The 258,619-nt window shown below is 39.4% G+C and overlaps 3 protein-coding genes and 1 long non-coding RNA gene across 17 annotated transcripts; 2 read left to right on the top strand and 2 right to left on the bottom strand.

Moving 5' to 3' along the window:
- Positions 1-24,321: 24,321 nt before the first annotated feature.
- Positions 24,322-38,900, top strand: LOC125976206 (uncharacterized). The gene is made up of 3 exons (XR_007484195.1): positions 24,322-24,424; positions 38,045-38,143; positions 38,322-38,900. It is a non-coding gene; the product is annotated as an uncharacterized lncRNA (long non-coding RNA).
- vtg3 (vitellogenin 3, phosvitinless) lies at positions 33,202-42,547 on the bottom strand. Its single transcript, XM_049732203.1, has 28 exons — positions 42,506-42,547; positions 42,377-42,397; positions 42,120-42,271; positions 41,001-41,252; positions 40,761-40,922; positions 40,509-40,657; positions 40,270-40,426; positions 40,027-40,184; positions 39,454-39,619; positions 39,242-39,367; positions 38,357-38,575; positions 37,953-38,170; positions 37,769-37,866; positions 37,569-37,693; positions 37,379-37,474; positions 37,185-37,298; positions 36,912-37,101; positions 36,728-36,815; positions 36,469-36,654; positions 35,395-35,536; positions 35,158-35,326; positions 34,668-34,777; positions 34,526-34,588; positions 34,161-34,367; positions 33,893-34,038; positions 33,646-33,784; positions 33,457-33,555; positions 33,202-33,367 (listed from the first exon to the last, which is right to left on the bottom strand). The coding sequence occupies exons 1-27, from the start codon at positions 42,543-42,545 to the stop codon at positions 33,475-33,477; spliced, it is 3,774 nt and encodes a 1,257-aa protein (XP_049588160.1). The 5' UTR covers positions 42,546-42,547; the 3' UTR covers positions 33,202-33,367; positions 33,457-33,474.
- Positions 42,548-43,876: 1,329 nt separating this feature from the next.
- Positions 43,877-57,682, bottom strand: adgrl4 (adhesion G protein-coupled receptor L4). Its single transcript, XM_049721575.2, has 16 exons — positions 57,454-57,682; positions 57,128-57,277; positions 51,717-51,866; positions 50,840-50,989; positions 50,496-50,566; positions 49,339-49,506; positions 49,029-49,212; positions 48,854-48,967; positions 48,268-48,467; positions 47,324-47,503; positions 46,592-46,795; positions 45,806-46,026; positions 45,306-45,372; positions 45,130-45,221; positions 44,880-45,048; positions 43,877-44,461 (listed from the first exon to the last, which is right to left on the bottom strand). Exons 1-16 carry the CDS (start codon positions 57,566-57,568, stop codon positions 44,399-44,401), a joined length of 2,298 nt encoding a protein of 765 aa, XP_049577532.1. The 5' UTR covers positions 57,569-57,682; the 3' UTR covers positions 43,877-44,398.
- On the top strand, positions 49,961-234,719 carry adgrl2a (adhesion G protein-coupled receptor L2a). Of its 14 annotated transcripts, XM_049721365.1 has the most exons (32): positions 49,961-50,110; positions 110,575-110,674; positions 120,707-120,875; positions 131,866-131,944; positions 132,832-132,963; positions 142,481-142,758; positions 160,580-160,754; positions 177,728-177,941; positions 184,696-184,805; positions 186,172-186,231; positions 190,060-190,074; positions 192,196-192,996; positions 203,906-204,205; positions 204,608-204,711; positions 204,966-205,151; positions 206,127-206,165; positions 207,820-208,003; positions 208,633-208,755; positions 208,843-209,042; positions 209,698-209,871; positions 210,509-210,715; positions 211,233-211,453; positions 212,327-212,393; positions 223,184-223,275; positions 224,579-224,623; positions 224,786-224,812; positions 225,695-225,863; positions 225,948-226,076; positions 226,685-226,781; positions 229,152-229,280; positions 230,152-230,169; positions 232,609-234,719. In XM_049721365.1, the coding sequence occupies exons 7-32, from the start codon at positions 160,592-160,594 to the stop codon at positions 233,493-233,495; spliced, it is 4,761 nt and encodes a 1,586-aa protein (XP_049577322.1). In that variant the 5' UTR covers positions 49,961-50,110; positions 110,575-110,674; positions 120,707-120,875; positions 131,866-131,944; positions 132,832-132,963; positions 142,481-142,758; positions 160,580-160,591; the 3' UTR covers positions 233,496-234,719. The 14 variants fall into 14 exon arrangements, with proteins under 14 accessions (XP_049577322.1, XP_049577333.1, XP_049577345.1 ...); XM_049721376.2 differs by lacking the exons at positions 49,961-50,110; positions 131,866-131,944 and adding an exon at positions 88,754-88,809; XM_049721388.2 differs by lacking the exons at positions 49,961-50,110; positions 110,575-110,674; positions 131,866-131,944 and adding an exon at positions 115,713-115,872.
- The last annotated feature ends 23,900 nt before the right edge of the window (positions 234,720-258,619 follow it).

Genomic DNA, 258,619 nt, shown 5'->3' with positions numbered 1-258,619 from the left:
CATCAGATGATTACAAGTAAATAAACCATTCCAAAGGTCCCCATTGCCTTGAGAGAAATGCCACAATCTCAGCATTAATGTAGCTTGACTTCCTAGGAAATACAAAACAAGAAAACATAATGCCTTTGCCTTACATAGAAAATTCCATTATGTTCCAATTCGACAACCCACGCTTTGTCCGAGTTCGACTAATGTATTACATTTCTCAACCTTTACTAGCTGTCGAGGTCTAGATGCACATTTATATCACAGATGCAATGAACAAAACACAGTTTGAATGAACTTGATATACTATGTAGCCCTGCAGCAGTCAATTGAAGCCCTTTTCCTCTTTTTGTCTCAACTGCACGGCCCAATGTGGGGGGAAAAAACCCACAGCGCTCATGAGTCATTTGTGCACCTACCACATTTTATCCACTGACAAGGGTTCAAAGAGCCTTCACGACTCATTAACTATATCAAGCAAAATCTCAAGGTCCCAAGAGGAGCAGTGAGCATGAACTTTCTGTTCTGCCGGCCAAGTGAAATTAAAAAGCCAAGTGAAGGAAGTCAAAAGTTCAGGTTATCACAAATCCTAATAATAACAGAACATGCGGAGATATTGTTGAATTTCTTGTTCATTCTAATTGCGTAAATGTGGAGCAGATGTCTCAAATAGTTGAGTGGCCGGTTGGCATAAAGCTGAGTGTTCTGCTGTGGTGCAAGATTGCTTCAGGCTACATGATAATGAGGCTCCGGGAGACGACACAAGATGAAATTGTCGATGAAACCTTCATGTTAGCAAACATTTATTTTTAGAGCTGGATTTTGTGAACGTTACAAAACAGTAGAACTTCAGATCATTCATTCAGATCAGCTCGTTTGAATATAATACAATGCGGTCCAAGTTTATGAATAAAAAATTTTACACCTCGGCCAAGAAAATAAATTATTCTAGAGTTTCGTTAACCTTACAAAACCACAAGGGGTTTCAAATGACGTGTGTGCTAACAGGATGATAGTTAACATGATTCATTTAGAGCAGTTAAGTCGGTTTGCTATTACTCTGTTTATCTAAAGTTAGAAATCATTTTAAAACTGTTATTATAGTAATTTTGGGCCATTTGGCGACAGTAGATCAACCTGAAAATGCATGATAATAAATGTTAAATGATGATATGGAGAGGCATATGTGTTCACAAACTAATCCCCATCATCTGGCAGTTCTCTCGCATTTCAATGTTCTATTTTGGTCTCCGCTGCCCCATGAGAGTAACATCTGGCTGTTTAAATGCTAAAGCACAGATACTTTACACAATAATGGTCTGTCTACCTTTTTGGTCCCAACGGGCTTGAGCACTGTTTCACTGCTGTCAGCTCTGTCCGATAACCGCATAGAAGAATGTTAGGGTTGGAAATTAAAAAAGTAAAAACCCTACATAGAAATGACATAGCTAATAGCAAATGATGATAACAGGTTACTGTTTATTTAGTAGGATTTTTTTCTTTCTTTCCAGAGGCTAGGGCATTTTTCCTCTTAGAACGCAGGTGTCAAACTCAAGGCCCGGGGGCCAGATACGGGCCGCCACATCATTTCGTGCGTCATTACTAGAATTGCAAATTGTCTTCACTTTTAATATATATTTCTTTCTTTATTTGTCAGTTTGTTTTGTAGCTTTTACTGGGGGGCCCTCCGAAAGAAGCTATGACCACAATGCGGCCCGCAAAAAAAATGAGTTTGACACCTGTGTCTTAGAACATCTGAACTACATGTGACTGTGTTTATACGCTGTCAGTTTACTCACCATCTTGATAGAAGTCTGTGTTTTGTTTTTTTGCTACCAATTTCACCTGTATACTATGATATGCCATAGTTCATTCTGAGGCTTTCCCTGCTGTTTACTGTGATGAAAAACAGATCATTTTTGCATAAAATGTCAGAATCCCTTTAGTATGTAAAGTATATAGTGCTCTTTTGTGCACTTGAATTTGTTTTTTTTCTGTCTGACAATAACCCAGCCACAGGCAAAGCAACAGCGCCAGTGTGATTTCTTTGATTGCACAAGCTCACATTGCAACCCCGTGTCTGCCAAAGTCTTTTTGTTGCATCTAGTAAATGTTTCTTTGCTTTGCCAGGATTTTGAACATTCAACTGTTGTTTTTGCAAAGAAAACACTTTGCCCTGTAAAACTTACAATGAACTGAGTCAAATTGTATCTTGGGGTTAAACACTGTCAATTTGAAAGCATATCTTGAGACTGCTAGTAGGCGGTGGGGTGGAGGTGACTGGAGGTTCTTGAGGTGAGACGTCGACGTGCTGTGCTCACACCATGAGTACTGAAGCCATCTATGCAAAATCACATTAATCTTGTCCACTTTGCCCTTTTGAATTTCTCTGGAACATTTCTTCTACCATGACTTTTTGCTACAATAACAAAGTGGGGTTCTCAAACCTTGATGGGATTTGACCACTAAGAGTACGATGTATTGAGACAACAAAAATGAAACAATCTTGTTATCAAAACCAAATTATTGATCTCTCTTGAAGACAATATGAGTTTGAGTCACCAGAGGCTTATCAATGCAAACATATTTGGAAGTTGATTTCCTCACAAGGTGAACGGCAGCACAAATTTTATGAGTTTGCCTCAACGAATAGGCAGTGTCGGTTCGTTCTACCTGAACAAGAATAATAATGCAAGGAGGAAATACAAATATATTTAGCATGCGCAAGGCGATTAATGAAACCTGAGATGAATTCCAATGGTCGAGTTTAGATCTTTAAATACTTCCTCTGGAAGGTTGAGCTCCGCAACGTCAGTGTGGTTTCACACAACTATGATCCACATTGATAAGTAATCCATAAAAGCCTGACAGAATGAATCAAAAAACTTGACTAAGCACATTTGATTGATTTCTCAGGGGAAAAAAAGTGCTTTGTCAATGAATCTTTCTTGAGCAGAACAGTGTGGTTGGTAACCACAGGAGAAAAACGTTTCTTGAGCCAGCTCAAAGAAAGAATTCTACAACTAGCAATGCTTATTGATTTTCCGCTCTTAAACCAGCTTTACATTGATGTCAAACTCTGGAGTGCTTCTTCCATACAAGAGTCACCAACTGCAATATTGAATTGAAGCAATAACGTGGAGGGTTATGTTTGAGTAGTACAACACTGAAAAAAAGATTCTGCCCTCTCATGTACATTGGCTCTCTCTCAAGGAGAATCCTCCATGTTTATTCCAGAGGAAGAATTAAGATGACATAAAAATGCAATATTTATGTGTATGTGTGTGTGTTATATAATAAATGGTGACAATACATCTTTTTTAATTCGACAGTATTCTTATTTATCCCCCACAATGGCTAGTGGAATTTATGTTTTGTCATATTGACTGCGGCTCCGGAAAACAATGCTTAATCCTGAGATATCGTTCCAAAACACTATTAGGTGGAAATATAATATTGTACAATAAATTGCTGAAAATGTCAGGTGCAAATATAATTCGTCTAATTAAGCAAGTGGAACACATTGATTTGACCTTTAAATGGATTCCAAACAAAAGCAAAGGCAAATAAAGATAATGACTAAGGTTAAAGTGATATTTAGTCGACCTCAACAATCATAATTACACAGTTTTTACATGAAGAACAATACATTAAACAGCTGGGGTGTAAATTTATGTGATTACTACAGTGGGAAAAATGGGAGCCTTTGGAGAGCGCATGTGGTTTAATAGGGGCAATGGTGGGTTCTTGGCAAGCCTTAGGTAGGAGTTTTGGGTAGCAGTCTTGAAATATATGTATACAGCACATGTCCATACATTAATACCACAAGTCATTGTGTCAAAACTGTGACTATGCAAATGCAAACATCACTGGTCTGCCATGCATCATTACTTTCGCAACGCTGAATGTCGACCTTAACAAATGCAGTCGGTGAAAACTAGAATGTGTTCCCTGGTTAGCCAAGTATGACCTTCACACCAAATACATGAAGTTAATTTTACATCTGATTGAGAGTTCTGATTTGGAGCTGTGCTCCCCTGCAGCTGTCATGGAAAAGTGGAATCTGCATAGCGGCGTTTAATCCGTCTGACCTTTTGCCACGAAAAATAGATTACCTATTGCACTCCAGGAGCTCTCCCTTTCCTTACTCTATTACAGTTTGCATACCAAAAAGGAAATCACTACTCCTGTGCTCTGTGTGGGGTCAAAGTGAGAGAAAAAAAAAAGGTTTGGTCGTTGGTCCCATTTTGATGCCTGTAAAAGATTGTCAATCATTTCGTATTGAACAATGCTGACAACATTTTATCCAGTAAATGCCAGCTATATTACCGTATTGTCCGAATAATAATCTGAATATAAAACCACAAGATAAATGTGTGAAAAATCCAGGACTATAAACCGCGGGTTATTTTAAATGAAATGTGCTCATTTATATTACCTTCATATTAAACAAATCATAGAACTACGTCATAAAAATCATGAAAAATCCACTGAGAAGCCGCACTGGACTATAAAACGCAGGGTTCAAAACTTGTCTAAAAGGCAGCGGTTTATAGTCAGAAAATTACGGTAATTTAAATGCTCAGATGGAGTTTGTACCATCATTAGTATCACAAAAAAAATATAAATGCACCTCATCGGACTCCATTTCAGTTGGGATGAAAATGATTACGAAGGTATTAAATTGATTAATTGCCAATCTGTTTTAATTTATTTAAATACTTTTGAAGCCAAAATTCCAATACAAATTCCATATGAACTTGTTTTTCATAATGAATTTATCAAATTCTGTGCTCAATATGCAAGTATCTTTTAAGTTTGTGTTGATTTTATTCTATGTTAACGAATGCATCCCTCCCCAAATCCCGATCCGCCACCGACCAAGACTCTCCCTTTGCCGAAAATATTTCAATGGATCCCAGCTTGAACTGTGTGGGTGGAGCGAAAAACCTCATTTCCTGTTCCTTTTACTAATGTTTGAGCCAAATCCAGCGGCGCGGGTTGAATTCCTGATAGAGGGGACACTGCAAAAATAAAAAATACACCAGACGTGGTATAGTTTACATAGTACTTCTCATCTATCAAAACCAGTGGTTCACCCCAGGCATCCACTATGGCACCCCTTCCCCTGCAGCCCGATATGTTTGCTTTATTAGACGGCCCAACCTTGAGCTGGAAAAAAAAAGCTACAGTATATTGTCTAGCTAATCGCCTCTATCGCAGAGGTTCACGAGGTCACCCGTAATAGTTTTATTTCTCCGATATCACAAAACATTTCTTTACAGGCAATGTTTTGAGCCATTTGTGCGATATAAGTCTCCGGGCTATTTTGCTGCAAATCTGAATGGGGAGAATCACCTGGGACAGCAACAACATCACATTTTCCAACTCAAAAGATCCATATGATTTGCTCTGCTCTGTGGCCACAAACGTACTTTTCATGTTGTTTTGACTCTGGCATAGCTTGAGTTATTTTTTTTATTTTCTCTCCATTGACAGGCCCAGCAAGCCTCGGCGGGATGATGAGGATAGAGGTGAACATGTCAGTGTGAAATGAAATGCTCTCTATCTCCGGAGGGAGGTCCTTGCACTGAGGCGCACCGCTCAAGGAGAAATAACACAGCAGTGTACATGGATTTGTGAAGCAAACTGTGTGAAAACACTAATGTTTGACTGGGAGGAGAAATGGAGGCGGCATGTTGGGGAAGACTGGCAAAATGTGTTTAAGTATCGAGTAATTCTGTTAGCCTTTGTGAGTGATTGAGCGGAATGACTAAACCCCGATCACTGATTGTGGATGTGGATTAATCCATCAAGAGTGTGACTGAGGCATCCTGTGTGATCATAGTTTTGTACACTGCTTAGTAAGGTCTGAAAATGAATGTCAAGCTCCATTAGAGGATACATTGAGATCTAATGAGCTTGGTAACTGTTTGAAATCATTGCGTCTGCTGAGGGAACTATTAGGTGCTGTTTTCATCAGAGAGACTGATGTCTTCCTCTTTTTCTATTCGGAAGCAGACATTTTAAAAGTTGTAGTTGCTTCTGCTTGTCTTCTGCATTTTACGTGAAATATTATTATTACAGTGGAACCACTGACATCCAACGTCCCTGAGATTGCCGAGCTAAGAATTTCACCAGGGCTTTCTAAAGTTGAATGCCGTAATGTCAAATGTGCATTTCATGAGGCATGAGTTTAGTGAGCATCTAAAACATAGGTGTCAAATTGAAGGCTCAGGGGCCAGATACGCCCTGCCACATCATTTTATGTGGCCAGCAAAGACAAATTGTGCATCGAAGTCATGTGTCAAGACTAAAATTGCAACTTGTCTTCACTTTAAAAAAAAATAGGTGTCGCTAGCAATTTTTATTACCATTTATCATTTTAAAATATTTGAACAGCCTATACTGTATATAATATGAGGATTGACAATCATAATGACCATCCAAAGGAAACTATAAAGACAATGCGGCCCACGACAAAAAAACACGTAGCGATTATTTTGATTATTTTTTTTCTTGCGGCCCTAAAAATCGAGGATGATGTGTCCAATGTGCAGGTGGTGAAATCGTCCTAACTTTTTGTGACAGGTATCTCTGCTCAAGGAGACTCCCTGCTCTGCCTAATACAGGGCATACAACAAAAGCTGGGGCTTCATAAAAGATCCTTTAATCGCCCTCTGATTTGTTATCTCACCACCGGAAATCCGATTCTGGATTAAATCCTTTAATCTCCATTTCCTCTTGAGGCGTGCTGCTCTGGTCAATAGGGAATTATCTCAGGTCAGCCATTGCTGAATATACCTTTGTAAAATAAACGTAAAATGACCAACGTCTGAGTCATTTAATAATTTGTGATGAAATAAAGACCTCTTAAGTGTCAGCGAACATGAGACGTTTTCTTAATTGCTAATGGCTGACTCAGATTCTGTGTGCACATTTATTAAAGAATCCATTTCAAAAGGTGTGTGTGTGAATTTTAAAAGTCATTTTTGTGAAATTCACCCTTTGGGTTAATTTGAAGCATAGACATTTTCTTTGCCACAGTATTTTGTCTTAACTGAGTATTGGCTAACTGCTTCCTCTTCAACTGCTTTTAAAAGGATGATAAAATCGGATTTCACAAGTTTTTTTTTTCCACGTGTTTCATGATGTTATATTTTATAACATTACTTTATTATCAAGCGATAATTGTTCTGGAGAGATTTTGCTGTCTGAGCTCACATCTTAAAATGACAAGCCTCTTTCTTCTGAACATCAGATTGCTTCAATAAAATTTACTGTGTCAGCCTTTTCTGCCGCCTGGAGCAATTATATCTTTAATTGGACCTGCTCAGTGTTTAATTGGACACCTTTTTCCTCATCATACAAGATTGCATAGAATATAAATCTATATCTTTTGCATAGTGCCTTAAAACAACTCTTCCCACAGTTCTTTTTGGCCTCATTTGACCAATTGCCAGCTTCAGTTAGAGGTTAGATGGAAAATTGGTGGATATTCAGAATAATTGTGACAATTTGCAATAGGGCACACCCCAAGCAAAGACTGTTGCTGGAACATATTGGGTTGAAATGATTCAAATCAGTCACGACCCCATGTAGCACTTATCAAAAGCCAGGAGAAGGAATGAGACCAAGGGCTAGCATGGAAACATCACTCATGTGAAGGATTTTCCCTTAATCACACAATTCCAGCATATTGACAAATCCATTGTCTTTTTTTCTTTCATGAATTCAGTGAGGCAGCAAAAAAGCACATCTTGCACTGTCTTGAATAAAAAAGCTTATTTACTTCACCATTACACTAACAAAATGTGAGAATATAATGGGATGAAAAAGCGGCCAGTCTGACTTGCATCTCTTCACCATTTGCAAAACTCCGCATCCATGCCAGATCGTTCTTTAGGTCCTGATAATTGCCGATTCGTATGCACCTTGGATGAGCAATTTCAATGATGGATGCGTATTTCCTAACCAGACGTGCAACAAAAATGCCGTTTCAAATAAGGACAAAATATATTTGTCTTTTTAATTTAATTTGAAGGTAATTTAATTTCAGTGTCAGTCAGTAACAGGGGAAGCAAAGGTAAAAAGTATCTCTCCATTCTAAGGAATAAATTATGGAAAATAATCACTGCATGTTTGCTCAGCACAACAAAATGGCTCATCAAAAACTGTCTCAAATCAAACCAGCACTGTAACTACTGCTCCTAATTGCAGTGATGGGGATGACAAAAAAATTATATATATACGATATGAAAACCCTAAATTTAAAAGCCTTTTATTTGGCTCTCCTTAATTTTTTTCATTTCATGTCCTCAATGCTTTCATCTAAATTAATGTTGTTATATTGAATGTTTGCTGTCCTTATAATTAGACCTCCAGTGGCTTGGCTTTTTCCAATTAAACTGGGCCCAGAGATTTAACCACAAACCAAGAGACTACCCAAGCCGCAATGCACTTTTCAAACTCTCACAGTGGTGCTCTTCACTTTTATATATTTTTATTTTCTTCATTTCTTGTCACCTACCATGGGTCCAAATATGTGTTATATACTGTTTTTATATTTTCAAATGTTGTTCCAAGGATAAATCCAATGATAGAGAAGAGAAATGACTGGGGATAAGGGAGGCTGGGGGAGATCAAGAAAAAGTCAAGGCAAGATGACGGATCTCCTAAAAAGTGGAACGCTTCTCTGCTGAGTCTCCTGACTGTGAGAGAGGCTGACACGTGAAATCAAACACTCCATTTGTATCCTGTGCAAGTCGCTGAACACAAGCTTTGCTCCTTTCACCTTTTTCAAATCAGCTCATGCTTATGATTAATATCGCATGTGACGACAATTTACTTAGTTCGCCTGCAAAATGAAAAATTGCAGCTGTTACTGGTCTGCAGTCACCAAGCTTCCATCACGGGTTATGTATTTGGGCCAGCGCCGACCGACGCTGTCGTGTAAACCTGCGAGTAGGTATAATTTATCCTCGCTGTATGATCCAAAGTGCTGCTATTTTTTCCATTCTGCTGTGATTTGACAGCAGACTGGGGAGTCGAGGCACAAATGGGTACCAAAACAGACTCGTGTACAATTTGAGGTCTTTGGTTCAGTTATATTTCGGAAAAACAAAACGTCACATACTTGATAAAGTTTGAACAACGGGACTTCAAACCTTGAATGCCCCTTGAATCATTCAATTCGGAATTCACTGATATTTTCTGTCAAAATACTTCTCTAAATTTCAGCATAACTTTTATATTGCGTGACTTCAGCAAGAACACACTTGAGTCACCAGTTAAATATTCATCAATTAGCCAGAATGGGTTCACATATCCATAAAGAGCCTGAAGCTCAAGGGCCTTTTTTTTTTTTAAAATCATTTACTTATTCCCAATATTCCTTATTCACTGATAGCAATTTTTACAAAATGAACTATATATTTTACTCATCTGTCGAATGAAAAACTTTTTCACTTTACTCAGTTGCACAGTTAATTAAGTCATTGAGCGCCTTAATCTCCATTTAAAAAGTGCTTTCACCAAACTTTTAGCAAGTTGGTGCACTGTATGCAAAATGAGGAAAAATAATTTCAAAAGTAGATCCAATGCCATTTTTTTAAAAATTAGATTATTAGAATCTGATTGTTAGGGTTTTCAGGTTAGTTTGATCCTATGATTATGTTGGAATGTAGACTGTAATGATTAAATCAATCACGTCTGGCCCTCACAATGTGATAATTGAATCAACCACGTCTGGCCCTCACAATGTGATAATTAAATCAATCACGCCTGGCCCTCACAATGCAGAGTCTGTTTCCCACTATAGTGTAAAACACCCCCTGCTCTGATCTTATCAGAGGCCGGGGGTTCACCAAACCTGTCCACTCCCACCCCCACTCTGTTCTTCCTAATAAATATGCCCTTGCAGGAAGGAGAGTTCAGACTTCATTCGATAATCGCTGTTCAGACAGCGACGAATGGACTCTCCACCTGCAGGTGTCTAAAAGAACTTGCCTTGTCTCTTGTGGTTCTTGCAAAATAAGTTGGAGTGAGCAAATCTCTAACATTTTGGTGCCGAAACCCGGGACCCTCATACCCATCATCTGGCTGACGGAGGACGACGCGCTGTACACCGTCGACGGGCCAGCGTCCATTAGCCGGACCTGGTAAAGAAAGACCTGGGAAGGAAATTCTTCGCTGGGCCAGCATCTTAGGTCTGCCTTCGTCTGACAGAGGTGGATTGACGGGACCCGGCAGTGCAACGAACCAGGGGACAAGTAAGTTAAAGGCTTGAAATTAACACATAGAGGTGCACGGGAGATAGCTTGGGTTCAAGTCCCAGTGGAAGAAACAGGCTAAGAAAGGCAGAGCTTCTTTTTCGTTCATCGAAGAAGTGTGTAGACTCTTCTTTGTCTGTTTTTCCGAGCTGAGGGATCTGGCTTGGGTTAAAGTCCCAGTGGAAGGAACGTGCTAAGAAACACGGAGCTTCTTTTTTGTTAATCAAAGAAGGGCGTAGATTTTTCTTTGTATGTTTTTCCAAGCCAAAGAATAGCTTGGGTTCAAGTCCCAGTGGAAGAAACGGGCTAAGAAAAACAGAGCTTCTTTTTCTTAATTGAAGAAGGGCGTAGATTTTTTCTTTTGTCCGTTTTTCCAAAGCTGTTTGGGAGGGTTTTACGCCCATCCCTGGATAGGCCTAAAAAAGCGCTGGAGTTTGTGTGATTGAGTGTGTGACTGGTAGGATAAGTTGACTAAGAAGCAGTTCTAGCATTAATCCATGGCAATAAAACAGGCTAGTGATTTGTTGAAAGGTCAATTTAAACCTGCATTGAGGATCCTCAAAGAAAAAAAAATTGAAAAAAAAAAAATTGTAAAACCTTAAGCTACTAAAATTAAAATGGGAAATAAGAACGGTAAATCTCTTGCTCTGCTCTTCTTTAAAACGAGAAGTTCATGGCAAGTAGATTTCTTAATTGTATGCAATACATGCTGAAGTGGAAGAAAATGTATGGAGTACAAGGAAATTTGAAATGTGGAAGAAGTGGTAGAAGTGCTAGAGTGTGGTTGAAAGCTTCACAAGAAAGAAGAGAACAAATCCAAAAGACAAAAGATAGAAAGTTGAAAAGTGATGAGGCCGCCATCCAATTGAGATTTGAAAAAGAATTCAGGGTGCATAGTGGCATCCCATTCAATGATACAGCTGAGGGTGCTTATCAACAACAGCTCAAAAATGCGCTCCTCACTAATTTCCGCCCTGAAATAGGCAACTTGGTGAGGAAACATTTGGTGGAAGTGGATGTTGCAAGTGTGACAACAACTATGCAATGGGCCAGACATGCTGGAAAAGTGATCAAAAAAGGCAAAAGTTCTGATGTATTTCAACTAGATAATGATGATGATGAACTAGATGAAGATACAACAGTCTTCTTCCAAGGGTCCCAGCTAGGCAGAGGGAGAGGTAGAGGCCAACAAGGTCGCAGGCCGCCATATAATTCAAAACCCCCACAAGATTCTGACAACTGTTGGAACTGTGGGAGACGAGGACACTTCGCACGAGAGTGTCGTTTTGCAAAACAATGTCAATCAAAGGGTGGAGGAAGGAAAAGAGGAAAAGCCTCATTTTTAGCATGACAAGCTTCCTCCTCTTTGACCGCTTATGCTCATACAGAGAAAGAAAGAATAGATGCCCATATGACAGCAAAACATGTCATTGTCAGATTATTAGAATTTTTTTTAGATTATTAGAAGTCCTGTCCATCCAAGAAGTATGACAATGCTGTTTGTATGCCCAAATTACAAATGACTAGAGCTCAAATTGTGTTACACTGAAGTTAAAATATGCAAATCAAGTGGTAAAGAAATGCAACTTGCTTCTAGAAGATAAATAAATAAAATTAGAATGTGCTGTCCTCGTGTGCATGGGAGGGACCAGCTCATGATCGACCACAGGAAATGGCCAGCCTGTGACGAATCATTGTTGCTGGGAACTACCTTTTGCATGCGAGAGCTGTGCATGTGTGTGCGTATATGTTAAAATGATGAACATTGGCTAAAGTTTTAGTATAAAAAAATTTGCTAGACTGTGGTCTATCCAATTTGCACCGCAGAACAGAAATGATTTTGAAAGATAAAAATGAGAGGAAAAAGAGAGAAATCTGTTTGCAAGCAGAAACTAATCCACACTAGTGCATGTTAAGTGTCGAGCCCACATGAGAAATTCGAAAAAAAAAAAAAAAAAAAAAAAAAGACAGAACATGCTTTCAGGAATTGGAAGAAGCTAAATTGTGAATTTAAGATTTTGCAATGCTACATTTAATAGGAATAATTGATTGGTTGTGTTATAAGATTATACAGAATTCTAAATGCAAGCTAAATCTGAGAGATTGAGTTCTTCAAATTTAAAAACAAAGAAAAAAATTCTGATTAATTTGCCAGTTGTTTGTTTTAGTTAAGTTTTTTTTTTAAATTGGTGGATTGTTCTACCAGGAAACCTGAGTTGAAAATGATATATGACTGTTGTGTGGTGAGCTTGGATGAATTGGGACCGATGTGATAGGAAGACTCCTTTTTGGAGACTGTGTGAGATGCACATGATGAGCATTGATGAATGATTGCCTGAATGAAAGGTTGAATGGTTGAAGTTGTTGGCGACTACTATAGAAAATTAGTAGAGCGACTTTGATGAGTGATTTTGAGCAGGTTGAATGTTAGAAAGAAACACGTAGCTTTTGGATTGATAATTAACTAGAAAAAAAACTGGAGAACCAGTAACACATGTAGAAGATGTGTGAACTGAGAAATTGAGAAGCGTTTTGGAAAGAAAGTCAAATTAAATGATGATGGAATCGTATGTAGTAAAGAACGCATTCTCCCAAAAAGTTTGTCAAGGTGTGAGGCATGGGCGTTGCCAAGCCTCAAAAGGGGGGGAGTGAGTAGGACAGATAGTGGAAGATAGTAATAATACAACACTTTATGACAATGAATTTTCGAATACATTTGGTGTTATATTGTGGTAATTTTTTTGTTCTGGTGTAGATAGGTTAGCAACACGAGAGATTTAGAGGTTCAAAAGAAAGACAGTTAAAAGAAAACATTTTTGATTTGGACAATTGCAGGCTAACAGGAACATGAGAACGATAAGAACTACGAGGTGGGATCCAATTTCATTGGGGAGATTGAGAATTCACAGCACCATACTCTAAGTCACATTTTTGAGCAAGCATGACAATAACATGTGATAGGTCAAGACATACAGATCAGGGCTTGATGTGGAAAGCAGACCTCGATGAGTTGGTTTTCAATAATGATACTGAAGACAACATACTGTCTGATTAAATTGGAACTATAGATAAAATGTAGCTCAAAAATAGGATGAGTTGCAGGATTTACGATATAAAAACGAGACCGCTGTTATTAGAAGAATTTGAAGTTTGGTAAACAAACATAACCAGCAAATTGATGGAAGCAGCTACATTTGGAGATAGTCTTACAAGTGTTCAAACCAGCCTGTCATTCTCAGTGTCAGGGCCCCTGAAACCCAATCCGAGTCTTCGCCTGCAGCCGTGAACAACCACAAAATGGTGCCTGGCTCTGAAGCACCTTTGACCTTTGGCGAAGGACAAGAAAAGACTGCTGTTGTGCTTGGAGGAGGACAAGTACACTCCAGAGGAAATACAACATCCTCGGGGACGAGAAAAGACAGTGGAAAGCGGAGGAACTCACAATGATGAAAATTGACTCATTTGAACAATGGACTCATTCAAGAGTGATGGATGGGGTCGCTCTGAAGCAACAACAAAAGAACACCAACTTGATAGGGTGAAGTGCGGCAAAAAGATATGGACTTGGAGTGTCTGACAACCAAATCGCACTCCTTGCTACGGCGTTCCCAAATTTGGTGGAGCTTGGTTCAAAGTGGAAGGGAGGTTCATTGTGCACTGAGTTTGACAGAACTGAGGAGATTTGATAAATAAATAAATAAAAATTTGAAAAATACGTAGGGCTACAGATTATAATCAGAGATTGAACGGATTTGGATAAAACAAATAGGCTAAAACGGTAGGAAACAAGAGCAAGATCTTATATTTTGGCTCATCAAGCTTAAGACGTAGAGGTCGAGTTATATAAATTTTAGAACAGGACATTTGGCAGTCAGGAGGAAGCTAGGTTGCTCGATGTACCTACTCAATACAATAGTAAGTTTTTTTTATACCACAGTGGAGGTTGGATGGTCAGAAAGTTAGGTACGTTCAATTTTTGACATTCACACAGTCATGCATAGGAGTCACAAGGCGACAGTTAACAAGACAATGACTGCAATAGGGGCCACCTACGACTGCACCGACATGAAAAAGTAGAAGTGAGAGAGCAGAGTATGGGATTATATGCTAAAACGTCTGCTATACAGTTACCAATAGGAGATTCTATCAAGAGAAGCTACATGAGAGATGGATTAGAATCTCTTTGTCTGCGTGGGTGTGTGTGTGTGTGTGTTCACACCCTGTGTGGGTGCGAGCGTGTGAGGACAAAGAAGGCATGGATAAGACAATCTCTTTTAAACCAGGAGGCAATAAATGGGAACGCCCCTGTCATAAATAGTTTTTGGTTAAAGGGAATCATTAGGAAGTGTTCAAACTCTTCCCGCAAACATTCCTATTTGCCAGTTAAATGGGCACTACAATTGACTACGAGAGTTGCAAACAACAGATGAAGAGCAGTCCTTGGCAGATTATATGATCAGGACGCTCAAACTGTGTCAAAGACAAATTTACTGCCGCTTGATCTTTCCTCCTCACAGGTCGACAACCCCATCAATCCAGGAGACTGGGTCTACATCGAGGTCATCAAAGGAAGGAACTGGGCCAGCCACGACGGGAGGGACCATTCCAAGTCTTGCTGACTACACATGTTGCACCCAAGGTTGCAGGACCCACAAATGCATTAACGACGACTGCTCTCCAGGAGGAAACTGGATGGGAGCTTTGGACATCACCGCTGTGTGCCAGGATGAGAGAGCCGTTTTCAAGGTGTAAGGGCTCTACTACCAACATGGCTGCACCATCGGACGGGACCTACTTCATCCAGAAGTTCAGAGGCACTGCCTCACCTGCATCCTATGAGTGCACGTGCCTGTTCAGTACGGATCATGGTTTTGTGGTCACAGGAGTTGTCCGATGCTGCCTGCCAACTGGACACGAGTGTGTGCGCCAGTGTGTGTGACAGACCTCACCTACAGACTAGAACATCATCAGCTGACGAAAACACGGGCACATATACAACTTCTTAGACGTGACAGTTGTGATAATGATAATGAGACGTGGATTGCGTAGATGCTGTTCTGTTGAGCATGTATTACGGAAACTTGTTGATTTGACCATCGAAAAGCTTCACAAGTGATGGATACAATGATGTACTGTTTCTGTGTTTTTCTTTTTATTTTTTATTGATAGCATTCTGGTCGTCTTAGGCAAAGGGACCGTGTAAGAATTTTCCTGCTAGTAACATCTGGCCAGCAGGTTTTTCGCTTACACAATAAGTTTGAGGTAATGCCTCATCTTCACTGGAAGGTGTTGCTATCATTGTTTGTTGTTTTTATTTTTACCATTCTACTTTCTTCATTATACGTATATATGTTTTTTTTCTTGCTTATCGTTGCTGTTTGGGGTGGCATAATCATATGATAAATCAGGAGGGAGATGTTAGGGTTTTCAGGTTAGTTTGATCCTATGATTATGTTGGAATGTAGACTGTAATGATTAAATCAATCACGTCTGGCCCTCACAATGTGATAATTGAATCAACCACGTCTGGCCCTCACAATGTGATAATTAAATCAATCACGCCTGGCCCTCACAATGCAGAGTCTGTTTCCCACTATAGTGTAAAACACCCCCTGCTCTGATCTTATCAGAGGCCGGGGGTTCACCAAACCTGTCCACTCCCACCCCCACTCTGTTCTTCCTAATAAATATGCCCTTGCAGGAAGGAGAGTTCAGACTTCATTCGATAATCGCTGTTCAGACAGCGACGAATGGACTCTCCACCTGCAGGTGTCTAAAAGAACTTGCCTTGTCTCTTGTGGTTCTTGCAAAATAAGTTGGAGTGAGCAAATCTCTAACACTGATCATTTTAGGTAAAACCCATGAATGTAAAGTGCACGGGAAATCGAATGAGACAGAAATTCGGCATTAATCTACATTAAATAAAGGGGTGTGATAAATCACAGTTAATGAATAGATGTCGTGGGGGTATGAAATATAATAGCAGGTTTCACAAAGCCTTGGTTGCATTAGACATGGGAGACATTTGTCATGTTTAATGACAAAATACCAAAATGGTAAGTGGATTTTGCTTTATCTCCATTGTTCCTCATATCTGCTACCTTGTTGAGCTGAAACGGTGCATTCAGTGTCTCGACTGAGGATGTGCGCTCACATGGCAGCTTGACTCCCTGTCGAGCGCTATGATTTTTCACACGCGCCCAACCAGTCAACCAACAGAGGCGAGACTTCGGTCAGGGAGAAGATGAAGTATGCGACTCCTCCCTCTCTGTCTCAGGGTGACAAGGCGTCTCCTTCCAAACCTTCACATTCTCCTAATGAGGTGATAAAGTGAAGGAATGAAGCATGAAAGGAGTCATGCTGCCAAGGCCAGTGTGTTCCCCTGACACCATTCGCCACCCTGCAACCTTTTCGTTTCTCTGTATGTTTTTTTCCGGGCGAGAAAAGTAGAGAAAGAAATCTCAGGAGAATGAGGCAATTTCAGCCATGTTTCTGCAACACATTTGTCAGTCATGGGAGGCGTTCATGCCGCCCAGGTGCTTGATACGATTAGGTTGAGGAACAGGAGTGACGGGGAGATTTGTGAAATCATTACCTTCATCCTACACTTCTGTCATTGTTAACTCCGTTTAGTACTGTAATTGACGTATCTTGGAGCTTTACAACCCACACAAAAAATATATTGCTCACCCAAGCTCATGCGTTCAGACAATAAAGAAGATGAAATATGGAACAAACGTGTCCCTTTTATTTCAACTGTCCGATCAGGTAAATGTTTCAGTCTTTGTCATGCAAAGAAATGAACAGAAATCATTTCAAGCAGAAGAATCAGTAGTACAATACCAGCAGAATGGGAGAAAAGCTGATTTATGAGAAATTAAATTCAGACGGTTTAGTTAAGGAAAGGTGCTGTGTCAAAATTAGTTAGTTAATTCTGTATAACAATCCACAAGAGAGACCATTCCAACGTGCAAAAGTAATATTTAAAGTCAAGATAAAGAAAAGGACATGAGGTTTATTTAGCAAAAACTTCCAATTAACTTTTTTTTGTAGCTAAATGTAGCACCATTGGTACACTCAGGGTGACACCAGCATTTTCCTAACCACTGAGCACCTTTTCCACTGCAAGCAATTAGCAATTTCATCCATTTGGCAAAACAAACTAGCTTGCAAAGTCAGTACAATACATGGGACGGAATGGTCATGCTAATGATAAATCATTGCTGCCGTATCTCACGGCAATATTAAAATCCAAAGCTCCAAATCTCCTTGTGTGTGCACACACACAAACTGAGCATTTATTCGAAAGGTTTTCCTGTAACCAGTTTGAGTAGTTACAGCACTAACAGTGTTCTTTGAAACACAAATCATGCCGTTTGAGACATAATTTTTTGTGTAAATATTTAGACATTTATTTCAAACACATTTCTTACCAGGATATCTAAAGGTTTGAGATTTGGGTGCCTGCTGTTGATTAGATTGCCTCGAAGAAATCATATTTTCCTGCTAACATTCTAAATCTGTCTCTCCAAACACTGGCAAGTTGTCTATTTTGCATGCCAATGAACAGATTGTTGGCTTGACTCGAAGCTAAGATGGTAGATCAGACTCTTGCTTTATCACAAGGGAACAAAAAAAGGAGTACATCCTCAACTAACTTCAAATTAAATCCACCAAAAATACTGCTGATGTGAGCATCGGAAACATTCTCATCACTGGATCACTTTTTTGTATGCTTCTGTTAGGAACTTGGTATGTTTTAATGGGAATGATATTGGAAGAACAGAACACAAACCAATGAAAGGAGGATTAAAATTATTTGGTCTCATGGGTCGGCAACAAGCAAGGCTTATGGCATCTTTCTCTCGCCATTGCCATCCCACTGTACCTCCCCCCAAAAATAGGCCTGCAGGGCATCTTTGGGCTGTGTTTAAATAGAGAATAAATAAGCTTCAAATAGAAGATGACATTCAGACCGCGATGCAAGTGCTCAGGCCAAGCGGTAGGCCCTGAAGCGGGACGGCACCAGAATTCAATTGATATTCCTGCTTGAGCAGCACCTCCAATGGCCAGACCTCATAAATAATATGATAATGTCATATTTGCAGTGCTGCTGAGGTTAGCTGTATGGCAGGGGGAAACAAAGCACTGAGCTATGAGTGTGACCCAAAGAGAGCAGAGGGTCCTCCCGGCAGCCCGTTGGAATATGTGCTCGCCACTGGTCAAAAGCCCGGCGAGCTGTGGGGTGTTCACTCGGTAAATCAAACTGTGTCAAGCTTGACAAGCTCAACATCGGAATTATACGACTAGGGGGAGCTGAGCGTAGTGGAGATAGAAATAATATGTTTCACAGGCAAAACATCAGCATTGTAAAACCATTATTAACCGTTCAGGGAATAAGTATCACCGTGCCTGCCGTTATTATGGCCCTAGTGAATAAAATACTGAATTTTGACCATTAATAAAAGATCCAGGATATGGATATCTTTATTTTATGGGTGCTCGGGTGGCCTCCAAATGGATGAGACAAATTATGAACCCTTTGGTCATTCCAAAGTGCCACGTTTTCTTACTTTTTGAAATTAAAGACTTTTTGAGCGTAGTTGTGCCTCACCTCCCTGATTCCCTGCACTGGGTTCCACAAAACTTCTGAACTGTATCAGTTTGTTCTCCAATGAATGAATATACTGAAACCTCTATTCCATGACATTGGATTGCACAATTTACATATTGATGCTTCGAGAATAGTAATTCAGATGCATCCATCATCTTAAACAACAACTATGGGATGTAGTCGAGCTGAAGCAACATAATGAGAAATGTTGTGCCGCTCCTCTTATGAACAATATTTGAATGGTTAAGCTAAGGAAAAGTGTGTTGTCAAAATGGCAATAGCTGATGAAAAATGGAAGCAGAAACAAAAATATAGCAGGTATTGCTCAGAATATAATGTTGCATGAATCAAAAGAGAGTGGTGCGTGAAACACACTCGACAATGCACTCTGTTTGTACTAAAGATTATTTTAGTGTATAAAAGAAATGGAATTGCCATTCAATATAGCCTTGATGGAGCCTCTCAATTCATCAGTATAGAATAAATAATAAAGACGGTAGCCTATTTGAATAAAATCTACACTGGTTGTTTTCCTTCAATTTTTGCCAAAGTTGCACAGTATAACAGCAGAGTGAGTGTGACTTGGGCTATATTTAAGTCGATTTCGACCTGTTGTGAGGGTAACTCAAAAGTGCCCCATTGATTCATTCGGAGACTTCACCAAAAGAGAAAAACTCAGGAAGAATTTTATATTTCATCTTTAAAATATCATGTGATTCATGCCTGACTTAATTATGGTGTTCCAGAAAAAAAAATCATGAGAACCATTTTAACGTCTTCTGTTCCGATCTGTGTGGCTATTCATTAAAAATATTTCAACCATTCTCAAACATCATAATTAGAGCTTGCATATGGCTGGCATGGGTGTTGATCACAGCCAGCAAGCTTTTAAAACCACATTAGTTTACACTCTTTCATAGATTAATCAGGCACGTCCACATTAAGCAATGCAGCGCGACAAGAAAAGCACTAAGAGCACTGTTAGTGTTCAGTCTTTAATTAGGCTTGATTAACATATGCAAGCTGCCGATGTAAGTAAAGTCGGATTTAGCCATGTAGGCTGTGTAGCTTTTGATGCTGTAAAAAAATAGAGAATATATTCAAGGACATTGGTGAGGTTTGTCATTTCAGTGCTTCAGGAGGTTATTTCTAACCCTCAATAGTAAGGAAAACCAAAATCTGCTAAGGCTTTATTTATACTGGATGTGAATGTGTGATATTGGTTCAAATCCAAGGTCTGATGACCACATCTGATGAATTCCATGCATTAGCCCCGCCACCTTGTCACAATGCCATTAAAATTGGTACAAACACAGAAAAAAATAAAATACAGTCGAAAAGACAAACAGAACAAGCATCTCCCCAAATTAGCACTGAGGTTGTTAGAAAAATAAGGAAGGTCATGTTACTGTGTTTATGTATTTATCCACTGGATGGTGTGGGCTGAAGCCGTTGGCCAAACATTCGATTCTCTAGCAGAATGCACGCCAACATTTTTTTGTAGCTCAGACACTCATCCAAATCACCTCAGGACACTCACACCTAATGACTTTCCAACAATGCTGCCACACCAATTAGTATGAGTATGCAATCAATAGTTGGCAGTTTCACAAAGATTTCAGTATACCTAATTACCATTTATAGTTACATTTGTTTTTTCCCAAGAAACTTGCCCAGAGGGTAAAATTTTAATATACTGCAAACATCTCCTTTCTGCTTGAGTTTACCATTTCTCAAGTAGCAGCATTGACCTCATCGTTTCTTGGGAACTCTTAATTTGTTTACCCAACCGTCTAGTAGTGAGTCATAGCCGCAGTGTTTTGAGGTCACAAACGTGTATTTCATCCATAGCTTATTTGCAGCCACAAACTAGTATTTCCCAAAAGAACATTTTGTATGCACAGTATGGCTGCATGGCGTCCACTTTGAATTGTTTTTCTTCCTATCAAGTCAGGGGCTCCCGTACACAAATCCTCTGGCATAAGCAGCAGGGATACTGCTCTCAAAAACATAATTTAAGCTGTTTACAAAGTACTATACAATGAATTATATTGTCAGGTACACTACCGATCAAAAATCTGGGGTCACTTAGAAATCTCCTTATTTTTAAAATAAAATCGCAATTTTTTTCAATGACGTTAATATTAAACTAATCAGGAATAGACTATATTCACTATTAATGTAGCTGAAAATGTCTGGTGTTTAATACATGTTTAATGCATCAACATAAGTGTATAAAGGCCCATTTCCAGCAACCATCCCTCCGGTGTTCTAATGGTCCATTGTGTTTGCTAATTGTGTTAGAAGACTAATGGATGATCTGGAAACCGTTGAAGACCCTTGAAAACCCTTGTGCAATTAGTTAGTTTTCATGGAAAACACTAAATATTCTGTTTTGAACGGTACTGTATGTTGTATTTCTAGCTCTTCTGCCATGTGCCCCCTTTTAAATTTGTGCACCTGCCCCTCCTAAGCTTTCTGCACGCCCCAGATATGCAGCAATTACCAATCCCAATAAATCCCCTTTGGCAGAATCCTTTCAGAAGTCATACATTTAACGTATTTAATGCCACGTCTTTCTATCACTGTAGAGGAAAACCTAATGGTCGGCAAAGTAGTGATTGTGCTCCTGTGAGAATTTTGTGTGGCTATGGAGCATGACAAGGCTTTGCTGTGCTGAATTCATTCTACTTTGGTCACATTGCCGGGCGCTCTGCTCTCAATCCAGGTCAGTATGGGGTGCACTTGACTTGAACGGATGGTGACATCCTCACTGGAGAAAGACTGGAGAAAAGCCTTGTAAAACCGGAGAAAAATGGTGTAGCAGGGCACACTAAGAAAAAAAAAGATGTGTGACTGACAAGCCTCAAGAGGTAAGAGGACATTGCCCTAAAACAGGGCACCCTCTGCTTGAGAGAACCCTGTCAGACATACAGCAAGTCCTGCTATGCTTACACACATGGATGGTTTTGTTTGTATGTCTAAAACACTGACTATGAGGTCAATATTTACACTGAATATTGAAGCGAATATTGATGTACCGTATTTTCCGCACTATAAGGCGCACCTAAAAACCTCCAATTTTCTCAAAAGCCGACAGTGCGTTTTATAATCCAATGCACCTTATATATGGACCAATATGGATTCGTGGATGAGGACTAATTTATTTAAGTAAGCTTTACGTGTTTATTTTGTGTGTTGTGTGATATTAACGTTTGAGCAACGTTGAGTTATTGAAATATTGTTATTGTTTTCACTATTTCGAGTATTACTACATTGTGATTGCATTAACGTTTGAGCAACGTTGAGTTGTTTATTCTATGCGCTTTATAATCCGGTGCGCCTTATATACTTGCCATGTAGCACTTTGAGATCCCTCCAAATGTAAAGTGCGTTATAAATATAATTTATTATTATTATTATACGAACACAGTTTTAAAATGGGCCATTCATTGAAGGTACGCTTTATAATCTGGTGCGCCTTATAGTGCGGAAAATACGGTAAGCATACTACAGCAATTGCCATGCTAGTTGTCTCTGGGGCAGTTCTGATAGAACCTGATAACTGCCTACATGCCAGCCACAGTCAGCACGGTAATGAGAAAAGATTAAAAAATCTGTGCCATTTTGCGGAATGGATACTATTCCAAATTGATTTTAGGCTTCTGACTGTAACTAGGTCGTATTGTAGCTTTTCAGTATCCGACCACAGCAGATGCTTTGTCGTCATTTGCTTCATATCAAAAACCTGAACTCACACAGACACAGGTGGTCCTCAAAGCTCTTGTCAAGCCATTTTAACCTCACCATCTTTAACACCTAACCTTTGTATGTGGTGCTCTGTGCCACTCCCGGTATTTATATATTCCTCCTGTGGGTTGGTGAACAGGACCATGACACGGCAGATGGAAAGAACAGTTGGAGGCTTTGGAGGGGCTGCAGGGAACTCTTCGAGCCCTTTAGCAATTGTCACATTTAAAATGGAAGATGATTGCAATAATTGAGCAATATCCTCATAAATACCAAACACGGATGAAAGACATTGAAGGACATGACATGTACTGCACACTACATGGCATAAGCTGATTTTCTCTTCCCTTTGCGGCGAGGAGGTTGGGTAGCTGCAAATCTCTCCAGAATCAAGGTCATGCAAGTAATGACCAGCAGAGTAAACTTTTTATAGTGAGGCCTTGGGCAACAGTGTGTAATAATTTGACCTTAAAATAACAGCTCCAAAAATCGTTTTGATAGTACACTGGCTTGTAATAGGGAGAATCGAAGCACAGTACCACGGCGACCTTCGACTCTCCTACTTTTAGGATCTGCGATGAATGTGAACCAGCCGGGACACACTCGTGTTGTGCTAGCAATAATATCCATGCTAGTTCATATTTAGGTGCTGTACTTGACAATGATGAGATGACACTGATAGGTTTCATTACATTGACTTGTTTTTGTCCAGTGCTTCAAAAATAAGACGAGGACAGAAGGCCACAAAATACTCAGCAGTATTTTTCCATTCCAAATCCAGTGAAGGGCTTTCAGATAACTCTCAACACTGTACTGCTTGACACCAATGCAAGTGGACTTTAAATGGCAAAAAGAGAAAATATATTTTGTTTATGTCAGAATGGTACAAATGCACTTGTGGGCATAGTTGCACTCCAGCAACATCATGTACTATAAAGTTATATTAAAAAAAATATTCCCAAACATATATGAATTTAATTCATATGACAATATTTCATTATCAACTGTGTAATCCTTCAAATCAATATATCTTGAATTATATTATAAATCACTGCCCACTTCCCTCTCTTTTTTTTTTGCCCCTCTCATTTTCTATTTGGCCCACAAGCAGTACTCTATGCCTCAGAGTGGAACTCCAAAGTGGGCTGAAATAATCACATTTTTTCTGCCCCCGCCAAGATATTTCCTGTATAAAATCGGTTCACATTTTAAGGGTTGCGCATGTTGCATCATAGATGGGGAAAAAAAAAAAAAAAATCACATCAAAGCCAGAAGGTCCTTAAAATTAGCCTCCATGGATTGGTCGGGAATATATATTTGTAAAGAAGAAAGGGATGGTGGACACAAGAACTATAATTATGGAACATATATTTTGAAGATATGTGCATATTCTTTTGTTCAGACAATAAAAAAAAAATTGTAGTTGTTACCTGTTGCGACGTCATCTGACGTGCTGCCAACGTGTCATTTATCCATTTCTCATTTTTCCCCTAGTAGGGTTTTTGGAGTTTTTCCTTGCACTCCCGGGGGTTTAAGATCAGGGATGATTGAGAAAAAATGAGAAAAAAAAAATGTGTACATGTGCAGCCCTTTGAGACTTTCTTGTGATTTTGGGCTATCCAAAAAAAAACTTGACTTGACCGGCTCGGTGGACCTGTCAAAGCGAAATAGGCGCGGCAATCAACAGGGATGAGGGTACGGCCTGATCGCACACCTGTGATTGCTTCGCCAAATAACAGCCAATTGATAAACGACGCGTCGGCAGCACGTCCGATGACGTCTCTGAGGAAGACTGCAGCAACAGGTAACAAGTACAATTTTTTTTTTATTGTCTGAATAAAATAATCTACACATATCATTTCGAAGACATGATGAATCTAATCAAAATGAATAGATTTTGAAGAGATGAGAATTTTGCATGGTTTAAAAAGAAGCGGTCAAATTATTATTTTTTCTTCAGCTTTGCTATCCCTTGAGATAGTGCAAAGGTGAAGACAACACAAGCTGCTCCTCACTTTAAATGTGCATCTTTTCAAAGCAACCAACGAGACCTAAATAGGATTCATCTTCTGGCTTAAGCTTTTTATCTTTTTACTGCCTCATGAATTAATATTTTTCAGATATTGCGAAGTCTGACTTTATCAAACAGCCTCTACAAATAGGTCATCTCTTCAAGAAAACACTTTTTAAATTCATGTGGAAGTACTTTTACACAAAGGAGTTTAATATTTTACCATTAGAGGGAAAATTAAATTAAACAAAATATTTTCAAAGCCCCAACACATGCATGCAATCTATCTAATCTATTCATAATTCCTCCTGTCTTACTTTTACCTCAGCAGCCACAAAGACAAGCTCATTAAAGAAAAAAACCTCAATACGGCACTTATTAGACGGACTGTATGAGACATGCTGCTCATTGAGGTTCCACAGCTTGAGGGCTAGCTTTTGAACTGTTTTATGCAGTGTTACATATGTGACAGAAACATATGTTTCAATAATAATTACATGTTCTGGGCATGGACATTTTACAGGATTGCATCTAATAAGCAATGTGCGTACAGATGAACCGAGTTCATTGGATCATATCAGCCATGTTCGTAGAATGCAAGGGGGCTTGCGCCTTGTGCACATATTTTGCTTGGAAATATACTAGCTAAATTTGCTCACTTATTTTTGCATTAATTACTTTAAATTTTAGGTGGTGTCAATATGGCCACAGTTTGAGAATCTGCTAGCACAGGTTGTAACATAGTGTGCACCTTTTATGCAAAATACATATGTGAACACATTAGTTTGACTAACAGGCCTAGACAATGAGGAAAGTAGTAATTGTCAGTCCTCAGACTCACCAAAATAGTGTGTGACATTTGGAACAGGACTTGTTTTCCTTTTAGTTTTCCTTTGGAAAATAATTGCAGTTCATCATTTCCTTGCTTTCCTGTACTTCTCTCTCTCAAAGTCAGACTGACGATATGTTCTAGCTCATTCGTGACCCGAATGAGGACACAGTTTGGAAAATAGATAAATGGTTTGGATCAAAATCACACTCTTTGAAGTAAATTCCTTAATTGGGTTGTGAAATGAATAAAACTGCTGTAGCTCATTCTTTACTGGATAGGTTCAATTTCATTATCGAGGCTATCAAACTTTAACAGCAGTTTGGTATACATTTAATGTGTATTAAGGGAGTAAAGTCAAAGCTCTTCTTCCCTCTCACTATTCCCAGCAGACTGTCCATAGACTCCTTTTAAAAAACTCCATCTGTTCAGTCTTTAGGCCCATAGAGACAATATCAGTAAGTGTAAAGCCTAAGTTTATTAAATATGTGGTTTTATTCGAACATCATGTACAAAAAACTAAGTAAATACTATGTGCAATGTCTTGATTCAAAAAAAAAATTCAGGAGGCTTTTGTTCATTTTCAGCTATGTGAAGGACATGTGGTTGAGTGTTTTGCATCAGTGTCTTTTATAAAAGGAAGGTTCATACTGACCAGGATATGTTCTTCAGAAAATGGATCGATCATGTATCTGCAAATCTCTCATTGTCAGACAGCAAAAATTTGTGATTTATCATCGTTGTGTTTTTACACTAAAATGTCGGTGTATGCGTGTTAACTAATTAGTGCGGCCTGTTTTTTTAGGGGTGGGTCGTTCCAAGGCTATTCAATCTGTCTGGAAACAACGAACAACTCATTGCTGTAAAAGTGTAAAGTTTAATATGGTTGCCATGCCAAGTTATGACATGAATCAAGAATAGTGTGTTATCATTACAAATCTGTGTCACACTATGTGTGAGGCGCTGCAATAGCGTTGCTTTGCTGCGACTTTAATCATTCTGCGTCACAGGGAGACATGACGGCAGATCTGCAGAAAAACATGTCAAAACCCACCGGGCTGGTGTCTAAAAATGTTTGCTAGGTGCAAAATAGAAGTGCTCTCAATTAGAAATTTGTTGACATGCTAATTTAGGATGACGTTTCTCATTAACAGTGTATCCAATGATGCTGACGCATTGTCACAACAAATGAAAAGTGCTTTGAAGCACGGACGCTCTATTAAAACACAGGAAGCGTGCATACAAGACAATACAATTATTTAATTCCAATTCAAAAGGATGAAGCAATTTACTGATATATCATTCTTGTCACCTTTGTCAAATCAAGTCGAAGCCGACTGACTGGGAAGCTGGTGGCTTTACTATGCACTGTGGTAAAAAAAAAAAAAAATCTACTTCCTTTGCCTGAGCCTTTATATGCTGTAAGAGATACCAGTTCTTCTTCCTCGTGAGAGCAGAGTAGCACTCCACTCCTTTTGAGGTGGCAAGACTGCTGAGATAAGACACCGGCTTTCCACGAAGCTCCATCAGGAAGGCGGGGTTGGTTGCCTAGCAACGAGCAGCAGGGTAGCTCAAACTGTCACTTAAGCCAAGAGAGTTTCCCTAACTCTATGTGGCAGCAAAGTTGGTGGCAAAGAATTTGCTCGAGCCAAACTGCCCGTTAGATGTCCAGGAACGTATTGAGCAAGTCTTAATTGGATTCAATAAAAATCGTTGACACTTTGGGTAGCACTTTAAATAATGGGTGGCATGTCTGCTCTACAGTTCTGGGGTTTAGAGTTAAAATCTCACCTTAGGTCTTCCTGTTTGGATGTTGCATCTATTCCCCATGGGTTTCTTTCAGCTTCTGTATTAGGCAAACAAGACAAAACCTTCATTCCACTAAAGTGTCATTTGTCCTCTTCCCGACAGCCTTTTCTTTTCCGTCCGTCTCGTACATATATGCCAGAAAAATGATCAAACTATCACACATTGAGCCTTTATTTGGGATGGGAGCTGAAATGAGCAAAAATACACAACAAGCATTGCCCACAGTGACATTCAGAATGATTGTGTTTCTGTTGGCGTCAGCAGGCAATATGAGAGAAGTCTCGTGAATGTACTGCTTCAGCCGTGGATAAACTTAAAATGCCTGTATAGAGGAGTCAGCAAAAAGATTGAAAATACAGTGCCTGGCAAACCAAAATGCATCCCATCCAACAATTCGTAGTATTTAGTTGAACATGCATCATACAAGTTGTATGTCACAAATTTATGTCACGTCTCTCGAGAGACCTGCCATAGATTCCAATCAAGTCATGTTATTAAAATTGCTTCTGATAGGTAAAAACCCAAGAAGCGGTGGTTGTAGTACCGTATTTTCCACACTATGAGGCGCAATGAATGGCCCATTTTAAAACTTTGTCCATATATAAGGCGCACCGGATTATAAGGTGCACCTTCAATGAATGGCCCATTTTAAAACTTTGTCCATATATAAGGCGCGCCGGATTATAAGGCGCATAGAATAAATAACTTAACGTTGCTGAAACGTTGATGCAATCACAGTATAGTAACACTCAAACAGTGAAAACAATAACAATATAGCAATAATTCAACGTTGCTCAAACGTTAATATCACACAACACACAAAATAAACATGTAAAGCTTATTTTAATAAATTAGTCCTCATCCACGAATACATATTGGTCCATATATAAGTCGCAATGTCGGCTTTTGAGGAAATTGGAGGTTCTTAGGTGTGCCTTATAGTACGGAAAATACGGTACATGATTGTCGTAACATAGGCACATAATATTTGATGTCGTTTTTGCAAAATTGGTTAACTTCACAGAATTATATACCCAACAGCAAAAATGTCAGATTCAAACAGACATCTTTGGGAGGCATCTATTGCTTTTATTTCCCAATTTGCCATAAACACTGCTAGGACATGCGTACGTTAACATGTTTTTTAGGGGCAGTCCTGTATGCGGTGTGAATCTCACTGCCATGTGGTTTATTTGCCACATTACTTACAAAGTGCAAATTCTCCATCAGACCTACAAGCCACCAGTCATGCAGCTAATCTCTAATTACCTGCCACCTGCTTACCACTATTTGATATGTGTGTGTGTGTACGTGTGTGTGTGTGTGTGTGTGTGTGTGTGTATGTGTGTGTATGTGTGTGTGTGTGCGTGCGTGTGTGTGTTTTGTCAAACTGCATATTTTTTCACTGATTACTCTGATGCTCTGTTAAAGTCAAGACATAAAGCTCAGTCAGACCACACCCTACAATGTATTTAAAACAAAATAGCTTTTGTGTTGTGTTGAAGTGTCCTTGATTTTTGTTGCTGTGTGTGTGCTTGGGAGTCGTGCTAAGTTGAGTGTGTGTCCAAAACATTAGTAGCCTTTCTTTAGAGCATGCAATCTTGATAAACGATGTGGTTGCCATGGCGACTGAATTTCACAAGCTGGGAGGTTCAGATGCCCTCTTTTGAGGGTGATGCTGAGACTTTAAGACTACACTTCAAAAATTGATATATCCTTGGCCAGTAACACTTTGCTGTCTTTTCAAAAAGGTCTTTGATTTGACAAGTGAAGTTTGCTCTCTTGTTTATTTTATTCTTAATCTTTCAGTGAAAAATTATTACTAAACCAAGAAATATGGACAGTTTGCTCGTGTTTCAGCTCTGTAAAACTGAAAAGCATGTTGAATTGTTTTCAGTCCAGGCGACAGAAATATAATCATTATGAGGTGGTTATATAACATTAAAAAAAACGGTACCCTGACATATGCTGAGCACATTGTGTGGGGTTTGACATCATCATCAGTCAGCGTCATGAGACTCATTTTGTTGTGGGGTAGGTGAATTTCCGGGTCAAGTGTAACAGAAGCATTCCAATGATCCGAGCAAGACCACATCCATTTTTCACAAGCTGTATAAATAACTAAGATCCTTCACTATAAGTCTTACGTCACTGCTAGGATTAACAGTGCCCCCTCATGGACTAAAGACCACATACATCCTTTGGGTAATTCCAATTGAGCGCAAGTGATATAGATTGACTCAGTGCAGTGAGTTTATTTTGAGAAGAATGTGTGGCTAGCATGCAAACATATTTTACAGCAGAGTCTTAAAAAATAGTTTTTTCATCAATGTGTTAAATGCAGAATATATTTCAATAATAAACATAGTAATTCCTCACGGATGGATGGATGGATGGATGGATGGATGGATGGATGGATGGATGGATGGAGTTGATACAGTGATTATGGTGCAAAATGCGCGAGTTCATTTCCCACACTGTGACGATCGATGTGAATATTGAGTATAAGAGAGTGTGTGCTCCGTGTGATTGTCACCTGGGTTATGCACAAAGTAATTCCCATTGACCCCTTAAAGGGCTCACTAAACCCTTGGATGGGATGATTGGGAATTTCATCAATTTACCTTGAAAATCACCCATTAATTCATTGGTTAATTTTTAGGATGTGGATAATAAAAAAGCACACTGTTGTACTATAAACATGAAGCACAGGTGAGCGATACCAACCATATTTTACCTGCTTGTCAATGTTGAGTAAAATAAGCATATTTTCACAGGTTTCCATGGTGTGATATTGGGTCAATTTTGACAGCTGCAGGCATGATATCATATTTTAAGCTCCTCTGAGCTGTTGACAATCATCTCCACTTTTCCCTTGAAATGCAACCGATGCTTTTTCACATCAACTCACGCAATCATGTGAGCTCATGATGTTTTTCATGTCACAACACTGTATGGATCATTTACTGCTGCTCTCATCTGCCAAGTGTTGTTTTTCATTTTACATTTTGTGTCCCCTCTTTCACATGGTAGAGAGTTGCACGAGGACCAAAACATGCGTTTATTTTCCCCCACAGTGTGTCAATATATGCAGCACAGGCCTCTCTGTGAACTTCACAGTGCTTCCAGGCATATTTCCATATCTGGTAAATACTGTCCTCTAGTGCCCAACACAAACATTTTATTTTGTAGCCAATAAAATAATAGCAATAAAATGCCCTTTCAGATTTTATGATGACTATCGGCAAAAATCGGGCAGGTTTTTCATGAGTTTTTGAACAGCATCATGTAGAGGTGACAATTTTAACATGCCCCCTGCACTTGTTTATAATTATTAGAAATGACTGAATGACCTGTCCCTGCAAGTTGATTTGAGTTCCCAGTTCTGGATGCATGTCCTCCATTTTTACAAACTAAAATTAGAATGTTCACTATGTTGTCAACAACATTAATTTCAAGGCACAGTTCCACCATTTCATTTTGTAATACCATTCCCTTTCTTCACTGTTTCTAGTAAAAAAACATGTTGCGCAATTTGACATTGAGACAGGTACACTACACAATAAGAACAAAAATGTGTGGTGTCTCAGATTTTAAAAATGTCTTAACATATTAAAAATAAAACTATACCCGAACTGAACTGAACAGTGCTGACTAAAACCAAATGAACAATATTACTGTTTGCTTTAGTTATCTTGAGAAAGCAATAAAACCTGGATTCGGTCCAGCTGCTGAACGTGCTGAACGATTGAGTCATGAGGATGCCAAATAGCAAAATGCCATGCTGTTGCAACTACAGGTAATGAGTAGATGAAAACATTGATTTACTAATCATGTCTTCTGTATATGGACGTTTGCATGTCGTCTGATTCTTTTCACGTGAAGATAATTTGCTTGCCCCAAAAGCACATTCAATTTCTTTGCTAATGTATTGTAGCCGAGCATATACTGTTGCCCGTAGTAGAGTATATATGTACATATAGGGCCCAATATACATAGGCCCATATGTATATGTACCGTATTTTCCACACTATAAGGCGCACCGGATTATAAGGCGCACCTTCAATGAATGGCCCATTTGAAAACGTTGTCCATATATAAGGCGCACTGGATTATAAGGCGCACCTTCAATGCATGGCCCATTTTAAAACTTTGTCCATATATAAATCCATATATTTGGACCCGCCTGCTGTAGTGGCTCAATATTGGTCCATATATAAGGCGCTCCTGATTATAAGGCGCACTGTCGGCGTTTGAGAAAATTGGAGGTTTTTAGGTGCGCCTTATAGTGCGGAAAATACGGTACATATAGATGTACATACATATATATATATATATATGTACTGTACGTATATGGGCAGCTAATCCGATACATCACATATTACCATCCACATTAGGAAGAGTCTTGAGGGCATCCGAGTCCATGCATTTTTATCTCTTTACGCTGCCATTACATAGAATAAATTTGGTAATTTGGGAGCACAAAGAAAACCATTTGTTATTGTAACACCATGAAGTGAAAATCTAGCCTTAATGACCTCATTGCACAAACACACATCAGTACGACTACAGTATATCTGCAGCCATTGTTGTCAGCTCCCCTCTGATGGCTCTATAGGCTGCCTAATGAGGCTCATCACCATCTCTCCACAGCAAGCAAAGGAGCTAGGAAGTGTTGATCGCTCATTGTCCAAATGACCTGATCGGTCATTCATGGTCATGTATTTTTTTTTTTTTTTTACGAGTTGAGCCCACTTAACTTAATGATATTTGAGCGCAAGGTCAGTGTGGAGACAGCACGAGGACACGCGGATCGTGATTTTTGACATAATACATTTGAATTCAAACAGTCGAGTGTCTCTTGACAGCACAAGGCATATTAGAGATTTAAATGAAACGTAATGACACCATTATAATTGTACTCATCTTGCAATGTCGACTCTCTACGGTCGAACACCATCTGGCTAAATCAGTGCAGGCAAAAGATGCGGTGCCATACGTATTAAGGAAAGCCAGTCCTTGTTTAATATGAGCCACTAATTATCACCGGCAATGACATAGTATTTGTTGTCATGGCTAGTTAAATTGTAGCCCTCTTATTATTGTACAAAAAGACTGTGAATTCTGCAGAATTGTATGATACACACTTGGAACTGCAATTTCAATTATGCAAGGCGTTCAATGTATCGGTCATTTCATATGTTCTGAGGAAAGCTCTTAACGGTGCGATAAATGTTTCATTGCCATTTTTTTCTTATCTGTGCTGAATTTTAAGATACAGATGTAACTTTCACAGTAAAATAATTTTTTGTCAAATTTCCAATGACAAAACTCAAATTATAAATATAATTTGTATTTATATAAGGAATTATTAAAGTGTTAATACATAGTTAAATTCAGTCGAATAGCACAATACAGTACAATTAAATGAAAAAGAAATGGTCCTGTCATAAAATGTTACGTTAGTTTACATTCCTTCTTTCTTTTTTTCAATTTGTATATACTACCAGTGAATGTTTTTTTTTTTTGGGGGGGGGAAATGGTTATAAAATATGCAATTAGTTGTTTTCCCACAAGGCACAACGCCAAACATTATCCACAAGGACGGTGACATTGTATTGTGGTGTCTGCAAACAGTACCACTGGGTTATCAAACAGAGCAGGTCACCCAGACCTTGTGAATATCTATATCTTTCAGTAAATGGAGGTTATCATCTTATTCATCTATTTCCAATCATTTAAAGCACTAGGAGGTCAATTAACACTTCACCTCTTATATTTATGTATACTAAAAAGAAACCATGGAAATTACTGTTTTTTTTTACATCAGTACTGAGGTGGGTTTATTTTTACCATATATATTGGACAAGCAATCTGAATGAACATGATGGTTGCAGCATATTTGAATTATGTGAGGATGAGCATCAGAGACTTTGAGACACATAACAGGAACTTTACTCTAGAAATGGTTGTTCAAACATTGACATGGTCTTAAGGATTGCTGACACATCATTTATCATGCTGCCTTTTATCACTATGGTGAAAAATTTGGGAGTTGTGTCTTCCGCTTCCATTTGGAATGTTCCTTGTCTCGCTCCCTGCAGGGATATAGAAAAAGGGCACACTTTTAAAACCTCTGCTCCTCTGTTCTTGAAACAGCAAATACTTAATTGTTGTAAGTTCTCACTTGATTTCACCCATGCCTCTACATTGTTGTGTTGTATTGGAGTTCCTGAAGACTGCCACGTGGCAGAGGAACTGGGATAGACTGTCGGTAGACTGTATACTAATGAAAAAACAAAGGAAATGACAAATCTGTGTGAATATGTCAGTTTAACACGAGGTAAGAATGTTAAAGGTTTGCTGAAGTATGCACCTCTGGGAACCGAAGCCTCACGTCAATGCTGTCTGATGAGGAAGCAACAACTGAGGCAGAAAGTTCTTGCCTCGGATTATTTTCGAACTGCTGGTTGAAGCCAAGAAGGAAAGCCATGCCTGGGATATAGGTCTTAATCCTAAGAAAGGTAAAGAGCTATTTTACTAACCAGTTAGTTTGATAAATGTAATTTAAGAGAAACAACATTTAGTGAGTGAAGAGTCTTATTATTCGCTTGTCTTCTCACCCAGTGAAGAACTCTGACATGGTTGCTGGAATTCTGGTCCAGTGGACTTTGGCCCTTAGCGTTGGTTTGGAACAAGGCAGACGTGAAGTGTTGGCACTCAAAAACATTTCAAAGGACTGACATTCAGCTCCCCATCTAAGGCTTGCCTGCAACAAACACAAGTCATCAGACAAGTTTGACACATGACATTTAACTGTACCGACACAAGACACATTACACTTAAAAGGATCAGCGACATAGAAAATGGATGTGTGTGTTTGAGGTCTACCTTTGCTTTTGTACGGCCATCCAGCACAGTATCGATACACATTTTCCAGTTGGTATTGTGTCCCACCTGGGACACAATGACTTGGGTGTTCCTTAGGTTGGTCATTGATGTGTAGTACACAGCTGTTTCATAACCTTCAGGTTTTTGGTTCCCGCTCATTGCAAGAGCTTTGACATTGAAAATTGCTTCAGGTGTGGAGTTGAAGACCTGGTGAAGCAAAAACAAGAATGTTGGGATTGATCAAGTAAGGAATGATGGAGATATCATGGATAATGATCCAAGACAAACTTTATAAAATTCACGATGTCAGGCGAGATCATAATTTGGCAGCTCACAGGGGATTGTGTGCTTTCCATTTCCATTACCTTGCCAGGAGAGCTCAGATTAAGTTCTGCTTCGACTGACTCTGAGGACCCTCCTGAGGTGGTCTGTAAACAAATAGCATAATCATTTTAATGACTGAAATATAAAATGTAGCATAATAAATTTGTCAGCTTAGCTTGAGACCTTTGAGATCTTCCTTAGACTCTCAAGGAGTTCTTGGGTATTGCTAGGGTGTTGGATCGGATCAGCATTGACCTCAAATCGGATCTTCTCAACAGGTTTGTTTGTCTGGACTTGGAAAGAAAGATAATACTCTGTTAGTGACTTTGGGCGATAGCCTTTAACATACCGTATTTTCTGCACTATAAGGCGCACCTAAAAACCTCCAATTTTCTCAAAAGCCGACAGTGCGCCTTATAATCAGGTGTGCCTTTATATATGGACCAATATTGAGCCACTACATCAGGCGTGTCCAAAGTCCGGCCCATGGGCCAAATATATATATCTCATGTATGGACAAAGTTTTAAAATGGGCCATTCATTGAAGGTGCGCCTTATAGTCCGGTGCACCTTATATATGGACAAAGTTTTAAAATGGGCCATTCATTGAAGGTGCGCCTTATAGTGCGGAAAATACGGTACCTATTTCATGTTTCTGAGTCGTGGAACATACCTGGGACTGCTTTGAGTGCCACATTGGTATATCCCAACAGGTAGTACAATGGATACTCATCGTGGTAATATGCTCGTCTCAACTCAGATTCAACGCACAAAATTGATCCATAAATATTATTCTGTGTGCACCATTTGTCTCTTGGATGCCAGTTGTTGGGTTTGTGCAGCTGTTTGAGTAGAAAAACATTGAACTTTTATAGTTTGTAATTCATTCTTACTATGAAGTTGATTATACCTCTCCTTCGTTTTCAAGCTTCGCAACTGATGGATCCTTTCTGACAAGTTTGTCATTTGAGTCAATAGCTTTGGGCATCATGGGGGTTCTTTTGGGCAAAGCTGGCGTTTCGATGTTCCTGGAGACTACGTATACATCAGAGCTATTGGTCAGGAAAAGAAAAAAACAAGATCAATGTTCATTTTTGTGTATGTTGTTTTTTCCATACCCTGACACAGCAAATCACTTATTGCCCTGTTAGCTGGAAACTGCCTCGAGACTGTAAATCAAATGATGCATAAAACAGTAATGCCAAGTCAAGTCATTATGGTTGCCACACTGACCCAGGTAACATTGACGGCAGTTATAAGTCTTCGTATTCAGCAAGATTGTCAAAAAAAAAGCTCTTCATTTAATATCAATTTTGGCATATAAACACACCATACTTACATTTCTAAAAAAATATTTTAAACTGAACCACTCAAAGGTTTGAAAGAAAATAAAACAGGCTTGATTGAGCCAAATCATTTCACCAGCAGCTGTGGCACAGTGCTAGCGCCAACCCAACCCATTTACACACACCTTGGCCTGTTGAATGGCCACCAAACAAACAATTAATCAGTGAGGGACCACGAATTCCCGCATGCAGGATATTTAGCTAATTAGATTGTTGATGCCACTTTGGACCAGTTAGATGTTGTTGTGGTCATTACTCCCCATAGCCCCTGTGAAAAATAGTCTGACTGTCGACCGTTGGAGCAAAATATATTTGTGAATCTCTACGGTGTAATGAAACCTGTTCAAGGGTTTGTTTCTTTTTTTACAGAGTTGTTCCATAGGCAGGTCAGTACAAGGCTGAAGAAAGGAAGCGCCAAACATTCAAGGAAATCAAAATGCTTCACCTCTTGTGAGGATTTTTGAGGATGTAGTTGTAAACACATATGATGTACAGAGTGTATGAATAAAAGATAATGATTTCACAAAGCATCGCTTATTCAGAATAAATGATCAGTAAGTGTACAGAAATATTTTTTTTCTACTTTTACATTTTCGACGACCCCCCCCCCCCCCCCCCCCCCCCCCCCCAAATCATACCTGACTGAGATGAGTTCAACATCCTTTTTGCTCAAAGGGATGTCAAGTTCAAATTTTCTTTCTCTGATGTTAATCTTGGCAGATAACTTCCATGGAATGGAATATGGTATTTTGCTCTTAAACTCAACCCCACTGTGGAAAAGCTCTGTGTTGATACCATAGGACAGCCAAATATCCTTTGTGCAACTGTTAAAAAGAAAGTTTAATTCAAGAGATGAAATGATATAAACTTTTTTCGTACATTGTTTGACATATTTACCCAATGAAGCCATCCGTCTCCAGTGATATTTCTGAGGTCAAGAGTTGGCCGAGGTGATCAGTCAATGGTGGATTCATTGCAGCTTTTGCTAAAAACAACAAAAAGAATGTCAACAATATTTGACACTCAAAAAGTAGTTTTAAATATACGTAATCCAGAGGTTTTTATTAAATAGGGATGTTACCATTCACAGTGATGCCATTAAGAGTCTGATAATATTTGCTGATCTCCACTGGAAGGCCGAGAGTGGTAGCTTGGAAGTAGCGAGTCTCAAAGATTAAGAAGGCCTTTGTTCGATGCCATGAAATTCCTTTCTGTAAATTCTCAATGGCTGTCCACACGGCGCTGTTTTTGCCTGCAGAAGGATTCACAGCCTGCATGTGAAAGTTAAATAGTCAGTACACACTACAGTGGGATTATATTTGCTCTGTGTATATTTGGTGTTTTATGCTCTCACATTCATGATATTGTGAATATGCTCCTTGTTGATATCTGCAAAAAACCACTCTTGTCCAGAAGCACGAGAATAGAAATGAAGAAGGGGTTTGTCACTGGTTTCCAAGTTTTGAAGCTGAAACATTACACGATAACAATTTTCAGGGATACAATTTTTACTAAAACTTAAATTAAGAGTTGAAATAATGTCCCAACCTGCCGATAAATGATCTGCAAGTCACTAAGGTCTCCTTTGAGTTGAGGGATGATGGGGGCAAACATTTGCTTTATTCCATCAGAACGTACTCCCATCTTGAAAAGAGAAACACCTCCGTGTATCATTTCATTTCATTTTGGACGACATTTGCATCACATCAATATTTAAATACATTTCAATATACTGTACCTCCAAAAGCTGAATAATTCTACCAATGAAATACAATTTTCCTTTCATCATGATTTCAGTTGGGATGTTTTCTGTTGCATTTCTTAGCATGAAGAACTCCCCAGCTGTGCCGAGAAGTAAATCATCTGCATTGGGAAAGTATAGAGTCATATAGGCTCTTTAAAGAGAATGCCAAACAATATTGCTGTATGTGAATATACCATTAAACCAGTCCAAGCGAAATGCCTTGCTGAAGCGATGGGTGATGCGGCCAAATTTTGGAGCCAGGATTTTCACTGCTACATTACAGGCAGTAGACCTTATGCAGACAGCAAAAAAAAAAAAAAAAAAAGATGAGTGGTATTGCTAACTTATGCCCTTGATTATTTTGATCAGTATACACACAGGAATGGGTTGTCAGGAGTTCTGGATCTGGCCATGCTTCTCAAATAGGAGTACGTAAAACTAATAACATGAAGGTTTTTCTCCTCTTGCAGATGTGCAGTCACAGTAGACACCAGGGCCATTGATGGCTTTGTGTCAAATAAGATCATCAAGGCTAACATGCGCAACTCAGCGCAAAGGTCCTTTTGCAGGTAAAGACTCATTGTGATTTGCTGGACCTGAAAAGTAGAATATTTTCATCATAATGAGCTTTCAGAGTCAGGGTACAGCCAAAACGTACGTTTTTCACAATTCCATGCAAACCTTATTTGCCATAAATTCAACACGGTATTTATACTTGAGTAGATTAATATCCTTCTACCATTTTAGAACCTTCACACGTCATCCATGTCTTGTGTTCTTACACTGTGTGGGTCTCGTGAAGCGATGAGTCTCAAGGCCTGTACAGCAGCACTCAGCACACGAGGAGGGAGATCAACTGGGTTAGCAGAAACTCCAGGGAGGAACCGCATGATGGTTTTAGTGCTGCCTGGATGACCCGCGTTGCCCAGAGCTTTCAGAGCCAAAACCATGTCTTTCTCATTGTTATTCTTCATACTGTCCAGAGCGAAGTCCAGCAGTGGCTAGGGAAGGGAATAAAATCTTTGTCATGGTCAGTATAAGTTTTACATCTTCGGTAGAACCTTTGCAGCCACTCAGTAAAGCGTTTTCAGCTAATTGAATCTGAGCCTGCGCCACAAGTTGCAAATTGCCAAAATTTCCTTTCACCAATAAAAGCGTTTCACATGATCCGGTATGTTAGTGTTAAGATAGCTAACGTTTGTTATTATATGCTTTTGTTGAAATATTCTGGTGTTTAAATATGCAATGATTATTTCTCTTTTGTTGTATCGGTCAGTAGTACAAGAAACTTGAACTTCCTGTGACAAATAAACAGCTTGAAACAAGCATACTTGGTCCATGTGAGAGTATTAGAGTGGTACATAATTTTCTCCCATTTCTTGATAGCAAAATAATGAGAACAGGTGGAAAGCAATATTTTAAAATTGTGTTTTAATAATAAATGTGTTTGAAGTTGTAGGAGGCATAAAAATATATTAAAACTTTTTTTTAGGGCTTGTGTGTCTGAAATGTATCCCCTGTGATAAATGGAAGTTCATCATACACTTAAGATTGGAAAAACGTTTTTAAGGGGAAAAAAAAGTGAACCCAACTGATATAAACTAGATGACAATTGATATCTGAAATTCTACTGCAATGCAAAAGTGCATGTGTGATGGTTTTGTTACCTGAACAGCAGATACTGGGCAAGGTGTGTAGTAGGCGCAGTGCTTGTACACCAGGGAGCCATAAGAAAGGGCCACAGTGTGCCATACAAAGATGTTGGATTTACTGTAGGGCATGTTCAGGAAGCTCTGAGAAGAAAAGACGCCAACATTATCTTCGAAAAAAACGGTTGTCTTTGTTCAAATAGCCTTGTGCTACTTTTATCCATCCTCACTTTAGCCATCTCAACCAGTTCAGGAGTAGCGTCAAGATGATCGAAGGCCAGCAAGAGCGTTTGAACGGCCTCGGAAACGGTTATGTCTCGTTCTTGGAACCTCCTTTGTAGGAACTTAAGGATTCTGGCATCGTTGACTTCTACAATCGTGTCCAAAAACCACCGTCTAATGAGGGCAAAGCCAGAGGAAATTGATTACGTATTTCTAATCTATCACGTTTAAGATTATCCTTAAAAGTAATTAAATTAAATCATGCCGGAGAGATAAAGGTCAGGGGTTGCTTTTAATAAATTATTAAGTGTCAATGGTTTCCTTCGTTTTAACGGAGAGCTGATTTTTGCATTAACCTTTCTTTAATCAGAACTGACACGATAATGCATTTTTAATCAGATGAAGTGTCAGACTGAAGACATGAATGAGGATTAACTATTCAGTCATTACTCATTCTACTGAAGTGGATCTGATTTGGATATAATGTGCACCATGCAATCACCCCGTTCCCATTTGGATTTAGCAAAAATAACTAACAGGTTCTGTAAGTTTCTTTCTCACTTAATGACGCTCAGATTGACCTGTACTCATCATGGGCAGCAAACTGCTTCCACATAGCTTCTAATCCTTCATAAGGCACCAATCGTAGGAGTTGATACAACTTCATCACATCCTCAGTTGTTGCACTCTCGATTTGGTACTTATTGACTTCAGCTAAATGTTTGATCAACTCAACAGCCTGCAGAAAGAAGAAATGTTTGAGTCCCTCAATATCTTATGTCACATTTGATATGAATGGAAAAATACCAAGAAACAATCGTTACCTTTGACGATGCATCATCCGACTTTTGCATGAGGATAGGAAGGTGTGCACCTGCTTTGACAAACTTGTAAATAATATTGCCTCTGTTTTCCATTGGCCCATGTTTGCCGGTAACAGCAGACGGCTTATCTCTCACATCCAGCAGCACTAATTCTTTCCTGCAGGATGGACATTTTGAACTTGTTAGCATTGCATGCAAGGTTAGCTGTGAGCAGAATGTAAGATTTAGTCATGTTTTACGTTGCTTTCATCTTGAAGCTTCCGCCCTTCACATTGAAAGGACTGAAGTGTTGCTGCTCCAAACCATGAGCCCTGGAAATCAAGCCTCCTTCAGTAGTTGGTTTAATGGTGTAAACGTATCGCATGGTTGAAATAAGAGAATCTCCTCTCTGGAATGGAGGACACATTACATCATGAGGTTTTATAGGTAGGTAACAAACCTTTCTGTACAATTTACGATGAAATCTTTTCACATATGTCACCCGAACAGACCTTTTTGGAAATATCGTCAAGCACAGCGGTTGCCATTCCACTGTAGCGTTCTGCCTTCTCCCTACAGTTCGTGACATCCACAACCTGAGTGATGGTCATGTCCCTTGTTTCCTTGTTTTCTTCAACGGCATAGTTACTCTTACACATGCCATGAATGCCAGCCTTCAAATAAAATCACATTTTTAGAAACGCTAATGAGGCTAATGGACTTTGAATACAGAAGAGAACGTGTGATCTCACCTCCTCGAGTTCATAGAACGTCTGTGTGGTCTTGACAGTCACGTGGAAGAAGCTGAGTATGCCTCTAACGATGTTGACAACAGTGTCGGATACTTCAGCTGAGGCGTGGATGTTGCCCACATGCCCACTGGCAAAGTCAAACATAAAAGGTTTGACAAGCTGGGCCGCAATTCGCTGAGTGAGTTTAGCGGAAGCAATGAAGCTGTCCTTCCCTGGGAAGCCATTAAACTCCTCAAAGGCTAAATCTGCAATCTTTAAACAAAAAGTGGACATTAATCACATAAGACTAGTGACATCTAAACATACTAAAAATATTCTTAAAATATGACAGATGATAAAACAATTAAGAGCTGTGTCCTTGGTGTACGTAGAGCAGGTTATGTTTGTAATATTTAGGGTCACCTTTTATTCAGTCAGGCTAAAACGTTATTTAGATGGATGGATGTCCGTGGACTGCAGTCAATAGACAGAATTACAAAACAACCGATCCATAACAGTGGGGTACCAAACACCAAAGGCCACAAAAATATAGCAATTTGTCATTCGGGCTGATGTGCTTTTGTAGCAGCAATGCACTAAACATAACATAACCTTCTTCATGGTTCTTTATAAAGAATGAAAAGGATTCCTGTACATAGCAGACATATATTAAATCAATAATGTATAAATAGTAGGTAATAGATGGATAAAAATGGAGCGTGCAACTTGGCTCCAACCAACAGAGGTGCAGTTGGAACTTAAAGAGCCAGAGTGAAGTGGATCTCTTTCAGGCCAATCCCGATATTTGACAGAAAAAAAATCGGGTAATTAAGCGGCCAATTAATTAGAAAGAAAGAAAGTCCAAAACAGTTTCTTTCTCTTGCCCAGTAACCCTAATGAGTACAAGCACTAGAATAAATAGATGAAGTGCAACGAGTGACAATTCTGTATTAGATATGAAATTTAAGTAATCAAAAAGAGCACAGAGCAACAAAAAGTTGAACCACTTTTTCAATATAGTGGGCACATTTGAATATGTAATTGCATTGTCACTGATGCTTTCAAATGTTTTTGAAGTTATGCAACCACATAACTTCACAACTTTGTGTTATATTTCCTATATTTCACGTTTCTGCTTACCTGAAGGCTGAAGCTCTGCGCAGACGCGCCGACAATCTTAATCTTGCATGTTAGTTTGGCCCCAGACTCAGCCATGTTTGGCATGCCCAGTCCAAAATTGACCAGTCCCTCATATTTATATTCATAGGATTTCTTGGGGTTTAGGCTGAAATCTGGAAACCGTTTTTAAAAGCATTAAGTGAAAATATTTCATTTTAAACACAATACTAGAAAAAAAGGAGTTTAGTCCTGTGGAATACGTATGCTGCAATACTCACCATAGCGGACACTTTCACATGCTAAAAAATATATAATAAGACAGCATTAGGGGGACCTGATTGGGAAGCATTCTGTAAAAATATTTCTTCAAAAGTACGTAATTATTATTTTTTATTCAAATCACTTACCGGCCAGGGCCACAAGGCAGCAGAGGATGAACCCTCTCATGGTCAATGTGGGTGCAAGCAAACATTTCACATCACCCCTTTAAATAGCTGAGTGTGTTTGATTAGGCAACCTGGTTGTGTTGACCTGTGCGGGCAGGTCACATTCGGGTTTTTTAGCCAGTCAACATCAATGTAAAGTCAACACTGACTTGGCGGCAACACGTTGACATTGTCACAATGACATGACAAAGACAGGTAATCATCAACAGCTGCAGGTAGAAGATAAATAAAGGCAAAAACACAAAGTAACCATCATACATATACATCATTTAGTATGTATATTATTGTTGTAATTTACAGTAGTGTAAAACTGCACTTCACATTACTGACAGACGTTTGTTTGCACATGCCATATGTCTTATTATAGGCTGAGCAGTACCTTTTGGTGTAGAAATCAAATAATATTGCAAATTTATATTTTGGCAACCAGTCCAATCACGACCCTGGTGGAAATAAGTTATAAAGCCAACAGATAGATGGAAAAGGTGGTATAGTCATACTGGGATAGTGTTAGTCGTACACCTAGGTGAATAATTTCAAAAAGAAAAAGTGTAGAACTTTAGATGCAGTCAATAAAGGTTTGAGCTTGGTTTCCACTTTTTATTCTATACTATACTTTAAATACTATAAGTTATTCATAAGAAAAGTTGTGTATGTTAAATGGTAAGTGTATCTTATTTTAAATTTTATGACCAATACACTGATATGCAAAAACACCTTTAGAAATAATGTTGATGATGAGGACAAAGGCTTATCTGTGCAAGATAATAAATGAATCCCACATATTACATTGCTTGTAACTGAATGGTTAATGTAATTGAGTATAACTAAATGTGTAAGGCTTGGTGAGTGCTGCTATCTAGTGGCTCAATGTGGGTACGACGATTTTCATATTTAATAGGACTACTGTAAATGGTCATTTGCTATAACCATTATGGTAAGAAATTAATGACATATTTACTGTAGTGTAATTTATTGATATAGTTTAGAGCCCCACAAAGCATTTTAAAATACAAAAATACAATTTATTCATTTTAATGAAAAAGCATTTTAATAGAAAATATTTTAATGGAAAATAATTATATGACGTGGGAAATGGAACATTATTGAACACTTTGTTAATTATAATTTGACATCATTCATCAAATTATAATTAACATTTGCTGAGAAGACAGAAAACAAACAACAGAAACTCGCCAATCCAAGTGTTTTGCAGACGCTCCAAGAGTTTTTTATTTTTTACCGCTAGATAGCGCCATTGTTCATTATTTCACCAAGAAGCACATAAAGGCTGAGTTTTTCAATACTCAACTGAGAATAAGCCGAGCATGGTTTGTTTGCCAAACTCATTTTATTATTAATTTAACATATACAAGAGTAAGTGCAGTTCTGTTATGTTATAAAGACTACAACGGGCATTAAATAAAAACAATACAAAAAGGCAAATGTATGTTGATTGCAGGGTTACTCAAAGGGAGGTGTGGGCAATTCCAGTCCTGCATGTTTTATATGGCTCCCTGTTGCAACACATGGTCAAATGGTCAGATAATAAGCAAGGTATGCAGAAGCTGGATAACAATCCTGATCATTTGAATTAGGTGTGTTGCAGCCGGGAGACCTATAAAACCTGCAGGACGCCGTCCCCTAAGGACCGGATTTGCCCACCCCGTCTTTAAGGTGAAATGGATTTCATGAATGGACAACATTTATTGCATGCATTGAAACAGAAATGAATTAAATATAAACAGACAATGATGGAATAAAGGATTTTTCCACATTCACATAGCATCTGTTTTTTAGTATAGTTTCCAACATTGTTCAAGTTGATCTGGTGCTTGAATTCATTTACTGAATTCATCTTAGGCATTCAAAACAGCATGGCATGTTTTTAAAAAGCCTGTAGTACTCCTCTTGAATCTGAAACAACAACAAAAATTACACAATTGCCTATGTTAACATATTTATTTATATTTTTATACCAATTACCATATTTCACCTACATGAGAGGGGAGAAATTATAAAAAATTAAACTATGACTCTGATGATAATACAGTGAATACTAAATTTTACCATTTCCCATATTTTACATTTTATTCAAATAAAATTTGATATTCATAGCAATACACCATGGACATTTCTAGCATGCATGTACTGGTTTACCACCAACTATAATCATTAAAATCCATGAAAATTATGTAATCATGTGCAAAAATATGCAGCCATAATTTATCATAATATATCTAAATTTGGCAGTGATGGAGATGAAGTAGTTTGGGTTCAATTTCTTCTCATGTGTTTGAATAGGTTTTCATATGAATCCATGAGTCAGCATTACCTTTCTGGAGAGCACACAGAGGAAGATGAAGATGAACATGCCCTGGAAGGCGTTGGTGATGGTGAACAGATATGCGGTGAGTGTGCTCTCATAGAGGATGTGCAGCACTCCGAAGGTCCAGGTGGCACCCAGCACGAAGAGCAGCGCTATGGCTCCACGGGCACATGACCTGACAAGCCACAAACAACACAATCATGCTGACAAATTTGAGACGCCCAACCCAATTCTAACCAAGTATTAATAATCCCACCTGATGTTCTCATAGTGGCTTATTTCAGGCTTCTTCACCACCGTGTGTCGGTAGACTTTGTAGATGATCACTCCAAAGGCCAGTAGATTCACCTGAGTGGAGATCAAAAAAATCACATCACAATTTCTGTCCATTTTAAACCGTGAGCTTGCTTGCTTCTTGCTTAAATAACTTACCAGAATGATCAAACAAGCAGGTCCAATAAAGCTCCATATGAAGTGGTTCTCTGTGCTCAGCCAACACCTAAAATACAAAAGCAAGATGTCCCACTTAGTGATCTTGATTAATTGAATTTTGCCTGCCTTTTATCATTGGACCTCAGCTTCTTTTTTTTCTGATCTGAATCAATAGAACCCTGTTTGGGTCAGCAACCACTTCGGCTCCCCCCAAACACAAGCAGAGATACTCATCATGAAAATAAATTTAAAATAAAAAATGTCGGTAGGTAGAAACAGCACTCATGTATTTATTTTTAACTACAGTTTACTTATTTTAAATTAGGCCGTAAATATACAATTAATATCATGCACTTTCGTCCTAACCAGCCATGAATCCAAACGCCTTAAGAATAAATAGACCCCAGCAACCCACACACCGAACAGCGTCGTTTGAGTTTTAGTGAAGGTCTATGCGTCATCAAATAAAAATGATAAAACATACATACGTATATGCTCACATTTTATCAGTGCCATAATACTTGGAACCCAGCGTGGCTGAGATGGCCACGACCACTGCTGGGCTTCCATAACCGAAAATGTAAAAGTTACGGTGCAGGAAGCCTTTGTTGTAGATGACGCCAACCACTATTAAGTACAGATGGATGCCCTCGATGCACATCCAGGCAAAGGCCGCCAGGAAGAAATAGTGCAGCAGCCCCGCAATAATCGAGCAAAAGAGCTGCCAGGAAACAAAGAAAGAGAGACAGAGAGAGAATGTTTCATTTGAAAGGCCAATTGAATGACCTGAAAAACATATAAATGTTGATTTTCATGTTAGTCTCACACATTTACTGCACCACTGCAAGTGACCATAAAACTTAAATTATACCGAGACAATAAAAATGATAGATCCAGATTTAAAAACCAATGAAGTGACATTAACATGTGAACAAAACTTTCTTTTCCCACAGAGTTGAATATGAGACTTGATATTCAACGGCGCGTTAAATCATGACGAAAAGGAAAATAACATTGTTGTTGTTATCTCAAACACCCTACAGAGTGACATTAACATATTGACTTTTCTTCCTTCCTTTACTTCATTTCAACTTTTAAAAAGTCACTGTGTAGGTGGCGACCTTAACTCATGTGATTAAGATACAGTAAACAACAGATGTCTTAGAAACATAACTACATACAATATGTTTAAATTTATTTTGCAATGAATATTTTTAGGAGGTTTGCGATCTATATCAGAATACCAGAAAATGTTTGGGGCTGGGTTGAATGTTCTTGATCGTCACCTTGTGAGTGTACATGTTGATCCCCACAAGGAAGATGAACTCAGCCATGAATAGACTGCAGCACAGATTCTTGTGAATGGTAGTCCTGGTGCTCTGGATCTCACAGAAGAACCAGAAGGTGAAAATGCACATGGACAGACAGATGAGGGAGATAATCATCCCTAGCTGGGTGATGCGGGTCAGGACGGTTTGGTGGGCGATGAACTGACAAGAAAAGAGAAATGGATGGTGTTTCTATCTCACAATTCAATCTGTGAGCCTGCTGTATTAAAGGTAAAACATCTAAGAATCAAGTGATAATTAAAAATAATATGCCATGGTATATTAAACAACAGTGCCCACGGGGGCACAGTGCCACGGGGGCACTCTCCCACCCTGGAATATGCTTGGACCACCAGATGCCAGGCTAGATTATTCACTTTTGGGTATTTTCCGATTTGCACCTGTCCTCCATAAAGATCATGTCAAGAATCTTTATCAGCATTTTTTGAAGAATATTTGGAGTTTGTGTGTATATTTATTTATTTATTTATGTATTTATGTATTTATTTATTTATTTATTTATTTATTTATTTATTTATTTATTTATTTATTTATTCATTTCGGACTCACGGTGTTATCCTTGGCTCCCCCAAGGAAAAAATTCTACCTCTGCTACTGGTGGTGCCAAACCTCCAAAATGACATTTGGGGTAGAGTGGATATGTTTTGCAATAAACATCTAAAACCTTACATTGGCTCGTCCCGAAGACATGAGAATAGCAAAGTGTGTGAGGTGGTTGCAGGTGCACGTGGTGGCATTGCTGTTGACTTGCACGGTCTTGCAGCCATGCGTGGCCCAGTGACCCTGCAGGCTGTCAGTTGTGTACTCCCAGAAGGCGCATTTGGTCACATCGGTTTTGAGGTCGACAGGCTTTGGAGGAGAGAATGTAACAAAAGAGCCAGTGAGATGGACATCTGTACTGAATTTGGAACAGTGGAGAGAAAAAACATCTCATTAAATGTCAATGAAATTCAAATGCAATTGCATTTTGTAGGATCAGTTTGACTAAATTAAATGTAATAACTAGTTCATGAGTGTTGAAATTATTCCCCCCCCCCCCAAAAAATAATAATGCTGCATGTTTTGGGACAGAAATAAATTAACTATTATTAAGTTACATAAATGCGAACAGAACATGTCATAAATCATTTATGTTAATATCTGAGTCTTAACATATAATAAATGTATAAATTGTTACCAAATTCTACTGCTGCAATCTGGGTATTCAGAATCAATGTAACGCCATACTTTTTGATCAATTGTGCCTGTTCTTGAAAAGAACTGGATTCAGTTACTGACTTGTTAAAATTTTGCAAGTGTAATATGATGCAATTCAACTTGTTAACTCAACCTTTGTCATTTATTTTGGTTATTTTTTTTAGCCCTGGTACTTCTTCCATCTGTTAATTGCCACAACAACAAATGCAAGTCGCGTACTAGTTATGATGCTTATCAAGACTTCAAACTGAATAAAACTTTGCCGGGAAGCAAAGTTTTAGTAAGGTACAGCACAAAAATGCTTACTGCAGCAGTATGACTAGATATTAAGGGGAACTCCCTGCAAAAAGGTTCTGCACTGCAAATTTGCAGCAGCAGCAAATTGAATGAAAGACAGCGTGCCCATTCATCTTTACCTCAACGTGCCTGAGAGTGAAGATGACATGGTCAAGCTGGTAGATGTCAGCAGGTTTGACGGCCGCTGCCACCACTTGGGAATTGACAGTGATTTCCCCCGTTTCCGCATAGTGCGAGTAGTCACTGACACCCGGGTCGATGCTCGGCTTCAGGATGTCTCCCATGCTGTCATATCGCACAAACACCACTGACACGCTCTCTGATGGACGACACAAGTTGAGGAAACCATTGACGACGGTCCAACCTCATTCTTCGGCTGACTTTGCTGACCAACAAGAAGTATTGAATTTCTCAATACTGAGATTTGTAAGGTATCTGAGATTTGAATCCAAAAGTAGTGACAGTATGGAAAGCCCACAGTGCACAAAGCAAGGTCTACAAAGACATGCTTGGATGAATTTAACTTGGAAGATCAAATAGCCTTGACCTCACGTCCAACACATTCAGGATAAACTAGAGCAGAGATTGTGAGTCAGGTACCCGTGACCGCTTCGCTAACATTTCAACATCCAGTGCAGTTGCAGATTGTTCCAGCAGAATTTGCTAAAGCAGCATTTTCCATCATTAAACTGTGATTCAACTCACCTTTACTTTCCTCTTTCGCTTTCATCTTTGGACTTAGAGTCATGATGTCGCCGCCCATACTTGATGACAATGTAGGTTTTTTCTTATTGGCATCAAAAGTGAAGAGTCTCATTTCTGTGGAAAGGAATTGGCAGATAAAAACAAACACAAGTCATAGTGTAAATTTTGGTCTTACCCATTTGTGTATCTTTAATTTGAAACTCATATGGAGTTTGGAGGCTGTTAGCCAAAGTAAGAGCACTTTCTTCAACTGTGTGCAGCAGCTTGGTGACGGTTTGCTCCCGACGCTCCTCTTTAATCCTGCTCCACGCCACCAGCTCATCCTTCTCTACTAAGTTGTTGACTGCTTTAACTAATTTCTGTTGACAAGAGCATTTGTGATTCCTTCAATAAAGCGTCCGCATGCTTCTCATAAACCCCGCAAGAAAAGAAATGTCATGGTCAAAACAGTGAGTGAGAAGAATGAAACAGTGAGTGGGGATTACTATGAGAGTTGACTGCACAACAGGCTGATCTTTTTCTCCTGTGGCCAGCAACGACGTGGACCGGCTCAAGGCCTCAACGTACGCAATCACTTCCACAGAGGTCAGATCCCCGGATGACTGCTGAGCAATTTCATTCAGGAGGCTCAGGGGCTCAGTCAGGTTGCTCATCTAAAAGGGCAGCAAAAAATAGCAACTAACATTCCATTTTTTAGAGAAAATCGAAACAGCAGTACGAAGATTGAAAACAATGACGTTTGTTTTATGAAATTGGTTTCCACCTCTTCACTCTCAGACAAGCCTATTAGATCTGATGAGCTCTGGTATACATTTATAATATAAACAGGGATGATAAAATGTTGTCATTATTTGCTATTATTTCAAACTGACCTAAATAAGGACATCACAATTCAATACTGTTAACAGCGCTAAAACACAATACAGTGGTAAGTTACGTGTTTTATTGAAAAATATGCCACAAAGGTCAAACAACTAAATTTTGAGCAGCGAGATGTTATCAAATCACAAAGCTTAGGAGTAGGCAAGTCCGGTCCGATCCGCTGCCCCGCCTTTTTTAGAAGTCTCCCTCCTTCACACATCTGATTGATTGGGTCGTGATCTAGCTTGCTGATGAGGTCATTGAATCAGGTGTGCTGCAGCAGAGAGACCCGAAAAACCCAAGGACCTGTGCATCTCCTGGTCTTGGTGGCATGCAGGGTGGATTACAGCTGGATTTTTAATATATGCCATATCTTCCTGAGCAAGGTGCAATTGGGTAAGTGCTTGAACCCTTTTTGCTTTCCTCAGAAAACTCAGTCATCACATGTTGCTCTCGAGTAGATCGATTAGGCCAGGTGATTTGGCGCCATCCAAAATCAAATTGTATTGATTCATTAGGGTTATTAGATTTGCAGCAGCTCTAGCTTTAGATCTAATTTGATTGTGCAGGTGTATTTAAATATACAGTCATTTTCAACCACTGTCCAGAGACACTGTTAGATTTTGGTTGTAGGTATTGCAAATGAAGTCTCCAAACTTTTAGTCTGGAGATTTTCTGCAAATGACATGCTTGTGCTCACCATAAATATAGTGAATGAATATCTGTTCTTTCTTATGAATGTCAATCAGATCCGTTGAAAGCCAGAAGATGGGGTACTTACATACTGAAGTGTTTTATTGACAGTCTGTGTGATGCACCCAATGTTGTCATGGCAGTTTTTTTGGGGATGTTCTGAAAATTAACAATTAGAAAAATAACGCTAAATTAAAAGTAACAATAAATACATTTAAAAATAACAACAAACAAATATCAAATACATAACAATAAAAAATAACCAGTTGAAGTGACTTCCACGAAAAGCATTGTTCCTTTACCAGTCTTATTTTTATGCAACATCAACATTTGCAGTAGCGGGTTTGAATATGTGGAAAAAAGTCCGAGTATAAATCACACTATAAGCGAATGTGGTGAGTGTGCATGTGTATTCTTCCTTCTTATACTGACCTTTACATCTTCCACCTTGCTCTGGATGAAAGTGCTTGGTGCCAGAAGTTGGGATGTAATCACGCTGACAAGTGCAATAGAAAGATCCATTGATATTATGGCAATGTGAGTTGGGTCCACATCCCCCTCCTGCCTCACATTCATCAATGTCTGAATAATGCACACAAAGAGCAATTAAATTTAAGGAGATTCTGCATGTAAGAGGCAGCTAACCACATAACAAAACATAATCACATATAATAAAATCCAAGCATTGCAATTGATAACTTCATTTAATTTGATGTATCCTGCATAAAAAATGATGCATAATCATTCTCGTAAGGTGGACGACTTTTTTTCCATTATGTGTGTGGGCTGAGACACAGTTGAACATTTGTAAAGAAAGTGTTGTTGTTCATGCCGAATATTGAGCCAAAGATCCCGAGAGTGAATTCTCAGAGCAGCAGATGGAGAGGAAGCAAAAGGCCTGGGGAAGAAGCACCTCCAATGTGTTTATTCTCCATAGTTCAATGAAAGACAAAACAGTTCTCACATTCACACGCTTTTCCAGCAGCCAACACCTAACAGCTGTTCGTCTGCGTTCACACGCATTGAAAAGGTAAATCAGTAATTTACAAATACATTACCATAATGACACAAAGGAAATCACACATAACATCATCAGTTCAAGATCTTAAGGCTTTAATTAATCCATTAGATAATTTTCAGAATTACCATATTGGGTGGTAATCATCTTAATCCTCATTTTCAATGCCATTGTTGAAGTCATTAAATTATTTGAGCTACATTAATCATAACTAAAAACTACTCTGCTTTTACGACAATATAATTCTCTAACATTAACAAATATGTACGTGATGAAAAATACCATTCTTACCTACGCACTCAGTTCCATCATTCGTCTGGAACTTGGCTTGTCCAGTTGAAGTGTAACCGGGCAAACACGTACAGTAATAACTGCCTTTTGTATTGGTGCAGTTGCCTTTGTTGCCGCAAATGTTTGTCACATTCTGGCATTCATTGTCATCTGTGGCAAGAACAGAAAGAACATTATGATTACCTGGGAAATCATCTCCGCCTATTTCCACAGTCACTGTCTGATAACACATCGTAAAGAAGCACAATGTACCGAGTTGATTTTTCAAGGAAGGTCATATGATTTGTTTACTGATTTTAAATGCATTATTTAAATGAAATTAACAATATTTGTAAACAACAGACATAGGGGATACATCCTGGTAGCAGTCCACAAATGAACACCACTGACCTGAACAAATCCAGCCAGGCAGAGAGACATAGTCGAGATAGTGAAGTGTCTTAAACAATATACTATGTGCTAATATTGTGTGACTGTTGAGAGGCAAGCATTTTCCCAACTGGAAAATTGTCTGTTAAAACTGTGTGAAATCGCTGACTGAAAGGCGAAGCTGTGGAACATATGTCACGGCGTGATTCATATCATGAAGTATTCAGTCAGACTGATGACTTGACTATACCGCTCACAACCACTGGGGTTTATTCCATGGTAACTAGGGATAGCTATGATATGAGATGAGATTCTCTATTGCATTCCGAGGTGTTATATTTCCTCCTTTTGGCATTTGGCTCTGGCATGTGTGATGGATGAGTAATTTTCACTTTAGGTATTGTATTAGTGCATTGTGCGACCTTTATTGTTTTTTTGTTGTTGTTGTTGCTTGGAAGAAAGAATGCTCATGATTTTAACCAACATGTCTGCCTCACAAGCAGAAAAAAATATATGGAATGGATGGATGCTGTGTAAACATGGCTTTCTTTGTTTTGGCTTTGAGGCATGTTCATATAAATAATTACATGCAATGTCCTTGTTTTGGAAGGTTTTGAAGTTGTTTAATTCAGATTTAAATATTTAATTGATTTAATGGATGATTGACTAGAATAATAATACCCCCTCCGCGAGTCGTCACCTTATCGTGGTGGAGGGGTTTGCGTGCCCCTATGATCCTAGGAGCCATGTTGTCGGGGGCTTCATGCCCCTGGTAGGGTCACCCATGGCAAACGGGTCCTAGGTGAGGGGCCAGACAAAGCACGGCTCACAAGCCCCTTATGATGAGTAATATAAATGGACTTAGTTTTCCCTCGCCCGGACGCGGGTCACCGGGGCCTCCCTCTGGAGCCAGGCCTGGAGGCGGGGCTCGAAGGCGAGCGTCTGGTGGCCGGGCCTTCGCCCATGGGGCCCGGCCGGGCATAGCCCGAAATGGAAACGTGGGTCCCCCTTCCCATGGGCTCACCACCTGTGGGAGGGGCCGAAGGGGTCGGGTGCAATGTGAGCTGGGCGGCAGCCAAAGGCGGGGACCTTGGCGGTCTGATCCCCGGCTGCAGAAGCTGGCTCTTGGGACATGGAATGTCACCTCTCTGGCTGGAAAGGAGCCCGAGCTGGTGTGCGAGGCAGAAAGATTCCGACTAGATATAGTCGGACTAGCCTCCACACACAGTTTGGGTTCCGGTACAAGCCCTCTCGAGAGGGGCTGGACTCTCTTCCACTCTGGAGTTGCCCACGGTGAGAGGCGTCGAGCAGGTGTGGGTATACTTATTGCCCCCCGGCTGGGCGCCTGCACATTGGGGTTCACCCCGGTGAACGAGAGGGTAGCCTCCCTCCGCCTTCGGGTGGGGGGACGGGTCCTGACTGTTGTTTGTGTCTATGCACCAAACAGCAGCTCAGAGTACCCACCCTTCTTGGGGTCCCTGGAGGAAGTGCTGGAGAGCGCTCCTTCTGGGGACTCTATCGTTCTACTGGGTGACTTCAATGCTCACGTGGGCAATGACAGTGAGACCTGGAAGGGCGTGATTGGGAGGAACGGCCCCCCTGATCTGAACCCGAGCGGTGTTCTATTGTTGGACTTCTGTGCTCGACACGGATTTTCAATAATGAACACCATGTTCAAACATAAGGGTGTCCATGTGTGCACTTGGCACCAGGACACCCTAGGCCGCAGTTCGATGATCGACTTTGTAGTCGTGTCATCGGATTTGCGGCCGCATGTTTTGGACACTCGGGTGAAGAGAGGGGCGGAGCTGTCAACTGATCACCACCTGGTGGTGGGTTGGCTCCGATGGTGGGGGAAGATGCCGGTCCGACCTGGCAGACCCAAACGCTCTGTGAGGGTCTGCTGGGAACGTCTGGCAGAATCTCCTGTCAGGAAGAGCTTCAACTCCCACCTCCGGCAGAGCTTTTCCCACGTCCCGGGGGAGGCGGGGGACATTGAGTCTGAGTGGACCATGTTCCGCGCCTCCATTGTTGAGGCGGCCGACCGGAGCTGTGGCCGTAAGGTCGTTGGTGCCTGTCGTGGCGGCAACCCCCGAACCCGCTGGTGGACACCGGCGGTAAGGGATGCCGTCAAGCTGAAGAAGGAGTCCTATCGGGCCGTTTTGGCCTGCGGGACTCCGGAGGCAGCTGACAGGTACCGGATGGCCAAGCGGAACGCGGCTTCGGCGGTTGCTGAGGCAAAAACCCGGGCGTGGGAGGAGTTCGGTGAGGCCATGGAGAATGACTTTCGGACGGCTTCGAGGAAATTCTGGTCCACCATCCGGCGTCTCAGGAGGGGGAAGCAGTGCAACGTCAACACTGTTTACAGTGGGGATGGCGTGCTGCTGACCTCGACTCGGGACGTCGTGAGTCGGTGGGGAGAATACTTCGAAGACCTCCTCAATTCCACCTACACGCCTTCCATTGAGGAAGCAGGGCCTAGAGACTCTGAGGCGGATTCTCCAATCTCTGGGGTCGAAGTCACTGAGGTAGTTAAAAAACTCCTCGGTGGCAAGGCCCCGGGGGTGGATGAGATCCGCCCAGAGTTCTTAAAGGCTCTGGATGTTGTGGGGCTGTCATGGCTGACACGCCTCTACAACGTTGCGTGGACATCGGGGACAGTGCCTCTGGATTGGCAGACTGGGGTGGTGGTTCCCCTCTTTAAGAAGGGGGACCGGAGGGTGTGTTCCAATTACAGGGGAATCACACTCCTCAGCCTCCCTGGTAAGGTCTATTCAGGGGTGCTGGAGAGGAGGGTCCGTCGGGAGGTCGAACCTCGGATTCAGGAGGAGCAGTGTGGCTTTCGTCCTGGCCGTGGAACAGTGGACCAGCTCTACACCCTCGGCAGGATCCTCGAGGGTGCATGGGAGTTTGCCCAACCAGTCCACATGTGTTTTGTGGACTTGGAGAAGGCGTTCGACCGTGTCCCTCGGGAGGTTCTGTGGAGGGTGCTTCGGGAGTACGGGGTGCCGAGCCAACTGATAAGGGCGGTTCGGTCCCTGTATCACCGATGCCAGAGTCTGGTCCGCATTTCCGGCAGTAAGTCGGATTCGTTCCCAGTGAGGGTTGGACTCCGCCAAGGCTGCCCTTTGTCACCGATTCTGTTCATAATTTTTATGGACAGAATTTCTAGGCGCAGCCGAGGCGTTGAGGGGGTCCGGTTTGGGGACCTCAGCATCGCGTCTCTGCTTTTTGCAGATGACGTGGTGCTGTTGGCTTCTTCAGGCCGTGATCTCCAGCTCTCGCTGGAACGGTTCGCAGCCGAGTGCGAAGCGGTCGGGATGAGGGTCAGCACCTCCAAATCCGAGTCCATGGTCCTCGATCGGAAAAGGGTGGAATGCCCTCTCCGGATCGGGGATGAGATCCTGCCCCAAGTGGAGGAGTTCAAGTATCTTGGAGTCTTGTTCACGAGTGAGGGGAGGATGGAGCGTGAGATCGACAGGCGGATCGGTGCAGCGTCGGCAGTAATGCGGACCCTGTACCGGTCCGTTGTGGTGAAGAGAGAGCTGAGCCAAAAGGCAAAGCTCTCAATTTACCGGTCGATTTACGCTCCTACCCTCACCTATGGTCACGAGCTATGGGTCGTGACCGAAAGAACGAGATCTCGGATACAAGCGGCCGAAATGAGTTTTCTCCGCAGGATGTCCGGGCTCTCCCTTAGAGATAGGGTGAGAAGCTCGGTCATCCGGGAGAGACTCGGAGTAGAGTCGCTACTCCTCCACGTTGAGAGGAGCCAGATGAGGTGGCTCGGGCATCTTATCAGGATGCCTCCTGGACGCCTCCCTGGGGAGGTGTTCCGGGCATGTCCCACCGGTAGGAGACCCCGGGGACGACCCAGGATGCACTGGAGAGACTATGTCTCTCAGCTGGCCTGGGAACGCCTTGGGATCCCCCGGGATGAGCTGGATGAAGTGGCTGGGGAGAGGGAAGTCTGGGAGTCCCTCCTGAAGCTGTTGCCCCCGCGACCCGACCCCGGATAAGCGGAAGAAGATGGATGGATGGATGGATGACTAGAATACTGATGTCAACTCTCTTCATGTCGTTTACTGGAAGTGACTTTGAATTTCCACTGCTGTCCATAAATGACAAATGCCTGCTTTTCCTCTCATCTGTACTTTGTGCACAAAGGTTGTCTAAGAGGGGATATCCTGCCTTCTCATGAGAGGTGACTAGGATTCAGAAGGGAAATACCTCGCAGCATGCACAGGATGCTTTAGCAATTCCTCTGACACAAGCATCACGCCTGCATGCTCACTTTCATGTTTTATCTGCAGCATCCTCATGAAAAAATAGCGTTTCTCCGTTTACATAACAAAAACAGTAAGCAGGGTTAAGTTGTAAGGATAGAGATTGAACTTCAACCCTCTTCGTCTCAAAATGATCTGCCAGTGTTTATTTGGTGGGAAAACTGTGCGGCTGCCAGTATGTATTAAATTAACTACATATATTCTTACTACATTTATTATAACTGTAATGCCAGACACAATATGCCAACTATTAAGCCTCCAACGAGGCTGAATTCCATGAGTAGAAAAAAAAACATCACGCATCTTTTTATACCGCAACCGGATGAGTCCTATATTATGTAGTAGTTTACAAGGTCAAGATGACTGCTCTGAAAAGGGTTTGTGAAATAAAGCTTGTAGAGTCAACCCTGCTCCTTTCAATGGATAGGTTTCAGTCTGACGAGCAATATGCGATAATCAGTTTTATGGAACGACCATATATAAACCATTTTAAAAATGATTTCACCTCTCCCACAGTTTTAAAGACATTTAAACTTATTTAAAGAGGGTGGAAAATATATTTATAGATATAAAGATATGTGACTTTATATAGACATAAATATCATACTGCCCTGCTGTAATGTTATTGACAGAATTTTTGGAAAATATACATTTATAAATATAGATTTCCAGTGGTTGGCAGTAGACTACACACATAATCATCAATATTACAACTATTCAGTGACCATATGAATATTTTTGGTGATTGATATTTACCATTGCAATTTGCAATTCCATCTCCGGTATATCCATGGTCACAATAGCAAGCCTCGTTGGAGCCATTCGAAGCCTTGCATGTTGCAAGTTTGTGGCAAGAATCACAAATGTCAGAGAATCGGCAGGGATCCATCATACTGGAGAGCCATGCTGTCCGGACACAAAGACAAAACAGAACCTTTGAAAATATCCCACATCATTTTACGGCCTGTTTTGGTGCCACGTAGATTACATAAATAAGTTGCTTACAGCTGTCTTGTAATGATGGCATTGTATTTGTTAATGTTAGTATTTATTCTTCTTTAAAGTTTGCTTGATTCACATACCTGTCAAAAGTACAAGTTTCATTGGTGACCAGAGCGAAGACTCCATAATTGCACTGGTTGTGAATTTGGCTTTTAGTAGACTGTGTGTAGTGGGCTGGCTTCTGACGTCGTCCATTTCCTTGCATCACTTTTCCTGTTTCCCTAAACCTGGCCCTTCCTGTCTTGATCTTTAATCTGCTTCTTTCAAGAAACAAAACAAGAAAAGACGGTCCTTTGGCTACGACTTATCAAAAAGTGCTTCTTTATTTGAGCAAACTTACTATATATGTTGTATAATGCTTCGAAGCATTCGTGTTTGTCCTTCTAGTCTTCCGGTGGTTCATGTTGCCCTTTGGAAAGCCTCTGTTGCCATTGTTCCAGTTGTCCAATAAGGTTTCACTCAGGACACAACAACTCGGACTATGGCAGGAGTCAAGGATGACCTCCTCCCTTCCGTAGATAACTTTACATAACTCCGCTGTTGCCATCTTCAGCTACACAGGCCCAGTAACTTCATGTCTTGTCATCTTGCTGTGTTTTAATGATTAGACAAGATTTTAGTTGCTCCTACTAATTACTGTAATTTTCTAATAGCTGACATTTTCATACAAAGGAACAATCTGCAACAATTTCATGTAATTTCCTGACATTTTCAATAGATTAGAATTAAAAAAATCGCTTATGTTCGTAGCACACACAGAAATTAAACTTTACAAGCAATAGAGTTCTCATATGTTTATTTATGTGATATATTTAGAGACATACATATAAAAGCCTTCAGCCATTGGACAAAATCAGCACTCGGCCAGACTCTTGTTCTGTGTAATGCTAATAGAGTCCACCACCAAACCCGAACAGTCCAAACGTCTGCGGTTGAAGAAGAAAGACCACTTCTGCTCAGACGGCATCAGAAAAGTGCCGGAGCGTTGTGGTGAAAATTCCACCAACGTGATTCCACACATGTTGCTCATTTAGTGACAAAGTGTTTTGTTTTGTCTCGTGATTCATTCGGCTGAGTACCAAATAAGAGTTCAACTGTTTTGTTAAGTCTCCCAAAACGTCTGGGTCATTTAAGTTGCACTGTTTTATTACATCATTGCTGTTGGAAGATTAAAATCTGATTGTTGTTGAAGTGGTGGAAAGTTTAATGGCTTAAAATACAAACATAACAATGAACTGGTTTGTACTGTATTTTCTGTGAGAAAAGCTTTATAAAATACAGATGTTTTTTATGTTGTTTTTCCCCTCCAATTGCTGTTCATGTGAAACTAGAGCATAACTCCTGAAAGTAATTTTTGTTTTGATGGCTTAACTTCCCCAGACAGTTTTTCTTGACAGACTTATCCAGCTCAAAATGAGTGTAAATGTGATTTTCTTGACTTTTTAGATGGAAAATAGTCCTTGTGAGAAACAACTACAAAAAAAAAAACCCAAAAAAACAGGTGCGAATATACAAAACTTTCTTTAAAGTAAGAATTTTTGTTCCCTCAAAGCTACCAAGTCCCATTTATATCCATCCAACCTATGAATATTAATACTCTAAATTCTTGTGTCAAAGCATCATTTACTTGGAGGAAGTTAGGAAACAGGTGAAATGAAATGTGAACTCAATAAAGACAAGTAGCCATTCAGGTGTAACTGAGGTCTTTTTATACCCGACTTTTCGCTTACAAACACATTCATTGATGAATAGTCTCCCTTGGAGAACCTCTGTGTTGACTTTATTGCAATCTGTGGAGGCGGTTTGAATTGCTTAGGCAAGGCGTAGAGTTTGCTGAGAGAGGCAGCTGCATTGAACGACACAACATTACTGTCCTTGGAAACAACTCGGTGAAAAACATATCTGAATGTCTCGCTCAGACTTTCTCCTAAAACCATGAGGAAGGATGTTGACTCGAACAAACCTAGACTGATTGCACCCTTCCATCGTGCGTTTTTACTCTTTTCGAGCGTGCTCACATTGAGTGACAAGTTCTTAAAAGCTCCCATGGGAGCTTTATCAGCTCCATAGTTTGTATTGTAAAAATAGGACACCTGAGTAGAGTGCAAAGACTTTGCGTTTTCCTCTTATTGATATGGAAATTCTGACTCCGAAGTGGCAGAATTTTGCATAGGTTTGACACTGCTGCTGTTTAGGAGATATCGAGGGTTGAAGTGCAATGTTCGCTGGGTAATCTGTTTTGATACTTGGCACACAGGGGGGATGTACGTCAGCCGTATGGTTCGCCTGATGGGAGAACTGTTTACTGGGCCACAGATGGTCACAACTCGCTCTCATAAAATTGGGAGCAGTTTATTATTCCAACACACAGTTTGAAAGTAAGCATACGCTGTGTTTCTTACTCCTGCTAGTTCTTGCGTGAGTGGACATCCCGCCCACCGTTTCTGTTCATTTGCACTTTGACAAGCTATTTAGAAGTCTTTGGATGAACAGAAGGAGAAGAAACTTTTTGAGTGCCTAAAAGATCAAATAAAAGCGCTTTTATTTCTTCCTTCAAATGAAGCAAAGAAGCGCAGTTCTTGTTTTCAAAGGTTTATCATTAAATTCTTAATTCGTGCATTAATTTGTTGTAAAATCTCACAAAAAACATTAGCATGAAAAAAATCTGATCCTGTCAGTATATTAAAATTTTGAAAGATGTCAGTTTTTCCGAAGTTGCAACTTATTAATACATTTCCTTCACGCTTGAACGCTTCACAAAAGCCCTGGTCGTGTTGAACACAGTTGAACAATCCTATCCATATTCCTGAGTTCTTTGCCAGTCATTTTTTTGCCCCATATTCTCAGGAAAAAGCCACAAGTGTTACTGATTGGGACTTTTTCTTTTTTTTTTGTCTACTACCAGCCTCTTGTTAGTTTAACCACTGGAACAAAATGGTACCATGTATAAAGCTTATAAGGATATAGCCTATGCTATGAGCCAGTGGCGATGCTCACTCCAAAAGCGTACAACATAAGATAGTTATATTTGGTGAAGAAGGAAAAAAAAAAAAAAATATATATATATATATATATATATATATACACATATATATACACATTACTTTATTCATATTTAACCTGCAGGCTCATATGATGCAAACTTATCGTTTATTGAGAGCATCTACACAATCCATAAAACTGAATGACTGTATTAAGTCCAAAAATAAATCATGAATATTTTTTTTAGCTGCACCTTAATGGTTTAGCAATGTTGTCCTTACATATGATCCCATACCTGGTTTTGTGGTTTTGAAATAATCAGTTGTGATGATGTTAAAAACTGTATTGATGTAGGACGCATGATGTGTTCTAACCTTTGGTGAGATTGATTTATGCAAACTTAAAGGTGAAGCCACCGCCACTGTGCGCCACCTCCCTGTGAGGCCGATTCTGAATTTATAAAATTTCGAGGAGCTTGATAATGTAATTTGGAGTGGCCTTTTATAGGTTAGGTCACCTGCAGCGCTCCTTGCAAATTCAATAAAAAACTGATAGAAAAAGTATGTCAGGTGGGCTCCCTGCTTATAAAATCATTTACAGCAGTGTGTCTTATCTCATAAAGGACCTCATTTATACTGAGGAAGACTTGTTATGAAAGTGTAGGGAGCAACTCAATTACATTTTTGTTAGCAGTTACCTCAGAACCATTACTGCACAGGTTAACAGTTGTATGTGTACATCAGTAGCAGGAACTAAATGTTTAGTTGACAAATCTCTTCTGTGTTACTCAAACCCTGCTCTAACTAGCTTTTTTTAGCAAACTGGTATCACCATGTGTATTTTACATTATACCATTCAATCACCGTATTCGATATGCGTAGACCTCAAAGTCCAACACAATCTACCATACAGGCAGTGGTGGGTTGTCAGAGGCAGCTGGACCAAACACAGTCAGAAGCAGTGACCTACATTTGCAACCTAAAAGCTAATATTTGTTCCATTAAATTTGATGTATTCCCAACAGTTTATTCTTTTCATGATATCTAGGTTCTACTGCTTTCAGTACTTGTAGATAACAGAATTTATTTATTTATTTATTTATTTATTGTGGAAAATATGTTGTATCTATGTACTGTCATACCGATTTAATCTGGTCAGGGCCTTCAAAATCAGTCATTCTGTCTGATGGAAATAACTTTGCAAGCAATGGGGCTGTCTCCATAACCGAACTGATTTCAAATTTGCCTAGGAAGGTGGCGAGCCCACAATACCGTCAGAAATTTATCCTCCTCTGATTGGTATTTCAGAGCATGTTTGCCTAGCAAAACAAGTCTGGGGCTGGTGGCACACATTAAGGACCTCTGGTGAATAGGATGTATTTTATTTAAATATATGTTTTGTCATGTTGTTAGGTAAACATTGTTTCTCAATTCCTTGACGCAGATAATTTACTTTACTGGGCCACATAAAATGATACGGCTGGCTAGATTCAACCCCGGGGCCTTTAGTCGTTTTTAGATGCTCACAGCAGGACTCTGGAGAATTGCTGATATCATGCATAGTAATAGTTTGAAGTTTTGTTTTTATCTTAAAATGTTTTGGATAGAAAATGGATGAGGTCCAAATTGTTCGACATTTCGGAAATTCACCCTTCCGGGTTTCTAATCCCCTAAAATATTGTTCAATGCAAGAAGGGAGGCTTTGAGACACAGGGGGTGGTACGAGGATAAATAGCAAACCCCCTACCTCGGTCCCATGCTGATGGCTTTGTTTGGGTCATATCGTAATAATAATACCGCAGCTACGTAGGTCAAATCCTCTCACTCATTCCACAGAACTCCCGGTGTTCTCAGCAGGACTTGGGCCATGTACAGCAGGAGGTAGAAAACCCTGTCTAATCCCTTCAACGCTTTTCCAAATATCTATATATTCTCACTGATTACTGCAACTGGATTTATTATGGCAGCCGTGTGGGGTGTTTTTCATTGGCTACATAATTTATTTTTGCTGCCACTGAGATTGAGAACACAATAAAATATGACTGTCAAGTTGGGTTCTTGCACTTTTTTGTTTCTCTATTAAACTGCAATACAGCCTCTCTTTTTTTTGTAAAATAGACCAGATTTTGGATTACCAATATGACTTGTCATAGGGCAAACGGGCGTCGTGGACCAAAGCAGTTCTCGACTCCTGACATGACATTGTAGTATTGTTTTTGCTATTTATTGCATCATAGTCATCATATAACACACTGTATTGGCAATGATGGAAATTACTTGTGTGTTATTTACTGTTACAGCTATTTATTGCATACAGGCAATGAATACATTATGAATACATTATGCCAAATTTTATTTCCTCCTGTCTCTCCATTCAAAAACAAGAAAGAAATATTTTACACACAGTCATCTGACTATTATGATGTCTAGTGCAGCCGTGCCTCCAATTCCCAGTGTGTATACTGTAAGTTCCTGTTCATTAGTGCCATGCATACATGCATACAAAGGCAATGCATTAATCCTTATAGTAATCTTTTGCCTATAAAACTAGATGAAAGAACACTCCTTTCATGACATCACTTAGAAACAGTAATTTATGCCTTTGTTACATCTTGGCTAGATTACTGTCATGCACTTTATTTTGAAGCCAGCAAGTCCTTCCTCAAGCATTTTTAGTTGGTCTAAAATACTGTTGCCAGCCTACTGACTGGAGCTCATAGGAGGGAGCACACAGTAACTCTAGCCGACCTTCACTGGTTTCACCAGCCATAATATATAACAAAAAATACATATTAAATAGTTTTGCTTACATTTCTGGACCAATGCCATTTTATGCCATTAAGCCATTAAAAAATATTCTTTATAATTTGGGTACTATTTTCATTATAAAAAAAAAAAAAATGTTTACTTTTATCCAAGAAAAGACAACATTATCAAATTAGTCATGTTCATACGGGCCCACAAAAAAATAAGTCACTATCATCCCTAGGTGCATTCCGGATTCATAAATCACACAACACACAGCATGTTCATCAATTATTTGTCCTCATGGATTTTATCTTTAAGACTTGGTTCCATACAAAAAAACAGCAATGAAATATCGTTTTTATCCAATCTTAGTTAAAAACAGCAAACTGAAAAGTTTTGATTTCCCCCCTCCCCATTTCAAGAGAATTGTCTTTACTTTGACCTTTCAGAAGAAAGGTTGGTGTGCTGTTTTCGCCCCTCTTTCAGCTTTGTCAGGAACTGTTGTCGAGCGGTCATCCAATCTACCCTGCTGACATGGAAGAGAGCTTTTACTGGCCTTTTTTAGAGAGCAGAACCACAAACCACTGACAGTTGCCATTAATGTGTCTTCTTTTACACTGGGAAAGAATAAAACATAAAAAAAACGTTCCCTTTCAATGGGGTTCAAATGAACGTGTGCCATCAGAAAAAGCCATGTGAGGTCCAGAGCCATGCTGCTGCTTTTAGAGAACCTTTTTTTACTATTATTACTAAAGATGAAATTATACGTGTATATATATATATGTATATATATATAAACTTTTCCTCACCCCCCGTGGGGGGGGTGTATATATATATATATATATATATATATATATATATATATATATATATATATATACTATGTGTGTTTGTATATATAAAATTACTTCCTAAACCCAAGTTGAGCGTGACCAGCGTTTAAACGTATCCGTTGTATTGAACACTTGTTTTTGCAGATTGGTAGAAACAAATGTACAGTAAAATACATGCTCACGAAGGACTCTTTTCACTCAAAGGTCATTCAGGAAAAGAGCGGAAAAGAAGGCACACCTAGTCGCTTTTTGAAAGACTAAATGTTGTGCGGAAATAGACCACTGGGAGACTCAAATGACTCAAAGGGCTATATCGGCGTGCACTTGTGGTCGAGGTTATTTATTTATTAATTTGAGGCCTGTCTACTGACACATCTGAGTGGTCTAATTGCTGCGAATTGACACCGGTTACTCTCCATAATGGGATCTTGGGAGTCTTTCCTGACCACAGTTCATTCAGTTGCCCCTTGCTGCATCTTAACTGCCCTTAAAATGTCTGATTGCAACACAGGAACTGAGTGTGCATTGCGGGCGGAGACAGGATTATCAGTCTTTGTTGTATGACCGTGTCTATTATCCTGACCTCTACTCACATTGGGCCCTTAAGAGTGTGGCTTCCAGCCGTACGGCCAACAAGCCCTTCTCCGTCTAACAAGTGAATGAGAGCTCTCGCCATGTCCCAGCGCACTTTACGGCTCCAATACTAGGGAAAAAAAACAACTCTGGAGGTAAGGCTATTTAATACATTAGAAAATATTTTTTTCTTCCACTTTTGGTCAGTACAAGTCGCAGGATTCGATTTTCTATTAGTAATTTAGGCACTTTATACCAGACCTTGTTTTTACGGGTTCTACTGGTTAGCTTTAGTAGCCTGCACTACTACACAATTTCTCTCTCTTTGTAGCCTTGTAAACTTTCTTTCAATTTTCATTTTTAAAAGCGCTCAAACTAAAGGGAGGCTACAACCCTGGAGAATCTCTAGGAAATGCTCCTGAAAGCTATAGTACAAATGTTAATAGTTTTTGCACATTATTATAATAATTATTATTATTTATAATAGGCTACCTGCCTGAATAATCTCTGGGAAATGCTGTTGAAAAATACAAAAATGTTCATAGATTTTGCACATTATTGTTAATATCATCACGGTCATTATGAAACTAGTTTAATTGACCTCTCTTACAAAACCATTTCAATTAATGATGATCAACTAATTCAAGGACTTAGTTCTGCTTTCTACTTGGAATCCATATTTAGAAATACATCCTTGATAAAACACAATTAATTAATTTGTAATGTTTATTTTGATGATAGATTGATGTTGCCGACATGCATATGTATTTTGTTTCAAAAAACCTTTATTCAGTTGCTTTCAAAACAAAATGTACTGTATCCATAAGTCTTTTCTTTAGTCAAACTCGGTTTATGCCAAATTTCTAGCAACTGAGGGATTTCAGATGAACACTGCCTAAAATAAATAGTTAAAAATGTGTTTAATTGTATAACATGTAAAGTTAATATCAACAGTTTAAAATATCATACAAAATGTAGTGATTGTTGCTATTTTTAAGACATGTATCTATATATACAGATTTTTTTTCAAATAATAGTGATTTCTTTTAGCTTTTTTTAATTATTTTACGCAAAACAATACTTACATTTAAATATAGTAATTATAATGGAAGATAAAAAATGAAATATGTTTTTTATAAAATAGTTTCCATTTGTCCCACTCCACCAAACAGAATATTTACTTTGACTTTTTACTTTGCTGTTCACCGCTTTTCATTCATCCAAAATACTCTAGTTTCCTTGCGATTCAATTGTTCATGTCAAAGTTGTAATGCTGACAAACAGACTGCATCCTCACTTATCCTCTCTCTGCCCACTACATCAGATGGAGATGATTGCAGTCTTGAAATCAATGAAACCACTAACCTCCCTGATAATATTCCCTCAAGGTTTGCAGTTGCAAATGCAGCCCAGGCTCACTTTATCCATCAACTGTAATCCATACTGTAACTGTGAATACTTGTGGTCTCAGTCTATTGGCGATGATCCTCACATGATCATACTACATATTCCTAAAAACTGTGCTTTCAGCCAAACAGATGTGGCTTTTTTATAGTTTAATATTTCAGGTCATGTCAGCCTTATTAGATGGTTAAGTCATCGTATCATATTGTATTATAAATCCAAATATCATGCCTTTTGTGGTTAGGCTTTGTGGGTCAACCAACATTTCATTTTTAGTCACCAAGCTGGGATTTAGTTGACTGAACACCAGACCATGTCTTCACATATGAAGTTACTGGTGGATAGCCAAGTCTAAAGCCGTACTTTTTGGTGAATCCCTCCCCCCATCTGAGAGATTATTGTATCCATCTTCTATGACCTCTGGGGCTAAGGAGGTACTATGTGGCTGTCATGTGATAAATGCAAGGGGTAAAACTGTCATTTTGATGCTACGCTCAAACACTGCTTGCCTCTTTTGTTGAGGGCCTCATGGCACTATATGCACCATCACAATCACTTGTGTCTTGCCTGCATTTATTCATCTCAAATCTGCACGTGGCTTTGGTACTAAAATCATTAAGTCTTATTTGTGTTTAATGAATAACTTTTAGAATCTTTCCTTTGAAAATATTAATTCATTAGGTTATTTTGCATGTAGTTGTTCACAAGGATGAGTGTCGTGAGATTGATTCCCATTCAGAGCAACGTGCACATTCCTACTCTGTGATTGACTGGATGGCAGGTCAAGCTGTAGTCTGCAGGGAAAGACTTCAGTCCTTGCTGTGACCCTGAACAGGATAAGCGGTTCAGAAAATGGATGGATGGCTAGAACTAACAAACGAGTGCATACCTCAGTGAGAGATTAATTGACCATTCTGAATTGTCAAATAAATGAATTAATACATGAATGAGAATAGAAAATGGAATAAAGTTATCATAAATTGTTGAAAGTACACTCTCCGCAGGAGTCACAGTTTTATGTGGATCCAAACCAAAATGTGACAACACACAAACGTATTTCTAAGTACTTGGTAGAGATAAGACCTATTGAGACATTTTCCATCTTGTGTCTCTTACTTTGACAGCTCGTGATGGAGGTGGACACAATTTGACAAAGTTGGTGTCAAGATGTTGGAGAGAACACCCAGAAAATGTCTGTATAGAATATCCTCAAGGTCTCTCTATTTCCTGGCCTGAACCACAAAACTCCGTACAAGCAGCAAAAGACAAAAAAAAAATAAAACAAATCTGACAGTCCCATTTCTCAGGCTACCAAGCCTTCTGGTTTTGTTATTGTGCGAAGTACACTGTACACAAGTCCCCTAAGGAAGTGGAGATGCTACAACAGCCGATTTCATCCAGCATGTCAAAAGTGCACAAGTCAGGCGATAACAAAAACAGAACCACATGAAAAGAGCTGCTTAGAAGTATCCAGATGGTTGTCGGCATTTGGAAAACATTGCCCCCGAAAACAAACTTGCTTTTCTAGTAAAAACAATGTTGTATTCTATCAGTGTGGCTTAAAAACAACACAGACTACAGTGGCAGTACCATCATGTAGATGTTTTACAGTTTTGTATACCAACCATTTAAGTGATTATCATCATCATGCTTTTGCAAAAAAAAAAAAAAATACTCTTTACTCTAAGCCCTTACTGAAATCACAGAGCATTGTCACAAGGATATTTATCTGCTTCTTATGAACTGTTTCTCCCAACTATGTGAATCTAACAATACAATTAAGGATTTGGCTGCAGAATGTGTATGCTTGAAAAAGGAGAGAATCTCATTGCCTCAAGTCAGCTCATGCAATGTGTTGCAACTCCCTTCGGAAAGTCATTTTAGGCCATCAGCAACCACAAGCAGTATCCCCTGAAGGAAATAGTTCCTTTCTTTTATGTCATCAAGAGTTTTTTAAAGACCTGTTGGCAACTTTGACAGGTAATATCTATATGAGGTTGTCAAATGTAAAACTGTCAGAGCTAAATGGACAATAGTTGTCATTATTATTTAAGTTATAGTTTTACTTTGAGTACTTCTGGTCTTCGGTGTGCTCTTTATAAAGTAGAAGAATATGAGAATAACTAAAAACGATTTGTACATTTCACACATGGCCATTAACGAACAGGGTGGTCTTAAGTGCCCACTTCACAGCAGTAATCTATGATTGCCAGTACAATCTTGACATCATCCAAAAGTGGGAATCTTCTAGGAGTTCCTTAAAAAATGTATTTTGTGTGTGTTGATTCTCTACATCGACTCCAGCCCTGGCTGGGAAGCAAGTTGGCTATGCTCACGCCCACAACGGCGTAATTGAATTTTTCTATCTGGGCATGAAAATAGGGCCGTGTGTCTCACTCACACTGTGGTAAAGTTTTTTTTTTTTGGAATGACGGTAGAAAGCTACGCATGCGAGTACATTTTCAGAGCAGCACCGACTAGTTGAGTATTCTGCATTTTATTATTAGCCCAAACACCTGGCAAATAGACTGCCATGTGATGTGTTGTCTTTATTGTGGAGGTCTAAGCGGTTCGATAGAAGCAGAACTGGCCTGGTGTTTAGAACCATATAATTCAAGTTGTCAGCCCCTTTCCATGGTGGAGTAAAAAGCAGAAGCAGCCAGTCGCGTTCTATGCTTTACTTTTTACGAACTACCTTTTTAAGTGATAACTGCTTGACCACTTGCATTCCAGTGTCATGCTTGGTATTTTCATTTTGTGGCAATTTTGAGATTTCACTTTGAGGTATGTTTAAAAGGAGGCTATCTGCCCTGTTGTGAGCTGAGTTGAGCAGGTGGTCAGGACCTGACTTTGAATAGCAGTTTCCTCAAAAGAGAACGTAACAGAATGGCAGGCCACAAGGATGAGTGTTGGAAGTACATTATCAACTTTGCTGATCATATCCTCGAGAGCTGCCTCATAATTTGCTACTAGGGCCTCGGGCAAAATCTGTCTGTGGTTGATACAAGCCCAACTGTGTGTGCTACCAAGATAACAAACCAGAGCAGTAGCCATGACAAAAATGCTAAAAAATGAATTTAGTGATATATATAATGTGCAGTTTAATCCCCACAATCCCTCACCTCTTTGACATTCCCTCACTAATATGTTGATTCAGTTTGTGAAATTGCTTGGCTGAAAAGGGTTTAGATTTGCTCGAATTTAAACGTTCTGTCGAGTGAAAAGTAGCATTTGAGTATGGGTTGATACTGATTTTTTTCCGTCCAATATGGATTGTACAGAAGTAAACTGGACTTTCAAACCAGGCAAGGGAGAGAGAATTGCACACTTTAAATTAATACTATTTTGAATTACTTGCTTAAATACATCTTTAGAAATCTAATAGCCCACAACATATTATATCCCGAGCTGCGACGTATTATGTGAAAGAGAACCAGTTCCACACTTTTAATTAGAATGAATCATATGATGCCATATCCATTGCATTGTATAAATCCTTACATCATATGTGCATGTAATTATCTTAATGAGCTGCTGTATTTTTGCCATGGGAATTCATTAATGTTGTTCCTTTGTCAATTAAACCAGCAGTTTACCCCGGGCCACTTACTGGTACCAAGCCGTGGGCATTGCCAACCCATCTGGAAGAAACAGGAGAATTAGTACAGGATGGATATTTTTGTATTTTTTTTTCCAACTGCGGAGGTGTATAAGTATGAAATTGTATGATGCAAAGCAAAAGTACCCTTTAATGAGACAAAATGCCAAAACAACAGATTACCTATGATACTAGTGTCAATAGACTTACTTACAGAATGTACGTACATCCAAAAGCAACTATTTTAGTATACTTTACGGATGTTCTCCTCATGTCCAACAGATTTATTTGAATCATTATCAATTAATATTAGTTTATTGATTTGTTAATCATTATTATTTCACAGTAATTGAATCAATTATTTTAAATCTTTTTATTCAACATATGTCACTGAATACAAACAAAAAAAACGATGAAAATCAATATAAATTATAATATTTGTTTATTTTAATAATTCTCACTGAAAAGCTAATGAAGCAAATGTTGCAGGTAGGCAGGAAATTAATGCAACTTTTGATTCATTTAAAAACCAAGCGGAATGTGTTTTATTAGTCACAGTGAATGTTGGGTTTAGTGACGAGTCAAAAAAACCTGGGAGGTGTGAATGAGTGAATGGTTATTTGTCCATCCTGTCTTATGATTGACTGGTGATCTGTCCAAAATGTACCGCCTGCCCCTTTTGTCTTCTGGGGTCGCCTTTAGCTTTTTCAAGATGGCTTATGATAAAGTCATTACTCAATGTAAAAACAAAAAAATAAAGCATAGACCTGTGCCAAGGCCAATTCTTCTGATCAAAGTTGACAATAACAAATTAACCTAAACTTCCTTCCTGTGCCACATTCTTCCACTGCATATCATTGAAATATCTTATATTTGCAATATTCTGTATATGCACGCAAAACATTGTTTCACACCTGATTCTTTGTGTAGAGATATAGAAAAAAACATGCAGTAAATTTAAATCGGGGGAAAAACATCAATAAACATGCTATTTAAGCAAACATGGCAAGATCACTTTGCATGCAGTGTATGTAACTTTGTTAATCAATAAATATATGCCGTGAAAATAGAACAGATAGCCAGCATTGATTTTTAAAATGGATTGCATCCTCTAGCTAAGACATCTCTTTATTAACAGTAGATGGCACTAAATGATCATAGTGTTAGGTTTAACTCTAACGGGCATTGTGGTTGTGGGTTAAATAATGGGCTTTCTGGAGATTAAAAAAATATATATATATTTGTGGTTGACTAAACTATTACATTTTGAGTTCTGATAAGTTTTCTGACACTTGAATTTTTTTTTTTTTCAAGGGGAATGGTGTGTGTGTGGGGGGGGGGGGCTTTGTCCTTAGACAACTTTTTGTGTTCATGGTTGTGTGTACCCTGTCTGATTGAGGACATCTACATCTATGATAAAGGACTTTGGAATTAATCGTTTTTGAGGCCAGCACTCCAGTAAATATTTTATAAGTCTATTCCACTCTATTTATCTTGGTTTGTGACAATTGAGCCATTGGAAAACAGTTTTCAATCAATTATTCACACCTACTCAACAAGCTCATTAAAATTGATGATTCGGATGGTTGAATGACAAGACACCTAGTAATAAAGGAAAAAATGTGTTGAACATTTTGTTTTCATAATCAAGGCTGTGGAAACGACATGAACCCTAACGAATTATTGAGGACAAGATGTTTAATAATCAAATAGCTGGATTAAGGTACAATGTCAGCGACAGCAATATTATGAAGAATGGAATTTACTGATTTTTTTTTCCAGGGTTGGGCAGGTAAACACTTATTCTCTTTAACGTTGTTCAAACCAGAGATAGAACTTAGTATGTTTTTATGTTTAAATATGCAAATATATTTATAATATTTATTATTATTTTAATATCAGTGGATGATTGTTTATTGAGAAGGTAAGGCAGCTTTATTTATAAAGGAAATGTTATACACACGGCAACTTAATGTGCTTCACACAAGCAAAGACACAACACTTAAAATCATTTACAAGTAGACTACATACAAAAGTAAAGTTTCATTTCCTAAAATTAAACAGTTGATATCAAAACAAATGCTTTTAATAGGCCTTTGCATGCCACTGATGGGTTAAATACTGCACTAACTCTTCATTTTTAGAGAAACAACAGCACCTTTATCTATTTTATTTCAACAATTTATCATTAATCCATTTTACACATTGAGAATAATTCTTAATTAATGATTCGTCGTTCATTATTCCATCTCGCCAATGTTGCCGCAGCTTCTAAGCTTCAACCTCATTTTATAGCTTGACTTCATGTGAAATCATTAAATGTCATGGTTGAATTCAAACCAATTTTGTGTAATTACATTTAAATGTTCCTGTGTTTAAAGCATCTTTTGTCCTTGTTTCTTTTTCAACTTTTTCTTGTGATTGTTGTTGTTGAACTTTTGACTTTATTGCTAACTTCTAATGATCAAGAACACCGTTTTACGCTCACAGCCGTAAACATGCTCCGGCCATTTGCTCAGTCATTGTTGCAAGAGATAATGGCATGTTGAAAATAAATGAGCCCAATCATAATCATGCCTAATCTGCCATTGCAGTCCTTCTTGTGACAAGGATTAATCATTTGGTAATCCAATGGGATATTTTATTTGCAGTGCCTCAGGATTGGTTAGTAAGTTGAGTGGAGGCACTCTGAAAATCACCTGGCATGATACATTGATTGCTAATTATGAAATTCTCTGATGGGCCTAAGCTTATTGCTTTATCGTCTGATTATACAAAGTTTCCCGATAACAAGTCAATTTTATTCACAGCATATACAATATGCTTTACCTTTCAGCCATAACAATTTGGTTTTATTCATCCAATACAGTGTACCCTTTAGCCATAATCATCTCTATTGCGTATACAGCTCTAGATATAGTCACCGTACATCGAGTGCACACAAACAAAGCTTTCAAAGGACCGTTTTCAGTTGTGCCATTTTGTAGTCTTAATTGAATTTAAACGGTTGTTTCCTCAGAGGGCCATAAAGTCTCTAAAGGAAGCCATAACATCAGGAGTCTTTAAAACAGTCAAGGAAACATAACAACAAATCTCTGAACTGCTCAACTGTAAGACATAATTGTTATTGTCACTTCAAAACTCTTGCACAAAAGCAATTTGGCATTTAAAGAAGACATGGCTAAAGCAAATATGTGGATGAACGCAGCTTCTTTGTGCTCCCGCAATTAGTGAATGGTCAGCTTTTCTCTTGATTGCGCAAAGTTTCAATGATGGCCAAGCAAGAACAGCTACTAGTCGAGTTCTGACTTTGACAAGAATACAGCTCTACAACCACACCGAACATTCTTTTAGCAAACAAGCATGGCCACTTTGAACGGCCCTCCCTTTATAGATTTTTACACGAGATCCTCGTCGCATTGCTTTTCAAGAAATACGAACACAGCAGTTTTACTTTCTTCATCATCTTTGACAGACATTATCATTAATAATAACTCAAAATCTGCTATCAATTTTCATCTGCTTGCAGCCTTTTACATATTGCGCGTCCATGTAAAAGTCATTTATTTATTTTCAGTATGTCGGAGCACAAATCAATAAGAGTCGCGTGGGAAGGAGAGATACATCTTTGTTAGAAAATGTCAGTCACCAACATTAGTCAAACGTAATTTATCAGTGTATGGGGAAATTACCGTATGTATATATGACATCGTGATGCATGTGGAAAAATCTTTAGATGCCTATTATTATGTTTTCAAGAAACAAGGTAGACGCTGTAGAATCATTATAAAAGCATCATCTTAAAAGTGACATCTTTCAGGTGTTGTCACAACATTGCGGATGAGGACTTGCAATTGTGAGGTAAAATGGTGAGTAGTTTAAATAAATAAATAAATAAATAAATAAATAAATAAATAAATAAATACTACAAACTGCGGTCTGATAGGAAAAACATTTTCACCATGGGGAAAAGTATTGGGCATGATTGAAACAGTCTATTTACACAATGTAATACGTATATAATAATAATATTTAAAAAAAAGTGAAATTTAAACAGTTAACATATATGATCTCTCTTAGGCCTCTGGGTATCATCCACATCATGTCTTGTTTTTAATAGTTTGTAATGTTGAATTCTCGGTGATGTTGATTGAGTAAGCTGAACGTGACAAATCCTCTTTGCAATATATAGTGGCACGCTGTGGGTTGTAAACAAAACAGCACTACAAACTATTGCAAAGTTCAAATTCCGCATAACTCTGCTCATTCCCTGAGGCCTTCTGCTCAAGATCACCTCCACCAAGGGCCAGTGTGGTAGCTGCTTGAGCATTAGCTGAAGCAGAGGCTGATGGAGCCTGGACAGAAAGAGATGGGAGTTAAGCTTCTGGGGGAAGAATAGAAAAAGTAGCTAAGAAGATTCAACTAGAGTCAGAGGCTGTTGCCACACTGGCCAAAGCAAATGTCATGGTATCTAAGCAGAAGAGAAGATCCTTTAATCGTCCCACTAGAGTTTTTTTTCTTTGTATAATTTGTCCAAATTCCCAGTGGGTAAATGTACGTATATAATCCAATACACATACCATTGGGGAAAGTTGTGCAAATCATTTTCTACTGCATATAGTTCTTCGCCTAAACATGAATGTCAACAAAATATTTGTAGTTCCAAGCTAACAGTGTGGGTTCAATTCTTGTGTGAATGTTTGTGGAATGTTTGGTGGACTTATGACCATTCAGGGTGTAGTATTGCCTTTTGCCTGAAGCTTGAAGAGGCTCTGATGCCCTGCAACCCTGACCAGAATAAATGTGGCATTAATATGTTTGGACTTCAGTAGCTTGGAATCTCTGAGGACAGTGGTTCAAAATCGAGACGCCTTTTTCACAAGTGGGTGTATTTGCTCAAATCTTGGTCAAACTGAACTGTATGACTTTAGGCAAACTTCAACTTACTGTATTGCCTTAGGAAGAGGAATGGATCCATACAGGAGGGTATGAAACATTAAACTGGCTGACATTTTGTCACCAAGTGCTCAAACCTTGTATGAATTAGTTCATCTTTGCTTCCGTACCTGTAATTGTTAACCTAATTTGAATAGGCATAGCAATTGGGAGTGTCAAGGAGCCCCTGTGGGACCCAGCATGGGTCCTTTCAGTGCTGTATATTTCAGCTGTGCCATTTCAATAAAATGTGTCTCACTCTAATAGCCTTGCAGCACTGGTAAATGTCATGCCATTCTCTCGTGTGGGAAGAACTGCTGGTATGGTGGTTGTCATGGAACCGGCATCCCAACAGGGGATCGGGCATTTTAACAATTGCAAACAATTCCTTTTGGTATTAGATGAAACAGACGCTTTAAAATTTCCAGGCAGTGATTGAGGACACAGTGTTGTCCCCGTGTATATCCATTGAAGACAAGAAGAGAGTAGAGGCACTAAGGCGTCAAAGAATACAAATGGCAGAAGTTGTTAGTTTATATACATTCATTAAATTTGTCTCTTTTGAGTATCTGTAGCAGAAAAATGGCGACACACCACAGCAGCCTTAGTGGGGCAAATGTAGATTAATTTATGATTACGTACGTTGATATGAAAGAACCTTTATTTTTTTTTGTATATTACACTTTCCAAGTGCATAACACTTTCCAAGGTAGTCATCATTGTTGTGACTCCCACACAAGGCTAAGCATAAAGCAGGTTTTCATTGATTGTATACCTAAGCAGTGTTTGCATGACATCAGATTAACGTCATTTTAAAACTACAACAGTATCACCATTGATTGATTGAAACTGCATCACATGAGATAACAATATGGCAAAATGGATATTTTGTCCTAATCCATACAAGGCTCAACATTGCAAATCTGTGACATTATGAAGTAAAAATATTTCATTTAAATTAAAAACAAAATCATATCCTTGAATATTTCACAGACCCCAAGGCTAGTAAATAGATTATTGGAAAGATTAAAATGTGGGCTTCTGAGATTAGGTCCCTTTAAGATTTTTTTTAGTTATCACGGTACTTGCATCGAGCTGTTGCATTTAAATAATGTAAAGAGGGCCAGAAAAAGGCCAACGTGTCCTGAGTTTCAAGAACCCAATGAGTAAATATTTTTACTCTGTCGACTATTCATCATATAGCAGCGTGGTTTCCTGACCATCTTAAGATGTCCCATAGGTGATTTCTCTTTGAAGCCATCTGTCGTGAATGTTAAATACAAATGGCCTGTGCTACAAAACTTCTCCATTTATCTCGGAAAACTCCTTTTTTTGTGTGCATAAATACACAACTTTTACATTTGACCCCGGTGAACCGCAACAACCAGCACTTTCTGTCATTTATTATCAATGCCAATGGGCCATATTAACTCAATAAATTCACATGAGAATTTAGAAGGGAGTCCCATATGGCGTGTTAAACAATATATAGTGCTTGCGTTACATCCTCAACAGTTTCAACAAACTTGAGTGATATGCTGCAGTTAAAATTTTATGTTTGAGGTGTGAGCTATGAGCATAATTTGGACTTTGCAAAAACAACACTTTAAAGCCATAATTGTAATATATGGAACTATTTAATTATTTTTAAATAGCCCAGAAAATATGTGACTATTAGTTCTAATGTGTTTGTCATGTAAAAATAATAATTAAAAAAAAAAGATTCCAGCGAATTCTGAGAACAGGCTTCATGTAAGCACCTCTTCCGGTCATATGGCCAAATAATAAGCAAAAATTTTCGGCAATTACAAAACGTACTTTAATTGAAATACTCTTGTCCTTTTGCCCTTAACTGTAGTTTAATTATCATAAATGACCAGAATTTAGCCCAAACACATTTGAAAAGTGTGCTCATTTTTCAGCCCGTCAGCTATGTTTGTTTGCACCTCAGAGACCCGAGGACACCGTGCTTCTATGCAAAGACTCAGCAGCGTGCATGCAGGCAGGGTGAAATAAAGGTTATGGAAGCTCTTCAATATTTTACAGACGTACCCCTCCCTTGCCACAATTAGATAGATTACCTGTTAGCCGTGTGTATGTGTGCAGAAATGTTTTTAAACGGCTGTATCCTCCAGGCAATGGAAAAGCAAGTCACAATGAATTTCATGCTGTCCAAGCATCATTGAACATGCTAAAGGAAAAAAAAAAAAAAAAAGCTTCCTCATGTTGGATTGTGATAAATTTTTTACAGGTTCAGAGTGAAAAGGGTTGGTTAAAAATTTAGAGGCCTTGTGGCTGACAGTGGCTATTGGATGTTTAGACTTTAGTCACTTGTGAGCAGCTTAGGTTCTGTTGCTCAACACTAGCCTCAGAAGGAATGTTTGTACACTTTGTACAGCTACAAGGGATTCGACAGCAACTCGTGATTTGGCAAAAGCACAAACACAACTTGAAAGGTAGCCATTAAAATGGCAGTCAGTGATAGCTATTGCAGATTACAATTCAGTTGGGAAAATATGATTGAAGAATTAAGAAAAATGCTCTTTGTGATTAATATTAGTTTTGTTTTGAGACATCTAATTGACTCACAAGCTTCCTCACGCTTGCATTGCTGTTAAATGATAGGGCTAAAAGTGATAGATAAATTATAAAATATTTACAAAAGAAATAATTTATTGTGTCAACATAAAATGTTGATATGCTGTTTTTATTTTTTTTCTACAATCTTTTGATTTCTTTTTGTGTTTTTGCCCTAGTTTTTGTTTTGTTAGTTTAGTGCTTTTCTACTTCTGTGTTTTATACCACCATTTATACTTCGGGAACAGAATGACCCGAATGCTACAGAAAAATTTCAATTTCGATTCTGTGAGTAGTTCTGGTATTAATCTACTTATTCACTTGCAAGTGATACCATCAGCAATCTGCTTGCATTGCTTAATTTGCAAACATGAATTAAGCATATTTTTCTCATATAGTGCTGGGGTAATTAATCGCTTTCCCTCTTAATATAATCATTGTAGTGTTAGCTTATATTTGTGCCAAGTACAGTAGGGACGGCGTTTTCCCTGTGGGCTGTTGGACCATCTGTGTTGTGTTTTTTTATACAGATGACAAGTGCTTCAGTTACACATTGTTTCTAAACTTAACCAAGTTTTTTTTTTTTTTTTTTCCCATAGGTTTCTTTTTAAGCCAAGGTAAGCTTCCAACTTTTAGAACCTAGCGTCCAATTAAATGTTTTTTCTCCTATGGTCCGGATTTAGGCCAAACGGCCAGATTAATTTCCACTGGTTTTGTTTAAATTTGTATCTACAAGGCACAAATCTGTGAGTAGTAGGCTACTGAAAGCCCCCATACTGTGAAAGATGCAAGAACACCTCAAAAGATGTGGTGGGGAAAATGATATATTGTTTGACAAAACTCTATAGGCACTCAAATTAAGGTCAATTTAATGTGTGTTATACTTCACACTCGGGTGTGATCAGATGTGCAAAAATTTAGCTCCCCCTAAAAAAAAGAAAACAGATGAATCCTACAAGGTGCGAGATGAGCTGGGACTCATTAGCTAATTGGTTGAATTCAGTCATGGTTCATTTCTAAATAATTTAGTGCCTAAAATGGCTCTCGATTTGATCATTTCCAATTCATATCAAAATTCTAAATTGTTAAGTATCACAAGATAAAATTTTTACTGCTGTTAAAAGTTGTATGCGGGCATGTTTTCATATGTCACAGTGCAAGTTAGGTTTTGGCAGTTAGACTTTTGGGACCTCATTTTTGAATGCATGTCTAATTTTATTTTAGAAAATATTCCATTTCTTGGTATGGAACTAAAAAACTTAAATAGAACAGCATAGGTTTATTATGCATAGCAATAGCAAGCCCCTCACCCCCCAAACAAATTGCCTTGTAAAAAAACATGATTGCATAAAGGCATGATATGTTGATCGTTAGTGTTTGTATTATTATTTCTAATTTGCCTTATGAAGCCACTTTCCGTAGGAGTATGAGGAGAATCATGGTGTTGCTCAACGAGAATATGTTGACGCCAAACCATAAATGAATCATTACATTAAATCATTATAGTATTCAGATTCTACAGCAATGAGCAAATACAGTAAAATAAATGTCAGTCGTTCCCAACACAAGGTGAAAACAACAAGCTTGTATGTTCATTTTGATGTTACACTGCTTCAAATGTGAAAACACATTTCATCCTTCTGATTAATTTCCTCTCCAGAACATTGTTGTTGTGGTTTGTTCATCTTATGTAAGTGTAACCACAAATAGAAATAATAATACAAAAACCAGTGTAGTCACTGATCTGACAGGCATTGCCCTGCTGCCTGAGCTACATCATTTCAAATACACAAAGGCCAATTGTAAATTCCACGAGCAGTATTAAAATGCGATAAGGCTGATTGAATTCCCTATGTAACATTACGCCTAAAGGAAAATGGATTGGCCACTGTATACTGTGCTGCACCAAATATATACTGTGCAGGAAGTGCACACCCCCATTTTATCAGTATGCAAAGCGTTGGACAAGAGGATCTGGAATTTCAAGTCTGATGGGAATCCAGTGCAGAGGCATTGAGGACATGGAGTTGTACCTTTCTCACATTTTAGCTCAATCATTCCTTTTGGTCCAAGTAAGCAGGGACTGCATAAAGAGAGTCAGATTGAAAGAAAGGCAACATGATATGCAATGTCACCGCCAAGCTATCAGGAGACGATATGTCTTTTTAATCAAAGGCTCCCATCATAATGTCCGCAGGCCTTTAGCTGTTCATTTGCAGTCACCATAGTAAAAAGCTGCAGAAGTGCTGGCACACTGAAAGTGCACACTCTTTCTCTCCCAGCTAAGATTTTATGTGGATCATCTTTGATTGACCCAATTAGGCTGGTCCGCCGGGTGGTGCTTGCTGCTTATTAGTGCTTCACATCGGCTTAATCATTGGATATAGTTGGTGAGTGATGTGTGGAGCAACCTGGAGGAAGGCTGACACAAGCCTCCTTTCAAGTGCAAATGAAAGCAAAGGATTCAAACAGTTGGTCTCTCCAGCTGCTCTCTGATCTCTAAACCTTACCATTTTAACTCTTTTAGTAACTGAAGCCCAGTGCATGGATATTTTAGACACTTTTTGAAATACTGGAGGATCATTTGGATATTTGAACACAATATTCATCCATGAGGTTTTTCAGCTGCCTATCTAATATGGTTTGGAAGGATAGTGTGAATGGGGATTGCTGTTTCAGCTAGTCTACATAAAAATAATCCATCTGTGAGTTTTTGTCATTATTTCAGGTGATGAAACAGTGTGAAAAATATTAAATTGACTAAATTATATCATTTTGGTAGCTTTCTCAAATATAGATAACGTGATATAAAAGCTGTTGTGACTTCATCAACATTTTTAAAAATGACGTGGCAGCTATGCCCTCAAACGTGCAATTTATTTTTCTGTTTATATCCACCTGCTACACTTGGTTCAATATATAAAGAAATTTACATTTTTGCCCATCAATTTTCAACTGTGATATTTTTTTCCATATTTTTGCATATATTTATGATGTTCTTTATAGCATCATAACCCAAAGTTTATGAGATTAGTTACAGTATGGGGGGATGAGAATGAATTGAGTGGCAGCGCAATCTGCAGCAGATGCAGGTGAAGTCCCCTGTGTGAAGGATCGAGGGGAAAAGGTAATTTGTGAAGAGACTCACCTGCCAAAATGATGAAGAGTCCTCCTTTGTTGATTTTCCCCGCAAGTGTCTCCCAGTCAGGAGTCATAAGAGAGCAGAGTTTACAGTTTACAGAGAGGTCCAGAAGATCTGCTAGTCCATTCTCAATAGTATGTGAGCATGTGTGTGTTTGTGTGTGCATGTGTGTGTGTTTGCATGAATGTCAGAAAAAGAGAGTGCAACAACTGCGTGACATTTGCAGAAGTAGTTTTTCATCTTTTTGACACGGTTGCCTTTGGGCTCAGTTTATGACAAGACATGTAAATAGATTAAACTCTCATTGGGGAATATGCTTAGCATTGTGTAACCCCAAAAAGTACATATCGTAATCTGGAGACACTGGGATACAAGCTGCTACTACATTTTTTTTTAAGTTTGTAAATATACTGTATTCTAAATTAATGCAAATCGTTGGATATGTGCCAAAGCAACATTTCCTCCTAAAATTTCAAACACATATTGCTTGGTTGAAAATTCTAAATTTGACATAAGTGTGAAGGTGAGTGTGCATGGTTCTTTGTTTATCATGTGACCTGTGATTTGACCAGTTCAAGGTCTACCATGCCTTTCACCCAAAGTTAGCTGATATAAGCTCCAGCACACCCATGACCCAAGTGAGGAAAAACAGTACAGAAAATGGATGGATAAACATAGAGCTTATGCGTGTACCCAAAAAGCTCCAGTTTTGTCTCCAAAGCTTCTCCCAAAAGCTCCTTAGCTTGTCAGTTTCAAGATTCAAGTCATCATTATTTTTTGTACTTATTTGTAGCAGAACAATTTTCTACACATGCAGTATCTGTCTTACATACCCGGATAATTCTTTTTGTGGGACCTGGAATAGAGTCTTGTTTGTTTTGTTTCCCTCCCTCTTAAAATGTTTCCTTATGTAATAAATTAACGTGCGGGCGTAATGACCATCGGGAATTTTGGGCAATTCCAAAACGGCCTGCCAAACTGCAAATATGCTCATTAAATATTTTAGGCAATCAATTAAAATTGAGTTAGATGCTTTGCCAGTATTTGGGGGACATAAATAACAGTCCCCATATTTTTTTCCTGTATGCACAGTCAAAGCCACTTTTTGACCCCTAAGATAGTGTTTCTGGGGTCTGTTTGCTGTGTTACTTGATATAAGAAAGACAACAAAAGTGTTTCATATGATGATGAGCATTGCAGAGAAGGACCTAAATATTTCACACCTGGAGAGTTGTCGGCAGGTGTTGCTTTAACAAACGTGTGCCTAAGCACATCCCTTAAGTGAGATGCAGTCAGGAACACATCAGGATCCCCATCTGTCGAAAAGAGATGGAGGTTGCCCCTGAGGAAGTCTTACAGGTAGACACGGTAAAACCAATACAAGCGTTCCCCTGCGCATGTATAATGTGCTGTCAAACTTCATGATGGTGCAACAGCCTGATGGCTTCCCAGTCAAATGTGTTAAGTTGTAAACATATCCTGACTTGATGAGCAAATGGCTCAAAGTTGCATTTTATTTGAGTGCACAAATTTCTTATATGATTTATATTTTATTATCACCTGAAATTGATTTACAATGTTTAAATCTTTAAAAGCAAGGGCAGTGAGCTTAATTTATGTATAGTAGTGCATTTCAACCACGATTTGTTTCACATATGTATTAAAAAGTACAATGTTAAAAAGCATTTACAAGTTAGACATTTAAAAGCACAGTAAAGAATTAATATGATATTACTAAAATTCCAAATATACCATAAAATGCAAGAACATAAGAAAAAAAAGAAAAAGTTTTGACCTGGATGTAAAATCACTCGGCTTATTTAAAATTTCCATGCGTGATAAGTTGACCTTGAAAAACGTAAACATATTCACATAAAAAGACATATTATTGTCAAATTTAATATTTTAAATAGTTTCAAGACCAACTGTCAACCATTTGAGCCATCTGCAGTAACAACTGGTACATTTAAATGTTCGTACCCAAACTCAATAATCAATATTCTGCTTCATCATTTATATTATTACAAACAATTAAAAAAACATGACAATAAGAAAGTCGTTGCATGTTACATCTTGAGGACTTTAAAGTAATTTACATTGAAACAAAAATCTCTTTAAACACAATTTTGGCCACTGGAGCTGTAAATAATGATTTTTTTTTTTTAAATCTTTAAGATGATTAATACTTTTATGCAGTGTTATAGTAGTGTAAATGAATTTTCCAATGTACAAAAAAAAATAGGTTAACCCGTAAATAACTTCTATTTTAAAAATATGCAAGTTGAAAGAGTCAACTGTTTTGTTATTGACTTTCTTTCCCTTTACTCTTTATTTTCGGGGTTCATTCATTCGAACCAGAAATATCTGCAGTGTTTAAAAAAAAAAGACAGTATTTTGCTCTATTTGTTACCCATAATGGTGTCTGTCAGCAGTGTGACGGCCTCGCACAGTTGTCACAAGCGCTCTGTCTCGTGTCTCCCCTCGGACTGCATTAGTGTCAGCGTGCACTCTGCTCTCCTCATTGTGTGTAATCGTTGCTTTGTCTCTCGTGCCCTGACACACACCTCACTGCATGCAACTTCCGCACTCTCACCGTTCCTCCACCGCCAAATCTCTCGCCGTCCCCTGCACCGCTGAACCTTCATCGTCTCGCACCTAAAGGGATTGCTGTCAAGTTGAAAAGGCTGAGCTTGCTATGCCTGACAACTTGCGTATTTGTACGGATGCTGCCATGCAAATGTTGTGATATTGTTTTGTCACTTGGTGGTTGACCCCCACTAGTGGGCCATTAAAAGCGAGGCATTCCAGTCAAACCGAAACACGGCATTTCTCCGAAACCGCCTCTGCAGGGCATTTTCAATACGTGTCCGTCTTCTTATCTATGCGCCATTGTGGGCTGCACAAACCCATTTTCTGCTTAATTCAACCCCGGCTACAAGATCCTACAGAGAACCCATGGGGGGGATGACTAGAGAGACCCCTCACCACTCTCACTCTGGAAACCTTCTACTCTTGTCCTCTTATTTCTGTCCTAAGACGACACTTGGGAAGACTCCTGGTGTTTCTGACAATAATTGAATTCAAATTAAAAGGATTAGCTGGGAGACTCCCAGTCACTTTTTCCATTGTTTAAATGCTCCAAATCCGCCAACATACATTTGAAGAAAACGTACAAGCTTATGTTCACCAACATGAATTGTAGGAGAGGATATGTTCTGGTTTGTGTGCTACAAACAAGCCATTGGGCATCATACATCCTCATTGCTGCCACATCAGGGATTGGCCCGTCTCTGCAACACGTATAGTTTACCCTGTTACCTGTCACCACTTCAGCTGTGAGAGACTCCGTGTCAGCAATCACTGTCTCCATTCACATGCCTATGAATAAATATTCTACTGGTAACTCTTTGAGGCACTTTTTTTTATTTTTTTTATACCTATGTGCAGGCAGAGCTGTCAAGAAACCCTTTCGAGATGCTTTTTTGGAAATAATCATTTGCCAGGATTTTTTAAGCTTTTTTTTACCATTTGGAATTCTGTATTTATTTCACATTGGTGACTGTTGCCAACGACAGCAGAGTATTAATTAACGGAGTTGAAATTCCCATAAAATTAAATTCAATACCATTTCTGTAATGGAGAACGGTGTAACTTCAGCAGTGTGATAATGAAAGAAAGATAGCTGGATTTTTTCAAGGACATCATGCCACATTAAATAAAAATACCTCAGGAATTTCTATTCCATCTTAATTGTATGGCTTTCATAGTATACGTAAAGAAGTTCATCCAGTTTCCGCCATCCTTTTTAATTAATTGTAAAGACTATGAATCTTGTGTGGATGCAGCCTCTAAACAGGCACAAAGAGCAGAGAAGCCATATGGTGTTGTCTGACATGAAGAAATTAGGCCAACAATGCTGTCTGTTGGTTGTCATCAACCTGGCCACCTGCTTTGCTTCTGCAACAATACAGTCAACGCAGATTAGTACTACCTGCGAGTCGAGCTTTCTCTATCTCTTTATAGGACAGGTTTCAACGGGAAATTAAACTATTCAGGTGTCAGGCTCTCAGGTTTAAACATTTGTTACCTGTGGTAATCAATGATTGAATGAGTTTGACTGTGGTACTGACTGGATCAAGAAGGGATTTTCTAGCTGGGTTTCTCCTTTCAGCTTTTAAGAGCCTACATAAGCACATAACCTCATTGGATTATTTCAATGGAAATGGAAATGTTGCTAACATGTGTATTGCGTATTACTCAAGCCGAGTAAGGTTATCTGGCATTATTTCAGCAAGCTCAGAAGTTTCAAGTCAATTCATGTGGTTCGATCGGTCCTTGCTATATCCTCTTACACTGCATCCTTGAAGTTGCTGTTGTGACAGTCGTGCCTAACCTGGCGTTCTATATGGGGTGCTTTTTTCACAGAGGACAGTGTCGCACCTTCCTCATAGGAAGACTCTCACGCCACATTTCGTTTGCATTCTAAACATTTACTTGAATCCACTGCGTTGTGACGTGTCAGTGGGAAAACATATGGCGGGGCGAAGGCTTACACTATCAGTCGGCAGGCAGTTACTTAGGTCACATTACAAGCTGCCGGCTTCCACTCAGAATAGACACATTTAAAGCGGACCTCAATGGCGAGAGAGCAACCTCGAGGGACAGACAACACACGCTTTCAGAAGCACTTAATTTTTTTCTGTGTCTGAATTAATTTTTCATTGCTGCTCTACAGACTCAGTGAGGCTCTATTGGTTCACTCATCTATGTTGGGGAGAACCGTCACATCCATTTGGCAATGAATCACAAGCTGAACCCGGCTGTTTTGTTTGTGGCTTTGTCGCGATGATACACGTCGTTCGTCAGACTGGTCTCTGTCCTGTCATCTTAGATCGCGCCCTTGATTTTCATATGCCTTGGGAAGAAAACACTTAAACCCACATAACCAGAAAGGATTCACACATTCTTAAGTCTTTGCTGCCAGAACAGGTTTACACTTGCTTTCAACATTGACTTTTTGTCTAAATGTGTGCAATGAAAATGTGTTGTTCCCATTGTGTTTACATAATCTCAAAACTATGTAAAGCTTTTTAAAAGCATAACCAAAACCTACAGTTGAGACTGGATGGATGTTACCACTGGCCCCAACCACCTGTCAATAAGTCCTCCAGTCCTTTGCTTGAACTTAAAACACACTACAATCTGGCCTGATTCGAGATTTGGTGAGGAGGTTTTTTTACTCTTTGTGGCCCCAGAGAGCCCGAGGACAAATTAATGTTTGATGAGTGCTCTCAGAGCCAGTTTATTGCTCTAGAGATTTTCACATGTGGTATTAATGGGAATATGATGCTGTTTTGCCTCTCAGAATAAGAGAAGTAACGTTGAAATAGCACCAAAGTGTTTGACAATCAGGGCTGTGTGCAACTTTTTTACACGGCAGAGATTTTTCTTGGGGATTGTAACAGAGCTGATGAATATACAGGAAAAATTCTGAGGGGGGAACACCTTGAAAATGTTCACAGTTGTATGTATATATATATATATATATATATATATATATATATATATATATATATATATATATATATATATATATATATATATATATATAATTAATAATATATATAATTTTTTTTTTCCTCTTTTTACGTTGCCATTTTACTTCCTTACCTTCTAGCATTACTGAGGAATCATCCTGGGTTACTGGGGAAAACTGGAGCTCAGTGAAGTTGTTTGGGAACCCGTTACTGGTGCAAGCCTGGTTTCCATGGAATGGATGAGCTTCTTCATCACTGATTGGCTGACATAGCTTTGGGAAAAACCAATAGAAATGTGTTGCCTACACAGATACACGCTCACACCAATCGGGTGATGAAGCACCCCCTGTTGCACAGTAGTAGAATTTTCTCCTTCTGTTTATTCTGCAGCTGCTGCTGGTTTGCAATTTTTAGCGATTACGACCTCAAGTAATAGGCAACAATGGCACGAGGCCTCTGCGGCATTCTCCTTTAACTGCAGATTAAGCCAGTAACCCAGGAGACCCTATGTCGGGATTTGACCGTACAGTAAATGTGCAGTGCTCATGATCTGCTCTGTGAAGTAGACAGCAGCGGTCTCTGTATTGGGAGCGAGGCCTACTTGATGAAAATCAGGCATTCTTACCAAGGCTTGATGAAAGCTTTGGCCTCACATAGTGAAATTTGATAGGGTTAGGATTACATCTAGAGAATGAAGAGCCATCCCAAAGTGTGTCCAAGCTGTCAAGGAACACATTTTGCATTTGCACAAATAATGTTGTCTATTTAGACTCAAACTATGATACTTTGTATGAGCTTTGCATGCGAACAACAAAAAATAGTTAGCCCAATATACATAATTTGATAATTGCTTTCGGAATCTCTGTAATACTTTGAATTGATAGTGTGCCTTTTTTTTTTTTTTTTTTTTTAGACGATCACTTACCGTCATCTTAGCTGCTCGTCATTCCTTCCAAACATTGTGCGCATTTTCCAGTGACATCATATTGACTTTACTATATACACATCTTTGGAATCCATCCACCCTAAAACCTCTGTTTCCTCTTAATTGAGCTGTGAACTCCTTCTAGCCTCACACACTGTACGCATCCCTTCAGCCGACACGGTGCAGGACCGGGTGGTTCCTCCTATGGAATGGCCTGACCTTTCTTTTGTGCAATCAAATGGGGTTGCCTTGGTCCTTGGCTCTGAATAATTAATTCCTCCCCTCAGTCAGAGTGTTTGCTAAACAGTGGGGTCCTCGGCAGTTCACTTTTTTCTGCACGACTGCCACCGTACCCTAGGGGAGAGACGGATGTACACTTTAGTCAGTCCTGAGATATGCCTTTCAGAGAAAAGAGAAACAGTCAGGAGATATCGAAAGGTTCCTCTTTGCAGTGAGCGAACTTTGTAATTCTTTGCTGCTTTTAATGTCGCTTATGACAGCGCGACTGATCTGTTGTAGTTCAGATCGGGCCTCATTTGCACACTAAGCTTGTTATTATGTACGGGTAGGTGTATATACTGTACATTGAAATTCAGTGTGAGGTAGGGCTACTTAACACCCCACTGATGACGGTTAATTTAACAATACGTTCCCGGTGTATACGGAACGTTCAATTGTCCAACACAAACCATTTGTTACTCTTAGCACCAATCCCCATTGAGGGGGTCCTCTTGTACCGCCCTTGTATCACATTTGCCCCGTAACCGTGCCATCGCCACTTCCAGCTTCATTGTGTATACTATTTTACTAGTCGCGGAAGAATTGGTGGTAAGGTGATGCTTCCGACCCGTTCTTGGCAAGCAGTGTGGAAAAAAAAAACACTTTAGTCTCAATGTGAGAGGTGGAAGATGACAGAGAAATTCATATGAAGGAAGAGGGAACAGTCATTTGAATGTGATTGTGTGTGTTGAGTGTGAATATTAAAAACAAATTATCTTATATTTTTTTAGCATTGTTTGTATGATAACTATTATGTAGAGTTTATGACTGATATGTGGGGACAACACAAAATGACTCGCAGTTATGAATTATACATTTTTGCTATCTTTTCAGTGGCTATGTTTTGAATAAAAATGGTGTTTCACCACTTAAGTTATCGTGATGTAGACAAATTGGAAAGGTTTATCAAAAGAAAAATTAGTAATTATGCAATTTACAAAACTTTTATTAGATTTTTTATTTTTATTTTATTCCAGCTTGGCCATCACTGTGGAAATTATGACGGTAAACCAATTTAAAACTGTATGACTTCACTCCAAAATATGTTAATATTCAACATGTTCATGTAATCCAATCATAAATCAAGTTTAAGCAATTTGTCTTAAATTTAATGGTACTCTTAAAATGATGCAAAATAACTTTATAACTGTGTGTGTTTATGAATAAATAAATAGACTATAAAAATATGCTTCAGGTGCTCCCAATGGAAAAAATATATTCAACCGATAAAAGCTGATACAAAAGTGTAAAATCTAAAGTAACATACTGTCCGTAATAAACAGGCTGAGAAAACTAACAGCTGGGCAGACACACAGTTTAATGAAGACACATTAGCCCATAGAAATGTTATTACTGGTGTTAGGAGGGGATTGTATTTTTTTTTCTGCCCCCTCCCTTTTTTTTTTTTTTTTTTTTTCAAGTGAGGAAAATGAGAGATTGTGCTGTCCTCAAAAGTCGGTTTGGGTCCTGATCTCATCTGTTTGGCATGAAGGGGGAGCTGTGGCTCCTCTGCTCTGGCCAAGGTTACAGCTCCACCGTGTACCTCCCACATTTTCTCACACTTTTCTGGCTGCGCTGTGCCACATTGATTAAATGTATCTGTTGAGGGCTACAATAATCAATGCAAATTCCCCAACAGTGCAGCCAACAAATAAGACATGTCTGATTCATCAAGCGGACATTGCTAGAAAGACCACTTTCTCTCTCTCTCTCCCTCTCTTTTCCTCAATCCTTTGTTCTATTATTCTTTATTTTGGTTAGCCATTGGCCACTTAAACTTTTTTTTTTTTTTTTTAACACTGTCTACCTTTTTCCATCCACAAACTCACTTTAGTCTGATTTGGAGGAAGGAGCTTATGCCAATACTTATAGTTGTGGAACTAATGCTTAGCCCTAAATTGAAGGTAGGTGGCAATATAATTATTTAACATTTTAGCACTATCTTTTAAATTATATTTGATTATAGCACTGATTTTTATGAGTACAAAATTCATATAATCATTACTTGGGTTTTGGACCCTCAACAATCATACTTTATTTTCCCTATGCCAGTGTTCATTTAACATTAACCCTGAAAAGTGTTCCTGGTTCTTAAACAAATTAAAAGGAAAAGTAAGTCAGCATGTTGAGCAGGACGGAAGTCTCACCTGACACCTAACCTAACATTTTGTTTTGCTCCGCCTTGAACCCGGTCAAATGCTCCGGTCGCTAACAAGGGCAGAGTGGAGGCTGTGTATGTAAATTCACTACATGTGTGAGAGAAATAAAGAAGGGAGGGGGGCCATTTGGAAATTCCTGTGTGATGAAAGGGAAAGAATATCCCCCCAAAAATGATTAATGTGGTGTTCAGGTACACAGAAGATTGAGTGATCCTGTCATCACACCATATGGTACCAATTTATTCCGGCAAGCATAAGGCAAACTCTGTGGAGGAGCTCTCACAAGCCTCCACGACTCTCCCCAAAAAAAAACACAAACCAAAATGCACAAAAGACCTAATTGTTATTGGTGCATTTGAAAAAATAAAAAGTAATTTATTGGGAAGGTGCGTTCATAATTGCTATGAATGTAATCATCTAAAATATATTCTACTCGTTCCCGTTATTATCATTATTATTATTACTTGCTTCTACATTCCATTCTTTTACTTCATGTATGGAAAATTATTTTGGCCACTAGGTTGCAGGGCAGGTTCTCGATGGCTGAGAACCGTGGCACTCAAATGCTTCTTCAAATGTCAGCTGAATTCAAATGTACCTAAACAAAAGGTCTCTGTTTCTATAATTTAAAAAAAAAAAAAAAATAGGGGGGTGACCAGTAAATGGTGCATGCAGAATAGTAAGGAATATTTTTTTCTAACAGCTCCCCCAGTGTTTCAAAAGAAAATTAGATGTTTTTTTTATTACAGTACTTTCGTTATTGTAGGCCTTCAACAGCAAAATAAATCCAATAATGAATCAAATCAAATAATTTTGAGTTCAACTTTGAGGTAAGCATTTCTAATTAGGTTATTTTTAGCCAAAAACAAAACATGAAAATGTAACGTTACAATGTAAGATGTGTTGAAGTGATTAATTTTAAAAACAATGTAATTTTGATCCTAAATAAATATCCACAATTACACTCCAAATTTCTGATTTTACAAATGTGCAGGTGATTAGAATTCTGTCGAGGTTATGTTAGAATTTACCGGAATCATTTTCAAATTAAAAAAGATGGACTTCGTCAAAATTGTTTGGATATCAGGGATAGGAATTAGAAATACAAAAAATACATGTCAAATATAGGCTATTTTATTCAATTTTAATATTTGCATTCACAGGATATACAGGCCTGGATATTAATGTGTAAATGCAATAAACTATATTTTTATTTTTTTAGCAGAAGTGATTGATGGTGAAGAGTGGGATTTAGTTTTTCTTCATACAGCACATTGCAAAGCTACACTACACCCAGCAGCGTGTGACGCACTCTATCACCAGGCAGCATACGCTTGACAATTTAGCAATTTTTACCGAGATGTGCATCATGTCACATGACTTCGATATCTCGCTCTAATACTGCTCCAACTTGACTTTCAACTGTTTCTAATCTCCTACCTGGAGTCACAAGCAGAAATGAGAGTTTTTGAAAAATGCAGATGGCCATTGGCTGAGGGGAAGCAGGTTAGGGAACTGGATTCCTACCACTTTTCTTTTTCTCTACCTTGTTATTTGGCGCCTCACCCCTGCAGGCCACGCTGACAGCAACTGATAAACCTCTTTATGGGCTGAACCGAATTGGCTCCTATTATCCAAGGTTTGGAGCTGCTCATAGATGGAAATAAAAGACTTTATCCACTGCCCATCTGCCCACCTGTCACATACTGCCCGGTCTTTGAGATTCCATGAAGCTAGACTCCTATTTGTGCTTGTAATAGCTGCATAATGTTGCTCATGGGCTTTTGGCTTTGGGGAGGAATATATTTTTGCCCAGTTCTCCATTTTCCTAATAGCTGCATCTTTGCATGATAAATGCAATGCAGCCGTCAAAGTACTGTAATAAATGGGGTTAACTGCTTAACTGCTAGTGTATCATGTGAGTGTATATTTGGGTGAGACCAACGCTGAACGGTGGATTTGTTTAAAGAGGAATGGCTCCAGATTTGCTGTTTGACTTGTAATCAAGGATGTTAAACCTCGTAAATCTTTCTTAAAGCCACTTGTGTGGCTTTTGGCTCTGTAAAAGGTCTGTCTGTGATTTCACTGACAACATATTGTAACAGTTTGCTTCAGGAATTCATGTACTCCGTTGCAGCTCAAAGTATTGTTTTTAAAAACAACTGGATGGAGACTTAATTACACACCATACAACTCGTATTGCAATAATACAGGTCAGAATATTGTGGGAATAGCGGGACATATCGTATCTACTTATAGCATCTACATCTACATTTCACAATCAAAACTACCCCCTCCATACACACACAGAAATGTTTAGTTGTCTTTATGGGAAAAATTTAGGCACCACATATTGCAGTACATTTTTGTTGTGTATATTCCCCTACTTACATCATCCTAGAGAAGTCGTGATGTGTCGCAGAAAATTGGATTTGCCGTTCCAAATATCATCATATACACATTGACAGTGTGCCAGTTGGAATATATATATGGAATATTTTTATACTATAAAACATATACATATGGAATATTTTTGTTGTTGTGGATGACTAAAAATACATCCACCAAATGAAATTATTTTTTTATTTTTAATATTTGTTAATTCTTATTGAAGCCTTATATCACAAATAAATTCAATGTACTTTGTAATGTTTAAGAAATTCCTTCTCTGTGATGTGTGCTAGTTTCATATTCTACAGCTTTAATTTGTTTCACACCGCAACATATTTAGCACACCATTGCTGTGAGAACTTCTGCCCTCAAACACTCAATGAAATAAGTAATGTTATTTCATTTTGGTATCTTCTACTTATAAATATTCTATATATGTTTTCAGTGTACAAAGTATTCAATTAATTAAAAAACTAATTTGTGTTCAAGACAGCCATGCTAACTTGATAGTGTTAAAAATATATATTTATATCATCAAACATCTGAGTGAAAAAAATACACACAATCACAATTCTAATTCTTTGACAAATAACCTTACCACCCAGCCAAGTTTCTAATGATTCCGTTTGCATGCAAGTAAGAAACAAATAAAGTGAAAGATGGATTTCTCATTCTAGACCATGTTAGGCAAGATAGCCAAGCCATCTGTTTTGGGCCTGTGGGCGAAAAGCTGATCAGTCTCTCCACAGAACAAGTGTCACAAGATTACATGTATGCCAAGTGAATTCGAGCCCCTCTTTAATTGTTCTGTCCTTCCATCATCAGAGTGGAATTAAAAAAAGAAGTAAAAGTAAATTAATACTGTGATATTGTCTTGAGGTCATATTATATAGATGCCAAGCCTCATTGTAAAATAAACTAAGTGCTAAAACGTGAAATGGTCAATCTCAGGAAATTTGCCCATTCAAAATTACAAAACTATTTTTGTATTGAAGGCCACACACACAACTAATAAAATCACAAATGCAAGAAAAAAATGTTTAGATTAACTCAATTTGTCACACTTTTACAATGCACCCCGTGAAGTAACATTGTACTGTAGGTAAATTTAAAATGTATTCCTTTTCTTATTAGCATTTATATTGCCATGTTAAATGAGATATTGCACACAGACCACACTGTAAAAGCGACAGCCGACCCATTGACTTAATGCTTACCGCTCAAAACACATCAATAAAAACAGTCCCAAGAAGTTCGACGCTGCTCATCCTTGCCGTTTGAATAATTTCAATTCAATTTAACTACAGTGTCCCTCCCGCTCAAGCACCACTGTAACATTCAGAGTGCTTGGTGACTTTCTATTTTGGACTAATAATCCAGAAAACAGATTTCCCTTTCAGACCAGTAAGTTAAGCATCAATTGATAGTTAAAGGAAGACATTAGCATGAGTCGGTGCTTAATGACATTGTTTAATGGTGTGTTCACTTTGTTAATATGGCTGACAACACAGACACATTACGCTCGGAACTTTGGAGAATGCTGCTGTGAGTTCAGTACAAAAAGTGACTTTCAGGGCTAAGTTTAAACATGATCAAACATTTTTTTTTTTCCGGCAGGGTATTTGTTTCTAAATGGCTTCTTGCCTGGAGGCATGTTTGCAAGTGGTGAGGAAGAAGTGATGACTGGATCTAAAATGTGAAACATAATTACCTAAATGTGAGATCTTGCACGACAAGATTTGAAACCATTCAATAAAAACCTAGTTTAATGTGAACCTTGATACTTTGATGTTGTTAGTCAAACTTTTTTAAATAATAACCATTAATTAATTCCTCGGTTTACAAGGTTCTACATATATAGTATCACTATCTATACATTGTATAAGTAAAATGTTTAATGCTCATGTAATGTTCAACCATCATTCATTTGAAATGAAATCAAACATTCTGAATGAGACCAAATAAATGCATCCCGTATTTTAATACGTTTTTTAAGAGCATGTTTTTTCCTTGAATGTTTTCCTTTTCTTAGACACTCTTTACATTGCATTCAGAGCAACATAAAAAGCCTGGTGCACTCAGCCTTGAAAACGTATCAATAATTCAAACACATCATCCTCTCATGATTGGGCGGGGGACTGGGGTATAACACTGTACGTTGTCACATCTGACGATAGCTGTCACCTGCTGGAGCATGCATGGCAACACCAGGATAATAAATGCACAGTCCAAGCAAGCATGTCACCCTTTTCAGTGCTGGAATGGCTGACCTTACTGGGAAAGGTGACTTTGAAACCCCAGACATATCGTTGGACTACTTTTTCATTATTATTTAATGAAATAAATACATTGGTCAATTAATTTGATTATTACAGCAATTAGAAATTTTGAATGTTCCGTACCAAACCAGCAGTTGTTGTTTTTTTAACTCAACATGCACTGTTTGAATCAAATCTGTTTTGACTGTCATTCCTAATATTGCATTACCTGAAAAACAATATAAATACAGTTTCTTAATTGTATCATTCTGGACATACACATTTAAGATATCTTGAGTACGGCAATTGCTTTTTTTCCCGGTGTTCTTCAAGGCTTTATACTTGGACCCCTCAAGTTTATCATCTGCCCTCTGCCTCTCTTGGACATATAGTATATTCTGTAGCAAATATCCATTTCCACTAAGGCGTGGATGACACCCAGCTATACCTGAGAACCAAGTCTTTTTAATCCCAAAACATGGCCACTGCTTGACCACCACACAGTTGTATGCTTTCAGTCACTCCTCCTTTACATTGCCTGACCGAAACACTTTTTGTTTTTACTGACAGACATTTTCATTTTAGACTTAGAAATGATATGGGGTTTCCATTCAAAAATGTCTTTAGAATATTAGTGGAGCATAAAGTCCACATGTGACGACAGACAGTCCTCTGAAGTCAATCTGGTTATCCCATCCTTACCCTAAACTCGGATGGTGGACAGTTTAAACAATCAACTCATAATAAACAGATGTAGAAGCTCTGAATTTCATACACAAAAACTCTTTTTTTTCTTCTCTGTGATTTATATTTCCCGGATGTGATGCACAAACAATTTGCATTCTGAGCCAAAGAAGGTCATTTGTTTGAGAGTATAACTCTGTTGACACTGATTGTTGTGTTGAGTGATTGTTGCGTGGGCTCGCTGTAATTTATTCTGTTTAGTGAGGAGGAGTCAGGTGTAAGGACTGCCCTTAAGTGTGTTTCTAGTGTCTGAAAAGCAGAGGGGGAAAATGTGTTTCTTTTTAGTTTGAGCATGGTAATGTCAGTCAACTGTGCAAAACGTTGTACTGCCAGTTCAAGGGGTATTCCTGGAGAAAATACTTCACTATAAATGAGGGGTGAATTATGTATGATAAAGACACAGCTCATTAAAATCACCGTGTGATTCCAATGTTGTGTGAGATCATTGATGAAGATGGAATATGAGTAATTATCAAGTATTTTTTGCAAGTCCACAGACATTGTGATTGTAATGCAAGAGCTCCAACTCGTACAAACTCAAATAGGTGAACGTGAGATGTTTAACAAAACAAGACTGTAAGGGAAATTGACCTTGAATACATTGAAAGGCACTTTTGAAACAAATATGATAATTTTAGATATTATGTGCTGGTCACCATAGTGACCAATTATTATTGTTTTAAGGTTTGGACTTCAGTCCTGAGTGGATTGTGCATGTTCGCATTGCGTGTTGTACATTTTCTAGCTTCATGTATGTTCGTAGAATTTAACTTTAGCAGTTTTAAAACCACTAGCAATATTTAAATACAGACTCACTTCACCCATCTCTCCCTACCTCCATTGTGACAGGCATTATAAACAACCCTATGTGAGACAGTCTTAAAAATCTAAATAGAATTACCAGATGGGGCCAGAAAAGGATGATTTTTTTCAAAGATAATTTTCTTCATGTGCTGTAATGACAGATTTAACCAAAATGACAAAAAGTAAAAAAAAAAAAAGCATAGTCCTGACAAAAAAAAAAAAAAAAAAACGCAAGTCTTGCCAGGATTCAATCAACTTCAACATGAGTGACATTTTCTGAACCATGGCTGTGCTTTGTGATGCATGCAGTCATGGCTTTAAGTGAAACTGCTGCTTGGGTCTTATTTGTCTTGGCTCTCTCAAAGCATCGCAGCTTCAGTTATGTTGAAGCTTTTACTCCAAAATTACTCATGGTTCATTTGTGAACAACTTGTTTATTATGAGTGTGATCTCTAACCGCATATTTCTACGACAGCTCAATTTCAGTAAATGTATGCAAGGGTAGGGTTCTTAGAAATCGTTTTTAAAGGTCCACAAAATGTTTTTATCTTTCTTTCATTTGTTTCTGTCACATGACCACGTATCACATTAATATTGCCAGAGACTTGAAATCAAATCATTCTCACTGTACTGAAAGATGATTTGTGGGAATTTTACATTTTATATAATCCATTAATTTGCTGTTAAAATTGAATACAGCACGTTCACTCAAATAGTCTGACTTCCTCCCATTTTATGTATTGTGGTCTGAAAAAGCAGATAATTCAAAGGTTATAAAATCCCTGTTTTTTAATGTTTGTATTTTTCATTGTCATTCTTTCAGCATCAACTTTTAAGACAGGGCTAGTTCTTTAATTTATGTCACAGAGATGTCTTATCTCTAAAAGGTTTTGGTTCAATCAGTCTTTCTGAACACTCAACAATGGAGTGCTGTGGAAATTAAATTCTCATTGCAGCACCTGCAGAGCTGTCAAGTACTTTATTTTATTATTGTAAAAAAAGCTAGAAATTGCAATTCCTGGAGAAATTGCGTGTGAAGGCGAAGAAGCTGAATAAATACTCGAGGAATGCTGCAGAATGATGTTTAAAGTTGGAACAGGTTGAACTAGTTAAAAAATGTAGAAGGGAAAATGAAATTTTGGAAAATGTGGTGCGAATTTCAGAATAGAACATTTGCCTTCACACAATAAGCGTTTTACTTTATACTATGAAAGGAATCACAGAAATGCAATACTGTTTAATATTTCCAAGTACATGCCTGGTTTGCTTGGGGTGAGAGAGTTAAAAAAAAAATGCTCATAATCCTGAGCAATGATTCTTTCATTTTAATGCATTTCATAAATAATCTGCTCCAGAAGGTAATTACTCCAGGTGTTTACATATGTATCTACCATCAGGCTGCACAGTAGGTTCCTAGTTGGATGAATGTATTTTACGTTATTAAATTGGGCCCTGAGTAGTAGGAAGAAAGATGAGCTACAGTGTGGCAGGTATGAGAAGCAACATTTCTGCCTATTCATCATCCTACCCTGGTTAAATTTCCGTTATGTGATGTAGCGTTTAGGTGGGTGGCCAACGCTTCGAGGGTTAGGCACCAAAGTGTTTCAATTAATAACACATTGGAAGATTCATTTTATGTAGAACCAAATGGCCTGCAATCTACCAGGTTGTTTGTATTGATTGTGTTGCTATTTTAAGAATAGGTATGAAGTCGAATATTTTTAGAATCAGTTATTCTATTGATTATTCTATTGATTAATCGAATAATCCGATTTTGTTGCATTAAAGTGCATTTAAAAATCCTCCAATTGATTTGAATAAATACGAATAATATAAAAGATAAATCAGTTTGCTTTAATGATGGACAAGAGAAATCGAAAGCTTTTAGTTCAACTTTAAATAATTAAGAACCAATACATTTCAGTTTTGTTGTTGATTAATCAATCGCTCTGGTACAGCAGCCTCATTCCAAAGCAGACCAAGACACACGCCCTCAAATGATCTTTGTCCTGATGACCGTATGCGCGCTCACCAAACTAACTTGTCAGAAAAATTGTTTTGTTATCTTGACACTTAAATGTGGTCCACTCTTGTTGTTTTCATTGTGCTGACACAGCAACAGTTGTTTTTATTTAATCTTGCAAATGATAACACACTTTCCTTCGAAAGGCACTTTTTAAGTTTATAACAACCGCCAGGTAAGTTTGTATTTCATTTTATTTTTTTAAACTGTGTCACGTCGTCGTCCCCTATGACTGAAGGTCTTTAGTCTGCTATTGCTGTTAAACCATCAGTGGGACATAAGTCCACATGTGATGACAGGCAGTCCTCTGAGGTCAGTCTGGTTATCCTGTACCGCCCCCAACCCTGACTGCTGCACAACAGTCTTATGCAATCAATTCCCAATACAGATTTATCATTGAGAGAAGTGCCGAGCTTGATAAACACTTAAAAACAGTTCACTTGGCTATAGTCTTATTTTCTTTCCGCGAAATGGCTACGGATTTAACACAAATTTGCATTTTGGGAAAAAGAAGGTCATGTGTTTGAGTGTAGAACTCTTCTCTCAACACAGACTGTTGTGTTGAGTGATTGTTGCGTGGGCTTGCTGTTATTTATTCTGTTTAGCAAAGAGGGTCAGTCGGCGTATGGACTGCCCTTAAGTGTGCTTCTTGTCTGAAAATCAGAGGGTAAAAAAATAATTGTTTTTTTAGTTGGAGCATTGTAATGTCAATTGACTGCACAAAAGGTTGTGTTACAATTTAAAGGCATATTGCTGGAGCAGATATTTCCCTACGACTGACAGGCAAATTAGAAATAATGAAGTGTGTAGGCCGACATACCTCATTACAATAGCAACGTCATTGATGAAGACAGAATATTAGTTTGGGATCTCAAGGTGAACTGGCAATGAGTAATTATCAGTCTCTTAATCAGGTCCACTGAGATTCATTTTGGTCTGATGTGGACTATCATTAAAGCAGAATGTGATATTTTCTTGGCAGTATGATTATCGTGCTTGAGGTGCACAATTGCTCTTCAGAAAGTACAGGGTTAAACCTGACATATTTTCGAAGGCTTATGTGGTGAGATCAGCCTTGCACTTTTCTCCTATTTTCATCAGTCAACATTGTCATTAATCCAGCAGTGATTGTTTCACACATTTGCAGGTGGCTCAGAACTCGTCACACCTTCCCAAGTTAGTCAGCCAATTAATGAAACTCAATGGAGACATCCACTATGCTTTACATTTTGTGGATTTCACCTTTTGCGTCCAATGCTCATTTTAAGACGGAAAAAAAAATGTTATCATCAGATTTCATGCCCAAATAAATGTTAAACCTAATGCCACCATGACATGTTGCCGTCATTTACTCTAATATAGTGTGAATACCATGAACGTTGAATTTTCCAGTGACTGAAAAATAAAATATGGTTGTGATAATTCACTGTTGAGGAAATGTTTTTTTTTTTTTTAGCTCAACATCTCAGTGACACCAAATTTAACAGATGGAGACAAACTGTATAATTAAATCATGCCGCCTCTTCATTCCAGAATTTAGATGGATTTCATGTAAACAGATATGTATTGCGATGTGTAGCGTAAGTCTCCCACATTTTGGACATGCTCAAGGCAGTGATGCCCTCATGACTGGCAGAAAACAAATCCATCAGATGTAGTCCACTCAAGCACTTGGCAGAGGTATCGCTAAATAACGCAATAAACATTTTTATTTCCATGGAATTTATGTAAATTGTTTTATATGCTGAGCATCATCCATTACATTTTGATGTGAATCAAAATAGTAAATGTATTTCTTTCGTTTTAACGTCGTCATTCAAAAAAAAAATCAAACTGTCCCGCAGAAAAGACAAAAATTAGAATTATGGTTTTGCATTTTTTTAAACACGTTTCACCATTCAAAGACCACCTAGCAGTAATTGACTTTTATGTTTATATTTGTGCAAAATGTAGGCAAATTAACAATTTTCTAAACTGTTATTTGCACACCTTAAGTCTTCACTTTAGTTGAAACATCATTCCACTGACTGAGTGCCTTTCTTGTATGTAGTATATGCAGCAGTTTAAGTGACACTTCTCTAAACACATTCCGCGTATAGAGAAAATACTCGTGTGCATGTTTTGAGCAGTTCCTTAATTACATGCCAAATGTTCAGGAGGAAAAAAAAATATGTATATCAAATATCAAATCTGTTTCAGAAGACTGATCCAGGTATGCAGGGTGATTGGCATCTAGTGAATACCTCATTAAGAAAACTCGAACCAACACTGCTCGATGTGAATATGAGCACTCCATCAGATTGCTACCTTTGGAATGTGGCTTTACTGTAGACCAACTTTAATTAGAAAGGACATTTTTGAAGTTGCACTGAACATTATCTTGTGAGCAGGGTCTGTTTTCAAAGATCAATAAGATATGCATCAAATAGTCCCAGAGGTTGATAAATGTGGTGCTTGACATTGTTACTAAGCCTGCCTTTACATGCTACTGGCAAATTGTTAGTTTTCTAGCTGCTTTGGGCTCATGGGACACGAGGGAAATTAATTTGATGCTCATGGAATGGTTGCCACTCTGAAAAAAACAACAGTTATAATGTTGCTGAAGGCCATCAGTGTCCAAAGACTAATTGAAAAGAATTAATGAATATATAAATATATGCTCTTCAAAAAGGAACAAAATGTCAAATGTTCAAAACCTAAATAATTTAGACTGGATAGAATACTTAGTTTACTGATAAAATAAATGTTGTTTTGACACAACATGTAGCCCTTTTCTTTCTACTTAAAAATAAACCACATATAAATAAGAAGAGGGATATTTCCCAAAATGCAGATGTTAAAATTTTGGATCTTTCGTCACCACAAACATTTTTGCGGGACATTCAAAATGTTGCTTTTGAAAACACCGTCTGGTGTAAAGACTTTGCAAAAGTCCCTCCTCACCACCATTTGTGAGTAATTCAAAAGATGTTTTGTTTTTTCCTTTGGTAGGGTGAGACGGTTGCATTATTTGTGACAGGTATAGAGACTCAATTTAACAATAGAAACTGGTGGTTTCATTTGGTGGAGAGACCCCCCAAAAAGTAATTTCCTAATCTCCCCAGGCTCTGTTCAGATAAATGGAGCTTTCAATGGCGTATGCATAAATATACATTTAATATCTCACTGTAGTGAGGAATGAATGGATCAGAATACATGATCAAGTCGGCTCGTATGAAAAAAAAAAAAAAATCAGGCTTCTGAGTGGACAAAACCCACTAATTATTGTTATTGTTTTTTCCCTGTTATGTAGATGTGGTCAAAATGCGAGCAATTTATCTCCTTCTGTAATGCTGCTTATTTCCAGCACACTGCCTTTGCCCTAATTTGAGGGCCAAGAGTACAATCACAGGCCTGTGCCAGGGGTTGACCTTTCATTGATTTACATCTGATAGTGTGCGGAAACCCCGTTGGCTGTGTGGCTGGGTGTCTTCAGCTGTGGTCTCTTTAATTACCACACCAACAATGGGTCAGTTGTCTCCATGCGTCTCGGAGCGTAACATTTCTACAACATGGAGCGGGATGCGGAAAGCAGCTGTCACCAAGGATTTCACTCTCTCGATCGAGGCAGGCGGCCATATTCTAGAAAAGTGAGGAAAGCAATCCAGGTATTTACTCACTGCCTCACTGATGGCCTAAACCATAAAAACCATAAACTACAAAATGGTGCATAATATGTTCACTGATTCTTCTGTCTATCTTTCCGTCTGTCTGTCTGTCACATTGTTTTGGCTTTGATGCAAAAACAATATGAATTCTCCAAATCTATTTTCTAGCTTACTTGATGGAAAAAATACAACAATAAAGTGATGAACCTAGTTTGCAGACCCAATGAAACAGTCTCCATGTTTATGCACGTGTAAGAATATTTTTAGATGAACACTGTCCAAATTTCCTGTCTGATAAGATTTGCGAGCATTTTATAGTATCCAGCTGTGCGGTGAATACACATCTCCTCGGGTAGTCAAACAGCCCCACTTTTGAGATGCATGAAATACAAGCTTCCAATAATCTTTTAGATGGTTTACACCCAGATGGGAACATGTTATATTGCATGGTCAAATTGAACAGAACAAAGTAGTGTCAAACTGTCTCCCCTGCAGGGCTGAAATAATAACTCTGCGTTTTTATTCCCCTCAGTGGTACGCCCCCCCTCCACTCTCTGCCATCGTTTAAGCATTTTCAGTCAATGAAGAGATGTTCCTCAGCGGAAGAAATGCTGCACATTGTGAAACAAGTCTATGAATGTGTTTTTATTAATTAGGCTGCCCAACAATATGCTGACTAATTTGAATTCCAAACGAGATATAAAACTACAGACAAATTATACTCTCTAATTTGTGTCTAATTGAGGACAGAGATGTGACTGGATGCACACATTGTAAAACTGCACATACTACAAGTATGCGGCCCAGCAAGGGTGTAACATCAGAAAGGTGATGGTGTGGACCTGTTTAATGGACTACTATCGAAGTGAGATGGTAGGAAGGGTGAAGGTGCCATAATGAAAACTATGTTGAGTTTCTAACTGATAAATTGCTCTGATGTATAAAGCAAAAATCCAAGCCTTCCATAGTTAAATAATTCTACAAATAGACAACACTATTTTTTTTATTGAAGCTTGTGCATGTTTTCATTTCACACCATTTTACATAAAATAACATATTGTTCACTGAAATGCTCATTGTAGAAGATGAAATAATATCCTATCAATACATTTTATTTGTTTGAAATGTATTGACTATTCATGAAAATGCAGAAAAGCAGCATATTACTGATACTTTGTAGCACAATGAATTGTTGGGGGGGGGATTAGATAGTTATTTTTGGCTGAAATCAATTAGTGATGGTAGTACTTGCAATAGACACCTTGACAACATCCCCCCCCCCCCCACACACACACACACACCCATACACACCTGTGAGTGCTTGTCCAACATGGTGGTAGCTATAATTAGATTTCTAAGCTCAGGGAGTCAGGATGGATGGCGGTAATTTACTTCCTCTCAGAGTGAGGTTTGCATGATTTGTGTAAATGAGAAGAATGATGACAGGTGATGTCTTGTTAAACACACCAACTGTCTCGTGTGCTGTTTTGAATTATAGAAATTTAAAATATGGTTGACCTAATGGGTAAAATAAAGGATCATTCCTGGACTGAAACAAGAAAGCCAAGTAATAGCTGCAGAGATTTTGGGGACGGCTATCTATATTGTATAAATAAATAAATTAAATTAATAAATAATCAAATACATAAAACAGGTATTGATATATCTATATATGTTTCCAATAAAAAAACAAATCATGTGTCATAAGTGGAATATCAACACACATTAAAGGCCTCTGATAAAAATGTTGATAAATACTGTATCTTGGAGAACAACAAAAAAATAGCAATATTATTCGGGAGGATAACTATTTAATCACTAAGTGCAGCACAGCAGCTTCATCATGGCATTTATTCACCAGAACTAAAAGTTGTGCCTCATCAGCATGATGAGATGGTGTGACTGAGACTGTAGTATCCAGATAGTCATTAGTGTCCTCTTCATTTTGACACTGACTTCTGGATATCTGCCATCTCTTATTATATTACAGTCTCAAAAATGCACTGTTTATCTTTATTACTGGCCCTTAATCTCTCGTGACAGTTAATCGCGTTACAAGTTCTTTGGGTCGCTTCATTTTATTTTACCGCATTCATATTGTCTTTGTGTCTGTAACACCATAATATTTACAACTTGGGATAACTGAACGGTTCATTACGCAACGTGTCCCCTTCTTGGCGAAGGTTCTCATATAAGAAAAGTCGGCTGTGTTCCCTCAGTGCTGCTTAGCCGGGCTGTGATTAATGTCTTCATGCTCTGGTCAAAGTGTCGATATCTTCACCAGCTGGGCCCATCTGTCATGTTTTTCCTGTGACACCCCTGAACGTAACTCTCGTTCTATCAGGGAGGCCATCCATCAAAGTGGTAAACAGAGACATCTCCCATTAGCGGCCCTGAACACTTCTCATCATATACTGTAACAGACAAGCAATCATCTGGTATTATGTCGCGCCACAGGCTAATGTGAAATATTAACAGAAATACAGCACTCCAGCTGCTGATTGGATGGAGCATCTGCACAAAACAAATTGAGAGGACCGTAGATTGTGGAAGGCGGCACGCCAAAGCAATGTAAAACTGTAAATGCACACGCGCACAACCGGTTCAGGGCGTTCCCCACCTAATGCCCGATGACGGCTGGGATAGGCTCCAGTACGCCAGCGAGTCCTGTGGGGACAAGCGGTACAGAAAATGGATGGTAGATTGTGGACACCGATTCATAAATGATCCTTTTTCTCTTACAATTTTGTTCTACAGTGTGCAAGGGCAATAAGGTTTCTAATTGGATTCTAAAATGATCAAAGAAGTTGCCAAAATTATGTATCCATCAAATAAATTGTTGTCACATGTCCACTTGAGGGCCATAGGTGAGCCTAGCCCAGCTGATTTGAAGCTCGAGGCTGGGTAGGAGCCTTGACTGGCGGGCACATATTGTATAGACAAAATGGAAATAACCAGGATGACTTGGGCTGAGCAACAAAATAAAGAAAGTTGCAAGGATGCAGTGACCTTTGCTTTTGTAATGCTGTTTATATACATATGTGTTTGGGCATGGATGAGTCCAGAGCAGTGTGAGAAAACGTTTTAATCTTTTTGAAAAAGAATAAAAAAGTAAAAATTGAATCAGGAAAAAACCTGAATGTGACTGCACAACCATATCCCAGTGTGCACACCCTTATATAACTGGGATGTGTCAATGTTCTGATTTTACACATATTTCAAATCGCATTAAACGGGAGTCAACACACACCTTCCACTATTTAATAAGCCTCCAATTAACTCAAAAATACACTTAAGTTGTCTGACATGATTTTATATTCCTAGGAGAAGCATGAAGGTTTTGTGCTAAAAGTGATTCCCGTCACCTTGTCTAAGGTCCCATGTCCGCTGAGAGAGAGAAAAAAAGCTCCCCTGAAGCAAATTGCCGCATCAAAAGATTTTGTTATGGTGTGATGAAACTGTGTGATGAACTTTTTGGCCAGAAACCTAAAAAGGTGTGATTGGTGCAAACACAACGGTGCTTATTACAAGAAGAATAATTTACCTACAGGGAAACATGGTGGTGCCAGCATAATGCTTTCAGGCTGTTTTAAGTTAGCTGAAACTGGGGCCTTAGAGAAGGTGGTTGGGGGGGGATCGTTCAATTTTAAGTAGCATGCCATCGGTGTTAGCACAAAAATCTTCTGTTAGAAAACATCAATTAAAAGAAATGTAGCAAAATGTCTAAATGAACATCTGAAATTTATTTCCCATCAGATTTGGACAGGGGTGTGTAGACTTTTTATATCTGGTGTGGTTGGCATAAGGGTTGAACTTGAAAAACTTGTTTTTGAGTCGATTACTGTATAATACTCTTATTGTGTAAAAAAAATGGTCAAAATGGCAAATAATTTCAAGGCAAAACGTACCTTTGAAATTGTATCTGCATATGGCGACCATGGTTTTACCGCTCTTCCTCTGACACCTTAGCTTGGATAATGCTGACAGCATAGCATTTGGAAGAAATCTGCACTGGAAATTAGATATTGTGGTGATACCAAGATAAAACTAAAATATGATTCACTGCACAGCTTTCCTTGATATTCAGACTCCACATTCTTTTCTCTCCTGCAACTGTTTTTATGATAATAACTAAAACATAGATAGCAATCTAGGCAACAGTGGAAATTCTGAAGGAAAAAGTTGTCACAAGTTGAAAATAAAACATGAAGGTATCACAGATAAAAGATCTGATATTTGGCCAGTCTGCTCTTCTATTTACATACAGATCACAGAGACCCACACATGGCATTTAAAAGGGAAGCTTTTATTGGGTAAAAGAGCAAAAAATTAAGGACAGGTTTTCCGAAATTGAGCGAGATAGTGTTTCTTTGACTCTTTGAAACCCAGGCATGATCTGGCACACATTTAGAAAAAAAAAGGCTAATTGCTTCAGCACCTCTGTGCAAAAACCCAGTCACTTGTGAAACCATAATGGGAAACAGAATTCCACCATGTAATGCACATGGTTTCTGCTTCCTCAGTCAGATCGTTGTCATGTATTTTCTTTGTTGAAATCAGACACAGCAATTATATCGTCGGAATGCATCGTATGTATTGAAAACTGAAGCAAAGGACAGTTAAAACTAAAATACTTTCATTTCCTTTACTGTAAACAAATACCCCATGTCGTCCCCAGACCAGCACAGTGTGTAATTGGCTGCTATAACTCAACAGAACGCTTTGCCCTGAGCTACACGTAATACTTCCTGCACTTAACTAAATCAATTTTTCAACCCTCAGTAGAGTTATGACACACTAATGCATTATTGTACAAATGTCTGACCAAGTTAGACCTTTTAAAAACATGAACCGTAGCAAAGGCTGATCCAAGAGTTGGTCACTGTTTAAGAAACATCAAAAAGCAAAGATTCTCAGATCAGTTTCACGTGTGGTTTAGTTTCAAAGATGACAGAATGGCTAATCTGGATCCTATTTTGAAGATAGTTTAATTTTATAACTGAGAAAGCAAAAGTGGCAGTACACAGGCGTAAGAACATTAAATATAATAATAATCATCATCATTATCTGGCCCTTTTTTGTTTGCATGTTCTCCCCGTGCCTGTGTGAGTTTTCTCCGGGCACTCCAGTTTCCTCCCACTTCCCAAAAACATGCATGGTAGGCTGGTTGAGCACTCCAAATTATCCGTAGGTGTGAGTGCGAGTGCGGATGCGTGTTCGTCTCTGTGTGCCCTGTGATTGGCTGGCAACCAGTTCAGAGTCTCCCCCGCCTACTGCCCGAACACTGCCCGGATGGACTCTAGCACGCCTGCAACCCCTGTGGGGACAAACAGTACAGAAAATGGATAAATGGATAATCATCATCACTGAACTCGCGTGTTGTATTGTTCTGAATATCTTAAAAAAAGAAATGGTACGTTTCATTTAATTTGCTAATGTGTGTGACAGATGTGAAATTATGTGTCGATCCTTTATGGCTGTTTTTTGCAAACGTTTAGTAAATCAGGCCCATAGTTGTTGATTCTTTTTTCCCCCCATGCACCATGGCAGTAATGTCAGACGAGTAAATACTGCTTGTACGCCTTACTTTTAGTTGTTTTGATTTACAGAAGCAATATATACACATAAGTGCAAATATAATTAAATTAAATATGCAGGCTTGAATATGACCTTGAGCGTCTTTAATTGACCGCACAGGACTAAGATTTACTTTAATGGATCGAAAAATATACCTTTGGACATCTTTGAAATGTCAGAGAGGGGCATGCCCCATCTTATTTCATAAACTGTCACGCCCGTGCCACAGCACGCTCGGCCTGCACTTTGCTCGGCCACACCCCTTTCGTTACCATAATGTCTGTCACCTGCTTCCTATTGTTACCCTGTGTATTTAAGCCCTGCCCGTGTGTTTCTCCCTGTCGGTGTCTACTGTTGTGTCCGTTCCTGTTCGTGCCCAGTGTTCCTGTTCGTGTCATCTGGTTTTCCCCCGGTCTGTCTGAAGGCTCACGGTCAGAATTTTAATCTTGTCCAAGGGGACTTCATGTCGGTCAGTCTGTCTGTTTTGCTGGCCGTGAGCCTTCCTCCCGTCTGTGTCGTTCGTTCCCCACCTGCCTCCCTTCCAACTCCTTTTCCCTGCAATAAATCCTGGTTCAAGCTGCATTTGGTCGCCCTGGCTCAACTCATTCCTGACAGAAGACACCGACCATCACAGCGACCAGCGCTTGGACCAACCCTTTGCCGGCTCCCGCAACTGTTCCATGGTCGCCAAGGAGATGAGTTCAAGCGACGCAAGATGCACGGTTGCCCCCCCCCAAAACAGATCCGACGGCGCGGATGTTGCGGCCGCCACTTGTTCCGGCGGCGCGGATCCAGCGGCTGTCACCGTCGGCCTTCAACGGTGCATGACGCACGGCCGCCCCCCGACCCAGTCCCGACGGCGCGGATGCTGCGGCCGCCACCAGTTCCGGCGGCGCGGATCCAGCGGCCGTCATCCCGTCGGCTTCAACGGCGCATGACGCACGGCCGCCCCCCGATCCAATCCCGACGGCGCGGATGCTGCGGCCGCCACCAGTTCCGGCGGCGTGGATCCAGCGGCCGTCACCCAGTCGGCCTTCGGCGGTGTGTGACATGCGGCCACCTCCCCATTTCCTCCCGGCTCTTGTTGGACAGTCTTGGACTTTTTCTTTTTTGGGACGTCGGGAGCCGTCCCTTGTGGGAGGGGTACTGTCACGCCCGTGCCACAGCACGCTCGGCCTGCACTTTGCTCGGCCACACCCCTTTCGTTACCATAATGTCTGTCACCTGCTTCCTATTGTTACCCTGTGTATTTAAGCCCTGCCCGTGTGTTTCTCCCTGTCGGTGTCTACTGTTGTGTCCGTTCCTGTTCGTGCCCAGTGTTCCTGTTCGTGTCATCTGGTTTTCCCCCGGTCTGTCTGAAGGCTCACGGTCAGAATTTTAATCTTGTCCAAGGGGACTTCATGTCGGTCAGTCTGTCTGTTTTGCTGGCCGTGAGTCTTCCTCCCGTCTGTGTCGTTCGTTCCCCACCTGCCTCCCTTCCAACTCCTTTTCCCTGCAATAAATCCTGGTTCAAGCTGCATTTGGTCGCCCTGGCTCAACTCATTCCTGACATAAACATTACTAAAACACAACTAATGGAAATTATCAGTCTACCACACGGTGATTTATGGAACCTTTCACCTCTGCTTTGTCCAGCTTCTTTGCTTCTTCATGCTGGAGTTTCAGAATTTTTGGCATGCATCATACTCCTAATTATTTATTCATTAAACCTTCAAAGTGAGTGCTTTCTAAGAGGAACAAAAGTGTGGGTGCAACTAAACCATTGCTTTTTGGATGTGCAACTCTTATGAAACATACCCGCATCGTTTCACTTGTGACAACTTCGGGGTGACAAGTGAAATATCTTCCCCCAATCGTATGTGCTTGATGAACAAATACCAGGCTGTTGTGAATTCGTAATTGTTAATAATAAATTGTAAAACCGATTGAATATTTATGTCTTGTGTCTTTCTTGCCTCAGATAAGACTTGAATCATTCAATGCACCAAAGAGCACTAAAGAAGGGTCGGTCGCAGCAACAGAACAAGTCGCTTGGCATCGGCAGGGAAGATTTGGCACATACGCGGTCGTGCTGTTCATCCTACAAATAGGACATAATTTAAAACGGAAAATAAGCTTACCCTTTTCATTGCAGTCAAATTTATTGGCAAGAAGTTATGTTAAAACTAAGAAATAATCTACACCCCAAAAATAAATGTGCAAACTTTTTGATGTTTATACTTGATGACATTGCCGCCATTTGTGCCACTTTAAATTCACTGAACTTGTAATGACGCTCGACGAGCTCCGAGCGCTTGCGCGTTTCAGTCCATATCTCAGTAGTGAAGCTGTAGACAGGTTGGTCCAAGTTCCCGCTGTGAGGCAATGGTACATAAAGCACACTCCAGGTGAAAACATACAAGGCTACGCTCCATTAGATCACTCCCTATGCTATTCCTGAGATGGCATTCTCAATTAAAAGGCCCTTGAATCTTGCATTCGAAACACGGGTTTTACTGCCCTCATAAAACATGGTTACTTGTGAGACCCGGTAAAACAAGGCAGGGACGTACAGTATATTAGGAATATATATGCTGTAATTGACACTACTTTGTGAATGTTTTATGGCTTCACGTTCAACCTTTTCTTTCTCCCTTACACTCTCTGCCTTGTCGTTGGTGATTTGCCTGTTAGCTACCTGCACTTTGTCCCAAGACAATGGCCTGTTCTGCTCATGCAGATGATTTGGTCATAGCAGCAGTGCCAAATGAGTTGTCTGCCAATTAGGGAGGGATTCCACTTACATTTCTGGGCAAACTCCCTCCAGTAACTGCACCCCATTGTGATATGGCTTTATAAGTAGACTCCAATAGATTCTGCTTTTCCGCTGCAATATTACAATGTTGTTTTGCAATTCTGCACTCCTCGGAGACTGAGTGGTGTGAATCTAGAAATGCATTTGGTACCATGGCAGTGTGTGATGTCAAAAGCTGAGGGTTTAAGTGCCCACACTGTATCGACCAACTGAGAATCATTCCTTGACTGTTCAGATTGAGTATTGGGGTCAGTGCTGTTCTTCTCAAGTTCTGCTAGTGCACAGGTGTCAAACTCAAGGCCCGGGGGCCAGATACGGCCCGCCACATCATTTTATGTGACCCACGAAGACAAATTGTGCATCAAATTTGTGTCATTACTTGAATTGCAAATTGTCTTCACTTTTAACATCCTTTTTCTAAAATATTTGACCAGTTTTTACTCATCTGATTTGAAAACAAGTTATTTGTCAGTTTGTTTAGTAACTTCTACTATATATAATATGAGGTGCTCATACATTTATTTGGGTTGAATGTCATAATGGCCCTCCAAAAGAAGCTATGAATACAATGCGGCCCGCGAAAAAAAAGAGTTTGACACCCCTGATCTAAAACATGTTTGAGAATAGGTTGCAATTCTGCTTCACTTTTCTTGTCATTTGTTTTTTACCGCTAGGCAAATATGACAGCATCTAATCGCGTTACATTTAAGTGAAATAATGTCATCGCCCAAGGCAATACTAGGTTACTCCTTTTTTTGTTGTCATTGAACTGAAAATCTAAACTAAAATAAATGTGACAGTGACATGGACTTCCTTAAAACATTTGATGTCATGAGCACAAAACACGTTATGTTCCTGAATTTGAACGTACAGTCAAGGCTTCTTTAACTCAAATTCTTTGCTTATTTTTCCACTCAAAGGGAAAGCAGTCAGAAGAAGCTTACGGCTTCAAATCTCCAAGCTCTACCTCTGTGATTGCTCAGGCCACGGTGGGATAACGATTAGAAGAAAATCGCTAATCAAGGCGGATGTCATTAGCATATTACCAATAACAGCATGCAAATGGTGGAATAAAGGGAACTGCCTTATAATGCTGGTTAAAGTAGGAATCAATGTCATGTATAGATGCACACAGCTGCTTGACAAACAGACATTCACTTCCAAACATGAGTCAAGGAAGTGTGTAAAAATTATGTTTTTTCTGGTTTTGTCAGAGTCACTCTGTGACGCACTTGATGCTAATGTCACATTCCCCCTCTTTCTTTTGATCAGCTTTTGCAGCTGGGCTTCCCTGTCTCACTTGGATGCATCAACAAAGCGTGAAGTGGCCACTCTGATCTGGTGAAGTATTGCCTGGATGGGGAGAAATTAGGTGAATTCTTTTAACTTTTCAAACAAACATAATGCAGTCAAACTTACTGGATGAGAATCAATTACATGAAGTGAAAAAGGGTTCAGCGGGGGATTTTGCTCTAATTCTGGAAATCACTGAAGACGTCTTTTCAAAAGTGCTCGGCTGTGTCGTGTCACTTGGCAGCTGTGTTTCAGTCCAGTCAAATGAATGACTGAAAATGCAAAATGATTTGAGCTAAAATTCACCGTAAATTATTTGTATGGCCAAACAGCATCCATTTGATAAATTGTCAACCTCCTATTTGTTTGGATTTGGGAAAAAAAAATCAGTGGTGGCCGCACAGGTTTTCTCTGGCTACTCAGGAATTGTCAACCGGTGGTCCACGGTCCTCTAATGGTCTGCAAAATTGTAAATGAAAATAATTGTAACATTTTTAAAAATAAAATTGATTTATTAATCAGACTTGATTTATTTTCCAGATAATTTTTGAATCATTTACCCATCAAAAATATGTCAAATGTAGCTGAGATTCCCAAAATAGACATACAGATGCAAATAAATAGCCTGCATAGGTCTATCCTCCTTCGGTGCAAAATGAAATAATATTCTGCCAAAGCAGTGGTCCCTGAGTTTCTTCTTGGTTATAATGGTGGACAAAACCAGTTGAAAACCCTTGTCCTATTCTTAAAAAATGCATTTTAGGGTACCTAAAGACTCATAAATTGCCCTAGAATGTGAGTGTGGATGCTTGTTAGTATAAAGGTTTAAAAAGTATTATATCATACATTTTTATTTGATTGTAGGCATAGTGATCAATAATTACATTAAATATGTTGTTCCTCACCGTACAGGATGCTGACGTGTTTCGCTGATACCCGAAATAGACACACCCGCACAAATGTTCTGGATCATTGACTCCATGTGTAACAAATGCACTTTGTCACATATGTGAACTCTTGAAATCGATTTGGGATGACACTTTGCTTGTACCTCTGCTCAAGAATTGGTGGTGGGCTTTTGAAGCGTGATCACTTTGAGGAACCTTCGTATACGGGCCTCGAATTTAGGTTGATGCATTCTTTTAATCCACCACTAGATGGCAAACAAAATCAACACAGTGTCCCTTTAATGATCTTTAATAGCATTTTTTTTTTTTTCTTAAATGTTGATCTTATTGTAGTTTTAGGTCAGACCATTTACTTGGATTATAATCACAATACAATTGTTCAACTAAATCAAACATCATCCCCCAAAACATTGACTAAATATATAATAACTTCATATGGGAGATTATCCACTCACAGGCAAAAGATTAGGCAGACTTTGTAAATGTATTGTGCGACGGATTTATAAGAAGCCTTTAGCAAAAATAATAATGCACAGCTTTGACAGACTGTTTAAGAGCAGTATTGACTTGTGTAGTAGAATAAAATGGCCAATTTGCTGGATTAGAAAAAGCTTTCACAATGACACAGTGTGGTTCTTCATCCCTTCAAAAGACAACAATAATAATCAAAGTATTAACAGATAAGCATTTAACTTTACTCGCAACATATTCTCTTTTCAACAGATATATAGTATTTGGCGCCAACAGGCATCTTTAGGATCGACCAGATGGTTTCTTGGGAAATAAAAGAATATGATCACAATACAAACATTTTGCTATTGGTCCTATTGGATGTGTGAGGCAGATTGTGTCAATTTTTCAACATGTCTAAGCCCTTTGTATGAAGGGGACCCGTTAAATCTGTCTTGCTTCTAATAAACTACCATTATTCCCCCCAACAAGGCTGCACTCATTAATAATGCTTCTGTCAGATGCCCATTCTACTATGTGAAAATAGAAAATATCATTAATTACAGTTTCTGTCACCCTCTGACAGCTCCAGCAATTGTTCCAGTCCCTGAGTTCTGTTTCATTGTGTCCACACCTAGTGACCACCTATTCTTTACTGTCTCAATGGAGATGTCCAGCATGTGAGAGCCACAATGGGCCTGTGAGATCTCACCACACATTGCAAAGCTTCTGTCCCAGCAACGCATTAGTCATCGGGGGAGCCATCGAGTGTAGTGCAAAACACAAAATGCTGATTTATCACACTCAAGCAGATATTATAGAACAGTCACAATTGTTTTTTTTTTGTGTGTGTGTGTGGATTCAGTCGCTTTTCTTCCTTTTGCAACTCACTTAAATAGCTTCCCTTGAGATGCACTTTGGGATTTGAGTTTGCTGCAACTGAAGAAGTCAGAACATTTTTTTTATGAATTCAGTTGAATCTAAATGCTTGTAGAATGCTAATGTCGGAACATTTTCCAACAGGAACAAAAGGGAAACTAGACAAGAGCCCAACTCTGAAAATGTGTTGAAACGTGAAATTACTGTGATGGATTATTTTGTTTTACATTGCACTATATCTTCCGCACAGTCTTTGACCACCATCATTGAGAAGTCTCACTAATACATATAACAGTTGTAATGACTTTAGTGAGCTAGATGAAAAGCTCGAACCCCCTTGGTTGAATCCTGTCACAAAATACCATTATGTAACAAGTATTTTTATAAGAACAAGGTCTTAACTGAATGAAATATGGAGTGTCGCAATTCAGACACAGACATGAACACTCTGTCTCTACTTCAAATAGCAACTTCAGTCTTTGAATACTTTTACTTTGATCTCATAACGCCAACTTCATCTTCTTAATTTTGTGACATTAATTTGGTAGCATCTTTTTGTATCAATGTGGCCTTCATAATTCTTTGGAGTGACTAACTCTACAAAACCACTTTTCATTTACTGTTTTATTTTGTTTCATTTAAAAAGGCACTATAAAAAAATGAATATCAAATAATATGAGTATAGCGTAGGGCAAAATCTCTCAGAAGGAAGGGGAGAAACAGACGCTTCTAACAGTAGATCTAAATATGTTTTTTATTATTCATATGCAGCCCAGGAAAAGCGCAAATCATTCATTTTGTGTGGCTATGATAAACTATAGTATTTATGGACAAGCTGTCAAGATAGCATTCTCTCTTCAGTTATTGCTGATATCGTCCCCTGTATACTGTATGCTGTCACACACTGGATTATATGACACCATCGCATAATACACCTCGGTTTGAGTTTCCCAAGATGGATAAGCTTGGAAATATATGATAGCAGACCCCATACAGGCGTGTCATTAAACAAGGGCAAGTGAGTGTGAACTATAATGCATCATCCACGAGAGCTGCGGTCCTGGCTCACGATGAAGTAACGTTGCCACAAACCAATGGCTAACTTCAGTCATCACTGTTGCCTTTAACTTTGCATGGGGCCGCGTCAGAGAGGGAGCATGTGGTGGCCCAGAGAAGACGAATGGGCAGTCATGATAAATTGGGGAAAATGTGGTTTTATTCGAAAACAACACACTGAAAGGGAATTAGCTTTTCTTGCATTGTGGTTTGATCTTTCGTTTCGATCCTTACCGCGGTATCAATCATACTCGATTCTGTTTTTTCTTAATTTTGTCAATAACAATGACTGCCTGATTTTTAGTCCCCCGACCCAAACAGAACTGAAGCATGTGCATAGAAGTAGGGCATTCCGTGTAATTAAATCGGACAAAATGCACAGAGGGTTTAAACATGTATTTTCAAGAGGCCTAAATTTAGACACTCATTATGGTATCTAGTAGCAAATAGTGCTTATCTATTCAGTTACGGATGCTCCGTTTGGACCATCTATGCAGGAACTGCTGACACAGGGGGTTTGAGCTCTTACTGCATATCATTACATGAATGAAATATGTGCATGATTAGATGCACAAGTTGGAAATCCGAGTAGGTTTTAGTGGGGGTGAAAGGCTCAAAGCCGGAGTTTTTCGTAAACAGCTTCATCATACTGTTAAAAGCAATTTCATCGTTGTTTTCAAAAGCGTTATAAAACGGAATGCAATTTCAAAATCCCATTTATGCCTCGGGATATAACATTATTCGGTAAAGAAAAGTACTTGACTATTATTGTAAATTTGTGCTAGGCTGTGCGTCATTATCATCAACTTTGTATTTGTTGTGATTGTAAAGATTCTCAAGCTTTTTGTTCATAATGAATTTTATGGAAATGCATTGACTCTCTTTCCCCAAATTCAGCTATAATCCTATCATATTTTATTCATGGTATTAAACCAAATTTACTCTTCATCTGTGAATGAAACAAAAATTGACTTTCATTTATTCCATTCTGAAAACTGTCTGCTTCCTTTCTTTTTTTATTTCTTCAGCTTATCACCGCTGATTGTCTGCAGCGTAATCCACAATCTTGAGGCTCCAAATGTATTTGTGTTCATCTCATCCACAATGGTCATTTCCTTCAAAGACCTGCGGTGCTTCCAAAATCATTTATAGCTTCTTATGACCTGTGCAGCTCTCCAGGGAGCCCTAGACTCTGTTAAGGGAATGCAAAAGAGCCTGAGCAGACCTCTATCTTTTGATATACTCTGGATGGATTTTTGCTCACTAAGAATTCCCTCTCAAAGGAGCTTTTGTATATTTGTTTTCTAAAAGGCCATCCGGGCTCTTCATTGTTGGCGGTTCAGGAGCGGGTAAACTCTCATTTTATCCCATCAATTAGTCAGTAATTCTTAGTTCCCATGAGTAATATTACACAATGAGATATATTCCTTTCAGCTGAAAGGCGTCATTATATTTTATGGGGGGATCACAAACATAAGATTTATGCTGTAATTACTTGGGCGTAGTTAATGTGAGAACAGTTAATCAACATACATTAACCAACAAATTTGAGTAATAATATGATCAATTACAATGAAAAGCAAGCAGTCAGAGTGCATTATTATATATTTTGTTTTGTGCTGTTTACAACAATTTGCTTCGAAATCAGGCGGAGGGAGTCCGGAGGACATATTCCTTAACAAGGAAGGTGAGCAAAATATTAGCAACATCTAAATGTTATTACGAGCATCACAAAGGTTGGTTTACGTGTAATCTTGTTGTCCACTTATCCACTTATGCATGTACTTTCTGAGTCAAGTACTGTAGAATAGATGAATCAAAACTGTGTGTGCGTGTGTGTGTGAATGTGAGTTGTGTTAATATGCACAGATAAGATGCCGTGTGAAGACCGAGCGCTGTGAATTCCAAGCAAGGCTGATGCTGCGATGTCACCACAGACAAAATGACTCATAATCCCCTAAGAGCTGCCACATATGTCCGCACTGTAAGTCCATTTGTGATACGACAACATGACCTTTGGATTCAGTCCCATCTGTTCCGCTTCAAATATTTACGTAAGAGAGCAGAAGTGCTTTAAACGATGAGTGCAGTTTTACAGAGTATCCTCAACAAACAGCACATTTTACATAAATATCATGCAATGAAATCATGATGATCATTTCTAATTTAGATCAAATTACAATTGATTATTGATTCAAGATGATAATTACAGTCTGACTCGTTGTTCTTTAGTTACTTATTTAATTTCACACGGATCAGAAATTCCTGACCATCCTTGCATTTGCATATTGATAACTAAAACCATTTCAAACGTATACGTAGTTTCTTTATTGCGATACGATACTGACATCATCCAAAGTTGTTTCTACGGTCCAAGTAAGGATCAAACAAAGTGCAAAAGGAAATCTTTTATGAACCCCCCTACACTATTGCTCTACCCTTTATCCATACATAACATTTAATTAGATAGCTTTCATAACTAAATACCCTGCGCACGTGGTCTGCACATACATCACTATCAAGAAATACGTTCTGTAATTTAGTTCTCTCGTCACTGTAAATTAAAAACTACTTAGGAAAGTAGAGTGATGTATGTGCCGTATTTTTGAATAACAGAGTACAGATTGATTTCTCCATTCTGTTTGCCGTTAACTAAGCCTCGATATCCAATCAACAATATCAATTAAAAACAGAATTATAGTGTCTTTTGGCTATCAAATGGGCTGCATTTGGTATACCTGCAAACAAAGACATGCTCTTCACCATAGAAATCATACTACCTGCAGTGAAGCATCACACTTTGAGGCTGTGTTTTGGAGCAGTAACGTGTGTCTCGGCCAAGATTAATTATTAAGAGTTCAAAATAGCAGTCGGTGTTATCGTGAAACCTTCAGGCAAATTTAATGCAAATGAGGGGACCCGGTACGATTTGCTGGGAGTTCCATTTCACAATGCTGCGCCCTTACACCCAGTTCTCCCACTGCAAATTCTAGGGAAATACCAAAAGAGAGAAAACTTCACCCATGTGTACAATTAGACTGCACATTGTGTGAAACTTGTGCCCAGCACGAAAATAAATTTCTAAATACGATGTTATTGCTAGATTGGAATATTATTCCCCAATATCACAATGGATAAATGGATTCCTGCATTATAAAATCGAACAACACTGTTCTCATTTTATTCATAGGTAATTTTGACCTTGCTGGTGCCTGGAGTGTTAACTGTCCTATGAATAAAACATTAACATGGCATAATAAAGCGTAGTTAAGTCAATCAAGACTGACAACTAGTTGATTTCTAGCCGTGTTAACAAAAACAACATTGAGGTGGACATACGTAGTATATCACAGTACGTACAGGCCGAGGCTATATGAAAAGGAATGTATCCGTCTCTCAGTTAGTTTTTAGTTTAGTTAAGTTTATTCACACAATATCCAAGACATACAACATGATACAACAAACAGTATTACACAGTCGGATGCGTGAAAGGTCACCCCAAGCAAGCTATTCAAAGCTTTTAATAGGGGGCCCGGTTTTCCATAAGTATCAGATATTGGCCAGATATCATTACATTATGGACAACATACAGATATATAATAGACAATAAACACACAATAAGGCACAATGAGCAGTAGACACACAATAAACATACAACAAGTAATAGATAGTCTCAATATTCTGGTTACACTGGATTTGATGTGAAGTACATTAGCAATTAATAAATTAACTAATTAATGTAATTAATTAATTAGTTGTTGTCCGTTTCGTATAATGGAAACTCGACAACACGTAACTATAAAATGAGGTTGTTTAAAAAAAATGTGATGGATACAATTTTGTATGTATGCGTTAAAGCAAAAAAGTAAATTAAAGAATGGAAGTTGGAAAATCAGAATTGTGTGATCCAAAAATGTAATTAATACTGTAAAAAATCCGTAGGTGCATGGATTAGGTAGTTGAGGAAAGAGCTTTTAAAAAGAAAAGCGCTATTGCCGCTTTTGTGTTGAATGACCTAAATTGGTTACTCACCGATTGTAGTACTGCACAACAATTATTCACAATAACATTGACGAGTATTTTGTGATGTCTTGTGTGGCCTCTGAAGGAAATATTTAAAAAAAAAACTATAAAAGATAAATCTGTTTACATAATAAATCTTTTACTGCTGATAGCAAAATACCACTTTCATTGCTGTAAGTACCTTGGAAGAAAGCCAAGTTTTGTTGCTTTCCAGGACAATTCCAAACATTAAATTCTTTCAATTAGGAACTATAACTCGAAATGCACTTAAATGATTGAAACTTGCACTGCTTTGAATGGATTCATATACATGATGTATAGCATAATATATTTCCAATCTTTTTTCTCCTCCCTCACTCTTCTTGTAGTATTGCTTCCCCCAAATAACAGTTTCTTTTATGAGGGTTTGTGTCTTTTCAATGCTTCACTTACGGACTTTGATATACAGTGTGTTACCAAAGTGCAATAGGGGTTAATTAAACAAGTAATGTATGAATGGGAGGAAAAGCTCCCAGTATTAGTGCATGGTTATTTATTCACCTAGCTTGGCCTCTCTGTATCCACATCAGATTTATGTGACTGGGGTTGGAAGTGCTTGTAGATCTCAGTGTTATGGTAGCTCTCACCAAGTCACCGTATTGAAACAACTGCACTGTGGATATCTTGGCACATTTGTGGGGCTGAGAAAGAGCACATAGAATTTTCCAAAGAAATCTGTACTCAAGTATGTGGTATTATTCATCAGGCTCATTGTTCAGAAACATATGTGTAGGTTTAAGGCACAACAGTGCTGACATGTGAGCCTGTCCGTTGACATGGCACAGATACTACATCCAGGCCCTAAGCAAACCTTTCATTGACAGTCTGTTAGAATCATGAGTTTGCTGCTCGTTGAGCTGACGGTTGCCATTTTTCTTGCCTGTATCCTAATGGAAAACTATTCATCAACCCACGACTTGTTTGACCTAGTGAGTAAAGCTTTGCCTTGGAACTTTGGATATTTTCATTTTATTGTAACATGCAGTTAGACTACTGGTAGTAAAGCAAGCATATCTGTAAGGTGCCAATCTGACAATCTATATCAATGTAAACAAGCATGCAAACAAGCAGATCATGTGAAACATTTAGCAAACAAAGGAAGCTGAGAAGTAAATAAAACTATGGGAATCTAAGCGTCTTCTAATGCAAAGGACTGGCATGAGGTTTTGTTTGGGTGGTTTGCTTTTGGCCAGGAAGTGACAACCCCTAACCCCTGAAGAAAACTGATCTTGAGGTCGTTTTACATCCATGTTGTTGTTTCCTCTTAGCTCTGGCCCAATCAGGAATGTCGCGGGAAAGGAACAAAGCACTTGGCAAAACTTTTATCATCCCATCAGCACCACTGCATGACACAGGAAGACAGCCAGACATGCTTCTCACAGGAGATCCCTTTCTTGGCCCAGTCTGTTTTTAAGTTGCTCTCCGCCACTTAACGGTGGATGATAGGAGCCCATTTGGAAGCCAGACGTGACTCAGCTGCCTGGAGGTGGCCTGAAGTAAAGGCAATAATCAGATCCAGTCCCTATAATGAAAGTTCCTTGTAGCAATTCTTGGGTTGTTTTAAAAGTGTGGTGTCTTTCTGAAGATGAAGGTCTATCCGTTATGTATTTACCGCAGGGGCTAATAGGCATCCGGTACAAAATTCTGTAAGGCAACACTGAAGGACGCAATGAATTACGGCTGGTGCAGACATTGCTAACTGACCGCAATAATAATTTTGATGCATAAATGTGTTTCATATTTCACATAAAGAAGCAATATCCCATGGACTTTTATGTTGACTAAATAAACTATTGATACTATCAGCATTCTGCATTCACAGGTGCAAGAGATCGAATAAGGTAACCTACAAATGGTAAAGAAAATAGATAGCAAATTATAATGATAATAAGCCAAATGGAAAGTATAAAGGGAAATATGTATCCGTTTCAGCTATGACTGTCCACTAAATCCGCTTTATCATTGGACCAAGCTATTTTGACAAGTTCAGAGTCCATACTTTTAGATGTTAAACTCACATATATGTACCTTATTAATCTAATTTATATATGACTTCTTAGGGATGGGCTGCCTAATTATCCCACACGATGAATGATATTGTAGTGCTTTATTAATGTTCCGACGTACTACCAGGGTAAACCAATAAATACGACGCTGGGGATTGTAGCGAATGAATCGGAAATATTTCAGTCTTATAATGAAGCGCCGTCAATGCAAACCACATGTGCCCTTATTTAAATATGCACATGCGCCTTTTATAGAGGTATTACTGTATATAGAGAATGTATAAGTGATGGAAGCTGGCATAGTTTTTACAACCGAGGAGCTTCTTTGCCCAGCTTTGGGTCCTTTCTGATATGAAAACCAGCAGCTCTGCATACAGATAAGCTTTCTGCATCCTTTTTATGATGATATAGCTCACTAGGTAGAGCTAATTAGAACCTTGGGGCCCTGGCGTAACTAAGGTACTGTATATGTTGCAAGATGTCTAATTCCATTATATGGAATAGGAAAAGTTTACATTACAGGTGGCAGACAAATGGGTCAGGACATCAAGGTACCAGGTTTGATTTATCTCACCTCACATTGTAACATAATGGAAAATCAAACATCATTATTGGTACATTGGACCATAAAAGACAAATGTGTGTTACTGCTCACACTCTTGTTTACTTCAGTGTTTTATGTGCTCCCCTAGGAGTAATTTGAGCCTGTTGCAGGTCAGCTATAAATCCCAAACTTATCCACGTTTTCAGTCGCAAAAGGAGGTTTGCTGTCTGGCTGAAGATGGACCATGTCTCAGGTCTGGATAGAGACCTCTATGACAGGCTCCACTGAGGACTGAATGGACAGCTATATCTGATGGATGGTCATCCTCCCCCGCAAATCACAAAGCTCTCCAAGGGAGACAGCGACAAAAGAGAGGTTGGTGGTGCTGGGCATGTTAGAGGACATTAAAAGATTTACACGCAATAGTTCATCATATACTCACTGACCACAACATTAAGTCCACATCCAGTTCAAGACATGGATCACAAATTCTGTATTTTCAAAGATAATAATTTTGATTGACAATGTCAGAGAGAGTTATTTAATTATATAGTTTTAACTGTGGTTGTAATTTGCACTGGTGTATAATTCCAATGCATCACACTGAGGGCGCTTTCTACTAGACTCACATCTATTTTTTTTAATGATTTTTTTTTTTTTTTTTTTACTGCAAATAGTATCCCTGCTGAGGCGGGGGTACACCCTGACTCTCAATTGGTTGGCAGCCAATTGCGGCGAATATTTGGTTTCCTTTCCAGCCAAATGATACAAAAGCACTAGCTGACTTTATTATTTTGGGAAGTTTTATACAACTGTTATATTGGATCTTGTCTGATTATGCGGCTTATGCATTTGTGGTTAAAAGAGATCACAATGAAAGCCCCCTGTACAAATATATAATACTGCTTAAAGGTTCCAAAATAAACAGTGGAAGCTCAAAAGCCGTTGCTGGTTTATTCTGAATTGAAACTTTTCCTGTAGGACATACTATAAAGGGGTTTTGCTCTTATGCACTTTACAAGAAACATTATCAGATTCTAATGGTTCTATTTTTCACAAAGAAAATACATATTTTGAATTTGAAAAAAAAACATTTGATTTTTTTTGTATATTTAAAACAAATAAAAAAGGGTCATGTGAATGCACGTATTGTGGAGTTTCGTCCCTCTATCGTCCGATGGATTAAGTACTGTAAATAAAACAATCTGCGATAAAGTGGTAAATTGTTAAAACGTTTGTACAAATGCTGACAAAATGTCATGCAAATCTCTATCTGAAGTACTATAGCAATGTGTTTTTCAACAAAAGCTTTTAAGCGGTGATTGTGCCTCCCATTTGACAGTAAATTATGAAATGCAAATCCCCGTTGTCAGACAAAAAAGCTGCTGTCAGTGGAAAAAGGTGACCCTAAATATATCCTTCAGCGGCTGTGCATTGAGTCGAAGGAAACAAAATTGTCCTTCAGAGCCTGTTATTATTTGAGCAAGCTATTGCCATGCACGCTGCACATTGAACCCGGAGCAGCGGTTGCATTTGCTGTACACTCCACTGCAAAATGAGACTAGTCAAGCCCTAATGTAACCAGCAAAAGCTGGATAAAAATCTATACAAACTCAATTATGAATCAATTTGAGTTTGTGTCAGACAGTCTGGTGCCAACAGAGTGGATTTTTTATTAACTTATGGTCTGGGAAGAATGAAACACTTTTCATTTGTGTACTTCACTATGTTGCTTCATGATTCAGAGGAAGGATGTTCACACTCACAAGGAAGGCTATCTTGGTGATTTTTATCTTAACGTAAAAAAAGTGTGTTTTCAGTGTTTTACTACTTTAGATTTCACATTATAATATTGTTATTATGAGGGGAAGGCCTATTTATTGTGCGTGAGTAGTTCATTGATCTTTTCGCTAACATCCACTCGATTTGAGGACAATGCGAGTATTTTTTTTTAGTTCAGATGGATTTTCCAGTGCATAACACTGTCCTGCATATGAAATTAGGTCACTGGCTTGAATATTCATGATCCATTATGACAACTCCCTGCTCGTCCGTGTCAAGACCTATGTTAATTCCATGATTTGCACATGAGAGCCTCTACTTGAAACTCTTTACCACTGCAAATGTTTGATAATTAGAGGGCCACTAAAAAAAACAGGGATTGGACATGTTTTCCTAACTGAATTCTTCACACACAATATTTGGATGTAGCAAGTTTTTACCGCTCACTAGGCATATGGCCTTTTTAGAGTTTACTGCTGTGATGGCTGAAGAGGTTATTGATTTGAACACGACAGCCAGGTGGCCAATGGGCATCCAGACAATGTTGTCATTTTGCTCTTAGGAAAGCTATATGTCCCTATAGAAATGACAGCTGAGTGTATTCTGAAATGGAATAGTTCATTATACAATCCCTTAGCTTCTCAGGATTACAATCCAGCTGTCAATCAAATCATTATTTGTATTGCCACTGTCATGATATTGTAGTGTATACAGATAAAGCATCTGGACACACAAACAGGTCCCATTGGTTCTATTAAAAGTTGCCCTACAGTAGTTTGTTGTTTTTTTCCCTAACTCATACACATGCCACTTGGCAGGAATGCCTGGTTTGTCCCATAAGGTCAATAAAGCACAAGCAAGAAATGACAGCATTTCCCGCCAGACATTTATACCAAGAGTGTGATGGCCTCTCATTAGTAAGAAAGTGGGTCACAGAGGATATAGTAGTTATCAATTGTTGGATGAGAAATGGAAGTTTGTGCCAATCCCATCTTGGGAAATGAAACAGCCCTCTCAGTCGTCATTTACTAGAATTCTGCCAAGAGCAAGACTGAAGACTAGAAATGGTGTGGAATGCTTGGCATGGCCGTTTTCTAACAAGCTGACAGACAATTGAGGATTTTTGGTCGAACCTTGGGTGCTAATTGTCAAGAGTGATTTTATTATGCTGTTGAATGACAAATTACTTAATTCAGTAGATGGATTGTCCTACACTTATGAATTAAATTGTAAGATTAATGTGTTAAAATGCTATAAATTTACTTAACTATAAATTACTAGGATTGCAAAGATGCTTCATATGTACAAAAGAAATAACCCAACATTATTTCATAATTTTCTAGACTAGATTTTTTTTTAGCATAGCATAAAAAGTTTGGGAATATTCCTATTCCTTTCTGTTAGATATTTTACTTCAGTGATGGATGCACAATTTTTATTGTAAGCCCCAATATGCAGCTGTTACTTGAAAGTAATTTCTACTTTAAGAGTGAATTCGTCTTTTAGTATCAAGCTGTCATGAAATCTACAGTCCAATTGTTTTTCTTTTACTTTGTCTTGCTTTTCCTTCTTTTTTGCGCTCCCCTATGATGCTCAAAATCACAAGTGCACTGTTGATGTATGTTGAAGATGATTATCCACTGAGATTGAGCTTCTCTAGCTTAACACGCTCAAGGGAGCCTCATCACCCCCATCGTAATAGACAAAAAGAGGAGAGAGTGAAAGAGAGGCATGAATTCCACTGAGCCACAACAAAGAACACACTCAAATTTTCACTCCCCCCCGACACACACACACACTATAGCAGCCATTAAACCTGCGTGCCATGAGGGTATCTTCATCCTCATCTAACTTGAGGTGAGTAATACAGGCACATATTGATCACAGTCTGCTTAGAGCTGGCATTAAACGAGAGAACTTTCAGCGTGATTATAAGATTATGTTCACATTTAGAAAATTGTCCTTTTGAAAAAAAAATTCCAATTCAGATTTCCGCATTGATCCTCTGAACTTTGTAGATAATTTAGATTTTACAATATTGGCAGGAAAGGTAAGAATGCCTTCCTGTTCATTTGTTACATATGGGCATTCAACCACTCTCCTTCATACGTACAAACACACACACACTTCTACATAGTGTAAAATAGATGCATGTCCTTCTTTCCCTGCCAAATCCAACATTTAAAGATTTATCTCTTAAATGAGAACCTGTGGTAAACAAGCTAATCTGTTTGGCGGCGCTCACGGTCATGGCTGAATAAAACATTTGACAACGCTAAGCTCCTGAATCTTCCTATCTCTCTCTGGAAAAAAAGGCCTCTCTCTGCCTCCCTTCGGGGCTTCTTCATTGTTAATCCTACCGATCGCGTTCTTGGAGCTTTTCTTTTGTCCCGCCATAGGGGTGTGGCCAGACTTTTGTCTTGTCGGTCCGAGAGTTCATTATGCGATTGGCGACCAGCTAATGCAATAATGTGCATCACGTGGCCCTACTGGCCATTGGAGCAGCACTCTGCGAGTCTTTCGTTCCTCTTTCCCCAGTCTTGTGGAGTCAGCCTGCTACCTCTCCAGTGGTGACAGGTTGTCTCAAAGGTATTTAACCACTTGTCTTGCAAAACCCCTTTTAATTGAAATTACCCGCTGGCCGATAAGCTGCAGTGGCCTTATCGAAGAGTAGATATAGTGATTCAGGTCTTTCAGAATGCACCACAGCAGTCTGTATTCACCTCTCATCTTTGTTTTGATATATTGTATAAATGGACTATTACATTATTATGTTATTATATTCCACTCAAGCATCCTGCTTTCTTTGGGTGACAAAAGTGCTGTTGTTGGAGCCTAGTAATGAATGTGCAGAGTACACAATCTTTTTATTGGGGGAGGGGGTAAGGCTGGAACAGATTATTGGCATTTCTACTCATTTCAATAGGGAAATATGATTTGAGATAGAAGTGAACAAATTACACTCATTTCTCACTGAATTTTCTCTTGCCTCCACCCCAGAATCAAAAATCAATATTTACTTTTATATACGTTTTCCTTTAAATCGCTTTACAGATGCAAATGGCTCATCTCATCTGCTGTAAGATTTTTGAGCCACAAGTCAAGTCATAGTCATTTCCGTTGGCCTTGTGTGTTTTCCAAAGAAATGGTTTTGCTGCGGTCTCATCAGTCAGCAAAATTAGCAAACTGCTAATTTCTCATTTCGCAGGTTTCGGCCCATTAAACACTGATGCACATATCCCGCAATTAGGCCAGTTGGAATCAGTTATTTAAATTCTGAACAATTTATAAATTACCTACACACACATGCTTGCACATACACGATGAGTGAAGCAACGCAATAAAAACTACTTTTGCTGAGGCCATTGGTCATTAGGGCAAAAAACCTAAAATCAAATACCAAGTATACATGTTAATCAATAGTGCATTGTTTTGCCAATAGAAAAAAGTCCACATCACTTCGGTTCAATATTCCTGCTTGTAGCACAGCATGCGATTGAATCCGACTCAGCAGGCCAAATTCAATTACAAAAGGCCCTAGTCATAAAGCAAGGTAAAAAAACACATGCATCTACCCACTTCTCAAAGAAAAATGAACTCAACAGGAATAGTTGTACCATTTTGTTTGTATTTTTCTAAGCAAATTCCAACTCATGCACATATTCCTAATCATTCAATAAATTAAGAGGTAGTCAAATAGTTCATGTGTGAAGAAAAAAAATATTGAATGCAATTAGAGGACCACAACCATTCAATTATTTTTGCAAAGGCCACTTACCAATGTCATTCAAAGTACTGAGAAATGTTTATTTTGTGTCTATTTATTATACCCCCAAAAAAAAAGTGTTTCTCACAATGACGGGTGGTAACAAATCAATGTCACGTCTGAATTATTAATCACCTGTTATTATGCATTTTCATTTGCATACTTTATTGCATTTTAAAAATTACAGTGTGATGCTGAGCACATACACCGACTTTACAACATGCGTGGCACCTGATAAAATTGTGTTTCGTCTCTACTAGCGGAACTTGTATTTGTCCTTGTCTGTTATTTACCCTTTTGTGAAATTTGGGCACTTGTATTCTTGCACTCGTATGCGCTGCTGTGACAAGTGAATTTCCCCGCTGTGGGATGAACAAAGTTCTATCATCATCATCATCATTGATTGACTGTGTAAAAAAAAAAAAAAAAAAAAAGAAGAACAAAACAGATCTATAGTCTTTGTGAAGCAAATGCTCAAAATGGGGTACGGAAAAGTACAAATCTTATCTAATCCTACCCCTTGTTCTCTTTATTTTGACTTATTTCATGTTAATACACAAATATGATGTTCATATTGAGTATCCGAAATGAAAGAACCCCCCCCCCCCCCGAAAATATATATCATATATACTTTTTATGATAATGGGCAATTATGTTAAGGCTTAAAAAGTCAAATTCAGTCATTGCTTTTTTTAAGAGGCATGACGCATAAAAACAGCCAAATTATCCTTCTATGTGATTGATTTATCATGTTGCTAAGAGATTCAGGTGTCAAGAAAGAAATACACAGAGAACAGAAGGTGGAAAGAACGGCAGATGGAGGCGTGTGTGGAAAAGTGAAAGTCACCGGACGCAAGTGAAATGCCACGTGGCACTCAAACGGCCCACCGGAGCTACCTGAGACCCGAGTCTGAGTGAAACAAGAGTGCTTTGTTGACAATCCGTCACTGAAAGACTCCGACAAGGGCTTTCAGCAAAGCGTTGTCTACTCCTGCCATACCCGCCCTCTCCACACCCGCTTGAACCCTACACCACAACGTATGTCAGCACCGTCATTAGCGTAATTGCTGATCACGTACACAATTCTCTCAGCCAAGTCTACGAGGCATGCATCAATCCTCAACGAGCTTTTCTTGACGATGATTGATCCGAACTGGAGCTTTTCTTCCGGCTCGTCCTTTAAAGACCAACGCTTGTCTACTTTCGCCATCTTCGAGCGGGAATGTTTAAATGTTCATGACTCTCTCTTTGAGTCTTGTGTGAGAAACCCGCCAGATGTTGAGGTCTCAAGATGACAACTGACAGTTTGTGACGGATATGAGGACAATGTGTCATGGACAGGAAGCAGTAAAAAATTGCCCTCGTTATTGTGTTACAGTCATGATTTTGGAATTCAAAGCAGAGAAATTCATTTTTTATTACCTTCCTACCTTCTGTGAAATATATCTGTTTTTGACAGTCTGCCCTCCTTTTTCGTGATGGACACAAGTATCTGACCTCAGAATTAGGTACAGCTGAATAACCTACTGAGCTCCAACGCAAGAACTGTATCATAGGTTCTGTCCAACAAAGCTTATACTTGTAGTCCGGTTATAGAGGTAATAATTTAAGAAAATAGGGATGCGACAATTTAATACTGTTTAAATTATTGTAATGCATATTTTGGAGATGTGCTTGAAAATCAGTTGATCTCATTTTGACATTTTGTTAGATTCTTACCACATAGCAGTCACGTATTTACAATTTATACAAATATTAACTTTAATAATAATGAGAGGAAAATAAATTACGTTTTGAATGTCATCTCATGTAACTTAATAGTACGCACGCACACACACACACACACACACACACGCACCCAACGAAAACATATTTACACAGTTCATACATTGATGCTTGTGAGGTAGTCTGAGGTCTTGTAACATGGACCCTGTGACCTTATTGGTAACAGGTTCCAGTGTAGTTATTTTTGAATGGAAATTCAAAACATCCTTATTTTTTGGTCTATTGCACATGTTTAACTTTATGACAACTGCTACCGCTTACTCACTTTTTATTACCACACACAGCATATCCCGATTTCTGGTCACCATCACCGTGAACATGTCGAAGGCATTGCATTTCTTGCAAATGTGTTTTTTTTATGGCCATTTATAAACATTATATGAAAAAAAAAAGCTGTTCATTCAAACATTTGTGCCTGTGGTTGTGGCATGTTTCTGGAGGGTGCTGGAGGTGAGCAGTCTTTAGGTGTTGAGTTTATGCTTATTATCTACTCAGAGTCTCTGAAGCCACAACCTCCCATCTTTTGTAACCCACCTTCCTTCAGTTCACATTTATCTGCAGCAATCATGACTTTTCTTCAGTGAAAGAGGCGCCAACACTTTAGCAAGGCTCCAACACTAAAGTGAAATTTCTGCCAGGATGAGAATTGAATGTGCACTTGGAAAAGCCTTCAAGCGGATATTTAATCATATCCGAGGTCACGTCAGAGGGAATCAACAATCATTTGCACCTTCTCATCTATGCTTACTGCTTTATGCAGCTGGCACTCAAACAGATTGACACATGCCTTAACGCTCACATGCATGCATGTATGATGATAGCACGCGCTCACGCAGTAACTGACTCTGTGCATTGTAATATGCTCAGGAGCCTGTACGAGGATTAGCAACTCATTTCAGTGGCTATGCATTTAGCCCTTGGGTCCCCAAGGGGAGAGACAGCTGTGCGGTGGTGCTGTTGAGAGAGCTCCTTGTTGCATGTGTATGTTAAGGGGGTGGGGTTCCATGGCACATATTTTTATCTGACACCATGGGGCATATTCCATGAGCCAACACCAGTTTAACCATTACAGACGATCGGGCTTATCTCAGGCAGCTCCTCTTTCATTATATGATACCTCAATTTAAACAAACTACATGACTGTGAGAAATCAGAAAGAATATGTGACTTGGAAATACATAGAAGAATCCTTTAAAGGTCCGATTTGATTTTATGGAAGGTTCCAGCTAATTTGAAAAGATAAACACAAATGTTAGTTTCCTTTCTCAACAAAGTAGTCTGGGTTCACAAGGCCCAGACTTTGTTGTTATAATTGCACGTGAAGCCACAAAATTTAATTACATTTTGCCCAGACCAAATGCTCTGGTGACTTCTGCTTATTGGATCCAGGTGGGTCTTATTATGGAAATGCACAAACGCTTGAGAGTGACGAGGGGTCATGTGAAGATGTACCTTTACCTAAAGCCAAATAAATACGTAAGCACTCTTTCTGTCAGTTGAACTGACGAGGTTTCTTGACACATGGCTTCTGGACTGACTAGTTCTGTTGACCTGGACTTCAGCCTCAACTCAACCTGCACTTGTACACACATTTACTTAATATATGCCAACAAAATTGAACAGACCATTTTATTGTTCTGTGGTTGTCGTGTTTTTAGCATTGACTATTTTTTTTTTTTTTTGTACTTGCTGGACTTTGTTGTTACAGGTTAAAATGTGATCTCAAGCCTGCGCTCTGCTCCAAAGCAAACACTGCCATGCCTGGGACGTAAAGGAAAAAGGAATTCAAGACAAAATGCAAATTCCGTAGCTTTAGGAAAACCTCGGGCAAAGTAGCACATTAGGACAGCAGACAAACTAGAATTTCTCAGCAACTAGGAGTCAAATAACAAATGCAATGTTACTTATTTACTCATGTAGACAGAAGAAAATTTTTGATGCGTACTATCCATTCTATTTTGGTGCATCTGATGACCTGGGGTGTCATTTACATGAGAACTAGGAGTGGTTGTGAGCATGGGCTCCAAGGCACAGTTGGCTATCATCCTAATCCAATCTATTCCTATGGCGCTGGCAATGCCGTATCAAGGCTGCAGCAGCAGGGGACTGCTTTGTGAGGGAGTGGATGGGTGTTATAACTTTAAAAAACTCTAACCATTCGGAGGCTTCGCTTTCTATGATGCCAAGTGGTATAGGATTGAGTGGCATTGTGGTGCCAAATCATTTAATCGCTTGTCATATTCAATCTGGAGGTGACAAAACACAATGGACTAGTAAATTGTTCAAGTCACACATTTAGTTGAGACATCATTTGCAGATAAGTGTTCTGTTGATCTTTTATTATTGTCAACTTATTGTCAGTCCAGCCATTTTCCATGAAGCAGTCAGGATAGATGCGTGAGTTAATTTCCAGTTGTTCATTATCACTGGCCAAATGACATAATGAATTAACCAAAAAATAAATTGCTTAACTTAAAGACCCTGCAAAGTGATTTCAGTGATTTCTTCCGAAAAAAAAAGGTTTGCTTGGCTAATAGCAAGCAAGCCCATGGACCAGTGCTCACGTCGTCCAATAAGCCATCACCTCACTCGGTTTTGTAACGTGCATGTGTCCACATAAAAAAAGACCCTTTCGGGAGAGTTGGCTTTTTATTAAACAGTAACACACAATATTCAGCCTGTGGCTCACATGGTATTTTTTTTATTTGTACTGAACAAAAAGTGGGATGAAGCCTTTTCGATTTTTTCCTGTCTCTAATTCCACTATAATTTGGGCAAAAAACATCAATATTTACTCAGCCCTCAGAAAGCAAGTTATTATATAACTTCTCAGACATCTAAAGATCGTTGTTTCTCACCAATCCTACTCAGGCTTTCGAACAGTCCTTGCTTCATTGTTCTTTGCGCAACAGCTGCGACTTAATAAATCCATTCCAAAGTGCTCAGCTTTTGCCTGAGTCTGAGCTGCTTCCACTGCAGCTCCCTCATTGACCACATGACCATTGTGGTCGAGGTATTCACTGGATCTTAATAGTAAGACACACAAGAATGCAGCGGTGACTGAGCTTTTGCCACATGGTGGCCTTGCTGGGAAAGCTCGTGAACTCAATTCCAACAGCTTATGTTTACCATGACAAACCAGTGACCTATGGGTTCATGCTCCTAATTTGGGGAGAACCACCCACATGCATAAATATTAACTTTCTCAAAGCATTTCAATCAAATGTTGTCTTTCTCCTTCATATTGTTATAACATGGCTACCCATTTTCAAATTTCACCAAAAAATTGGAAACACCTATTTCGACAAATTTGTTCGATATTGGGAAATAGCATTTCAAAGACATGGGCTGAAATGGCACACTGTGCTCATGCAAGGAGTGCAAAACCTGGTGATGCCATATAATCTATGCGATCATCCCTCCTGTTATGAATGAAGGACTTGCATATTAGAAACAGAGAACTTGCGTATTAGAAACACAAATGGAATGACTAATTGAGCTAGTAAGTCAAGAGTATTAAAGTAATTCATGTTTTTTTTGTGTGAGTTTTGTTTTTCCACCCGATGGCAGCAAGCTCTTTTCACCGCACGACTGTTTTCTGGTTCTGCTGGGTCACTACCCATTTTGTCCCCAATCCATGACAGTATGCAGCAACTTTACACAGTTTTTCCTTGTCAGTTTTAAGTAATTACTGGCTTTTTTTCTGTCAGCAGTCTTTCTTGTCTTTTCATCATTTCAGTCGTAGCCGACCCTTGGATACTCTTTAAGCCAGTTCCTTCCAAGCTTCCCTGTTGTTTACGGCTTCTTTCAGTTGCTCGATGCTCATTCCTATGTCTTTATTGATGGTGTCTAACCATCTGGATTTCGGTCTCGGTTTTCGGTCTCATATCAGTACTGGAATCCAATCGTTCTTTGTTCAACCTGCTCCTCTGTGATCTTCATGGCTGCTGCAGCTTGGCTGGAGAATTAGGATTCTGTCACTGCAACTGATATGACTAGTAGTTGTTTTACTAATTTCTATTTCTTTTGCAGACATGACTGGGAGGATAGTGGTGACAATAGACAGCGATGACACTCCAAGTACATCCTGAGAGCGTCCTTGTAGAACCATGTAAATATAAGTCATTGATGGAAAAAGATTTCATTGTTTATGATTGAATAAATTATCCAAGCATGCGCAGATGAGTTGTCATGTGACAGTATTTCAAGGTAGCATTCTAAACAAAAAAAAAAAACTAAATTCAATACTGTCAGCTAAGTGGTAGACATACAACTATATATCATATTGTTACATTTGTACCTGAGGAAACAACCGTCTGTCACTATGTGACACATATGCATACAAATTGGTGTGCTTGTGTATTAGGACCCATACAAACAAGGCTGTATTAAATGCCAGGAGAAAATATGATGTTGATCTACCTGGAGTCACACCCCCTTAACCTCAGGAAGAACACAGCATGGCGCTGTCACTTGAGTCAGATGTCATTATCGCCGCAGGTCTGAGTTCTTAGTGAAGGCTGACAACTTTATGATTTGATTCACTCGGGCTGAGAAGTAATTAAAAAGGAAGGATGGCAGTAAGACCTCATAATGAAAAGGTATTATTCATGCATTCTACTCCATGATGTTATGCAAATGCACAAAATCTGTGAGCAGTGAGGACACGCTAGGGCATGAGGTAAATCATACAATTGCAACAGTCGTTCATCTTTCATTAATCTCATCACGAATTTGTGACTAGTTTTGTAGCTATACAGATTAGGATGTTAACCGCAGCATATTAACGATAGAAAATAGAAAGAAAACTAAAGAAGGGAACATTTCAGATTCTGCTTTTTTAGAGGAGAGCAATGTACCACGTCAACGCTGGTGGTTGTATGTATGGCTGTCAATGGAACTGGTTCCCTTGTGTTTATTGATGATGATGATGATGATGGCAAAAGCAGCCGGACTAATTCTGAAGTGTTTTACGCAATATTTTCTGCTTATTTTCAGCCAGTTGCTTCAGAACTGTTTGCACGACGCTTCACAATATAGATTGACAATGACCCGAAGCATACTGCAAAAACAGATGCAAAGAGATGGGTACCATCCAATGGCTGTGTCAATCACCTGACCTGAACCCAAGTGAGTATGCATTTCACTTCTTGAAGACTAAACTGAAGGGAAATGTAAGCAATAACAAGCAGGAGCTACAGACAGTTGCAAACAAGGCCTGGTATTGCCTAGTTTTCAAAAATGAAAATTTGACTTATCAACATTTGTCACATTATTTTTGGACACTTAAAAAATGGAAGGCATGAATACAAATTGCTCCTTCACTGTTCACAAAAATTCAGTTTTTGTGTGTCTTGTAATTTAAAAATCATTACAAAGACCATTCTTACTTATGGGAGTAAAGAGATCAAAATATGAAACACCCGGGACAACCCTTCTCATGAAAAAGTCCCTTGAATTTTCATGTCCAAAAATCAAATATCCAACTTACTGACAACCACCCCCACCCGAGATAATGACGTTTAAAGTCATTTCCCCACAACACTGACAGATGCAAAGTGAATGGCATAATATTAAAACACTTTCTCATCAAGAGATAAAAATGTATATTTCCTATGCCTGAAGGCAGTCAATTATATGACAAGTACATCTAATGAACAATGCAAGACTAGTCAGAATTTAATCAAAAGGCAGTGGCAGGGTCCCGGTGCAGATGGAAAATGATTAACACAGTTAATCAAACATCCCAGCGTTAGGTTATACATGGCCAGCCTTTGCCATCATCTGAAATATGGATCAGATCCCTTGCACATTTCCTTTTTCCATTTTCTTTTGCCTTTGGAAAATTTATAGCATTTATCACGTTGACCCTATTTATTCTGCTGCTTTCATTCAGGTATTTGTTAACCCCAACAGCTCAGACAAATGTCCTTTATTTGAAAACAAATGCAGACACATTTAAATGAGATCATGTCTCTGCGATTACTAAACATTCTATTGCCATCCATCCATCCATCCATCCATCCATCCATCCATCCATCCATCCATCCATCCATCCATCCATCCATCCATCCATCCATCCATCCATCCATCCATCCAGTATGTAGACATTGACAAGAAGGACAAGCAGGGACGCATGAATATTTTTGCATGTATATCCTTTTTTTTTTCTCAAAGTCAGGAACAGCAACTTTGTTCCGTTCGCAATTTACCACGCAACAGTAATTAGCCATGATTACAAAGTATCTCTTGAGAAATTGGGACAGAACAATTTACTGCATTGTCCCCAGAAATGAAGAGATGCCCTTCCTTTACATGACGATTTCCACTCTTGAATTCTCTCAAGAAGACGCTACTAATCAAGCCAACTATTTGATTGCTTTTGGAATAATTAAGTTCAATAATTAGAGTGACTCATTCCAGACTTTTAACTGTGTAAATGAAAATGTTTGATACCGTCCATTCTAGCAGAGATTACAAGCATGTATATTTTTGTTTTGCAAAAGTTTGAACAAAACTTTGTTGACTTGTTAATAAGCTCAAGCATCTATAGCTTGTATCATTCCTTTTTAAACCCTGGGGATCACCTTCTGTGTTTGGAACAGTAATGTTTTATGGAAATAAGCTATATGTACTTAAAACTTATAATTGTGTTCCTTTATACTTTGACAAAGCAGTTACTTTTAATTTGGTCGAATTAATCGGAATCCAAAATTGAAGGGAGTAATGTCTGTCCACAATGATGAATGCTTCAGTAAGATTTTGCCTCAATTAAATTTCAGGCAATTATTCTAGAAGATTATTGACCTCTAAAGGGACTACTGAGGTCACATATTGTCCACTGTCTTGGCAGTGCAGTATTCATCTTCATTAGGGAGAACAATTGAAGTTGTTTCCTGCTCAAACGAGAGGGTATTAACACAGACAGATTAGCCTCTGCACAGTTAGCTAAGAAAGTTGATTTCTATTATGGTCACCACAGGTAAAATAAGATTTTCTTGCACATGTATTTTTTTTCAGCAAATTGAACTTACAGCGCTTAACCAGTAACACTGCTTAAACTGCATGCTTCAAGTAAGACTATTTATATCTACGATAATTGTCATTCAGCAGCAGAGTTATTTCGATAATGCTTCAGATAATCTTTTAAACTGTTCAGCATTCACTCATGTAAAAAATATTTAATATGTTAGATTTTTGCATAAATTCTCACTGGGTCTGAGGAACATAGTCCTGGACAATGTGCAATAATCATAAAAAAAAAAAATAAATAATGAAATGAAGACACCACCCAGGGTTGATGAGGAGTAAGTATACCAGTGAATTTGTTGTCAGAGACAGAATGCCATCTTTGTTTCTGGAAGCCTCAACCAGAGAGTAAAGTTTAACACTTAAGTATAACACCCGAGACTTGCAGCTTACACCCCCTTGTGTTAAAAGCATTTGTCACTATCACAAACGCTGGCATTGACATCGGCACTAATGGTTTAAATGAATAAAGTGGCAACTGCTTTGTGAACACACATGAAAGAATGTTCCACTTCTGCCTGGTTTTATCTGAAAGGCACACTGATACCATGTATACGAGGTGCATGATTGAGGGTTAGGGTTAGGCCTGCCAGCTATGTCCGGAAAATACATAGTATGATCCCTTTCACTTATTTCTAAGGGACCTATTTATTTAATTTGCCTTGAAGCAATTGCACAAAAATGGGCTGCACTACTTTTCTGCAACCTACAGAAGTGCTGTTGATTCAACTATCGTAATTTCTGGACTATAAGCCGCACCGAATACAAGACACACCAACTAAAATTCGGGAAAAATCCTGTTTTGCTCCTATATAAACCACACTGGACTATAAGCCGCAGGTGTTTTAATGTTTAATTTCCATATATAGGGGAATATGCACAAATCATATAATACCATATGTGTCATGAAAAATCCATAGATAAGCCACACTGGACTATAAACCGCTGGGTTCAAAGCTTGTGCAAAAAGTAACACTTTGTAGTGCGGAAAATATGGTAGTTTGCAAAGTACAACATAAAAGTTCAGCAATATTAACATAGACTTCTCTTATAGTTGTCATTTCGGCTTGGTTGTAATTTCTAGTCATGCCAAGTCTTTTTGTATTTATTTTTAGTAAATGTGATTGCTCCATTATTTTTGTTGGCATGACGTTGTAGTCTTACACATTCTTCTTGTCGTGTGGTAATAATTGTGGATATTGATCCTCAAGTCTGGAGAAAATTGAAGAGTAACTGTCCAGTGGAAAAAATGCTGGTTTATTTTTTCAGATTTCTTTCAAAAGTCTTGCAAGAGGGGATGAAAACTTACAGATGTTCTAATTTGCTGGCCAATGTTTTATAATTCCTGATTATAATACATCAGCTTGTTGAATTCTAATTATGATAGCTCCATTTTTGACAGAGTGCCTGTCTCCCCCCCCCCCCCCCCTCCTTTACTTGTTACACTTGTGAGTGAATGGGTGTCTCACTCAATCATTTCAAAGCACACAGAGCGCGGGGCTGCGTTTACAGTGCAAATGCCACATCTTTTGAAAAATATGTCCATTTTTCCACAAGACAGACTTATAGCATGGCAAAATGAAGCAAATTGGAACTGTTGGCCTCTGCTGAACCATATTACTGGGGACCATATATCATTTTTTATAGGTCACAAGTGAAGCACATCTGTTTCCACTTGCCTAAGTTTCCATACAAAACATTTGAATAGAGATTCTTCATGTATATTCTTTGCTCCCTTGCTCTTGTTTAAACCAACATGCGCCTCATACATCAGCCCACCCGTCAAAAGAGCCAAAGGCTGTTCCACTACAACTTTCTCAGCTCGTTTGATTAAAGAATGTAGTCGTAAGAAGCCTTACGATGTTTACACCACAACACGATGATTTGTTTATGCAGTGCGGTATTTTAACAGTCAACTTTCCTGACAGTTGTGCAAGCCAGAGCCCAACATGGCCAAAGTGAACCTGGCTTTTTCGCTCAAATTTGATCTCAAAGCCCCTCATGTGTTTGACTTCTTTTTAATTACTTCCTGTCTGCTGGGTCAATTATAAGCCCTGGGTTCTTTTAAGGGGGAGCGTAGCATTTTGAACAGACGGAGTGATTAAATAACTGAAATGTGAGCACAATCATGAGATCATTCATTGGGGCTTGATTTGATCATATGTTATACCGTATACCTATTCTAAATGTACTTTTTAATGTTTATACAGAAGTTGATTACTCGTGCCGCCAATCTTGAGTCCATTTTAATTAAACCAGCAAAAAAAGACAAAGAAGTCTTTATTGATTGAAATAGTTTGAAGGCATAGGACACTTTGAAGTCTTGCTCTGTTTTTCCATTATTGATTTCAGTCATATGGCGTGCCACCCCGTTGTCACTTAATTAAATGATCGTATTCAACAAAAAAGTGTTTAAAAGCTCAAACTGTCCTCACACATTTAAGACAGGTTTCCATTAACACATTAACACACCCTAGAAGAAATCAGTTTGTGTCACTCTGTGTAATATGGAAATGCTTGGGCAATTATTTTCAGCAGACAGTTGAATGCCACAAGGTTGTAAGATTTAGAATTTGATTAAAAAAAAAAAAACAGACCTCTAAAGTTATGCAAAACCTCAGCGCTCGGTCTGACACTGTGTATAACACTTTGCAAATCTTTTTCAACTTTTTGTGACACTTATTCAGAAAGGAGCAGCAACAACAAGATGTGTTAAGAGAAGAAGAGAAACAAAGAATATTAACAGGAAGGTATATGAGGTCAACAGACTCACCTGGGATGAGTCATACATAATACTATTATCCGAATGTTTGGCAATTGTGGAACAGTGGTTCATTTCTTGTTACATTTGTGCTAGTAATTGTTTAATAATTTGGAGGCCCTGTTTAATTTAAAATGGAGGTTGGTTAGAATATTTTGATTTGATGATCTTGATCTTTGATAAAGATTTTTGCCTCGTGAATAGTTACTGTGGACTGTAATCATGAACCAAGCACACAAGCCAACTTACACTTATTAATAGCGACTTAATGTGACTGCCGACCAGTCGCCTGATTAAGTCACTGGGCAGTTTAAGTTCTTAAATATTGGGGGAGGGGGTGACTCTTGCTGAATGCTCAAGTGGCACAGGGCAGCTTCTTAAGCCATGGCCCAAAAAACCCGAGCAACATGAAAAACAGTATAACGGTATATTACGACTTTGCACATTTTCAGCAATTATCTTTAAACCTGTGACTTTTGTTTAGAATCAAATCCATGATTGCACTTTACAGTAAATTTGACAAGGTTAATGATGATGACAGTTTGACTTTGATTTTTTTTCTCTTTTCATTAATTCCTGGCAACAATTGATGATTAACATGAGCAAATTGCTGGGTAAGTACTAGATTGCGACATAAGAAGATTTAAATATTCTGTCAACTGTTAAATTCTGAAGCCCATATTAAATTTAATAGTTCATAGTTGTTCTCATGGGTTGATTCCAAAATGCCATCTAAATCACACAAAATAAATAATAAGTGAACCTGTACAGAGCCTATTGCTAACCCAAAAGAAGTCCAGTTCAACTCGTGCAAAAACAGGGCAGCTCTATGTGGAGGTGAAGAAGTAAGGTTAAGTCTCCAAGTAGCGTGGTTGCCCATGGCTACATAAATATTAACCAACTCTGTGGTGAGACTAGACTTCTTTGATTGAAATTCTACTGCAAGATCTTGATATATCCAAGGAGATCACTGAAGGCACCCTGGCAAAATTGATGCGTGAATACCAGGAGAGTCCATGTTGAGCTAATGTGAGGAACTTTCCTTCGGGAAATCCGGCTGCTCTTTTTCATGCAAAGGGCAAAAAAAAAAAAAAAAAAAGCATTGTATAACAAAGTGTACATTAACATTTTGTTCTCTTTACCGTAACACCGCCAGACCCCTCAATAGCTGTGCCTGCAGCACGGAAAAGTGTTTTAGAAATATAATTTAAAAATTGATGCCAATAATAATAATGCATTCAAGGAATTTATTTCTACAAACATTCATAGAGTGCAATAAACATTTTTATCATAGAATTATCCCATGATATGCTCTATGATGGACAACCTTTCATCAAATTGCAAAGCATTGGTAGCATTCAACAGTGAAAATGTGAAGTAAAAATAATATAATTAGACTTGAACTTTCTTTCACGTGGGTCTACTCCCTTAAAGTGAGGAGTTCATTTATACTATACTGTTACCAAAGGATCTACTGTTACTTTGATTCCAACCTTCAAAATCCTTTTAAAGCATGCATAATTTGTTTACTAACAATATGCGAGCACACAATGACCTTTTCAGTATTATATTAAAGTTTTTGCATTTTGCTAGCTACCTTTATTTCATTCCAAGTCATGCCAAAGGCTGAAAATGTTGCAATTGTGCGCAACGATGATGCTTATCTGCATTGAAAAAGTAAAGAGGCTGTTTTAACTGACTGTTTTTATTCATGCGTGCTGCCGAGTACATTTTATATCCTGCACACTTCGATGTTTCAATGCAAATCAGTTAGCTCTACTTCTGTAGGAACACGAGTACATGGGTCAAGGTAGTGCATAAAATGAATAATATAAAAGGAGAAAAAAAAAGAATGAAATCACTGGACCAACAAGTTGTGATGCTTGTAAGAACCTTTGTTAGTTGTTCTCTGAAACTTTAAATCTGACCAAAACCTTTGGCCACAGAGGTTTAATTTACCAGGGTCAGCCGCAGTTGCAGTCCTGTGACTGGTCATGTGTGCCTGAGATGTCAATCATGTGCAAATATTTTGGGAAGGAACCAATAAGCATTGTTCATGGAACAATTCAAGGTTAAGAGCCAGGCTTTGAGCCACATGAGAAATTGGGAGGTATGTTTGCTCACCAGGGATGACTGAGGCCGGTCTAAAACATTTGCCATTATCTCCACGTGATAAGACAATAGGGGGGAAAAAATCAACAGGAGCCTTGTCTTAGCCTTACTAGTCAGTAAACAAACACAAATCGTCTTTTGATTTTTATAGTTCAGGCAAGTCATGGAATGTCGTACATACCCAGCGAATGCCGTTTAAGTTGGGTAAAAAAATATATATAATTGCCAATTTTCTTGTCCTTTTCGCCTTGTGAGGTAACAGCTCTTGAGCCCAAGTTGCCAATAAAACAGAGGAGACTGGCATATGCCAAAATCTGCCTTGCCCAAAACTTAAATATAGCAAATCTAAAATGATAGTTTGTTGGCTGTTCTATCAGAGTGACACTCACACTTTTGGCTTTTGTGGCATAAAAAAACAAATAAAAAGCTTAATGCGCACAATATAGGCATCTCAAGACCCTTTACATTGATTGCGTCATGTAATATATTCAAATCAAGGTGCTAAATGACTGCATGTCCAGTAACTTTATTACTCAGAGAGCGATGGAATCACAGAGAATATTTTATTACTCAATGTATTCCAAAAAATCAGTTTCTGTTTATATGCTTGGGTGATAATTTCATATAAAGATAAAAAAAAAAAAGTCCAAAGTTCATTCTGAGTATATTAATGCCCACTATGGGGTGTAATCTTATTCCGGAAAATAGCATACTGTTAACAAGTATGTAGAGGTGCTGCTGTATCAAAATTTGTTGTTACATCAGAATTCACAATGGTTATAATAATTTAGTTTGCCCAATCTCCTCCTCTTTTACTGTGGCCCAACATTTAAATAACTTTTATCAAATGTGATGGTTTAGTAAAACAATCCCCAAAGGTATTCTCTCTCATAAATGTGAGGATGAAATTACATTAAAATGTACAAAACACCTAAATTTATCATGCCTGACTGTGAGCTCAGCACCCTTGAACTTCTGATCTTGTAAAACTGCTCCTGGCGCACAAAACTAAGTGCAGAATATGGAATTTTATGACCTTGTAACTCTTGTTCGTTTTGCAGATTTATTTTTCTTGCGAATGTCAAACCTTACTACCTTTCAATTTGACATGAAATTGATGCTAATTTCTACATGATAAAACGTTATCCACAATATACGCTTCGTGTAATTTGCAGTTAGCAAGCATCAATTTGCGTTACTGAGCTTCCTTTTTGCAAGATACGTAGAGATGACTGTAACTCAAACACTTGCGACTCATATAACACATAAAAGCACAAGTGCAGCACACGTTAAAAATGAGAAGAATATTACTGGGTGAATTCTCTAATAATAATCTGTCTTCACCTCATGATGGTTACGTTGAGTTATCTTTTCAAAGGAATGCCTTCTGTTGGCAATTTGGACTGCACACTTGTATGAATACAAAATTGCTGTTTAACAAAGCCATAAAGACACCACATGTGTTTTTAGTCTGTGCTTATAAATAAACATTTTTCCTGCTATGGATGCTTGCCACTGGGTGACCTTTTATTACATCTGTTTTCTCTTTTTTTGTGCAGCCCCCACCCCCCAAAAAATGGCATGTATTATTATGTAAAATTATGCTTATAAAAATAAGTCAGCTACTTGCCTGCGTTCACCTTCACCTGATGAGCATGACTCAACTTCACGTTTCCCCACAGTGGGTTTTAAAGGCAGTTTTTATTGAAGCCAGGTGCTTAGCCATGTCCTGCCTGGCTCAGAATATTTTAGGAGAGAACTCCTCAGCCACATCACAACACATAAAAATGCAACTCTTGTGCATTGACCTCCATTTATTTTACGTAAGTAATAGAGTCCCTTGCTTAGCTGAATATTACACAAATTAAATTTTAGTAGATTTTTAATACAAAACTGTATTACCCGGAAAAGCACCAGCTGTGAGAAATTAAGATCAATATCAAGACAATTCGAAAGAATTAGGTTATTAGGTTTTATTTATTGATTTATTCATTCATGGCTGGTGCATTTTTGCATGGAACAATCCAGTTGATCCAGTTAGATTTCACATCAGAGCAATGACATCAGATTTTTTGATTCAAATCAGTTTTTGTTACACCCCCAAGGTGGATGTCAAATCTACCCCTCTTTTATCAAATCAACCATTGTAAAAGCAGATATTTTGACATATTGTATATGATTTTGATTATATTAGTGTGCCTCATTTTGTGTCTTTTTGTCAGTGGTTGTGATTTTCCCCCACTGTAATATGGCAGTGGAGACTAAATCTTCGATTTCATTGGTTGACTCAACAGGACTGCCCACGGTAGCACATCACTGTGCACACTAAAGCAAAGGATGCTTCTCAAAGCGGAAAAAGAGCCAATAAACGATGTATTGATAACATCCTCTCTATGATTTCATTTGAATTCCCTCAGAGTATAGAAAAAAGATGGCAAGCTAAATAAGGCCCCAGCAGCTTGTCCTGCTGCCGCCACACAGTCCGAATCCGACAGATCCAGTCCAGGCTTTCCAGCCGCCCCTGCCCTCGGTGGGTGCCCGCACACGGCAGTCTGCTCCCGGCCGAAGCACTGGCTGGCTGGCTCTGCTTACTGGAAGTCTGCTGCGCGTCCGTTCCTCCTGTTCCATGAGCTTGGGCATCCATTCGGCTTCAAAACTTTCCGCCCACGGACGGAGAGCAAGACGTGGTTAGAGCCAGCCACCAATCATCTATTGACACTTTTTTTTTTTTTTGTTTCGGTGCAGAAGAGAACTGATGGTGTCGGCTTGGTCCCGGCAAAGCAATTGACTAGAGCGGCCAGAGCGGCTTTTGGCAATGGAAGTGCGCCCCTGGAAGAGAGGCACGGCTGGGATGAGAAGAGAACCTGTCGCCGATTGAGAACCAGCCTGAGTTCCATGAAGAAAGGCATGCCTCAGACCTGCAAACCCTTACAGGACCCCCTATCAGACATTATCTGACACCCCCCTTTCATCTTATTCTTATTTTTCAATTCTGACATTATTTCACCTGGTTTTGCTGCAAGGTAAGTTTCCGTGCAGTTTAAATGAGAGATGACTTTTAAGTTTAATTGGTAGCAACTTTTGCCACTTTTGCACGCACACACCATAGCGTGTTTGCGATTCAATTAAAGGAAGCTTTTTGCAAGTTGTATTTTAGCAGCTTAAATGTCACGGGCACACGCTGACTGCGAGCGGATAACTCCAAAATACAGAAAGAAAATCCCTGTGCAACAGATGTGCGGCCACGTTTCAGAGATGGAAGCATCAGCGAAAACATTTATTTCTTCTTATTAGTTCAGTTCTGTGATAACTTCCTTCTTCTTCTTCTTCTTTTTTTTTTTTTTTTTTTAAACAAATCCATTGATCCTCTTGTTAAATTCAGGGGGGGGGGGGTTTCTAGTGGAGCTATGTGACCTAAGAAGTTTTTTTTTTTTTTTACCACATTCAATGACTAATCCTTTATAATTGGACAGAGGCTACATGTTGAGGTCAAAAGTGGAGAAATTTAGCCAATGTAATAATTACTTTTTTGGTGAAGGGGGGGGGGGGGGGGGGGCTGTCCATTCGGCTGGTAAATGTCAGCGAAATGAGGCAAATGGATAAATAAATGTGGCTGTTGGAGTCTATGCAGAAATAAATGTAAATTGGATAATATACTTTAATTTTTGGCACAGGGTTGAATGCATGTGTTCCGGAGATGGGTGAGCGGCACGCCGCGGCGGGGCCGGTGATGCATGGCACCCCCCGAAGCACAGCAGCGCTCCTCGGTCATCCATCATTGAATTATTGGTCAAATTTAGCCGCGCATTTGGCAGATGGTCTGCTTTAAATTGTGCAGTATGAAAATGATGCTGTGATTTGGTCCGTGAGTGCAAGTCTATTTCTCACAATGAAAAAAGATTGATGTGCATTTTGGTACATTTTATGTCAAAGTGACTGTTCAGTTTGGATCATTTGAGGATTCTTAGGAATTAATCAATACAGACTAAAGGATAAGTAACAAAACATGAGTTGAAAGTAAATCTTTATGCGGACGAATGCAATTTGTTTATAGTTTTGATTTAACCTAACCCATAGAGGTGATTCACAGCTCTTAAAGACTTTTTTTTTTCCGAATTCCATCCATAATCACACTGGAATTGGCTACCGATAGGAATGTTTTCTGAATTTTGGAGCTTCTCGGCTGTAACGTTGCCATGTCGCAACCGATTGTGCTGTGCTGTGTGTGCAAAGCTTCTCAAAATTGCACAGTGATTCTTCTGTTGTGCTGTGTGTGCAAAGCTTCACAAAATTGCATTGTGACTCACCACCAGTGAGGTAAATTTAGGCGAAAAATGTAGGTCGATTTAAAAAATAATAATAAAGTAGTCATTTTTCATTTTAGTATATTATTCAATACATTTCTTTTATGTTGTCTATCAAGAATCCTTTTCACCAATTTTATGTCCAGCCATGGATCAATACGGGCTTTCTCCTCCAAACTGTTTGAAGTGTCTCACATCCATTTTCTCAACTTTTTTTTTTTTTTTAAATTTTACACTCTCGCCAGTGAGTGTGAAAAAGGAGGGAGAGAGTGAGAGCTCGTCAAAATTTGTGACATTATGGGCTGTTGCTTGATGCTTCCTTCTTGCCCATCCCACACTTGTTTTCTTATACAATAGACAGCAACTGAGATCGGCTTCTTCTGATAAATCGCTCACGCAAAGAAACCTTTGTTTGAATCCTTAAATGATAACGCGTCAAACACTTTGCACTTTGGCTTTATTAAGGTCATTTGTTATTGGTTTAATATTGAATGGCTGACTGGTGGTAGCATTTGCTTGCTGTTGTTGTGTCGTGCTGATGAGAAAATTATGTTTTCTTCCTTCAGTGATCTCAAGCGTCGCATTGTGGGCATGCAGAGCTTTCAAATCCTCATTGATGACCATCCAAATATGCTCGGACTTCTTTTGTCTCTCCGCTCAGCCAGTCTTGTGTCGAGATTGTAAGGCTCTTCTTTCGTGAGCGAGTAGAGTGGAGGATACATAGAATAGGGAGTGGACTCATTTTGATTTACACTCCGTTGCCAATTCTGGCATATAAATTGTGGGTTTGTGGGTTTTTTCCTACATGGACTCATGCTGGGTGGATAACTGCTCGCCGTTATAAGGAATAAACAAGGCTGTAAAGAAAGGCAAGCTAGAAGGTGCGCGCTCTTTCAAGTACTTTCCTTTCTTGTGACTAGTTTTATTTTACGATTGCTAATCAGTAAAACACTGTGCGCTACTGTGCGCACCGCCTCTACCACCACCAAACATTTGTTTCCACTTCCCAAAAGTCCCTGCAGTGCAACGAGGGGTGGGGGGGGGTCAGGGTTATTCGCGGGCTGAAGAAATTTCCTGTTTGCCGAAATTATTTCAAAGACACGAACTAGGATAGCTTGCAATGGCTCTATTTCAACTACGATGACGAGAATCAATATGGCTGCCTTCCTCAGCTTTGTTAGATAGCTCCGTATCTGCCTTTTGTGAAATAGTAGTGCAAAGTGCAATGCATTGCACACACACAAACAGACCCACTTTGCGGTTGTAAGTCTTATTTTACGACATGTTGCGCACATGCTTGGCTTTCACAACGCTGTGCATGATTTAAAACTGAGTATTGGTACACCTAGCATATGGACAGAAGGGAAAAAAAATAGGCCAGCGAATGAATGACAGGTAAAAAGAAATATGATATTTTTAATCATGAGAATAATGATAATAATAAAGACATACTTGTAATCACAGAATTTAATTTTATCAATCTTTGTTGCTGGTTTAATAAGAATCAAGAATGAAGAAATGGACACAAACCAACATTCTCTTTTTTTTTTGCGGTGTATGTGAATAAGACTCGCGCTTATCTGTGCGCAGCTGCAACACTGTTTGGAGAAAATATTCAATTTGTGCATGTCAGAGGAGATGGGAGGCTGTGAGCAAACAGCAGTTATTGCGGCTCCGCCATAGCAGCCACGAGCAAGGCGTGCATTGGGAGAAAAGAGGGGATCTGCACACGTCTGCCAGGGAAAGGGAGTCATGTCTCGGCTGGATTAGAAGAGAGCGAAGCACTTAAAAGCCCCTCCGCTGACAGGACACGGGCTGTTGTTCAGGGATGGTGTGGATAAACATGGCAGAGCAATATATCTGTCCTTGACTATTGCAACTTATTGCAACTGAAAGAAGTTCGACTCACTGCCTTTAGCATTTAAAAGGGTTAAAAGAATAAGCTGTGGCTACGGTTGCGCATTATTGAGCGCAAACTAATTTTGAGAATGTAAATGTCTTCCAAATGGCTCTTGCACTTAGCCGCAGATCAAAATTAAGTTTAGTTAAATTAATTTTAATGTTGAGTATTTCACGGAATGCACATTTAATATTTTTTTTTGCCGTTGGATTAGTTTGTGTTTGCAATTAACATGCATGACTTCCAAGGAAAATATCTCTAATTTATCTAAAACAATAAAAAATACGGAATCCAATCAGCACTACAGAACAGTACTAGTAACACACAGCATGAATCATATCAATTGACACAAAATCAATTAAATAAAATGATATTAATCTAAGAAGTAATCAGAACTTAGGTTCGCTCCATACCATGTTGTTCTTGTTTTAAAATAATCTGAGAAATATACTTTAAAATTAGCTCCACTGGACAATACTGCTAACACACAACATCAATCAGACACTTTTATCATCAACAAAACAACAGTTTGCGATACAATAAAAACGTTTCGAGCTTTACCAGACCACTAAAAGTTTTTGTTCACTTTTGTTTAAGTGTTTTTGTTGTTGTTGTTGTTAATAATACACATTTAATTTCATATGTGCCTGTTTCGTGGAATAGGTCTGCTAAGTAACTATTGTGTCGTGCGGCGTGTGCTTGGCTGTGTTTGGGGCTTTGTTTTCGCGCTGTAGCTTAGTTGCCAAGTCAGATGGAGTGGAGCGTCTGGCCTGGGACTTTCAGAGGAATATCACAATATCACAAGTCTGCTAAGTTGCTAAAAAAACTAAGCTAATCAACAAAATAATTATCTGTTCAATTGCTACCATGCCAGAGACATCAAACGCAGTAGAGGGGTGGAAAAACAATGAAATTATGTGATAATGATTGCTCACGCTGACAGGAGGCGCCTTTTTTTACGGGGAGGTGGGGGTGTACGTGAGGAAAGATGGGACTGGAGGCTGCTCACTCACGAAAAAAAAGAATCTGTGTACATTTTGAGAATGAGCATAAACGTCCATCATCACCTCTAATGAGCTTCTTATGTGGGTTTTTTGGCATTGAAACAGAGAGCGAGAGAACAGTATTAGTCGATTAATTTCCTGCAGTGAATCATGGAACCTGCTGCTTTTATCTTCACACTGCGCTCCATGTGTGGGCCACCAAAAAAAGGTTTATGTTTGCCTCACACGCTCATAAGTTTGGCCCGCCGTGCGTCCCCCCTCTACCCCTCCCCTGCTCTCCTCCTTTTCACTCTGGGCACAGATAATGTCTTTGCATATGAATTAACCGCCCTCGTTGAGCTTCTTTCCAGTAATTGAGAAAGCAGAAACCGTAAAACTATCATCATATCATATTTGATATGTTCTTCTCTGAGCTGCTTAGAGGGGTCTGCTTGGAATTCTTTCCAAAAAGAAATAAAAATACTTTTAATTTTCTGGGTACAGTTAGAATGTTGTGCATGATTGAAAACTAGCAGGGGGGGTAAAGCGCAGCCTCAGCGGGTGCAATATGGGTCGCTCTAATTGTAAAAAAAAGTTAGGATGATTGATCAGGAAGTTGTTTTTTGACAGGCTTGTAGAAGAAAGATCAAAATATAACTGGTGATAAAAATATGCCGCTTTATTAACCACTTTAATAAGATTTTACCTTTTACGATTAGTTATTTGACATAATGTTACGTTTAATGCTTATTATGATAGTTTTAGTCTGCATTCTATCATACTAAGCAAATACTACTTATAATACATTGATCTTGTGCAGCTAATGTCTAAAGCGTGTATGAAGAAAATTAGAGGAGTAAATACATGCGAGTCCTTCATGTTGTATGTTGATGCTCTGGTTTGAATGTGTTTTGTTGTCCTAGCGGGAGCCTTTCTGATAATGTTGCTGTAGCGGCTCACAATGTGCGTGCGTGTGTGTCACAATAAAGTTTCCGCTTGGTGCTGTCTTACCAACACAGTGCAAAAATGGCCTGAGGAGGAGTTGTTCCTGACAGAGATGCATTGTTTGAGGCAGCCAATAAAGGCGTTCGCTGAGTGGCTACATCTGCGAACCTCATCTTCACTACAGTGTGGGCCGAGCGACAACACGGCAACTGTCACTGCTGCACCTGCTCCTCTCTCCCCGCGCACAGCACCTCGCTCTGTGCCCCCCGCTGAGCAGCCGCCGCAGATTCGGCCATCTCTGCCGTGGCTTTATCACGGGTCACCTCGACATGAGTTTCTTACTTCTTGAAGACAAAGCCGAGAGAAAAGAAAAATAGAATTGAAATTGTTGCCCCCGAGGACTGAGTTGTAGTTTTGCTGAAGTGCAAAATATCTGCCTGTAAAACAAAATAGGGTACAAGAGAGATCTGGCTTAATATGAAGTGACCAGTCCGGAGAGTAATATTAAAGCTGGTTGTCCCTCCATGTTACTGCGGATGTAAAATCTTTGACCTCCTTAGCACGCACGCACGCACACACACGCTCACACACACACAGAAACCCACACACACACACACAAGCAAAGAGCATTAAATGCTTATATATGCTCAACTGCTGTTAACTCCACAAATTGGAGTTCTGGTTCAATATTTTTGCCCAAAATATGTATTGGCTATTATTTTACTTTATTGAGTTCCACCTTCTATTTTTTTACTAAAATGCATGACAATAATAACAGTTGTGTGTCACTCTGTTGTTCAGTATTATTAAAACAACAAGATGAGCAGCAGACATTTTGTGTTTCTACTGCAGTGTGTGATGGTGGGTGTCACCTATTGTCCTTGCAGTCTTGACAGTAACTCATTTTATCGGGTTTCATCGAACTTTGCTGCTTCATTTTTCTTTGTAATTTGTAATATTTCTATATTGTAGTGAAAGGCATTAGGATTTTTCTTGCATATGTTAAAATGGCTGAAATTGGTCTTTTTCAAACATATTCTGACACAAAAAGTACTTATTGTGCAGTTAGAGGAGATTCAGACTAATGACATACATTTGGCGTGTTTCATTGAGAGATATGTGTGATAATGGCGTAGACTCACACATTGTGTGTAGGAGTGTGTGGGAGTGTGGGGAGGGGGCTAATTTCCCCCAGCTTTAGCCTTGCTTATACAGCTGTGCCAGTCCCGATGGCATGGACTGCTGTTTTTTGGCTCCAGCTTCTCCACCTACGCTGCGGGGGATCTTGAGTAATAAACATCCTTAACATTGGTGATAAGTAACCCTCCACCTTCGGTCGGTATTGGCTTGATAGAGATGTCAAATGATTCATGAATGTAATCATGAAAATTGGAAAAGAGAATATTGACACTTCTGATCTTTTTTGGCAAGTGCAGAGGAAATGTTCATGTATGCAGACTGGCCCACCCAATAATGCTACTCATACATTCCCTCGGTGCTGACACATTTGTTTCTTTCACTTATTGCTTTTTAATATTCTGTGTGTGTGTGTACAGGCTACAGAACACACTTGTTTGAACAGTGAGGAAAAAAGAAATCAATTCCATTCTATCATATTTTAATTTACTTGGATATATTTCCATGTTGAAATAATTTGTGTGCAATAGTTTACCTTTAATTTGTTCAAGGCTAATAAAAAAATGACACAATTGTATTTTCATATAATAAAAACAATTTCTACAACACGAGGCGGTATAGTATTATTGCCAGCATGTTGTGAAGATGGAGCATTGCCCTTCCTTGCATTTTGTTGGAAGATGAGCGTCGATGAAATTTCTAGCTTCTCCTGCTATGCATCAGTAATTGTAAAAGTAAAAAAAAAAAAGTAATTTAACATTTTACAGATTGTTTTTATGCAGCTGTAAAAAGTGTCTATAAAATCCCAAATTAGTTCTCTCTCTGGAGATCGATGACACACCAATCAGTCAATATTCAGTTCACAATACATGCAAAATTCTTTAGCCTTTTTGGACATAGTAAAGCAATAAATAAATAAATAAATACATGTACTAGTGCTTATGTAGATGTGATTTCTGGTCTTTTTATGCTTGTTTCTTGTTTATGTGTATTTTGTTCCTGGGTTCTGAAGGTTCGGGGATCGTTGTCAGTTCAGCACTTAACAGTGTACAAGGGAGCCACCAATTTGCCCCAATGTTACTGGGACACTCACTTTCTAACAACCAATATGACAAAATGCAATATGGACAAAATAAATGGTATAAAAATATTTCATTTTTCTCATTGTTCAATACATGTAAAAAAGAATCAGCCATCCAACAAAAAACAGCCACACACTGTGAGAAATCCTTTTGTCTTTCTCTTTCCTTTTTTTTTTTGCTACAAAAATCAACTTACTCCAGAATGCTCCGGGATGCGGAAATTGTAATCTCACGATCACACCTTGCATGACATCACTTGCATTGACTGCAGAAGCTGAAAATTGAACAAAACTTAAATCGGAAATATGAACTTTGACGAACAGGGAAAACGTAAGAGGAATGAGACAGGCAGCCTGTTAAAACTCATTTTTTTAATATTATTTTTACGACCACAGATATTTCTTTTGACAAGGAGTGGTCTTAATAACGGATTAAATCTAAAATTACTATATATGAAATATTCAGGGCACACTCTCATGCGGCAAGTAGTTTTCTCTAGTCTTAATGTCCACCAACGACTACCGTGTGTTACTTCTTCCTATCCATCTGTCATACGGCACTCCATGTGAGTCCAGTATGCCGTTTCTCTTTGAACTTGAGTAGTGCTTCAGCAGTGTGATGAGAGCAGGTCCATATCAGCTGATGAAAAATGACCATAAAGAGGTCAATCAAACGAGGCTTGGAGGAAAAAAAAAAAGATGGATTTTTTTTTTTTTTAAAGTAGAGCTGGTGGCATTTGTGGCATCATTCATCAGTTTGAGCTGATTACACTCCAAGTTGGTGAAGTAAGCTGAGGATGGAGCTTCTGTAGGCATTTCCATCACAAAAAGGTCCAGCCCGCCCGCGGACAGACAAAGAGCTGTATTTCAGTAGAGACCAAGACCTGCCCACAGGATGGAAAAGTTTACTTCTACTTTGCCCGATAACATCTCCCTGACAGTGGAGGTGAGCTGCTTTCTTATTTAGCATATTTAGCAAAATAATTTCACCTATGCCGAAGCAGAGGACCTTAAGCTCTGTAAATGTAGCTACGAGACACCCGATGGTGAGAAGAATCGACATTGCAACGCCTCCTCACTTTTAGTTCACGGGATCTTTTATTCTCTCACCGAAGGCGGCCCCTGAGTTTTTTGTGTGTACTGGAGGGTTATCGTTGCGGCCATACTGTAACTTGGGGAAGATAAATGCACTATATTCTGCTATCACTGACAAATGACTCCCTCGGTACATACATACATACTTAAAAAAAAGTAAAAATAAAAAAAGTGTGCCCAGATAACTATGTCTAATGAAGCTGTGGTAACAGAGCACATGCAAGTAGAGCGTGCAGTGATAGCCCCAAACTGAAGTGCTAATTGATGCTCTGGATATTTTTGGCATGTAAGACAAAGATGGATGGCGGAGAGAAAGAATATTTATTAGTAGGCTACTCTTTTGAAGTTGCAATGTGTTACCGCTTAAAACCAACAAAAATGTATGTAAATTTAAAGTGCAGTGACAGATCCTTTAAAGGGTTAGAGCCATTCCTTTTATATTGCATCATTAAACCAGTTTGTGTTGTGCAGCTAGAAAACATGCTCTACATATGGGATTTGTTGAGAGTCTCATATATAGTATATATATATATATATATATATATATATATATATATATATATATATATATATATATATATATATATATATATATATATATATATATATATATATATATATATATATATAGACTAGTGCATGTAATTATTTGGCCAGTTATTTGGCCAACCTTCCACTGGACTGAATGCTCCAGGTTGATATGTAATTCTGAAGTGGAGAATGTGTGACCTTGTTCTCATATTCCATTCATATTCCAAGTGAGTTTTTAGCTGTGATGCCATGATTCGGTACAACTTGCATTTGTAACTATTACACTTAGTTTAATATCAATACATATACCTACCTAGAGTAACTAGTCACATTTTGACTTCATTTGCATTCACAGGAGGTGGTTCAAAAGGTGCGACCTGAAATTGTTCTCTCTTTCAGAGTTTGTTTTGGAAATTAAAATCGCTTTGGTATTCAAAGTGAGAGCAGATAATTTTCCTTAGTGAATGTTTTTATCGCACAAGACTTTGCGGTCCCGTCTAGCTGTTCATCTTGTGTCTTTGGTTTCCTTGAAAATTATTCACTGCAAGGGAAAAAAAATCGTAGTCCTTTTACTTATCAGCTGGAAGCAAACACATTAAACACACACAAGGTGTAACACTAGTGATTGTCCAGCTGTGGATGATAAGACAGGCCATGAATGCAAAATGTGTTTCAATTATACTTGAATAATGTTGGAAAAGGGGTATCTATTCTTCTACACACCTAAACTGCTATATTTCTTTATTGCGGTTGCCGTCATTCAGCTGTGTTGCACCAAGCGGAGTGAAGCAACCACTTTCATCATGTCATGAATTTAAATATGTGCTTGACAACTTCTCTCTAAGCTTGGAACTGTCATTGGATCTGCCATGGCTCCCGGCCTTTTAAATTGCCTAATCCATTGTACAGTAAGCAGACTAGTGCTGAATTCAGTAGAACTTTAATTATTAAAATAGAGGGTTGGTGGGGTGAGCATGTTTGCGTCACAATCCACCTCTCTGTCCTCATGCTAATGAACAACTAAGGAAATTTCTCATCCTCCCACCTTGAACTTTTTCAAAGCCCTTTATTCCAACTTGCTCAGAAAAATAATGCAATGCACCTTTTCCACACGTAGTGTTTTACTCGTGTAGTTTTCTTGAAGTAAAACCCAAAGCTGAATATAGCTTCACGAGGTTTAACGAGCTCCATTACCTGTCCGAGTGCTCTGATTTAGGACTGACAGGTGATTGCATTTACGAAATACGACACCGACCTCTTGCGGTGTGTGTGTTTGTGTGTGTGTGCATGTGCGTGCATGTGTGTGTGCATGTGTGTGTGTGCGTGTGCTTGCTGATGAGACACAGCCACGCCGGGTTTTGGGTTGACATACCGCTTCCCTTGTCTAATGAAGGCATTCATGCTGTCTTTGGGATTTAAAATAGATACAGCCGTGCCATGGCTGAAATTCTAACATGCCGGAATGAAGCTGGCCACAGTAGCTGCTATGAAAATAATTATTCGCTTATGTAATTGGTCTAATGAGTTTGTCTGCTGGATTTCATCGACACTGACTAGATTAATTCCATTATTGACTGCATTTAAAATCTTATAAAGTTTGCATGGTCCATGGAAGAGCTCATCCATCATAAGTACGTGAAAGACCAAGTCATTTGTTTGGTTGTCCCACACATCATGTGGTACAGTATAAGATCTTTTTGCTTTGTTCTATTTAAGTGACTTAATGTGGCACCCATTATATTGGCCCTTTGTCCTTCATCTGGACAGCAGAAGGTTAAAAGCATCAATTAGACACGAAGTCATGGTCAGCCAAATTATGGTGGAAGCCTTTAATCTCAAAGAATTGGCACGCTTCAAGAATGAGTGACATGCAACGATTATCATTAGGTTTATTTTTATCATGTCATGAGGAGGTGGATCTAAGTCAAAGGTGCTATTGCATCATTGTTAGATGCAATTGTCACTAATGTAATGGGCTTCATTTATGTAATACCATCAATTGCATGCATTGCTTTTGCACTCATTAACCCCGTCACACTATTTTTATTTTTGGAATACCGTACATTTCATTCACACACGTACACAAAATAGCACTAGGACCAATGAGGTAATCCATATCTTGCTCAAAGATTTGCTTCTGAGCAAGCTGCGGAAACATGCCTCAAAATAAAATAAAATTAAATTAATAAATAACTTGAACTTGCATGACAGTATTCCTTTGCTTAATTCAAAACCAACTCAGATCATGTTTCCTTTATCTTTGACACGTTTCTGTTTTTATTCATCATCTATTATGATTAATCATTCTATGATTTTATAAGAAGGTTGTTAAGTACGGATACTCAAATGAATAGCAGAACCCCAGCAGCCGTTATTTCTTATCAAAGCTGATGTCATGTATTTTATAGTGGTGATGTGATTAATGTTTAGGTTTTTCCGCATTGGATAGCAATAAAAAGTTTGGCACAAACAACATGCATTATGGTTTTATGCTATTTTATATTTGAGTCAATAATTTACAAAGACTTTAAGGTGGATTTCCAGTATTCCCCGTTATCTCTAACAAAGGCATTGACAGTGCCTTATTTTAGCTTCCATCACACAGCATCATCATCTCAGTTACCTTGTACATGTTTTATGTCGCTGTCCTCTATTTTAAAAATTAATAATCCTGTTTAATACTGCCAGGCGATCACAGTGCATTATTGATGCTGGGCCCTTAATACAAAGACAGAGCCGTGTTTTTAACCACGCAGCTGCTCATTTTGAAATAAGGAGGGGGTTAGAGGGTCGCACAAGCCGCTTACTGGTGCACATCCGTGTAAATACAGCGACGTTATTATTGTACAGTAAAACCACACCGCATATAACCAAAGGGCTTGCTTCCTTTTTAGCTAACAAACATGGGCATGGTAATAAATAATTAACAAATTTATGGTGAGGCCGAACGCAGTGAGAGTTTTGACCTCGCTTTTGGTTAGGCTGCGTTCACACTATGATCCCGGTGGCAACAGCGGCAAAGTTATTGTGCAATGAGAATTTGCGCCATTCAAAAAATAATCTTTATTCTATAATATATAATGTTTTCTCATGGTTTATCACAGTATCAATGACGAGCTGTGGGGAAACAGGACTAAGTTCATACTGCCGTTCAATAAAGGTTTTTAAATATAGGCAATATTGAGTAATCAGAGCCTTAATCGACTGACATGAGACTCAGTTGCTGAAAATATATATTCGGATTTTCTTGTGTTGGATTCAGTAGTGTTTAGTTACACAGCTGAGTTCAGTCAATTTGGTTGCACTCATTTAGCCATGGCCAACTGGGTCCCAGTGTAAATGTTGCTTTTATGGTGTCCTAATGTACTCTCTGATCAACAACCAGGCAGAGCATTTATGTGCACATTCTAATTGAATCGGGTTTCTGGCCAGTGGAGTTTACTCTATAGGCATTGCATACATTTGGGTATTTCAAGGTGAATTATGGCTGATCAACTACCTATTGGGCTTGATTGGCAGCTCCTATCACCATGAAATGCCCATTCCCATTCATGATCTTCCTATTTATCCTACGGTATTAATGTCAGCCTAGTAATTACCAGACACGGGGAACATTTGGCAAAAAGACCGTTTAATGGTCCAGGCACAATCAGTCTTATCTCAAGCGAGCTGAAAGAATAGTTTTGTGCTATCAGCAAGTGGAAATGACATTTTGAAATTCCCTTCCGGATAATCCACTTCAGTTGCCAGTTAAACATCAAAATTACAACTCAGATTTATCGAACCTGCATTACAAGTTTGTTGCCGTGTCGAATCATTTTGCGATAATCCCTATGGACAGACAGGTATAGGTGTCTGGCGGCACTAATAGGATTTTCAGTGCATTGCTGAAGTGATTATAAAGCTATGGATGTCAAATATATATATTCAGACAGAAAGTGATAAGGCTGAATCACAGCGCACACCTTTCCACATCTTCGCTTATTCGCTGCTGTTTTGTCTACCTGGACTGGATAAACTTTTTGTCTTTGTTTGTTGAGATGTTCCAGTATTATAAATTGTATTGTTTGAACCAATGGCTCATGATTGCTTTATTTCATAGCCATATGTCCTGATCAGTGGGAAGCACAGATCATCAATGAATTGAGTGGCTCATAAAATTGATGAATGCTGCAAACACAAAAGCAATGAGCCCGACAAGCACCATGCTGCTGTCATAGGCTCTGTCGTGGAATTGTTTGTGCCTCTGAAACTGATGCTTGCATAGAAGTAAAATTCAAATTAGGTTTAGCTAAGATGGTATAAGAAAGTATCGACTGCAATGCCTTGTCATACTTTGGGAAAGCTTTAAACGCACATTTTCTCTTCTAATTTCTTTTATTTTTTGCTTCCATTTTAGAGTCCCACTTTCCAACCCCCTGTTGCTTCAAATCATCACCCCCACTGTACACCCCAATCTGATTCTGTTGCACTATGTGCAAGTTGGCCCTGGTATTCCCCTTGCGTGATCTCCGGTCAAGGCCGTTGTTTGGGGTGAGGGGAGGGGGGCACCAGCAGTCACACAGCGTTTGGGAGGATGCCATTCCCGGGTTGCTCTCAATCATTCCATCTGTAGAATAGGTCAACGGATGATTCCTCCCTGCCCCATATCGAGCTCAGCGGGGCTCCAGACTCATCTGATCATCAGTCCACTCTGTCCTCGGGAGTGCAAATTTTCTGATTTCCGCTTTCCATATTGTACTCGTACGTCTTCAGCCATGGAGAAGCACGGAAACAATCTATTCTGGGGAGAAGTATTTTCTTTCCGCGGCAGTGTCTGAGTGTTTGGCATCCTAGCTCTGAGTCCGCGGGTAGTTTAGTCCTTTCGAAGTTGGAGATGAGGGGGTCTTACAGTATGTATGAATTTATGTTTGCTATTGGGAAGAACCAATAGAAACAACTTTCCGATTCAAACACGCGGTGGTCCGTTGGCACTGATTTACATTTGAGGATGGATGAATGTCGAGGCCTCTTTTGCATCCCTGTGATGTTCTCTGACAATTAACATCCCAACTCTTTCTTGGAGTTTGTTGAAAGCAGAAGGGCTAATTCAAGGGTCAAGCAAGACTTGCAAGCTGTCAATCTTTTTATTGTAACTCGAATCCCCTCCCCCACTCAAGTCCTTTTATTCTCAGACACCCCCCCCCCCCCTTCTCCCTCCCAGACCTCTTTTAATAGAAAAGCCCAACTCTTCCTCTATTCTCCCGCGACCCTCTAACAGCCCAAGAGGGATAACCAAAAGCTTTGTCTTGGAGAAGCCATGCATTCTTTCACATCTGCCTCTTGTTCTCAGACCCTACCCCCACCCCTTCCAATTCAAATTTCAAACTGCCCTTTTCAATCAGCCCTCCTCCTGTCTCTTCTAATCGCCCCCTTCCTGTTAGCTACAAAGCCCCTATTTTGCAGTTCACTATAAATGCAACTGATTTGTTTTAAAACAGTATGTCATACACACCCCTGGAGCATCTTCATTTTACGAGATACTTAAACACCTGCCTGTAATGATTACATGCATAAAAAAAAAAAAAAAACCTGAACGACAAAAAATGGCTCTCTCAATTTAACAACTGGCCAATCGGTGCTTTGATTATGCCTTTGGAATCAATCCAGTCTATTGCTGATGCCCTTCATCATCTGTCTGGCTTGAGTCTGTAGATGCAAACACCTGTTCTTAGATCACAGCGGTATGGAGGGGACTCAATACGATCACTGGCGGCGGCGCTGTTTAAAGGCTTGGGGAGAAAAAAGCAAGCTCCAGCAGAGAGTGGAGACTCTGGCGCGTCTAATGAGAAGAATACCAGTCAGTCAGTGTCCCTCCGGTCTGTGCTTTTGGTGTCTGTGCATGTTGAACACTCACAGCATGAGACAAAATACATTAAGTACAAGACTGTTATGATCGATTTGTAGAACAACTCTGTACATGTATATGAGGGAAATACACTCTGTATTTACCTCATGGCGGCGGAGTTCACTGCCTCCAATGCAAATGTGTTAAGATGCATTTGTTTTTTGTCTTCAGACAATTGAGGTAATGCGCTGCTCAGGTCTATGAGATTGTTTGGATTAAAATATAGACACAGAGGCATACAAGGATTAAAGTAATACGTAGTTCTGTGTTCTATGGAGACAATTTGATTTGACAGAAGACTTGCGAGTGTTTTCCTGATAATGTCAAACAAGTTTGAGGTTAATCTTTTAATTCAGACCATTAATCTCAGCCGAACCAGGAAAGTCTCTTTGTTAACATCCATTTCCATTAGAATTAGGGGAGGGCAATACTGTGATGTAAACAGCATAACCCCTCCACCTCACTCAAGGTCGTGAGCCGTCAGGCATCTGTATTTCATATTGCACATGACATGTGAATGCTTATCTGCCATATTAACTTATTTGAGAGTCTCTGCGTGCACAGAAGAGGTCATAGCGTGAACTGGGTGCTAGATTTCTGGTATTTAAACACAATTTAATGTAACCAGGGTAATAATTCATTATTCCTTGGTCTCTAATACATAAAAATCCATCTTAACAACTTCTAAAGGTCACAGCAATTATTTTAGCTAGTTTTAGCATGGGATTATTGTCATGCTTCTTTCTATGCACCATAAGTATTCTAAGTGGACAAAAGTCAGTGCTAAGCCTGTGCGTGTTTACAAGGATCTTAAAAGCCTTTATGCTCCCTTTGCAGCTTTATTGTACAGACGGCAAACACAAGGCCTCATCATATACACCAGGGATGTCAAACTCATTTTTTTCATGGGCCGCATTTTAGTCATAGCTTCTTTCAGAGGGCCATTATAACTGTCAACCCAAATAAATGTATGAGCACCTCATATTATATACAGTAAAAGCTACAAAACAAACGTAATAAGTTGTTTTCAAATCAGACGGGTAATAACTGGTCAAATATTTAAAAAAGAAAGATATTAATAGTCAAGACAATTTGCAATTCTAGTAATGACACAAATTTGATGCACAATTTGTCTTCGCGGGCCACATAAAATGATATGGCGGGCCGTATCTTAAGTTTGACCCCTGTGATATACACTAACAACTTGCAGGAAAAATGACACTCAGTAGAGCTAAGACCCCCACCAAGAAGAAATAATCCAATCCAAATTTTGCAAACTTCATATATACGCTCCTCTACGTATTTTCCAATTTAGGGGCTGTAAAACTTCAAATCAATGAAACTATATATCAATTCACTGGACCTAAACATACACTGATGTCGTGTCCCGTTTTCCCGCTAACCTCATTATAATGGCTCTGAAATTAGAGGTCTCATGTGAGGCATACTGTCATATTAGATGAGGTGATTATGGTGGACTTAATTACAACTTTGTTGCCTAATGTGTGCATGCTGCATGTTTTCATGCCCGTGAAGTACTACGCTGTCTGGGAACTAGCAAACACAAAATAGATCAAACGCTTTGCAGCCAAGGAATATTCTCCAGTGAGGAGGAGCTGAATTTTTCTGCTCTAGCTGCACGCGACAGGCAGAATGTTGTGCATGAAGGCTAACATTCAGAGAACGGTTGCAGAGACATCAAGAAGGACATAGCTGTTCTTGATAGGGTTGAATTTTTTTGAGGAGAAAAATGTGCCCCATTGCCTAAGTGCCTAAGTGATGCTACATCCTTTGGTAAATGTGCTAGACCGAGTTTAGCCCACCAATGTAAACAGGCTGACAAAAAGGGAGCTGTCAGTAGTGTGAGACGCCTGCCTGGACGTGCAGGTTGGCGTTAGGTTTCACCCTGCGTAGCCCCACTGGTATATCCATGACTTGGGAGGAGGCCATTTGCTTTTGTAGCGAAAGAGAGCAAAAACAAACATTCAAACAAAGTCCTACTAGTGGGACAGGTATGGATGAGGTGGGGAGACAGGAATCCTGCTCGGGAGTGAAAGGGTGGGGATGCAGAGATAACTTTGTGGTCAGTCACAACAAAGACTGTTGACCATTTGCTCTCAAGTGTTTACGTATTTGTTTGCCGGCGCCTCGGGGGTGGAAAAGGCAATTTTGCTTCTTGACTTGCGGCTAGAATATCTGAAGCAGATAATAGTGGGGGATACTGACTCGTGTAAGTCATAGATTGGCCCTTTGTGATGATGCTGTAGATGTTTAACTGGTTCGGTGGGTTTTAAATATAATGTCACTATTTCACCAAACTGAAGATGTTGAAAAACATGTTGGGTCGTGTTCACTAAGCCGTATGATTTTTCCATTTAACGCTGCCCTCAGCTGATTTAATATTTTTCGTGCATGTGGATACAGAAAGCGGTGGAGCTCACAGTTGGCCGCTTCCTATCGGTTTGGCGCATTTTCACTCTTGGCTCATGTCAACGCTCTGTCGGAAAACGAGAGTCGAATTCAAATCGGAGATGTCTTAATAAATCAGCATCATTTTAAAATCTTTGTGACATGGCTCATGTGCTCCTGGGTGGTAGGCATGGGCTATGATATATAGATGGAAATTTTAAAACATATAATAGTGGAGTGAGATTGAGGGTTGATAAGGTGTCACATCCCTCTTCCATTAGTCACAGTAGGGTTGGACAAGGGCGGGCTCCGTCTGTTTGACAGTATTGGTTGCACCCAGATCTGGCCGGTTAGGTGGTCCTGTTTCCAGATGCCATCAAAGGATTTCCCCCCTTTCACAATTATTGACTTCATGCACTTATTTTGCAGTTTGTGTGGGTTTGCAAAATGCTCACCCCCCTAAACCGAATCCAACTCACATTTTGGAGACATCTTGTAGTAAATGTGTGTTCTTTGAGGACTCCAATTTCACCGTCAAACTGACGTTCTTTCTCGGTGTCCTCCCCTGACAGGTGAGAGGATCAATGACGACCATCTCTAAGATCGTTTGGATTGGACTTTTTCAATCAGAAGCTCTTTGTCACAACACAAAAAGCTCCAAGAGACCACCAACGTTTGGCACCATGTGGAAACTACACACCTTGTGCTGGTTTATCATCACCCTGGCGCAAGTCCACTCCACCGAGGGTAAGTGCACGTGAAACTCTTTGAGACTGTAAAAACCGACCACTTTGTTTTCATACCATCATTTTATAGCATCCTGTGTGTTTCAGGCTCACTGGCAGTCAGGCACTCAGTGGGGAATTTTCTTTCTTATAGACTTATTTAGGAATTCTCGAATGAGCAATGAAAATGTAACGCTCATGCTGCTACTCTGAGGTCCCACAGTGCATGTCTAAGTAATGTGGCTCTGAGGACCGTAGGCTCTGGCGGTTAGGGATGATCGGGAGCTCTTTCATTAGCCGGTATATCTCAGACAAATTGTGATTTGCCAGAGATTTTCTGCTTGAGAGCGCCAGTTGTTCCCAGTGGCATCAGAGCGGGATGCTTTTTTAAAAATTTCAAGCCCAAATGTTCTGTGTTGTGGCCAGCGCTCACAGATTTCACACCTCAAATATGTTGATGTTTTAATCATGGTGCATTTTAGCTTTGATTAAATCAGTCTCAGTTGTATCCTAATGGCCAGATTTATATGTCTAAACTGCATATCATAAACACTTTCCTCTACTTATTCGACTTTAATCACTGCAGTAGCGGTGCAGCATTCTGGTAATTGATGATTGGTCTAAACATTTTTTGCTTCTGTTTAGTGTAGTATATCAGAAGAACCATTATAGATTTGTTTTTCTTTGGTGACAACTGTTTTAGCTCTTGCCCAGTCTTCCCTTCTGGGAATTTTTAAGGAGTCCTATAATGTGAGATTATTGAAACAAATTGGTATATTAATGCAACATGTCAGATAAGACACCCATGACATACAATTTATGTTTAGTTTATGTCATCTAGCTTGGATTTTTACAGTCACACAAGAATAGGAGTGTGTGGCTGGCTCCTTTCAGCTTCACTGGGTTTGGCAAACACTGAGAAGCAGAATTTCATCAATGCTGGCAACATACATCATCTTACGTCTCACGTCATGCAGCGATAAGAGTTTGCAATTTTCCAGGCTTATAATGTGACTACACCTTGAGCAAATGGAGATTGTTGGAATCTTAGAGAGCTTGAGCTTTTACCTGGCACTACATGGATTCTTAATGCGGTGGTAGGCTACTGTAAATCTAATCATGTACATAAGATAAACCAAACACATAAATATGGCAATCATGATGCTGGTCTCAAGGTTGCATAGTTGTTCTCTGACATGTATTGCTGACATGCAAACGAGGTTTGCAGAAAACAAACAAATTGTCAGAAATATTTAGAAGAAAACAAAAAGCAAGTAGAAATCACAATTATAACATTCAATGCAGTTCTCACTCAGTGACACTGTGTATGTGAGTGTGAATTTTTTTCTGTCTTCATATGTGACCTGTTGTGTTTTCAAAATTGTGTCATGCCCAACACCCCTTTTTTTTTCTTTTAAAGGCCAAAACTTGAAAAGTAGAAAAGTTTGACAGTTCTATCCTCTGCTAAACTAACTTTTGTCACATTTTAATAAGTAAAGCTTGTTTGACGTACATGTGGTTGTAAGTAGAAATATGCAAAAGCTATTAAATAATGCACACTCAGTTTGGCTATTGATAACATTTGTCATTATTGTTACTTTGCACCCCCTTCTTTCATGTCAGTCCCATTTCCCATCTCAGCTGCAGAGATCAGTGCTGAAACAGTTCATTACAAACAATATCCCCAAGTCCACACGCTTCATTAAACTGCGTCTATGCCTAATATCTTTTTAATGCATTTTTATAATTGAATTAAATGAGTTAGTGAAATGTTGTAAATAGTTAGAAGTTAGTATTCGGAAGGAAGACACACATACAACATTATTCCTTTTGCTGAAGGCCATTGTGTTGTGACCTCCAATTGCAATGTATGTCTCATCCTCCATGTCCAGGGATGTCGCTTGGATTGCGGTCCACGTGTATATGTGTCTTTCATCTATATTTACACAGCTGGTTCACTGTCATCCCGAGCCTTTCATCCTATATTCCTGCTTTTGTTTTCCTTCACTACCTTATCTAGGAAAGAAAATGTGCGTCTATATATCTACAGCACAGAGCTAACAGACAAGTGAATAGCTTTTGTTTCAGAAATTTGACTACAATAGAGGTGTTTTTTTTTCTGTCATTTTATGGGATTAAGTTTATATTACGCTAAGATAAGAACATTTAAAAAAAATGCTCTTCCTTGCAGAAATTAATTATTATTAATATAGTCACACGTATAAATGTAATACCACCTTATCCTTTAAAACTTAAAATATGCAATTTTGCCTTACATGTTTGAAGCGTACCTATTACGACCAGAAGTATTTTTTTTTTCTCTTGTCATATCCACTTTTAGGGTACTACAGATAGCACCAAAATTTCATTACCTCACTCAGCGTGTATTCTCGAGCTTTGCTGTGACTTGTGTTTCTGGGCACATTGCACGGTGTGACTGTACAGTGATTGGATGAAATTTTTGTCACTATTCATGCAATCATTGGGTGGTCTTCATACAGATCTAAAAACGATTTAGAGCTCAACTGAAATGGCATTGTCTGAGAGGACATTTGGATATTGATTTTAGACTGCATACCAGCAAGTGCACATCATGCTGTGTGATAATAGAATTAGGAGATAGTATTACTTAAGAGGCAACACATTCTCTTTTCTAATCACAACTGTTGAATTTGATCACAAAGCATTTTAACTGTATTTCATATTCTGACCTAAATGAGTATGTATGAGGTCAGTAGTGATGGAGTCATCGCTGTGTTTGTAATGCTTCAGGATTTGGACTAATCGTTTCTATATCTCCTAAAAGCCTTTAGCACAAATTGGGGTGTGAAGTTGACATGGGTGTTTACCACAAACTGATAACGTCTCACAAAGGACATTCTTGCATTCCGTTGTGGGAGGGGTCAATGTCTTTGTATTTCAGGCTTGACCCATACCAAAGTCGAGATTTCTCAATAGCACTGAATTTGACTTTCTTAAGCTCCCAAGTGACATACTGACCTGTTGGAATGCCTCTTGATAAATCACAAACTCAACACAGGTTTGGTAAAACATGCGTTGTCTCAGGGATAATCAAACTTGAGATAAAAGAAATAGTCCCTGTTTAAATATTAGAGAGCAAATAATATAAGTAAAGGCTACATTATGCCCCTTTAATATACCTTCCATCTTGAACCTCTTGAACCAAATAGTATCATTCCTTTAGGATCCATAAAATGAATGGCAGTTTTCTTTTATCTTTTTTTCTTTCTTTCAAATAAATCACACATACCCTATGGAAAGCAAAAGAAATGTGTATGTAATAAACAAAAACATCCAATGACCAAATAAATACTATCCAAAATACCTGTTAGAATGCCATAAAGTGAAGAATAGCAATAAAGTACTAATAATTCAAATAAACACCATAACAATCTGCTTTAAGAGACATTCAAACGTCTCTATCATTTAACCAGTAAAACACAAATAAATAAACTGTTTCACAGCTTCAGTTTTAGGAATGCAGGTTTGCCAGCTTGTTCTGAAAGCCCTGGTTAACCTGACTGTGCTGTCTGAAAACAAAGGGAGCTATGTAAAAGGAGTACGTAAATAGGAGCGGTAGATAGTAGATGAAGAATAACTGAACTGAAAAAGAAAGCAATACAAAACAGCTTTGTGAGAAAGCCACAGTGAGTTTCCTTTCAGAGTGTCTCTTGTTAGCAAAGTATACCACAGAATACTCCCAGAAAATAAAACATTCTTCAGTCAATATGCACACACAAATCAACTCATTCTAGCAAAGCAAATGTCTGCATACAAATATTACAATTCATAATAATTTTAAAATGCTGAATCTCCACTTGAGCGATTGAAAGTAATGCTCATCTTCAAAAGTCTGAATATTATTCCTGTGCTCACACAGAGGAGGATGAAAAGTTTGCTTTTCAAAGGATTGCACAGATTTATGATGAGCATTCATTGTTCAAGACTTAACATTTGCACATTCTGTATTGCGCACAGCACAACAAGAATTTTGACAAGAGTACACTTAACAAGTAATCAAATTGTCTGTCATGGAAGTCGCTCAACTTTGATATGTAATCGCAGGTTCATTTCCTTTGTCCTCCTGGTGTCCTCTGTGGTCGTTACCATGGCAACCTAAGCAAATTTAGCCGAAGATGTGATTTACAAAAGAATACTGTCATGTTTTGGTAATGTGTAATGCAGTGATGATTTCCTTCCGTAATACATGATTAAACTGCCTCCCAAGTCAGCTCGTGTTTTGTAGCCAAGCTGAGAGGATTTGTCGACTTCAGGAAGTGAATAACAATTCACACTTAGCATCAGCAGTGCGTTCTCTTCAAAGACTTTGCCTAAGATTTCTCGAATTATAGAGTGGAGCAATGTTTCTGTGTCAAGGAAAAGGGGGGAGTGGGGGGGGGGAGTTGCCACATGTCAGACACACAACTGAGAATCAATCAAGAAAAGATGTGCTTCGTTTCTCTGCTCCTGGTGTTTTAAAGTTTTTCTAACAGTGAACAATCAGAATAAAATGTAAGCAGTTGATAAATTACCATTGTGGCTTTAAAGGGAAACAATAATACAAAGGATTTGTGTATCGAAAAAAAAAAACATGTAAACTAGGTCATTAGGTTTGTGTAACTTTAATTGTAACTTTAATTGTTTTATTCAGTTATTCTGTATCTCAGAGGTGATTGACATGTAAATACTTGTCATGATTAAAAGCTTTCAGAGAGCAAACTTTTATTTCTTTTAAAACATTTATAGTGACCTAACCAACTAACCTTAACACCCATCCTCCCTTACATCAACCCCTGTTTCTTGTCACAGCTTCACTTGTTTGTAGTACTTGAAATTTTTCAAGGACAATACAGAAGGGCACCTTTAAAAGTCCTTTCTTTTTGGATCACGTGAAAGCAAAGGAGAAGAGGCTTTAAACCTTAATCTCAAAGTGAATGGAGTGAAATAGACAATCAGGGTGTCTCAAAATGTAATTACTGGAAGTAAAAGCTGAGAGCTTAATGCAAGCCAGAACCTGTAAGGACACCATCTTGCGCCACCCACTGCCATGCCACAATTTTCTCGGGCAGTTATATCTTATGACTTCAAGCAAACTCAAAATTGCTCATAAAATGGTTTTCAAATGTATTATATACAAGTAAGTCCATTAAAACAAAGCCCCAAGTCCAGTCAATACTTTCCCTATAGGAGAGGCTGTGTTCTGTTACCCTGCACAATCATTTTCTATCTTTCCACCAGGCAATTTTTTCTCAGCCCAAAAATGTTTCTAAAATAAAAGCATAATATTATCTGTCAAAATATTAGCTTGTGGAACCTTAGACATTTTCTGCTAAATAGTACAAAAAAGAAAACAACCAAGAGCTTAGTTCCCTCACGGTATATGACGAGTTTCTGTTGTGACTAAAGTTACAAACTTGTTTGGGTTACTTTTATAGAAACACCATAAAGTAACTTAATTGTGTTTTATCTGATGAGAACCAAACACAAGTTCCTGAAAAAAACTGGAAGCCTTTAAACAACACGCGACAACTTGTGTCTTCAGACCGTGCAGCAGCACACATTCCTTTTGCTGTCAGATTTGTAATGTGGCCTCTGACCTGGCCTACGATACTGAACAAATGTATTTGGTATTCTGACATCAAGACTGACAAACAAGTTGTGTAGTCGGAGTTTTTATCTAAACATTTTTATCTACCCTAAAACAGTGATGAATCACTGGTGAGTCAAACCAATCCTGTTATTTTGTCTCTGTTTCTCTCGCTTGCTGTCATTTGGGTTGTCCATAACCAACTGTTGAATCTGGATCCACATGGTGCCAGGCAGGCAAGGGGGCCTTGTGTACGAAGGCCCACCGTGCTGTCATGTCTCTTTCATCACCAACCGGCTTTGGAGATAAGGAGACAATGAGCAGTGGCAAGGTGTAGCCACAGCCCCTGGGTCTCCTCCCTGCTGAGCACTTCAAATCCTCATTAGGATTTTCAGCAAAGGAAGGAGGGATTTTGTTGGATTAGTGCTTTGTCACAGCTGGCCCGAGGTTGGTGTTTGTCATGCAGAGCATTGCAGAGTGCTGACATACTCCCACCCATGCCAAACACACACCTCTTTTCACCTGGCTACTAAGGAGAGTAATGCCACGTTTGGCTTGAACTAGCAATTTCATTCATTGGGCTACACTACACATGCTTTTTTTTTTTTTTTTTTTTTGTCAGAGGTTGTGAAGGACACATGCCGACTGCATCACTTTTCAAAACCTGCAGTTGTTGCTCAAACGTCACAGCTATGCTACAGATTGATGATACTTTTGTGTGACAAAATGAGATAAAACATACATCTGAAGAATGTAAATCATATTTTTGATTGTGACGAGACATTGCCTCAGCCTCGCGTTTCCTCTTTTTTTATTGGCATCCTGTCTTTGCATCCGGTAGTGGAAACAGCAGGTCAGGGTTTATTATTTAAAACCATACAATTGCTAGGAACCACACATTCCAGTAACTTGTGTTTTCAGCTAATGTGTTAAGACTGCCTTTTGTACTTATTTATGCAGAGACCTTGCCACGAATCATTAATTGGCTGTTTGCAGTCACCTTCACTATCTCTTGTTACAGGAAACAGTATTCTTTTAACTCTAATGTTCGTGAGTTATTACAAGGACATTACAAGTGGTGTCTCATTGATACCTTGATCCTTGCCAATTTTCTTGAGTTGTTGTTGTTGCTTGTATAATGAAAAGAAATCGTGTGTGGCTGTTTGCTTCATGAGTCTTGTGGACTTCTCTCATACAATACAAGATGACTGATCATCAAAATGTAGCCACAGCTCTAATGTAGTCCTTAACTGGAGAGTCTTTGTGTGAAGCTTACCTTTTCCCGTCATTCGCTGGGCTGATCCTTGTGGATAATGGCCATTCATGCAAGTCGCAGAAGGTCCTCACTGGGTGGGATCTCTGGGGCTCTTGATTAGTCATCTACCCTCATGCTTTCGCCCTCAGCCTTGTATTTTACCGTTATGCTTTGTCTAGTTTTGGTTATGCTTAGATAGAATCATGTGGGTTCCTTACAAATATATCCAAAGCAATCTGCAAAAACATTTTTTATAACCCACTAAGTCTCTTCTCTGAATCCCAAAGACAGGAGAAGATGTATGACATCACCAAGGCAGTGGTCTTGGGAAAATTAGCCACAGTTCTTATAACAAATGTTTTCGATGTGGATCTACAAGATGAGCGGAATGTTTTATGATCAGATTTTTAAATCAACATTAATATGCTCTCGTTTTAAAGTTGTGCTCTATTATAATCAAGATTGTGTAGGTTTAATTCCGTTGCATCTTAGAAAAGAATAAACCTCTGAAACAAATAACAACATATAACCCACTTTTAAAACAGAAGTGTTGTGGACATAAAAAGCAGCAGATCTACCTCATATGATTGCTGTTCAAGTCCTCTGTGGAAAGGGCAGATGATGAGAATGTTTTTGATTATCCAGTAGATGGTATTTCAAAGCACAACCAGCATGGAGGCTTCGAGACCGACAAATGAACTAGCTTGTTTGGTCAAAGGGCAAATAGAGCTGACTTTCTTTTTTGCTACTGTATCATGGTTGTAATTTAATGTGACTGGACTGCAGTTTCGGGTCATATGAAGTTGCAGTTTTCACTGGTCATCATGGATTGTGCTAGCAACCGACTGGTGCCAAGATTCAGTCTTACACCGCACATTGAGCTGTGATAGATCCATCAAATTATAATCAAACTGCAAATTTTGAAGTGTCTGAAGTGCTGTTGTTGCTGCACTCAATTTACGAGCGTTTTGAGATATGAATCGTCAATGTTTTGGGGGAATGCTGAAACATGGCATTTGCATTCATTTCAATGGGGAAAGATGATTTTCCGATAGCGTGTGTTTTGCCTTACGTACAGTTTCATGGAACAAATCAAATTCATCTCTTTTAAATGTAACTCGTCTCCTTTCATCACACTCATACAGCATTTTATGAAACAATTGAGTCCCCTGGAACCTGAGCTCTTCTACTTCTAGCTAATTCAAGCAGGTGTTCAAGGGAGATGCTTTCACTGCAGATGAAAGGCATTTTGATCTCAGTATGTGAAAGTGCAATCTATTTTGTGTAGTGTTAAAAGAACAAAATAGAACCGAAAGATGCATATTTTACTGTTTTTTTCTGATTTAAATGCAAGATATCACTGCTTGCATTTACAAGTGTCCTCTTTGTCCTTTTGCTTTCCTTTGTACTGATTTAGAACGGCTATAAATCCAGTTGAGGCTCCTGTAAACGAGGGTTGTTAGAAACGTGGTCGTAAATACAAAGGATTTAGGTCCAATGCCTTTCAGAGGAAGTCTGAGTTGCCATTTATGAAGATTATTGAGTAATTTCCTTGCCATATGATATAAATGGGCACAACTGACTCAGGAGAAAATGAATGTCGCATTAATACTATATATACATATATATCTATATATCTATATATCTATATATATATATTGTAAGTGTTTGTAATTGGATCTGAGAGTCTTGTTTTAAATGCTCTGAGCTCCAATTTGGATGCCAGTGTCACTCAGCAGATTGATACTGCTAGAAGTAGTAGTTCAAGAGGATAAGTCTGCAGCGATGGAGTTCATCGTCCCATACCTGTCATGTTTCCTCCTTTAGACAGCAAACTAGTTCAAAAGAACCTCTGCCGGTTGAATCTACGGTAAGTAGTTGGATCAACTTTTACCTCAATTGCTTCCAATTGTGACACAGTTGATCAAATGCATTCAATTATTACAAAATAATATATCGTGCAAATGTATGCAAATATTATTACCAGTTGTGATTACATATGAACACGTTAACATTAGTCTCAATCCAAGTGACCGTAGGCTGCCAGGGAAAGCGAAGTTATTTTAGCTCATTATCCCATTTTCAAAAGTCACCATTTACTCAAAGAGGTCGTGAATTTCTAGTTTGGTTGCTGTCAGCTTTAACTTGTCAGCCCAGACCATTTGTCCCCTGACAGATCACTACGTCTTGACCCCCAGTGTGACTCAGCATTTGACCTTGTGAGTCATTATGACCTCTAAGTGTGTCCATATGTCAAGGGCTTGGCTCTCTTTGCTTAAGCCCCTTAAGTAAACTATTGCCTGAAGAAAACAGCAATCCAAGGTTTCCCATGTGGTAACATTACAAATCAATACTAATAGAGTCAGTCATCTTTAATTAACTGAGATAAATGTCCATACTAATACTATCTCAGTGTGGTGGGAATGTTGTTTCTTGTTGTTGCTTTATCTTAATTTTTAATGATCACATATGGTTTACATAACACCTTCAAAATCCAGAAACCAGTTTGAATGAACCATAACCAGAAGACGTGACAGCGTGATGGCAGGAAACAGTTGCAAGACTGTGAATAGGAATGAGAAGGCTTAATCTCCTTTCGCACATACTGCAAATCTTAACTCTCTCAAACAGAGAATTTCTTTGTAGACTGGACATAGACCATAATTTGTCAATTTCTCACTCCATGTCATGTCCATGTGTTTAGAGACGTCTACTCATTGTGACTGTGATCATTCATCACTTGTCTGATCATTACACAAAAGTCCAAAAACTCAATGAATTTGAATTTTCAGTATCACAATATGTCCTAAGAAGATGGCAGCAATTCTGCACTCTAGACTGAAAGAAAGTTGAATTAGGTGTGGTAACAGTGGCGTCCTCAGTGGGCTGGTCAGCAGACTTCAATGGCAAGTGGGGGTCAGTCGAAACACTAGCTGAACAAATGCATACACATGAGAGTGGAGTCTCATCTAAGGAGGTCCTACTTGAGGTAGTGCACTTGGGGAATGCAAACCAAGCAGATGGACCTCGCTCATTTGTGTGTGTGACCCACTGGGAAATGTTTCCTTATTGAATCAGGGAGCATCAAACGCTTCATTGGAGCAGAGAGCGAACCGAGTCAGAGCCGCTCGGCGTATATGACTCTATTTTTTTTCATCATTTGGAATGGAAACAATGGCAGTGAGCTGGCAAACACATCCCAAATCTAATTTGAAAAGTCTTTCAAAGAAAATATGGCTGACATCCTTATCACATTTAAACTTTTAATATGAGGTGAAATATTGTTAATAATAAAGCAGCTTAATGCGGTCAAAAGTGGCTGCTCTCACCGGTAAACTTTGAAGAAACACTTTAATCCTTAACAATGACCCATTGGTTCACTTCACAACTACAATCTAAAAATATATATAAATAAACAATTGTCCCATTTTATATTTTCTTGACAGGGGACGTGCAAAAAGTAACTCAACAGAAGTATTATTTTCTTAAAGTCTTAAATAATACAGACAATATAAATCATCGAAACTTACTATATGATGACTATACAGGGACACTGCTATTTCTGGTAAGGTCACCACAACATGGCTCAAGGTGCACACACAAAAAAGTGCAAAATTATCACTAAAACATACTGGTTGGCCATCTTCGCCAAGGATCATGGCACATAGCAACATATTTGATGGTCATTGCAGCTATTTCATTACAAGAACATGTCCTTGTCTTTTTTATGGCCTAAAAAGCACTCACTCACGCAAACACACGCGCGCGCACACACACACACACTGGCTGGCCTCAGGGCGATCCGATATTAGGGTGAGATGACAGTGTATGCTTGTGAGAGTGCAGCCAGCCGACATGTGCTGATGATGGGAAGTCAATAATGCATTATGAAAAAAAGGGGGGGATTTATGACCTTGATGAGCCCCATTGAGTTTAATTAGGCCTAAAGGTTGATTTACATACAAGTTTACATGGTGCTTCACCGGGCTGTGTATTTTCATTGCATTTCATCTCTACTGCTAAAAAGACATAATTTCCTCTCGGATTAATGAAGTAGCCAGTTACGACATTTTTTTTGTCTGGAAACAAAGACGAGACAAACCCTAATGTCCCTGTGAAGGACCTACATAAGATCATTTTCTACTTAAAACAGGGCTAGATTCAGAATCACATAGGCTTTTGTGCCCTAAAGTGCTTAACGTAGAAGTGGAAGTGGTTGGTAAGAAGTACCCACCAGGGTTCATTTTTTTGGTAAAGAAGCCCACCTTAACACCCAAAGTGTGTCCTGGCAGAGAAATGACAGCATCTATTTCACCGTCATGTACCTATATCAAAGATGCTCTTGATAGCCCCCCTGCTGTTGCTATGGAAGTAGCAGAAATGTAAATGAACTGGAGAGACTTGGTTGGTGGGGAATACAAATGAGCTTCAAACACTTGTTTCCTTGCTGCTCTTTGCCTCGTTGTCTTCTACTATCCACTATAATCATGTTTTTCTCTCGCTATCTTTGCAAGTACCCCCCCCACACACCTTTCCTACTATAATCAAAATTCACACATTATATGTGAATTAGGGCTCACAACAACCCTGCACAAGTATAACAGCCAATGAAAGACAAAAAAATACCACTTAACTCAGATTTTCAATTGCTTTATTGACTCATGTTTTTCAAGAGACTATGCTGGCACAAAACATTTTGTTCTGCAAACAATTTTGGTAAGAAGACTTCAAAGTGTGAGAGCCAACATATCCATTAGTTTTTGTGTTTCTGTTGTTTCTCTGTTTGTTTTGTTTTTTTATGATGACCACAACCATTATTATGAGACTTTTTTTTAAGAGAAGTTGGTGTACCACATCTGTGTTTGATTTATATTTATATATTTTATATTTCCAGTATACATTTGCCGTACAGTATACAATTAAACTCTACCAACCAATCCAGAAAATGTCATAGTTTCTGTCTTAGAGAAATGCAGCAAAATGTGTCATATTATGTGGATATCAATGGAAAAGAAATGTCATAGCTCATCTGTCTCAAATGGACAAACAAAATCTTTCGAAACTGGCGAGTATGGCACTACTAAAGTGAATAATGAATAAGTTGGAACAAACACTACCAGTGTAAGTAGTGCTTGTCCTTCATTCGCCACACAATAAACAGCCCAAAAGGAATGTTAAGAGAATACGTTTCACATTAAAGTAACAATTTATTTTCTACAATAGGGAATGCAGCCCACCTCATATCCTGCTGTTTGCGGGATGTATGAAATATTTTGTTCCTTCACCCCTGGGTAGACCTAACTTCTGTTGTTGTAAAGGATATCTGTGGATTATAGAGTCAGCTCTGTGGGAAGAGTCTTAACTTTAAGGTTTCTTTTCCCAAGTGGTTGTCCTTTACTTGTACCATCGAGAAAGGCCTGGGGGGGGCAGAACTTGGAGGACTCAAGCTGTGTTTCCTGTAGTTGCCTCACTAATGCTGTGGGCCACATTATTCTTTCACCTCAAATCCAAGAGACCTTGTAGATTCGAGTGTACCAAATAATAGCTGGCCAAAGACAGTTCTTTTAAAAGCAGCTGTTTTGCCCTCACCAGAAGGGAAATCAAAGATTTACGCTAACAGTAGACGACAAGCAGCAGGAGCGTCTGTGTCACACTCACGACGAAAAAATTATCTGGTTTCCCATCAAAATAATCTGAGGACCTTTGTGCTCTGGCCACAGTAACGGCGGCAAGGGTAAAGGGCTGAATAGGCCTTTTGATCAGCCTTAAACCCCGGACTCTGTCTGGAAGCATGGGTTACTCAAGTTACAAAGGGTCATTTTAATAAGAAAACCTTTACTGGGTGCAAGTAAGACTAAATAAAAGGCTGAATAGTCGCAGATAGTTTTTGCGTGTGCTGTTTCAGGTATGTTTGTGAACATCAAGAAGTACAATTGGGATTTTCTTTTCTTTTTACATTTTTGAGAAATTAAGATATTTCTAAAAGATGATTGTACTATGCATGTCAAGCAACTGTGCTCAGTCGAGTGAACTACGACTTTTGCTGGGCACAACTTTTTGAATACACTTTGGCGTTGCTTGTTTCGCATTAATTTTTTTTATTGTGTATATAATAACTATTAGAACTGTGCATGGTCAATTTTTTTTTTGTTTTAATTAGCACACTCACCACCCTGAATAATGGCATGTATGTGTTTTCCTTTAATTCGTACATGACTGTTTTAAGCACTTGATACACTTACATTGTTTTCCAAAACTTTTGTGAAGATCCATTTTCAGATGTCTGTGTTTCCAGGCTCCAAATTATTCTCATGTAAACTAATTGTTTTGTTAAATCTCCAGTATGTTCTGAATGCCCTTGGTATGTGCAATTTTAATGACTTGCTCTATGTAAGTACAAGGTTTAAAGTTTCTACATGACTGATGAAGACCCTAATAACTCCCTATTCCTATGAAGTGCGAAGGTACTTTGCTCATTACCCCCGCTTCAGTGACACTCAAATAGTACCAGATGGTCACTTTGCAATTGATTTGCCCCATCTGCATTAAAAAAAAAAAAAAAAAAACATTATTATATTATAGCACTAAAGAGACTGTGCATATAATGGTTTTGTCTTCCATATGGGACATTCTCACAGTTCCTCAGCCGCCTATTCCATATTGGCCTGATGTCATTGCAAAGGTCACGCACGGCAATAAATGCCAGTTTAGGAAGCTTTAAATTGAGGTTCCTCATTGGTGCAATAAAGTGCTATAACCCATGGACAAAAATGTCCGTTGCACCAATCAGAGTCAATTACCAGCATGTTATAACAACATGCGCAATAAGCAAATGTCTAAAGGTTGAGTTGTCAAATTGTAAACTACAACGGTACTTAGAAGAGCAGACTTTCACCAATGAGATCATATTAAACTGTTCATCTTTATAGATGATTGATTCATACATGTTTGCTAACAAATTAAGGAAAGTTCCCCTTCCTGCCACAAAATATTTTCAAATAAGTTGTTTTTTATGACTTTTATGACTTATGACAATGACATGTCTCCACACTAGAGAATATGAATTGTGGATTTCTAGTAAAGTTACCAGTATGAGAAAGGAAGGAGAAAAAATTGTCCCAGTAAAGGCACATTGTATCTATTATGGTTGTCTTACATGTAGTATCTGCAGTGTTTTCTCTTACTTAAATGTGTCACCTATCTCTGTCTGACTGAGAGAAGCTGAAATGCTTTTCAAGTGCTGGGATGGATGAATTGACCAGAATACTTGATTAGGAAGCATGTCGACAAAACCACGATAAGGATCTGGTCGGTTATCTCTCTGCTGCACCATGTTGCCATGGTCACAGCACTGTGCTTTCTACCTAATATGCTCCTGAATATGCATTAGGTTTTTGCGGTTTAATAGATGCATATAATTAGATTTGACTAATCGATTTGTCAACATTTCTGCTTGCAGTCTTGAAACAATAATCATTAACATGTTTAAGATGTACAGTATAGAGTGTTTACTATTAGTAACAGAAACTTGGGACTAACTACTGTGCACTATTTGGCCTCAATAAAATTGTTTATGATTCCATGTGTAAAATAAGTCTTGCTTGTATGGCTCATTTGCATTCTAAAATTATTTGATTAAATGACACAGTAAGTGTTGGATTTAGGTTGGATTTAGTGTGATCACACACAGTGATCAAATTATCCTGTTGTAATTGCGATTCATGAATATGCCAGTTCTAGATTGATGGTGCTGTGCTGTCTTAGTTATTTTCTGTGTATAAAACAGAGATGTGAATTGCAGATGTGTAAACGCAAACGCTGTTCTACAATAAGATGTGCAAGACCACTACAGTAGTTAGGAATCATACAACCACAGTCGACCAAAATCTTGCTTTTGGACGGGTTTGTTTGGAAATTGAAACAATGTGAATAATGGGAAATAAATCATTAATTCCAAGTCTTAAACTACCACCATCATAAAAAAAACATTATAAGCTGCAGAGGCAAATCTGCCTAAACTTAATAAATATAAATTGAAATGTGACATCACTTATTGCAGCTATCATGTCAATCTTGTGGTTAAACAGGCATTATACAATACTAGTTATGTATTTATTCTATGAATGGTTACAGCTTTGATCGAAATTGCTCTGTGTTGTGTTCACTGTCCTGTTGAGTTCCTGGTCCACACAGTATTCTGGGAAAGTAGTACAGCAATGGATCTAATCAATGGAGAGCAGCTTTTGGACAATAATGCACTGAGACAGCTGAAGAATTAAGTGCATTTCGGGGACATACCAATTCTTCCAATGTCTGGATTTTGACTCAATAATCAAGCATTATTACAGGGCTTGTCATCTGCGTGGTTGGAAATACATCATCATTCCCGAAATACACGAGTGTGACTAGTTTAGTGTTCATAGGTGTCAGTGTATAGCTGCAGTCTGCTTTCCTACTTTAGTATGACGATTACATTAGTTTGGAATAATAAAACCAGAAAGAGAGTTTTCAAAGGCCCTCGAGTGATTTAAGTATTTTAACAGCTATCGCCTCACACTGAGCACAAGTGGGTTTGGCCGCCAAGCTGGAGATCAAACTCAAAGGTTCCTGCACATGGTAAAAGAGCCTTAATCACTTGCACTGAATGACCACAAAGAGAAGAATTTGAGGGAAAGTGGAAAGTACACCCATACTGGGAGCAGAATTTTCAGGGAAAAAAAAAAAAATGAAGTCAAGCTCTTAGGGTTATGCTGCAGTAAGCATCGGACATGATGACATCGTTTAGTTTAGTGTTGGTGTAAGGTGTGGCATCGTCTGATGTACATTGCTTTTACACATTACGCTGTTTGCTTTTAACCACGCTGGCATGAAGTCAAAACTGGATGTCGACAGCTGTTCCTAACCTGGCATGTCTTCTTTTTTTTTTACCACCCGTCACACGAGATGTTTGTCATGAGCCAACATGTACACCGATAAATTGTTTAGCACCTGAAAGCGTTGTTTGACTCCAGCGAGAAAAGATTACAAAAATAAATATACATCAATGTTTCATTTCTTTTGGTCACTTTACACAAGATTTCCCTTAGAGATAGCCAGGAGAGGAAGAAAATATCCTTCCTTGATTAGATGCCCCTAAACAAATGAAGAGGTTAGCTCGGCTATGGCAGCTGCCCCCCGCCATACAAATATACCCTTTGTTTACTCTAAGCTCTACTCTACACTAAGCACCTTTAGAAGAAGAGCTTTCACCTGATTGGTACACAAATGGAGGATCAGGCTATAGAAAGTGACATTTATCTTCTTTTATAAAATACCACGGTAGCATTTTCAGGTTAGGGCCACAATTCAACAACTTAATCCCCCTCCCATTGTAACATAGCATTTAATCAGACAAAGATAATTGTATTTGTACTTAATTGATGAAGTAGCCACTAGGGTAAAATAAAGTGAGCCATTCCAAGTAGTTTTAGTAGGCCTGAAGTCAGTAGTTAAGGCAACTGCTGTTGCAAAAAAAAAGTGCTTTGTAAACACAAGCAAATGCAAGTATGGATTGGTCTCATTTGTACCGGTGCCAATGAAATACAGCAAAACAAGTGCATGCAACCCAGCCACAAAAACCTCATTAGAGAGCCTGCAGCTCTGGAATATAGCTAGCACACTGGCATTTAAAGGGAAAAAAAAAGGTAACAGATGCTCAAAATGGGATATTATGATTCAGTGCTGCTTGTGGTTTTGTACAGAGGAGCAGCTGGTGATTTGGTTAAGCTTTATATCAATGTGCTGTAATACTTGACGACATGGTGCGCCATGCGTAACCAAAAATATTCTCAATTCGGAACTTTACTTCTTTATATTATCTTTGAGATGGGCTTTTTATGGCTTGTTATTGATTTGGATTTTTTCCCACCCATACTCAAACACCATTAGTGCTGCTGGTGATACTCCTACCAACAAAGTAAATTAAATTGCATACAGTGGATTTAATTTGTTTTTACTCATTTTTATAAAGAAGAAATAGTGCAAAGATGTTTTTTCCTTGTTCACATCTGTCTTACATATTGTATGGTGTTTCTCAATGTCGACCCACTCCGCATTGATTCTCACTGATAAAGCTCTCTTTCCACTCCCTCAGGGTTCAGTCGGGCTGCCCTGCCATTTGGCTTAGTACGAAGAGAGCTATCTTGTGAGGGTTACCCCATCGATCTGCGCTGTCCAGGAAGTGATGTCATAACGATCGAAAGCGCCAACTATGGACGGACAGATGACAAGATCTGCGATGCCGACCCTTTCCAAATGGAAAACATCAACTGCTATCTTCCAGAAGCATACAAGATCATGTCACAGAGGTAAACTTGAACCTTATAGTTGTAGAAGTTGCAGTTTGCGTGGGTTGCTCAGAGCAACACACTCTGGATTGCTGTCAACTGTTTAGGTTTTATGCTTTGCCCCTTGTATGTGTTTTTTTTTTTTTTTTTAAATCCCTCTGCTTCTCTTGCCTCAGGAGGAAAATCTTTAACACGGTTGCTGTCCGATTGATTGACTCCATCAAAAATAGACTGACTCAGTTTAGCTGTAGAGCGGGAGAAAAAAAAAAAAAAAACAGGCAGCGCTATCCCATCTGCAAGAACACAAGAAACATTTTACAATTCTATAGTAACATCTGCAATATATGTACATCAGGGGTCACATTACATTTAATGTTTTAATATGTAATGAATAATAATTTTGAGATTTAGCTTTTATACAACACAGATTGTGGACCTAACTCCAACTGGTGGTTTGGCTTGGTTCTCCATATCGCTTACGTGCAAAGCAGATGATTTAGTGTGTGTGTGGTATACATGTATGTTCACATGCAACTCCTGTTGGGTTCCATTGCCATTGCTGTTAATGTGAGCCCTTAAACATGAGAGCAGTTGTCACACTTGGATGCCGTTAGAGGCAAAGTGCAATGGATAGATGACCTTTGAATGCCACTGAGAGATACCGGATGGTAGAAGAACGTCAGCAACTTTGGTCAGCTGCTTTGGGAAATGAAGACACAAAACAGCAGAGCTCTTGTATGCACGAGGCTTATTGTCAAGTCCTGTTTGATGAAGTCAGATAGCTGACTTATGTTGTCTGTCTTGAAAGAGGATTGTCTCCCTCCTTTTGCCCCTGCGCATTACGGAAAGCTCAACCTCACTTGGACAAGAAAAAAAACAAACTGAAGCACAAATGCTGCCCAGCAGGAGCTGCCTGTGAAACAAAAGTGGAACAGCGTTGGTGAAATATTTTTGGCCTGTATCTTTAAAAGAAGGATCAGGTTGTATGCACTTTCTGAGAGTGCCAGAGGCCTTAGTAATGTTAGTTATTTTCAGTGTTTAAGTCCCACTGCAGAATTGCAGTGTTTACTCTCTGTTTGAAAACTCCAGAAATGAAGTTCAGAGAACTCCAAATTATTGCCCAAAAATGAGTAACAAAAATTCTACCAATATCACATTTCTTGAGGTTTTGCAAGATATTTCATCACTGACAAGTCTGGTTTCATACTATTATTCATTAGATTTTTATTTATTTTTTTGTAAACCAACATTTGATATCTAAAAGCAGTGCAAAACCTTTACTATTATTTAAACAATTCATGATATCGCAACAAGCCACAACTCAATTATGATTTATTAGTTGATCGCCATATAACCTAAAATGTCAAGCATAATCAACAGAACATTTGCACCCATGTGGAAATCTTTGTTCACGTTTCCACGTGTTTGGAAAGTGAGGAGAACTGGAATGAGACTTGGTCATATTTGATAAATCATTTTGGCGCTCATATTGGTCGGCATATTGCATTCATGAGCACAATGATTTAATGAAAATAGCCTTAGGACTGCTGCGGCTCAATTAGAACATTCACCTGCAAGCAATTAGTGGACTCGAGTGGCTGATAATCTGGACATGCTGCATGAGGGTACCATTTGATATAATTAATATGGCGATATGAAAATGTGCAAAGAAGCGTCTTACTTTGAGCATTACATCTGATTATTGTTATTAAAATATTTTTATATTTATTGGTTCAATATTTTAAAAAAATGTAGGTGAGTAATTCAAAAATAATTATTTCTGATGCCACTGATGATTTATTGGCCATGTTTGTGAGTAAAAGTCCAATTTATTTTCCTTGCTTTATTAATGAGGAAACTTCGACAGTGCTGCTTATGCTCATCATTTCCCGTTCATACTTTTGTCACATGCAGACTACATGCATTACCACACGTCCATTATTGAATATCACATTATCTTAAAAAATAAAATAAAAATCTAAAATTTCTGTTGCGGAAGCTTGACACGTCTGGCAAGATTACGAATTTTGTTTTATCTCCCCGTCAGTCCTGTGGACTTGTCCATTAGCAAGAGTTGCGTTTTATACCACAACAGTGAATGAGCTGTTTCCATTGTTTGCATGAATATATTAATGCCTTGAACTGAGGAGAGTGCTCACCCCATTTTCAATTATTTTTTTTTCTGATTGCTGGTACCCGGATAGGAGATAAACCTTAGATAAAACCCTAAACATTTAAAACATTATTTAATGGTGTTTTGAATTACATGTTTGTTTGTTTGTTTTTTGTTCACCTATGGACAAGAGTTCATTTCCATGCTTCCCACCTGGGTTCATAAGATCACTTTCACATTTGACCAAATGAACCGCACTGCCAGAGCAATCACACTGGAGTTTATTTCAAAGTGAACCAAACCTGATTAGTGTGAACAAAGCCTAAAGGCAAGTCTTTATTAAATCCCACTGGTTCTTTTGAAAGATCTTGCCCTCCAACTTTTTATAACAACCCCAGTACAAGGATGATGGAGAAATCTAATCACATCTAATCAAATGATGAGGAACACAATTAGGGTAGGAAAGGTTCCCATAAGAAATGGGAAGATGTCTTAAGTGTCTCTAAATGGTTCCGCAGATGAAAAAATTTACAGATGTGTACATTTGACAGTTCTGCATAGTATTAAAATGAATAATTTTTAAACAGATTCTTGCCACACAATAGACAGAAGGAACTGAACTCTGTGAATATTTTATGAATATCTCTGGATATTTTAGGAAAACCATCCTCCTTTTGGTATTTGGTGGTCGACACTAAAATATCTGATGAAATACAATACTAATAAGTGGCTTCCATTGATTGATATGTTTTTAACTAATGAGCTTCATTGCAAGTATTCAATAGCAAGAGCATTGATTACTACACTGTAACACGGTCCAGACGCGCCATGCCAGCAGGTCATCGTTTTTGCATGGAGTGAATCATCCACATAAATGATCAATGTTGATAGCTTTCTAATAGATGAGGTAAAACTCATCAGACCAATACGTCCTGGAGTTGACATAAAAATCATTAATAATTAAAACATTCAACAATGAAACATTTGCCTTTTGATGACGGGATGTTATATAAGTAAAAACATTCACATTAGGGGGTGAGAAATGTCACACCGCAAATCAAAGGTGTAATCATCAATGTTTTCTTACCCTTGTCAATCTTTGTAAGGCAGTTGAGGAACAAAAATGATAGTGTTCACTCTATTTATATCAGTGACAGTGGTGCTTGCACGGCCCTCTGAGGAGCTCCATTGTTGCCGCCTGACAGCACAGCGTCTCTCGCGTATGCACGGCGAGTTTTATTTAAAGCACAGCGGATAAACATTTCATAAAGATCCACATGCAGCCAGGCTATTGCAGAGAGCCGTGCGCAAGTCCACAGGCCATGAACCTGCCCCTGCTTCTTCGCCAGGGTTTCTTTGTGGGTAAACATCTATTACCCATAAAATAAATCACCTATGTGCTCAATATTGAAAAATGAAAACTAGGTGTCCCAGCACATAAACACAAGCACATGACAGGAGTTACATGTTTGTGAAATGCCTTAGCCTGATATCACGTCAGACCTATGTTGAAAGCAGGAGGCTAATTGTTAAATTCTAATTGGCTGTTTGGTGCAATATTATTTGGTCACCCCTTTAGAAAATAGTCTGACCATATACTGGTGTTGACGGTTGTAAGCTAGGCAAGTACAAATTTTGCATCCTGTTAATAATTGTGTGTGTGTGTTTTTTTTTTTTTTTTTTTTTTTTTTACTGCTGGCATTCTGTGCTCCTACAAATGATTTTATTTTTCAGTGGCCTGTCTACAATCAACAGGCCAGCCCCTTGAGAGAGATCTCTGCTTTGATAATTATGCCTTGAACCTCATCAGCATTACAGTTAAAATGAAGCGAGACAGGTCACTTTGAGTTGAACAGACGCTAATTTGATTGAAATTCATACCGGGAGCACTAGGAAGTTGACTCTTCCATTTTCTCTGTTATAATACCCTCACTTAAGACCCTCTCTCATATTGCTGCAATGCAATGTTGTTCTTTTTTTTTTTATTTTTATTCATGACTGCTTTCTTCATGACCTCCAAATGGCATCTTAGGATATTATAGACTTTTGAGGGATGGAAAATTGAGCAGGGGGAAGAAACTCATCTGAGATTCACCGATTAAAGTGCGTCTTATCTGTATCTAAAATATCTGCCTCACATGAGAAGTACCAGATGAATCAAATGAACGGCATTACATTGTGCCATGAAGTGCCGATTTGGGTTGCATTTTTTAGAAAGGATTTTTTTTAACAGTTGCACATTTAAGATTACTTTTCTCATTTCATGTTTACATTTGTGCTATATAAAACAAGAATAATGCTACGGTGATGACAATGCAAACAAGAAATTGGTACAATGTTGAATGAAAGGAATATTGTAGTAATTTTAGAAATAAAAAAAAGTCAATGCAAAATAGAATGAGGGATACACTAAAATAAAAATGTAGAGTAAAAATAATGGCATGTTAGTACGTCTCTGAGGGCTTATTTTATAAGAATGCAAATAAGTACACACTGTAAATTTGCAAGCAGAAAAAAGACCAACTATACATCATTCTTAGCTTCACCATTATTAAATAGCTGTATTATTTTGCCAGAAGAAAACCCAATTATTAATTAAAAATAAATAACTGCCTTTCCATTTATTCATTATGCACATTATTAATTAGTATGTAGCCTCAGACGATCAAAAGAGACTCACAGAAATCATATTGTACATGTATTTAATTCCAGTGCACTCTGAGACCTGTGCCCTGGCAGGATGAAATACTGAACTTTTTATGCTAAGAATTTCAATTACATGCGTGATCTCAAATGGAGGCCCACGACTATGCTGGAAGAAGTCATTAAGCCTTATTCAATTGGTCTCAGGAGAAGCCCAAGATTTCCACAGATGAGACAAGCTTGGTCCCTCACTCCCATAGATCAGGGCGCCTGGCTCCACAGCTCCAAAATGAGGCCAATACATCAGAAACCTATCAACACTTACATCAACATTGTTTCACAAGAAATGGGAAATGTCGCCCACCAGCTCCCCTCCTACCCACCTCCAACCATCCTCTTGTTTAACACACATAGCTCTGGAATGTCGGCAAGGCTCATTAGTGTCACCATTTTGATTTTTGGTATCATTCTGTTTCATGAGCCAAATGTAAACTAAATATGCATTTTCCTGCTCCCATTGGAATGCACTAGATAAACACCGTAATTCACATTGCTCCTGTATGATATGCTTATGCATGAGTAGGACAGGCAGAATCATGAAACTGACCATATAATGTATACTATATAGCAAGTGCCAGCAGAGTTGTGGTATTTTACGTACCTTTTTTTTTTTTCAATAGATTGAGGATGATATGAATTCATGAAACACGCTTGCTCATTTCCCTACAAAACAATAATAAAAGTTAGGGATGTGATCTAGTACCAAAGTAATGAACTGAAAGGGATATATGTACATACACAAACCTAGGCTAAAGAAATACTGTAATAACATATCTTGTAATTCCCTGCAGAATAACAATAGGTACATTAAAAAATGTTCTGTCAGAAATAAGAACAGGAGGGTGTGAAAAAGCTGTAAAACAAAAACCCATAATTTAATTTATTTAAAAAATCCTAAAAATATCATTCTTTATCCGTCAATAAAAGCCGACTTGCGCCCTTAAGGTTGTTTACCGCAACGTGTTCATGAGTTTCTGTAAAAATGCACTCAGTGAGAAACCAAAACTCTTCTCCTGCATCCCCAGTGCCTTTGACTGTAACCAACTCACCTCTGTTCCAATATACTCCCTAATATTATATTAATAACATTTGGACACAGAGCAATGATGCGGCAGCAGCTTGGAAAAAAAATGGAGGAAAACACAATACAAGGCAACCTATAATAGACTTTTCATTGATATGCTGGGAAAGATACAACTGTTATCTATGTCCCTGCTAAATCAGCAGAACACAATTATTGATTGGAATGTTCACTTTGTCAATAGAATTTTGCATCCCCTCAGTACCAAAGATGACTTGCTTGGGGTATTGATGCAATTATCATCATTTTCCCTGCTACAAAAAACTGGACACTTATTTACCAGACATACACACATGATCTTGTCCCACACAATGTCACGCTTTCAATCACCATGTTATTGACTGTCTGGAATGTAGTTTAAAGACGTTTTATTTTTGTAATTTCCTCAGATGTCTTAACTAAAGCTTGCTCTCCCTTGCACTCTGTCTGACTCGAGGCAAGTAGACGCCAGCGTCATGTGATGGCCAGACTTACTTCATTCTTGAGCCAACATGCAGATCTTTAACCACTGTACACCACTTGAGTTAACTAAACCGATGAAAATACGTTTAAAATGAATAAATAAAACCAGTTCAATCCACTCAGTTTTGGGGAATTTCCACTTCTAATACTAGTACATTTAATATAAAATTAGTTTTGATTATTCCGTACCTCAAATTTAAAAAAAAAAAAACATGTTTACTCAATTAATAGTCCACAAAGTGACTAACTTCTACTAAAACCTGGTTCTGTTAAGATACTTTTACTCAATAAAATGAAAATAATACAGAAATATGTGGAACAGAGGCAGCACGCTATATGTGACAGAACATTTTATGCCTATTATCGTTTATGATGCACAACTTGCGTCTTAATCCTTGCTATATTTGTCTTCACAGATGCAACAATCGGACCCAGTGTATCGTGATTACGGGTTCAGATGTCTTCCCGGACCCCTGTCCGGGGACATACAAGTATCTGGAGGTCCAGTATGAGTGTGTGCCCTACAGTAAGTATAACCCCACTCTCACCCCACGTTCATGAATTGAAAAGTCACCCTCCAACCCCGCCATCACCCCAGTGCTTCTGTCCTTATAGTTTCTCTCACATCGTGACACATCATCGTCCCATTTCCTGCTCCAACCTTGTCCTTATTGTCTGCTCTCTTTGTCTGCAACACCTTTCAGCGCCCTTTTCCTCTGTCTCGTCTTCCATCCGTGTCACGCCATGAACTTTTCATGATACATGACCTGTAAGACATGCTGGGTCTCTTCTGTACTCGCCTGTATTATTGATGTGGTCACCGTGTTTTCAGCAGTCCAACGATCCGGGTTATGAGTTAGCAGAACAGAGGGGAAGGTGGAGGAAGTCATGCTGACTCTCCATAATGGCAAGAGAGTGTTTCATTACTCTAGCGTGGAGAAGTCTGTCAGGCAAAAGCGCAGCTCACCTTGATGGCTTCATACACGTCAATAAAACAGGTGTGGAGGCATGCTAACAGATGTTCCATTATGTAAGCGAGCAGAACGGCGGCACTCATAAGTCAGCAAGATAATCTTTCCGACGAGAAGATATTGTCAGCATTTAGTCTTCTCCTGAGTTGTAAAATATTCATTGCCATTCATATCCCAAACAAAATTCAGATTGCCCTTTGCATTAAAAATCCCCTTTTGTCCTTTGAGCTGCCATGTTCATTTGCAGTTTGTGAAGAATATTCCCCCAAGTAACCTTTATAACCTGATTAACGACAGAGATTTACATGAATTGCCAGACAATCAGGTGGAACTGGAATAATTGGAGGGGAAATGATGGGAAGATGATATTTGGTGACTCCTCATTCCTCCTATCATTCATTTTTATATGAAAGGATGATGGAAATACATGCCGCAATGTAAATATCTCCTTATCCTAAAAGGTTAGCATTGTTCATTTGTGTTAGTATACCTGCCTAAGATACTCATTAGTGTGAATTCACATTGCACTGTTGAACATCATTAGGTGACCTACACCTTGACAACCTAAAGGTCAACCTCTCTAAAGCTTGAAGAGCTTGTTGTTAAAAAGAGTAACCAATAATGAGTTTTTTGGAAGCTGAATTCGGATGAAGCTGTTAAAAAAATGGTCTGTTTCACATTTTTAGCGTTAGTCGCCACCCTCACTACTACATAGATCGTCTTGTGCCACCTTAGGCAGATGAAACAGAGGGATTTGCCCGAAGGCGCACTCTCCTCCGCCCACTGCTAACTTAAGCCTCTTTCTTGCTTCGATGACCAAGGGCTACAGTATTTAATAGAACCAACAAAAGAGGAGACATTTCATTCTTAGCAGTTTCAGTTTGTGCATGTCTGTAGCACCATGTTTTTGCCTCTCAAAAGGTCCATGCCCACCCAGAATAGGAGCAAGAACACAGAATGTGTCCTATCGCAACTGCCCTGGTAAGTCTTTAGTGTACTCCCAGTGTGACCACCACAACCTGCCCGCACAAGCCCAATGTTTCCCTCTCAAGTCCGACTTGTGTTTTGTAAAATGTGAATTGTTTTGTTGCTCTCCTCAAACCTATCCTTGTTTCCCAAGTATTGTACACACAGACACACATACACACATTTTTCTACTTGTCTTTCTGATTGGCCCCCAATGGAGAGACTTCCCTCAATCAGTTAACGAATCCTGAAAAACATTGGAGTGGAACCTCTAAGGTCGAACAAATAACATTAAGGCACTCTCAGTTGAATAGTGTTGGATTTTCCATTTCCTTTTCTTGTCAAGTAAGGTGAAGACTTTTGTTAATTTTTTTTCTGCATTAGATTAGTATTTTTTTTCGTATTTCTTGCCGCATTTAGATCTTAGACTGAGTCAAATTTGCTATAACAGTGGCATAGGAGGGATCCAATAGTATACAGTCTTGTGCTGTTTGCAGACAAGGCAGATCACATGCCAAATATCGAGATTTGTGATTAAAACATTACAGTGGCTCAGAGGCTTAGGGTTCCTCGGATTTGCTGAGATACAAGACTTGAGAAGTTGATTTACAAGACAACATATTAAATCCCCATTAAGCTGATCAACGACGGGCCTGCAGACAGTGCCCTCATTTCTGATGTAGACCGAACGGTCCCTCAAAAGCTTTTTCCAATGAAATTTTGGTCGGCACAATGTTGGAAATGTTTGTTTTTGGTTTTGTGACCAACTGAATCAGACTCATGAATAGAAAATTTGCATGATCACACAAGCAATTTGAAGATTTTTTGCTTATGTGCAAGTGGCCTTTCCAGCACATTTCCATCATTTTGGCTTTATGTTTTTTTTGTTTTTTTTCCCATGGCGTGCTGTCATTATCAACATTAGCTTCCAGCCAAGGAAACATTTGCCTCCGTACATTTTTACTTCACCTGGCACTGAGTCACTCGCTCATTTGGCTCTAATACTTGCTTGAGTCAGACCACTTAAAACATAGATAAATCTTTAATAGAAGTGAACTTTGCATGCAATTTTGAAATGACAAAAGTGACACTAGTATAGACATTTGTGATGCTCAACGTTAAAAAACATTGTTTGGTGTCATTTGCTAAATACCACATATTTTATGGAGAGTTACCAGCCAAGTGATATGAATGAAACATTTTTTCATTATTTCAGTAAAGATAGTCTAACACATTTAAATTCATACTCAAGCAAGTTTTTTTTCTTTTTTTTTTTTACGATCATGTGACTGTATTTGATATATGGATAAATAACTCTTACTATTTCAGTGGCTAGTGGAAACGGTTGAGGGCTCGTTGTGGGAGGGGAGTGCCTCGTTTTTAACTGTTGCTTCAGTAAAAGTTAACTCACTGTCTTCCCTTCCCTTGTGCAATCCGCAGGGAATCTCCATGGCTACCAGAGCCCCACTTTTCATCTGCTGATTTTTGATCACACTGATTTGTTATTTCCTCACTATATTTCAGACTAACCTTGTCAGCTTTCCTGTCATGTATCTACTTTGCTTTGCAGATTTTACTGTTTTCTTCTAATCTAGTTTGATGTGGCTGAAGAGACTTCTTACAATTTATTGTCATTGTTGTTTTCTTTGCATTGCTTCCCACTATATACGTTCTTGGTTATGATCTGCTATTGTCAAAATATGAAGTGCGGGGTAAGAAATACATCACCTTCCAAAATAAACTATTCTTTAGTCAAAATATGAGAATGTGATGGAATTGCAGACTTCCCTACAGCTTCATATTTTGACGCAAAGAGCCTTTGTCAATATGAGTTGATAAAAAACTGTTGATATCCTCAAGTCTACGTCAGACTAAATAAGCAGTGATAAAAAATTCCTATTATATTCCATTTCAATTAAATTTTAATTAGATTAACATTACATTTCTCAATGTAATACAGAGCATTTAAAAAAATTGTGTTACTCCTAAGCAATGACAGACTGCCACAAGTTTGAAGAATTTATATTTTATAAACAAGCAAATTTTACATTGAGGAATTTAATGTTTGAGTTTTTTTTTTCTTCATATAATGCCACCATTTTCATTCCTGTTTTTTACTCAATCAAAAAGATTGCTATTTGGGACAGATATAATAATCAATTAATTGACCAGTCTGTATTTTTTTTTTTTTTTTGTAGAACAAATTGTTGATTAGTTGCAAATTAGCAAATTAGGCAAAATGGAGTGCACTTGATAAACTCGTTTGAATATGAACCGCTATTTTCCTCTGAATAATGACGGATCCTGGCCAGCATATTCTTAAAAATATCATGATGCCAACTGTTACTATATCCATGCTACATCAACAGCAATGCCTCTTTTCAATAGACAGATTAATTATAATAATAACTAGTCAAATGTCCAGACGTAACGTCACATTGCTGTTTTTCAAACTAAAATCTAAATAATTCCAGTCTGACCTAGACTTTCAAGTCTTTTTGAGAAATATATAATATCATCGAGCACTTGCAATCTGTTACATAATATCCTTTTGATATTTGCTTCTTATTGATACAGTTAAAAGGTAATACCAGCACATAGTTATTGTAGCGACTCGGGACACATGAACACATATAATAATGGTCTGGAAATGTTTTGCACATTTGAAGACGTATTTTCTATTATTATGAAAAATGATGGTGCCATCAGTGTATATTTGTGTTCATTTGTGACAACTGTTTTTTTGTTTTCATCAAAACTTAACAATGCTAGGTGGATCTATTTTCTTGTTTTTAAAATGTCTGCAGACACGTAATTAACAATCATTTGGTCTACCCTAACACAGTTATGCACATTACTAGATTGCAATTAAAATGAAAGTTCACAATTAAAACAAAACAAAATAAACAAAACAATTGTCATAGTTGTTAACAGTGATAACCTGTTCGTCTTTCCTCTAAGACAGGGGTGGGCAATAAATTTTTACAAGGGGCCACATGAAAAACCTGAGTTGTGTCAGAGGGCCACACCTACAATAACTTAAACCTGCTCAATTTTCTTCCATTGTAAAATGCACTAAATTATTTATTTTAAATAGCTGGTACTGGTAATTAGAAGAATACAATTATTATGTTTATATTCATATTAAGCTATGTGAAATTGTGGTGTATAGGTCAAATAAAAAACAATCATTAATCAGTACAATTTATTCTTAACTTCTTTAACTTTTCCTCAAATGACAGAGCCGCTGCGTCTCTGGGTGTGAAGTTTGATAAAAAGTCCTTGTTGGGCTTGCAGTTTTGCTAGCAATGCATGAGCCTCTGTTGCACGCTGTTTATCAGACAGATGTATTTTTTCTCAGGACTGGGCCAGAAATTGATCAGAATTTTCTCAAATATATTCGGCATGTACTACAGTTAAGACATAATGACTATTTTAACAACTATGACAATAACTCTTTTTTTCTTTAATTTAATATTCAGTTGATGCAACTATTACATAAAATGTTTGGCTTACATTTTCAGTTCAGACAAGACTGTTGAAATTTAACATGCTTAACTGCTTAAAAACTGCACATTTCAGCAGTAATCCACCCAACACTGTTCTGATTTGTACGTCTTCATGAATTATGTACAGTGCTGTACAGTGATGTACCTCTTTACCTTCAACAGGACCATGGCAACAGATGTTCAAACTTCAATGTTTTCTCTAATTAGGTCAACCCATCCTTATCCATATGTCAGTTGTGTCTCTTTGTATAACCGTAGCGATGGAAAATACGTATTAATCTCTTTTTTCCTCCCCTCCCATCCTTTTCATTCTCTCTTCCAATGCTTAAAATAGAAGTGGAGCAAAAAGGTAAATAACAGACACGATCCAAATCCTAGCTACTTTGTTTTGTGGCATCGAGTTGTAAACTTATTGTGGTAGCCCGCTTGTGGACTACAGTGGAACCTCCAAATTTGAATGGCCTTGAGTTTCATCAGTTCAGAATGTAGCTAAAGTTCTCAGGCAAACAGTGGTTACACAAAAACCTGGATTTTGAGACACTATCACTCGTGATGTTGGGCCATTGTACATCAAATGCACAGTAAGTTTTGGGAAATTTCAGCTCGGACCTGTTGATACCACAACAGTAGACATAAAAAGTATACACAACCCTATTCAAATTCCAGGTTGTTGCGATATGAAGAAATGAGCTCAAGAAAAATCAGTTCAAAATGCTTACCACCATTGTGGTCTATGACCTGTAGCACTCAGTTAAGAAAAAAACGATTCCATTAGAGAGGGAAATAAATACAAACAACAAAACGTATATGTTTGCAGAAGTGTGCACACCCTCTGATAACTGGGAATTTTGCTGTGAATTATCCATTCACAACCAAAGTCATGTTCAATTCAGCATTCATCAACACCATTACCATTGAAAGTCTATGAACCCCAAATAAAGTTGAGCTGCACCATTTCCCTCACATCTTATCACACAATATATTCACCAAGTCCACAAAAATCTTCCGCTGCAACAGACCTCTTTCTGTTCAAAGGTATAATTCAGGAAGTGGGTACAAAAGAACTTCCCAAGCAATACTCGATGGAACACAGTCATGACAGTCATCATCAAGTAGAGCAAATATGGCTCAACGGTGACTTTAGCAAGAACTGCATGTCTCTCCAAAATTGAAGAAAAGATGAGAGGAAAACCGGTCAGGGAGGCTGTCAAGATGCTGAGAGCAGCATTACTCACTGTTTAGTACATTTGACAGCAATCTCCCATTTTCTTCATATAGTATGCCTGACCTATGGGGCAAGGTGCCACAATGGAAGTCCAGCTACATTTTGCGACACTCTTAAACGCAAGAGGGAAGATGAGTTATAGTTTGATAAAACCAAGGTTGACCTTATGACCATATGTCCAAAAGAAATACTCATCACCAAAAAAAAATAGCATAACTGTAGTGAAGCTAAACTATCTGTAGATCACCTCTGAGACAGCACGGTCGTTTTCTTCCGCGTTGCTCAGTGTGCCGTGGACTTTAGAGGTTTCACTGTATATTCTCATAGTGCACTAACTACAAAGTTAACCATTATTGCAGTGCACCAAGGGAAGTAAGAATGGCTGCAAAGTAAAGACAGCACACACAGCCAAAATGCAACTCGGGGCGAATTGGCTTCACTTCCTCCTCTTTCTGCCTGGGTGCTTTTGCAGATCAGCACAATTTGCCTGGCTTCCAAATCGTTTTCCATAGCATGCCTTGGTAAAGGTGAAGCTATTGTTTTCTTCCGTCCCCTTCTTTCTCCAAGGCCCCTTTCTTTCTCACCTTCGTCCCATTCTCACCTGACGACACACTGTTTCTTTATTGAATCCTATGCCTTAGCAACCGAACCTATTTTCCTCAAGAGAATCTTTCCTGAGCTTTTTTTTAAAAAATATGTATTTTAATGGTTGTGATATTTACGCCACTTGCTAATGACATGCCTCTCAAGATCTTTATTGTAGAAGAGGTGAGGTGCATCTTGACACACACATGTATGTTCCCAGACTATGCTGACTCTTGCTCTCTCATAACCTTTTCCGTCTACTGCCAAGTAATTTTAATTTGGTTCTATTTATTTATTTATTTATTTTTATTCTTTTAATTACAGTACTGATTTGGGTTTTGTTGCGTTTCATTTATGTTGCCCTCATTTGTGTTTTCCCTCCAGCAGTAAATCTCAGAACTTATTTTTTGTTTCCGATTGTTTCAAATGCATACATATTATGCTTCGTTACTTTATTTTGCATTTCCTTGCTATGCACAAAACCAAAATCCAAACTGCTTGTGAGAATTGGCCATAGCTTTTAGTTGTTTTACTGTGCCTGTCCTAATTTTTGTGGACAACTCATGAGACAAAAATGCATTTTATTTTGAGATTTCATGTAGGGTGGTTTTGGTGGCTATTAACATGTCTATCTCTTATTCTACTTTCTTCTATTACTAGTTTTTCTTTGCCCTGGGACTCTGAAAGCTGTTGGAGAACCCTCTTTTCAATTTGAAGCGGAACAACAAGCTGGTGCCTGGTGCAAAGATCCACTGCAAGCTGCTGACAAGATCTACTTCATGCCTTGGACTCCTTATAGGACAGACACTCTTATTGAATATTCCTCGCTGGATGACTTCCAAAATGCCCGTCAAACAATTACCTACAAGCTGCCCCACCGTGTGGATGGAACTGGATTTGTGGTCTATGACGGTGCTGTGTTTTTCAACAAAGAGCGCACCCGCAACATAGTCAAGTTTGACCTGCGAACTCGAATCAAAAGTGGGGAAGCAATCATCAACAACGCTAATTACCATGACACGTCACCCTATAAGTGGGGTGGTAAAACAGACATTGACCTGGGCGTAGATGAGAACGGCCTGTGGGTGATCTACGCCACAGAGCAGAACAATGGCATGATAGTAATTAGCCAGCTGAACCCCTACACGCTCCGTTTTGAGGCTACGTGGGAAACGGCCTATGACAAACGCTCAGCCTCCAATGCGTTCATGGCCTGCGGAGTTCTCTATGTGGTCCGCTCCACCTATGAAGATAATGAAAGCGAAGTCAGCAAGAGCATGATCGATTATATCTACAATACTAAGCAGAACCGTGGGGAATATGTTGATGTCCACTTTCCCAACCAGTACCAATACATTGCATCTGTGGATTATAATCCGCGAGATAACCAACTCTATGTGTGGAATAATTTTTACATCCTGAGGTATAACCTGGAGTTCGGGCCACCTGATCCAGCTCATGGTAAGTGCGCTTCAAGTAATGTTAAATTATATCCCTCCAATTGTGACTGTCGATGTTTTATCACATAAGAACCATCATTGAAACGCATAGTTTCATCTACCAGACATTTTTATGATGTGGCGCTAATCCACCTTTTTCATTTTTAGTATAGAAAAACTGAGATGCAGAATTCAATGTTGTTGTGGGCTCTGTGGTAAACAACACATTGAATCTAGCTGCCGTATCATAATGAATCAGTATCTTGGGGATTTAGGTTCACCATGGGGCATTCCCCGAGTTGTGTCAAAAGCTCAAGAGACCCCTGCTTGCACATTCCCTTTTTTGGGAGGGGGTGGGGGAATATACTCTGCCATTGGAAACAAACATGCCCAGACAGGTGCAAGTCTGGCCTAGAGCAAGGTTAGATCATTCCCCAAGTGATGCTGGAAATCTAAACCTCTTCTGGTCAATAAATAAATTCATGCCGGTAAAAGAGTGTAAGGACTTAAGGTTCTGTGCAAGAGACACGAAGGGAGCTGACATGAAGCTGAGAAGAGGGGCCTGCCATAGACCCTATATATAATAGCAGTCATTGAGGTCAAGCAACTTTTTTTTCACAGATTATCACTGGGCTCAGAATTTTGTAATGTGTTTGCTTCTTATAGGCAGGACGAGGGCTGGGGAAGTCAAAACTATTTCAGCCAGTTCAACCACGTAGCTCAAGGCCAAGATTTTTTGTATAAATGACTATTATCTAGGTTTGAGAGAAAAGCAAAGTGGGAAAATATGCAGTGATCATAATCAGGTAGAATAATATTTAATTCCCTAAATAATAAAAATGAATTAGACTGAATGCATTTTCCATATTTTTTTAAAATATAAAACATGCGTGCCGATAAAGAATGCTCAGCAATTCAAAACATCTTAGTCAGATCAAAAGAAATAATTTAAGAACATTTTAAAGCAACCAAATCTGACGAGAAACAAACTCATCATCGAGTCCACATATTTCTTTAGACTGCAACATGAATGTGTGTACATTAGTGTGTATGGGCTTCTTCACGTTTACACCCAAAGAGCCAAATAAATATTTAATGTTCGGATGAAAATTATTTACAAATACATATGACAATATATTTTCCCAACAGTTTTCTAATGTGTCTATTTTGTGCTGTCTACAAAGGTTTTGTTCTCTCCTTGATAAATGAGGTGTTTGCGTGGTCTTGCTGCTGACTAATGTACGTCGAACATCAGTCGATGAACGCTGGGGAGAATAGTCTGAAATAATCATCAAGATGTCAGTAAACTTGTCCTCCCACATGGCTGATGTTGACATATAAATGATGGGCACTTTCGTTTGCCTGTCGCCAGACGGTCTCTTTGCGATATCTTCATGCTCGGCTCATTGAGTTTCCCGCAATCACAATGTTCGAGCAGCTCGTGTTTTGAGCTACAATCCGATTTAAAAAAAAAAAAAAACTGCAATATTTTAAATTTGCTGGCGCCACAGAACGCTGACGATAACTCTTTAGCATCTAATTGTGCAGAAATAATTTTAACATGGCCAATTATGAATGTAATGATGATATTAAAGCTACAGACAAATGTTCTGCAGGGTGTTTTAATCAAAGCCAAGCAGAAGATGTTACAGCTGCTAGTGAAAAGAAAAGAGGACCGTACTCCCGGCCTCCTTCATTTGTCTCCATTTGTCATTTGCGCAAACGTTATGTCGCTCGTTCATCTTGGAATTCAATCGCGGTAAAGTGATGTTAAGAACCTACGTGGCAGACAGTTGGATTGTTGTCAAGTCCAATAACACTGCTCATGTTGAGGCTAGATCATCTCTTGTAGGATTACGGGGGAATGGATGGGGTCACATCCAACAAGCGTCTCCACTGGAAGTGGACATTAAATGGGTCAGTAAGTCCCTCGCTTGGCTTTGACCAGCAGCACCATAATCCACTCGTTTACTCATGGCCCTGTGGTTTTGTTCCTTCTTGCATACGGGAGTTCGTAAAATAACATATCCCCATGTCTGTTCTTTTAACTGAGATGATTAAATTGATTTAAATGCAATTTCCTTCCTGAACTCTCATTATGCATCAATTCTATGGATACTTTATTCACGCCAAGCTCTGATATGTGGCATTAAACTGCCGAATAAGCATTTTGAAAGATGATTTTACTACAATTGTGCACAAACAGCCTATATTTGCCGCCTTGATAGGACACCGGTGAGCTTTGCTAGCCTTTTTATTTATCCCGTGTTGGGGAATTATATTCCGAACCACAGCCATATAAAAGCCCTTGGCACCACATTTAGTACCCACACAAATCAGGTCCTCCTCTTTTAATTGCACAGATGTCAATAGATTTGCATACAGATTTAAGCCTTGTTGCACAATGGAATTATACATCTGTAAAAAAGTACTGACGAGAAAAAACACATTTGTTTGAAATGGCAAGGTGCTGCTCATGAATGTCCTTGTCCAATTATTTTTTAGTACGGCCCGTGCAGCTCAAAGAGTACTTTGTGTACTTGGTATGTGTCTAATGGAAGTGCCGTACTGTGACCAAATATTCTGTTGCAAATGCAAAGATGAGCATTCACCCCAGAGAGAAGCCTCTTAGTATTTGATGAATATAAAGCTTTCTGATAAGCGCCACTGTGATATATTCTTCTTATTGGCGGCGCTTCCATGGAGCTCAAACTTCACATGGCAACATTTAGAGGAAACGCAGGGAAAACAGAGAATGACAGAAGAGACTTTGATCATCGAGATTTCACAGCCAACTTAGGTGTTTGGCTAAAATGTCAGCCTTGTCTGTGTTGCCTCCGTGCCCAACAGTGCGACAGCAAGCAAGCATTAGGATGCATTTAAAACAACCAATTTGATTGTTTGCCTTGACATCTCCCCCTCCTTCCTCTTTCTCCCTCCCCAGCCTCCTGTCAGCTGCCCAAGTATACACACAAATGAAAAAAGAGTGGCTACTGATGTGTAAAATCACACTTTTTGGTTTGTTTCTCAGTCCTGTCATATTCTTAGCTTTCACATCTTATTGTCTCCCCTTTTGACTCCTATTGCAGGTTCTGTTTCGGTGGTGTTCCCTCTAGAATACCTTACATTACCTCTTAAAACCTCAAGCCCCTGAGAGTGCACAGTGACTTTTCATTGGGCAGCTATCTTAAAAGATACTGCTATTCTGCCCTGTGATGCTACTGCAGCTATAAATGCAGCATGTACCTTCTTGACTTTGGGAAGACGTATAAAAGCACCATTGTTGTACAGTCATTTGCAGTGCATTAGTGCAGCTTGGCTTTTTACAGAAATGAACTCCCACTGTACTATATGCTTTGACACTATTTTCCGCCTTCCTTCAAAAGTACACACATTGGTCATTGAATGTTTTTTTTTTTTTGGCATTCTTCCTGAAGTCAAATCTAAAGCCTTCGTGACACTGCTCAAATCATACTGAATGAGCACTGTGGACTAAATGCTGTGCCTTTGGGAAACTGGACAAAGAAGGCTGTCACGCATATCTAGTTTAGACATTTAAAAATATTGACTCACTAGTGAGAGAGTTTTTATTTAACGGCTATACATTACTGCAGAAAAAACTGCTGTAAGCATATGTTGAACACGCCTTATCCTTTGGGAAGTCAATGTGTTATTGATTAAATGCACATTTTGCAGTCCAACATTCCACCAGTCATTTTTCCATCCAATTGTGCCACCACCAGTAATCCTTAGCTTATTTGAAAAAAAAAAAAAAATAATAATCAAAAACTGTTTTGATAGTTCCCATCCCAGGAGAGAACAGTGGTTGTGTAGTCAACACTGCTTCCAAACGGTATGATGTATCTAGATTTGAGTATGATCATGTGTGTGTGCGTGTGTGTGTGCGTGTGTGCATGTCATCATATCTACAGTGTTAAAACCCACAACGTGACCACGTTGAAGGCCTCTAAATTGGCACCTGGTCTTTGCACATCACATGACGGGTAGAATTTCATCTCAGCTTACTGCAGATAACTGCAACTATGAAGAAGAAGCTAGCAATGTAAAGGAATGCCAGCTTCTTTACTGCCGGGCCACCACTTGTTGTTCTTCCCATGTAGCTTTTTTTAACTGGTCTCACACTTTGGCATTGTAAGTCGTCACGGTAAGTTATAATATACGGGTAAAGTTAACTGAGGCGATGAAATCCCACATTTGGGATTTACAGTCCTGCTCACAGGTCTGTGATGTGGTGTTATGGGAGAACAACCCACTGTCTGTTGGATTTAAAGTATGTTCAGTACATGAGGTGAGGGCATCACCTGTTTCCTGCACGGAACATCATAAGACATAAAGACCAAATGTTGTTTTGCCCAGTCTGCTCTTCTTATACAACACATTTGCACAAAAACACCTCAAGATACTTTCTCAACTTCTCAAGTCTCTAGTGAAATGGCTACAAATACAAAAAAAAAAGAAAATACCACGGCGACTGAAGCAGACCCGGGGTTAAGATTTACTCACAAAGAGTTGTTTTACATGAAAGAAAGGAGAGAGCATGATTATAGTTTCATGCTTTATAGCCAGCGGGATCCACGGACTCTTGTTTGATTACAGTCTGAGCAAGAAACAAGGCGTATTAAAAGAATTATTACTCCGACTTTACATTAGTCCTTGTCACTCCCACACACATCCTTTTGAAGGGATTTACTCCCATGAACCTTATTATTGTTTTCGCTAATCTGCACCTCCAATATGACTTTCCTTATTACAAAATGTATGTAGGGCACGGGTGCTTCAGCTTGTGAGCCCGAGTGTACAGTCATCCTTGAAATAGACACCAACCGTGTCTCCACAGCATTAAATATCAGTCTGCTTGGTACATTTGGAGTTAATACTTGAAATTTGAGGCACGTAGAGTACAGAGAAAAGCTGCTGGGGAAGGAGGGGTGCGTTCAAGCTGTAGTCTGGCAGCTGCTACGTCTGCTCTTTATATTTTGCTGTCAAGGTGTAGATTTCGGTGCAATAGCGTGAATATGTTTATATGTATACACATTTGGTATGTGGGAAATAGTAGAGACAACAATAACTGACATAAATTAGCTATTAGGCTATGCGAGATATGAACGTATCGTATATATTCTGCCACCGCTCCAATGGACATGGCTCCTGGGAAATTATTAGATTTATTTATCTCTTTTTTGCTCCGCTTGCCTCATATTTACTGCCTCTATGCAAGCAATCAAACACGGTCTTCCCGCTTCACATCCACAAATGCAACAGAGAGTGAAAGACATGTAATCCAATTTCCTTTGGGTATTATCGCTGTTATTGGCAGATCTGTGAATGCATCACAAACATATTGTGAATTACAACACTGCTTTGTAGTCAACTCCATTTAGGTGCAGGTTATGTTTAGAAGATGAACTCAATGCATGCTGTGAGGGTGAGTAGTAGCAACAGAGAGAGGAAATCATTTAGACTTTTTTCAATGTTCATCACCTAAATTTTAATGGCTTATTTATTTATCACTCTTCTACAAGGTTCTTTGTACTTACATATACAAAGACCAAGTGTGGTTTCGCTCCACTTGTCGTGTTTGGGTTTCCATTCTCTTAACTTTACCAATTATTTCCCATTAGGAGGTCATTACGACCTGAGAGTGTAAAAAAGTGCAGTAAACAAGAAGGTGAATCTTCAAAGATCCCTTGCTTGAAATCATCTGGAGATTATTCCTTGCTGTCTTCTCATGACAGTTTAGTAGTGAAATGCATGTAACAACAATAAAGTGATGGTGTGCTTCCAAAAATATTGTGTTCTTTCATAACACAAGCCACAAACACAGCAACCATGTTACAAAAGCCAAACTATTCAACCATAGTTTCATAGTGGATTAGGTTAAGACTCAGATTATAAAGCTAAACCCTAAACTCTTGTTTGGGATGTGTTTTTATTTTCTCCTTGCTTTTAGGGATTTACCGGCTCTGATAAGTGTATGAGTTCAAATCTGACAACAAACAACAAACTAAAATATAGTAGCCTAAAATAATGTGTGATAAAGCTTTCAGTTTGTAAGGAATACTGTATTCGCTGACACAAAAGTACAGAAACATTTTACATTCCTTTGGGAACAAAGCATTTAGTAGCAAATACATTTTGGATAAATCTAATAAAAAGACGATGGCAACTGGAAGGAGCTGGGCTCAATGGGATTTTGTGAAGAATTTCGCCGTAGAATGTTGGCATATAGTCAATAAATCATGTCTTCAAGCAGCTGAAGTAAAACCGATCTCACCACTCGGCTGCAATAGGCCAGTGGTGCTGGTTGGTGTGAAATATGAATAAAAATACTAGTATAGTCATCTTGGGAGCCGGACCCTCAAATACAAATTCAGAGCGTATTCACACCTACACTGTTTGGTTGGTTTTAAACAGAGTTTGCTTCCCACGCTCGGCCGGACTTTTTATACAGGTGTGAATACACAAACGAATCCTAGTGCGGACCAAGCAACCAGGCTGAGACTGAATTTTCAAGGTGTCACTGCACATATTCGGCAACAGTTCTAAAATGTAGAAACATATTTTCGCAAAACCTGCATTGTATGAGCTGCTCTTGACACTGTAAATTATTTTGCAGCAAGTAGGACATGCAAGTTTCTCTCTGCGTGCTACCCTCGACATTTACGTCCAACGAGACACGCGTCGATGTGTTTACAGAATATTGTCCACTTGCAAAAACTACAATGTGAATACGAACCACATCAAACAAAAAATAAAAGTTTGCCTTTTGTCCAGCTGATAATTATAGAATCTAGTTGCGGATGGGATTGGACGGTTCGGCTAGCAGCCAGTTAATGATCACTGTACAAATGATGCTTCACTTCCTGTGCGGCAGGTCGATGCCTGGCTCAGCACTCGTCAGGAAGCAGACTAGCATATTTCTTACAACTAGCTTCCTTTTTAAATTTTACTGCAGCAGGACTCGAACTCCAGTCAGCCCAGTGACACATAAATAATACCAAGCTCAAATCTTTACAGATAAGCTACTACCACCCCTTAACCTGAGATATGAGTCTGGAATGACCTCATATTGTCAATTGGAAGGGAAGCCATTAGGCATAATATATGACACATATGCTGTCAGTTTTCATTTGTTACTACCTACACTGGGATGACTGCACCCTGGTAATGTCTCATCTGAGGTGTGTGCATGTGCGTGTGTGTGTGTGAATGCACGTGCCCGCTTATGTCGATGCATAGCTTATGCTCACCAACCCAAATTATTCTCCTTTTCTTCTCCCGGGTTCCGATCTACTCGTAAATGTCTGTCATCAGTTGGTGACCTTTCACTCCACAGATAGTATCACAACCGCTGAGACTGTACTCACAAGTGCAACAACGTGTGTCTCACACAAAGAAGTTAATGAATAATGTTTATCTTGAATATTAGCGATGCTTTGGAGGATGTATTGACGCTCTACGACAGCTAATTGAAGGTTTCCTTGAGCTGAGTGCAGCACAGACAATTATCAAGGATTTTGTTCCGCTTTCACCACACAGCGCAAAAATTGGGATTTTGTCGTAATCAAAACTGCTATTCAGTCATGTGCTGCCAGACACATAGCTAACAGCAGCTCGACTTAAACTTGTTCTCTTCAACATATCCGTGAACAAGAGGCTATTTTAATACTTTGAGTTAATTCCTCACAGCTTTTATTGGATTAAATTAAACGGAGCTATGACATAAAGGTAATACGATTATTGTACTGCTGGCTGTCTGGATTACAGACTGGCAGCATACTCTATGCACATGAACAGCAGTGGTCAAAGTGGCCGCATTGTTTATGCATGAATATCTCAGGGCAGTAGACCTTGCATTCACATTAGCCTCTTTCTCACACAGGAAAGTGGATTTGTCTTCATTATAAACCTTCCAAATGGAATGCTTTAGCAGTTTAACTCATTCTGATTTCATTCGATTCATTTCATATGTGAGGGTTCTTTGCGTCTTTTTCAGAGTGGTCCTGTTTTCTCTGGTTAAATAAGTCACTTAGCCTAACTGGATGACTTTGATTCCGAGCATGTTGTGATAACTGATCTAACCAATTTCATACAGAAAGCAAATTGGTGTAGCGGTGTACTTAATGAAATTTATATTTAGGTTTTTGAAACCGTACAGTACTGTAGTACATATATAGTATATCTGTAGAACTAGTAGTGCTGATTATGGCGGATTAGAGCATATCACCGATAAATCGACATCAATCAATATGTAACCAGTGTTAACTGCTTTTGTTGCTCACAGAGCTTCTGTTGCTATGCTCCTGTGTCTGTGCTTCACTCTGCACCTGGCGCCTCCACCTCGGCACGCATCTCCTCTAAACACACTCGGACAGCTGAAAGAAACTACATTTGTTTTACACCGTTGCAGCCACAACTTAAATAGGCTACCATTTTTTTACGAGTGCAACTCGGGAGTCACATAGGACAATGTACCAGAGATATAGTAAAACTTATTTTTTTTAATAAGGACAAAATTTGTGCAAGTCTTTTTTTAACCAACATATAGAACTTTATATACTTTAATGGTCAAATGTCTATATAGATAGATGGGTGTGTTACATGATCGCCGCAGATCAAAATGTTTGGGGGGTGTAATGGAACTACTTAGATAGTCCTCGTAAAACACAGCCAACATCTGGTATTTATAGGAGTCCATTACATGTTCACTGCTCATGGAAGATAGGAATGAAACATGTAAGCATGGTGGGAGGAAAAAAAAGTAAAAGATGTTTTATGATGAGACGATACTCGAGTATCAGTCTAAACATCCTGGTAAGCCATGACAAGTCCGGTTGAATGAGCAATGTTGACAAGACATAATACTAAATTGACGTGACGGAAGAATGTACTTGGATAACAGTGAATGCCACGTTGATTTACTGAATAGAATTGCAGGACCGTTATCTTAAATCATGCTGCCAAACTGCAGATTGAGTTTCATTTTATTTCTGTATGGATTCCCCACGCATGGAGACCACAGATCCTTATCGTGTTGTACGCTTTGGAAATAAGACACCAATGAAGAAACATGTTTTTGTTTTTGTTTTTATTAAAAAGCGAGTCCAAATTTTGAAGAAGCAAAACGACCGTGAAAGACTTTATTCCTCATATTTTTTTTTTTTCATTTGGATGAGTTGTGAAAAACATTGAGGCAGGCGTTTCTGATGTCCAGGTGCAAATACCGGTAGAAATTGGACACTAAGCACAGGTTGTCGCCATGAGTGATTTGACAGCCAACAATTTCTCTGTTTTGAGTAAAAGGGGAAAAAATGTCACTATGCTGAGGTTAAATCAAACATCTAACGGCAACATCTAACGCAATAAGCCAACCAATGCACGTGTGTGTGGCATATTGTATGTCATCCCAGAAATAATTTCCCCAGGTCAAAAGAGCTAATACACCCAAAGGGTCAGCTCACCTCACACATCAGAGGGATGCTCTCTGTCAGTCAAATTATCCAATGGAGGGCAATAGATACAGGGGGTATTGCTGTCTCTCTTCAATCCCACTCAAAGAGAGAATCTGTCTTCTTTGTTTCCAACCGTACTGCATTCGAATGAATTTTCTGGTCATTGTCAAGGACCCTCTCTTCCTCCCTCCCCCATTCACTGGCTTGCTGTCAGCTTGTTTCATCGATGTTTTCACCATGGGGGTTGCTCCGCTTCAAGCGGACGGGCTTGGCCGGCGCGCCGTAGCAGCGCCTTTTGCTGCATGCTCTACAGGCATCCAAATGGAGTAAATCAAAGTACTCAAATGTGATTAGATTTGCAATGAACATTGCATCCCAATTAGAGTCCTTACCTTTGATAAAAGATACCTCAATTCAATCCAACCAGCAAATACTTGTTGTTAAACAGCCTGCATTCTACATCACAATGTATCGTCATAGATAAAATTGAAAGTATCATTTAAACATGACTGCTTATTTGAAAGATGTCTAGACAAAATCAGAAGTGTACTATTTTCTGGTTTGCTGGCACTAAAACATTGTTTTTGCTTGAGGTGTTACAAGAGTTACCGCACACCTGCTTTATTTGTTGCAGAAAAGGGCAGCTGCAAAATAAAAATTCTGCTCTAACCTGGCAGTACACATTTTTGCGTTGCTCTGTTGAAATTTAATCATCCATCCCTCAAAATCTCCCAAACAGAAATGACTGCCAGCCAGGAGGATGTTACTGTAATTATTGTCTTGTTCACTGCAGACTGAGTGCCGTGGATAAGTCATCGTCAACGGGAAGGCAAATACGCTTGTTGAACAAAGCACTTAGCTGCAATTTACACAACAGGATACTTGGATGTATAAGCATTAGCGTGTTGAACATGACGAGAACAGGCAAAAAAAAAAAAAAATCGGAAAGTGTTACTTAGAGGGTAGCCATTAAATTTTAAGCAGTACACAAGGGCATCTGCCCACTAGAAGTTCCAGCGTTGACTAGCTGCTACAGTTTTACTGCTATAGTTGATATATTCCACATTAAGGTCCACGGGGGTGCCACACTAATGAGCTGACCTCAAAGTGCACCCGCACAGCATCACGTGTTTTCTAGTTTGACTAATTCATAAGAATCATACTTTTTACCTGCATCTCACTCGTTTCAACTGTATGAAAAAAGAATGACATTTTTTTAAAAAAAGTGTTGATTTTAGTCATTCATGCACAAGCCAAAATTTTGGATGAAAAGTTAGGTTAAAAAGTGCAATGAGTTTTTTTTTTTTGTGTAAATTGCCAAGTATTCACTCTGGCTTGACATAGATATTGCATTTTTTTGCCAGTTTTCTGCAGCTGCAGCCTAAAGTCTGTCCTAAATTATTCTGTCGTGTAATTACACCCTTCAATATAAATAATCATATTTTGTCTTTTGTGCAGCTCCGCCTTTATCTCAGGCCACCGTGCCCCCTCAGCCTGTAAGAACGACAACCACCACCACAACAACCACAGTGCACCGGGGCGTGGCCAACAACACCACCACCACAACAGGGCCCAAGGAGGGAGGCAAGGGAGCGGCCAGGCGCCCTCCTGTAATCCTGCAGACGACTTCCCCTCCACCCCTGGAGTCGTTCCCTTTGCCAGAGCGCTTCTGCGAGGCTACCGAGAGAAGAGACATCATGTGGCCTCAGACCCAGCGGGGCATGCTGGTAGAGCGACCTTGTCCCAAGGGAACCCGAGGTAAACAGGGCTCATCTCGTCTCACGGGGCTCCCGACATGTTGCGCCCCTCAAGAGAGGGTTATTTGATGTGTCTGATATACCAATGTGCCATGATCTCGTTATGTAGAAGCATAATGCGAGCGTGCGGAGTCAGTGAAGACAATTTATAATAGAGTGCCTTTTGCCATCGTCACGTCCAAACATGATTAAGCAATCTGTAACTGCTCTGTTGCAGGCTCAGCTGTTTGGGCCCAGAACTCAACATGGCGACATGCAATCGTATTGGATTGTGTGTGAAATTGTGTTAGGCCACATGGCTAAATAGGACAGAAAAATGTGAAGCCATTTCTAGCAAAAAACAGACAGAAGGTGTTGTAAGAGCAAAAGTGGTTGACTTGCTTGTACTTTTATTCCCTTACAGGCACAGCATCTTATTTATGTGTCCTTTCTACTGGGACCTGGCACCCTAAGGGCCCTGATCTCAGCAACTGTACCTCCCACTGGGTCAACCAGGTAGCCCAGAAGGTGAGTGTGAGCTCCTTATTTTTCTTCACCATCTTACTAAAACAAAATCACGCACACACATAATGTGCCAATAAGGATTTGATTTTATGATTTTAAATATTTTGACACTCACATTCATATAACAATAGTTTACCATGTCTATTTTTAAATTACCAAGTCATCAAATGCACAATTTACACTCTTACTCTAATGTAACTCGTTGTTAGAAACAAGGCTATTATTAATAGCAAATCTGCCTTCTTTACCACCTGCAGATCCGCAGTGGTGAAAATGCAGCAAACTTGGCTAACGAATTAGCAAAGCACACAAAAAACCCGATCTACGCGGGAGATGTCAGCTCCTCAGTGCGCCTCATGGAGCAGTTGGTGGATATCCTGGATGCTCAGCTGCAGGAGCTTCGGCCTAGTGAGAAGGACTCTGCAGGACGGAGCTTCAACAAGGTAAAAATGAATGTGAATAAATAGAAACTTGGCATAGAGCGGAAACTCCAAAGTAGCCTGGTAGTATTGATAATTGTTTTGTGTTTTAAAAAAATGATCCCATCACAAATAATCGTTTACCTTTTAAATAAAATAAATTCCATTTCTGGGTCTATGGTCATTATCCCAGTTTTCCTCTCTGCCAACATTATTATTATTATTATTATTATTATTATTATTATTATTATTATTATTGTTATTTTGTCAGACAGGTTCTATTTAGGGTAAGTGATTTCATCAGCCTTGGGTGTTGTCAATGAAAATGCATTCAGCTTTTCAAAGTATGTGAGTAGCCATGGCCAATTTGAATTGATGTTAGGGTTTCAAATAAGGGTTACAAACTCTGGTTTGCGTTTCAAAGTAGGGTTTTAAACTTTCAAGTTGGGTCAAAAATTTTAACAGTTGTTACAAAGTTGCATTAAGAAATCCTGGCGCCATAATGTATGTAATGTAACCTCAGATTTTAAAGTAGTTAGCATTTATATACCTTTCCGACACAGGGCCAAGTAGCTTTAAATTATTATTTTCATTTAATTAAGAAAAAAACAAAAACATTTACTTGGGTTGTCATTGATAGTTACATTTGTTTGAAGATCTTAAATGTTTAAGGGCAGAAACTGTGCAAAAATAAGAATTTGAGAAGTGAATACTCAATCATGGCACTGTACCATTTATACGGGAGCCAATCTGCTTTCCTTTCAACGTCAAAGTTAAAAGCAAAAAACTAATCTTGGCTGCATGGATATCAGTCATACAATTTATGCAATGATCATGGACGTCATCCAAATCCCTTTTTATTCATTGACCTTCAGGTAAGACGCAAGAGTCATTGATGAGTTTGTGCATCCATTCTGTCAGGCTTACTTAGACTTCAAATCATCTGTCTTTCTCTGTCTTATCCCTTCTTTTTTTCTTGATGAATTAAAACCAAAAAAGCTTCAAAAACGAGAAAGGACTTGCAGGGCGTACATGAAGGTATTGGAGTGATACTCTTGATCCCTAAACCTCATGCTTGCTGCCGCCCCCTCCTCTCTGCCTGCGCTATATGACCAGTTCTGCAGCATGAACTTTTTTTTTTATTTATTTACTGATATGTACTCACTCAATTCCATGTTTAAGTTATACTACTTCCATACGCACAACCACATTAAAGTCAAATGGAAACAACACACTCATCCTCAGTTTCAAATTTGACACTGTACCATGAATGTCTTTTGTTTTACATCTTAATTTGGATTATGACTGAAGGAACCAAAAACTAATCCCACTTTTCTCATACTTTTTTTCTTTTCAAGGACCACCATCACCTGACTTGTTATCATCAGCAAAGTCAAAACTTAAGATCTTGTTTCACAATAACATGTTTGAGGTCACAGGAGTAATTGTTTTCCATAAATTGGTGCAATTTGTTCCACTTGGATAATAGGGTTACTTAGGCCAAACCATCTTTTTTTTCTCTCCTGAATGCTGTCAGGTTGTGTTTATGCATCACGGTGTTCTGTCCAAATATATCCCTCCTCCACTAGGGACGTCCGTGTCCTCTGCTTGCCACCAAAGTCAACACCTTCCTCCATGCAGATCTGTCATTTGGGACAGTATTAAAACAGATTGAGCAAAGTCACGGTGTATAAAGGCTAATTGCATGATGAAGGTACAAATACATAACTCCAAATGTGTTTCATCAAATCTTTGCCCTCATGTTTTAGGTATTAGACACACAGAATATATGTAAAATTCAAGTTGCTTGTCCTTCTGCAGCTCTAACAACTTCTAGAATTGTTGTTTTTTTACCCATACTGTTGCCATAAAAGTTGGGAAAATCCAATTGCGCAAAATATCTAAAATGAAGAATTACCAATCCATGATTATTCCAATCCCTGATGGATTACCTAATACATGATACATTACATTTGTCAATGTTACAGTCTCCTAAAGCATACTGACAGTGCTACTGAAAATCTGGCATGGAGATTGATGACTTGGCATTATCTGATACCTGCCATATATGATGCACACGCATCACTTTAGTTGGTCTCTTCTCGCACTCCATCCTTCACGCTACTCGTCTCTGGCATTGATTACCTGATTAGACATATTGATCTGGTTATTTCCTGAGGAAAGCTAAAGCAAATGCAAGTTTAAAGGTGTACTTCACCCTAAAAAGTGAAGCTGGGTGTAGGTGTGGAAAACCGTACCTAATTATAACTATAATATTATGTATGAGATCATTTTCACACAGTCACAGCAAGTAGGCAGCCATAATAAACAAGGGAACTTTCCCAGTTTGAGTACTTTGGAGTTGATATCCCATTATTGGAGTGGACCTGCTCACTCTTAGACCACAAGTGGGTGCCTTGATGAGACGTCCTTGAAAAAGAAACCAAATCCGCTTGCGCTTAGCATCCACAATTTTACTCTGCAACTTTCTTTTTATCATGATATGCTTGCAACTCCGTAAAGGCTGTTCAGTTATTCTCATTTATTGTCTGATCGTATTATGTGATGCTTCCGCTCAGCTTTTTATTCATCAATGTCTGCATGACACTCTCATGTCTGTGAATGTTATATTTTTTCTCCTTCCCCAAAACATTTTGTTTTGTTTTTCACTTTCTTTTGTGGTTTAACACAGGCCATTGTGGATACAGTCAACAACCTACTCCGGCCCGAAGCTTTAAAGTCCTGGCAGGACATGAACACTACGGAGCAGACGCATGCTGCCACCATGTTACTGGACACCTTGGAGGAGGGCGCCTTTGTGTTTGCCGATAACCTGATGGAGCCCGCCATCGTCAAAGTTCCTGCAGACAATATAAGTGAGTTGGAAACCATCAACTGACAGGCGCTCACAATTCAAACACGCTCAGCTGGTATAATTGAATTGCGGGAATTACTTGTAAAAAGAAAACAAGAAAGCCCTATTTCATGAATACCGCCTTGACCTCGAGGGTAAAGGAAAACTGTACATACGTATTAGTTTAACGAGTCGCTTACTGACAAAATGATGAATATCAGCCAATTAAAGAAGCTGGATTCTCTGATTGCAGATACTTAGTTTATAAATGAATGTGTCTAGACCGTGTTAAGATATACATTAATTTGAGCATTAGTCTGCTGCGGGGTATTTTGCGTATCCACAACCTCCTCCTCACCCCCTCATTCTCGTTATTGATTAAAGCGAATACATATGGCTGTTTTCTTTGTGTTATTTTGCATCGCTTCATTAAGCAAGCGTTACAAGGATGAATGGATCCCGCTTTGATGGACGTTTATATTGTGTCGGGGTAATACGATCGTGAGTCTTTAAAAGAACGCCTTGACATTAAGCTCCGTAGTCTCGTTTCATTTTATAGTGATGTACCCATTTAAACATGCCTCGTTATGACTGACAAGTGACAACTCCTTTTTTCCCTTGACGGTCATCTTCTGACTCCTCCTTCGGCAGTCTTGGATGTCTATGTACTCAGCACCGACGGTCAGGTGCAGGATTTTAAATTCCCACAATCCAACAAAGGGGGAATCTCAATCCAGCTTTCGGCCAATACCATCAAGCTTAACAGTCGTAATGGTGAGCTCCATTAAGAAAAAATTGACGTCAAAGAATAACACCGCAAGATGCCATTCATCCTCTTATGTTTTTTTCTTTTTTATGTAGGAGTCGCCAAGATGGTTTTTGTTCTCTACAAGAACCTAGGCCAGTTCCTCAGTACGGAAAACGCCACCATTCAGATGGCCAACGACGCTTATGGACGAAACGTGTCCGTCAATTCCGACATCATCGCCGCCTCAATCAACAAAGAATCCAGCCGTGTCTTCATCAATGACCCGGTGGTTTTTACCCTGGAGCACATAGATGTGAGTGGAGTGGGCAGAGTCATATTTGAAAAGGAAAAAAAAAAAAAAAATCTAGAAAGTAGATTCACAGCAGAAAGCACAAAGCATTTGAATTCTAAATGTCTGGCTCGGTCAGTCTGTAGTTTATTTAAGTCATTGAACATCAAATTAAAGCTGTCTTTAGAACCTAAGTGAATTCTTAATGAAAACTAATTCCTTAATCAACATCAGGATATAAATGATAGCCGTTTTCTTTTATTGTGGGGGGAAATTAACTCCTAGATTAGTTGTACAATCTAGGATGAAATTACTGCAGCGCCAATTATCTTTCTTCTTTTAAAGTTGTCACTGAGTTCCCAGAGGGGTACGCGTGGCTCCATTCTTTATCTGGGAAATTGTGCAATTCCAAAGACATGGCGTCAAACAATTACGCTTCACTGTTATTAAAGCCTCATATATCCAAGAATGTGTCGCTTGATTTGGTAAGCATGTGCTAAATGAGATACAACATATGAATTGCTTCATAAGAGCTGTGAAGTGAGAAATCGTCATCCGTATCAGTGCGGAAAAATACTTTGTACGAGCAGGGGGTAAATGGCCTTTGTGTTGTTCATCTACTTCAATTTCAGGCAGTCAATTATTGGGACACTTTAGCATATCTCTTGTTATCTTGCAGATGGAGCACTACTTCAACTCCAATTGCTCCTTCTGGAATTATTCCGAGAGGAGTATGATGGGCCACTGGTCTACGCAAGGCTGCAAGCTCCTTGAGTCCAATAAAACACACACCTCCTGCTCCTGCAGCCACCTCACTAACTTTGCCATCCTCATGGCCCACCGCAAAATCTCAGTAGGTCATTTTTATGTTCTCTGATATTCATCATCTTTCTGGCATTTGTCTTTCTGGCATTTGAGATTAATATTTTCTGCCAAACTGAGAACCCTTACAAGTCGTTTCTCCAGACTTTCAGATAGATTTGTTCTGTGTGATGTAAAATGGCAAAAGTAAAATGTTCCACTCTTAACTGTATCTTTTTAAACCTTTTGACAGTTAATTATTATTTCAGGTTTTTATTGTTGTCATTGATAGACAAGGAGGTCTCATTTCGGGTTAATCCAAAAATTCCTCTTCAACCATGAACATGTTGAATCAGTTTAGCGTAAATTATACAGGATGGAGAAATTTAGCTAATTGGATCTAAAGCTTGAGCGGTCCAAAAAGTTAAAATGCTTGAGTATAAATTGCCAAGCAAAGAGATATTTCAATGAGTTCAAGGAGAAAAGTAATAATGTCGTCCATTATCTGCTTTCAATGTTAAGTATTCTGCGATTATCGTATTATTGTGAACATTTTGACGAAAGGCCGGTTTTGGTTTCTCAGAAATAGAACCTTTTGAGAAATCTGAGAAAACCACCAAATGTGTGATACTATAATAGTGTCTTGTTGTTTTAACATTTAGTTGACATGCATAATTTTTTTCTCCTAGGTCAACAGACAACATGAGCTGCTGTTGACTGTCATCACCCGCGTGGGTATCGTGGTGTCGTTGGTCTGTCTAAGCATGAGCATCTTCACCTTCTGCTTCTTCCGAGGACTGCAGAGCGATCGCAACACCATCCACAAGAACCTCTGCATCAATCTCTTCCTCGCCGAGTTAATATTCCTAATTGGTATCGATATGACAGAGCCCAGGGTAAGAGGGGAGGGCGTGCACCCTAATGATTTACTTAGCATTCATTCGCTTTCACGTTATCGCTTCACAATGCCACAAAACAAGGCAAAAGACTCTTCATAGTTAAATGGATGAGATGAGCTTTTAAGTGTTGTTTGTTCCAAAGCCTCTCAGCTTGTCCCTGACATGACATGAGTAGAACAGCACCATTAATAAAGATTACTAAAGAGCCGTGTCCACCCCTTGACAGATGTTTTTTTTTTTCCTCCCTCTTTTAAAGCATAGTCGATCGACAAGGTTTCGCTTGCTTGATGTCATGGCCGGGTAATATACGTAATATATATATATTTTTTAATTAAAATCTCAGCTTTGTACTAAATTCAGCTACATTGGCAGACTTTTTCTGCTGACTCAAAATTAAAACGGTTCACTTTCTCTTCTGTTTTCAATTGTATGTGATATTAACTTCAATTGAAAAGCAACGACTGGTATTTAATAAATTGTACCATCTTTGATTTGGACGTTTGTTCTTGTTCAGATTGGCTGTGCCATCATTGCGGGGATCCTCCACTTTTTCTTCTTGGCTTCCTTCTCCTGGATGTGTTTGGAAGGAGTCCAGCTGTACCTCATGCTTGTGGAAGTCTTTGAAAGTGAATACTCGCGGAAAAAGTACTACTACGTATCTGGTTACCTCTTTCCTGCCATCGTGGTTGGCGTCTCTGCGGCCATCGACTATGGAAGCTATGGGACAGAAAAAGCGTAAGCGAATCATTTGGGTTTATTTTATCAGAACAAAACTGCTCTGTTTTCTGTTTCTACTACCTGAATCATGTGCAAATCCCTCATAGGCAGCATCAAACTATTTGAGCAGCTGTCAGCAGGGATGTGCAGCTGTTCAATTTTTCATGTCATTTGAAAGTGTTTGACGGACTCAATACTGCGGTTAGAACGGGGGAGGAGGGAGGGGGTGGGTGGTGTGGGTACATTAATGCTTTTCTCCTAAAAGACCCTCAGGTGACCTCTTGTTTGTAAATGCTTTGTGCAGAAAAAGCTTTTTACATAGATTAATGACCGCATCGTTGCTAAGACTATGAAGTGGGGCTACTTAGGGTCTACCCTTTGTTTTGCGCTTATGGACAATCGGTAAAAAAAGCTTTTGAGGTTAAATATTGATGAGAAATCATTCAATCCATCAGCCTAACAATGAGAAGCAGGAAAACGATGCTAGGGATATTCGGTGATTCGATGAGTTGAAAAAATGTTTTTGATTGGTAAAAAATAAAAATGTGTACAATAAACATATTGTTAATAAACCAAACTTGAACCATCTTCAGTACAAATGGAGTCCTGGTCTTGACTGCAGCCACTAGTTGCTAACATTCATAAATACATATGACTACCTAAATATATTACATATCAATTATTGTTATTGTTTATGGAGGGCGTATTTGGAATCAACTAATAGAACATCAACAAAAATACTTGCATCTCTGATTTTATTTATTATTTTTTTTAAATGGGTTGACTAGTCTAATTTATTGTTAATCTACTCTATTAAAGAAACAAAAGAATGCAGATGCATTTTCCCTTTCCCAAACTGAAGTCTGTATTTTGTGCCTTTCCTTCTCGCAGGTGTTGGCTAAGTGTGGATAATCATTTCATCTGGAGTTTCATAGGACCTGTCACCTTTATCATCATGGTAAGCTTTAAGTTGTATTTTCTGTGTGAAGAGTGAATCTGATGGAGTGAGTGGGGAGAGATGAAGCAGATGCAAGGAAGAGATTAAGGTGGTAGTGAGAAAAAGAATCAGCGGGGTTTTGCTCCAACCTCCTCGTGCCGAAGAAATTTTAGGAGTCATCTGACAATAATCTCTCTGATAGTGTGTCTATACCTTTACACAGCTCACGGGGAGGACAAGCTGTTGTTGTACAATGAAGCGCTTTGATGCGTGCATTCAAGTAAAACGGCACGTTAAGATTTTATAGCTGCTGTGTTCCTTGTCTGCACCAGCCTCCTTTTGTGTTGTATGTCAATTGTAAATAGCAGATGACAGCATCAGTGAAAGGCACGACTTGTTTGGTCAAGGACCGTTAGAGGTGAGGGACGTGTAGCATATGTCCCATTGAGCCATACAATGCTGGTCACGACATTATTATCTCCCACTCCAGACAAGAGCATGTGTTATCACCATCATGTGTAAAAAGATGAAGAAAAAAAGAACATATATCATCTCTGGTTACCACACCGTGTTTTATCTTACCCTCGTGCACACAGAAGTGAGGACGTTACAGTCTACCTCGCTACCATGAGGATGCAAACCTCTGTCTCCTTTGCCAGACGGCTGCATTAGATTTGTTCAGTGCTGTGTTCATTATCCAGCACCATGGTTGGCGCTGTGGCTACAGATGCATCCACATCTCTTGTTGAACATTAAACTGACGATCAAATTAGCATTTCTATCTGAAGCACCGTATATTCCAGACTATAAGTCGCTACTTTTTGCACAAGCTTTGAGCCCTGCGGCTTGTAGCCCGGTGCGGCATATCTATGGATTTTTCGTGATCTTTGTGATGTTTAATATACTTATACACTCGTTAGAAAAAAGGTTGTGGACCGCTGTTGTGCGGCACGCTTTGCTTGACGGAGGGATATGTGACCAGACGCGGTCACTGGGAAGAAGGGTGGCGTGTTGATGGCATGTCTGTACGCCAGGCAAACAGTGCCGCACAATTGTCACGTACAAGAGACCGAACAAGGTCAAAACAGACATTACTGGAGAAAGGAAGCTTTTACTATACATAAACCCTCATTATGGGGGACAAAATAAATGCATATGATGCCGCTTTTAAATTAAAGGCAGTCGATTTGGCTCTTAACGAAGAAAATTGAGCTTCTGCGTTTTCTGTAGATGTTTCACTAGTGCCACTCGAGGGCACTGGGCTATTGTTGATGGCATCTTATTGCGTCACCCTTTTCAGTATTTTTTTTCCCGGTCATGTTTTCTCCAGAGCTTTCCGTATAGTTCATACCTCATTGCTAACTTTACAGTTTACTTTACAGTGGCCCCATTTTATTATTGGTTGTGTGTTGCTAGTGTTCCCTACACATTAAGTTTATTATGGTCATCGCTGAGATTTATACATGTTTTTATGTTTGCAGAGCTCCTTCATCTCTGTCAGTAAACATTATGTTAATAAAAGGTATGCGTCCCCAAAGAACCATCTCTTTCCTGACAATCCTCTTTGTGTATATTCGCTTGCAAATGGTAATTAAAACATTAAAACACCTGCGGCTTATAGTCCGGTGCGGCTTATATATATGTATATATATATTTAAAAAAAAAAAAAAAGATTTTCCCGTAATTTTAGCTGGTGCAGTTTAAAAACAGGTGTGTCTTATAGTCTAGAAATTACGGTATATTCGTTATTTATTTTTTTAAAACAAAATAGTGAAAACTCATGTTAAATTAGTGAGTGTAATATAGGCCAACGGCGGCTCGGTGGCGCACTGGGTAGCACGTCCGCCTCACAGTTAGGAGGGTGCGGGTTCGATTCCACCTCCGGCCCTCCCTGTGTGGAGTTTGCATGTTCTCCCCGGGCCCGCGTGGGTTTTCTCCGGGCACTCCGGTTTCCTCCCACATTCCAAAAACATGCTTGGTAGGCCGATTGAAGACTCCAAATTGTCCCTAGGTGTGAGTGTGAGTGCGATTGGTTGTCTGTCTCTGTGTGCCCTGCGATTGGCTGGCAACCAGTTCAGGGTGTCCCCCGCCTACTGCCCGATGACGGCTGGGATAGGCTCCAGCACGCCCGCGACCCCCGTGGGGACTAAGCGGTTCAGAAAATGTAAGGGAACGGACAGTACAGCCAAGTGCGTAGCGACGGGCTTTATTGGAGAAGGGGATGATGGGAACAGCGGGCGCTGGAGCGGCGATCGGGCTGGAGAGGACAAACGATTCTGCGGGGGTTCCAAGTAGTCAAGCGAGTCCGTAGCTTCGGGACTGATGAGCAAGGCAGCATCAAGGGACAGACTGACACTCAGGTCTGCGCTGGCGGCGCTGATATAGTGCTGTCCATGAGCCCGTGGCAGGTGACGGCGATTCCATTGACAGGGGGGCGTGGTCCTGTCGCCGGTGGCACCAGCACGTGACAGAACCCCCCCCACAAGGGACGGCTCCCGACGTCCCCAGGAACCAAAAACAAAACAAAAAAAAACAAAAAAGGAAGGCAATTCCCCGGGCGACCAGGTGGGGGGGTCAGCACACCGCCGAAACGTCCGACACCTCGCCAGACGCAGGATCGACGGACGCGGGAGCAGAAGACCCCGGTACCGGCGGGCAAGACCTCCCCTCGTCCCTCCTTGGGCGCCCGCGCCGAGGACCCGGTTGGTCCGGATGGCAGCGATGGAACTCCGTGATGAGCGAACGGTCGAGTATCCAGCGGCTCGGAACCCAGGAGCGGTGCGCGTCGTCATAACCCTCCCAGTCCACGAGGTATTGGAGACCACGACCGCGCCGCCGCGATCGGAGCAGGGAGCGGACAGCGTAAGCCGGGCCCCCCTCAACGAGCTGGGGCGGCGGCGGCGGAACGGGCGCCGGCGCCAACGCGCTCTCATGGATGGGCCGCACACGGGACACGTGGAACGTGGGGTGAACCTTCATGGACTCTGGAAGGAGAAGACGGACTGCGGCCGGGCCAATCACCTTCTGAATAGGGAACGGTCCAACAAAGCGGGGCGCCAGTTTGCGGGATCCTGCTCGCAGCGGCAAATCCCGCGTCGAGAGCCACACACGCTGCCCCACTCTGTACTCCGGAGCCGGTGTCCGGTGCTTGTTCGCCTGGCGGGCGTAGCCTGAAACAGAGCGGAGGAGAGTGACCCGGGCCCTCGCCCAGGCGCGATGACAACGGCGGACACAAGCCTGGGCCGACGGGCACGCCGCACCACGCTCCTGGTGGGCGAACAAGGGTGGCTGGTACCCGAAGACGCAGTGGAAAGGCGAAAGTCCAGTAGCCGAGCTGGGGAGGGAATTGTGAGCGTACTCTACCCAGGGAAGCTGTTGGACCCACCCGCGCTGGTCCCCGGCGGCCATGCATCGGAGAGACCTGCCCAGTTCCTGGTTCAGGCGCTCCGCTTGACCGTTGGACTGAGGGTGAAACCCCGAGGAGAGGCTGGCCGTGGCGCCGAGGAGACGGCAGAACTCCGTCCAGAAGGTGGAAGCGAATTGAGGTCCTCGGTCTGACACGATGTCTTGTGGGAGGCCGTGGTGGCGAAACACCTCCCGCACCATGATGGACGCCGTCTGCTTCGCAGATGGGAGCTTAGGCAGAGGGATGAAATGCGTCATTTTGCTAAAACGGTCCACCACCGTGAGGACCACCGTGTTTCCCTCAGAGGGGGGGAGGCCCGTGACAAAGTCGATCGACAGGTGAGACCAGGGACGCTGGGGGACCGGCAAGGGTTGAAGCAGCCCGGCCGGAGGACGAGTAGACGTCTTGTAGCGGTTACAAATTGAGCAGGCTCTGACGTAATCGCTGGTGTCCACTTGCCAGGTGGGCCACCAGAAACGCTGTGCCACCACGTACCTCGTGCGTGCCGCGCCGGGATGACAGGCCAGGCGTGAGTCGTGCGCCCATTGCAGCACGGACGACCGCAGACCTTCAGGGACGAACAGGCGACCCTCCGGGCAGTTGCTGGGGCCGGGTTGATCGCGTGATGCGGCTTCCACTTGGCGTTCGATCTCCCATGTAAGAGCCGCCACCCGAACTGAGCTCGGGAGGATAGTGGGAGGCGGACCCTGTCCCTCCTCCCCCCCAGGAAACAAACGCGACAGGGCGTCCGCCTTCGCGTTACGGGAACCCGGTCTATAGGAAAGAGAGAACTCAAACCGGTCAAAGAACAGAGCCCACCGTGCTTGTCTTGCGTTCAGCCTCTTGGCCGATCGCAGATACTCCAAGTTGCGGTGGTCGGTCCAGACGATGAACGGAGTGGTGGCGCCCTCCAGCCAATGCCGCCACTCCTCCAAGGCCAACTTGACGGCGAGAAAAGAAGGCGCACGGGTGGAGGCGATCGTCTTGGCGGCTACGTTGAGACAGCACCGCCCCGACACCCACGTTCGAGGCGTCCACCTCTACCACGAACTGTCTGTCGGGATCGGGAACCCTGAGGATGGGAGCGGATGTGAACCTCCTCTTAAGCTCCTGAAATGCCCGTTCTGCCCGTTCCGTCCATTTGTACGGGGAGGCGGGGCTGGTAAGGGAGGTGAGGGGCGCGGCCACTGTGCTGTATCCACGGATAAAACGGCGATAAAAGTTCGCGAACCCTAAGAACTGTTGCAGTCGCTTGCGTGTTTCGGGAACAGGCCATGACGTGACCGCTTGCACCTTCCCAGGGTCCATCTTGATGGATCCCTCACGCACCACATAGCCGAGGAATTTGACAGAGGAGGCGTGGAACTCGCACTTCTCCGCCTTCACGTAGAGCGAATTCTCAAGGAGACGGCGCAGCACCGCCCGTACATGCTTGATGTGCTCAGGGAGCGAGCGGGAGAAAATGAGGATGTCGTCTAAATAAACGAACACAAATCTGTCCAGCATGTCTCGTAGCACGTCGTTAATCAGTGACTGGAAAACCGCTGGGGCGTTGGTGAGCCCAAACGGAACCACCAAGTACTCGTAGTGTCCGCTCGGGGTGTTGAAAGCCGTCTTCCACTCGTCTCCCTCCCGGATGCGGATCAGGTGGTAGGCGTTGCGAAGATCCAGCTTGGTGAAAATGGTGGCTCCCTGAAGGCTCTCGAAGGCGGAAGACAGAAGAGGCAGAGGGTATCGGTTCTTCACAGTGATCTCGTTTAGTCCCCGGTAGTCGATACACGGGCGTAGCGTGCCCTCCTTCTTCTTCACGAAGAAGAACCCCGCTCCCGCAGGTGAAGAGGACGGTCGTATGATACCGGCTGCCAGGGACTCCCGGATGTATTCCTCCATAGCCCGGCGCTCAGGAGCGGACAGGGAGTAGACGCGTCCTTTGGGAGGGAAGGTGCCGGGTAACAGCTCGATAGCGCAGTCGTAGGACCGGTGTGGAGGAAGAGAAGTGGCCCTGGCTTTACTAAAAACCTCCTTGAGCTCGTGATAAAACGCTGGGACATTGGGGATGTCGGGACTGTACCTCGGCGGGGCTCTGCTGAGTGGGCTGGTGGCCGCCTTCAGGCACGCCTGATGGCAGCGTTCGCTCCACTGCCGAACAACCCCCACCTCCCAGTCCAGCACCGGGTTGTGCTGCCGCAACCAAGGGTGCCCCAGTATGAGCTGCTGTCCTGGGAGGGAGAGAAGAAAAAACTGGATGGTCTCGTGGTGATTGCCCGAGAGCAGTAACTTAATTGGTTCCGTCACGAAAGCCACCTCGCCGATCAGACGGCCATCAATGGCACGTGCGGGAATAGACGGGCTCAGAGGGAGGAAGCCGACACCCCACTTGCGTGCCAGGCTAATGTCCATGATGTTCCCCTCCGCGCCGGAATCCACCAAGGCCGCCACGTTCTGGTCGCCCGCCGCGAGCTGGACGCGTGCCTGTAGCGTGAGCGTGCTGGGGCTGGGAGAGCCGGTGCTGGTCGAGCTCACGCGGATCCCCCGACGCCGCGTGAGCTCCGGCCTCTTTAACGGGCACCCCGCTACCCGATGGCCCCCCTCCCCACAGTAAAAACACAAGCCCAGTGAGGGGCGTCGACGGTGCTCCTCCGAGGGAACCCGAGCCCCTCCCAGATCCATGGGCTCGGCGGGTGGTGTGGTTGGCGGGTCCCCAGCAGACGGAGGAATGTGACCACACGGTTTTCGCGGGGACCTCCTCTCCCGATCGCGCCGCCGCGTCTGGATCCGCCGGTCTACTCGGGCCGCCAAGTCCATCGCGCCCCTCAGGGTTCGCGGGCGATCGTACGCAACCAGTCCATCTTTCATGTACTCGGCGAGTCCGTTTAGGAAGGTGCTAACGAGCGCCGGCGTGTTCCATCCGCTGCTGCCGGCCAACGTCTGGAACTTAAGGGCGTACTCTGCGACCGATCGGCTACCTTGACGCAGCGTCGCCAGTTCCTCGGCGGCGTCCTCGGCGGCGGATCCCAGGTCGAACAGGCGGAGCAATTCCTCCGCGAAGGCGTCGAAGGAATCGCAAGCCGGGGCCATCCTTTCATATTCGGCCAGGCCCCACAGCCGCGCCTCGCCCGTGAGGTGGGTTAGGACGAACCCGACCTTGGCTGATTCCGACGAAAACGTGATTGGCTGGAGGCTGAACATTATGCGGCAGTTCGTCACGAATGCCCTCACGTGCTTGGGATCGCCGTTAAACTTCTCGATGTTGCCAAGGCGGGGCTCCGGGACGTCCACGAGCGTCCTGGCCTCGGCAGACGAGCGGTGCGGGGGTACCGTGACAGCCGGGGACGCAGCCACCGACAGTCTCTGGAGGGCTTGGGCCATCTCCTGCTGCTGTAGCTGTTGCTGCTGACCAACCTTGATCAGGTGCCGGATGTCGGCAGACAGGCTGCTGACGGCGGTCTCGGCTCGCTCCAGTCGACTCAATGCCGTCTCGTCGTTCGCTGGCTGCATAGCGTTGGTCAGTCTGTACTGTAAGGGAACGGACAGTACAGCCAAGTGCGTAGCGACGGGCTTTATTGGAGAAGGGGATGATGGGAACAGCGGGCGCTGGAGCGGCGATCGGGCTGAAGAGGACAAACGATTCTGCGGGGGTTCCAAGTAGTCAAGCGAGTCCGTAGCTTCGGGACTGATGAGCAAGGCAGCATCAAGGGACAGACTGACACTCAGGTCTGCGCTGGCGGTGCTGATATAGTGCTGTCCATGAGCCCGTGGCAGGTGACGGCGATTCCATTGACAGGGGGGCGTGGTCCTGTCGCCGGTGGCACCAGCACGTGACAGAAAATGGATGGATGGAATATAGGCCAAAAAATACAATGCAGTTTTGGGCGGAAATCTTTATAATTTGAATGCATAAAAATGCAGCAGAAACCAGAAAAATTCATATTAAATGGTGTGTCAGCAGCAGTAAATCGGCTTTTTTACTGATTTGGAGTTCTCTCTGTAGACAAAAAGTGTGTGTAATTGTAAAATGGTACCAAACACAAGCTGGCTTGCCTCTCTGCGAGCACTCTTGATAGCCACACGGGAGCGCATTTTTCTTTTCTTAATTGGACCCTTATTGTTTTCCAATCGTATGTTGTTGCCGTAATGATTTGCATGAAAAATGTGTCTGCAGTAGAAATGTTGATCAGGATCCCGGCGGTGATGACCGCAAAGATAGAATCATGACCCTGCGAGTCGCTAATGTATTGGAGGAGAGCTAATGTGTGACAGGAATGAGGTTTCGCAGAACTCGCTCGTCTGATTCGGTGCAACAAATGACTCAAAAAGACAAAGTACTGTGGAAAGGCTGATCTCCAGGGAAGTATGCAGGAGCAAGGTTTGCCTGCACCACCAGTGACCTTGGGTTTCTCAACAAATTGCCTGTGTCCTTGTCAATGAAGAAGACCAGAAACGCCCCAAGAGCCAGAAGAAAATGAGGGGAAAACAATGTGTTGTGGTTAACTTCTGCAGCGAAACCATGTTGCTTGGGTTTTAATCAAGAGCAGTCATGTTCTCCCTTGTAAGCCGTTTGACCACATTATTGTATTCCACATATGATATAGTGTCCATGAAATTAAATGTCACATTTTGTCTGTTTCTAAAATTTCAACAGGGCCCAAACTTACTTTCTCATAGATTCAATGTCATTCAAATGTGTGTTAACTTCATTGACCCGACTTTATTATCTATTATTGTCTTTTATTGTTTTTTTTTTTTTTTCTTAATGGACTGGGAATGACACAAAACACTGGCTAAAGACTGAGCTATTTATGGACTGGATTTTTTTTTTAAATTGTAGATTTCTTATTTTGCAAATTAATTTAATTAAGTACAATGCAGTAAAAGTCTGAGAAAGCTGTTTTTTGCAACATTTTAAACGATCTCAAGTTTGCTTCTCAGATAGACTCAGACATGTGCAGTGATTCTTCAACATTTAAGATAACCTTTATTAGTACCACAATGGGGCAAAGACTCTTCACTGCTGTAGAATATTTAACGTGCATCCCAGATCGGAAGAACATTTTGGTGAGTATAGATGAGAAAACTTTATTACTTGAAGTGTAACTGCAACTTCCAGCAGCATTTCAAACAGCTTCTCACATAAACCATGCTTGCTTTTGTAACATAAAAATTCAGATGGTAAAACGTTTTACGGTTGCGTTGATGTGTATCTTTCATAAATTCTGACTATGTATTTATTTTGCACTATCCTCAAAACAAGGTAACAGTAGTTACTTTTGTCTTCTTGTTAAGTTCATTCTCAGTCCTTGAATGAAGTGCTCTGAAAGGCACTTTGTAATTATGTATACTTGAAAATGTGATGGTGTGTTTTTAAAACTTTTTTTTTTATTATTTGAAAATTGCCGGTTTCAGGGTGACAACGGTTGATTTCTGGAAAAAGAAAAAATACAGCAAATGTATTTTTGAATTGAAACATATTACTTTAATTTCATCTAATAATAATCACATACCAATTAACAGATATCAACTCCTAATTTGGACAAATATTTTGGGAATGTGGGTTTGATGGATTGCAGTTGTGTGCAAGTGTCCATTTTTAGTTTATTTTCCTTTCCAGCCTTGGACAACACACGGCTATAGCAAAAGCTGGCGGAAGGCACTTAGATCATCGTCGTCTCTGGGCACAGGGTCTATTAGCTCCATGAAAGGGGTACATGGAAATAATGAATGTATGCTTGCGGTAGTTGGGGGGTAAGCCATTAGTATGCTTGAGCTAACATGAACACAAGGCCTTTTGGATCATGACACGTCGCAAGCAGTTCTTATCATGTGGACAGCTCCATCTGCACCTTTAATATTTTATCGCCAGCAGTTCATTTAGAGTTCACTGTGTAAACATGCAGGCTACCTTCGAAAATGTGAAAGGAAGCACGGGAGGGGAAGGAAGCTTTTTCCTGATGTCCCAATGTGGCAAGGTTGCTTCTGCATGGCTTGCGGTGATGATTCCCAGACAGAAAAGACGGAGTGAAGGATGGAGGACGAACCCCCAGGGAAGCGTGTTGGTGAGGGGGAGGGGGGGCATGTGCCTTACGACTAGGTTACTTTAAAGCTCTGTGTCACACGCCTCTGTCTCATTGGATCCATGTCACCACTCCAGGCTGTGTGAAAAGGGGTTTTTGAAAAGTCCTCCTTTCGCTTCCTTACACACCTCCCCCATCTTCAGTCTCCACCGCTGGACTCAGATGATGGAAATAATAGTGGATTTCTGTGAAACAAACCACAGATTCATTGCCATCTTTTGATACAGTCTAAACCGAGGTACTCCATTTTACGTTCTCGCCCTGCCTGAGCTCCCTTATACAGGCTGCCTTATTGTATTGTGTTTCACACCATGAGTTGATTGCACGAGGAGGGGTGATGTATCGATCACGGGCAGTCTTTTCATAGGAGCCCCCCCCACACACACACACACAATATGTTTAAGAATGAGTAGCCATGGTATGAGTGGCACCCCCAAAGGTCATTTATTTCATTCCCTCCCACCAGCCAACGCATTTTATTCTCTGCAGGCTTTATTATGCTGTAGGTTAACACTTCAAATTTCTCTTTATATGTATTGTCTTTGATAGGCACACATACTCTAATTCATCTTTCTCAGATATTCCTTTTTTTTTTTTTAAGGTTCGCCTGCTCGTTTGAGTGCATGAACATGCCGGGTCAGGTCTACTTTGTTCCAGAATAAATATTTTTTCGAGTGAATTTATTTGAAGCAGCTCTTCTCTGTCAGCCCATCCAAGCTTTGTGTCTCTAAATCACAGTATTGATTTTCAAGGTAGCAAAAAAAAAAAAAAAAAATCTCTGAACTCTCAGCACGTCAAATGCTTTTTTTTTTCTCCCACCAGTCTTTTATGTGCCACTGATTCCCTTAAGGTTTTACGCACTATAATGCTACCCCTCCCTCTTCTCTTCAACATTTATATTTGCGGTCTTTTCTCTAACATGCAGAGGAATCGAAAACTGTACTGGTTATAATATTTCAGTATGTTCACGAAACGATGGAGTTGTTTTGTACAACAAAAAGGTTTCTTATTACCCCTGCTCTTTTTTGTTCCCAACTGAATTCCTCAGACTGAGGAGCCACTTCTCTTTTTTTCTTTCTCTGATGGATTTTAATGCTTTCCCATGCTTTTATTGATATAGAATGACAGTAAATTTGGCGCCAGTGGGCCCGTCTTCTCTCGGACTGAAGCGATAGATGTTTATTGGATTAGTCTGTGGACATGCAGGATTGGCTCCCTGCCTTTTTTTTATTTTTTTAAACTTTGATACAGGATCGACCGAGATTCTTTCTTTTCTTTTCTTTGTCAGTCATTCATCTTTATTTCTTAACACTGCCTTTTCTCTGATTTGACAGCTCAATCTGATCTTCCTGGTCATTACCATGTACAAAATGATGAAGCACTCAACCACCCTGAAACCAGACTCGAGTCGACTGGAGAATATCAAGTAAGTAAAGTCTCCACTGCAAAATAGCCACATCCTACTTACCAGCAATATAACACTGCTGCTATTCTACCAACTGCCCACGAAAGCTGAGCCTCTTTTACTCTTGAGGAAAAGCTTTCTTTTTTTAAAGAATTCATCAGAGCAACAACTCTTTTAAAGTAGCTCACGTTTAAGAAATGGAATCATTTAAATGCCCAACCTGTCACACCAAACCCAATTTGTTTGTGAAATGATGATTATCCACTACCAATTTGGGTTTTAAGAATCAATTCTTCCCATTGGAAATAGAGGCAATCCATTTACAGAGTCAAATTGGTACCATTATAAAATCAAATGCTATTTTAACTGTCATCAGTGAGGATATGAATTACCGGCAACTGTTGCTATTGATCAAATGTAAGCATTGTAAAACAAAACTTACTAAATTACCACTCCGAGGAGACGTGACATGTTTTTACATTTTAAAAACGTTTCTCTTTTTTTTATGTATATGGCAGGTTTTTGTCAAAAAAACTACAAGGATCAAGATTTTTTACAAAGTATTTTACATCTCATAGAAACAAGCAAGCCCTTAACCCTACTCCACTTCTATTTTTAATGTTTCATTTATTTGAGAAAGAGTGAGCAGAAATTAAGCAGCAACTGACGACTCACTTCCTGCTTCTACAAACAAGCAAGAATGAACACATTTGAAATCACGCAGGCTGGAATTTGCTATTTGTCTGTATCCCCTTGTGCCAAACCAAAAAAAAATCCCAGTTTTTGACCCAGTAAATTAAAACAAGCTCTTTGACAAATCCGCAGTCGACGGTTTGCCGCTCGACATTTTCTCAAGTCGTAATTGCTTGTTTTTGTATACATTTGAAAACCGTATTTACAGGCTGCTAATCAGGGGTTACCCGGTGCTCGTGTTAACAGCACAAGGGCGAAATTCAGAGTGATTTCATTATTTACTTTTCCTAGCAAATATGTGCAGCATGACAACACCGCGGTGAGCGTGCAATCAAGAAGAACTGACAGGATAAATGCTTATTTACACACCCGGGTGTATTTGAGTTTTTCTGATCTCATATTGAGGAAACCACAATTTGTGCCTTTCTCCTGGGAACCTTTTCTTTTGAAATTGTTTATTCCTGCAAGGATAGTTTGTGTATTAATAGCTTCATTGTGGTCTCTTTGTTTGTGTTCACATGGCACCATTGTAGCGCCAGTGTCTCTGCATGTTGCACGTGAAAGCAAATTTAACACGCAGCCTCTCCTTTCTCTTCTGTCACTCTCTTCTCTGTGGGGCAATCCATGCCAGTAATTATCACGTTTGTGACGGCTACTATAATACCGATTTGCCTGGGTAAGCTTTGACTTTACACCTCGGCTAATTACACACACACACAGACACACGCACGCACGCACGCGCACACACACACACACACAGTCATGTAAATGTAACAACACACAGTCAAACCTCGCTGTGATCTAATTGTGCTTTTTCTCTTCCTGCTTCTCATGCTAGCTATGAAGATAATAAACAGTTTATCAAGTAAGGATGCATTGACCAGAACTCCCCAATTCTCCTTAATTCTATTTCCTCTCCTGCCTTTTTCTTGTTCCTCTTTCCAATTGTCACCGGGTCATCCATCATTTCCCAGGCAGCAACTTTTAAACCAATCATTTTCTATCCTTGTGAATGTTTCCTCTCTTGTTTCCATCGTGTTGTTGTTGTTGTTATTCTCCTTGAACTCTTTCCTCGTCTGCTGGTAATTATTGGTAAGGTTCAGACACACAGATATGTCGTACACTTGGATTGTTTGTTTTGATAACACTGTACGTTCAGTGAAAAAAGGTCAAATTGCAATTATAAGCTCTGTGATGAGTATTTTGCAGAATATTGTGCAGGAATTTTGGTCTGGTTGAACACATTTTTCAGCCATTTTAACATTGCATTTTGGACAAGGGTATGCCCTTTTGATAACTAACAAAGTGACAGAATAACAAAAATAATGGAGTTGTATTTTTCCCCCATTTTGTTATTGTTTAGGCCTTAGCCGAGGTCTGCACCGTATTAAGTTCCATTCTGGTGTTAAGTGTTCCTATTAAAGAGCTACATTGCATTCTGACTAAACAGAGAATATTTGGAGGAGATCTGAACAGCGCAAAGCATTACAAATAGTTCAAGAAAAGAAAAAAAGTTATATGGTTGACAGGAAATATTGACTTTGTTTATGTTAGAATGACATTTTTGTTTATACTTTGGAGGTCTGTGCCATACCGGCATTTTAGTTTTATTGGTTTGCTCGCATCTGCCTTGCAGCTTTCCTGTACCCATTCTGAGTAATGGTGCCATTTATTGATTTGTCAGGGCCATGTAAGATATGTATACAAAATGTAATGTCTCCTTCTGTTTGTTTATGTCATCTTGCAGATCTTGGGTCATGGGGGCTTTTGCACTCCTCTGTTTGCTCGGCTTGACGTGGTCCTTCGGTCTCTTCTTCATCAACGAAGCCTCCATTGTCATGGCGTACCTCTTCACCATATTTAACGCCTTCCAGGGAATGTTTATCTTCATTTTCCACTGCCTGCTCCAGAAAAAAGTAGGTTTCATGTCATGTGGCAGCGCTCAAGTAATGCAGCACTTCAGCACATTTCCAATGAGTCATGTTTGTCTGCTCTCGTAGGTCCGCAAAGAGTACAGCAAGTGCTTCCGTCACACATACTGCTGCGGAAGGCTGCCGACTGAGAGCTCGCATGGTTCGGCAAAGACTTCCACTACACGGACAAGCGCACGCTACTCCTCTGGTACCCAGGTAGAACGTCAAGTTTTCACAAGCCGCATCCTTTCTTTTTTACTGGCCAACTTCTTCTGCCACTTTTCTCACTAATGCCATATGCACGTGCAATAAAAGTGCACTTTTTGTTCGGTATTGCACAATGATTTGGGTCAAGCCAAAATTACGTTATTTTCTACATGATTGGTTGATTTATTAGGCAGCTTTCAACAGTTCATCAGATTGTAGATGGAACAAAAAGGATGTTCATTTTCCTACATTCCCACCGCATCGATACCTGGTACTCGACATTCCTACTTGTAACAGATTCATCTATAGGTGCGTCTCATTGGCTCCAGCCACGTACACGATGTGACTGATCATTTCCATAAAGTCAACCAAATTGTAAATAATTAATTAACTAATTATGTCCAGATCTAACAGGAACACATTCTTTGTTCAAATAGTGATGAACGCTTAAGGCATTCACTTTCAGAAAACAACTCTAAATTAGAGAGTAGAGACAGTGTTCCTGTAATTGTAAAATGTAGGCGGAGGAAGATGGTGCACACACTCAAATAAATGAAAGGAGATGTGAGCAGCGGACTTGTTTAAAGTCTAATGATTGTCCCTTGTTGACCTGACAGAGTCGAATCAGGAGAATGTGGAATGACACCGTAAGAAAGCAATCTGAATCCTCCTTTATCTCAGGTGACATCAACAGCACCTCCACCCTTAACCAAGGTCAGTTCACACCTCATTTCTCTCCACATCTCTCACACACACACACCCCTATGCACACATTTCATCATCCGGTTTAAAAATACTCCTCCGCGCCCGTCTGCCGCAAAGGATGGTTCCTCGGTAATCGTAATAAATGGCTGCAGCTTGAAAAGACAGAGGAGTGCGGTTAGAAAAGCGAAAAGAAATTATCTCAGCCTTCTGTCTAGTTTCCCTGTTGTGTCCGCAAAGGATTACCAAAATCCGTCCTCAAATAATCTGGTCAGTCGGTTTTAAAGTGAGGTGGGAATGGAACATTTCTTATTGGAGTGCTGGCTGTTCCAGCAACATACCGTAATTTCCGGACTATAAGCCGCACCGGACTATAAGCCGCACCAGCTAAAATTCAGGGATATTTTAGTTTTTTTCTTACATAAGCCGCACTGGACTATAAGCCGCACGTGCACATGAGTTTTTTTACAAAGAAAGACAGTACACAGAAAGCCGTAAAAATCCATAAATACGCCGCGCGGCCATTTAAGCCTCAGGGTTAAAAGTAACCTTCTGAATAAAATGCATTAAAAGTTCACATTCATTACAACTTGTTTTTGATGAGCAAAATGTCAGAAGAATTGAATTTAAATGCTGATTGATTGGGTTTTAATACAATGCAGATGGTCCAAACAGCGCCACTGCTTTGTGTAATCTCTGAGTCACATGGCAGAGTAAGAGAAATGGTTTAGAGCCCTTTGACGCAGGTCACCTAGCGTGCATTCCTACTAAAACTCATAATAGTCACAAGCAACACAGCCAGAATAAGCAGCAGCCATAGTAGTGTTTCAAAATAGTATTTTTGTTGTTTTTTTCTTCAAGATACCGCACAACAGTGGTCCACAGCCTTTTTACGAGTGTGTAAAAGTGATCAAGTCATCACAAATATCACGGAAAAAAAATCTTATATAAGCCGCACCTGACTATAAGCCGCAGGGTTCAAAATTTGGGGAAAAAGTCGCGGCTTATAGTCCGGAAATTACGGTACAGTGAACATGCATAGAACACATGTAGGCAAAACTAAAAATGAGAAAACTGAATGTCATTTTAAGAAAGAAGCTGTTGCCTGCCATCTGAGGTGACCTTGGTTACTCTCAAAGGGTGAGAGGGAAAAAAAAAAAAAAAAAGAACTGTCATATATTATTTAGCTTGAGCACAAATATGATGATGAGAAGATGATGTTCAACTCTGGCTGACCCAGAGCGCTTAGCGAGTTGCTCGGCTTTCTGCTGCCTCTTAAATGGCTTTTGGAGCAGGTGAAGGAAAAGCGTTCCTATTCCGAGGCCGTTAACATCCCGTCTTGCTTCCATGCCAATTCCTGCACATCCCTGCCTTCACTCTCTTTTTTCACTGTCACTTTTTACAAGGTAACTCACTGCTCCTCCGGCTCCGAGGCACATTTTGACTCGCTCATACACCTCTAACAAAATAGAAGTAGAGCTTTTCTCCCCACACTGTCGAGCCGTGAAGTTGTTAATGTAAAGGTTAGATATTGATCACTCCGGGGTGTAGAAACCTAGCTACCCTGGAGAGCCGCTGCACTAAACGAGGGCTGTATCTCCTGGAAGCACTTCCTGTCATTAAAAGCATCCCTGAAGTCCTCCCAACAGACAGACAGATGGCATTTAACACAGGTGATTAATGGCACTGGAGATGCCTTCATTCCCTGAAATACATTAGAAGCTGGTTAAAAAAAGAAATGGACAAGAAGATGTGGTTTAAAAGAACAATTCAAGTCTAAATGATTAAATAAAATACTGCAGGCCAACGATGGGCAACCTAAATGCTACTGGGAGGCCCACATAAGACCACACACTTTCTAACTAGATTTAAAATTGTTTTGAAAAATTAATATGGACAAAATATGTGCAAATTATCAATTAATTGGCAAATTAATAAAACATATTTTCATGAATTATCCAAAAATATTATTTTGTTCGCCCTCACAATACATTTTAATGGGTTTCAGATATACATGTATTTTTGCTAATTGGAATGTTTTTAAAGGAACTCAGGTAAATGAAATAATTTTCTCATCGACGTATGTTATATCTCCGTGTATATTTGCATATGCTACCAGTACCATGTCCATGTAATTGTGCACCAAATGCTTGTCCACCCATACTTATTATTGATATTCTACTCGGTATATCCATTCAGGTGCAGAATTGCTAAAATTTGTATATTACTCTTTGCATGAACAAAAAAACTATTGTCTATTCTCCTCTCACATTTCCAGCTGCTTCCAGACAACTCAAATAATGACACTCTGAAAATCGCCTTCATTTATTACTTTCACTGTTGGCTGAGTCCACGTTCTCCTCTTCTGTCTTTCTACTCCAGGAATGACTGGGAATTATCTACTAACAAATCCTCTTCTTCGACCACAAGGCTCTAACAACCCTTATAACACCTTACTGGCTGAGACAGTTGTGTGTAACACCCCTACGGCTCCAGTGTTTAAATCTCCAGGTGTGCATACTCATACGATCACCTGCTTTTTTACTTCTACAGTTTTTTTTTTACCTCCCTTCCCCCAAGTATCTCGCTTTTCAGTGTAGTGTTGACAGGCCAAACAAAAGGCAGGATGTTCTACATTGTCGCGTTGTCATACTTGTCCACTTGTCTCCCATCAATTTCTTAACCTAAACAAGCTGTATTGTTTGACTAGTGAGGTTATAGTGAAAACTGCATGAGCAATGTTATTAAGTCACCTGCTGTTTTGAGTGCTTTTATGGGAGATTTACCCTTAAAACACATCAAATCTATGTTAACATTACGAAGAATGCATTTAATAGAAATGAGTGTCACTGTCAGCCTGTTGTGAAAACTGCAGTGCAGTTACAGTTAAGCCCACTATTATTTATACGCTGGCCATTTATTTATAATATTATTTTAGTACATTTATTGGAAGGATAGCTACTAACTGGAAATGGCAAAATAATGTCACAATAGTTTTCATTATTTAGATTTTCCTATTCTATACATACAATATTAAAAATGCATTAGAATTCTGTTTCTTATACGCAAACTTGCCAAGGTTCTTTACAATGGGAGGCCTTATTTCATTGTCACAGTTGTCAAGGATATTAATCCTCTGAAAATGTCAAATAATTTGAAAATAGAGGATATTTATTTTAATTAATTCCGTATATCCAACAAATGTCTTTCTATATGTTCTATATGTGTCATTTCCAGCTAGATGATTTCCATCCACACATCAAAATTGACTAACTAAAAATGTGGCCTATCTGGGTTTAACTGTACGTTTTCCCCACCATGTTGAATGTGAAATGGCATCTTTTGTGATGTTCCTGTGCTCTTCCCTTGTGCTTCCCTCTAGTGACCTACAGAGAGACAAGTATGGGAGTCAAACTTAACTTTGCCTATCAAATGTAAATTTTTTTCAGCATGCTTATTTAAAAAACAAAAACAAAACAAACATCTCACCCCTTCCCCACCACCGGTACCTTTACTGTTTACTTTAGGCCATTAACACGCACACACACACAATGAGCAAGGGGTTCACAAAAGGTTCTTTAGAATTACTAATAATTTAAAGGCATTATCATTTTTCCTTGTTTTCTGTCCAACTGTCAGGCAGCATTCTGTCGAGCTCATCTGGCACCTTTTTCAATCACTTTTTCCCAGTAATAAATACTCGCCTGGCGTGACAGCAGCTGTTTGATTTCCCCATAATATCTCTTCTTCTTACTTTCTCGTTGATAATAAGAGGGGCATCTCTGCTTTAAGAATCCCAAATCTGATGATCTCTTTACCTCATATTTTTTATGTTTTTTTTTTTACTTCTATGTGCATATTTTACTGGGAAAAAAATGCACCCATTAGTCTTCCTGCTAATGTTAACATCTGGTTTAGTGTGAGGAGGTACATTTGCCTTTATCTCCTCTCTTTATCATCGAATAACCAAGATTTGTCTTTTTTTTGGTGCTGCTTTGCATGACCTTCGTGCTATGAGGAATTCTTAACATGACTGTGTCTGACCTCTGCAGCGCTTGTGTTATTTCTCAGCTGCTCTACCAGTGACTGGTGTCTCACTGGGAACTGTCACTGTGACGAATGCCAAACACTGGGCTGTTGGCGACCTCTAACCTTAGCCAGCTATGGGCGCACAAGCTGCCAAGTTACGGACAGAATGTATACCTAATTGGACAAAAACAACTGAGAAAAGCTGTTTAATGGCCTTTAGTTAATATACAGTTGTGTTAAGAATAATGGTCGTGTGTTTAAAAATGTGTAAAGCTTGAAATCCTTCAAATGAATTGGGAATACTAAATTCCTAACTAAATCGAAGAAAAGCATCAGATGTGTGAATCTGCTTTTTTATTTGTATATGTATATATGTACGTATATGTACATGTATACACATACATACTCAGATTGAAATTACGTTCCCACTATCCCTCAGTGAGATAGTACACATATGCATACGAGCAACACAAAAAAAACCAAGAAGGCACAAACAATGAATAAATAAGAGTGTTGAATAAATGATAAATAAACAAATAATAATAAATAATAATAATAAATATAAGAGGAGCAATAATGGAACAAGTGTACATACAGCAGACAGTGGAATTAGATATGGTGCTTTAAAGTGTTAATTGCTTTATTTGATGTTTTCTCTATTTTTTCATGTTTTGAATATGTTCAAGATAAAGATATAAAAGCATGTGAAGTGATCAACTATACTAAAAATAACATGGGAAGTGGTCAACTATACTTGTAAGTAAGTGATGTCCTAATGATCAAGTAAAAATTTGTGGAAAAAAAAAAACTATATAAGTCGCTCCTGAGTATAAGTCGCCCCCCCCCCACCCAAACTATGAAAAAAACGCGACTTATAGTCCGGAAATTACGGTACTGTATTGGATCAAGGTTTAGGGATTTGTGAACCCATGAATTGGGCTAGTATAATAGTATAATAGTATAGTGTATATTCATCTCATAGGTTTGAAATCAATGCTTACTTCCTCTCCGGCAGGTAGAGTAACAATTTCTACAAGGTATTTTTAGGATTTTGAGCTTTACTCACCTTTTTAGACACATTGTTGTTATTCCAAACACAACTCTACTTGAAAGTTCATTTGATTTTCTGAACCTTTGCTCTTGCTATGTTGAATTTGCAACCTTTTTCATTTATTTTTTTGGTTACTCTTATGAGTGTTTTTTTTTCTTCATGTTACAATAAATCATTTTACTTTCTTTTGTACATCAGCTGCTCTTAGACCAGATAGGCTGAGCAGGCAGACATGAAGTGAGTCTTTTCACTTGCTGTGTGTGGTGATGGTGGAGTGCTGCTTGTGGGCTCCCCGTCGAGTGAGAACAAAGATGGCTGTGTCTCATGTTTACACATGACAACTTTCCCTTTCTCGTCATTCCTCCCCGTCTTTGTGCTTTTTCTCTCACCCTGCACCTTCAACCTATTTGGTGTAATGCAGCTTGCCCGTCTGTAGACCTCCACTCTGCCCGGTGTGTCGTGATGGTGCTTACCGTTCTCTCGGTTTTCTTAATGTTGTTTGGGATCCCATTTTCATTGTCTCTTTGTGGCATACTAATACACACAAAGTTGACTATGAATAAATTACTGTTGAAATAAAGTTAAAAAAGTATAAAAGCAATTTCTCAAAATGCATGCAAAGCATTGTGCCACACTAACAGATATATGGCATGGCTTAATGTTAACTATGTGCATCCTAAACAGCATTAAATTTAGCATTTGGCGATATTGCGTGATTAAGATGTAAAATAACGGAAAGTCACTTTCTTTCCTTTGCAGGCCACCCACTGAACAATGTGGTGAGGGATACAAGTGCAATGGATACTCTACCGCTAAATGGTAACTTTAACAACAGCTACTCACTCCGCAGTGCGGACTTCGGCGACAGTGTACAGGTGGTCGACTGCGGACTCAGTCTGGACGACGCTGCCTTCGAGAAAATGATCATCTCTGAGCTTGTACACAACAACCTGCGTGCCTGTAACAAAAGCCACCAACAGCAACAGCAGCCACCCCCCAATTTGCATCACCCTCCCCATCAGCACCACCGACCTCAACATCAGCAGCCGCCTCCGCCGCCATTGCAGTACCACCACCATCGTCACCTCATGGCGGAGCGGGCTCCACCCAAGGTGACGGCGGTGAGGGGCAGCAGCAGCGAAGATGACGTCATCGTTGCCGACGCTTCTTCTCTGGTGCACGTGGGCGAAGCGGTGGGCCTCGAGCTGCACCATCAGCACGAGCTGGAGGCGCCGCTCATCCCCCAGCGGACTCACTCGCTTCTGTATGCTCCCGAGAAGAAGGTGAGGACCGACGGGGGAGTGGAAACCATTGTGGGCAGCCTGACACCCGACAACAACGACCAGGAAAGTTTGCAGTCTCCAAACAGAGACTCCTTGTACACTAGTATGCCCAACCTGAGGGACTCTCCTTGTCCAGAGAGCAATCCCGAAGTTGTGGAGGACTTGTCCCCATCCAAGAAGAGCGAGAATGAGGACGTTTACTACAAGAGCATGCCTAACTTAGGAGCCGGTCATCAGCTGCAGGCCTATTACCAGATAGGCAAAGGGACGAGTGACGGTTACATTATTCCTATCACAAAAGACGGCTGCGTACCGGAGGGCGATGTACGGGAAGGACAGATGCAGCTCGTCACAAGCCTTTAAATGTATTACGATGAACACCCAACCCTCCTCCTGACCATCTTCAGCCGTGAACATTTGGTGGACAAACTAGTGAGGAAAGGTGTGTCATTTGAACTAGCCATTGACCACTCTTTTTCCCCAAACAGGTCATCTCCGCCCTTTTCAGCCATTGCTGCGCAACATTTTAATAAAAATGTACATACATAAAATACAGAGTCAAATTTTCATTTTTAGAGATAAGCCAATTATGTATTTAAATGTGCTGCTGCTGTCAAAAGTGTACGGTACCATAATAGAAATACAAAAGGACAAAAAAGAAGCGTTACTTGATCCCTCAGAAAAGCATTTAAAAAGGTTGTACATACACTTCCCAGCATCCTGTGTTTTTGTTTGTACTTTTTTGTTTTTTGATTGTGAACAAAATGACATTCAAGGACCAGTACATTGATTATAGCCTGTACAGCCCCCCCGCCCCCCCAAGGAATATATACAGTCATGGTCATCCCTTCATCCCCATGCTGTTTTTTCGATTGTATGACCACTAGCAATCAAGCCCCTGGCCTTATATTTTCTCAACTGTACATTGAAACTGTAGTCAAGAATAATGGCTATAAATATATATTTTGTTGTATTGCTGGTGTAAAATACAGATTCTTGGGAAAACGTAATTATAAAGAAACTGTTTAACTGCAAAATTTAACATTTCAGAGACTATTGTCTAGAGGTTATACATACATAGTGGCTTCAACCGTTGATTCATGTTAGTGAGTTGGAACGTTAAAGACATACAGTATGTAAAGAAATAAATAAACTATACATAAAAAAAAATACATGGATGCTTTATCACATTTTGCACCAGTGAACAGTGTTTATACTGTCTGGATTTCATTGATTAGTATCACTCACTTAAATGTGTTAATCTGATTTTGCCAGAGTTGCGTTATTTTGTGCATCAGTACATATTTTTACTGTTATGGCAAATGATGGGCAGTTCGAAAATGAAGGGTTGTTTCGTTGATGGTAATCATTAATTTTCTTTTACTGCCTTGATTGAAATGGTTTATTTATTAATTTTGTTTTTTTTAATTAATGGGAAAAAAATTCTCAGCACTGGTATACATATTGTACTGTAGCTCATAATTTTTGTGTAAACATATTAGAATGGGCTCGAATCTCCACTCTAAAACTGATGTAAAGTTCAACACTTGTTTGGCAAATACAATAAATGTGAGTTTTTTTCGCAAATGTCATGTTGCTTATTAATAGTGTATTTGCTACTACGGGACACCACATTGAAAGGTAAATAGGTGAGTTTATGTTTATTTTCTCTTTTTTTTTCTTCAATGACTGCACATTTTGAGAGAGCTCGTTTCACCCATATTTGCCAAATACGGCAAATCTCTCTGTGTTAATCAAAGATGAGAAACTCAGGTAGGAAAATTGCTATGTAAACGGTCATGTGTGGTTGTAACACGAATAAAAACACAATGATTCTGATTTACAGTATTCCGTTAAGTATATTCTTGAATGACCCCTGCTTTTGACACCGTTAAGCAGCGCTACACAAATCTTTTGTCTTTATTAGCATGGAGGAGTGTATCCACAGAGCTTACAACTGGTCAATGTTAGTTAGACTTGGCTGCACTTGTAGGAATATATTATACAAGATCTGTCTATGTACGACAAGTATTTGCTCTAATTGTCCGTTGCAGCTGAAGCCCACACCGAGTTCCTACCCGTGTTACACCTCAGGTAATGCTAATTTACGAAGCACTGCAATGTAACACCAATTGAGGCGAAGTGACAAGATCTCAGCCGGGGGCCTGGAAATTGCACGGATTATCATTTGGCATTGAAGTAAACTACGCAGACCTTTAAAAAAAATAATGCACTCTTTGTCAGAGCCGCGCAACATGGCAGTGAGTGGGCTACTGTTTTGACTCAAACCGCAATTATGTGGTATTTAAAAAGTGAAGCAACTGACAAAAGTTGTGGACATAATTATACATAGGTAGGCAGTTGACCATAAAAAAAAAAAGAAAAACTCAACGGGAGACAAGTAGTCATTTGATGGACCATTTGGCATTGTGTTTTTGTTCTGACTGCTTGTCTTTTCAGTGATGGCTCCACAAATTGAATGTGTGACACTCAGTCGAGCCCATCATAAATGAGAATAGGTAGTCAATTTTAGAAATTAATTTATTGCTTCTTTCCTAAATCATGCTTTTGTTTTTTGAACCTTCAAATGCATACTGAAGTTTCAGTGCCTGAACTACAGTATACCAACAAGACTTTTTCTCAGGGAGACATTGCAGAATATCCCTCAAACTTTATGTTTATACTGCAACCCTAGATTCAGCCTAAATTTAGGTTGCAAGCTGGTTTGTTTTTGTAATTAAGAGCATAGCAATATGATCCGGAATAGGATATTTATCTGTGATGGATAGTGTGGACTTGGCACCCTCTAGCTTTGCGTGTGGCCTTCCCGCCGCATGAGAGCCTCTCTAATTCTCTGCCTCTTGCTCAGGGAGAGACTTGGCCTTTGTCAAACGTTGATTCAGAAGTGGGCCAGGACCCGGGAAGCCGCGGGCTCGGAGATGTGAGAGGCAGTCCGCGCTGAGGAAACCAAGGTAGACAAGACAGTCAGCAGAACTGGGCTTTGATTGTAAAATATGAATGTTGCATTGACCCACGCAATGACAGCCGAACAATAGTCACTGAATCAACATTTGTAATATTTGATGCAATATGCTGATTTTTTTTTCTGCCAAATGTGATGTGTTGTGAGGACTGCAAGTGTACAAAAAGTCACACAAATCATTTTTTTAAAGCAGTAAAAAGCCTCACAACTGCAAATATTACATTTAAATTCCTTTTGCAATGTGCTGAGCGCACATCACTGATTTCAACAAGTATCCCAATATATCTATGAAAATATATTGTCGCGATTTCTCCCGGTCAGGGAACCATATGCAGCCATAGGGGGCACATGTCAGTGTCTCCCTTGTGCCGGTCCCAAGCCCGGGTAAAAGGGAAAAGCCGAAAGGAGCCATTGTTTTTCCAAAGAAATGAACATTTGCACCGTATTTTGAGTGTATTTGAAAATGTTTCACTCCAACCCCCTGATGGATCAGAAGTCAATAGTCACTTCAATGGTGATATGTGCGGCTGTATAACTCCTGTGATTGGAAAACACAGTGGCACTTACAGATGTCATCAGCATGGATGAAAGCGATTGCGTTCTCAAGTTGCACAGTATCTGGCAGCGCAAAACTAACTTGAGTCAAAGGGGGCCCTTTAACTGCTTACTCTTTTCTTCCCCCAGCCTCTTTTGTCCTGTCCCTAACTTCAAATGTGCAAATTTGCGACCCATGGGCGACTTAGATCCGGTACTGCTGAGGTGAAAAATCCAATTAACCTGCAGCTCTAGCTGCCTTCGTTATAATCCCCTCCCATAATTATGAAATAACCAGATGCAGGGTTTCAAATGAAAAAAAAAACGGATGAGGGTGACTGACTGAAGAAGAGAAAATGAAATAAAAGTGTAGTGTGCCAGTGTACTGCGTTCCGGTTTAACCTCGGGGGGAAGCAGATCATTTTTAAGACAGATTTTGAATGTGAGACCTGCAGAAGTGACTGTAATCAGGATAAGTATGTTCTAATTATACACTAACAAAAATAAGAAGGGAGGATATCGGGGAACGTTACATTGTTAGACTGCATAAATCCATCATATAAAGCTGAGATGACAAACTGAGGCTGTGGGAGCACTGAGGGATCATTGTCAGTCCTCCACAGATGCTCAAATAAGGCTTTAAAATGATTAAATACTTTGCATTGGCAGAAAAAAGTGAAAATTAAAATCATTAACCCTTCACAGTCTGTTTTCCATTGTTTTGTTTAAAATAGAATAACATCACAGAAAGGTAAGGCAGCGTCTTTGATGAGAAATTGCTGAAATACAAAAACACCTTAAGCTCATCCATTTAAAAGCAATTATGGATGTTGTTGCAGCCATTTAGCATGAGTTCAAGAAAAACAGATATTATTCGCTTTAGGATGCATTTAGCATTTAATCTTGTGTTTAAAAATAACAAAAAAAAAGTACTGTCTTTATCTTAAAGTACTTTACCTTATTTTGCAGAAAGACCTCAAGCATGTAATTATTTTCTCTTTCAAATGACACAAGTGGTTCACTTTTCCAACAAACATTTAAAATTTCAATTAGGCAAAATCAGAGCGTACTTTCAGGCCAAAATTTGAATCACACAAATTAATTTTGTTTCTGGGTGTTTATTGAACAAGCACAGTTGGAAAGTGCACAAAGGTTCCGTGAAAAAGGCAACCATGGTACAATGTACTGTACAACAGACCAGCATAGGTGGAAACTCACCACAAGAACCACAATGAGTGTTGGATAAAAATAGAATTAAGCACCCGTGATACTTTACAATCTTTCTTCTCATTCAAGTACACCCTTACAAACAGCAATTCACAACATTTAGAGCCATTCAAAAGCCATACATTACAGTATTGAAGGCCAGTATGTTGTATTTCTAGAAGCACCCCACGCCTGCCAATCATGTAAAGTGTGATACTTGAATCTCAAACATCAACACATTGGCACCTTCATTTAAACACCCAGGAAACCTTGACCGCTCCCATCAGGACACAGATGAGATCCATAAAGCAGCCAATGGACTCTGCACTGCGTTTATAATTAATAAGTAGAGGGAAAAGAGTTATAACCTTGAGTGCAGCTGCACATTGACACGGAATATTGATTCAGAATTTCCTTGCTGGTGCCAAAGGTGTTCTGTGAAGACAAGATAGAAAATATATTATGAATGTCTCTGTTGGACTGCAGTTTCTCATGACAATTCAAAGGAGCCGTACAAGAGAAAACCTTGTCATGCTGATATCGGCCAAGCGATCCCACGGGGTCGTTATGACCGTGAGCTAGTTGACAACTCAAACGACAATTTTTGTGTCTGATCTTTGTCAAATCACTTGCACTGTGATGTCATTATTCTGCTTGTTTAGGTACATTGCTGTGCGGCACTCACTCACTCACTCACTCACTCACTCACTCACTCACTCACTCACTCACTCACTCACTCACTCACTCACTCACTCACTCACTCACTCACTCACTCACTCACGAAGTCGGTTGGTCGAAGTCGGAATGTGTTTTCCAACTGCAGGAGGATTATACGCCTCAGTCTTTCTATTAAGGTCTGTTCAGGGGTACTGGAGGTCAAGGGTCAGTCAATTGAATCTCAAATTTGGGAGGCTCATCGGTCTGAAAACTGCTGACTGAAGCCATGCCCATCCCAAACAAACCAAGCCAAGAAATATTTGCTATATTCTATCCAGAATGACAAATTTCCATCTTATTGTGACGATTGGATACTTGGGGAAATCTCTTGATATTGGTCCACTGCTAATATAATTATCCTTTAGATGAGAGTTTCGGGTTTTTTTTGTTGAACGATTTCAATCTGAACGGACATTACGAGGTCTTGCCAATCATGCAAATTCAATTTCCTATTCATTGGATCCCACTGTAGATAGCAGGGGGGAGAAAAGCATTATGTTGACTTGGGGAAAAAAGGGGAAGAGCAGACAAGCAATTAATGATATCTGAGCTGAGGTTTCATATCGCCAGCAATCAAACCTACATTTAAATGATCTTATGGTCTAATGTCAGGTATGCTTCCTCCTTTCAAGCCATTTCTATTTTAATACGGCAGATTAAATTGCTTTGGCTATATTTTGTGATAATTGTCGCCTGGGACTATGGGTGATTTCTTTTGCAAATTCCAGCACGAGCTTTGGAAATAGACTTTTAATTTCAATGTATTTCAATAGCAGCAAGTGTAATGGATTATGGTGGCTCTGCATGATTGATTAGTTTCTCACTTGAAAGTCTACCTTTGCAGATCTTTGCAGAAGGATGGACTTTTAATAACTGCATGCATACTCTTAATTATACTCATGTTTTAGCTTATCGGGAGCTACGAACCTGCACTTGCAAGGTTCAAATGTGTTAAACAAAGCCAGAGGCATGTCGACAGATGCTGAATGGTAGTTTTGTCTTGGGAGCATAAGGGATTTCAGCTCTAAGGTGAAATCAAACAGGAGCCACATTACAACTCACTTTGATGCGATGGCTTCCAGCTGTGGCTGGCACATCAGCGATGTACGACTTGTGAGTATATCTGAAAGAACCTCAGGGCGGTCGTATTTCTACGATTGTACAAGGTTGGTGCAGGGCAAACTGGGAAAAAACAATGAAATGAAATATATATTTTTTTATCTTAGAGACGAATTGCAGCAGGGCAGGAAATAAAGTAGTACAAGTGGCGGAAACTAAACTACTGTGGAGATCAGCAGGTGCCCGTGGCTTAACACTTCAAACCTTATGGCTTCCCAAGACCCAAACCATATGTCCTAACTTCCCACACTAAAGATATTCAAGTAAAATTGAAGGCTGTCACAGCTGAGGAGGTCATGGTGTTGCCAGTGCTAGTTTGCCTTTGTCTCTGTTTAATTTATATGGGTTTAGGGGTGGGAAAAAAAAAACTATTAAAAAACAATAGACAGGTTTCACTGAACTTTATAGAAGTCAAAGAAAAGTACTAAACCACAGAAAATTGTCTTCTTTATTTTTCATGTCATTTCGGGATCTGAAATTGTATAAAACACTCAAAGCAGTTGCCCTGGTCACTCACTGACTTTTTATATGAAATCTGTCTTTCCCATCCCAGAATGCTTCTTTTGAAAGGGGTCATTAGATAATATCACCACTGACCTTCCATTTATATTACATTTCGTTGTGTGATTTTTTGGTGGCGATAGAAATGATAAGCTTTTTACTCATATTCATGAGAACGTTCCAACGTGAGCCTGCTGCTAGAGATTTTGGACAAATCGACCATTGAAAACTGCACAATTTGACATAATGTGTAGCTGGCAGATATAAAAAAAAAAGACAGACACTGAGTAGAGGCCACAGCCGTAATATTTACATGTGTCACCTTGGAGAGACGTGTCAATTTACACATGCTTCATGCAGTGTGTTATTCCTCAAACTGCGCATTAATTTCCTGTCGGGTTCAAAGCGTTTGTCACCCTGTGTCACTCACATTGCCGCTTTGTGCCTCACTTCTTGAGGACCTCGCTGCCACAGTTAAAGGAAAATGTGTTTCCCCTAAACAGTACACTGCCTCACATGGTCGATTGTGGCAGAGGTCCTCAGGGGTCATGGCAGCTGACAGGGCAACACTGTTGCCATTGCGTGCTGAAATGTTTAAGCAGTAATGGATAGACTGCATCATGGGAAAGAGGTAAAAACTGCAGAGGAGAGTGGGTGGAGTCATATCTAACACTCGTCTGTGATTGATAATGAGGAAGTGAAAGGCATCCAGGACAAACAAAGTAGGGGAACAAAACAAAGGTCTACTTGATTGAAAACAGCACTGGCGATTAACCTTACTCTCTGTACGTTTGCTCAGTGGCATTAATCAGCACTGGATATACTCATCGGAAAAATAAGCACAGTGATTATGCCTTGAGTCGGCACTCCTCTGCATGATTCCGAGCGTAGGCTGGATTGCCAGACACGTGTTGGTCGCAAAAGAAATCTAGTCACACCAACTGCAAATCAGTGAGCAATCAGTGTGCCGTGTTTGCTTACAGTTTTGCACATTGAACAAAAACATGATTTGATTAATGACAAGATGGCTGATGCAAGACATTAATGATTTAAAAACAGTATTTGAGAAGTAGGGTGAATCATGAGAAGTCTTACAGATAAATGCATTCATTTATGTTCTGTGCCAATTGGTCTTATTAGGGCACGTCACCATTTGCACTAACATTCATGCCCTGTAATTTGGAGTCTTTAATTAACTTTCCATGCATGTTTTAGGGATGTGGGAGGAACCCGGAGTAGCTGTGGAAAACCCACGCAAACAAAAGGAGAATACAGACACTCCTCACAGGAAGGCCTGAGCTGAGATTCGAAACCCCAAACCTCGGAGCTGTTAGGCAGATTTGCTAACAACGCGACCATTGGGCTGCCAGCCACTGATTTGTTGTAAACAACTTGTTTGTAAATTACAGGCATTCAACAATGCTGCATACCTGTCAGCCAAGGGAAAAGCATTGTCTTGTAATATCTATATAATTGGCACGCCTCCGTAATCCGACACCTTTCAGCGCTTGTTGCCATATAACAATAGGGAAAATAATGAAACACATCCTGTAATTAAGCTCATGAATATATATTGGTTTGTTAGGCTTTTTTTGTCGTACATCATAAATTTTCACCTTTTGCATCTCATCGACACCCTCGGACGCAATTCGATGCAATCAAACCTTTTCCTGGAAAAAAAAACAAAAACTGCTGACTTCTCTGTTCACGGCACCTGTACCTCCTGTTTGCATTGTGCGGAGTCAAACACAAATTCTTCACACTGAAGTCAAATCTCAATGGATTTAGTGACAGTTTTTCTCGTGGTTCTTTGACATTACATTAGACTGACGATGATCACTTTAAATCCGCCTCACATGATTCCAGCATTAAAAGTAATTGAGATAAGCACTAATTGGGGTCAAATACGCTGTACTAAATTCCTCGGCCTTTACATTTACAAGTAGATAGCAGGTTGACGCCTATCGGTGCCAGGCTGTTAAATCCATTACATCCCTTGAAAAAAGCTGACAGCCTTTAAATCACACAACATTGTGAGGTAGCCACTAGGTTAATTCTCCAAATAAAAAAAAAAACATGAATGGAGTAAAAAAGACTATTTTACATGCTCTTTAGTCAGCCATTTAAATAGCCTATAATAATAATTTATTTGTTCCCCTCTCACTTGTGTTCTACTTAGTTACTTTATTTTAGTGCAGTTTTAAATCTTGAATAATTCACCAGCTTGTAATAGTGATGAATTTTTAAGGTCTAAATGAACATATTGTGTGCATTAATAACAAGTGGGTTTTGTGAGTTTTTGCACATTGATGAATTGAAATAGATGACCATGTGGTTGGGGTTAATTAAAACAAATTAGCATGATTCATTTTTATTCATGACAGGGTCTTCAAAGTCAGGAATGCTTTACAAAAATAGCGGACAGTGGCTTATTCAGGTTCGATAGCTCGTTTGAATGGAATATCTGCCTTGAATGTTCATGCACAGTATAAATATTCATTATTTTCATATAGTACTTATTAACAATATTTTTTATTGTGAATTTCAACAGCAACATTTGAATATAAGTGTTGTTTCTGTTATCATTGTTAAAAATCGTTACAGGTGAATTCTACATTTCTCATTAATGATGTCACCGCTGACCAAGGATTCACAATCCACATCAGATGATGCCAAGAAAAGGGTAAAAACATGACTTTCCTCTCAAGATAATTAGCAAAAGCAGTGTGCTGTGCACCTATGTTTAGAACGGTCACGAAACCCAGATGAGCGGGGCAAATTGGGTCACTGTGAGCCCACCGAGAAATGTGACGAAGAAAAAGGTTGAACGGAGGGCAATGGACAGGCTAATGTTGAAATGGAATGTCATTGCTTTTCACCTTCATTAGTCTGAGTCACCGCAGGTTCTCACCCGGTCTTAGTTAGTTAGGTAGCCATCGCAGCTGCTGCCTTGCGTAACGACAAAGTGCAGTAAATTGTAAAAGGCACAGGGTGACGGTTGCTTTGCCAAGAATTGGCGGTCGGATAATAGCACTCTACACCACTCATTTATTTTGCACGACTGCCTTCGCTGTGTGAGTGGGAAGAAAGTGCAGAACTTTAACTCATGGATTTTTTCCTAACTTGGCCCCATCACAATAGTTGTAGAATGTTTGCAATAATAAAGTTAAATTATGTCTTGTTTCCACCACATGGGATTTTATCTACTCACCTGTCAAACGGTGTACTCGCCATACAGATGATGTAAACAACAGCTTATCGCTCATTTGTCAAGTTATAGTCCTTACATTGTTGATTTTTAATAGCGACGTGTTCAATGTGATGCCAGACACACAGTAGAAAAGAAGCATAAAACTGAGGAAGATTTAAAACATCCAATTTGATGTTTAGTTTAGTTGTCCATACATAATTAGTAATTTTAGAGTGTTCACTGTTATTATAGTTTGGATTCCTCATTTGTTGCACCTCCTGGTATACCATAAACACATAGACATGAGCTGTTTTTTCCAATCCATATAAAATTGAGTAAATTTAACGAAACTCTTTTTCAGTATAGTACTTTCTTGGTTCCAAAATATAAAAATTGATACCCAGAATGTTCCTTACAATATGTTTAATACAAAATAATACCACTCTTGTGATGATTGTTAAGAATGAATTATTGCATTCACATATTTAAGAATTTCTGAAGAATTTCTTTAGACAGATAAAAGTAGCAATATAATGAAGGTTTAAAAGTGCAAATGATTTGAATAACTACATGAAATCGAAACAAGCGTAACAATAAAACAGGTGTTAAATCATTGAGATGACAGTAAAACACAGTGTTTAGTGAAGAGGCCTGTTTTTTTTCCTTTTGTGCATTTATGGATCGTTTTTATGGGAGTCTTTTATTGCTACAGCTGTTGTTTTCCATGTCAGTTGTTTTAAGGCGTGAAGAAAGATCCTCTCCCATCGCTACAAACTGTGACAGCAGGATGATGAATAATCCCTGCGAATAATCTGAGAAACGCACAATCTCATTCAGTGCCTGTAGTGTGTGACACAGACTTCCTTGGTTGAGATAAAGCGCGACGTGTTACTAAGAATGCTAAGAAGAAAAATATACAGGATGATTCCATAGTTAAAGAAACATTTCCTAACACTAGTTGGTGGATTTTAATCTAAATGTGTGAATCACATGGAAAATTGGGTCTGCCAATGTTAAAACATTTTGACTTAAATGCTCTATGTCATAAAATGGAAATTATGTTGGAATAATTGCATAGAGAAATGCTCACAGTGCAAAATGACTGTCATTTTCTGTATTTGTTTTGCCACATGGATGAATCACTTTGGATCATAACTCAAATTGGTTTGAGATAAAACATAGTAATTCCTCCTTCTGGTGTGATGCAGTAGCTTTTGTGTACATTTGCTTCATTTCTTCTTTTTTTTCAGTGACCTTGACACTATATTTTTAGTTCTTCTGTCTAGGTATAGTTTTAGCTGTAGTAACATAAAATACCCAGTTCAGCAAATCCATAAAAAATGTAGGTGCAGCTCCTTCAGTCGAGCACGATATATACAATAGCACATTGGCCCCGGGGTTATATCAAATGTGCCCTTTTTCCAGTGCTCCATATTTAAAGACAATTCCTAGATCTAACAGACCTGGTGCCCTCCGAGGCCTGCCCCAGATGAAACAAAGCATACACCTCAATAGGTCTCTATAGGACTGGCCGCTCTCAGACTGGCGCTCACAAGATTGACAAGTGCGCATTATTTTTCACAGGAAAGTGGCAGGCAGTCCCTTATGTGATATAGAGGCGTGTCAAGGGCTGCTCTCTGGCTATCTCTTTGTGTGTATTCTTTTTTTCTAACAACTCAAAGTGTGCCTGTGAGCATTTAAATGATCAGAATGTGCAACGAGGCTGTCTGCCCCCATGCTGTCAAACGCGGACGGATATGTTTCAGCAAGTAAAAGAGACGGACGTGGTCAATACACACACGCCGCTGACCCATACATGAAGACAAGCGTTTGCCCAAAAGTCCAGTGTTGCCTTTTCAGACAGACAAAGCCCCCTTGGTACATTCGCCAACTCAGCTGAGTCGGGCAGAAAAATGGAAAAGGTGCACCTCAGCGGAGATTCGGTCAGTTTTAAAGCTGTCCAAAGCGTTATGTTTAGTGAGAGAACAAAGGGTAAAAAAATCTGCTTTTCCAAATTTTTTCTCATTCATCAACTGATTTATTTTTCACTCTGTAAAGGTGTGAATCAGAGAGTTTCTCAATGTGGACTGTGACTAATTGGTGAGAGTTTAGATCAGATCAGATTTGCCTGAAGTCAGATAGCAACAAAGCAAATGTGGAGTTCTTAAAAATATTTCAAACAATTCAGATGTTGACTCATTGTGCTGCACGATGTGATCCAAAATGTTTTCAGATGTTTTCTGGCTCCCCACCAATTGATTTCTGAATGCACTGCTGTGCTTCAATATAACGCTTGTTTCAAATGATTCCACTGTTTCCATTGTTTCAGCCCAAATACAAAGGCTTTGCACAGCGATAAGTCTTTTAGGCAACATTACACAAATGAATTACAACGTTGAAGTGCCATTGGGCTTTGCAGCTGTTGCAAAACCTGAGCCAAAATAAATACATTTAAAAACTGCTAGAAAGACTAAAACTAGCTGAACTAAAAAAAAAGGTAAAATGATTGCTTTTTCACAAAACCACAAATCTTGTCTGAATCAAATGATATATTATTATAATGTTATGCTAATGGTGGCTCTAGATTTCCATGTCCTGGTCGCTGTAGCAGGTGTCACATTCCGACTCAGGCATTTCCGAGTAACCTGATTACATAGTGTATGTAGAACTGCCAGGAACTGCCAGCATCACTTTAAGTATTTTTGCTTTAAGTAGTAGGCTACTATTAATAAACCCAGCCTGCAAGCCATTAAAGTCCTGTTTTCTCTCAAGTCAAACAGAGAAACTGAAAATGGCTGTTTTGGGAGGAAATACCTTGAGAAAAGTCGATATGCCCACTGGCCACACTCCAGCTTTGGTCACAGTGGATATCATAAATCATCTGGTAGATTTTAATGCACGCAACTATTATGACAGTATTTTTTTTTGTCCACAAAATTATTATAATACACTCATGAAATCTGGAACATATTTAAGTTTCTGTCTGAGTAATGTTCAGCAAATATAAAAGTGACATGAGACTATTGAATGATTTTTTTTCTAGAAGAGTGTTTTTCTTGTTTCTACGTTAATCATATTCCACTACCCCCACATTTTTTGTCTTGCAAATTGTGCCACACACATTTGCCCATCTAGGAGCCGGGGTTCAGTGGTCATCTGGTCTCCCAGGAAGGTCATTAAGAAAATCTCTTGAAGCAATATCCCCACATCGAAATGTGAAGCTTATCATGGTCAGCAGAACATGTGTTTGCCTAAGCTGTGAGATGTCGGAAGCTGCCTTCTTTGGTCTTTTAAAATGCACTGGAAAAATTGACATGTCGGTCACAAATAGATTCATCTGCTTGGGGAAATCCAATATCCCCAGGAAATCTCAGGGAATCATCCGTGCACCATTTTCTGAAGAGACCTCGGAGTCCTGAAGCGGAATATGCGAACATCATGATGGCTATGATACACAACATTGACATTCTGAAAATAGCCTGTTCTTTGGATTTTCACAGGAGTGAAATTGGACAAATCAAAAATACTGTATCTTGACAGTGATCTAAATCCTTTGAGCCCTTTTCAAACTATTTGGAAATGTGATGCACTGCTAACTTTCACTTGAAGTGCCTCCACATGTCATGGTGTTGACTTTGACCCCACTGCAACTGTCTTCAGGGATAGATTGAGTTTCATTCGGTGGAAAAGTTCAATTTTGTGGCTGACCTGATGTCTCTTGTATCACTTGGGAAGTTAATTCCACACCCGATTATGAGCCCCATGTTTGCTAGATTTTCATAAACAGGGAATACATTTTCTCTATAAATCTGATGCAAGAAAAATGTAGGTTCCCCATCCTTTGGCTCAACTAAATTTAGAGGAGGGAATAAATATAAGATACCAACGCAAACTGTGAGTGTGAGGACATATTTACAAGTGTGCTCTCAGTGGTGGCTTGCAAAAAAAAAAAAAAAAAAAAGCACATCACAAATAGCTCACAAAGAAAACAAGGTCCGGCATGACTAATCTCCTAATTCTCTTGAAAATAGGAGGAGAAGAAAATAGAAAGACATTGTACGGATGACAATGTTGTCTTTGTCCTTCTGTGCTGGGAATGACAATGGCACCCAAGGCAATATGAAATGATCTTTTCCAAAATAATATCAATCTGATTATTTTGAGAAAAATGCTAGCTACATCGACCATAATTTACCAGCATTAATTTGTTCTTGTTAAAACAAAAAATATACTGAGTCTGAACATCTTTAATAACGGTCAATATGCAATCTGTACATATTATTATGGCATGTTAAGATTAATCTTTTTGAATGTGGCTGTTTAGCACATTTTGGGAAAATGACAAAACACCAATATTTTCTTAGGTAAATTATTATAACTTCAGTGTTGACAATAAAACAAAAGAAGAAATGAAAAGCAAGTTGTAATGGGTTGTAATTTTAGTTTTTAATATTCATCTAGAGAATATTAACATTTATTTCTTGTTATGGCTTGTTTTCTTGTATTCTGTCTTACTCATTGGGTCATTTTTGTCCCACCCTTTTTCCAATCAACTCCCTCAGCCACATGTCTTGTCCAGGTGGCCCTTGTTGTCTCTTTTGTATTTAGTTTCCTGGTTTCTTTCAGTCTTGTTGGATTGTTGTCGCTGTCACATTGCCATGTTCCTTGTAAGGCTGTGTATTTTGTTTCCTGGTGTTTTACTGTGACCTATGTTTTGGTCTTTGCAGAACTTTACAGTTTCCCCTAAGTAGACTTTTTAGTCTTTTTCTTTATTGGCCACGCCGACCATGAATGACATCATGTGTCTTTGTTCATCCCCACATTGATTCATAAATTATTGATTTGATGTGGAAATCCATTATATACTTATTTCAATGAGATTCATCATGTCTACGTGACGGCTCTGAGGAAGACTGGAGTAGCAGTCGAAACTGTCAGCAGCAGGTAACAGCTAAAACGTACTTCATTGTCTGAACAAAATAATCTGTTCCATTGTATACTATTTATATAGTTTGTCCTTGCCATGAACTGCACAGAATTGGAAGTTATGAGCGCTGAGATGTCTTTGAATTATCGCAATTGTAACATATACAAGTATAACATACAGTGACAGCTGTGAATGGAAACAATTAAAAATTCTGGTGCTAGGACTGTGTGAAAACAGTTGTTTTTTATTTTAAAACTATTGCTGTTAAAGTAAGAAACACTTTTTCACTGAGCCTGAAGTTCACCAGATAGCACGTTAGAACAATGTGCACTGCGAAGGTTCATTGGCAGAGTTCCCAAGTATTTACAATTGAGGCAAATCATTTTCTTTTTATTCTAAGGAGTCCTAACAAATGCCTCAATTTGCTACCAATTCCTGTATGAACTGATTTTTCAAGGCCACGTCAATCTATGCAAATGAAAGCAAAATTGACAAAAGAATAATAACCACATCTAATTGCCTATCACAACAAGAGGGCTAAGTTTGAAAAGTTGCAAAGCCTGCAATGCATAAAGAAATAATGTTTTGCTGCCCCATTATTAGATACTTCCAAAGCCGATGATTTCCTTGTTATAAGAAGATCAAAGACACCACACTCATTAGTGTTGTGCTCAGGAGTGTACTTTACCTGGATGAAAGGCTGGATGATTACGCCATTACTCTTGTTTTAGCCAAGAGGGAATGGCTATGCAGGGCATTGAGAAATTGTTGCATTGTCATGTTTTACTGGTGAAAAAAATGAAGTAGGGGGAATTCCATTATTAGACATAAATAAAGGAGAAGAAGGGCTAGATTCAGGGGGGAAAAAAAATAACTGCTGGTTTTTGGCATCAGTGAACTTACTGCGGTCACCAGCGAGAAAACACACTGGTGCTTTTTTAAAGCAAATTTAAGACAGCATTCTTTCAAGAGGTGAAGTTCTTTGTAGTCATCTGACTTGGGTTACTAAAGCCTCACAGACTTCAATCAACGAGGGCAAACGTTTTCCATTGAACAAGAGTTCTGGAAAATCTCGACAATAGAATCAGTATGGTAGCTAACTTTTCAGCATAAACTGGAGAAATGATACAGTGGGCTCATAATGACTCTGGAGGAGAGATCTGTATATTGTTACACTGTGCAATATTTTTGTTTTTGTTTTCTTGCTGTCTCTCATAAATATTAAAATGTGTTAGTGTTATTTTAGACATGGGTTTAAATGCTATAAAAACATGCCTTGGGTGTATCTAAATACTTTCCAACAATGTGGATTGCGCTCACTGCCAGGGTGGTCTGGAATGTAACCCCTGCGCTAGAGGAGGGATTACTTTGTGTTCCTGCAGATATACAGCACATCTAATAATTAATGTCTTTCCTTGATATTTATTTTTAAACTCCTTTAACTGAAAAATAATGTTGTTCATGAGAAGAAAATATTAGTTTGAACTCTCGTTTCCAGACCGTCACAATTACAAAGTCGCTATAAGTATGGAGATGCTGTCATAAAGTGAGAGAAAATTATTGCATAGTCACACACGGCTGTGACAGAACACTGTTATGCATAATATGATGGGAGGAGACGCACATTTGTTGTCCATCAGTCTTATCGTCTGTGTCGTTCTTTGGAGTGCGAGGCGACGCGAAGCAGAAGCAACAGAGAGAACAAATAAACATCAATTTACAGCTGTGCGTCTTTTTCTCCTGCTGGGTTTGCATGTGCAGCATCAATCCATTCACAGTGGGAAAATATTACACAGTCAAGACATGCAGTGGTGGTGTAACAAACATGCTCAATATACTTCAGTACAGACATGTTCAACTAGTTGCTAATAGACCTGTGTTTCTCCAGATCATGTGTCACTGTTTATTATTCCCTTTCTTTAGCTCTTTCTCTGCCACTTTCATTCTCTCCGCACCCACATGCACCATATGCCGAAGTCCAATTTTCCATGTTTTGGCGCCACTTATACTAAAGGCAAACATAGTAGGGTAGTATGTGTTGATGATTGTCAGCAGTGGCCATTTATCATCTGTCAAGTTTCTGTCCTCCGAGGAGGTAAATACACCCCGTGAAATATGGTTGTTTGAGTCTGCAGGCGGAATATCATATGACAGCCTGCAGAAGGCAGTGACAAAATCGTTTATGAGGAAATAGTTTATCATAGCCATGATAAACATTGTCCATCACACGTGAGCGGAGAAATTGCTTGACTATTGGGATGCAGAGGGACTCGAATCGGATACATTTTCTAGATAAATTGGAAGTGAAGATGGTGATATTATTGGGCGATAGCTGAAAGCCCTTTGTTTCTCAATTTTTCAGGTTAATTCACCCCTCTGGCTTTGGTTGCGATTCTAAATAGTATCAAAAGAGGACAGTTTGTATTGGATTATACATGGAAACATTATCAGCAAATTATCAAGATATATCAGGTGTTAAATGTCTTTCAATTTGATATTTTTAGTAGTAAAAGGTTTCATAATGGTAAGGTAATGTCATGAAGTCACTTATGAAGTGCGCTTTGAGCAGCATTTTACTCTACTTCCTCATTTGCAACATATACAACCCTAAAATAAAATTCCTCAAGCAATTCAGAGAACCAAACAATGACCCACTCTGTTTCACACAGACATGCGATCTACATTGATGGTGGAAAGTCTTGGTATGGTTCAACCAGATGGAATGCAAATTGAAAAACAGGGTAGCAGTGTAGGAGAGAGGACATATTCTGCACCTCGCCCAGGACATTAGGACAATCGTTACCAGATTTGACCCCTCTTTTGCACGACTGCAACTCTGGTCACTTTTCCTTTTCCCTAAGAGCCCTCAGGCAGTACCAGCAAATGGCAAGCAACATATGGACCGACGTACGTGTCAGAAACTAAAGTTGTGTCTCACTTTACTGAAAGCTCTAAACGATTTAGGGCGCAGTTATGGTGCCCAGTCACAACTGTGGTTGATGACAGCAGCATTAGGAATTTGCAGTTGTCAAATTTGTTAATCCCTCATGTCAAGTGAAGGCCAGAAATGCTGCTGCAGCAGTAACAGGTGCTCGTAAGAAGCGGTTTGTCATGCGAAGATGTGGTACAGTATGACGTCCGTCAGGGTCACAATTGTGCTGTACATCACTCACCAACAGAGTGTAAACGCTCACAAAAAAGTTTTGTGGAGTGACAGGAACTTGATTGTTTTCATCTGTAATCTCCTTGTAGAACTGGTTCCAAGATTCATGGAAGCAGTGGCTGGAAAATAATGACTATTCCTTTCACTCTTCTCGTCATTTGGACTGCACAGCACGCCACCCAGCACCATTTGCTTTGGGAAACTATGAAAGTCTCTCGTTTCTGTTTCGACCATGTCCTTAATGACTGGTTGGAAACTGGTATGTCCACCGTCAAAATGTCTAAAAATGATATTTCAGATAGGGGGGGGATCATTAATGATGATGGAATCAAATTGTCATGTGACCCGCAAACGTCCAGATAGTGGTAGGAGTGTCTTATTTTTTTTTTTTTTTTTTTTGCCAAAACAAAATAACATGTTCAATCATTGGGGCACTTTATATTCCATTTGGAGAATAGAACCAGTCATGCGTTGAAGAATATAAAACTGCCAACCCTTTTGAAGTTTTCCATGTCTTGGTCTGAATCAAATACTCACTGAATTGTTTCTCTCAGTTAGACGTGTTGTCCCTTACAAAACATCACAATTAAATTTGTCTCATTTGTGAACTCCTTGCGGCGGTTTCAGTCTTAAAACTCATGTTGGCTACTCAAAAAATTGACCAATTGGGGAAATACTCACCTTTGTTGCCAGCAAATTAGACATTATTGTGTATTTTTTTTTTTTTTAAATCATAAATTTACATCGTAAAAGCTTTGAACGCTGTCTATATGGCAAAATATATTCTCATCACTGTTGTCCCATGAAAAGATGAAAATATATTTTTGGTTTTATACAATACAATGATGAAGGGGGTGAAACAAACGTAGGTTGTTGTTTTGTAATTTCAGTAAATAAAGTAATCACATCGAGAGTGAGAGGTTAAAGAAGTTGTCAAGTAGAGGAGGTTTGTTTGTTTTAAGCTCTTGAGGCTGTCAACCACCAACCAACAAAATTAGGCAGCTTGCTTGTTTATTTTCCAGCATACATTTGATAGTACAGAGTTACTTTTCGTGTACAAGGAGCCAAAGTATGGACAGAGAGGTTATGTGGATCCTCATCATGCAATCAAAGGGATTTCATCAGACTCCTCTCTGTAAACATTGGCATTCGTCAGCAAACCACAAAGTGCTCAAGACGAGGCTGCAAGTTTTTTTTCAGACTTTTAACTTCTGCCAACGTTTTCAGAATGATCAAGAGATTTATGTTGTTTTCTTTCTCCATCTTGATATATTCATCAGTCAATCATTGAAATTACGACCACAACCCCTTGCTGCAACTCCTCCCTCACTTTCCTTGCAACATTCTTCATGATGTAGTTATGCAAGTGTTTTTCTGGCTTCTGTTGTCATGTGAGTATTACTGTTACTGTTTCAGTCATTTTATTGCAGACGAAGCAAGTTCTGTGTAATCCTGGCTCCAAATTCACCTTGAAATATTAATGCTGTGTTCAAAACCCAAGCGTTATCTCATCAATAGAAACAGAGCAGCTTAGTAATACACTGTCTTCGTTCCATGACTAAGGTCATGACCTGCTCTGATACCAATTTAACAAAATCCATCTGAATGTCATTCAACTCTCTTTTTTTTACATTGCTCAGACATTTATTTACAAACATCAATGCTGATTTCTGATCCTTTTTCAAATGAACTATTTTAAGCAAGAAAATGGCGACATGCAATCACGTGTATAATCATGCAGCTTTAATATACTTTTTCATTTTTTTGCCATCTATTTTAAAACACAAAATAAAGAAGTGGAGCATTGGGGGATGCTGATTTTTTTCCCCCCCCTGAAAATTGTCCACTGAAGTTATCAATTGATATATCAACATGCCCTAGCGTGTGATCGGTTTTCATTTCTACAGGAACCACTTTCTCATCAGAGCATATTAATCTGATACACAAAGGCGACCCACTGTGAGAATATCTTTACTGAGAACGGCTTGAAATCAATTAAGATATAAAACAATAAATCCAATTGAAAAATGGCTTATCCAACATGTGAGCTTTATATCTGACATTGTGCATTTTTTTTGAGCTGCTTGTAGTTCATATCAATTTATTTAAACTACATTACATCCATCCCATTTTATGCCATGAAAATAGAATTTAATTAAAATAATTTCTTGGTTTTCTAACTCTGGTTTAGAATGTATATTAGACAAGTGTGTGGGTGTAAAAATAACTTTTACACATCTTAATAATGGACACTGATAAAGATTAATCATAGTTGTACAACAAATGTGTTGTGTTTTTTTTTATTCTGCAGATGTGTATTTAAATTCGAATGTGGATGTACAGTCGGAGAGATTAACCCACCTTAACTGGGCCCACATAGCTTCTGTTCATGGGCCTCGTGCCCTAAACCATTTAAGACCAATACCTCTCTTGGGAGTGCTCACATGCAGCAGAGTTGACTGATGACTAGCTCCCACAGAAGCCACACACACTTACCGGCTTTGTATAAGCACAGCTATTTCCAAAATAAAAGAGATGAAGATAAATTGCAAGCAAATTACTTTTTTTCTTTTCTACAAAACACCTCACCGTTGACATTTCACACTATATGGCTCCTCTAAAATCTGATCTGGTCATCTCACAGGTCTTTTTTTCCTCAATGTCAATTAAATATCACAAACTTTTTTTTATAATAAATTTGCTCCTTGTGAAAATCCTTTCATTATATTTTACTTATTGAATTACAAAAGCTATTTGACAGCTGTATAAAATGTGTTGCCTACTTTTAACCTGCTTCAATCAAACTTTAAAAGACACATTTTACAATGCAATGTAATTATGCCTTTCAGTAACTGATGAAGAGTTTTTTTTTTTATCACTCTTTTAAACCTTTTGGCAGTCAGTAATTCTAGCAGCGTCATTACGTTTATTTTAGGAATGTCATTGTTTTCTCTGAGCTGGAAAATGTCTAAGTCTACTTTTTAATTGTAGTTTGTTTTTTATTTGGGAACAAAAACTTAAACTGACTTTAACTCTGGGTGTATATCCTTCAAAAGAGAGCTGCTTTTTTGGCACAGACTTAAACCCTGGATTCAATGTGACATTAAGATTCTCTATCAATCTTCACGGAACATTCGTAGAAGCTGGGTTACAAATTGCATACACAATTGCTAAACATCAGGGAATTGCGCATCCGTCAGTGATTCGAACGGCACCAAGAAGTCTAGTGTTTAAAAGCAGGTGGGCTTCATAATGAATTCACAACATTGTCCTGGACAGTTCTAGCCTCAGGCCCTCAAGGTTTGTCGGAGTTTGATAGCGTGGATTACATAGCGATGTGTGTCCTTGGGTGTCCAAGGGCAAGAGACTTGAGTTCATATAGACACAGCGGAAAAAAACAATTACATTCGTGAAGTCACCACAATTGTATTGAGTGACAAGGTTGGTAATTCTCAGTGCTTTATTATTACCTTTCCGAACGAAGCAAAACATTTATTAACGCACAAAATGGAATATATATAAAATTAAGAATACATATTTCTTAGATTCAGCTGTCATCCAAGTTCGAGGAAAAATGTATGCAACCATTACGCTATACAATAGAATTAGTGTTTGAAATTCAATTGTGCACACATTCTATTGCATAATATCTGCATTGTAGCCAGTAATTGTGTAACTGTAATTGTGTTTGTGTGCATATATTTCCACAGCAGATGCACTATCACTTTTTGTTTTTATTAGCAATCAAGCCTACTATCAGAGAAACTGATATTAGCTGATGACTGACTGATTAGCTCAGTCAGCACTTCAGGGATGAATTCCATTTAAACCATGTAAATGTTAGGACATGTCTGAAATTTATGCCAGTGTCCTAAAAGTTAATCATTCTTGTTCAGTAGAGTCTTATTTTTCTTTTAACTTTGGATCTTCTGTGCCTGGGTGAAGTGCAAAGAAAAATCAATGTGGCCTGAAGTCGTTGTGAAGAGGGGGGTGATCACCTTCCCTTGACCGAAACTTTGTTGTCGATCAATGCAGCGTTGGTTGTACAGCTGGGAAGGATTGTCGAGAGACACAATTGCTCTCATTTGACAGTGTAGGTGGTTAAATTCTCCGAACTGAGACTGTGGAGCAAGATGAATTCAAGTACTGCTACTTTTATACAAATAAAAAGAACACAGTGATCCAGAAAGATCAGACACGAGAACTTTCCAAGAAGATGATTTCTACTAAGAACTTTAAAAAAAAAGTGGAACAGTCAGCTGAGGTTGACCAGAGTTGGCTCAAGCACACTCTGCGATGCTTGTGCACAACTGTTGAATTTTTTTTCTTAATGGTGCCTTTATTCTTTGCCAAGGTCAGGAGTTAAATATCGGATTCCAGGTAATTAGGAACCCGGGTTGCATGAGTTAAGATGTGTTTGAGGAGCATGTCCGCCACTTCAAAAATGTGGATGATCTCTCCTTTTCTTGAGCTTAGTTTGTCAAACTGAGCAAACAAAAGTTCAAAGTCAAGGAGGATCACAAGCAAAAAAGCTGCAGTGCAATTAACCTCAAGCATATTAGCTTGACTCTTTACAAATTGCAAAAATATTTAATGGCACAGTTGTAATTACACTAAAACAGGAAATGCAACAATCTTAATTGTTTTGTGTTTAGGGCCTTTGCTGGTCATAAACTCTTCTGCTAAGTTTTTTTTGTGTGTAAAATGTCGCATCTTTGTGCTGAGTGCAAATTCTACAATGGATTGTTAATTTTCTTTCTAATTCCCTTTGTCCTCGGGCAAAGAATGTTCTTTCGTGCACGTCCTCTCCCACTTTTGCTCTCTGTCTCTCTCCATCTATGTCTCTCTTCCACAACCTCTCTCTCGCTCGCTGTGCACATATCCAGATAATTAAACAAAGCAAACCATTTGATTAAACAAGTAAATTGTACTAATCTGCATTTGCAATAATTAGGATAACGCTTTGTTTCCTTAAGAACATTAACTGTGATGGATGGTTCATCTACAACTTGGAGTGACTCAAGCCCTGATAAGAAGTTCTGTTCACATGCCAAGATAGTCTGTTTAATAATTTTGACCCAGATGGCCCTGCGAGGCCATTTGGTGGGGATCAGCTTTGACAAACATTGGATATGCACAATATGTGTACGCTTACTGTGTTGGCCTTGTGTTATGAAAACGATTTTACAGTGACATCATGTGCTGGATGGAGACAGCTGGTGAAATGGGCTGGTGAAAGAATTTCTAAGGCGTTATGGGCCAGGCAAGCTTACCAAAACGGGCAACGTCCGTATTCCCGTAGGTGGGATTGTTCTCAATGAAGAAGCTAATAGTGTGACACAGATACACTCATACAATTCTCTAATCTGAAGCAGATACTATTAGTTAGCACATGATAAATAGCGACATTATCTGAGATGATCAATGTTATAAAATTTTGTAGTAGCATCTCAAGCAACTTTCATAAATCATTCATCTTTCTATATTTTTCTCGTGTAATTTGCAAGATGAGTTGCGGGAATAAAAGAGAGACGAGGAGAAAGTAGTCGGTTATGAGGGGGTGGTGGTCTTCTAGAGTAGGCAGGACCTGATTAAAGTCGGGCTTTGTTATGAAATTAGCTCCAAGTGAAGAAGGCCCCGCTGCTGCAGTAGTGGAGAGCATCTGGCACCATGTTGTCTAATTGCCTCTTCAGATTCTTTCCACGTCTCATCCTCTGGAGCTTGCGGTGTGATGGCACGGATATTTACTGCTGGGAAGCGCAGAGATGGTCACCGCTAACGCTTACCTCTGGCTTGTGCTGATGACGAGCCTCTCACCTGGGATACAAAACATTCTGGATGCTCTGAATAACATCATCCTCCGCAGCTATAAAAAGAGCGTATTCACTTCGTTCAAACCTCTTCTTTTTATTTCTTATGTATCAATGTAGTAGTTGTGTTTATGTGTATATGTTAGTGTGTGTGTGTATATATCAATGACCTTTGTAGGAAGCTGTAGCTGAATGTTGCAATGATTTTCTCATGTGGTCACAGCTTTTCAAAGGACAGCATCACCTTTTTTTCCATCTGAGAGAACTCACGGTGTTGCAGTCTTTTTTTTTTAGCTAACCAAATGGAACAAATAAAGTTAAATGCTCTTGCTCCATTTCATTTCAAAATGTCAGCATTTGTCACAAAAGTTTTTTTATGTGTGTGTCATATCAAGTTTGGCATCTCACGCGTTCTAGTGCTGGCAAAGAAGGAAAGTGGGATAATGACCATTGAAACAAAAGTGTAACTTATTGCGGTGACAGATCGCAGAGCAAGAGAATATTAACTGCAAAGTAGGTCGTGTTGAGTACGTCAGTGAAGAAACTCACCTCACAGGCATAAGCAGCATTTAATCTCAAAATCTTTAGATGGAGGATTTTTTTTCTTCCTTCACTTACATTCTAATTGGGAGTGAAGGAACTTATCAACAATTTCTTGAATTGCCCTATGACTAATGATACGTCCACAAAAGCCAGACATATAGGCAGAGGTCTGCACTCTACTTACAGCCATTAATAATTTTTCCAGCCATGAAGGTGTGTGGGTGGGTGTGCATGTAGATGTGTGTCGTTTGAGAAACGCAGGTAGCTTGCACAACTTTACATGTGCAGCTGTAGCTTTTTGAGCGATGGCCGCTAATGTGGTGATCTTTTTCATTCCCATGTCGAAATGATTGCTCTCAATCTGAGATAGTCAGTGCTCATTTCTTTCAGTGTTTTCCATGAGTATTTAGCCTTATCCCAATGCGCGAAGTCAAACACACACACATGCACACACACACACTGCGCACCTGTTTGGCAGAATCTGGCCAAGCACCTGGAACCTGTTCTCTCCCCCTGGTCTGCCCACATCAACTCATTTTTTCTCATTTCTATCTGACGCAGCTTGTGAGTCTCATACGAGACACATTTTGATGACCGAAACCCACACGGAAACACACACCTAGTTCCTTGTTGTTTTTGCAGATATTAAAAAAAAAAGAGGAAACCAGCTGGGTCTATGCAGAATAATGAAGTCCGTCATTTTAATAAGACTGAGGGATGAACGTGAGTAGGGCAGGCGGAATTAGAAATGAGGACAAAAACAAATAAAAGTGGGAGAGGTTCTCGGGATCAAA

The sequence above is a fragment of the Syngnathus scovelli genome, chromosome 10 (genome assembly GCF_024217435.2).
Source record: "Syngnathus scovelli strain Florida chromosome 10, RoL_Ssco_1.2, whole genome shotgun sequence".
Taxonomy (NCBI): domain Eukaryota; kingdom Metazoa; phylum Chordata; class Actinopteri; order Syngnathiformes; family Syngnathidae; genus Syngnathus; species Syngnathus scovelli.
The sequence above is the reverse complement of the archived record's forward strand: the minus strand, read 5'-3'. Positions and strand labels throughout refer to the sequence as shown.

What these genes read in the sequence shown, in the direction of transcription:
- vtg3 (XM_049732203.1), bottom strand. Translation starts at nt 42,545, where the DNA reads ATGAGAGGGTTCATCCTCTGCTGCCTTGTGGCCCTGGCCG. An exon ending in CGTTCTATGAACTCGAGGAG is followed by an intron (nt 40,923 to 41,000) that starts GTGAGATCACAC and finishes TTTTATTTGAAG; the next exon opens with GCTGGCATTCATGGCATGTG. An exon ending in GTCTAAGGAAGATCTCAAAG is followed by an intron (nt 34,589 to 34,667) that starts GTCTCAAGCTAA and finishes ATTTGTTTACAG; the next exon opens with ACCACCTCAGGAGGGTCCTC.
- adgrl4 (XM_049721575.2), bottom strand. Translation starts at nt 57,568, where the DNA reads ATGGACGACGTCAGAAGCCAGCCCACTACACACAGTCTACTAAAAGCC. An exon ending in TCAACATGTACACTCACAAG is followed by an intron (nt 46,027 to 46,591) that starts GTGACGATCAAG and finishes GTTTCCTGGCAG; the next exon opens with CTCTTTTGCTCGATTATTGC. An exon ending in TATTATGGCACTGATAAAAT is followed by an intron (nt 45,373 to 45,805) that starts GTGAGCATATAC and finishes TTTGTATTTTAG; the next exon opens with GTGTTGGCTGAGCACAGAGA.
- adgrl2a (XM_049721365.1), top strand. Translation starts at nt 160,592, where the DNA reads ATGACGACCATCTCTAAGATCGTTTGGATTGGACTTTTTCAATCAGAA. An exon ending in TTGTCCCAAGGGAACCCGAG is followed by an intron (nt 204,206 to 204,607) that starts GTAAACAGGGCT and finishes ATTCCCTTACAG; the next exon opens with GCACAGCATCTTATTTATGT. An exon ending in CAGGACGGAGCTTCAACAAG is followed by an intron (nt 205,152 to 206,126) that starts GTAAAAATGAAT and finishes AAACCAAAAAAG; the next exon opens with CTTCAAAAACGAGAAAGGAC.